The sequence below is a fragment of the Eubalaena glacialis genome, chromosome 3 (assembly GCF_028564815.1).
Source record: "Eubalaena glacialis isolate mEubGla1 chromosome 3, mEubGla1.1.hap2.+ XY, whole genome shotgun sequence".
Classification (NCBI taxonomy): domain Eukaryota; kingdom Metazoa; phylum Chordata; class Mammalia; order Artiodactyla; family Balaenidae; genus Eubalaena; species Eubalaena glacialis.
Window position 1 is genome coordinate 81,634,797 of NC_083718.1, and position 287,672 is coordinate 81,922,468.

A 287,672-nucleotide genomic window follows, 5' to 3' on the forward strand; every position below is an offset into this window, starting at 1 on the left:
CAGGTGGAGATGAGCACCAGAGACGCAGGTTCCTCGCCTCCAATGGGCCCCACTCAGGCCAGTCAGTGCACAACTTACTTCACTTGTGCTCAGAGCTCCTCTCCTTATGTCACTCATTTCTTGGAAAGAGGGGTGACTTTTCCTTTTCCCACGCAATGGCATGAACTAAAATGAATTGTATGCATTGAATTTAGAGCTTTTGGATTCTTGATCCAGGTAGCAGTGACCCTCTTATGTACCAAAGTCCTCTTTCAGTCAGTGAAACACTTTACAAGAAGGATGAAAAGTGAGGCGAGAAAGAAACATTTATTGAGTACCTATCACGTGCTGGCCGTGTGCTTAGCATTTCACATTTATTACTTTGTGGGGAGACCAGATCTTTCCAGTGAGAACTCGTCTAGCCTGAAGTAGGAGATACTGGCTGCTTGCTTGTCTCTGGCAACCTATTCTGGAAAATTCCTGCCTTGGTACCAATAACACACAAATCAGTTTCCTCCAGTCCTAGACCCGGGGTTCAGGTCTCTCAGGATCTCTTGCTATCTTGTCCTTTCTCTCTACACTAGAAGTTCGTTCGGATGAGATCTGTGGGTCTGGGAGAACTGGACAACCTGAAACGTCTTGGTTGAGTGAGGGCGAGTTGCTGGCCTTCTTGACCTTTATCGGGAGATGCAGAAGTGCCGCATTGATCAGAGTCAAGGCTCACAGCGCCGGAAGCAGCTAGGATAAGATCTGGGGGGCTGCCAGGGCAGGCTCTCATCCCCTTTTCTCTTCTTTCCCTTCTCTGGCCTTTCTGGCTGGTTCAGAAGCTTCTCTAATGGAAGTGAAAAGAAGTAAGTAGGAAGCCACTGGCCTTTCTAACCCTCTGGGGCTGACATTTGCCAGATCCTGGAGCCACCAGGAGGCTTATTAATTACTAGGTTTGCAGGAGGAAAAAGGTATTGTATTCAATACTAAGAAAGAGGATTAGTGCTCACCAGGCTCCCCGGAGCTCCCACAATGGGCCACAGGGATTGCGAGAGCTGCAACTTGTCATAAAATCAGTTCTGGGAACATAGTTTCGGAGACAGTCAGAGGAGGCAAGGTTTCCTAAATTGTAGGAAAAGCTGCTCAGTTAGAATAATGGCTTATCTTCGGCACATACTCTTTCTGAGATGTACAGCCTTATCCCATTCCCTTTCTGAGCATGACTTCCAAACACCAGATTGGAAAATGGCTAAGATGAGGGTGCTGGGCCTTCGGAGTCTGAATGTCAGTTATTTAATCTTGGGCAAGTCCCCTAGGCCTCTCGTTTCTCTTTGTAGAATGCAGACGACAGGAACTGCCTGGCAGAGGGTCACAGGGTCAGTGAGAAGTGGCTGCACGATGTCTGGGGCTTGGTAGGTGCCCCCAAACTGTTGTTTGAATCGGTTTCTGAACTATGATCCAGGCCTGGTATTGGGGCAATGGAAGAAGTGTCCTTGAGCAGCCCACATGCCCCCTTCTCCTCATCCAATGACAGGCAGCCTGGAAACCCAGAATGAAAATGTTCTCTCTTCTCTTGACCCTCCAGAGAGTCCACTGAGCTCATTAGCAGGCAGGGAAGATTCCCAAGGTAGAGGGCAGAGGCCAGGTCTGGAAGGACTAGGCTGGCGGCCCACCTGATCTCATGTGTGTAGGGGTCCTGTGCTCATAGGCACTTTCCAAAATTGAGGTCTCCCCACTTCTTTGGTGTCTTTCCTTTTGTTAGAAAAACTTACCAGAGGCTCTAGACTGGAAAAGGGAGTCCCAGGCTGGGCTGTGGCTCCCATCAATGGGGAATTCGTCACTGCACTAAGTGTCCAGCCAGCAGTGGCTGGGCCTCCTCCTGTCCAGCACTGCAGACCCCCAGCATTCTGTCCCCAACGTCTGTGATAAGGATTATCTTTGAGTGCCCCGTGGTCCAGGATGGGGGGTGATTTATGGTTCTCCTGAGGTGTGGGTTGGAGTTCCACTTGTTATAAAGTCAGTGTTGGAGTGAGTCACTGCTAGTGTGTGAGCCCAGCTGACTGCCTTGAACCCACTTCCTGGGGTGACCTCATGGCCCTCTTTTCAGGGTAAGTCTTGGAATTTCCCTTACAAGTCTGGGGGAGAAACAGCTTTCTGTTCTGCTTCACTGTATTTAATGGCAGAAATTAAAAAATGAGAGAATTGGTGGTAAATGTGGGGGTTTGGAAAAGTTTTTGATCCCTCCCTTCATCAATCTTTTTCAACCTTTTAAAAATATATGTATATATGTGTAAACCCATGTGTATACATATATGTGTATGTGTGTGTATGTGTTTAGGTCTCTATCTGTATCTATATCTATCCATCTCAAGGGTCCTTGGGGATAGAGTTGGGGCTTCCCTGGTTCATTCACACGCTTCCTCCAGGATTAATGACTGTGGGGAGGGGGCTTTTTGTAGTGGTGGTCAGGGCACAGCAAAGCTAACTTTATCCTCCTAATGGCTGAGCTCTGAGACAAGCCCAGCCTCCAGAAGGCCACTCTAGCCACCAATGCACGTGTTCAGTGACTTGTAGGGCCCAATGTGCTTTCCCATAGGCCCTCTCTTTAAAGGTTCCTTGTGGCCACTGCGGGCACTGGAGGATGAAGCCAGCTATCCTTCCCAGAAGCGTGTGGCTTTTGGTTGAAAACAAAGGATGCTCCACATTGGACCTGAGTCCATGGCTGTCTGGAATCTCGTGGTCTTGGTGACCTGGTCTGATGTGTAGGTGGGCAGCCGCGGGACATGGGTAGAGATGACAATGTTCCGATTTCATGGTGGAGAGCCCAATAGTGGAGAAAAAGCTCTGGTCTCAGGGTGGGGACAAGAGTAGCAGCAATGGCGTCCTGATCTCTCAGAGGGGCTGTTCATAGAGGTGATACACTCTGGTTCTCATGGCAGAGACAGGACTAGAGGTGATAGTTCTCTGGTCACCTGGTGGGATCCTAATGGGGGGCGCACACGCTCTGTTCTCATGGTGGGGAAACTAGTAGTGGTGATAATGATCTGATCTCCTGGGGAGGCTAAGTGAAGGGGGCTGTGTGGCAGTGGGGAGCTGGGGTGCTCCTGTCCACAGGGCAGCAGGGGGTCCAGGAGTCCAGCTCAGAAAATCTCCTGGACCCATGTTTGTTTTTATATAAGAGCAAAAGGGCTGTCGAAGTCTTTCCCTCAGACACTGCTCATGCACACAGCCATGGGGCCTAGATTCTCCCTTCCCTCCTCTCAGAATCCTGCCTGAGAGATGCTGGCCATAGTGATTAAGTGTCCGATTTGATGGGGATCCTGTTAAGACACTAATGCTCTTCTAATTCTGGCTACATAGGCATTGGTTTTGTTGATCTACCTACACAGGTTGAGCTTGTTGCTTCCAATTTCAGGTGATTTCCATCTTGTCACTCTCTCCTTCCCACTTAGCCCATCTAATCCTCAGGCTCTTCCAGCTGCCTGGTATCTCCTGTGAAGCATCCTGCTGCCTCCGAGGCTAGACAATTAGAGACTCAGACTCCAGCAGGGAGGGCGGCTACGGATTATTACTGAGGAGGGAGAGACTGAGTGCAGTGTCCATAGCAACCCTCCAGCTTTCACCTTTACCAGGAGAGAAGGAAGGCAAAGGAAGGCAGGAAGGCAGTGAGATTCCTGCCCTTTTGCATTATTCATATCAAAGTGCTGGGCGCAGAAGGCCTTGGCTGCTGACTTTTCCCTGTGAATGTGGTGTGGGGAGACGGGACTTTTTCTCATTTAATAGCAGCGACTTGGAGTGGACGTGTAGCTGGGAGCTTGAGTTTGGGATGCACGCAGTGAGACAGCAGGGAGGGATGTAGTGAGCTGTGCTGTTGGGTGTCCAACAGCTACTGAGAGATGATAGGCCCCCTGAAAGGGACACATCACATCAAGGGGATCCTGATTCGAGTCCCAGCTTTGTCCTTAACTCACATGTGAGCTTAGGCAAGTCACCTCCCATCTCTGGGAGGTCTTCTCTTGCTAGTAAGGCTGGGCCCTAGGCATCTGTGTGGTCCCTTCCAGCCCTCTCATTCAACGGTTTTATGCTGGCTTACCTAGGACAGATAATAGGGGTAATATGTTCTTTCCCTATGGTGGAAAAGCTCGAAGAACCTGCCAAATAGAGGCTACCTTTGCAAAATGTTCACAAAGGTAAATCCTGGCACCAGATGTAGTCCCCGAGTCTCCATGGAAGGAGGCAGAAAGTTACGGGCGCAGTTCCCTTTGGGGATCTCCCTCCGCGCCTCCCAAGGTGCCTGGAGTGCAGAGCTATGTGCATGTGCCACCAGCAGAGGTCGCCACACTCCTCACAAACCCGCCACAGGTTGCTGTGCCCCAGGTGGGTGCGCCCCGGGTGAGCATCAGCTGGGGCCTCAATCTCAGAGCCAGAGCTGGGCGGGGAGCCGCCAAGACCTTCCCGCTTGAGCTGCCACTGGTCACCTGGAGTCTGGGAAAGGGCTGATGGCACCGGCTGGCTCAGAAGGCTCGGGCTCAAGTCACCAGCCAGGCTCCGGGGATCTGTCCTTCACTCTCGACCCTAACTGTAGGAGGGTGGTTCATCCAAGGCTACAGAGTGCTGCTGTGTCCCTTGGTGCCTGGGGCCTGCGGCTGCCCTGGTTCTTGGCCTTCTCTTGGGCAGCTCAGGTGCCAGCTCTGGGTTTGGGAATCCGTTAGAGGTATTTTTTTTTTTTTGTCTGAGCCTTTTGGGACTGAGACCAGGAAGCTGACTTAATCAGTAAATCTTAATTGAGAGCATGCGCTGTGCCAGGCACTGGGGATTCAGCAGTGAATAAAATAGACAGAGAGTCCACCCTCAGGAAGCTGAATCTCTGGTTGGGGGGAAGGGTGCAATCATCTATACAGTGTGGGGCTGGGAGTGGACACCCACCCATCCAGGACAGGCCAGTGATGGGCTCTCTCTACTGACTTAGCCTTGAGCAGACAGGCCTTTGGACCTGCCCTGACTCTAGAGATGAGGCTCAGATGCTGAGCCCTGGCCAAACGGGTCTACATGGGCTCTCCCCCAGCCACCAAGGTCCACCAAGCTCCTTGCACTTGCCCAGTCCACACATGTAGCACTTTACAGTTTGCAAAGTGTGTGCCCCTATACCAGCTCCCTGTGAGCCTGGCAAGGCCTCATGGTGACAAGATGTTGGTGCCCTGTACCCATTTCTCATGCGTTCTTTCCAGATACTGTATCAACACCTTTTATTTGACCTTTGACCCCTCAAATAAATGCTCCCTTCTGGACTGATCCATCTGGCCAGAACAGCAAGTTCTCACACCAAAGCCATGGAGAAGTGGTGAGGAGAAGCATTTAAAAATGTATCTCGTTTTTCACAAAACAACCATGGAGGGAGGCATGAATGGGTCCAGTTTTACAGGCTCAGAGTGGTGCCGTGTGGTCACCGGCAGGAAGATGGCAGCTCTAAAGCACATGTATTGGAGTTCCAGCCCAAGGCTGCTCCCGGCACCCCTGCCTGCCTGCTCCACTCCATCTTCTCTCCATGTCCAGGACCAGCCCTGCCTGCCACAAAGTTTTTGGAGCAAAATCGTCACCCTTTTTTCAGACAGGTCTCAGTGGAGCTGCTCTGTTGAAACCTCCCCCACTCCTTTTGTCAAAGGGGGTTTCCTGGAGAACCTGGGTAGGAGTGGAGGGCAGGAGGAATCTTTCCTCTGGAAGGGGAAGAAGCCCAGTGGTAGTGGCTGAGTGGAGAGGTGACCTGCAAGTGGATGGTCCAGTTTGGCTCATGGCGTGGCCTCTTTCCTCCTTTGAGAACAAGAGCAAACCAGTTGCCTTCTCTGGAACTTAACTCAGTTTCCCCATCTGTAGAATGGGGATACTAATCTAACCCCACTAGCTTGTTGGGACCACATTTGCACAGAGCAGGCTTTCAGTGAATGCACTGGGGTGTGAGATGTTGAGCTGTGCGTCTCTTTTATAGCGAGACCCATACGAAGCAGAAAAGTTTCAGTTTTTCTTCAGCAAAGCAGGATACTGGAGGAGATGGTGTGAAGCTGCCATAGGTGGCTAAGAGCGGTTGGTGGGTGCCCTGGCGGCAGGTGGGATGTGCTGTGGTCCTGTCTCACTCTTTCTGCCATGACTTGGGGGAGGGTGGGTGGGCTTTACTTAGGAGACCCCTCACCCCGGGTCTGGATGTTCAGGGACTCAGAGAAAAGAAGCATGGATGAGAGACCTGCACTTACAGATCGGCGCTCATTGTGGCCAGTGGTGCAGGTAAGGGGCAAGCACTGTGTCCAGGGTCAGAGTGCCCTGAACTCTCATTCATGCATCAATTCACTCACTCACTTCCAGATTTAACACACAATCTGGGTGTGGGGTGAGGTGCAGTATTGTGTGTGTGTTTTACAATCCACACCACAGGCTCCTGTCCCCAAGGTGCTTATGGTGTAAATTAAAAACAGGGGAGAAAAGTCATGTATACAGAGGACTCCAATACAAGGCAAGAGGTGAAAAGTATCCCCAGAGAGATACAAATAAAGTACTAAGGGAATTCAGGAGAGGAAGATGATGTCAACTTAGGGGGAAGGAGCAGAGGAGGGGAGGTGTGGGAAGGCTTTGGGTGGAGGCATCACTGTGCTCTCCTTAAATTCTAGTGGAACTGGACACCAAGTGAGGGGTGAAGTGGCATTCCGGGCAGCACAAATGGGGAATGGGAAAGAGCATGAGTCTAGGGGTCAGAAGGATCCAGGTTCAAATCCACGACTAACTGGTGACCTTGAGCGAGTCACTTCAACCTTTCTATACTTCAGTTTATGGGGGCGAGAGTGTAAAGGATGGAGCACTAGAACCTTCCTGGCCTGCTTCCAGGGCTGCCAGGAAGTGCAAATGGAGTACCTTATGTGAAAGCAGTTGGAAAACTATAAAGTGCTAGCAAATACAGGGGTTGTTTTTATTTTTAAAACATTAACTGATCCTGTAACAAAGCTCCTAGATAAGAACACAATAATGACTGAACCTGAATGAGCTAATGAGCTGTTCAGCCCAGAGCTGTCTCTGACCCAACCATCCAGGGTCTGAGGGAGATGTCATTGATCTTTAAGATACTTCTATTCTTAGAAGGTTAAGGATAGCCCTTAACCACCGCTAGCTTTTCTAAAAATCCCGCTATTGTCTGTCATTGTATCTAAGCTCCATCCATCCACCTATCTATCCATCCATCCATCCATCTATCCAATAAACCTATAATGAGTATATCTACAGCCAGATAACCCTGATCAGTGCTGGGGATACAGAAAAAATTAGACCCCTTCTCTGTGCTCAAGAGGTCTACAGCTTAGTGGGAAATACAGCTATATAAATCATATATCATTCCTTTTCTTAAACCCATTTTCAGTCAGTTCTATGTTTTGGGGGTAACAAGTTCCACAGACCACAGATTATGGGATTTTAAAGCTGAGTGATCTTAGAAATCATCTCTTCTATCACACTCATTTTACTGATGGGGGAAATTACTATTTGTGTGGAAAGCACTATGACTTCCTCTTATTTGCCTCAAAATGACCTCTCCAAGGTTTCAAGTTCAGTTCAGTTCAATGAATCTTTATTAAGCATCTATTAAATGCCAGGCTCTGTGTAAGAGCTGCAGGTCCGATGATGGAGAAGACATAATTCCGGCCCTCACAGGGGTCACAGTCTAGGGGGAAAAGGACACACAAAGAGATAACAGCTATAGTGCTTGATACTGAAAAATACAGGAGAAGGGCCCCTGATTTGGATATGGGGGAGCTTGGGAGAGGCTTCCCAGCAAGAAGTCCTGTGAGCCATGTCTTGAAGGGCAAAAGCAATGTGCTGGATGAAGATGTACTGGAAGGGCTTGCCAGGCAGAAGGAATAGCGTGAGCAAAGGCATGGAGGTATGAAATAGCATGGCTTGTTGGAGGAACCATAAGAAGCTGGTGGTATTGGGGCTTAAAGAAGGAAGCGGTGAGGAATGAATGTGGAAAGGAGGGCAGGGGCAGAGCGCCAGCACACCTGATGTGGAGCTGGTATAGCCAAAGGCCACCATTACCTTATTGGGTTTCGTGAGCCTGTCCCTGTTCACTTTCCCTGTCTTCTCTGGGCTAAGAAACTCCGCCACATCCCCTTGACCTTCATCTTTACAGACTTAAGAGGCATAATTTATTTGAAGGAAGAGCCTATCCTTCAAGGTGTGGATTTGGACATGCAGGAAAAAGTCAACCCTGATTGGCGGGTGTAAACACTCCCATCATCACTGATCGCAAGCTATCAGTGTGACATCACTGGTTGTGGAGTTGGGAAGAGATATACACCTTTGGCTTTTAGGAGCCAGTACCAGCCAGCTCCAGCACACCAGCTTCTGGGCAGCGTGTGTGGCCCGGTGAGATAGCCCACTACTACTGACTTGCATGATGTAGGGACCCTTATCACTCCCATTTTATAGAGTAGGAAGCTGAGGATCAGAAGGTAGTTATCCTGCCTGTGGTTACACAGCCATTGCATGGCAGAGAGGGGCTCCAGCCTGGGCAGTCTGACTCTAGAGCCCGAGCTCTAACCATGATATCATTCACTTCCCATTCCCATAGGGTGGCTGTATTGAAGGGCATGAGCTGCATCGGTGGCATTAGCTGTCAAGCTCCAGCCCATTTCCAGATGAATCTCTAATCTATCTTTGGCTCTGGTATAGTTTAGTCCCCCACCCCCACCAGATGTTTCTTATCCCCATCCATGATAGCAGGACATATTCTAACAGTCCCTATGGGATCCAGCTGGTGCAGCCGGGATGGCCCAGAAAGGTCAACTGAGGCAGAAGACAGGTCATAGTGGTGGAGTGGGCACAGAAATGCCCAGACCTGGAGTCTGCCCCTAAAAATTGATTTTTCACAGCTCAGATGCTGTATCCAGCACTGAGAAGCAATACTAACAGCATATTTCTTCTACTAATGACATAGTAATTATAATTTATTAGGAAATCATTAAGCCTAAGTATATGGTCTGGAGCCTTGAACCAAACAGGTGGCTCTGTTTGGGGATGGATGGAGGGCAACCAAGAAGACAGAAGGGAAGGGGAGAGCAGGCAGGGCATGCTGGAGGGGGTGAGGTGGAGGGTACCAGAGGGCCGGCATGGTCGTGAGAAAACACATGAGACCCCAGTTTGTGTCTGAGCCCCAGCGCTATGACTTGTAGTGGCAGGGGGTGTGACCATGTCATTGATAATAATAACAGTAATCAAGATTATCGGGTGTAGTTGTAATTATTCAGGTTTCTGGGGTTGTGACTTACAAGTAATATTTAGCTCTCAATCATTCGGGCTGAGAGGGGATTGGAGAGGTGAGAACTGGCATACGGCGGATACTCTGGGCTCTTTTGACGGGAGCCCTGCTCCTTCCTGACCTGGCCACTTGCTGCTCACCATTCAGAACTGCTTTAGAACATCACTGTGTGTGGGCGTGTGTGTGTGTGTGTGTGTGTGCATGTGTGTACGTGTTTGTGGGCCAGTGAGTGCACACCTATGTATATAGGTGCACCTGCATACGTGTATCTGTGTGTGTGTGTGTGTGCATGCATGGCTCTCCTCCTCTTCCCCCTTCCTACCAGGGAAGCAGCTGGACAGAGGCCAAGGGGTGATGGGGGAAGCAAGAGCCAGGCAGGAAGATGCCTCCCTCCTAAAACCCCAGGTGTGCTTGGGGAATCCCATAATGGCCCCTTCTTCACTGATCCCTAAGTCGGCTGCTGTTAGAAGTGGAAATGAATTCAGCTGGGTCCCATCTTTTTGGAACTCCCTTTGCACACAGTGGGAGCTTAATAAATACTTGATGATGGTTCTGAACCTGGGAAGCCAGCAGCTGTTCCCAGCTCTGACTCTCAGGGCTCCATGGAACAGATCAGGTGGGGAGCGACCACGGGGGTTTTCAGTCTTCCTTCCAGACCTTCCCATGACTCCAAATCCAGCTGGAGCCATAGCCCATTTCACACATCCTGCTTTGGGGAAGCCAGTTCTTCCCCCACAGCTTCTCTCTGGCTGTTTCCCACCCCTCATCTGAGCAATATTTATGGAGCAACCACTGTGCACTGAGCATCACAGTGGAAAGGCATCCTGGGAGATGGTATAGGAGCTGTGGGGTCAGACTGAGCTGAGTTCGAATTCTAGCATCCTTAATTACAAACGGGGTAACGTCTGGCAAGCTACTTATCTGTGCTTGAGTGATTTTTTAAAAAACGGGTTTCCTCTGTAAAAGCAGAATGATGACATCATTTTCATAGGGTTGATGTGAGGCTTAGAAATAACAGATGCTCCTGCACACATATTGCAGGCAGTTCAGTATTTACCTGGGGTCAGGAGGATGTGGGTTCCCTCTGCTTCTGCGACCTTGAAGTTGTTACTCAGTATCTCTGAGCATCAATTTGTGAAATGGGAACACGATGCCCACCTCCTTGCGTGTTTGGAGGATGTAGCTGGATAATATGTGTTAAACAACCTATCGCAGACCCTAACCATTAATAACTGTCTTCCTGCTTCTTGCCCCCGCATCGGGGTGCACAGCTCCCCTCCTTAGGAGGACCTCTGCTCCTCCTCGCCACCGCCCCGCGTGCGCGTACATCCCGTATCGCCGTGCGCTGACGGCTTTCTGCCATACCTGTCAGAGGAAAGAGGGCAGCTGCTCAGCTCCCGGGTGGGGAGCGGAAACTACATTTCCCAGCCTTCGCTGCGCTGCCACTGGGGCTGGGAGCGGAGCGCGGCAGGCCCCTCCTTCGGGGTGGAGCCTATGCGGGGGGCGGAGTTAGGAGGTGGTTGGAGAGTTAAGACAAGCCAATGAGACCAGCTGCTAATAAGTGGGCTTGGCTTACCCTATAACAGTGGCAGGAGGAGGAGAGCAAAGCTATTGAGCCAGCGAGGAGTGAAGCTGAGCCTGGCCTCACACGCTCCTAGAGGACCACCTCCTGAGACAGAGTTCTTTTTCCCCCTTCTTCTTCTTTCTCCGAGCTCCCCTCCTGCCCTCCCTCCCTGCCCAGTACAATGCATTCTTGAGTGGCAGCGTCTGGACTCCAGGCAGCCCCAGAGAACCGGAGCAAGCCAAAGAGAGAGGACTGGAACCAAGACACTCTGGTGGGGGAGCTTGGATGCCTGGCTTCCTTTGAGGACATCTTTGGAACGAGGGTGGCTTTGGGGTGGGGAGTTGTGCTGCAGGGAATCCAGCCAGGCCCCAAGATGGACACTTCTGGGCACTTCCATGACTCCGGGGTGGGGGACCTGGATGAAGACCCCAAGTGCCCCTGTCCGTCCTCCGGGGATGAGCAGCAGCAGCAGCAGCCGCCGGCGCCACCAGCACCAGCACCACCAGCAGCCCCCCAGCAGCCCCCAGGACCCCCGTTGCAGCCTCAGCCTCCGCAGCTTCAGCAGCAGCAGCAGCAGCAGCAGCCACCGCATCCCCTGTCTCAGCTCGCCCAACTCCAGAGCCAGCCCATCCACCCTGGCCTGCTACACTCCTCTCCCACTGCTTTCAGGGGCCCCCCTTCATCCAACTCCACCGCCATCCTCCACCCTTCCTCCAGGCAAGGCAGCCAGCTCAATCTCAATGACCACTTGCTTGGCCACTCTCCAACTTCCACAGCCACAAGTGGGCCTGGTGGAGGCGGCCGGCACCGGCAGGCCAGCCCCCTGGTGCACCGGCGGGACAGCAACCCCTTCACAGAGATCGCCATGAGCTCCTGCAAGTACAGCGGCGGGGTCATGAAGCCCCTCAGCCGCCTCAGCGCCTCCCGGAGGAACCTCATCGAGGCTGAGCCCGAGGGCCAGCCCCTCCAGCTCTTCAGCCCCAGCAACCCCCCGGAGATCGTCATCTCCTCCCGGGAGGACAACCATGCCCACCAGACCCTGCTCCATCACCCCAATGCTGCCCACAACCACCAGCACGCCGGCGCCACCGCCAGCAGCACCACCTTCCCCAAAGCCAACAAGCGGAAAAACCAAAACATTGGCTATAAGCTGGGACACAGGAGGGCCCTGTTTGAAAAGAGGAAGCGACTGAGTGACTATGCTCTGATTTTTGGGATGTTTGGAATTGTTGTTATGGTGATAGAGACCGAGCTCTCTTGGGGTTTGTACTCAAAGGTAGGGGCTGCAGTTTCTCTTTATACCTTGAACAAAAGGAATATGTAGGTAGCAAGAGAGAGAGCGCGCGCGAGTTGGGGGGGGGGAGAGAGAGAAAGAGAGAGAGGGAGAGAGGGAGAGAGATTGGGGGAGAGAGAGAGATGGTGGTGCTGGGGAGAGGCGTTTGCTCAGTTATATGGAACACTCTAACTTCCCATGGTTTTCCTGCTTAATCCCGGGAGAATTCATTCCTTGCTTCCTTGGGAGGGGGGACATCCCCACACACTGTGTCTAATTTGTAGACTCTGTGTTAGGGAGGATTAAAGAATCCCTTCTGAGAAATCATCTTTCCTCCTGGCTCACTCGTACTAAAGCATAACCTAGCAGCTTAACGCACCAATTAATTACACTCTGCCTTGATGTGCTTGCCAGTTCCTGTGACTTCCCCTCCTCTCCTCCCCTCCCTGCTCCACTCCATCTTCCCGAGGATAAAAAAGAAATAAATGTCTGGGTGGGGGGGGGGGGTGGGGATTCCATGCCAGTCCCTTCTCTCTCTGTCTTCTCTCTCTCTTCCCAAGTTTCTGTTTCCCTCCTCATCCCTGAGAGACTTAGGGCAAAATAGAAAAGCACCCGTGACTTGAGTCTCCTGGGGGCATGGGGTAAAAATATAGGTGGAGGAAATCAGCGGTCTTTTCCCTCAGGAAAGAGGACTCAGAATAAACCTGCTGCTGCCTTGTAAACATCCCCTGATAAAAATGGCTACAGGTGTTACCCGGGCAGAGCAGATGGGCGCCGCCTTGGCATCAGCTGGGGTGGGGGGGGAGTGCCTCTTCTTCGGATGGGATGACAGGGCTTCCTGGGAGTCCCCGAGAGCTCATGCCCCCGGCTCAGCCCCAGTTCTCCCCTCCCACCCCAACTCCTTCTTCTCGGGATAAATAAGGCTGAGTGTGTGCGTGAGTGTGTGAGTGCGCGCCCCGATGGAGAACGGCGGCACGGCTTTAGCGGGGGAGCTGGCCCCACTGCCCCAGCCTCTGTCCAGTCCCAAGACGGAGGAGGGGGTTTCCCTCCCCGAGGGGGCTTGGAAATCGCGTCCTCCAAGGGAGTGGGGCTTGAGGAAGGTGGGTTTCTGTCAAAGCTCTGCTTGCTGGGAGCCCTCCTGCTGCGAGCTTGCAGGGTTGGAGACCTGGGGAGTCACTGGGCAAGCGGATTTTTTTCCCGCTCTACCCTTCACCCCCAATTTGTTGGTGTGAGTGTGTGTGTGCATGCTTGCTTGTTGTTTGGATTTCTCTACTTATTTGTCATTTGGGGCAGCGGGTAGCTGGGAGGGGTTCAGCTGTTGGAGGTTTCAAATAGAGCTTGTTTCAGGCTGGGCACAGCTGCTGCGAGACTGTCACATTCCTTGTTGAAATCCAGCCACAAAAACCTAGGAGGTGCTGATCGGATTTCCCCCATTCCCAGCCTCTCGCTAGCTGGAGCAGAGGATGGGCAGATTTGCCCGCTCTGGAAAGGGGTGGGGCAGACCTGTCAGATGACCTGAATAGCCAGAATCAAGACTTCCAAGTGGAGGGTCCCCCAGGGACCTGGCTGCTCAGAGAGGACTGCCCCAGCCCAGGGCAGCTCCTGGAAGCTGCGTTCGTCTAAATGGCTCAAGGATTTGAGCCCCTCAGTGAGCCGGAGCGAGTGGGGTTTCACCTGGCATCGCAGCTCACTTAGTCATTCCCCGTAATGAGCCTCTGAATCTGCGGGTCCTTCTGCTTGCTGCCTTCTCCCGCTGGGCGCTCCGGAAGAGGGGGATGCTAGCCTCGGCAGGCCTGGCAGCCGCCCTGGGCACAATCCGGGCTCCCTCCAGGCACCCCCTGGGGACCAGGAGCCCTTGCTGGGGGAAGCTGACGAAGGCCCAAGTGCTGGGGGGTGGGGAGAAGGGGCAAGACAAGCACCCTCTCTTTTAGTGAACCCTGTGGTCAGAGCTCTTAGGGGAATGGCTCTTCCTAGAGACAGCTCCCAGCGTGGGATCGGTCTGTGCACAGTTGTTTTAATGGGGCGGGAGGGTTGCTGCTAGAGCAGGTGCCTCCCTGATGGAGTATTCAGGGAAAGGGGCTTTCCCAGAGCCGGAGACAGCAGACTCTGGCGCGAAGGAAGGGTGAGGTGATCCAAGGGGTGGGCTTTGCCTAATTTTAAATTGATGACCCTCTGGCTGATGGAAGGAGGGGGAGGGGGGCAGCAACCCGGGAAGTCCTGCCTGCCTCAGCTCGTGAGGCGGCCACCTCCTGTGCACCTTGGGGTCGGTATCAGTTGTGATGATCAGGGCTCGCTTTAACCTGCTCACCCGCTCACCAGCCCTTCCATCCTCTATCCATCCGGGCATTGAGTCATTATTGGAACAAGTATTTTCTGGGTGTCTGTGGCAGGCCCTGTGGACCCAGGAGGGGATAAGGTAGCTATTCCCTCTCCTCCTGGGGGCAAATAGGATTGGTTTAAAGAAGCAGACCAAAGTTTGAATCCTAGCTCTGCCACCCCCAGTGTGATCTTGGACAAGCCATGTAGCTTCTCTGAGCCTGTCTCCCCAGCTGTCAAGTGGGGAGAGTGAATTAGTGTAAGGCACTCCATACAGGACCTACTGTTATTGTTATTAATGAAGAAGATGAGAGGAAAAGAGATGTCTTTTTCCTCTGTTATCTAACTCTGGCTCCAGAATTAGTTGGGGCCTTGATTCCTTGGGAACTAAGACTTGTCACTGGAGCGAGAAGTTGTATCTCGGAAGGGAGAAGTTCTGAGATGGGGCTGGGTCTTCTGACTGGAAACCACCTATAGCATGGGTCTGTTGTAGGGGAGGTGAACATTTGTTCCCCAGCCTTGCAGAGAAAACGGACTCTGTTGTGACAAGAGGGTTTAAGTCAGAATGAAGAATCAACAGCTGGGGGAACTCAGAGATGTTCAGTGGACCCTGGGGAGGGATGGGTAACAGCCTCCTTTGCTGGAGAACTCTCTGTGTCTGGTTGGCTTTGCTAACTGGTCTGGAAGCAGGAGGGCGGACAGGGGGGCCTCAGGCACCCCACCCAGACTGGGTTATTCTGCACTGATGGTGGCGGTTCCCACTCAAAGGCCCTGGGGAGAGGGACACACTTTCTTTTCCCCAAGTGATGAAGACTGCTAACCTTGTGCTTGAGCTGCTGCTTTCGGAAGTTCTCTGCTCTTTTCCACGGGGCTGTGGCCTTCCTGTTTGCCTGTCTTTGGCTGATATCTGTTACTGGGGGAGGAATTCACCACGCAGGCCTGGCTCTCTTGAGAAGGAACATGGCATGACCCCTGAGCGTAGTCAGTTAATGCAAAAGGGAGCCAGCCTGAGGAGGTAAGAAATCAGGACGGAATGGTCCTTGGCTCTGCTCTCACAAGCCTCAGGTGATGATGGGGAAGGAAGATGGGCTGAGGTAAGAGGAGAGCTGTTTGTGATCACGCCAAGGCTGTGGCTCCTGATGGTACTGGGTTATCCCTGAACTGAATGAGCGCCCAGGTGTTTTCCTCATGGGTGGATTTACCCTTGAGGCCTTAGCCACCATGATAGGCCAGGTCTAGAGGTCCTGTTGAGGAATCTTAGTGGCATTGTCTCTACTACATTAATGCTGGTCAGGATTAAGGAATGAGGATTTGGGGAGTCTTTCTTGGCATGCTTTATTTTCTTCCAGAGCTGGTTTGAGGCACACCCACTTTGTGGTCTTACACTGCCTGCTGTGCTCTTTCCACTTGAGTCCAGAGAGAGTGGGGGACTCTGTGGATGCCCCCTCCCCACCTTGCCATCCTGCTGGTGTCTGAGCTGGTGCCTCCATCCAGCTGGCAAGTCATCGGTGGGCCTTGTTTCTCAGGGACCTCGGGCGTCGGGCTGTGGGGTCAGCCCAGGGGAGGCTGGGAAATGCTGGGGCAGCAGCAGGGTGGTTCTCTGTTTCCACCAATTTTGCACAACCTCAAACCACTTCCCCACCCCCAGCCTCACAATCTGTCTGAGTTTCGCTGCCCAGGTAGAGCCCATCCTCTGCCCCTCTTGTGCCCCGCTCCTGCCCTCCCCACCAACTTCCTGCCCCTCCGCTCTTCCTGCTCCCCCTGGGGGCCTTGTTGCTGGGGTCACCCGGGCCACAGGTGGAGGAGTGGATATGCTGGGGCTTCCCTGTCTACTCCATGCGTGGCTTCCTTTCTTCAGGCCACCTCATGGGAGGCCACCCTGAAAAGGGCAGCCTTCTCTGTATGCCCTGGGGAGCTTGGTCTCCTGGCCGTTCATTCTTCCAAGAGAGTGGGGTCCCTTAGGGCCAACTTGTATCTCTTTGCTGACCTCACAGAGGTCCGCCCCCAGCTTCCAGCCTGAATGATTGAGTGGGCTCACCGGTCCCAGCTCTTCTGTTCCCCTGCCCTCCCTGTCATGGAGGTCTTGTCTGCAGAAGGGCAGAGCAGCAGCCGAGGCTCAGCTGGGTGAATTGTCTACACCTCCTGCCAGACCCAGGAGCCACTTTGGGGTCGGGGGGTGACTGTGGGGGGATGTCCTGATGATTGGGAGCACATGCCTCAGGGCACTCGTGTCTGTGGTTTCAAGCATGCTGGGAAGGTAGGAATAGGTCAGACTCCTCTGCATGGAGCCTCCCTGTGGGATGACCTGCAGGACGGGGTTGCAGAAGGCAGGAGACTCTTTATAAGCGATTGGCTAGAGGTAGGAGCCTGGGAGCCAGCCACCAAGGCCCCAAGCATACATTTTATCATCACACCCAGTGTCTTGGCCCAAGGAGGGCAAGAGAGACTCTGGGAGCGTGAAAATGAGCCCCTTCTCCCACCCAGGGTGGTGGCGACTCTATTTATAACCTTTGTGGACAGTCTGCAAATGAGCCAAACGTTTGTAACCCACAGAAGGGACAGCTAACTTTTATATATGCTTCTCCTTTGCATGTCATGACACTATTTATAACTGTCCCGGGGGAAAGACTTCATAACACATCCGGACTTCCCTTCCCCATGGACAGTGCTCCCTGCTGCTCCGGCCCTGGCATCATTGCTAGGGCATTTATCGGCTACACAGGCTAATTAGAGAGCTGGTGGATGGCCTTGTATTTCCCTTATTGAGCTTGCAGGAAGGGGGATTTGTGAGGCCAGGGTCCAAAGATCTGCTCTAAAAAATATAAGGTAAAGAAAAACAAAATGAAAAGCAATTGGAGTAACCTCTGTGGTGAAGCTGAGGCCGGGAGAGAGATGTAAAATCAGAACTGAAAGGTTTGGTTTTGTTGTGGTTATTTGTAAAGCACATTTGGGGGAGAAAATGAGTGTGTACTAGAGAGAGAGGGAGAGAGAGGGAGAGAGAGGGAGAGAGAGAGGAAGGGGTTGTTGAGGGCGGCTGTGTATTGATGAAACACCGCCTTCCTCAGCTCAGTGGCAGGCAGACCAGCACGTTCATTCATTCGTAGCTGTTTTTCTTCTCTTTCTTTCAAAACCCCAAAGGCAGAGAGAGAAAGAAGAAAGCCTCCTATTCCTCTTTAAATAATGATTCTAAGACTGCACTGTTCTCAGGAGCTTTGGGGAGGAAAATTCTAGTGCCTTTTTTTCTGGTAAGGAAAGTCTGGAGGAGGCTGATGGGTTTTTGGGTGCCCTCTCCCCCGACCTTGTCATTCCACCCCCAGGAGCTCAGCTGGGCTCCGAGAGCAAGGAGGGGAGGGGGAGCTGGGGGCAGGGACCACCCTGCTTCATCTCTGGGCCTGGCACTGCATGGGCCACGAATGCTGCTGGGCGATAGGAGGGGGGAGGAGGGGACCATTTGTGCCTCACTGGGCCGGCTTTATCCTCAAGAGTCCTGGAGGTAGGGGGTGGTCATGGCCCCCTTTGTAGATGAAGTCATGAGGCCAAGTTGACACTGCTAGTGGGTGGCGGTGCTGGAATAAGAGCCCAGGCTCATTGGGCTCCCAAGTTTAGGCCTTTTTCCTTGCCTGCTGCTGCTGGAGAAATTGCTTATCATTCTTAAGAGACAAATCAAGATTTATGGGCCTGAGAGCCTTGATGCAAAATGTTGGGACGGGATGAACTTTACCGAGAGATAGGCAGGAAGCGGCTTGATGGAGGGTGAGAGATGCCAGTGCAGGTACCCAGAGGAGATAGTGTCCTGGGGGGTGGCCAGGGCAAGGGGGTGGGGCCCTGGGTGCAGCCTGGGTCCAGGGTGAGATGTGGACAGGCCCACTGTCCGTCATCGGGATGCCTCCTCACCTGGAGGCCTGGTAATACCGCCCCAGAGTGATGCTGGCAAAGCTGAGAGGGTGGAAGGCGTGGAATTAGACCCCTCCCTGCGAAGGCCTGGACCGGGCGGGCTCCTGACGCAGCCCCGAAGTGCTCCCCCTCCACCCTCGAGAGCCAGCAGGCCGGGACACTTCCGCGCACGGCTCCCTGGCCTCTTGGTCCTCCTGTGAGCTTCCTGTCGCCCTCCTCTCCCCTTTCCAGCACCGGCTGCAGGGCTACTTATTGGGGTGACCCGCATGGGCTCAGCATCTCACATCCAAGGTATTTCCATGTTTGTTTTTCCTCAGGGTCCCCACCTCGGCCCGGGAGTCATTACAGTCAGAATATCTCACAGATGAGAAAACTGAGCTGCAGAGGGGTTGAGTGGCTACTTCTGGTGCCCGTGTGAGGAGAGATGGTTCTAGAACGCGAGCTCAGGTCCCCAGTGCCTTGCTCGTCTCTCTGTTCCAAACCCCACCACAAACCTCCGCTGGGGATTTGAGTGAGGGAACCTTCAAGGGCTTCTCCATCCCTGCTTCTAGAACTTTCTTCCACATCCTTGAGTCCCAGTTTCCTACTTCCCCGGCGTGAGGCTTTGTTTCGCTCTGTCAGCGGCAGTTAATGTTAAAGAAAGGCCTGTCTCTGCTTTGAAGGAGCCGTCAAGAGGTGCCTGCACCTCCTGCTTCTGACTTGTTGTATGGCCTTTGTCAAGTCCCTTCACTTCTCTGGGTCTCTGTTTCTCTAGCTTAAAAATGAGGGCTGGACTCTGATGCTGAACTCCCTTCCTGCTCCAAAGCTTTCTGAATCCATCAAACATATATTTGTTGCTGTTCTATCACCAAGACAGCAAGCCACGGTCCTCCAACTCCTGTTCTCAAGGGGCGTCGGGCCTGCACCCAGGCACCGTCCATCCAGGCTGGGCTGCAGTGGTATTGGGAGATCTGAGGAAGCAGGCAGTCATTCGGGATGTTGGGAGGCTCCCTGTAGGAGGTGGGGTGGCCCCTGAAGGGTTAGACAGACCAAGATGGCGGGGTCATGGGCAGGGGGCCTTTCTGAGAGTGAGAACGTTGGCAGCCAGGGTACGGGGTGCAGAGTGAGTGGGGAATGGAGCAGGGGCAGCTTGGAGTTCCCGCCACGTGGTATCCACAGGGACAGGTAGGGAGGAAAGGGAAGCCTGGGATTTAATATTTAGTTGATAACTGTAATTGCCAGGGGCTCAGAGTTCTTCCTAGAGTTCTGCACCCTCAGACCCTGAAGACCCGCTGCTCTTCTTTTCTCAGAGGCAATACTGATTGGCAGAGGTGGCCTGGCATGGCAGTTGAAGCCATGGGCTCTGGGTTCGCATCCGGACTCGGCAGCATCCTAAGGGGAGGTCCTCAGGGAGTTTCCTGAACCTGGAGCCTGTTTCTCAGATGTTCAGCGGGAATCACAGCCCCTGCCTACAGCTTAGCACCCAGATCAGAGCTGGGCACACGCTGAGCCCATCAGCTGTTGCTTTTGTGAGAGCAGTGCTTAGAAGATGATGCTGTTAGCCCTGAGTCCCCCAGAGAGCCGTGGAGGGTGTGGGTGCATGTGTCACCCTCCACACAGGTGGCTGTAGAAAGGGGATCTGAAAGAGGTGAACACGTGTGGAACATGCCCCCTTTCTCCTAAAATCAAATGGCTTTACCTTCGGTCCTGTTTCTGCCTGGGTCCCTGTGGGTGTGTCTGCACAAGTAAGAGGGAAGCAGACTGCTCCCTGGAAGGTGGGGCTGCAGTGGTGGCCTGGCCTGGGCTTCTGGAGCCTTCTTACCTCATGGGACCCAGTTATTCTACACTCAGCATCAGCAATCTGTGGCCTGGGCACAGCCTGTTGGGCGTGGACCTGCAAATCGGACAGGTGGAGAGAGGACAAAAATAAGCCCGGGGAGCCAGGCCAGAGGCCGGGACGCCCGGAGGAAGGTCAGGGGGACACACGATGACCAGGCAGAATGAGGCTGAGAGCACGGATGACAGCAGGAGGGCCAGCCAGGAGGCCTTCCTGGGACAGAACTGGGCAAGCAAAGAACGCTAAGGCTTTCCTGACATGTCTTCAAGAGAACATAATTTTTCCTTTAAGACTTGCGATGGGGTACCGTCTTGAATTCAAAAGGTTGTGAGGGCTTGTGAATCAAGGTTCTCCCTATCCTTTCTGCTCTGGCAGGTGTTTAACTCTCCCAACCAGGCGCCAAGGAGCATAAAGAGCAGCTGGGCTGGGGAGGGATGTACCAGGGGATCAGGGCTCGCCCTGCGTGGAGGCCATTTTTTTTCCCCAAGGCCTGGTTGTAAGGTAACCAGAGTTGTATTCTGAGCAGAGCCGTGGTGACACTAAATGAACAACATGCAAATGATGTGTGAAATAATATGCAAATTGGCATCTGTTATTTTTGAGTCAGCTTGTTGGGCATTTTTCTTAAAGGACAGGCATTTGCTCAGTGTCAAATGAACAGAAAAGCTGTCTTACGGGACGCTCTCACAGGGGCTGAATGGGCTGGTGCCTGCCCCTCAGAGCTCACGGGCACCAGGCCTGCCAGCCAGCATCTTCAGAATCATTGATGTTTAGCTTGAGCTGATAAATGGAGAAGCCCAGAAAACTGGGGGTCTTGGTCAGGACCACCCCACAGACAGGGAGGGGGAGGAGACAGGTGATCTGCTGGCTGACCGTGGGGAGTAGGGAAGAGACTGCACTGGGGGCTAATTCTGGCCCAGCCCCTTGCTGCTGGGTGACCATAAGGCCAGTGACTCAAAGTCTCTGAGCCTCAGTTTCCCCATCTGTAAATGGAGAGGGTGGCATTCACCAGCCTGGTGAGAACTAAACGTGATAATGGTTGGGTAAGTGGCCAGCCCAATGGCTGGCACATCCCAGGCTGCCAACAAATGGCAGTTCTTCTTAGCGCCTTTGCCTGAGTTGGCACCTGCCTGCATCCTCGCAAGGTTCCACCAGCAGGGATTTTTGCACAGCCTTTTCTCCCTTTTAAGAAGATTTCTGATTTTAACAAATTGGGGCTTAGCCATTTTCTCTCTCTTCTGGCTTCCATCGGGTAGGATGTTGGCTTGCTCAGTCAGTCCCCGAATAGCTCCCACATGTGGGAATGCCCGGAGCCACAGACATGGGTGACGTCACCTTCCTCTAGGATGAGGGCTTGGGCAGGGCGTGTTGCTGTGGGTCGGGCTACTGCCTTTGGAGGGGCTCAGAGCTGGATGGCATTGGTGGGTTGACCCAGGGGAGGCCTCCTCCAGGGGCAGCTGCTGGCATATCTGGCCTGGTGTGGTACCATACCTCCCTGAATGGCCAAGCTCCATGGGCCCACCAGGTGCGCCAGCCTGGGTGACATCGCCCCTGTACAGGCCTCCCACCTCAATGAGGAAGGCAGGGCAGAGACCATCCTCCTCTTTACAGGATCCCAAGGCCCAGAGAAGTTATGTGACTTGTCCAAGGCCACTCAGCATTGTGAGTGGCAAGGGTGCAGCTAGAATCCAGGAATTCTGGGATTTAGTCCCACTGAACACCTGCTATGTGGCAGGCCCCAGTCTAGGTTCCAGGAGTGCAAAGGTCTGTGCCCTTAAGGATGTGAGTCAGCTATAAGGGTCTCTCCTCAATGAAATGTGTTTCTCTCTGCCTTCTCTTCCTAAAAGAGCTCAGACTTTCAACACAGACATGGATTCAAATCCTGGACATGTGCTATTGAGCTGTATGGCCTTGATCAGTGGCCTCTTTTTTGGAAAGTGGGATTATAATTCCTTTTGCTGAGGGTGGAGGTGGAGGATTCAATTAGACACAGACCTGGCCCCCGGGGGCTCTTTGGTCCATGCTGGTCCATGGCAGGCTTTGCCATGCTATTTCTTTTGAGAGTTCGGTGGCTATGGGTTTGTAGAAACCCCTTAGAGCTGGGCCCATGACCCCCTGCCCCTCTTGCTCTGGGCTGGACCGGGTGTTCAGCTCTGTCAGGATGCTCTCCGCTGCTCCTGAGGGTAGTAATGAGCCGGACATTTTGGCACAAGACACCAGACTGGTCCACGCTGTGTGCCAGTGATGGAAAGATCCCTCAAGAGTGAAATGAAATTGATGTGAGTGGAGAGCAAGTCCAGGATGGAGGTTGAGTCATGAGAGTTTCCTCTTGGGTGGAGGGGACCATCTCTAATGCTTCTGTCCTCAGCAGCTCGGCAGAACGTGCCTCTCTCACAAAATGGATACTTCTTTCCCCTTCCATAAAAATGACTCCAAAGCAACTCTTAGGAGTGTAAAAAGGGGTAAATGGAGGAGGAGAAGGAAATGAACATTTATCAAGGACCTACAACTAGTGCTTTCACACGCCTCCTCTCGTCTAATCCTCACAACAATCCTTGTTTTACAGATGACTGACCCAAGGATCAAAGAGGTTAGGTGACTTGCCCAGGGTCTCACAGCCAGGAAGTAGTGGACTTGGGGCTTGAACACATGATTTTGCAGATCACCTCCTGGCTTGGGGCTCTTTCCAGCCAAAAAAGCTGTTCTTGTTCTCTCCACCCTTGCCTACCCCACCCCCTTTAGTTTTATGCCACCCTCACGGTCCCACTAGCCCTACCAGAGCCTCAGTGGATGCTTTGAGCTCTGGAGGGAGGAGAAGGAGGAGAAGGAGGCGGAGGCTGTCAGCTTAGACGCAGAAGTCTGTTGAACCTCCATGAGCCCTGGGTACGTTGACAGGGAAGACTGGGCTCTGGGGCCGAGGACGGTCTCCTGTGGGCTCTGGAGGGGTCAGCTGATCAGTCAACAGACATGCTTTGGTGTTCTTGTCCCAGCTCTGCAGCTTCTTGGCTGTACAACCTAGATGACAAAGTTGACTTCCGTGAGCCTCAGTCTCCAGATCTGTGAATAGGGATGAGGATGTGTGTCATGAGGAGCCAATGAGACAAGACCCAGTGCTGGGCTCATGGTAAAGGGCTGGGGAAGTGCCAGCTGTTCTTATCGTTAATTTTCTCATTGTATAATCTGAAAACTCCAAACACAGACTTAGTCACCAAAGCCCAGAGGACTAGATAGAGTCGCTGACCTTGTGCTCCTTCCTGGCCGGATCATCTGTTGCCGGCCTGGCCAGCAGGCGTCTTCCTGGGCCCCTCCCGTTTCATGCGCATTCCAGTGCCTCCTGCCCCCCTCTCCTCTGTTGGTCCCACTCCATGTCTATCCCAGGACCCCACCACCCCTTGCTTCTCAAGCCCTTGGTCTTTTGTGGATAACTACTCATGAGGGTCGACAGGTGCCAGGTTGGCTCTAGGGGTTCAATACTTAACAAGACACGGAGCTCACAGGCTGGTCGGGGAGGCAGGCATTGACCAAGTCATGACAGGTATGATGAGAGTTTTATAGGAGACAAAACCACACACGTGTCCTGGGTTTGACCCGCAAACCTGGCTGAGTCTCCCATTCCTTCTGCCTGTTCCCCCGCCCTCTATTCCCTGCAGGTCCACCTTGCCTTCACTTCTTTCATCTTCCCTTGTATCTATCTCCCAGCTGCCCCCCGCCTCTTATATATGGCAGCATAGCCTGGCGTTAGGAGAACAGGCTTCCATATGACAGAGCTGGGTTTGAATCCTGACTGTCACGTGTGGCTTTGCGTAAGTTGCTTCAGTGCTTTGATTCTGTTTCCTTGGGGGTTAATCCTAACCCTATTTCTGGGGCAGTTGTGAGGATTAAATGAGGCACCACTGTATGGAAAGCATGTGACATGGATTGTGGCCCATGCTGAGCACCAGTAAAGACTGTGGGTGAAGAGAAAGGCCCTGGACTAGGATTGGGGAAACTTGGTTTCTGGGCCTCTGTTTTGTCATCTGGAAAATGGGAGAAGTGAGGTTGAGGATGATGATAATTTCTCCGCTGGCCATTTTAAGGGAGGAGGGTCATGAGGACCAGATGGAATTAAGGAGCAAAGGGGAAGAAAGCTGTGATGCCCGGAGTGAAGGATCACTTGGCTGATCAGTGGGTGCGTTTTGGAGGGGGGTGGGCTGGAGAGGTTTTTTTTTTAAATGTTCTGCTTTCTTTCACTCTTTTTTTTTTTTTTTTTGAATATATTTCTTTATTTTTTGGCTGCATTGGGTTTTTGTTGCTGGGTGCAGGCTTTCTCTAGTTACGGCGAGCAGGGGCTACTCTTCGTTGCAGTGCGTGGGCTTCTCATTGAGGTGGCTTCTCTTGTTGCGGAGCACGGGCTCTAGGCACGTGGGCTTCAGTAGTTGTGGCACACGGGCTCAGTAGTTGTGGCTTGCGGGCTCTAGAGCGCAGGCTCAGTAGTTGTGGCTGGTGGGCTTAGTTGCTTCACAGCATGTGGTATCCTCCCGGACCAGGGCTCGAACCCGTGTCCCCTGCATTGGCAGGTGGATTCTCAACCACTGCACCACCAGGGAAGTCCGGCTGGAGAGGTTTTATCTTCCTACCCAGGAGTGAAAACCTGTGAAGGCATTGTGGCTAAGTGGATTTTCTCACTATCAGGAGATGGCTGAGACAGACCCTCCTGGCCAGCCTCCCTCCCTGCAGGCCAGCCCTTGGCATGAGGCCTGTTCGGCTCCTGAACCCTCCTAGCAGCAGGGGTTTAATTACTATAATGTCAGTAGCCATGGCTCGAGGCTTTCTGGTGGAGGGGAAACAGATTTGTCTTCTCACTGGGAGAATAAAAATCGATGGGAAGGAAAGGAAATGTACCTTCCTCTGAAGTACCCACTGCTGTTGGGCTGATGGGTAGCTTTCCTGGAGGTGGGGAGAGAGGAGCCTGGACAGCAGACGGGAGGAGACACAGGGTCCACTTCAAGGACCCTTGGTTCTTGCTTTTGTCTTCTGTGCCATGACTCAGCTGAGCTGCCTTTGTTTCTCCAGATCAGCCTACCAGTCATATATTAAGCAACAACTGTATGCCTGGCACTGCTCTTTAGAAATTTCTAGCAGAGTAGGGAGGCCAGGCTGAAAAATATGTAACTTTATTCATTCAATAAATAGTTATTGAACATCTATTTTGTGCCAGCATTGTTCTAGACACCACAGATATAGTAAAAAGAAACCATAAAAGATAAAAAACCTGGCCTTTGGAACATATATATATATTTTTTGAATTTTATTTTATTTCATTTTTTATACAGCAGGTTCTTATGTTATCTGTTTTATACATATTAGTGTATATATGTCAATCCCAATGTCCCAATTCATCCCATCACCATCACCACCCCCGCTTTCCCCCCTTGGTGTCCATATGTTTGTTTCCTACATCTGTGTCTCTATTTCTGCCTTGCAAACCGATTCATCTGTACCATTTTTCTAGATTCCACATATATGCGTTAATATGTGATATTTGTGTTTCTCATTCTGACTTACTTCACTCTGTATGACAGCCTCTAGGTCCATCCACGTCTCTACAAATGACCCAGTTTTGTTCCTTTTTATGGCTGAGTAATAGTCCATTGTATATATGTACCACATCTTCTTTATCCATTCGTCTGTCGATGGGCATTTAGGTTGCTTCCGTGACCTGACTATTGTAAATAGTGCTGCAATGAACATTAGGGTGCATGTGTCTTTTTGAATTATGGTTTTCTCTGGGTATAGGCCCAGTAGTGGGATTGCTGGGTCATATGGTAATTCTATTTTTAGTTTTTTAAGGAAACTCCATGCTGTTCTCCATAGTGGCTGTATCAATTTACATTCCCGCGAACAGTGCAAGATGGTTCCCTTTTCTCCACACCCTCTCCAGCATTTGTTGTTTGTAGATTTTCTGATGATGCTCATTCTAACCGGTGTGAGGTGATACCTCATTGTAGTTTTTTTTTTTTTTTTTTTTTTATTTTTGGCTGCATTGGGTCTTCATTGCTGCATGCGGGCTTTCTCTAGTTGTGGCGAGCGGGGGCTACTCTTCATTGTGGTGTGTGGGCTTCTCATTGCGGTAGCTTCTCTTTTTGTGGAGCACGGGCTCTAGGCGCGCGGGCTTCAGTAGTTGTGGCATGTGGGCTCAGTAGTTGTGGCTCGCGGGCTCTAGAGCACAGGCTCAGTAGTTATGGTGCGCACGGGCTTAGTTGCTCTGCGGCATGTGCGATCTTCCTGGACCAGGGCTTGAACTCGTGTTCCCTGCATTGGCAGGCGGATTCTTAACCACTCTGCCACGAGGGAAGCCCCTCATTGTAGTTTTGATTTGCATTTCTCTAATGATTAGTGATGTTGAGCAGCTTTTCATGTGCCTCTTGACCATCTGTATGTTTTCTTTGGAGAAATGTCTACTTAGGTCTTCTGCCCATTTTTTGATTGGGTTGTTTGTTTTATTAATATTGAGCTGCATGAACTGTTTATATATTTTGGAGATTAATCCTTTGTCCGTTGATTCATTTGCAAATATTTTCTCCCATTCTGAGGGTTGTCTTTTCGTACTGTTTCTAGTTTCCTTTGCTGTGCAAAGCTTTTAAGTTTCATTAGGTCCCATTTGTTTATTTTTGTTTTTATTTCCATTACTCTAGGAGGTGGGTCAAAAAAGATCTTGCTGTGATTTATGTCATAGAGTGTTCTTCCTATGTTTTCCTCTAAGAGTTTTATAGTGTCTGGTCTTACATTTAGGTCTTTAATCCATTTTGAGTTTATTTTTGTATATGGTGTTAGGGAGTGTTCTAATTTTGTTCTTTTACATTGTAGCTGTCCAGTTTTCCCAGCACCACTTATTGAAGAGACTGTCTTTTCTCCATTGTATATCCTTGTCTCCTTTGTCATAGATTAGTTGACCATATGTATGTGGCTTTATCTCTGAGCTTTCTATCCTGTTCCATTGATCTATATTTCTGCTTTTGTGCCAGTACCATATTGTCTTGATTACTGTAGCTTTGTAGTATAGTCTGAAGTCAGGGAGTCTGATTTCTCCAGCTCCTATTTTACCCCTCAAGACTGCTTTGGCTATTCAGGGTCTTTTGTGTCTCCATACAAATTTTAAGATTTTTTTGTTCTAGTTCTGTGGAAAATGCCATTGATAATTTGACAGGGATTGCATTGAATCTGTAGACTGCTTTGGGTAGTATAGTCATTTTTACAATATTGATTCTTCCAATCCAAGAACATGGTATATCTCTACATCTGTTTGTGTCACCTTTGATTTCTTTCATCAGTGTCTTATAGTTTTCTGAGTACAGGTCTTTTGTCTCCTTAGGTAGGTTTATTCCTAGGTTTTTTATTCTTTTTGTTGCAATGGTGAACGAGATTGTTTCCTTAATTTCTCTTTCTGATCTTTCATTGTTAGTGTATAGGAATGCAAGAGATTTCTGTGCATTAATTTTGTATCCTGCAACTTTATCAAATTCATTGATTAACTCTATTAGTTTTCTGGTGGCATCCTTAGTATTATCTATGTATAGTATCATGTCCTCTGCAAACAGTGACAGTTTTACTTCTTCTTTTCCAGTTTGTATTCCTTTTATTTCTTTGTCTTCTCTGATTGCCATGGCTAGAACTTCCAAAACTATGTTGAATAATAGTGGTGAGAATGGGCATCCTTGTCTTGTTCTTGATCTTAGAGGAAATGCTTTCCCTTTTTCACTATTGAGGATGATGTTTGCTGTGGGTTTGTCATATATGGCCTTTATTATGTTGAGGTAGGTTCCCTCTATGCCCACTTTCTGGAGAGTTTTTATCATAAATTGGTGTTGAATTTTGTCAGAAGCTTTTTCTGCATCTATTGAGATGATCACATGGTTTTTATTCTTCAATTTGTTAATATGGTGTATCACATTGATTAATTTGCATATATTGAAGAATCCTTGCATCCCTGGGATAAATCCCACTTGATCATGGTGGATGATCCTTTTAATGTGTTGTTGGATTCTGTTTGCTAGTATTTTGTTGAGGATTTTTGCATCTATATTCATCAATGATATTGGTCTGTAATTTTCTTTTTTGTAGTATCTTTGTCTGGTTTTGGTATCAGGGTGATGATGGCCTCATAGAATGAGTTTGGGAGTGTTCCTTCCTCTGCACTTTTTTGGAAGAGTTTGAGGAGGGTGGGTGTTAGCTCTTCTCTAAATGTTTGATAGAATTCACCTGTGAAGCCATCTGACCTGGACTTTTGTTTGTTAGAAGATTTTTAATCACAGTTTCAATTTCATTACTTGTTATTTGTCTGTTCATATTTTCTGTTTCTTCCTGGTTCAGTCTTGGAAGGTTATACCTTTCTAAGAATTTGTCCATTTCTTCCAGGTTGTCCATTTTATTGGCATAGCATTGCTTGTAGTAGTCTCTTAGGATGCTTTGATTTCTGCGGTGTCTGTTGTAGCTTCTTTTTCATTTCTAATTTTATTGATTTGAGTCCTCTCCCTCTTTTTCTTGATGAATCTGGCTAGTGGTTTATCAGTTTTGTTTATCTTCTTAAAGAACCAGCTTTTAGTTTTATTAATCTTTGCTCTTGTTTTCTTTGTTTCTGCTTCATTTATTTCTGCTCTGATCTTTATGATTTCTTTCCTTCTACTAACTTTGGGTTTTGTTTGTTCTTCTTTCTCTAGTTCCTTTAGGTGTAAGGTTAGATTGTTTATTTGAGATTTTTCTTGTTTCTTGAGGTAGGCTTGTATTGCTATAAACTTCCCTCTTAGAACTGCTTTTGCTGCGTCCCATAGGTTTTGGATCGTCGTGTTTTCATTGTCATTTGTTTCTAGGTATTTTTTGATTTCCTCTTTGATTTCTTCAGTGATCTCTTGGTTATTTAGCAACGTATTGTTTAGCCTCATGTGTTTGTGCTTTTTATGTAATTGATTTCTAATCTCATAGCATTGTAGTCAGGAAAGATGCTTGATATAATTTCAATTTTCTTAAATTTACTGAGGCTTGATTTGTGACCCAAGATGTGATCTACCCTGGAGAATGTTCCATGAGCACTTGAGAAGAAAGTGTAATCTGCTGTTTTTGGTTGGAAGTCCTATAAATATCAATTAAATCTATCTGGTCTATTGTGTCATTTAAAGCTTGTGTTTCCTTATTAATTTTCTGTCTGGATGATCTGTCCATTGGTGTAAGAGAGGTGTTAATGTCCCCTACTGTTATTGTGTTACTGTCAATTTCCTCTTCTATAGCTGTTAGCATTTGCCTTATGTATTGAGGTGCTCCTATGTTGGGTGCATATATATTTATAATTGTTATATCTTCTTCTTGGATTGATCCCTTGATCATTATGTAGTGTCCTTCCTTGTCTCTTGTAACATTCTTTATTTTAAAGTCTATTTTATCTGCTATGAGTATTGCTACTCCAGCTTTCTTTTGATTTCCATTTGCATGGCATATCTTTTTCCATCCCCTCACTTTCAGGCTGTTTGTGTCCCTAGGTCGGAAGTGGGTCTCTTGTAGACACCACATATATGGGTCTTGTTTTTGTATCCATTCAGTGAGCCTGTGTCTTTTGGTTGGAGCATTTAATCCATTCACATTAAGGTAATTATTGATATGTAGGAACATACATTTTTTTTGGTGATTTTTTAAAAAACTTTTTATTTTATATTGGAGTATAGCTGATTAACAATGTTGTGTTAGTTTCAGGTGTACAGCAAAGTGATTCAGTTATACATATACATGTATCTATTATTTTTCAAATTCTTTTGCCATTTAGGTTGTTACATAATATTGAGCAGACTTCCCTGTGCTATACAGTAGACCCTTGTTGGTTATCCATTTAAAATAGAGCAGTGTGTACATGTCAGTCTGGAACTTACATTTTAGTAGGTAAAACTGACAATAATAAACTAATAAAATAATAAACTATATGTTAATTATACTTTATGTTAGGTAGCAATAAATGATATGAAGAGAAAGAAAGGTGGGATGGGAGGGCAGGGAGTTCTGAGGGAAGAGTTATGATTTTAAATAGGTGGGGAGGATCTCACTAAGAAGGCGACAACTGATGAAAGATGTTTAGGAGGCAAGGGAGTGAGCGAGCCCCGGCGGAAGAGGAAAGAGCAGTGTGAAGGCACTGGATCGGCATTATGCCTGACATGGTCTGGGTAGCCTTGTCCAGTAAAAATATGATAGAAGCCACATCTGGAATTTTAGATTGTCCAGTAGCCATATTAGAGAAAGGAAAAAGAGAAATGTGAAATTAATATTAGTGATATTTTCTATTTAACCCAATATAGTAAAAATATTACCATTTCAACATATAATCAATGTAAAAAATTATTGAGATAGTTTAGATTCTGTTTTTCCTACAAGTCTTTGAAATCTGGTGTGTTGTGTATCTTACAGCACATCTCAACTGGACACTAAATCTTCACTGGAAATACCTGACCTGTGTTTAGAATTCATAAAATTTACAGTTAAAAAAGTAGACTCACACAGCCATGTTGTTGCAAATATATTTAAAAGTTTTCCAATAAATGAATGGAGTATCATTTTTAACATGTAAGTTATTGAAAATGAAATACATTAAAAAATTCCGTTACACTAGCCACATTGCAGGGCCTCAGTGGACACGTGGCCAATTTCTACTGTGTTGGACAGCGCAGGTCTTGGGCATGAGGTGAGTGATGGGGGCCTCGAGGGAGCTGGGGGGTATGAGGTCAGAGAGGAGGTGGGACCCACTGCAGGGTTCTGTAGGCCATTGTGAGGAGTTTGGCTTCTACCCTGGGTGAAATGGGAGCAGACGGAGGGCTTTGAGTGGAGAAGTAACAAGATGTGACTTACGTTTTAATAGGATGGCTCTGGCTGCAGTGCTGGGAACAGATGAGGGGGTGGGGGCAAAGGCGCCCGGTGAAGAAGCCGTGGTCACAATCCAGGTGAGGGGTCGTGGTGTTTCGGAGCCAGGTGGTAGCAGTGAGATGGTGAGAGTGGTTGGAGCCTTGGAATTTTTGGAAGGAAGGCATTCCTGATGAGCTGGATGCAGGGATGTGGAGGTGGGGGAGGTGGGAGAGAAAGGGGAAGGTCAAGGATGAGGCCAAGATTTCGGCCCAAGCAAACATAAGGATGGAATTTCCATTAATGGGGATGGAGAAGACTGTGGGAGGAGCAGTTTTGGGGAGAAGGTGAGAGTTTGGGGTTGGATTTGCTAGGCTTGAGATGTGTCCATTTCGATATAATGTGGGTGGCGTGTGCCCTGAGGTTGTGGGAGGTCAGAGGCCTGGGGCATGGCAGGCTTCTGCCCGAACCCCTGCGCCATACAGATGGCTCCCCTCCCATTACAGAGGGCAGTTCTTGGCACAGCTGAATTTTAAAAACTTTCAGATAAATTCTCTGTGCCTCCAGCACCATCGGTGCTTACTCCCTGAAGGTCGCTGGAAGTTGCTAGGGTCCTCTGGGTCAGAGCCATATTTCAAGGTCACATCTCCCTGCTCCTAGCTGACCCCAGAGCAGTATGATGAATAAAAAGAGTCATACATGGTCAAAAGCTCCCCCAGCATGCTGGGAAGGCCAATTTTAGGGGAAGTTTCTGAAACAGTACAAAACTCTGAAGACATGCATTCCTGATTTCCTAGCACTTTAACTCTGCAGGGATGTAGAGGAAGGGATTAACAGGCTACAGGTGGAGAGGGAGTGGAGAGGCGGGCGACCTCTGCCAGGTCTCAGAGCCAGGGAGGCAGAGAGGCCCGGCCCCTGGTACCCGCCCCCCCCGCCCCCCAGCCTCATGTTCACCAGCTGTGTCACTGAGTGCCTGGGGCTCTCAGGGACCATGCCGGGTGCCATCACACCTGCTCCCTTTCCAGCTGGGAAGAGAGTTGGGAAAGGGGGCAGGAGTGGCCTTGAAGGTCTTCTCCTACCCCTACCGGTGTCCAATGCTGGGACCTGGGCCTGGAGGGTGAGGGTCTTGGGACCTGTGGACCAAGGCCACTCCATTCTGGTAGCCCAGGCCTGCTGGGCACGGGTCTTCTGACCTGGGTTCAGATCCAGAGACTGACCCTTATTGGCTGTGAAACTTCAGTGATTTAATTTTTGAGTCCGTTAGTGCGTCTCTTGAATGGGGGTGATGGTGCCTGCCGGGGGCGGTTTTGTGAAGTGATGTTAATGAGTGACCTTAGCTCTGAGATGTGACACTTAGTGAATGTTGACTCTCAGTAAATATTGATTCCCTTCTTCCTTCCACGGATGTGAGAATTGCCTGTGGGCAGGCCAATTCTGCCCCCCGAGTGGTGGGAGATGGTGCAGAAGGGAACATCTGTCGTAGTGTTGGATTGAGGATGCCCGATGAGCAGCGAGTGTGGGTAGAGGAGAAGGAAGCACCTGCGTGAATGGGGGAGAGTGAGACCGTGGGGAGTCTCCTGCCTTCCGCGAGACTGGGATCTTGCCCTGTGCCTTTATTTTTATTTATTTATTTTTATAATTTTAAAAAATTTATTTATTTATTATTTTTGACTGCATTGGGTCTTTGTTGCTGTGTGTGGGCTTTCTCTAGTTGCGGCGAGCGAGGGCTACTCTTCGTTGCGATGCGCGGGCCTCTCATTGCGGTGGCTTCTCCTGTTGTGGAGCAGGGGCTCTAGGCGCACAGGCTTCAGTAGTTGTGGCACACAGGCTCAGTAGTTGTGGCTTGCGGGCTCAGTAGTTGTGGCTCGCGGGCTCTAGAATGCAGGCTCAGTAGTTGTGGCACATGGGTTTAGTTGCTCCGTGGCATGTGGGATCTTACCGGACCAGGGCTCGAACCCGTGTCCCCTGCATTGGCAGGCGGATTCTTAACCACTGAGCCACCAGGGAAGCCCCATCGCCCTGTGCCTTTAGATCGTGGCTCTCAACTGGGGTGATTTTGCTCCCCAGTGGGATGTCTGGCAATGTCCGCAGACGTTTTTGGTCATCAAGACTAGGAGAAGGCTGTTACAGACATCTCGTGGGTAGAGGCCAGGGATGCTGGTAAACATCCTACAACACACAGGACAATCCCCACAGCAAAGAATTGCCCAGCCCCAGTGTCAGTAGCTCTGGGGCTGGGAATCCCTGCTTTAGATGACTCATTCTCACAGGCTTCTTGTGAGGAGAAATGAGAAAACAGACGAGATTGCTTTATCAGCTTGAACATGCCATTCTAATCCCTCTCTCCCCCTACCCTTTTCTCAGGGTCAGCCCTGTGTCATGAAGGGCTCTGGACCAGGAATCGGAAGACCTGAGTTCAAAGCCCAACTCGGGGGAGTGTGTCCTTGTGTCTGGTCTCCGTGTCCTTCATCCTTGCAGGTCTCATGTGTAAACGGGACAGTGGTGTCTCCACAGTGGTGGGCTGTGGTGTGGACACAGAGTCTGCGTGGGGAAGACGCTCCATCACCTGGGATGTGCTGGCCAAGGGGAGGTGGCGGGATTAGAGCCTTTCTACATGTGCACGAATGACACTTTAGGAGAGGGGAGCCCAGGGATGCCCCTCTGCCCCTTCAGGGCCACATGACTGTTCCCCCAGGCCTGCTCCATTTCACTTCTTGTTTTGTGTTTTCTTGAACAGGTGGAGCTAAAGTCTCCATTTGGGAAGATGGAATTTGCAGGAAAGCGCAGAGCTATTATTTCTGGGCTTTGTGAGTGGGGGACAGAGCCGGCTGAGTGGCAGGTTTCCTGGCAGGGGAGAGACAGTAAGTGTGCCAGCCCGGCATCGCTAGAATCCTTTTGGGGTGAGTGGGCCAGGATTCCCCAGTAACCACCTCAGGAAACGAGTATTTGCTCTGAGCTTAAGACTGGCCGCAGGGAAAGACAGGCCCCACTGTCAGGGAAGGATCTGCATTGATATGTTGAAGGTCTGAGGATGTTCTTCTGGGTAGACTTTCCCTGGAGCCCATTCTGTGCCAGGCACTGGCCCCGGAAATGCTGGGGGACAAAGAGATGGACAGGACGTGGTTGGGGGGTGGGTGGCCAGGCTGCCACGACTCTGAGGAGAGGCAGGCTGTGACAAGTGCCCCAATGAGGTGCGGTGTCACGTGAGGGCATGCCGGTGACTCCTCGCGTCCGGGGGCTTCTTACAGGAAGTGGGGGTCGTGCGGGCTTCGTAGGTAGGGAGGGCTTCATGAGGCAAAAGGGAAAGAGTATTCCGAGCTGATGGCACAGTTTGGGCAGAGGCACAAAGTTGGAGAGTGCCCGGTGTTCTCAGGGGTTGCGGGGGGGGGGACAAAGGCAGCAGGTTTTCCTAGAAGTGCCGGGAAGAGAAGACTGGAAAGGGACGTGGAAGCTGCCCATGGGGCTTGCACACCAGGCGGAGGAGCCTGCACTTTTGTCTAAAGGAACAGGGAGCCATGGAAAGTGTTTGAGCAGTCTAGTGGCGTGATCAAGCCCCGGGAGAGGATGGATTGTTTCTAAAAGAAGGAAGCTTGAAGCAGGGAGGCTGGTTAGAAGGTTATTGCAATAGTTCTACAGAAGGAGAGGTGAAGGCTTGAACCAGGCTGGAGGCAAAGGGAGGGAAGATGGAGGAGGAGGCGGGGGCTTTAGGGAGGTAGGTGGTATGTGGGGGGCTTCACATTTCTCCACCCTGGATGTGGTGTGTGAGGGTCAAAGCGAGTACTGTGCCCTGATCCACTCACTGCTCCGCTCGAAACCAACGCCTTCTTGGAGGATGGGAGGCTGTGAGCACTGAAACAGCCTGCCAGTCCCAGAGGGCGGGGTGGCACAGTGCCCACACCAGCCGGCACCAGCCGCCCTGGCTGGGGGGCTTTCCTTCTGGAACCCACAGGGCTCCGCGCTGGCCTCCTGCCAGGCCCGAGGGAGATGGAACACACCCTCTTCCTGCTCGTTTTCAAAGACAGGGGTGGAACAGCGGCAGCGTGCCGGAGCCAGCTCCGCTTGGGCTCACATCACAGCTCGGGTGCTGACAGGCTGTGTGTTTGGGCAACTTGCCCAGTCTCCCTGAACCTCAGCCTGTGCATGTGTGAAATGGGGGTCATGGTGCTCAGCCCACAGGGTGTTGTGAGAGAGGATTAATAAGGACACAGGTGTAAAGTTCTTAGCTCAGTACTTGGCCACTCTTTCAATTTACAAGACACGGTGACAGACTGGCGTGACGGAGTGGGGAGAGCAGGGCCGTGTTGCCTGTAAAGGAGATGGAGCCCTGGGAGGTGGTCGAGATGGTGAGTTCTGTCTTGAGTGTGTCGGCGCTGAGGGGTTCGGCGGGGATCCCAGGAGGATACCCTGCAGGAATTGGGCAATGCCGGGGGTCTTCGAGCAGTGGGGTTCACAGGAACCACCCTTACTAGCTAGCTTGGAATCAGCTTTTCAAAACCCCAGCGTCATTGCAGGTGATCCCAGTGTGGTGCTCGGGAGCGGGGTTAGTAGGGCCAGCCTGGCCTTGGTCCTCAGCGCCTCCTGCCCAGAGGCTGGCCTCACCTCTGCCCAGGGCCCCACTGGGTCTTGGCCCAGTGCAGGCTCCAGAGAAGAGAGAGCCCTGGATTTGGGATCAGTGACCTCATATCCGCCCTGGCTCTGCCCCTTCCCTTTCAGGGTGACCTGGGCAGGTGTGGGCTCTCTGGGGGGGGCAGCATCCTCATCCATAAAGTGGGCATGGTTGTTGGGAGGATCCGTGAGATGAGGGCTGGGAAAGCCTCCCACAGGTGCCTGGCTCATAGGGGCTCTTGGCAAGTGTTTGGTGAATGAATGAAGGGAAAGCCGGGCGGGGGGCAGAGAGGGGTGGTGGGAGGCAGCCCCGGGGAGAGGCCAGGGGACAGGGAGGGTGGCGAGGGGCTCGGGTAGACCTTGGATCAACTCCTGGCTCTGCCACTTGCTTCCAGGTGTCATCCTCATTGCTGAAGTGTGTGGGTGGTGGAGACAGGAGCTTGAGCTTAGGGGCCGCCCTCATGCCTACCTTACCACGTGGTGATGGGTCTAGAGGGATAAATAGCACCAGGGACACACAGAGTGCCTAGGAACATGCATTCCTCCTTTAGTAAGTACGGTAGGCAGTTAGGGCAAAATTACCCCCAAAAGGCCGTCCCCAAATCCCTTTATTTCCCCAACTATGGCACTGTAAAGAGAAGTGGGTGGGGGAGCTTCTGAAGGCCGGGCTTTCTCGCTGCCCTGGCTGCCTGTCACGTATTCCTTTGCTCTGTCCTCTCCAGAAATGTGAGCCAGCCCTGTAGGCGCTGGCTGCAGCCACCTAAGGGCAGCAGTGCACCACGGCTGGGGAGGGGCCGTGGAGGAGCAGCCTGCTCCCAAGCGCACAGTGCGGGGGTGTGTTGTCTGTAGAGAATGTAAAAAAATAAGTGAAAGTAAAGAAAACCAGCTAAAAGTCCTTTGAGTACCACCATCACTGCTCAATAAGGTCAGTGATAAACTCTTCCCCCTCTAGGGCCAGATGCTCCCACCCCCTGCCCTTGGTATTCCCTGCCTAGAGGTCCTCCAGAAAAGAGCCTTGGAACTGTCAGTTCCAGGCGGGGAACTCATGGAGCCGTGGCCGAGGAAGCAGAGATGATTTGGAGAGTGAGGCATTTATGATTGCAGTGGCAGCTCAGATTTGGGGCCCAGGAGACCTCGCCAGGAAGCGAGGGGAGAGAAGGGCGTGGGGAGATGCGGGCAGTGGAGGTGCCGGCTGTGAGCTCAGGCTGGGGAGGCATTGTCTAGGCCCTTTGGACGTGGGCATGGAGAGGGTGTGTTCCATCTCCCTCGGGCCTGGCAGGAAGCCAGCGCTGAGCCCTGTGGGTTCCAGAAGGAAAGCCCCCCAGCCAGGGCGGCTGGTGCCAGCAGGTGTGGGTACTGTGCCACCCTGCTCTGTGAGACTGGCAGACTGCTCCCCATCCTCCAAGGAGGGACTGGTCCTTCATCTGGGGCGGGGAGGGGCCAGGGCTGCCCTGGGGCTCGGGGAGCTGGGAGGGTTTGGGGAAGATGGGAGACATGCTGGGATTCACATTTCTCCACCTGGCAGAACAGGATGTGCATGAGGGTCAAAATGAGCACTTTTAGGGTTTAATGACGATGATTTAACAGGTTTCCTTGCAGGGCTGTGGGAGGGGCCCATTGTGGAAGGATTGTGGGAGCATCTCTCCAGTCTGGAGAGCCTCAGTCGATGTACAAGGGAGGAAAGTGTGTCCCTGGTGTTGGATGAGGCCCAGGGCCCAGGGCAGTGTGTGCTTGGGATCTGGCAGTGCTTGGCCCCTTTTCTGTATGAACCTCTTGCCAGGGATCCGCAAGGCCTGGGTGTGTTTTGGAACCAGATACGTTTGGTCCCTGCTGTATCTGAAGCAGATGTGCATTAGTCCAGATGGGCCTCTGTGGTCCTGTGTCATGGGGCCCCTGCAGTGAGGAGAGCCCAGACCTTTGAGATTTGGGGGCATGAGGGTCCCTCTTCTGGATCTGCTCCCCAAAGCAGGTGCGTCTGGTTCCATTTGGAGCCCATTTGGAACCAGTGAGTGGGCTTATGTGTGGCTGTCTGTGGCTTCTGGGGCTGAGCAGCCAGGCTAAGCTTAGCCCATACGCACTTCCCAGAAACTCATGGCACCATCACAGTATTGGCTGGGTATTGAGGAGTTGGCAAGATGTAGTGTAGGAGCAGCAAACAGGTTTTATCTGGGCAACTGGTACTAGCCGCCAGAAGGGCTGTGTTGAGAAGGATCCTGAGGTGCAATCTGAGCTTGGTGGGAAGAGTGCTGTGATTGATTTGTGATGTCTATCCTGGGCAAGGAAGCATGGAGGAGTGGCAAGGTATTTGCCATCCCTGGTATGGAGGAAAGACAGCCTGTGTTTGCTTTTTGGTGAGTAAATTTTACCTCTCTGGGCCCCAGCTTCCTCGTCTCTAAAATGGGAGTAAAAATGTCTCCCTTCCAACCAGATAGACTAATTGTGGAAATTGAGTAAGAGAGTGGAGTGAAAGTACTGCGTAAAATATAAAAAAGTGATACAGGTGAAGAGTGGGGGTTTTGTTGTTACCGAGTCACCCAGGACCCCAAATGACATAATAATAGTAGTGTCTGTAGTCACTACTTTCTCTGGCGCACTGGACTAGACCACTCCGTGGTCTGTGCAAGAGCCATGACTGACAGGACGGGTGATCTGTACAGTGCCTGGCACCCACGCCCTTTATACACTCTTGGCCAAGGTGTCAACAAAGTGTTTGGTCATGTGTCCAATTGGAAGTCACTTCATTTCTCTCACTGACCTTCTCCCCAACTTAAGATTTAGAGACTGTTTTTATGTTTAGTGAGAAAAGGACAGAAAACCTCTCCCCTTGACTCTTACACTCCATTAAAGATAGCAAAATTGCTTTATAAAGTCTGAAAGCCTCACAAGAGCACGTACTAATAATGCATGAATTATGCAAATCTGTGTAGTCACTTGATTTGCATAATGGAGGGACTGGAGGAGGGCTGAGGAGGGGAAAGAGTGGGAGTGAGAGCGCCCGCCCAGATCTGTGCGTAACGGGGGACACCCATTCTCTCCTCCTTCCCCAGCCGCTCCTGGTCCTGAGGGGGACTGTCAGCCTTTCCCAGCTGGCCCTGTGTCTGTCCTTCTGCCGCCTGGCTGCATGGCCATCCCTCCCCCTCACAGGGGTGTCACCGAGGCAGGGGCACACTGACCTGTGCTCCCCTCTCATGTGGAACTGGCTTCATTAAATCTCACAGCAGCCCATCCGTGTACAGACAACTTTCCCCGGGAAGTCCCCCGGGTCATTATTTCTCCAAACTGTTCTGTCTCTCAGAGGTCGTGGGACTGCCATCTGGAGCTGTAACCATTGCCAAGTGCCTTTTGCTTTGGCTCTCTGGGAAGTGAGGGTGAGAAGGCATCTGGAGGAGAGAACTCACCTGACCTCCCTGGTTTCTGATCATTGCTTTGAAGGGTTTGGGCCTCTGGTTGCAAAGTGGGCTCCATCTTCTGCTTTTCCCTCCTGCCCTCCCTGAGCCCTTGCTAATCTTTGACTTCAGCTTTGATGAAGGCTGAGGTTGGGACTGAGGGTACTTGAGGTGTGGCTCCTGTGGGTGCTGCCTGGAAGCCTGGGCAGCTGGGGGGCTCAGACAGAAGGGGTATGGGTATCAGCTGCAGAGGTGGGGCGGTGCGAGGGGCCGGGCAGGGGGCTTCTCCAGAAAGTACTAACACTTCTTGTTCTGGGGAAGGAGGACGTTCTGCATGGTGGCTGCAGAGACCAGCCCTGGTTGGGGAGTGGGTAGGGGTATCTAGCTTCTGGAAAGTCTGAGCAGCCTGTGAAGGCTGCCAACAGGCTGGGTTCAGCTCAGTTCAACATACTTATTACGTGCCTGGCTCTGTGGGCCAGGGCTTGTGTTAGGTGCTAGAACCATGGAGATGAAAAAAGTGCTTGTAGCTCTTACTGAGCTCCTACCCTAGGTATAGGCTCTGTGCTAAGCCCCTTGTTTACATGTGTCATCTCATTTAATATTTACAACAACTTGATGAAATCACTGCTCTTATTTCCCCATTGTATGATGAGTAAGTTGAGGCTTGGTCACAGGGCCAGTAAGTGGCAAAGCAAGGCTTGAGCCAGGTCCTTTGACTCTGTAGCCCATTCTCCTGACTACGATGCTTTGCTGCCTCTGTAGACTCCTACCCAGACCCCTCCCTCAAGGGTCTTATGGTAACAGAGGTGTAAGCAGATGATGGGTAGGGTGAAGTATGGTCAGTGCAAGGAGAGAGGTTTGAGCCAAGAACAGAAGTAGCACAGAGCATTTAATTATGTCAGGGAGGGCCAGGGAAGGCTTGGAGAAGGGGTGGCCCCTGAATAAACCACAGAGGGGAAACCAGATTCTATCTGGCACTTGAGTCAGTGGGCTGTGGTGGAGAGTGGGGGGCTTTCAGGTGAGCAGGGCAATTCCAGATGCTCTCAGCCCCCTCCTGCACAACTTGCAGGGTGGGACTGGGTGAGGGGGAGCTGACAGATTTCAGGGGATCATGGCTGGGACAGGCAGGTGTGGGGTACTGCCCCAGGGGCTCCTTTCCCATATGTTCAGCAGCTGTGCTGACCTCCCGGGCCTGGCCACACAGCCCTGAGAGCCGGGGGGTGTCTGTGGGTGCCTGAACTGTGTATGGACTCTGCCTGCCTGGGGTGAGGCCTCAGCTGGTCACATACCCACACCCACTCAGGCCTGAGCGTGGGGCCGCCATCAAAGCAGCCCTGAGAATTCTTTGCACTCTGGCGCACAGGGCTGAAAGGACCTCTGTCACACAGAGGAGGGGTCAGAGGTTCAGAGGGGAAGTAACTTCCCCAAGTCCAACAGCCGGTGAAGAAGCAGATCAACCCCAGGTTCTCGGGTCTGAGCACTAGCCCCTCACCTGCTGGCTCCCCAGGGCTCCCACCCTTTCCAGGCTGTGTGTGCCCTGCTTAGCACCCGCTGTCCTGTACTCACGCACCCACACACATACACTCTTGCTGTGTTTCCCTCATGCCTGGCCATCCTCTTGGGATCCTCTTAGGCCAGGGCTTTGTTCTGGAGAGAATTTAAGTGGTTGAGGAAGGAGCAGAACCTACTAATTCCATTACTCCCTGAGAGGCCCCTCACACACACTCAGCCCACTCTCCCCAGCCCCGCCTGCCCGTGGTGTCCTTGCTCCTGCCCTGGGGATGCTCTGGAGCGGGGAGAGCAGTACCTGGTAGATCTGAAAGACTTTCTGTAGGAAGTTTGGAGTGAGGGGGCCTCCATACTGGAATCACAGAGGTGTGAGCTGGAATCCTGACTCCATCACCTACAAGCTGTGTGACTTTAGGCAAGTGACTTAATTTCCTTGAGTGTCAATTTCCTCATTAAGAAAATGGGAGTAATAATACCTTTGTGGTTCCCAAACTTTGCTACATTTTGGAATCACCTGGGAATCTTTAAATAGTGCTAATAATGTCTGATTTCCAGCTTTCTACCTTCTGATTTCATTGGTTTGGGGTGCAACCTGGTATCCGGAGTTGCAAAAACTTTCCAGGTGATACTGAGCTGCAAAGTTGGGAACCACGTCATAGAGTTTGGGGGGGATTAAAGGAGATCATGCAGACATGTGGGGAAGACTCAGTCAATGGAGGTGATTATTTTTTAATTCAGTTCCCTGCCTCTCACGCCATTTATTATGGGATCTGAAGGGAGAAGGAGGGTTTTCATTTCTTCTCCATGGTGGGTTTGCCTTGAGTGCTGACCCTGAAGTGGCTGACTGTGGCCCATCTTGACTAGAAAAGCCCTTCCTTCTTTTCCCCCTCTCAGGTTAAACCAGAAACTGTCGCTGCAGCCCTAGGGCAGGCCTCCGTCTTCCTGATAGTCTCCAGGGAGTTCATGATCAGACCAGGATGTCTGAGAGGGAAGCTGGAAGGAGTGGGGGTTGATGGCACATGACCAGGCCTCCATGAGTCTCTTCCTGGTGGCTTTGCAGATGGAAGGGCTGGTCCCCACGCAGGTCTCTAGGAGACAGAGGGCCAAGATGCTGACATGTGGTACACTAAGTCTGGATGTGGTGGTCTGATCTGGGGTGGGGCTGGGCTCAGGGGAGGGTGTCCATGGGGACAGAGTTGGGGAGGGGCCCCTTCCTTGATACCCTCTACTCTGCTCCTTGGCACCATTGGAGGCTCGGCAGACCTGAAGTGGAGGCTGTGAAGGAAGACACATTTCCCTAGATTCCTCAGCTGTTCTGACAGGAAGTAGTGCGTCACTGGGCTGACAGGAAGGAAATGGCTCTGCTATTTGGAGAGAAATAGAGAATTCTGACTGGGGCCGAGGAAAAAGGTGTTTACTTGTAGAAGCTGTTTTGTTCCAATATAGGGACTCTTTCTCCCCTCAGGCGCTTGCTCCCTGTTTATTTTCCTTTGAATGACAAAGATTGAATTTAGCTAATGAGGAGCTGAGAGAGGGAAGTGAGAGGGGGTCCTGTGAGATTTCAGAAGGTGGAGAGTCTTCGCAGGACGTACATCCTTCTGCTTTTAATCTGTGTTTCTTACCCAGCTTCCTGCTTCGGGGAGCTGGAAGGCAACAAAGCATTTTGTGATCTCACACACCACTCTCTCCTCCATCCACAAACCATACCTTGGCAAATGCCTTTGATTTCTATTTCTTTTTACCACCCGCAAAAAACACAGTGAATCTTTTAATAGCACGAGGCCTTTTGGATCACTAACCAGTCGGTCGCCAAATCCTATCCATCTGAGTGCCTAAAGTGCACTCAGAATAGACACTTTTAATAAAATACATTCCCTTTAAGCCAGGGTAAACCTGTGAAATTTGTACATTTCTTTGAGAGCATCTCTACAAATTTTACAGTATTGAAATCACCACCCAGTGACCTTTCAGGAAGTACTAGATAAATTATAAGAGACAAATAGACAGACCAAAAGGAGAAGTACAATTTCCAGTGCCTTTCCTGCCAGGTTCTCAGGTTGAGTCTTAGAAATCCCTGGCTTCCTGTGTACCCCTCCTCAGCCTTGTGGCGGCCCCTGCCCACCTGCCTCTCTCCTTGCCTGCCCGCCCGGGTGTCCTCTGAGATGTTTGCAGCTCTTAGAGGCAGCTCTGGTATGTGGCTCCTGGCACCTATTCCTGTCTGTGTTTGCCTCTGCGCTCCATTATTCAAAATGTTTCCACTGGTGGCCAGAACCCCCAGAAATGCCCTTGGGGCTGGCCGAGGGCTGCTTTGGAAAGGCTCAGATTCTCTGCCAGCCGGGGCTGCCCCATGCATGTGGCAGGGAGTCCTCGGCCTTGCCAAGTGAGAACCAGGCTGGGGTCCAAGCCCAGCCAACCCTCCCAGTGGTCCGAGGCCAGCCCTTGGTCACCTGTGCGTGGTTTGTCCACTTTGTGGATCTCCTCACCCCCGCCCCTAGGTCAGGTCCCCGCTGTCGTCTCTCCAAGTTGGGCACCTTCCTTCCCTACCAGTTGGTGGTGCTCAGGGGATGTAAACCAGGTATAATATGCTGTTCTTACTTTGTGTAGGGAAAATAGAATTTGGAAGGCTAATGGCCTATCACGTCACATCACTTAGAGCCCCTGAGGGGTCTTCTGGAGACTCGCTGCTCCTTTGGACTCTGGGATCTGCTCCCCCTGCAGAGCAGGTACCCAGAGACTTGGAGCCGTGCTGTGGGGTGGTGTCGCACAGCTGCGCCCTGCTGCCAGGGGACTGCTAATTGCAGAGTCCTTGATGGCAGTGGCCACACGTTGACATGCTCGTTTCATGGAAAAGTGAACTCGGTAACCAGTCTGGCTGCTTTGCCATCACTGTTCAGTGACCTGTGTTCACATAAGCTGCAGGCGTTACTCAGGGCCTCTGGATCTCAGTTGCTCTTTTCCCCGCAGAGATACCACCTCACATGACTCCTGGTTGTGGCGAGACCCCACTGCCCTCCCACATGGGGAGGAAGGGAGATCAGAGAGAAAATCGGGGGTTGAATATTCTGAGTGCTGCTGGTCCTTCTGGAGGTTAAGTAGCTTCATGAGGAACATAAACAAGGCGCTATCAGTGCTGCCCAGGGGTTCACTCACTCCTTAATTTGATAATTAATTCTGCAAACATTAATGGAGTTTTTCTCACATACTGGGCACTCTTCTAGGTGCTGGGGGTCAGGGAGAAACCGGAGGATGAAAAAGACCTTGTTTCCACACTCAAAGAGCTCACAGCCCAGTAAACAGATACTTAATGCACTTAGATTGTTTCCCAGAGAGGCCTGATGTCCAGCAGAGGTAGCAGAAGAGGAGGTGGCTCGGGAGGGTGGGGCAGTGGGAGTAGTGAGAGCGTATTTGGGTCTAGGTTGACTAGGAATGCGATAGGCCAAGAGAGGAAGGTCACTCCTGGCCCAGGAAACATGTGCAAAGACCCAGAGACATGAAAGTGCAGAGCATTTTGGAGGAGTGTGAATAAAGACAAAATATGGCTCGAGTCTATGGTGTGATGGGGCTGGAGAGGTAGGCAAGGGTCAGATCGTGCAGGTGCCTTGCTTAAGGGGTTCACCTCTATCCTAGAGGCCGTGGGGAGCCACAAAAGGGTTTTAGGCAGAGGGGTGGCACAGTTTGTATGTTTTTAAAAATTTAGGTCTTTTTAAAAAATTTAAATTAAAATTTTTTTATTATTGAAATATAGTTGATGTACAATATTATATGTTACAGGTGTACAATATAGTGATTCACAATTTTTAAAGGTTATGCTCCAGTTACAGTTATTATAAAATATTGGCTATATTCCCCATTTTGTACAATATATCCTTGTAACTTATTTTATACGTAGTAGTTTGTACCTCTACTACCTCTGCTAATCCCCTACCCCTATATTGCCCCTCCCCCTTCCCTCTCTCCCCTGGTAACCACTAGTTTGTTCTCTACATCTGTGAGTCTGCTGCTTTTTTGTTATATTCACTAGTTTGTTATATTTTTTAGATTCCATGTATAAGTGATATCATACAGTATTTGTCTTTCTCTGTCTGGCTTATTTCACTTAGCATAATACTCTCCAAGTCCATCCATGTTGCTGCAAATGGCAAAATTTCATTCTTTTTTATGGCTGAGTAGTATTCCTTTGTGTGTGTGTGTGTATATACAGATATAGATATAGATATAGATATACAGATATAGATATAGATAGGTAGATAGTTGCTTCCGTATCTTGGCAATTGTAAATAATGCTGCGGTGAACATTGGGTGCATGTATCTTTTCGAATTAGTGTTTTTGTTTTTTTCAGATATACACCCAGGAGTGGAATTGCTGGGTCATATGGTAGTTCTGTTTTTAGTTTTTTGAGAAACCTTCATACTGTTTTTCACAGTGGCTGCACCAATTTACATTCCCACCAACAGTGTACAACGGTTCCCTTTCCTCCATATCCTTGCTGACCTTTGTTATTTGTAGACTTTTTGATGATGGCCATCCTCACAAGTGTGAGGTGATATCTCATTGAGGTTTTGATTTGCATTTCTCTGATGATTAGGGATGTTGGGCATCTTTTCATGTACCTGTTGGCCATCTGCATTTCCTCTTTGGAAAAATGTCTGTTCAGTTCTTCTGACCATTTTTTTCTTTTTAGTTTTCTGTTGCCTTTAATTAACATCTAAATAGATGCTGTATTCTTCTATAATTACAATATGGAAATGTCTATGAATAAAATAGGTAAATTTTTTGTCACATGCCTAGGAAAGAATGGTGGCAGTAAGATTCATCCAAGGTTTTAGCAGCAACATCTACACAGCCAGGGCATGGTCAGTGTTTGGGGACAGAGGTAAATATCTGCAATCCATGCATACCTTTTTTTAAAAAATTTATTTATTTTATTTATTTATATTTGGCTGTGTTGGGTCTTTGTTGCTGCGTGTGGTCTTTCTCTAGTTGTGGTGAGCGGGGGCTACTCTTCGTTGCAGTGCATGGGCTTCTCATTGCGGTGGCTTCTCTCGTTGTGGAGCACGGGCTCTAGAGCACAGGCTCAGTAGTTGTGGCGCACGGGCTTAGTTGCTCCCCGGCATGTGGGATCTTCCCAGACCAGGGCTCGAACCCGTGTTCCCTGCATTGGCAGGCGGATTCTCAACCACTGTGCCACCAGGGAAGCCCCGTGCATACCTTTGATTTCTTCTTTTAGTGCCTGATTTACCGTCTGGTGCTGTTGGACTGTTCTCTTCTTAAATTCTTCCAATTCAATTTGAATTTCATAATTGCCCCACAGCCTCCTGAAATGTCAGTGACTTTGATAGCTGTAGCTCGAGGAAACTTTTCTTTGAGAATTTGGGTCACTTTGAGCTCCCCCTCAGTCTGCGAGGCAAACATGCGCTGAGCACAGTGGAGAAGAGGAAGGCGGTGGGTTCCGCTGAGCAGAGGCGCTGCCGCGGCCTGGCTCCACGCTTCCATGACCGGCCAATGTGGCCTGCTGTCCTTCTGCCCATTTTTTTTTTTTTAATTTAATTAATTTATTTTTTACACAGCAGGTTCTTATTAGTTATCTATTTTATACATATTTAGTGTATATATGTCAATCCCAATCTCCCAATTCATCCCACCACCACCACCCCGCACCCCACTTTCCCCACTTGGTGTCCATATGTTTGTTCTTTACATCTGTGTCTCTATTTCTGTCCTGCAAACCAGTTCATCTGTACTATTTTTCTAGATTCCACATATATGTGTTAATATACGATATTTGTTTTCTCTTTCTGACTTACTTCACTCTGTATGACAGTCTCTAGGTCCATCCACATCTCTACAAATGACCCGATTTCGTTCCTTTTTATGGCTGAGTAATAGTCCCTTGTATATATGTACCACATCTTCTTTATCCATTCGTCTGTCGATGCCTTCTGCCCATTTTTTAATCGATTTGTTTGGTTTTTTGATGTTGAGTTGCATGAGCTGTTTATATATGTTGGATGTTAACCCCTTATCGGTCATATCATTTACAAATATTTTCTCCCATTCAGCACAGTTTGTGTTTTATATTAACTGCTGTGGAGTCTACATGGTATGGCAGAAGGAGCACTGGAGTAGGGGGTCTAGGGAGCTAGATTCTAGATCTGGCCCAGCAGCTGATTGACCTCAGCCAGGTCTAGGCTTCAGTGTCCTGGTTTGTCAGATGAGAAGACTCCAAGAACTGTCCCAGCTCTGACACTCTCCACACCCATGACCACCTCTGTTTTTGGCTCCCATGCCTTTTCTTCTGTACTTGTCTCTCTACCTCTGGCCGCCTGACCCATGTCTTCTGGCTGTCCCACCTTGCTCGGCAGCTGGTGGCAGCTGGAGGGAGAGGGGTGAGTTCTCCAGGAAGAACGTGCACTTCTGACCCTCATAGCTCACAGTTGCCTGGCGTTTTCCAGCCCTGCAGGAATACCTTCTCTCCGCGCCCTCCCCGCGCCCCCCACCCCTGCCCCAGCCCACCTGGCTCCCCACAACTCACAGTCCTGGGCCCAGCTGGGTTTCTTCAATGAAGCAATTCATTCCCCTGGGCCTAACCCTTCCCCACGCCCCCAGTCCACCTGGCCCCAAGTGACAAGAGGCAGCTGATTTGGACTCACCGCCCGGAAGCGAGGGACATCTGCATGGAGAGATGTCAGTGCCTTTGGCCTGTACAGTCTTTTTCCTTTGCTTTGACCCGGGTTTTAAAAGCTTAGCAAGTCATCAGCTGCAGTGGCTGTCCGGGAGCCCCAGCTTTGCTCTTCCTGCTCAGGGACCCCCAAGCCACTTCTGCAGAATTGAAAACGGCTGTGGCTGGAAAGACAGGTTTTCCTCACAAGCATCATTTGTTCCACCGCCTTTGCAGGGTTATCACTCTGATCCTAGAGCTTCTCCAGGCTGAGGAGCCCCGGGGGACAGCTTGGCTGCAGTTTCTCTTTTCCTAGGTCTTTGATCACAGCTGTTATATTTAAAGGCTTAAACAATGGGTTCTAAACAAATAAGTATCTGTTTAGTCAGTGGAATGAGGAATTTAAAGGTGACTCAGACTCCCCTCCCCCGCCCCCAATTCTAAGTGCTATTTACTACCTGAATGATGAGACCTGTAATGGAATCATTTTGCTTGATTCTCCTCTCCTTGGGAATTTGGCATGGTATTTCATTCATTCACTCACTCATTCATTCATTCGAGTGCTTATTGAGTATCCACTACTATGTGCCAGGTCCTGTGTGAAGTAATGGGGAGAGAGAGACAAATAGGACCCAGACCCTGCCACAAAGCAGCCTAGAGTCTGGGGTGACTACCCAGTGGGAGCCCAGGGGCTCCAGCACGGTGAGTTCCATTCAGACCTAGAAACTCTAGCTGACAGTCTTAAACCCTGTTTCTGGAAAACAGGGAAATAGAAATAATGCAAGAGGGAAGAAATGTGGGTGAGGAGAGTGAGATGAGGGCGGAGGAAAGAGAGAGATGGAAGAAAGGAAGCAGCAAACTTTCCCACGAGAGACTGCAGACGGCCCCCCAGTTCCCTGCGGCAGCTCACAGCCACGGGCAGCAAGAACCCAGGAGAGGGGAAGGCCCTCCGCTCCCTCTCAGCTCGGCCCTGGCAAACTGGGTCATAGGCAGGGCACTTCCTGCTTGGTGCCTCAGTTCCCCCATCTGTAAAATGGGGCTTTGGACTGTGGGATCTCGGAGATCTTTGAACTAGCGTTCTGTGACCGGTGCAGGGCATAGTAGATATGGGGCAGGAGCCCAAATAAAGGCTCTGGAAGTAGAAGGAAGTGTTCCCCTGGCTTCTCTCATCTCAACACTGAGACACCCTTAGGTGTCTGGGGCCTGTGGGTGTCCTGCCATCCCCTCGCTAGCAAGAGGTGCCTTCTGGCTACTCTCCCTGCTGAACAGTGGAAGAAGGAAGGTTCTGGGTCTCCATGTTTGTATATTTTCTGGTGTGGACATTTCCTTCTTGGAGTTTCTTATCTTTTTCTTTCTGACAGTAAGGCCGCTTGAATTGCTCCAGGTACAGGGTGACTCTGCATGGCGAGCATGCAGCATCTGATGCTTTGGACTGACTCCTTGGCAGGCCTGCCTCTGGATGCCCTCAGATGCTGACCCATATGCCTCGCCCTGGGGCCGGGTCAGACTACTGAAGCCCAAGGGTCACATTCCGAAGGGTTCCGGTACAGGTCACACTCATTGATTGCTAAAGAAAACAATGTTTTGGCAACACAGTGTTTGAAGAATTGGGGTTCCTAGCTGTGTGACCTTGGGTAATTGCTTAAATATTCCAAGTCTCAGTTTTCCCATCTGTGAGATGGGAGTGGCTCTCCCTATCTCTCAGAGATCAAATAGGAAACTTCAAGAAAGTGCCTTGTAAGCGGGGAGGCTCTAAACTGACATCCACAGGGCAATGATTCAGTAGCAAATATATTCAGCCTTCTCCATGGTTACAGCCTCTTCTGTGCTGAGTAATTCAAGCCACAAAGGGTTAAGGCAGCTAGGCACGTGACTGAGATTGTCCATAATTGATGGAATAAACCTTAAAAGAGTGACGTATAATTGCAGTTAATCCAGGCACTGTGACACTGCCCTGCTAAAAACTGTCTACTAATAATTACTTTGATCTAACAAAATGATGCCTGTCTGTAAGTCTGGTAGCAGGGACCCTGGCCAAGGGTCTGCAGCACTGAGCACCACCCCTCCCACTGGACAAGGTGGGTGTGGGAGCTGGGAGACGTGGAGGCCAGAGGGCAGGGAGGGGCCCTCAGTTCTCTCAGACCCTAAGGCAGCAAATGCTACATATGTAGAGTGATCGTGTGATTCACTCTACATATTCACTGTCTAAATGGGGACACTTTTGAGAGTATGATATTAATAATTGCTACTCATATTAATAATTATGCTAGACAACAGACATAAGCTGGTCTCCTCAGAGCAAACCTGGATATGTATGGTCAACATGTACATAGACTGTTTTGGGCTTCTGGGAATCCCTAGGTGGTTGAGCATTTCCACAGTTATGATTTGGTCTTCACAATAACTCTGGAAGGAAGAAAGGATTTTTACTCTCATTTAATGGAAAATAAAAATAGTGCTAGAGACAAACCATTCCAGCTGTGATCTTTGCCATGGCTTCCCTGGTGGCTGAGCCAATGCAGGTTGAGGACAGCTGGCCAGGATCTGGGAGCTCCGGGGCTGGGGAAACACGTGGTGCTCAGAGGGAGAGACCCAGCAGCTCAGGCTTCAGAAGAGCTGCAGCAAAGTGACCATACCCACAGAGAGTGCAGGGCACACTTCCCAACAGGGCCTTTGCCCGGGTCCTCTCCAGTCCTGAACTCGGAATCAGAAGACTCCTCCCTTTACTAATCATGTGATCTCAGCTAATTGTGTGATCACTGTGTGCCTCAGTTTCCTCATTTGTCAAGTGGGGACAATAATTCCTTGTTGTAAGGATTAAGTGCGATCCTATATGAAAACGGGTGGGCTCAGAGACTGACATGTCATAGGTACTCAGTAAATCCTTGTAGAGTTTGAATCTGGAGAGAGTTTCCAGAAGCAGTATCCTTTAGGGAACCGTGGGGATCCTTCTGCCTTGAAACAGTTCTGACTTGGGCCAAGTAGGGTGGATGTGCTCCAGCCTTGAGATCGGGGTTGCCTCAAATTCTTGCAGGGAGGAGGTGGATAAGAGAAATACATGGGGGAATTGAGAGCTTCCTGACTCCCCTAAGCTGTGATGATCTACTGCATGCTCTGTGCGAGGTGGGGACTGCACCCAAGGAAGCTTCAGGCCTTGTGATTCCCTTGAAGCTCTGCACACACAAGCAGCCCACGTTGGCCGGCAGCCCTGGCCTTTTAGGCTCGAGGATGAACTTGCTCGGACATGGGCAGGAGACACGGCTCCTGTGGTGCCCTGTTGCTGGAAGTGATGGCACCTCAGAGCCAAAGGTAGGCGGGTTGGCAACAGTTTGGTGCCAGAGAGCTAGTGAGTGAGAAAGAGAGAGAGATAAAAGTGCCACGTTCAGCCTATTAATAGCCGTGTTTGGTCTCCACCACTTCTATCAACATCGTCCATCACATCCAAACAATCGAAAGGCTTGTGCCAAATGGCTAGGAGTTAACAACTCATGGCTGTGCTGAATTTCTGAAAAACAGTATTTCCACTTCTGATGCAGCTCTGAAATGCCAATTGTTCCATGCCAACTGGTTATTTTTCCAGACCATTTCCCTTTATTTATGTTTAAGCTTTTAGAGTTTTAGGCAAAAAGAAGATGGAGAACCTGGACCAGGTGATTATTATTTCTCCTGATTTGCCCTTGAGAGCCATGGAAGAAACGTTCATTCCCCAAACGTGAACTGAGGACTTGCAGAGGGGTGGGAGAGGAATCAGACAGGGGTGCTGCCCTTTTCAGGAGTGTGCGACTGATGGGCAGGCAGAGTGGGGACGTGGGAAAAACACCGGCCCAGGCCTCAGAAGACTCAGGGCAAGATTAGCCCTTTCTGTTACTGCTGTGTGGCCTTGGCTAGGACAGAGCCCCTCTCTGGGCCCCCATTTCCTTGCCTGCAAAGTGGGGGAGTTGGACTAGACGGCCCAGGAGGCCCCTTCCAGCTGAGTCTGTGCGTTGGGTTGGAGGACTTGCTGTCTCACGTTTACTGGCAAGAGTGCGGGTGTGGAAGTGGAAGGAGGGTGATGCTGTCCTCGGGCTGCTGCTCTGGGAAGCCTGGAAACGTGGCAGGGGAAACACAGGACAGGGCTGTTCCTTATCCGGGAAGCTCCAGCCTTCAGAGATGTCTGTGGAGCCTGCCAGGCGGTTGTTTTTCTCACCATATGTGATTTCTGGGTGTCTTAAAATTTTCATTTGGCCCAAACATTGCCAGGCTCAGGGGTTGATTGTGCCCTGCGAGGGGATGGAAGTGGTCTTGCCTCTGGGCACCAGGCTGGGAGTGGGCAGAGAAGTGGGCTGTGGAAACCTCTGATGAGGTTGGAAGGTGTAGGTGGGATCATGGTGTTGCTTCTGCCGCCGCAGCAGCCTCTGGTGCGGAGCGAGGCAGGGGCTGGAGGGTGAAAAGAGGGAAGAGAACTGCGGGGGGCGGGCGGTGATGAGGCTGAGAGATGAAGGGTGGGGGTAGTCTGTAGGCCTTGCTTTGTGTCTTTAAAACCAACACATGCTTCTCTGTGGCTGTCAGGTGGTGAGAATTCTTATTTCAGATTCTATCCATCTGAAGATGCATTTATCCAGCTCATTGCAATTGGTTGACCACAGCTCCTGCGGAGAATCCAGGAGTCTGGTGTATGTCCTGGGGCAGGACGGGGAGAGAGAGCCCCAGTCCTGGGTCAAGCCCTGTCTGGGCTGGTTTGGTTCTAGCTGGGAACCCAGTGTGCACACACAGCCTTCTGCAGAGCAAAGTGATTTCCTGCTGTTTTATTGGTTTGGGGACCAGATAGGTTTTAATAAGAGAAAAGAAAACAACTTCAAAGCAAGCCATCCAGAAAGCACAGTTATTTGTCTCCAACATTCTAGAACATTAAAAAAGGGGGGCTCCTGCAAGTTGGAGGAAATATGGGGACCATGGTCTTGGTGAGGGTAGCAGTGGATATTTGCAAGGAGAACCCATCATGGTGATGGCAAACTGAGCAGCCTTCCGGCAGGGCTCTGCCACACCTGGGAGGTGAAGAAAGATTAAGTGGTTCTCTGTAATTGAGGACCCCCCAGGTTGCCAGGATGCATGTTGCGACTAGGACAAGAGACCTTTAGTATGTGCTTCTCCCAAGATGATGGCAGGGACTGGGACCTTCAGAATGAGATGCATAGTGACAGGTGTGCATTCATCAAAGCTGGAGAAGGCTGTATGGGCTTTTTGACACCACAAGAGTGATGTAATTGCTGACTGGCCAAGAGCGCTCACATTCCACAAGCAGGGGAGGATGAAAGGTAATCAGGAGCAGATTATTTATTGGGGAAGGAAATAAAGTGGCTAGGTAAGAGGTTTGGAGGTGACTTCCAGGATAGGGATCTAGGCTTTTGGAGAACAGATAAATTTAGAGTTGTTATATCTTCAGAAACAGGGGAGACAGGGCGGGCAGGGATGCCTACCCCGTGAGCATAAGCCTGGGGGACCCAATACCCGGCTTCTAAGATTTGCTTCAACACAGGCTGGTGTTTGATAGGGGCCGAGCCAGCCCCACTGGGCCTCAGTGTCCTCATGTAGAATGAAGGGTGGGGATGAGCTGACCTCCAGGGGTGCCTCCAGGCCTGGGGTCTATATTTTTATTGGTATTTGTCTTGGGGAGGGGCTCACTTATTGAGGACTTTTGCATAGGCACATATGGTGCCAAAATCAGAGTGAGGCTTCACAGAGGCATTTGTTTGTTTAGCTTTACTGGGGGCTAAGCACCTGAGAGAGCTGAAGCCAGATCTGTGAAAAAGTCAGAGCCTTTCCAACATAGAGATAGGCTGCCTTGATAGGAAGTGAGTTCCCTGTCCCTGGAGGTAATCAAGCACAGACTGAATGACCATATGCCAGGAATCTTACAGAGGAGAGTCATGAGCCATTTAACTAGATGGCTTTTACATTTCCTTTTAACTCTAAGGAGCTCCACTGCTTATGCATATGACTAACTGTTCAACAGAGTCTCCTCAAGGCTATGATGTCAGCCCCAGCCTTCTGCACTTCTTTCTTGTGCCCCTAGAGCAGCAGTTCTCATCCCTGGCCTGCACATTTGAATCACTGAAATATTTTTTTAAATGTCAGTGTCCAGGCCTCACCTGCAGAGATTTGATTTAATTATTCTGGGGTGGGGGTCAAGGTCCCTCAGTTCTAGAATGGCCTGGGCTGTTGGTGCCTGGTGGGCATCCTTCCCACCTGCATACTCCCTGATGGGGTAAGGAGACTCAACCCCCTCTGGTTTCATTTTGCCTTGGTATATAGCTCAAAAGTTTGACCCTTCCACATTCATTCACCCAACAAACATTTGTTAAGTGCTTATTTCATGTTGGAAGAGTCCTAGTAGGCCAGCTCTTGGCTACTTTAGGAGCAGCAAGCCCCAAACTGCCTTCAGAAAGACCTCGTCATGTGTATTCCTACCTCCTACACTTAGCACAGTGCCTGGCACATGGCAAGTATATAATAAAACATTTTGATTGAATTGCATGGAATCTTTGCCAATGTTGTAAGTGGGGCAGGAAAATAAATTATAAGCAAGCATGCAGTAGAGAATTCATGATATGCCATTTCCCCTCTGCTCAGACCTTGTAAAGGAAATCATCTCCTTAATTGGAATTATGTTTGTGGCCTTAGGGGTGACCCATCTGACTTGATATTTTGGTAGCGTGGTCTCCCAAATGACCATTTTTTCCTCCTTGGGGCATCGCACAGCGGGAGAGCCGAGGCCTGGGGAGGATGATTCCTTCTTAATTGGTGTCCTGGTCGTTGTGCTGGTTTCACTAACCATTACCAGGCCACCCTCTGCTCAGACCCGAATGCCCTTGTGTTAACTGCATGATGTCCCTCAGCCATCAGGTTCCATCTCCTTCTGGGAGTGACAAAGTGGAGGGCCACAGAGAAACGGCCCAGGCCAACTTGACTTTATGAGTTTCATTTTGAGACCATTGGCATCCTTCACTCCACAAACATTTCCTGCCTGCCCGCCCCATACCAGGCCTGGTCTGGGCTGCACTCGCAACAACGATGCAGACACCCATCCCTGATGTCAGGCTGCTCACTGTCTGTCATGCTACTAAGTGACCGGAGTTTAATGGTGACATGACTGGGACCTCATCAGAGAGTGGGGTGAGATGGAGAGATTAGTCCTGCCCAGGAAGACTGGGCATGGAAGGCGATGTTCCGATGACAGGCATCCCGTGTGTCATGAGACTCTCTGGGTGGAGAGAGCACAGACCTTTGGGTCTAACTTCTGCCTGGGTTGGAATCTGACCTCTACCTCGTCCTTGCTTGGGGATAGTGGGCAAGTGACGGAACCTCCCTGGGCCTCGCATGGGGTTGTTCCGAGGATCTAAAGCAATTACAACAGCGCCTGGCAATGGTAAGCGCACAGTAGATGTAGGCTGTTATTTTTATCATGTCCCTTTAGTTATAATGTATTTGGGAGTTCAGGAAGGAAGTGTCTACCTGCTTGACACATCTCAAAATTTTGTTCCCTTCATTCAAATTTTCAGCATTCAACTGACACTTATTGACCTGCTATGTGCCGGACAATGTCTGAGGTGCCAGGATGTAGAAGTGGACAAACAAATTTGAAATCCTGCCCTTCTGGGGTTTCCATCTTGGCGGTGAGAGACAGCCCCTGGGACGTGGTAAAGACACCCACACAGAGAGCTCAGGAAGGTGGAAGGTGCCTGGAGCTTGGTCTCCAGTACCCAGGCTGATGCTCAGCCCTGGTGGGCGTTGAGCAGAAGAAGGTCTCATGCCCTCCTTGTCTGCACAGAGAGCCTGCATCCTTAGCAAACAGCATCTTTGTGGAGAAGGTACTCTCTGAAGCTCCTTTGGCCTTGGGTTAGTCTGTATTCCTCACTTCATATTCAGGATGTAGGGTCTGTTCGGGTTCAGCTGCCTCTCTAGGGTCGCCTCTTCTGGTCCTGGTCATTCAAGGAGCTACTTGTAGGTCTTTTCTCTCAGCCTGGGCTTCCTGCCCATTTCTTCCAGGCCCTACTCATCTGCCCTTTGTCTGCCAGGTGGGATTCAGGCTCAGCGGACTGGGGGTGGATGGAGTGGGGGAATCCCTGGCATTTTGCAAGTACCCAGCGCAGGGCCTGGGCATAGTTAAGTGCTCTATATAAATATTTATAGTGTGAATGGATGAGTGAATGAATGTTTGGCCCATTGCAGGACGCCAAAGCTGTCTTTCTGAAATGCCTGTGGGAGCGTCTTTGTAAATTGTTGCAACCCTAAAATGCTGATATTGGAGGTGCATTCAGCAGCCGCTGACTGAGAACCAGCTGAGTTTACCTGCACTGACATCTGTGCAGCAAGAGAAAGGGTGATTGGCTACAAGAGAATGTGAGCTTTTTTGTGTGTGAAAAAAGAATGAGTTTTTTCATATGCATTATTTTATTTTATCCTCCAGTACCTGTGAGAGTTGGTCCTATTAGATCTGGCTTGCAGAGAATGAAACAGAGGCCCAGAGAGGTTAAGTGACAGGTCCAGTGTCACATAGCTAGTGAGCAGCAAAGATATGACTTGAATTCTGGCCTTTTGGTTCCAAATCCCATGTTGTTTAGAAAGAGACAATGGTAATTTTCTTTGTTAGCTATCTCGTTCTATTTGAGGAGGAGTTGGCATGAGTGAGCTTTGTTGCTGACTATTTCACACTCACAATTTTATCATGTATAGAAATGCCTGAGAAAAGGAGAAAAAAGAAAGAAATATGGGGACTGTCCCTATGACCTGTGTATGTGTCATGGCCAGTGTGTGCCCAGTGCCATCGGCCATTAGGCTTCAGGGACTATTTGGTCCAAGAGTCTCATTGTACTGGGGGTACTGAGGCCTAGAAGAGTGAAGCAGCTTGTCCAAAGCCAGGCATTTACCGTGGAAGAGGCCCAGACCCTCTGGGCCCTCTGATGGCAAGCCCAGGGCCCAGCTCCGGAGACCTCTTAGTTATGAAGCACCCTGGCTTCTTGGAACTTCTCCCTCCTCAGGCCTGTCAGAGGTCCAGGTGCCCTTTAAAGCCCCCAGGGTCCACCCTCCCACCCCATCGTGATAGCTTTGCCTGTTTCCCCTGTTTGCAAGTTGGACATCCAAGGACGCAGAGGGTCTGAGTGATTCCACTCTGGACCATGAGTGACCAAAATAGGATTCTGGTAGCTGCCTTCTGGTAGGAACCAGGCTGGGCAGCCACTCTGAGAATGCCAGGAAGAGCCAGGGGTGTACTTAAATCAGGCAGCTCAACCTGGGACCGCGAGCCTGAGCTAAGAGATGAGCATGAGGGTGAAAGGTGTGGAGAGTGGACGAGAATGAGAGATTATGAGAAAGAGGCAGGATGAGAGCAGAGGAAGGAGGAAGGCAGGGGCTTGGCGCTGGTATGAAAGCACCAGGTTGAGGAAAGAAGCTCCGTCTCCGCAGAGACCAGCAACCACGAATGCAGTCTTCCTGGCCAGTGGATAAGGGGCTGGTTTTAATTTGCATAGCGTTAATTAGCAAGAGTGTCTAATTAGGACAACCCTTACAGAGCCACAGTATTAAGCTGATGCTGAATGTCAATCAGTTTTGGAGCCTCTCCATGAAATTGAAGGAAAAGTTGACCTTATTAAACTGAAAAGATTTCTAAATCAATTATTTCCCAAGTCGAATGCACAAAACGTAAATCTTAATTCAGTAGATACAGACTTTAGATGATATTACCTCTTCCCCTTTGGGGGTTCCAGCCAGTGACAAAGATCATGAATGGATCACATATGCACACACACACACACACACACACATACACACACACGCACACACATACTTTGGGGAAGGCACCTGCACATCTTTACCTGATATTTCACTTCTGTTCAGTGCCCCTCTAGGACTCTGCCTGCAAGCATGGTTTTCTGTTATTTTCAAATGTTCCAAACAATATAATACATTTAGAACTTCAAAGCCTCTGGAAAATCTACCGTAATCATTACTATTCTGGCTTGTCTTTGGAAGCTACAAGGCGGCCGGGAGAGCAATTTATATGGCTGGCTCAGAAGCTGGGAACCGTACTCCATCACAGTCTGCACAGCCTCGGGAGAGGAAGGGCTACAGCAGCTCTGAGAAGCCTCACTGAAGAAATTGGAGGCTGGAAAGGCCTGACCAGCCGGGCAGGTGGGGTGTTGGTGCACAGGCAGGGCACAGAACCCGGAAGTAGATGATCTGGAGTAAATCCTGGCTTCTTCAATCCTGACTTGGCCATCTGTTGGCCATGTCCTTGGACAAGTTAGGTAACTTCTTGGAGCCTCAGTTTCCTCCTCTGTAAAGTGGGTTGGCGATGTCCACCTTGCATGGTAGGCCCCTACAGTAGTGCTTTATAACAGATTGTTGTCATCAACAAGTCACAGATCTGTGAAGGGCTGGCTCATGGCTTGGAGCAGAACAGGACCACGTGGATAGGGGCATCTTGCAGGAATATGGTTCACCCTCCTTCCCTGCTAGGAATCCCCTCTACAGCACCCCTGATGGCTGTAGCCAGCCTCTACTAAGACGACAGGAACTCACCATCTCACACGGGAGCCTAGTTCATTTTGAAGGCAGGGGGGAAGCGTGGTATACAGAAAAATCTGATATATAGCTTAAAGTCTGGGCTAGCTGTATGACCTTGGAAAAGTCACTTTGTCTCTATGACCCTCAGTTTTGTTTTGTTTTGTTTTTTAATCAGTAAAATGGAGACATTATGACCTCATCTGTAGGGTGAGGATGCGAAGTAATCTGTATAGAAGGCATAGTCTGGGACCTGGTATGTAGTCAATACTTAATAAATGTTAGGTAAAAATAAAAGTACTATTATTAAGTAGTTTCAAGAAGCACTTATTAAGCACCTATTGTACTCAGATCATCAGAGGTAATACAGTTGAGTACCCTGACACTTTATAGAATGACACTATATATTTGCAGACTTTTTTTACATTAAAAAAGTAAAAAATTAAAAAATAATTGGAAATATACCATATTTACAGTTTTGGGGGCTGGGTTTTTGACTTGATGTTATATCATGAACCTTTCCTGATATCTTCAAATATTCTCTGCAGAGGTGGCTTTAAGTGGCAACATAGCGTTCCGTCACTGGCTATTCTCCAATTTACTTACCCACTCTAATATTTTGGGGCATTTAGGAATAAATGGCTTTAAAAAAACAACTCTCATCTGTTGGGATATAATTCTTAAGCATTCCTGTGTATTAAGGATATTACTCTACTGAAAAATTCTGAGTTGCAGGGGAGAAGTGTTGACCAGTTGACCACGGGACTCCCTTCCAGCCCTATGAGTCCCTTTGGCCCTTGGATAGCAGTGAGTGGGGGCTGAGCAGGGGTGTGTACATACACACATGTGGTGTACGGCAGCTAATTAGCCAGCCCTGAGTTGCTGCCATCACCCAAAGAACCATATCAATTTCAAGCTTCACTGGAGTTCAGACAGCAGAGAAAAGATGATAATTCAACATTTTAACAAATGGAAAACATTTCTAATCCAGCCAGACTTCTTTGACGTATTTTCCTGCTATTAAAAATGGTTGATGGTTTATTTTTTGTTGACATGTGATAGAGAATGCAAGGAAATCTGTGAAGTAGTGAGCATTCCCACTGATCCAGTGCACACTCGTCTCCCCATGGGGCTGGGGCTGGCCGATGAGGTTTCACTGGTCAAAACCAAGAGGCAGGCGGAGTTGCCTCTTACGTAAAGGCTTTGAGTTTTAGAACAAAAGGAAGAGGCTCAAAGGAGAGGAGACAGCATCTGGCCCCTTTCCCTTCACCTCTTCCTCTAAAAATGATGGAAATAGACTTGGATTCTGATTTCAGTTACTTTCTGCCAAAAGAAATAAATTAGAGTTTGAAATGTGCAGCTGATCCCAAACCCTTTCCTGGGGAGGCATGATGCTCCCCAGATGTCAGACCCCTTTGAGAAGAAAGTTATGGTCATTTCTGGCTCGAAAACATCATGATCTGTCCCCAGTTGATTCCTGTAGGGAGGTAGTCTTGTCCTAAAAGTCTGAGTGTCCCTGAATTCACCACCTGCTCTCTTCCGCCCCAATAGGTCTTGTGGTTTGGATGGTGTTTCAGGCATCCAATAGTGCTTTCGAAGAGTAGAACCTTCCTGAAGGCTGGAACTGTGTTCTGTTTTCCTTTGGGCCCTTAACTGGAGCAGCAGAATACCCCCCAAGGCACCTCTGTGCATGTGCACTGAGTAAATGATTGCAGGCTGCTCTTCATTAAGTGTAGAACATGCAAGAGGCTAAATGAAAAGTGGATTATGCTTAGACCATCGTCTCTGGGCAGAGCAGAATGGAGAATTTTCCCCACAGCTGGATGATCCTGCACAGTGTAGAAAGCTGGGGTGTGTGTATAAGCCAGATTGGAAACTTCTGGTGGGTAGGGGCCCTCTATAAATATCCTGCAGTATCTAGCACACTGTTGGACATCTAGCAGGTGCTCAAGAAATGAGAAGTTGTTGAAATCGTCATGAAAGAAAGAAAGAATGAATGAACTCCTTCATTAGTTCTCCCTTGGGTCCCCAGCACTAGCTTGTGCCTGGCACAGAGTGGGCCCCAAAACTATATCAAATAAATGAATGGTAGATTGGCAGACACCAGGGAGAGCTGCTTTCTTTCCACCTCAGCCTGCAGAGGGTGGTTGAGAACATGGACTTGGGCATCTGGGAGTCCTGGGTTTAAGTCCAAGCCCTCCACTGACTCTAGTGGCTGCCATATTGGACACACCCCCTAACGCTGGAGATCTCAGCCACCTCTCCCTCTGTCTCTGAAAGCTTGCTTTCTTGGACAGTGATGTCTCCCTCCCTAGCTCTATTGTAGGTTTCACGTGGTAATTAATCATATCCCACCTTTGAAACACCTTCCATTATTGTCTTAAGTAGTCATTTGGGTCTGTGTAAATGAGCACTTCTCACATTTTTACTCTGTTACCCATTGAGAGTGGGCCTGAGGGCTTGCGGGCAGTGCTCTGGGCTGGGAGTCAGGCTGAGGGTCAGAGGTCTTGGCTTTGAACTCTGGCATGAGGCACTCACCCCTCTGAGCCTCTGCCTGTAATATCTATAAAGCTGGGCTAGAGGCCAAGGGCTGTCTCAAGGATGGATGAGAACAAGATGTGAAACCACCTTGTAAACTGTAAGGTGCTTTGCAGACATCAGGCATGTTATGATTCTGGAGCATGGGGGCTGCTTCTCATGTGGCGTGCCTCTCTCAGGATGCGTGAGGCCACAACACAGTGCTTGGAGGTACTGCCTGGCTTTCTGCTACCTTTGCTCAGGGCTGTGTTCCTGCCTTCCTTTGGGACTGGGAGCTGCCTCTACTCCCTGGCTTCCAAATGCCCAGGAGGCACCAGCCCTGTAGAGGAGGTGAGGTAGATGATAGTAGCCAGCCCTCACAGGGCCTGGCCCCGGGCTAGGCACTTTACATAGACAAATGCCTTTATCCTTCACAGCATCCCTGAGAGGTAGGTACTGATGTTATCCCCATCTGATGCCTGAGGCAATTGAGCACAGAGAGATGGAGTGAGCAGCCTGAGGTTACGTGGCTAGTAAGCAGCTACGTCAGGGTTTGGATTCTGTGGGCTGGTCCCAGAGCTCTTGCTGCTAACCACGTGGGTCCCCTAAGCTGCCCTGGGGCTGGAGGACTGCAGTGAAGGCCAAGTGGCCCATCCTGCCTCCCCTAGCCTCAGCTGGAGGGACCCTCAGGGCCCTTCTCCTGCCCAGGACCCCTCTCTGCTCCTGTGCTCGGCCCCCTTCTCTTTCCAGTAGCTCCTCTGCCACCCTCGCTTCCCTCCCCGCCCTTGGCCCTAAAACGGGAGATGAGAGCTGCTGCCAGGACATTCTCATTCATTCCTGAAAGAACTCTGCATTGTCAGAGATGGAAGGGACCTCAGAATCCTCTGGTTCAGGTTTGTTAAGAGAAAAGAGAGGCTCAAGCTGGCACAGTATTGATGCCCAAACCATATAACAGCAGCATAGAAAAGAATTATGTTCATATGACTTATGAGCATGGAGGCAAATATTCTAAACAACACATCAGCAAACTGAATCTAGGCATGTATAACAAACAGAATACATCACGCCCAAGCAGGGTTCATCGCAGGAATGCAAATATGATTTAACCCTAGAAAACAGAGGCTCAGAGGGCAGCTGCTGAGACGGAGCCGGCCCAGGGCCCAGCCCAAGGTACTTTCGGGGCTCAGGCTAACTTTGTGCTGTATCCCGCTCCCAGGAGGCGCTGGTGACAGTCTTTCCTTTGCCTTCACTGCCCCTCACCCCCACCCCTTAACACAGCCTCAGAGTAAAATAAGATGCTCCATCCCGGATTTCCCTAATCCTCTCTTTCCCTTTCTCCTGCAGGATTCCATGTTTTCGTTGGCCCTGAAATGCCTTATCAGTCTGTCCACCATCATCCTTTTGGGTTTGATCATCGCCTATCACACACGTGAAGTCCAGGTAGGTGCCCTCGCCCACACCCCTTCATGCAGGGGCTATTCCTTTGCTCCAGGCTGAGCCCTTCCCTACTCCCAAACCCACCCTTTCAGTAGCTACTTGGGTGATTTCACCAAAAGGTATCTGAGATTGTGGATCTTCTCTTTTGGTTTGGACCCTTGTGGGAGAGGGAATTGTGAGGCTGCCCTGTGGCTTTAGAACAACAGTGACATTATCTTCAAGTGGGGATCCCAGAGGCAAACACGACTTCATGATTTGGAGGGCAGTCCTGCTTAGAATCTTCATTTTGCACCATTCTACTGTGAGACTTGCTTTGCCCTTTCTATCTCTTGCTGGATCCTTTCTGAACTTGAGCCACTGAATCCCCCAGGTGAAACAGACCTGCCTCCTGTGCCCCTGCATACACACACACACATACACACACACACTACACCAGATGCCACCGGGAATCTGTATTTCTGACTGGTGTAGACTTTACCCCCACTGGACTCTGCCAGGGAGGAGTCATTTTCTAGATAGAATAAAACCTGCTGTAGTTGAGGGGGCCTCTGTTTCTTGCTGCCCAGGAGTCACTTGGCACCCAGAGAAATATTGGCTTAACCTCTGGGGTGCACTCCAGTTTGGCCAATGTAGGGAGGATGGTTCGACCTGGGCTGGGAAGGGCAGGCAGGAGTGAGCAGATCTGTAGCATCTTCTCATGACAATGGGTCTCCCTCTCACTGGGCCCTTCGGGCTGACCTGCTCTGCTGGGACCCTGGGTAGTTCTGAAGTATCCAGATGTTTTTTCTCACATGCATACGCATCTAAATATAACTCCCGTCATTTGGCTGGAGGAGCACAGATAGATCCACATCTGGGCAGCAGGCAAGAAATTGACAAAGACCAGAACTCAGAGTCAGAAAAGCTGGGGCCGAGTCTCGCCCATGACCTCTTCTTACAGCTTGTCTTTGGCCAGCCCTGAGACCTTTCTGGACTGGAACATGTGAACTCTTCCTCGTCTGGAGCATGGGGGGTTTTATCCTACCATTTATGGGTTGTTGTGAGGATGAATGGGGAGTGTATGAGAGAGCTCTGTAAACTGTAAAACACTTCAAATCTCATCGCTTTTGTCACTCAGCGTTTCTGGGCCGAGTGGCTGCACAGGCAGAGACGGGCCAGTGCCTCCTGCTCCTGGAGGGGCTCTGCTTTGCCGCTGGGTGTCAGGGACCTCTGCGGCTGGCCTGGGGGTGGGAGCCCTGGCTCCAGGCCACCTTACCTCCACTCTGTTGATGACCAGAGGACACTAATCTAGAAGGTGGGGACTCTTTAATCTCTTGGGGGGTCACAGGTACGGGGACTGAGGTTGTGCTCTGAAGGCTGAGAATCCCAGATGCCACCAAGCAGCTTCCTTCGTGGGGTCTGACCTGGACAACGCAGGTGGGCTTTATCCCAGACCGTGGTCCAGTCAACCCCAGAAAGGAGCCAGGAGTACAGGCAGGAGGAACGGGCAAGGAACAGAGACAGGACCATGAGTCACAGTCGGGGCTCCCGGCTGGGTTCATCCCACCCCAAACCAGCTGTGGGACCCATGTATCTCTTCAACTTCTCTGAGCCCCCGAACCCTCATCTAGAGGGCGTCTATACTACTATGTATCACCTTGACCTGTGCAGAGGGGTTGCACAGGCCAGAGAAAAAGGCAGAGTCATGAACTCATCTGTGATCCAGGCTTGAGGGAGGGGAGAGGAGCTGATCTCAGCCTCACGCCCGCACGACGGTTCCATTCAGCCTGACTGCTGCTGCTTTCCACTCCAGGCATTGGGATTGGAAGAGCCAGGCATCCCTCCCTCTGATTCTCTTGGGGTCCTGCCCCACCTCCCCCCAGGGCTTGCAGCCTTGGCTCTCAGACCTGATCCCACCCAACTGCAGTTGTGACCTCAGTTCTGGCCTGGTGGCAGGGCCGTGATGCTGATAGGCTAGCACCTAGCTGGGCACACTTTGTCCATCCTCAGCTCATAGCCAGTCTCTGCTTCACCCTAATTATGGGCAGCAGAGGATGCTTTTCAGTCACTTGTCTTGGCCTGACACTCACAGTTTGGAGAAACAAAGTGAAGTCAGTGGCATTAAATCCTGGCTCAGACACTTCAGCCTGAATGACCTTGAGCCAATAACAACTTCTCTGGGCCTCGTCGGTTTCCGCATCTGAAGTATGGAAGTCATATCACCCACCTTGCTGAACTCATAAGCAGGGGGGTAACAGTTGACAGTACAGAGTGGGCCTTCATGAAATGGAAACTGGTCTCTTTCCTGTGACCTCTGTCCCACTGCTTCCAGCTGGACCTCATCCATGTACAAGCTGTGCCCACCAGATAGTTACTGTCATAACTTCCCGGTACTGGCGGGTGGTTGGACTTCCTCCCTGCTCTGGCCCGGCCCTGCCTGCACTCTCAGCTCCCACCGCCCAGCCCCTTATCCTACCTGGCCCACCGTCACATGGGGAGTCACCAGAACCTGGCTCCCTCTGTGCCTCTTACCTGTCCAGTGAAGTTCTTTCTTCTGGAAAGGTCTAGTGGGACCTTCTCCTGCGAGAGGGAAATGGGAACGGTTTGGGCCCAGACAGTCAGCAGGACCCTTGTATGCACTCACCTGACCATACTGTGATTTTCTGTTCTGTATCCTTTTCCCCACCCTCAGGGACAATGATGCTGTTAATCTTTGTATTTCCAGGGACCCACAGTGTCTGACAGAGAGCAGGTGTCTGCAGGGCATATTTTGAATGAAAGAGTGCTGGATTCAAGCTATCTGGTTTCCAAAGCCTTTTAGACCATGACTCAGCTCTGTGGTCTTGGGCCTCAAGTTTCCACATCTGTTCACTGGGGATCCTAAGCACCCACCCCCCCTCACCCCCCCCCCCCCCCGATTCTGTAATTCTCTGATTGAGGTTGGTGCCCGCCGGCTGGGGGACCTGCTTCCTGAGAGTGGTGGGAGGGTTATCCCAAGCGTGATTGCCAGTGCTTATCCGGAGGGGATGCTTGGAAAACCTCTTCAGTAGGGAAAGGCCAGCTGCTGCTCATCTGTTGGGAAGTAGGGCAGGGTGAGGGCATGGCTCCTCTCCTCTGTGGGGTGAAGTCAGGGGCTTGTGTTAAGGATATGCTCGCCACTTCCTCATCAACACCAGTTTCTGGTCACTTGGCTAAATTTTAGCAGGAACCAGATGACCGTGTTTCCACCTCCCCCCAGCCCTGCCCCAGTCGCTCACACCCAGGCCCCTGGCCCTGGCCCAGCACACACAGGAGGCTAGGAGTACCTTCTAGAATAGTGTTCATATTTGTTATTAGTTTGGACAACTTGTGTTTTTGAGAAAGAAGACTCTGAAACATTATTGGGAACCTCTCAACCAAACTCTGGCTTCGGGTCATGCACCTGAGGCTCGGTAGGTCCTCAGAGGTGACAGGAGGGGGGTGCACCCCTCACCAGTGCAGGAGGCCCCTCCAGCCTCTGTGGGCCGGCCTGTCACCGGGACTCACTGTCTCTTGAGGGAGGCTCTCCCTGGCTGGGCAGTGTGAGTTCTAGAAAGTCTGCCCTTCCACTGAGAGGAAACGGGCCTCTCTGAAAATTCCACTCAGCCCGCCTCTCTTCTGGAGCAGGGAAAAGAGGTGCCTGTGTTTCCCATGAGGCAACCCCTGTCGTTTGAGAATGGCTGCCCCGTGTCTCCTTGGTCTCCTCTTCTCTTGGCATCTTGGAGCACGGAGCCTTCAAAGGCCTGGGCATCTGTTCTCCTCAGGCTAGCGTGTCCTGGAAAGAAATGAAAAGCAAAATGCATTGGTTGTTGTGTTATTTATCAAAACTTTGAAAACTGCACTCTCCCTTGGAGAGTCCATTTACTCCTGTGGTTTGGTGATCGCCAGCACCTCCCAGATCGGCAGTGCAAACCTCCTTTCCCCAGGCTGCAGACTCACATTTTAGGGGCCATCGGCACACTCCTGGCTCAACATGTAACTCCCTCCCTCCCTTCCTCTCTCCCTTCCTCTCTCCCTTCCTTCCTTCCTTCCTTCCTTGCTTCCTCTTTCTGTCTCTCTTTGTTTCTTCTCTTTTCTCTCTCTCTCTGTTTCTTTTCTTTCTTTCTATTGAAGTATAGTTGATTTACAACGTTGTGTTAGTTTCAGGTGTACAGCAAAGTGATTCAGTTATATATATATTCTTTTTTAGATTCTTTTCCATTATGGTTTATTACAGGATATTGAATATATTTCCCTGTATAGCTGTAAAGTAAGTCCTTACTGTTTATCCAGTTTATATGTAGTGGTGTGTATCTGTTAATCTCAAACTCCTAATTTATTCCCCCTTTGGTAACCATAAGTTTGTTTTCTATGTCTGTGAGTCTGTTTCTGTTTTGTAAATATGTTCATTTGTATCATATTTTAGATTCCACATATAAGTGATATATGATATTTGTCTTTCTCTGACTTACTTCACTTAGTATGATAATCTCTAGGGCCATCCATGTTGCTGCAAATGGCATTATTTCATTCTTTTTTATGGCTGACTAGTATTCCATTGTGTGTCTATATAATATCTTCTTTATCCATTCATCTGTTGATGGACACTTAGGTTGCTTCCATGTCTTGGCTATTGTAAGTAGTGCCACTATGAACATTGGGGTGCATGTATCTTTTTGAATTAGAGTATTCATCTTTTCTGGATATATGCCCAGGAGTGGAATTGCTGGATCATATGGCAACTCTATTTTTAGTTTTTTTTTTTTTTTAATTTATTTATTTTTATTTTATTTCATTTTTGGCTGTGTTGGGTCTTCGTTTCTGTGCGAGGGCTTTCTCTAGTTGCGGCAAGCGGGGGCCACTCTTCATCACGGTGCGCGGGCCTCTCACTATCGCGGCCTCTCTTGTTGCGGAGCACAGGCTCCAGACGCGCAGGCTCAGTAGTTGTGGCTCCTGGGCCTAGTTGCTCCGTGGCATGTGGGATCTTCCCAGACCAGGGCTCGAACCCGTGTCCCCTGCATTGGCAGGCAGATTCTCAACCACTGTGCCACCAGGGAAGCCCTATTTTTAGTTTTTTAAAGAAGCTCCATTCTGTTTTCTGTAGTGGCTGCACCAATTTACATTCCCACCAACAGTGTGGGAGGGTTCCCTTTTCTCCACACCCTCTCCAGCATGTATTATTTGTAGACTTTTTGATGATGGCCATTCTGACCGGTGAGACACTGAACGCTTTATTGCTCCCCCGATATCCTCCCTCCTCTACCCTTCTTACCCATCTAGTGCATTCATTCATTCAGTGTGTACTTAACGAGGGTCTGCTCTGTGCAGAGCCTGGTACAGGGGCCCAGTACTCTGTGCTGGAAACACTGAAATAACTTTTGCTTCTCCAAGGGGTTGCCAATGTTGAGTGAATCCATGGCTCTAATGTCTTTAGTGCCATCCTGGAAGGCAGGACAGAAGGAGGCTGAGAACACAGATTTTAGAGTAGCCCAGCTTGGGTTCAAATCATGTTCTTTGTCACATTGTAGTATGTATGGTAGCCTTTAGCAAGTTACTGAACGCTTCTTAGTCTATTTCCTTTCTGCAAAATGGGACTAATAATAGTACCCACCACAGGGTTGTTGTGCAGATCAAATTAGATAATACGTGCAAAACACCTCAGCTTCAATGAGGACGTGTTTGCCGGGCTGACAGCATGGAAAGGATATCCCAGGCAGAAGTCTCAAAAGAAACAGAGGCCCTGAGACGGGAAACTGCAGAGTGCATTCAGAACGCCTCCAGGACAAGGTCCTGGGCAGTGGGGGCCGGTCTACTCTGGAGCATGGCAGGACCAGCAGGAACTCATCTGCCTTGCTGAAGAGTTTTGGAACTGTCCTGTGGGCAGCAGGGAGAACCATGGAAGGAGTTCAAGCAGGGGAGAGAGATGATCAGATTTGCATTTTAGCTGCAGCATGGCAAATGTCGCAAGGGCCAATTTCAGAGGCAGGAAGACTAATTGGAAGCATTTTTCCATGGTCGAGATGAGGGATGGTGACACCCTGAATCAGGGCAAGACAAGAGCCAGGACAGGAGAGAGTGTGCATAAGAGATGTTGAACAAGTGGAATTGACCAGACTTGGTCAGTTATTAGGTTAGAGGTACTGTCTGTGGGGAAAGGAAGGGTCCGGCAGTTGCTTGGGTAATGGCTGGGAGTGCCATTCATTATAGTTGAAACCGCAGAAGGAGGCTGAGGTGGGGATTGATGACCAGGTTAGTTCTGGAAGTTGAGGTTTGGGGGCTGGGCATCCAGCCGCCTCCAGGATAGTGATGCAGAGGATAGGCCTAGATGAGCCGGGGGCAGTGAGATGAGAGGAGGCATGGGACAGGTCCCCAGAGGGACATCATCGAGTGAGAAGTGGGAGGAGGAAGAGGAGCCCGCAAAGGAGATTGGAAAAGTCAGGGAGGTCAGAGGAGACCCCAAAGGGAGGGAGTCACAAAGCCGGGACAGAGAAGGAAGTGTCGGTTATGCCACAGGGGGGTCAAGGAGTTGGGAACCCCACTGGTCCTTTGCACCAGGCTGTGGGAAGGTCATTGTGCCCTTCCTCAGCACAGTCACTGGGAGTGACAGTCACAGGGCAGTGGAAGGGGAAGGGAGGGCCAAGTAGGAGGTGAGGAACATGGAGACACTGAATACTGGCTAGTCTTCTAAGAAGTTTGACTGTGAATCGAGGGAAGGCAGAGTGGCAGCTGGAGAGGACACAGTGCTGAGGGAGGGATGTTGGTCTGCTTGTGTAGCCTGGAGAGACTGCATATGTCTCGCAGCTGTCAGGAAGAAGCCAGTTGAGAGGGAGAGGAAATAACCAGGGGCCAGGTTCTTGTCCACGAGCACACAGGAGGGGAAGGGAACAAGTGCCCCAGGGAGGAAGTGCCCTGGCTCAGAGCCTGGGGGACATGGTGGGGGGATGGGGAGGGGTGGGTGGGAAGTGCAGACACACCCACACCTGGAGGTGTGGAGCCGAGCCTTGGTGTCCTTAATGAAGCTACAGGGTCAGGAAGCTGCAGGACTGTGCCTGGCACACAGCATGGCTCAATTAATGTTTGTCTAATTCAAATGGAGGGACTGCTGTGAACCTCCAGCAGGACATAGGCAGTGGCAGATTTCCCATCATCCAGTGTGTGGATGGGAACTTACAGATCATTAATCTCAGTCTGTGCTTATTGGCCATATTCAAAGTAGAAAGCATCAATCAGATGAAGATCTGGTGTGGGCCTCCAGAGGCTTCTAGTCTGCTTCAAACCTGACAGAAATATAACTATAGTGACAAGATAGAGGTCTTCAACCTCATGAACGTGAAACATAGGAGACCAATAAAAGGGGAGACTTTTAAGTTATTAGATGTGTAAAAGTGGATATTTTTATTAAATAGCAATAGAGTTCTCAGCTGACAGGGAAATTACTTCAAATTGTAGGACATAAATTATATTCAAGAGACAGCTCACATTGCAAAAAGGCTCACATGCCATGGCATGATGGTCCCATAGGTTGGAGCATCCTCCTGGGTATGTATAACCTGCTGTCACAGGAACAGGGGCATCTGGAATGCAGGAGGTGTCACTGGTCCAGTTGCCTTGGGGGCCCACTGCTACATGAGTCATGCGCGTCTCCCCATCAGGGAACGGACTCGATGCTTCAGGCTGAGTCTTGCTCTGTGCTCTCACTCTCCCTTCTCCCTATAGAAGAAAGTGGGCTCAAGTCATACCCTGAACTTATCTGTAAGGTAAGGACTACTGTGTGTCAGGCATTGAGAATCCAGAAATAATTCAGACCCAGTCCCTACCTTTGGAAGCTGCTTGTCCTAGACCTTGATCCACTGTGACCCAGGCTGATAAGCCCCAAGGTATGAGGTGTGTGTGAAATACCGTGTGGCCACAGTGGGCCAGGCAACTCTCATGGAGAGAAGAGGCTTTAACCAAGCCATGTATTCATGGGGAGCAGAGCCCTTGTGTGTGTCTGGGATGAAACTGGCCTGGAGCATTTCAGGGGCGTGAGAGAGAAGAGAAAGGAAGGTGTGTCTGTCCTCCAGGGGAGATGGCAGCTGCCTCACCCTGGTGGGGCTGGGGTCTCTGTCCTTGCAGGCCCCCGACAGACATTTCCTAAGGATGTCCCTGGCTCGTTGGCTGATGGATTTGAATCGCCTTCACCGGGCTCACAGATGGGCCAGTGGCCCAGGGACTCCTTTAGAGCTGAGCAGATTGGGGACCCCTGAGATCCCAAGCCCTCCAGATGGCCCTCTCAGCCTGCTGGGTCTGAGGACATGCGCTCCGCAACCTACGTGTGCTGCACAGAGAGGAGGAGGGAACTCTAGGCCCCCAGGGTGGCTCCAGGACCACAGGGCTTGACAGGAAAATTCTGGATGGTGGCCTCCTCTGCTGAGCTCACGGCCGTCTCCTACTCCACGCTAATGAACACTCCCTAGACGGATGGCAGCACACGAGGGAAATTGGAAATGGGGGGTGTGTCCAGGGGACAGGGCCTGGCTAGGCCACTGTGCATCAGCTGAGGACGCCGCCTGCCCTCCCACCGGCCCACCTGCACCTGCACAGCTGGAGAGAAAGGAGGAAAGAGGGGGCGAGTAGCTGCTCAGTCCAAAGGCCATGAGTCCTTGTCAGACTACCCTCCAAAGACAGAAAGCTGAGAGGATGATGCATTAGCAACCACGTTGGTGACGACCAACCACGTTGGTCACGTCATCTTGTCTAGTGCTTTGTAGTTTTGGGAGTGTTTTCACATGTATTGTCAGACCTCTTGCCTGCCTGACTTCACCTCTTTGACTTCTAGGGTTCAGCACAGGTGCTTCCTCTTCTAGGAACCCTCTGGCTGCCCCCACTCCCCGGGCAAGGCGCCCCTTCTAGGAGTTGGCTGGACATGGGCTCTGACCCTGACACTGTATCTCACCTGCACCCGCTCCGGCCGTATGTCCATGGTGGTGGAGGCTGACTTGGATTCACTGCTCTGTCCCACAGCCAAGAGCACCCAGCACATAGCAGGGATTCAATAAGTGTAACCAGATGAATGAACAACAAGCCTGAGGGGCAGACAGGCCGATTTATTCCCCTCGCTCCATAGAAGAGAAAACTGAGCCTCTGTAAGACTGAGAGACTGGCCTGAAGTCCACAGCTCTGGCTTGTGCATCGTGAGGGGTCAAGGGTCTCAGTGGGCTGCCCCCTGTGAGCTGGGCTGGCCATGCCCTCTGTGACCCTCCCCACCATCCTCTCATCCCGTCTCGTCCCAGGCCTCAGTCCCAGAGCCTCTTCACTCTCAGATCTGTGGCTGGCCATGGATTGCCATGGTTACCACGTCAGCCCTGGCAGTCTCTGTGTGACATTTTGGTTTTATTTGCTAAATATTTGAACACTTGGCTTTAACCCTTTCTGCCCCAGAGAGGGCTTTCCTGCCATGTTGCCCCTTCCCTAGGGGTGATGGCCTCTCTCTGCTCTCTCCGGGCCCCAGAGCCCACGGGGCTGGCGTGCCTGGGGGAGCAGCAAGGCTGTTTCTCAGCTGCCTATGTTGACTTTCTGTTTTGTCAGTTGGAAATGTCATCCTGTGTCATGCTTCTTGACAGGGCATGTGCTGTGTCTGTTAACAGGTGTGAAAACTGTTGCCCTGGGCATGTTAAGACTTGCCCCAGCCGGGAGGGCCGGTCCCAGACTTCCGGAGTCAGCTGCCTGCGGCTCCATTCACTTCCAGGCAATTGCCTCTTGCCAAGTCCTCCAGAAGCTTCCTCAGCTCCAGGACTCCAGGATGTCAGGGGTGTCCTCTGCCCTGAACCCTGGCAGGGGGACAGAGGGGAAACTGGTTTCGGGAGGAATCAGTGTTTGTAAATGGGGAGGTGGTGTCACCTCACCTCCCACTCCTCCTCCCCTGCTGGTGCCGGATGAGGTGGTGCTGGGAGGCTGAATCCACCAAGCTGTGTGTTACCTTGGAAACCACACACCGTCCTCACCTTGGGAAGCGAGGGGGGCCGAGGAAGCTTCTCAAGAAGCTTCTGCTGTAATTCAGGGATACAAGAGATCATCGTCCAACATGGGCAGCTAAGTGAATGACAGGGTTGAGAAAAACAGCCCGAGTGCCTGCCCCATCCAAGGCGCTTCCACCTAGCAAGCCTCTGCCCCCTTTACAAGGTGCGAGGGACCTGCGGTCTGGTCTGTCTGGGGTACCAATCACCGTGCGAGCTTGGATGAGCTACTTCTCTCTCAACCTGAGTTTTGTCATCTGTAAAGTAGGCAGATTGGATCAGATGATCTCTGGGGCCTCCGACTGTATCCAGGATTCCATGCCTGAAGGATGCTCAGTGACAAGGAGACAAAAATGTAGGGAGAGTAGCTATGAATGGTTTTTGATAATAAGAACTGATAGAGTTTGCATTCAGGAGGCCCTCGTGCGGGACTGTCCCAGCAGACTGTCCCTTCTCCTAACTGCCTTGCTTCTCTGCCCAGAAAGGGAGCTGGCTGTCCCCTTAATATAGCCTTGAACTTGAAATAGCAAACAATCAAAAGAACAGTTCTTTGGCTCCAACATCCTAAAGTTTAAAGGTGACTCCTCTTAAGTCTCTTACAAATATAATCTGGTCAGACATAGTAAAGCTTTTAGAATAATTAAAGTCAGTGACCATGTTCCCTTCCTCAGTGCTCAGTTCCAGCTTCCTTCCATGAATACAAACTCCCATTTCTTCAGAGTCACTGGGGAGCGAGTGTTCAGCTTAATTCTATTTCCCTGAGAGTGCCGATGTGTACTGTCCGTGACTTTTTCAGAGTTAATTCATTCTATTTTGTATTGCTGTTGTTACTATTTTCAAGGGATGATCTCTTCCGTTTTCCATCAGGGATGGGCATCAGATCCCCTGTGCAATGTCTGGGCCCCGCAGGCTAGTGAACCCCACTGCCTGGGGGGGTGTGTTTGGAAAGCACCACAGGGTTCCAGGGCTTACTCCTGATTAAGAAACATCGTGCTCAGTTATAAGCTCCGCAAGGGCCATGCTTTCTCTTAATCGTCTGGGTGACTGTCCCTGCTGTGCCAATAAAGGGGGTTGTACGTAGTGGGAGTGTGATGATTCTAAATCTGGGCTAAAGATAATTGACTCTCTGAGGATTTGGGAAATTGGAAGGCATGGTAGAATTTTTAGTGTTTGGAGACTTCCTTACCATTTTCATTGCATTATAGGACCAAGAAAATTCTGATAATTCTAGTCTCTGTTCAGCAGGAAGCTGAAGTCAGATCTTTTTGTTTTTAAGAGAAAAGATGGCAAAATCACCACTGCTCAAATTCTCCCAAACCCAATAATTGGAAAAGAGATGAACTGTGCTGAGTTTATCTTTGAATTAAAGAATTCAATACAATTCAATCCAGCAGAATTCCATTTCCTCTGAACATATCACCAATACAAACCTGGTGGGTGGGTGGGAGGGACCCTGGGCTTGTGGTCAGTAGACCTGGGGCCAAGTTGTGACTTTGCCATTAAAAATTTTTTTTAATTATTGTAAATGTATATCATGTAAAATTTTACCATTTTAACCATTTTTACGCGTACAGTTCAGTGGTTAAGTTCATCCATGTTTTTGTGCCACCATCACCTCCATCCATTTCCAGAACTGACTTTGTCATTTTTATGTAACCTTCAGTCACCTGATGGCTTGTGGGTGTGGGTGCCCCTCTGAGTATGGTGGACTTTTTTCATACACCGCCCCCTACCAGCATCCCGCGAACTTGCCTTCACCCTGTCCCGACATCCTCATATCACAGGCCCGGGTTCTGATTCCAAGTTTAGATCTGCAAAAAGGTTTGTAACTCCACAAATGATAATAATGACAGGCTCTATTTTTGATCTCATATGTGCCGGGAATTGTGCCCTTTATGATCTCAATGGATCCTCATGTCAGTCCTGTGAGGTGAATTCTGTTACTATCCCTGTTTTATAGATAAGACAACTGAGGCCTAAGAAGGTGAGCGATGTGGCCAAGGTCATGTGCCTGGTGAGAGGTAGAGCTGGACTCAAGTGGGCTGTCTCCAAGCCTGTTAGGCTTCACTTGTGGGGAGAGCTCCATCCTTGATCTGTCTCTCCTGCCTCTAGTTCCTGCAGTACCAGAAGGCTGCTTGGAATTTGGGCACAGCCATGGGGCCTCCCCTCCAAAACAGGGCAAGGGCGCACATGACGAAGCCAAGGGCAGAACAGAAACCCCGCAGTAGCACCCGGGGCCCTCAGCCCCAGCGACACCTCCAGGAGGGACCTCCAGCCTCTGTTCTGCCCTGGGGTGGCTCCTCTGCATGTTAGAAATCGCTTCCTTACCCTGGTTTCCCTCTTGTCTTCCTCTTGGGTCCCAGGCCTACCCCAAGGATGAGGTCCAGCACCCTCAGGGAGCTGGGGGCTTGCCAACCCCGGGTAGCATTCCCAGCCATCAGGACTGGATGATGCTTTGGTTTCCCTGCCTCCCCTCCTGATCCCTGCTTGGCTAGAGCCTTCTTTGAAGCCCTGGCTGCCTGGCTGGGCCCCATACTGGGTCTTGTTCCTTTTTGCCCTCTCCCCACCCCCCGGCTTCTGAGAGGCTAGTTCCTGCTTCCCTGCCAGCCCCCTGGGCCTCAGGACCAGCCAACGCCTATCTGGGCTGCGTCTGGTCTTCCCTTTGGACACTGAGCCTTGGGCTGCCAGTGGCCTGGGTGGGTCAGGCTTCAGCAGCCTCCTCAGTTTCCCCACCCCTCTTTCCTCCTCCTCCTGACTGTCCCTGTGGTAAGGGGCCAACAGCTTCATATGCAAGCCCCCTGGGTTGGACACAGGACGTCCCAGGGTTTTCTCCTGCCCACACGAAACATCCGCAGCTTGCCTGGCACCGTTAGGAGCCCTGTCTCCGTCCTGTCCCCACTGCTTTCCTCAGTGCCCTTGCTCTGCACCTGCCCAGGGGTGCGAGCTGCTCAGGACAGAGGACCACCTACCTGCTTTCTCATTCCGTTACTGCAGCCAAAGACAGCCAGTGCCCCTGACTTGCATAGCAGCCTGTTAGTTCACATTGAGTGGAATGTTTATTAAAGCCCTCTGTCTTCTTCACAGAGCTGCCAAGCCACAGGCCTTCACCCCCTGCCCCTGATCTCCCACCCTTGCTTGCCCAGTTGGCTTTTGGGGACGAGAGCTGCACCTGTCGTTTGCCTCTGTTCCTTTTCCCTGAGTTCGTTTGGTTTCAGCCCTTTGTTCCAATCTGTCCGGGTCTTTTAGCATCTCACTCAGCAGCCCATGTTTGGGGCCCTCCCAGCTTCCTGTCCTCCCACATTTGATGAGCCTGACTGTGATAGCTTCATCCAAGCCATTGATACAAATGTGGAACCAGAAATGGAATCTGGGGAAGTAAACTTCCTTTTGTTGGATTAAAGGCAGGAGGAATGGAGAAGAAGAAATTCAAGGCTTTGCAAATCTTTCTCATTCTAAATATTTTGTGGCCTCCCCATAGGCTGTGGTTTTATGCTCCCTCCTAACCCACCCGCCAAATAAGTCCGGCTGTGCAAGCACATCGTATAAGTGTTTACTGAGTGCCGCTCTGGTGTGGGATAGAGCTGCGAGCTGCTGAGTGGACCCTGCCTCTGTGCTGCTCATGGTCTGTGAATGAAAGGGTGAGGTGGGAGCTTGGCCACCTGGCAGGATTGGGTTGTCACAACGCTGTCCCAGCAGGCTGTGTCACGGGAGAGTGTTGCTGGACAGCCACATGCCCCTGGGGCTCCAGCGTTCCTGAAGCCACTCTCACTGCAGCAGCTGGACTTGGCTGTGACTGCCGACCTGTGGCTGCACTGCTTACAGCCACAACCAGAGATCAGTGACCAGCCGTGGTGGAGCCATCACCAGGTGCAGAGCAGCCACAGCCTCTGAACTCAGTACCCCGAGGCAGCTCCGTGGGAGACTGGCTGGGGAGACAGGTACACCCCTGACGCCCGTCTGCTGTGTGAGTGCCCGCTGGCCCTGCCCCTCGTGGCCCTCAGGTCCCGCATTTGTGCAACCAGGGCGGGGAGCTAAGTGCTCTCCAAGACTCCTCCCAGCTCTCTCTGGTGACTCTCGCTAGAATGTGCTGGAAACCTTATTGATGTGAGAGCAAAGAGAAATGACCACCCCTGGGTGTGTGTGTGGAATGGTGGGGGATCAAGGGGGGTTGGGCAGGGCCATATTTGTCTTCCTGCTGCTGTTAGAAATAGCAACCGCTCTCCACCTCCCCTGAGGACTGGACAAAAGGTGATTAATTCATCTGACACGGAGCTATTGAAGGTCCTGTTCTGAGCCTGGCACCATGCGGACTGCAAGGTCCCTGCCCTAAACGGGCTTGGGATCTAATGGGGAGATAAGCACTCGAATACTCACGGGCCTTGGCTGCCAGGTGCTGGGAGCGCAGGTGCGGTGGGTACAGCAAGGCCTCTGCCTTCGGGGCATTTGAGATGGGCCTTGAAAGCTGGGCGGAGTTTTGCAGCTGCAGGTGGGGTGAGGGGTGCTTTAGGGGAAGGGACCTGCTGGAGCAGATGCGGAGAGCTGGGAAAGCTCAGGGCTTCTGGGGAATGGGAGAGATGCAGTTGGCCATAAAGGCAGTGGTGAGAAGCAAAAATAAAAAGAAAGGCTGGACCCAGAACCTGGCAAGTAGGATCAGGAGAGATTAGGCATCCTTGTCTACAATGGTAGCAGCCCCTAGCTGTCCATCAGAAAGGGCTCAGGGATGGCAATCTGATGGGGGGGACGGGGAGGCCAGAGAATTGATCCCCAGGTTGCATTAGCAAAGCATTTTACCTAAGATTTAGAAACCATCAATAGTCAGCATTAAGACCAAGAGGTGGAGCTGGGGGTGGGAGGACTGGTGGAGATTATGGTGGAAACCCGCCCAATCTGCAAGCTTAAGCACCTACTCTGACTTTAAAGCATAGCGTTGAGCTTGAGAAAACATTGAAAAGCTCCTTCCTTGGGGGATCTTTAGACATAAAGACGACAGCAACCTGGTACACTCTTGTTCGAGAAGGAGAGGAACGGAAAAATAGCCCTCCAGAATCTGAGGTTCTGTGATCTTGTTAACGGAACACGACCCCACTGGGAGCCCGGGCCTCCTGGGGAGCCCAAGTTTGTCTTGTTCTGTCAGATCTTCTTAGATGTTTAACTGCACTGATGAGATTTACAAGAACCTCAGAATTTTACAGTTTTGCCCTTCTCTCATTGTTCCCTAACCCAGGCTCCCCAGCGGCCTCCCTCAGGCAGGGAGTTCGTGTCCTTCCTCTGCCTGTGGGATTGGGGAGGGGGTGTGGCGGAATGGCCACCCTTCTGGAGTGCTGGCAGAATGGGCTCCTGTCCCCAAGGCCTGGCTGTCACCTGCAGGAGCAGCGATATCATCCAAGGCTGACGTGGGAGCTTCTCAGTTTGTAGTGGGCTTGAAAGGTGCAAACGCCGGGGAAATGGAGGAGACGTGCTGCCTGAGGCTTGTAAAGGAGCCGCTGACTTGGAACAGGACCCCATCGTAGCTCTCGTGCCCCCGATGGCTTATCCCGGGGGACCCTGCCACAGATGTCCGGCCCCAGTGCCGTTTTTTTCCTCTTCTCAGTTTCTTTACGACCCTCTTATCAGCATCATCTAAACCTGCCTCTTTCCATCTTCCCTTCCATCTTCTCTGGCTCTCCTTTCTCGCTCTTTCAACATTTCCTGTCTTTCGCATCTAAACATGTGGTGCCTGTCGCTGTGGGCTGGCATCATGTGTGTGTGGCTTTCAAGCTGAATTGACAGGGCTGAATTGACCGCCGATACTCCCTGGCTCTGGCAAAAGAGAGGAGGACAGTGAGGGACAGGATATCTCATAGCAGAGAACATTTTTTTTTTTTTAATTTATTTATTTCTTTATTTATGGCTGTGTTGGGTCTTTGTTTCTGTGCGAGGGCTTTCTCCAGTTGCGGCAAGCGGGAGCCACTCTTCATCGCGGTGCGCGGGCCTCTCACTATCGCGGCCTCTCTTGTTGCAGAGCACAGGCTCCAGACGCGCAGGCTCAGTAATTGTGGCTCACGGGCCCAGTTGCTCCGCGGCATGTGGGATCTTCCCAGACCAGGGATCGAACCCGTGTCCCCTGCATTAGCAGGCAGATTCTCAACCACTGCCCCACCAGGGAAGCCCGCAGAGAACATTCTGATCTGGGTGTCCTTTCAGGATAAATTTAGTTCCCAGGGCTGGTACACATTCTAATTTGGTGGGAGTCCTTGGGCGCCCACGGTGGGGAGGGGATGAGCCTCTCCTCACCTGCCTGGTCCACTTCAGGGGCCACGTGAAACCCAGGTTTGTGATCATTATGTAGAACTGCAATTATGGCAACCCCGAGCTGACAGAAGATTTATTCATCTGGGACCAGATTTCCTTCAAGCCCCTTTTTTAGTTGTTTGTAGTTTTTGAAGCTTCTACATTTTCATGGCTGGCCCATTTCAAGGTATAAATACAGATTAACAGTCTGTACTAGCTGTGTTCTCATGCTCCCAGGATTAAATCAGTAATGACTAAAATATTAATTGGACCTTTATGAAAAGAAAATGAGATATGGTACAGAGTGGAGCATTCTAGTGTTAGAATCAAAAGTTTGAATCTCAGCTCTGCTGCCAACGGGTGACCTCAGGCAGATCACTGAGTCTGTTTCCCCCTCTGTATGATGGGATCATAATGGCCACAAGGAGTATAGTGAACATCAGCTACAAGAGTTGGGGGAAAGGGCCCACGAGAGCCTGGCACAAACAAGGGGCTTGATGGAGATTTAATTTTGGACCCTCCTTGCCAAACCCAAGCCCTCTGCTCTTGGCCTGGTGGTCCAGCTCTTGCCTGCTGTTGACAGCTATTGAGGTGCTGGACACCTTTAGTCCTTTAGAGTAAGTCTCTTGAGGCCCTTGCTGACCATTCCCATGGTGCTTTCTTAGCTGGTGGTCAGGAAGACTCCCTGGGGGCCTCCCTTCCCAAACCTCTCCCCCTCCCCACCCAGCCCCATTTCCTGTTGATTCTCATGAACAGTGTCAGGAAGCAGAAATACTGGTCTGTGCTGTGTTAATGGGCATCACAGGGCTCTAGGGAACCTCTTGCTCTGTCCAAGAAAGACTGGCCGGTTCCCACCAGCCTGGGCCCAGGTCACAAAGCCTCTTACTGACGCACAGGGCCTGGGACCACTCAACCACCTCGGGAGTGGGGAGTGGATCCAGGGATGGTGGGTAGAGAGTGGGCAGCCTGTGCCAGGTACACAGAACGCAGGAGGTGGCAGCTTCCTGATAGGATGGTAATGGTAAAAATGATAACAGCAACTAATAATTACAAAGCACTAAGAGTAGTGCTACAAGTTTTTCAAAATTTATCTCATTTAATCTTCATACTATCCCCGATTTATTCCCATCCATCCTGTATTAGTTTCCTACTGCTGCTGTAACAAATTACCACAAACTTAGTGGCTTAAGACAACACAAATTTATTATCTTACAGTTCTGGAGTCTAAGATGAGTCTTACTAAGCTAAAATCAAGATATCAGCAAGGCTGCATTTTCCGGAGGCTCTAGGGGAGAATTCATTTTCTTGTCTTTTCCAGCTTCTAGAAGCTGTCTGCCTCTCCATCTTCAAAGCCTGCAACAGTTGCCCAAGGCTTTCTCACATCGTATCACTCTGACACTGACTCTTCCTGTCTCCCTCTTCCGCCTGTAAGGACCCTTATGATTACATTGCATCCACCAGGATAATCCAGGATAGTCTCCCTATTTTAAAGTCAACTGATTAGCCATCCTAATCCATCTGCATCCTTAATTCCTCTTTGCCATGTAACATACAGGTTCTGGAGATGAGGATGTGGACATTTGGGGGGCCGTTATTCCGCCTACCACAATCCCCTATTTGTGGATGAGGAAACCGAGGCTTGGATATTATATAACATGCCCAAACTCATGCAGCTGGTAAGTGGCAAGGTTGGAATTTGAGTTGGAGCTGCACTATCTAAAACCTGCCTTCGTTTTAAAGGGCTCCCAGGAAACCAGAGAAAACACATTCCCCCAAAATGGCCCCAAACAGCCTTCCAAAGTGGGGGGAGGGCAGATGGAAGGAGCACACCCAGTTTGAAGCCCTCCACGCCATTTTAGTCCTTAATGGAAGAATAGACTGCTCTATGAATAACACTGCATAGACTGAACCAGTGGTCCTCCAATTTGGCTGTACGTTGGAATCACCCAGGGAGCTTTAAAATAATACTGGTGCCTGAGTCCCGCCCCCAGAGATTGGGATTTGATTGCTCTGGGGAGGCATTGAGTGTAGGGGTTTTTCCAAGCTCCCCAGGTGATTCTAAAGTGCAGCAGAGTGGGGGAATTGTTGCTTTGAGCTAATCATGGTTCACAACCGTGCCCCCCACAATTATGTACAGTCTCTTGTGACCATGCCCAGGACACACCCCTCCCACCCACAGGACTTTGCTCCTGGGCCCTTGCCCAGAATGGCCGTGTCTCCCTTGTTTCTTCCTGGCAGCCCCCCCTTGCACCCTGGCTATGTATAGAGCGGCATCCTCTATGCACAGAGGACCTTCCCCTTTGGGAACAAAGCATACTTTCCTTCTGTGTCTCTTGTGTCCTTCCGCATGGCTGTCTGCAGAATTGAATTTTATTAATTTCCCCATTACACATGTTACATTTCTATAAAGGGTCTCCCCAAGAAAATATAATAAACTGTTTCTTAGGGAGTCTGCATCAGTTCAACTTGAGAAGCAGTGTATATGGAGTCTGATTAGAGATCAGACTCTGGAACCAGACTGTCTGGGTTCAAATCCCAGCCCTGCCAGTTCCTGCTGTGAGCTTGGAGCAAGTTATTCTATCTCTGTGCCTCAATTTCTTCTATTAAAAAAAATAGGGGGCTTCCCTGGTGGCGCAGTGGTTGAGAATCTGCCTGCTAATGCAGGGGACACGGGTTCGAGCCCTGTCTGGGAAGATCCCACATGCCGCGGAGCAACTAGGCCCGTGAGCCACAACTACTGAGCCTGCGCGTCTGGAGCCTGTGCTCCGCAACAAGAGAGGCCGCCACAGTGAGAGGCCCGCGCACCGCGATGAAGAGCGGCCCCCGCTTGCCACAACTAGAGAAAGCCCTCGCACAAGACCCAACACAGCCAAAAATAAATAAATAAATTAATTAATTTAAAAAAAAATAGGGATAACAATAGTACTTACCTAGGGTTGGTGTGAGAATTAATGATTTTATCTATGTAAAAGGGATTAATCAGAAGAGTGTCTGGCACACAGGAAGACTGTATAGGCGTTTGCTAGTATTACTACTCCGGCTCCTCCTGTTCTCTTAACCTGGCCCTGTGGGATTCAATTGTATTCAGCAAACACTGATGACCTACTCGGTGCCAGAACAGGAAAGAGTAAGAAGTGTTTCCTACCCTCAAATAGCTCACGGTCTTGGGAGGGAGTGAGGGGTGTTGAGGAGAAGGAGTCAAACAGGTGGGCAACTCGTAATACAGTGTGAAAAGTTTGAACCAAATTGCTAAGGGATGAGAAAGATAGGGACATCCATGATGTGGGGATTCAATGGGACCACGGATGGGAAGTGTATTGTGAATTCTAAGCACTAATAAAATCTTAATGGGTTTTGTCCCTACCATCTACACTTGTGAAGTTTGGTCTGTAACGCTTAGACTAGTTGTGTGGATTGTGAATTCAGGTAAATTGGGTTAGTGCTGGCTAGTGAATGCATTAATATGTCCCAATTCCTGCTTAAGATGCCCCTGATGGAAGAACTTACCCCTGAAGAAGGGGCTGGTTCCCTGCCAGGAAAGGGTTACCATCCCAGATTGCAGCTGGAGTCCAAGGAGGGCTTGTCATGCAAATGGGGGTGGGGGGGTGTGTGGTCGGGGAGGGCAGTGGAGTTTGGAGTTGCTCAGAAAACCCTAGGCTTGGGCTTAAAACCCCCAAGGAGAGGGATAGAAAGTGCCCGAATGGGAGGCTTGGTTGTGAAGGTGGCCGCAGGGTTAGTGGGAAAGGAGAGGGCGAATCTTTGGTGGGAGAGGCTCTTTAGAGAGGAGTCCTCCCGGACCTGAAAGTGTCCTCCCATCCCCTCCAGCCCAATGGCCTGTGGCTCCACCCACGCCCCTCTCTTGGCTCGGGGCTTCCTTGCTCAGTGTTGGCCCTTGTTGCTGGCCTGCAGCTGCAGCGTATCTGCCAGCTGTGGGAACAGCTGTGCACCGACACTGGGCTGAGTTGCCCCCTGGCACCTTTCCCATCCCGCCTGGTTGAACATGCTTAGAAACAGGACTCAACACTGCTTGGGTTCTTACTGTAAAATATGGGCTCAGAGGTCAAAAACTCCTGTCTGCCTGTTGAGGACAGTGGAGCGAATGCTTGATAGGCTTGTGGGTTTTCTGGTTTTGAAGAAAATCACCTGTCTCGGGCAGACAGATGTTGATCAGTGTGTTTATAGGGGCTATACCGCAAGCCAGTAATGATACCAGATCATTACCGAAATGACAGGCATCGATTCTGACCCGCAGCTCAGAGGGTTTTATTGTCAGAAACATCATTTAGACCCCACCTCTGTTGGGGCAGCCTGCTCCACGCTGCTGACCTTTCAGCTGCGGCCCTGATCTGACTTGTGGCAAAATGTTTGCAGTTGCCTGGGGCGCCCTGCTAATCCATCCATGTGCCTTGCTGGTGGTCAGTAGTGTCCCTTTTTGTTCCCCGGCCACTGGAGTCTCTAGGAATCTGCACAGGGAAGAAAAGCCCTCGGGCTCATTGGTGGGTAAGGCCCAGGGGGATTTCCGAGCCACTTCCTAGGGCCTGGCCACGGCCCAAAGCCCAGTGTGGTACAGCTGGAGCGGAGGCAGCATGACAGGGAGGGCTCCATCCCCAACAAGAGGCACTTCACAGCCTTGGTGAGATGGGACAGAGGGCAGAGCCATGACGTGTCATGTACATGAAAAGGGCCCTCACAAAGACAGACAGCCTCTCCCTTCCAACTGGTCAGAACAGCTACGTGAAGAGGCTAGAGAATAAGGTCAAGGAAGAAGCCTCCGAGTGACAGCCAGAGGAAACCGGGGAGGCCACTGGGATGGTCTTGGGGCCCCATGCGTGCCTGAGTCAGCAGGTGGAGCCCTGCAGGCAAACACAGGTTTCCTGGGGTTGAGTCTGATGCCTCTCAGTGGCTAGAGTGTTTCAATAAATGGATCCTATTTTTTTCTGTAATATTCTAGATATTGTGTTTTGCCTCATATTCTCAGGGTTATGAATGGTAGCCTGCAGCTGGTAGTGTTCCTAAAACATGACTCTGAGTAGGTCATCCTCTCTTTACACACTCTCACCCTTTGGTGACTTCTAGATAAAGCCGAACCCCTGAGCCTGGATTTCAAGGCACCACAGTGTGGCTGGGCTCCATGCTGCCTGGGTCCTGCCCCAGGCCAGCTGCCTGTGGTCACTGAACACAGACTAGATCTTACCCGCCCGCCTCCCTGCAATTATGCAAACTCTCCTCCTTCCTGGCTGGCAAGTGAGCTCCTGGACACGGGGCAGTATCCTGTGCTTCTCTGCGGAGGTTTGGGTGAACACTGCCTGTTCGTACTGACCAGGTCAGGATACACATCGATGGTTAGTCCTTCTCCAGCCGAGACACAGTGGGTCTGGTATAGATCCAACTCTACCTCTTATTAGCTATATAATCTTGGGCTAGAGGTTTAACTCTCTGCCTCAATTTCCTTATCTACAAGCAGAGTCACTTTATTACCTTCCTTAAGGGGTTGGTGTGACCATTAGACGAAATAATGCACAGAAAGCACTTGGCAGAGTGTCTGTCACAGGGTATGAGTTCAGTGTGGTAACTGCTATTAGTTTTGTTGCTACTTTAATTTCATCCCACCCCCACTGTCAGTGCCTGGCGACAGTAGGTGCTAATAATTGCAGGATCAATGAACAAGTGAATCGATGTTGAGCTACGTTCCTATTCCCCTGCTCTCGTGGCTGTAGCCCCTTCCCCTTTTGGTGCCCACGTGCCTACCCCTCACAGCTGGCCGTCATGAGCATTCTTGGAGCACCTGGGCTCTGGTGGAAGCAGATGGAGCGCCGGAGGTCAAGTTCTTCACACTTGGATTGCACATCCTCTTGGGGTGTCAGCTCTTCAGGCTCTTCTCAGGGACCTTTTCCAGGTCCGGCAGTTGTTGGCTGGAGATGCCAGCTATGGAAGGAGCTGGGCCTCCACCATCTTGCCTTATTCTCCCCCCTGGATTTTTTTGCTCTCACTTTAGCAGGCAAGTGCACTTAAAAATAAGTGGCAAAAGCTGCGCTTGTTTGAAGTGACTGTAAGATATGTCACTCTCAGAAAGAGATTTTGTTCTTGCTGTATAAAAGATAAGAAATAGATATCTAGTTAAGGAACTTTTTGGGCCAGCTCTTCTTTCAGGAGTTGGGAGCGAGCGTCCTTTGTCCTTTTGGCATGGGCTCCAGGGAAGAATGAATGTACCTGCTTCAGAGCTGTCAGCGCAGCTGCTCGGGGCTTGAGTTTTCTCATTGATCTATTTCCCTCCAGTGAATGGATTCTACAGAAGCTGCAGAGAGATTTCCCCCTAATGATTGTGGATAGAAAAGAATAAAAAGTGACTCTGGGGGTATCTTGGGACCTTAACTGTCACTGCATGCTGACACTTCATTTCAGAATATAAAGGGTCTTCTCCCATTTTGCCAAGATAAATGGTTCTCTTTAGTCAGGAACAGAGAACAAAGAAGCAGGGCTTTCCGTGTAAAACTGAAGGGCCTCCTCTGTGTGGGGTGAGGGTGTTTCCCCTCCCTCTTCTGCTGGTCACTCCCAGAATCTCAAAGAGAGGAAGCTGGAGGTTGGAATCCACCGGCCAGCTTGGGCCCAGGACAGCTCTGTGGATAGAGTCTTTTTTTTTTTTTTTAAATAAATTTATTTCTTTTATTTATTTATTTTTGGCTGTGTTGGATCTTTGTTGCAGTGTGCGGGCTTCTTATTGCAGTGGCTTCTCTCGTTGTGGAGCACGGGCTCTAGGCGCATGGGCTTCAGTAGTTGCGGCACGCGGGCTCAGTAGTTGTGGCGCACGGGCTTAGTTGCTCTGCCGCATGTGGGATCTTCCCGGACCAGGGCTCGAACCCGTGTCCCCTGCATTGGCAGGCGGATTCTCAACCACTGCGCCACCAGGGAAGCCCTGTGGATAGAGTCTTAATTTGTTTCCTCTTTGCAGTTTTCTCTTGGTAAAGCCTGGAGTCCAGGGAAGGGATAACTGCTTACTAGACCCTTGGGAAGACCACTTCTCAGACTGGCTGGCATCATAACTGGTGCCTAGGAAGGAGCTGCCAGGATTGGTCTGCAGAGGGCTGGGTGATGTCTGCTTTCCCTGTGGGTCCTGCGTCCCAGCCAGTTATAACAAGGCCAGCTCCAGAGCTCTGCACTGGGCTCTATAACAGCCCCTGGCCCTGAGTGCTCATCTCCTGGGTCAGGGTTTGGGTCCCCTGAGCCAACTCTGGCTTCCGTGCCCGTGTCCTCTAGTAGAGAAGCAGCTCTGCAAGGACAAAGGGAGTTCAGCTGTGGTGTACCAACACCAGCATAGGGCCCTGCCCTGGTGGGGATTCAATAAATACCTACCTGCGATCGAATGGATGGACAAATAAGAGAACTGACAGCTTCTTCAGCAGGGGAGGTGGTCACTCATGATTCCAGGCAGTGGCGTGGTCTGCTATGGGCTGGGTCAGGGCACAGGGAGGGACAAGGCCCTCCTTTCATTTCAGAGTGAGCTGCTTATATGGTCCATTTTGTAAGAACACAACCAATGGAATCATCCAAAACAGCATGATGACAATGATGACTTTGGGACCCCATATAGTGAAGTCAGATCGCCTTACATTTTTTCAGGGCTCTGCAAAGCTGTCTCCCACATACAAGTCACACGCCTAGACTGGCATTTAGCCTCTATTTACAGATGAAGTGGTTGAGGGGCCAACAGGTCAAGGGACGGGCCCAGGACTGTCCAGACTGTAAAAGGCAGGGTGGGGTGGCTGTCTCCCGATCTGGGGTGCAGAGCCCTGGATACCCCAGCACTCAAAGCCATTTTAAATCCAGCTGCGGAAGTAATCTCAGTGACCTTTCCCAGGTCCTGCATTCACTGCCTGATCCTTTGAGGGATGAGGGCACCATGCCGACCAGGAACTCCAGGCCATGACCCACTCACCGTCGGCCACAAGTCTCCCCCTCCCAGGGCACTTGCGTGTTCCAGAGTGAGACAGTAGAGGCTCTCTCTTGCCCTTAGTAAGAGCTAAGCCCTTCCACCTGCCATTCTTTACAGCATTTACAGCTGAATTCCTATATGAACTTATGCAAGAGAGGGGACATGACCCTGGACAGCCTCACTTTATGGGCTTGGAGTCTCCCTGGAGACTCTGGCTACACTGTCTGGATGGTTCACAGGGGTTGTCCTCAGAGGCCCCCGACCAGAAAATGGCAAATACCTGGCATCGCTGTGCATTCACCCACTGGGTGACAATGATCTTGAGCCTTTGACCTAATCCCAGAGACTGACCTAATCCATTTGGTGTCAGCGCTGGCTGAGACTGGAGAGCACTCACCTCTTTCCCTCTCAGTTTGATCATATTCTAAGTACTGTATTGGTATGAATCATTGTATATAGTATGCTTTGGATATATGTATATGTTAATGTTATATTAATATAATAAATGTTAGTGTCATATAATTAAATGTTAATTTATCCCAGTAGTCTCAGCAGCCTGCCCAGTGTATGGCGAGATGGTGGGACTGGATGACTAGAGTTAGAGAGACCAGGGTTGAAATTTTGGCTCCACCACTTCCTAGCTGCATGACCTCAGGCAAGTACTTTGCCTCTCTAAGCCCCAGGCTCTTCATCTGCAAAGTGGGTACAGTATCAGTGCCTACTCATTGAGTTTTTGTGAGGATAAAACCGGAGAGTGCTTGCGATGTGCTTAGCACAGAGTCTACTTCACCCTTAGGAAACGCTCTGTAAGTATTAGCACTTTTCAGTGCTCTTATTATTCCATTAGTGTAAACAATGCTTCCTCTAGAGACTGCTCCTGAATTAGTGGTGTCTTCTTGCCATCAATTACACTTGGGGTATATCCTGATTAACAGTCACAGAGAAGAGGCCTGATGTCTAAACTCCACCGGGTTCTTCAGTGTGGGAGACTTGGAGTCAGGAGGGTCGGCTTTATTTCCTGCTTTGGTACTTGCTGCTTCCCAGGGGCTATTACTAACATGCTCTTCTGGTCTGTAAGTGGGTATAATGGTATCGCCCAGGCTATGGTGAGGACCAGACAAGCTAGTGATGCCAAAGTCCCTGGCTTAGGGCCTGGTGCATGTGCATACCCACCGCTCTCCCTCCCTCCCTCCCTACCTTCCTGTGTTCTCAAACCAGTCCTGAGGCTAAGAGGTGATTCGTGGTGAGTCCTCTGGGCCTGATGCTGGGCAGCAAAGAAGTGGGGTTGACTGTTGGCTGTTGCCAATGCTCACTTCTTCCTAAGAATTGCACCCGGGCCTTTCGGGTTCATTTTGTATGGCATTTGTGGAGCTGAGAGTCACACGCACAGGATCCAGTGATGGAGCTGGCCTTTCTCTTAGTCCTTGTCAGTTCAGAGCCCATGTGGAGAATCAGAGACAGTTAGAGCCATGAATGCTGGAGAGGGCCCCAGCGATCATCTTCAGACCATCTTCCTCATCGGACAGATGAAGAATCTGAGGCCTAGAGGGGGAAGAGGCTCACCTAAGTCCACACAGCAAGTTGCAGAGATTTTCTCCAGGCCAGAACTGGGCTCCCAGGTCCATGCCTCTGGGCTTTCCAGGTGTCTGGGTCATACTGGCCACTATTCCTTGAACATCTACTGTAGGCCAGGCACCATGTTCCCCATTCAACTCATTTACCCCAAATTTAAAGAGTGCCTACACTGTTCCAGGCAGTGGGGATACAGTCATGAATGAGACAGGTATGATCCCTGCCCTCATAGAGCTTCCAGGGACAGCGTTAGGGACAGGTACAGCATCAGGCAATCACAGGTAACATATCAGATAGGTCAGTGTAAATGTAGATGAAGACAATGAACAAAATGGGACAGTGATGGAGAAGGACGCAAAAGGAAATTACTTAGGGTTGGAGTTTCAAGAAAGACCTCTTTGAGATAATGGTTTGGTGTTGTGATTTATTTCTATTAACATTATCTCCTTTCTGTTTGTACTATAGTATTATCTCCTTAGGAAAGTAAGGCTCAGATGGGTTAATTAACTTAACCAAGATCATACAGCTGGTCAGTGGTGGAGCCAGAATTTGAATCTTACTCTGCCAGACACCAAAGTCCTAGTTCTTTCCACCCTCCTTGATTATCTCCAGAAATCAGGATAACCCTGCCCTACATGTTCATAGTAATATGGAGATCATTGGTATGAGCATTAAAAACCCCAAGGCCAGGCTCTCTCTTCATCCTTTTCTAGGGGAAGGATGAGGTGGACTATCCAGGTGGCCTTTCCCCCTCCTCTCCTGGGACTGGCCTCCTAGGGAGTGAGATGACACTGTCCCCAGGCCAGCTTTTTTAGGTCACAATTTGTCCCAAGCTCTTTATGAAGACAGGCAGAGCCTTCCCTGCTTCCACAGGCAAACCAGGCTGATATGCTTATGTCCCAGCTCCCAAATGCCTTTTTCATTTCCCAGTTTACTGATTGTTTCAATTCTACCAGCCTCATTTGAAAAACTCTTTCATTCATCACAAAGGCAAACCACACATTCAAGAGCCATATACTGTCCTCTGGGCATGGCCTCATTTCCTGCCCCATGATTGACAAGTACCCAGGAGCACTCTGCACACCTGGGCGAGTGATTGCTGTGCACTTCAGCCACTGGGGCTGTCCTGCTGGGCGGGGGGTTGGGGGGCTTGGTCCTCCCCCAGGGCTTCCAGCCTCAGACACTTCTGAACCCGCTGCTTTATGGACAAAATCTGTTCTTGAATCATGACCTGCCTCCCAAACCGCAAATTTGCAGCCAGTTCCCTGTGAGCCTTTGCAATCAGATGAATTGTAGCCAGGGCAGTCTGTTCACCTAAATTTTTCATCCAATTAAAAATTATATTGAGGGACTTCCCTGGTGGTGCAGTGGTTAAGAATCCTCCTGCCAATGCAGGGGACATGGACTCAAGCCCTGGTCCGGGAAGATCCCACATGCCGCGGAGCAACTAAGCCCGTGCGCCACAACTACTGAGCCTGTGCTCTAGAGCCCGCAAGCCACAACTACTGAGCCTGCGTGCCACAACTACTGAAGCCTGCACACCTAGTGCCTGTGCTCCGCAACAAGAGAAGCCACAGCCATGAGAAGCCCGTGCACCACAACGAAGAGTAGCCCCCACTCACAGCAACTGGAGAAAGCCTGTGTGCAGCAATGAAGACCCAATGCAGCCAAAAATAAATAAATAAATTAAATAAATTAATTAAAAAAAATTATATTGAAACATCTATGTATGCACAAAAGCACATCTATCTATCCTTCCTTTCTTCCTTCCTTCCATCCATCCATCCATCCACGGTTGGGTGTCAGCTACATGTCAGGAACTGTGCTGGGCTGATGGGAAATACAGAGGTGTGTGGATTGCCAGCTCTGCCCTCAACCTGTTCTCAGATGGGGTAGGAGATGATATTCTGTGGACTGTAATTCAAGGAAGACAGACTAGTAACAAAGAGCTATGCAGACTAGGGGAGGGGGCAAGAATTCAGATATGGAGTGGAGACCAGGAAAAGGGCCCTGGAGGCTGGGCTCTCCAAGAGTTTTTATTTATTTATTTATTTATTTTTGGCTGCGTTAGGTCTTCGTTGCTGCGAGCGGGCTTTCTCTAGTTTCAGAGAGCGGGGGCTACTCTTCGTTGCGGTGCGCAGGCTTCTCTCGTTGCGGAGCACGGGCTCTAGGTGCGTGGGCTCAGTAGTTGTGGCACGCAGGCTCAGTAGTTGTGGCTTGCAGGCTCTAGAGCGCAGGCTCAGTATTTGTGGCGCAAGGGCTTAGTTGCTGTGCGGCATGTGAGATCTTCCTGAACCAGGGATCGAACCCGTGTCCCCTGCCTTAGCAGGCAGATTCTTAACCATTGCACCACCAGGGAAGTCCCTTCTCCAAGAGTTTATGAACTCTTTCTTTGTTGTTGCTGAGTGTTTATCTTCTAAGATAAGATGCCTTTTGACTGCAGCGTTCACTGACTCTGCTCGTCTCCCCACACCGGGTCTCGGGTGGACTGTTAGGGCAGCCTGCAACTAGTACCCCTTCCTGCTTGCCCTCCCTCTATCACCCCACCCCACCTACACTGCTGCCGAGGAATCCCACAGACACATCTGACCTTGCCCTTGTCTGAACACCTTCAGCAGCTCCTCACTGTCCTTTGAATACAGTCTAGACTCCCCAGCCTGGCACACAGGGCTCTCTGGAAGATAGCCCTGTCCTCTGGGCAGCCACATCTGTGCCATTTCCTCCTTGGACACTGTGCCAGTCCCCTTGGGGTTTCCTGTGCCCCACTGTTCCGCATCACTGGACCTTTGCATGTGCCACCCCTCCTCCTGAGGGCCCTTCTCCGCCTCGCCTGCTCAGTGAACGCTACTCATCTCTCCAGCCTGAGCTGCCCCCATTTCGGCGCCCCCCATGCACACAGGCCTCTCTTATTGTGTCTCCCGTGGCACACGGTTCTCTGTTTACATGACGGTCCCTCTCAGTGAGCTCTGTAGGGCGTCCAGGCCCGGCTGCTCTGAATCCCCCAGGCCTTATACAGCGTCTGATAGAAGACACGTCTCACGGAATGTTTGGCAACTGAGTGAATTATCTACAGCTTCTGCCAACCTGTCATACTTGAACTCGGGAGGTCCTGGGATTGAGCCTTGCTGTCACAGAAGCCTTCCCTTCACGCTGCGATCAGCAGGCAGGGATTGGCCACTGTCCCTGCAAAGGTGCCTCTACTGTCTGCTCTGTTCTGTCCTCCTATGTTTACAAAGTGCTTTCTTTCAGGTGGCCAGCCTACGAATTGCGGCTAGGTTCTTTCCTCAGAAGCCAGTCAGAGAAGGGACGTGGCTTCCCAGATCATGACCTAATGCCAGAACTTCCGTTTTTGTTTAACCAATAGCTGCACAAGTGTCCTGAGACCACAAAGACTGGGACTTGGGCATTGTGGGCCCCCTGTTCCCCTGGGCACCTTAGGATGCCCTTCTTTCACACGGTTCATTTAGCAGTGTTTCAGAGAATGTTCTGGGAAAATGTGATGCCTGCCTCAATAACTTAGATATAGGCTACTTATGGAAACATCCAGCTGTGGGAAATCCAGCCATAACCACTAACTGAGAAGAAATGGCCTCCCTTATTCCACAGAGCACTTGCCCTCACAAATTGGGCAGGGAACAGCTCTCCATCAGGTCAGTGAACAACCCGCCTGCCTCCTCAGAGCAGGCTGACCAACACATGGCAGGCATGCCACTGGTATCCCATCTGCACCCAGAGCAGACATGACTAATTGATCCCAGCACCCTTTCTAGATGATTTCAAATGTCTTCCCAGAAATCTTCTCACTGAGCACTCTGGGCAGGCACCTCCAATCATTTGGAGCTGGCCTGAGAGAAGAGCCTGGCATCCCTCCCTGCACTAGTGCTTCCTCCCTCCTGCTGCTCCTCCATGCTCAATGCCCAGGCTACTGTGTAAGGTACTCCTACGACTCTGTGACTCAACCATGGACCACGCGCCTGCTCCTTGTGGGCCATAATAGCTTACTCATTCAAAGAGAGACCAGAAAGGCAATAGCGAAATACACTGGGCATAACAATTGTCTCCCCTCCACGGTCCAAGTCTTTTCTCCTCTCAGAGTGTCTCTGACCCCCACCAAAGGACCCAGTTCCTCACTCTAAAAACTGGTCTTGCAGGAAAGGCCTGTGGAGTCATTTACATGGAGGATCAAATAGAGTCTCTTCCACCTGGGCGTGAGCTCTCTTAAGGTATACTTCATTTTTTCACTTATAAAGTATTTATTAAATACCTAGTATCAAGGGCAGGCTCTGGGGAGACAACGGAGATAGAAACAGATATGGCCTCTGCCCTCAAGTAAACTTACAGTCTCATAACAGATCAGACTTTCGTCAGATAGTTGCACAAAGAAGTACAGTTGCAACTACAATAAATGTCACGAGTGGCCTAGGATTGACTCAGTCGATAGGAGGATGAATAGATTCTAACTTGGCACAGAGTGAAGGGAAGAGCATTCTAGGCAGAGGGACTAGCATTGCTCAAAGACCGTGTGTCAGGTAGGAGAAGATGAGCATGGCAGCCTGAAAGATGGCCAGTGTGGTTGCAGTGGAGAGAGTGAGGGGCATGAAACGCAAATGGAGGCTGCGGAGAAGGAGGGACCCAATCCCTCCGCACCCTGCAGGCCCTGAGAAGATGACTTGTCTTCATTTTGCACAACAGGAAACCATTGGGCAGAACCGCTGGTTCTGTGTCTCTAGCACCTGGGACAGTGCCATGCACATGTCTGAGGAATGGATGCATCCCATCAGTGAGGGATGAAGGGATCCGTGGGTGGAAGGATTGAGCACGGGGCAGGGGGTGGGGGCGGAGTGGGGGTGGGATGAGGGATACTCTGTGGAGTACTTGCAAACCCTGGACTAGATGCAGGACCCTCCCCCACTCCAATGCTGATCTCGGGGATCTGGTGTAGGCTGGAATTTTAACTTCCGGTCTTTGACGTTTCTTGACTAAGTCAGCTAAGTTACTGCTCTGGCCATTCTTACAGGTATTTCACTGCAGGCATTTTGTGTTCTATTTCTGCCTTTTTAAAAAAAACAGTTGAATAATAGTCCCCAGCATCCAGAATAAGTTAATATTGATTTGCTGTTTTCCTTTTAATTAAAAGTATTATTCATGATCTATTGAGAATTTGAGGTTTACAGTAATAACCATCATTAATGGTAGTTCTTTTATACAGTTTATAACTTTCAAATGGGGTCTGTCAGTTCCCAACCCTGGTGGCTTTGTCTGTAGGCTGGATTGGGGTCTGCCACCCTCACTGGTTGCTCTTTTCCCCCTCAAGCTCCCCACAATATTCCCTATCCTCCGCCTTTGCTGTAAGATGCAGGGATGGAAATCCAGGTGTGAACTTTTCAATGTCAGCCTCTCTCCCAGGACATTTGGCCAAGAAGCAGGGACAGCACTTTACCTGGCCCTGGGCCTTGGCCATGGGCAGGAGCAACCGGGAGGCTGTGAATTCAACACACCTCTCCATTTGCAACTTGCCAACTTTTCATTCACTGGTTTGCATGTCTGACACCTCACTTGGCCATGATTTATTACAGCTTTTAAATATCCCTTTCCTTCTCGATTGAACTGTCCGTGTCCATTTGGAATGGGAAGATTGGCTTCTAAGTGTTTGTGGTGAGAATGTTCCTGGGTGCGATGGTTTTAGGTTAGGGGCTTCCTGTTCTTAGTGCTGAACCAAGGACCATAACCCAGGAACCGCCCTTGATCTGGCTGGAAATGAAAGAGATGGGGAGGGACACACCAGAAGCCACCTGAGACCTGGCTAAAGGAGGGAGCATGTGCAGAGAAACCCTTTAGTTTTGTCAATACCTTCAAGGATAGAAAAACATCAAACTTCTACCTGGATCTCAGACAAGAATAGGTAGTTCCATCTAAACAGACTGGATAGGCTTTCGGAATCCATATAGGACTTACTCTCCTGGATGGATAGGTTGGATTCCATTTTGAAAGCACTTCCCTGGGGGGAGTTTCTCCAACATATGTCTTTCTCTCTCTCTTCTTCTGCAAGGTTTGACAGTCTCTCTAACCAAAATCCCTCTTGCTAGAGTTAAAGCCTCTTAGGGACCAGTTAAACTGGAATAAAGGATGGATATAACAAAACACGCAAATTCCCTTTCCTTTTAAAGAGAACTATGTCTCATGGATATTACCTGAATAAACTCATCAGTTTGTTATTACCATTCTGGGATTATAATTGGGGAGGGCTGCAGAAATCTCTGTGAAAATCTTCCCTGCTCTGTATGGGGAGGGCAAGTCCTACTGGTTTCCTGTGGAACGTTCTGGTTCCTATTGTTACCCTATATTTATAGACTGGGCTTCACTAAGAGCCCACCTCCTTCTGTCGCTGGTTGAAAGGCTATTTAATACAATCCCAGTCAAAGGAGGATGACTTGCTGTGGTTGTAGGAGCACAGCAGAGAGAGGGACACGGAGGGAGTAAAGCACTCCGGGGTGCTGCATGAGTCACCTGACCCTCTGCAAAGGGACACCCATTAGCAACAGCAGGGCCCGTTTTTCCCTTTCAAGATTCCCACAGTGAGCGCCACCCATTTTTACCACAACGGTGACAGGATTTATTCTTGTGCTCATCTGCCTCCACCCACTCTCAATTCTGAAGCCTCAATGGCTTCACCCTCCACTGATCATGACATAGGTGCCACCTGCCACTCTGGCTTGGATTTTCTTGCAGTCACGTTGTTTCCTGTGCTGTCCCACAGTGGAAGGATGCCTTTATGGACAAGATATCATTGGCAGGTTGGCAGGTGAGGTGATTTCTGAGGGGCTGGCACGATGCCCAAAGGGACACAGGTCAGCTCTTGGAGTTTGGTTCTTCTTCCTGAATTCCTGCAAACAGCAGAGAAGTTTAAAAAATCCTCAAGTATCTTATCTGGCAACAGAGGGATACAACAATCAAAAAGCCTGGGTACTTTAAGCCATGGAAGAGGCATGGGATCACTCTCAAGTTAGAGGGGCCTCAAGTTATTTGTAACATTGACATCAGAGCCCTGGCTGCCTTTCAAGATTCCTTTCAAGGATGGGTGAGAGACACTCATTCTTCATCACAACGCAACTGGGTTTATTCTCATCCTATCTGCCTCCACCCCATTCCCAATTCTCAGTGCTTTTATTGTTTTTGTTTTTAACAAAGCTTGGGGTAGCTGTTTAACCACCACTGTGGGGCTTCTAGAAATGCCAGCCCACAGCTTGGGGGAGGCAGCAGAATCACCCACTCAACCCATCCAGCAGTCATGGGCAGTTTTCTGTTGAGCCCGTTGTGTGCACCAGCCTTCACAGATGTGATCCCTACCCTGCAAGAACTCTCAGTTTCGAGCAAGTGTCCTTTGTCAAAAACTTGTACTAAGATACACATAAGATTTGCCATCTGAACCATTTCTTAGGTTACAGTTCAGTAGTGTTAAGTACATTCATGTTGTTGTACAGCCAACTTCCAGAAAGCTTTTCATCTTGCAGAACAGAAACTCTGTACCCTCCCCTCCAGCCCCTGGCCACCATCATCCTTCTTTCTGTCTCTGTGAATTTGACTACTCTAGGTACCTCATATAAGTGGAATCATACGGTATTTACCTTTTTGTGACTGGCTTATTTCACTTAGCATAATGTCCTCAAGTTTCATCCATGTTGTAGCATGTGTCAGAATTTCCTTCCTTTTCAGGGCTGAATAATATTCCACTGCATAACATGTTACTTATCTATTTATCCATCAGTAGACACTTTTGGTTATTGTGAATAATGCTGCTTTGAACATGGGTGTGCAAATACCTCTTTGAGACCTGGCTTTCAAGAGCAAGCATTCTTTTTTTTTTTGGCTCCTCCATGCAGCTTGTGGAATTTTAGTTCCCTGATGAGGGATTGAACCTGGGCCCTCGGCAGTGAGAGCATGGAGCCCTAACCACTGGACCACCAGTGAATTCCCAAGAGCAAGCATTCTTAACTTGGGGTTTGTGAACTCCCAGAAACTATCTGCAAAATGTCGTGTGTAAATGCATCTTGTTCTGGGGAAGGCAAATCCATAGTGGTCATCAGGTTTGCAGTGGGGTTAAGATGCCAAAAGGGTTCAGTCTAAAAGGGAACAAGAGCAGCCCCTGCTTCAAAAACTCCTGAGCTCAGAGTATATATATGTATATATAACTGAATCACTTTGCTATACACCTGAAACTAACGCAATATTGTAAATCAAATATACTTCAATAAAATATATATTTAAAAAACCCTAAGCCCCCCCAAAACCCCTGAGCTCTCTAGCAGCAGGTGCAGGGGTGCAGGAGCAAGTCGTCCACATTTATCATGCTGTGCCATTTCCTACCTGGATGAACCTTGGCAACTCTTTTGACTTCTTGGAGCCTTAGTCTTCTAATCTGTAAAATAGGGATAATGACAACATCCTCCAAGAACTGTTGAGAAAATTAAACGAACACAGTGCAGTGGTTAAAAGCATGGTGTGATAGGCTGAGTAATGGTCCCCCAAAATATTCAGGCCATAATCCCTGGAATTGATGAATATTACCTTATATGGCAAAAGGGACTTTGAAGATGTGATCAAATTCAGGCTCTTAAGAAGGGGAGATAATCCTGGATTTTCTGTGGGGGTCGTGAATGTCATCACAAGTGTCCTTATAAAAGGGAGGCAGAGGGAAATTTGACTACAGAAGAGGAAGTAAGAGATGTGACAACTGAAGCCAGAGGTTAGAGGGCTGGGGGGAAGGGTCTGTGAGACACAAAAGGCAAAGAAATGGACTTTCCCCTAGAGCCCCCAGAAGGAGCCAACCCTGCTCATAACCTTGACTTTAGTCCAGTGAGACTGATTTCAGACTTCTGGCCTCCAGAACTGGAAGAGAATAAATTTGTGTTGTTTTAAAGTCACTAATTTTGTGGTAATTTGTTACAGCAGCAGTGGAAACTAATAAACATGGACTCTGGAGCCAGACTGCGTGGGTTCCTTCCAGGCTCCACCATTTGCCAGCTATGTGACCTTGGGCAGGTTACTTAACCTCATCAGGCCTCAGTTTTCTCATCTTTAAATGGGGATAATAATAGGGCCCACCACATAGGGTTGTTATGAGGATAAAGGAAGTTAATATTTGTAAAGCATGAGAACAGTGCCTGGAATCTAGTAAGTAATGTACGTTCATTTGTTAAATAAAATACCTACAAAGCACGTGGACACTCCTGGCTGACAGGAGGCCATTGGACGGAGCCAGTTGACACTGGTTTGGCAGGTTTGGTGTGCTCAGCAGAGCCCGTTGAACAAAGCAGGGGAGTATGTGGTGCCTTTCAGGAAGACTGTCAGCCGTCTCAGTTCAAATACAGCATGGATGCCTGCAGGATGAACTTGAGTTCTCTGCTACAGTGATGGCCCCACCCACTGTGCTTTCCAGTCTTCCTTGAAGCATTAATAGCTGTTACTCTAATAGCTGGTCAAATAAGTTGGATCAACTACATTTCAAAGCTGACTGGTTTTCTTTCCTTTAGGAATTCTCGAACATTGCATATGCAGATGAACCTAGTGAATCTCCAAGAGACATTTCCCAAACATTGGCCACCGGACCCCTTTCTATGGCACTTCATACAGGACTAGTGTTTTATTACAGAACACACTTCAGAGCAAGTCTGGAGGCCTGGGGCTGCCACAGAAGGTGGGGAAAGGTAGGACAGACTATCTGAGATGGAGTATCAGGTCCTGTTTGCCTGACCTCAGAACAATCTAGAAAATATAGCTGCTGCTGTATAGATATACCCCAGACAGTCAGAAAGGATTATGGACAGACCCACCCCTGATATCTGCAGGGCCTGGGGCCAGCCTTAAATGGGGGCTCCCAAGCCCCCAGCCCTCATTCCCTAGCATGCCCCTCCTCTTCCCTCCCCTGGCTCAACCAGTACCCTGAGGACTCTTGTGGATACCTTAGCCCTCAGGCCCAAGCTCCATCCAACCCCTAACCCAGCTGCCCCTTGGCCACCTCTCAGGCCTAGGGCCACATCTATAAGCAGCCGTGGTCTGCCTGCCAGAGGGCAGATGGGGGACGAGGCGGTGCCGGCCATGGAAGCAGGCTCAGATATGGAATTTAGGGTCCTGGATATCTGAAGGGTGGTTTACAAGATGGGAGTGGATTCAGCACCTTGGCGTCTGTGGGCTCCTGGCTCCATGGGGTGAGGTGTGACCAGAGGAGGCATGGAGCATGGCCCTCTATTTGGGGAGGCCCAGAGCAGAAGCCCCAGGGGTCTGGGTCTAGGGTGGCACCAGGTGTGGGCACTGACACTGCAGTGTCACAGGACCCTGAGTTGCGGGTAGCGCTCTTCCTCTGTCCCTCAGCACCAAGCTGGGCACCTCCATAGCCTCGTCCTTCGTTATGTCTGGTGACTTCTAAGCTCCCGGTTGGGCAGACACTTGCATCCTAATCTCCGCTGTAACCCATGGGGCCTAGCTCTGTGCCTGGTACCCTGTGGCCATGTCCCTAGTGAGCCTTCCCCAACAGCAGTCACCCCCTGCCCTGTCCCTGCCCCCTCCCCTCCTGAATGGAGGGAACAGTGGAGTGCGATTTATGTTATGAATTGTGAGGAGGGCCACCCCTTCCCATGGGAAGCCCTGGCCTCTGCCCATGGTGGGCGAGCAAGGTGGGCTGCTGACTAGCTCGGCTTTCAGGACCTGCAGTGTAAATGTGCCCAAGAGTGTTTATGTATAGGTGATACACTTTGTTATAAAGCAGAAACTAACACACCATTGTAAAGCAATTATACTCCAATAAAGATGTTAAAAAAAAAATGTGCCCAAGAGGTAGGCCTTGAGATAAGTGCCTTTGTTAATTTTTGTAGGTGAGAACTATTTTTCACAGAGTGGTTTAGTCAGAAGGGCTATGGAACAGGTAATGAAGTTGGCCTTGGCGGGAGGAGCCCTGTGAGAGGAGCCCCGCTATTGACACTTTTCAGTAGGGCTTGTTCACAGCATCCTGGTGGGAGTCAGGGGTGGGAGGCTCCTGGGGGCCTCGAAGCTCTATATGGAAAATTACAGAGCAGCAAAGGCTCAGGGGATCATTGTCCCTCCAAGAATGGCCGTGCTTAAAACATCCCCATTAGGTTCAACTAGTGGCTTCCCCCAGGCCAGTTCTTTAAAAAGAAGACTTTATTGGGTTTTCAAAATTACCAAAGCTTGTTTTAACACAGAGGTGTGTTCTAATTATTAAAGGAAAAAATAATCAATAGTTTCCCTGACTCCCACCCCCTTACCTCCTCAGAGGCGCTGGTGTTAACCATTTGGTGATTAATCAGAGGGCTTTTACCACCTTTTTTTGTGTGTGTCCATATGCAAAAATATACCAATATGTATATACATATAGAGGAATTGTTGTTTTCACATGTTGGTGTTTGCTTTTTTAAAAAAAGAGGAATCACACTACACCAATTATGCTGCATTTTCTCTTTTGACTTAATAAAATATCATGAACATTTTCTAAGTCCATACAAATAGATCCACTTCATTTTTAAAAAGAGCTACATAATGTTCCACAGTGTGAGTACCATAATTTATTCAACTGTTTCCCTGTTGATGTGTATTCAGGTTGTTCCCAAGTTCGTTTTTTCAATTATTAGCAGTTCCAATAGCAGCTCTTATTAGCAGTTCTAGTTTAAATATTCTTCAGGTTCTTTCTTGTGCATATGTTGCAAAAGGCTATTTTGCCTTAGGAGAATTATAGAAATGGTGGACAATTAAAATGTTTTCCTTTACCGTCACACTGATAGAGTTTTGAAACCTTAACTTGTGACGTTTTCGGAATATTTGCCCCAATTATGCATTCATTTGGGCAGCCTGCATCTCCTGAGCTCTGTGCGTGGCCCTGTGGCCAAAAAGACAGTCTGTCCTCAAGGAGCCATGTGTCAGGTGGGTGTTGGTGTAGACAGGCGGGTGGACCGGAGCATCTATGAGGCAGCTTGCTGGGAGAGCTAGAGGATTAATAGATGGCGGGCGTGGACTCTGGTTTCAAATCCTGTCTCTACCACTCACTTGCTGTGTGGTCTTGGGGAAGTTGGCTCATCTGTAAATGAGGGAAAACAATAGGACTTTTCTCATGGGGCTGCTGTGAGGACAAAGAGGGTTAACTAATGTAAAGAAAAGTACTTTGGACTAAGCCAGCAAGTCGGAAGCCCCAGTGGGCTGTAGTTGCTGTTTGCAGTGGCCCCCCTGTCTGCGGAGAGATCAGGAAAGCTCCCCTGAGGGTGGACATTTCAGCTGGTCCTTGAGGATGAGTTGAAGGGCATTTTTGTCTGCCTGGGGAAAACAAACACTCCCCACCCTCCACTAACACCTGGTCCTGACCTGGTTCTCCAGCACCCCAGGTGGTTGAAAGATCCAGAAACCTCTTCATTTTTAGTTGCAAAACCTCTGAGCCAGGGTTAGAGATCTTCTCCCTAGTGGTAAACAGGTTCATGTTACAGTGGAGCCAGGTCTGGCAGCCCCAGTGATCGTGCTGTTACCCCAAAAACATTCAGCAGGATCAGTTCATGTGTAAAAACAAAATGGAAACTTATCAGAGACGTCCTGTTGAGAAAACAATTCTTCTCACCCCAGATTTAGCAGGTGCTCAGAAACCTTCTAACTCTCCGATCTGCCAAGGCAGGTAGAGACCCAGAAACACTCTCCAGCCTGGTCTGAGTGAGCAAGCACCAGGGGTCGGCCCCCGTCACATAGCTGGGCACCAGGACGTAGTGGTCAAGATTGTAGCCTTTGGAACCTGTCTTCCTGGTTCTAGAGCCTAGGTCTGCTCCTTATTAACTGTATGGCCTTGAACAATTACTTAATCTCTCTTAGCCTCAGTTTCCCTATCTGTAAAATGGGAATGATAATACGTATTCCCAGAGCCCTACTAAAGACTAAATGAGATAATGCCTGTAAAGCACACAGCACAGGGCCTGGTACAGAATGAGGCTACAATACCTGGTGTCTGTCGTTATGGGTGCTTATGGAGATGGCCACTCTGCCTCATCCCTACCTCCCCTGAAATTGGGGCTAGCACTCCACACCTTCTGACCAGATGCTGTCTGAGAATTGGCTCTGTGACAGTGTACAGGGACTGGGAAATCCCCAAGGGGGGCGCCTAACCCTGCCTGGGGTTGGGAAGAGGCCAGCTAAGACATGTGGAAAGGAGAGATGCTCCATCTGGGCTTTCAAGGATGAGAAGGAGCTCCCTGGTGAAGAGGCTGAGAAGAGGGAACAGCTTGGACAAAACTTCAAGGGACAAAGTTTGGGAATCACAAGTAACTTGGTTTGGCTGGAATGAGATGCCAGGTTTGGGGTGGGGGGCAATGGCTGGGACCACGTGGGGAAGGGCCCTTTTGCCAAGTACAACTAGGAGGTTCGACTTGATTCTGAATGCTCTGAGGAGCCATTGAAAGGCTCCAAGAAGGGAAGTAACACAGTTTGGTTTGCATTTTAGACCATTCGCTCTGGTAGCAGGGTGGAGGATGGATGGGGTAGGGCATGTTATGATACCAGGGCATGGCCAATCTAACCCAAGTGTTATCTGGGATCATCTTGTCCTTACTGCTTCTAATAGAATTGGGCATGAACTCCCACTGCAAACAAGGAGGGGACCCAATGTCTCCCCACAGGTCTCTGGGGACTCTTGGGAACTTCCATTTCTCTCTTGGCAGCTCCCCTGATGCCAAACTCCTGCTTCTGCTGAATTCTCCAGTTCCATCCTGCACATAGTGACCCCCATAGGCACTGGGTCACCTCCTGGTTGGTCCCTTCATTCCCACAGGACTCATGATCAAGGCCTGACTTCTCTGTGGGTTGGGAGCAAGGGGAGGGCATGATGTTGCTGGTGGCACAACAAACAACATGGCATTGAACTTTGCATAGTGTTGTATTTGGAAGTCTCATGACTGTTCCTGCCTCAACGGGGAGAGGGGGAGTGGTCAGAGGCAGCTGCTTCTAAGTGGGCTTTACCTTCCTTGCTCGCTCTGGACTGGCCCCAGGGAGATGAATGCAACTGTCTTAGTTCCACAGAGACCAATCTGGACTGCTAATCACAATGTGGGTTTCCCAAGGTGGTGCAGACCCAGCTTATTTTAATCGTATATTGATCCCGTGGTCAACGAAGGTTCTTCTGAGAAATGAACGTTTAAAAGAGTGGGCTTGGGCTTCCCTGGTGGTGCAGTGGTTAAGAATCCACCTGCCAATGCAGGGGACACGGGTTCGAGCCCTGGTCCGGGAAGATCCCACGTGCCATGGAGCAACTAAGCCCATGAGCCACAACTACTGAGCCTGTGCTCTAGAGCCCGCGAGCCACAGCTACCGAGCCCATGTGCCACAACTACTGAAGCCTGCGTGCCTAGAGCCTGTGCTTGTGCTCCACAACAAGAGAAGACACCCCAATGAGAAGCCCGTGCACCGCAACGAAGAATAGCCCCCGCTGGCTGCAACTAGAGAGAGCCCGTGTGCAGCAACGGAGACCCAATGCAGCCAAAAATAAATAAGTTAAATCAATTAAAATAATAATAATAATAAATAATTGATTTAAAAAAAATAAAATAAAGAGTAGGCTTGAGTTTTCTTTAGAATAAAACAAACTAAAGCCAATACTGGCTAGTCCCCAACATAGAGGGTTCTGCTTGGTGGACCAGCAGGTGAAAGGCATATAGAATGCAGGGCTGAGAGACCTTCAAGGTGGCGGAGGAGTAAGACGTGGAGGTCAACGTCCTCCCCACAAGTACATCAGAAATACATCTACATGTGGAACAACTCCTACAGAACACCTACTGAACGCTGGCAGAAGACCTCAGACTTCCCAAAAGATATATATATACTTTTCCTTTTTCTCTTTTTGTGAGTGTGTACGTGTATGCTTCTTTGTGTGATTTTGTCTGTACAGCTTTGCTTTTACCATTTTTCCTAGGGTTCTGTCTGTCCATTTTGTTTTGTTTTGTTTTTTTAGTATAGTTTTTAGTGCTTGTTATCATTGGTGGATCTGTTTTTTGGTTTGGTTGCTCTCTTTTTTCTTTCTTTTTTTTTTATTACTTTTTAATTTTTTTATTTTTAATAGTTTTTATTTTTTATTTTAATAACTTTCTTTTTATTTTCTTTCTTCCTCCCTCCCTCCCTCTCTCCCTCCCTCCCTTCCTCTCTCTCTCTTTCTTTCTTTCCTTCTCTCTTTCTCCCTTTTCTTCTGAGCCGTGTGGCTGACAGGGTCTTGGTGCTCTGGCCAGGTGTCAGGCCTGTGCCTCTGAGGTGGGAGAACTGAGTTCAGGACACTGGTCCACCAGAGACCTCCCGGCTGCACATAATATCATACAGTGAAAGCTCTCCCAGAGATCTCCATCTCAACACTAAGACCCAGCTCCACTCAACAACCAGCAAGCTACAGTGCTGGACACCCTGTGCCAAACACCTAGCAAGACAGGAACACAACCCCACCCATTAGCAGAGAGGCTGCCTAAAATCATAATAAGGTCACAGACACCCCAAAACACACCACCGGACACAGTCCTGCCCACCAGAAAGACAAGATCCAACCTCATCCATCAGAACACAGGCACTGGTCCCCTCCACCAGGAAGCCTACACAACCCACTGAAACAACCTTAGCCACTGGGGGCAGACACCAAAAACAACAGGAACTACGAACCTGCAGCCTGCGAAAAGGAGACCCCAAACACAGTAAGTGAAGCAAAATGAGAAGACAGAGAAACACACAGCAAATGAAGGAGCAAGGTAAAAACCCACCAGACCAAACAAATGAAGAGGAAATAAGCAGTCTACCTGAAAAAGAATTCAGAGTAATGATAGTAAAGATGATCCAAAATCTTGGAAATAGAATGGAGAAAATACAAGAAACGTTTAACAAGGACCTAGAAGAACTAAAGAGCAAATAAACAATGATGAACAACACAATAAATGAAATTAAAAATTCTCTAGAAGGAATCAATAGCAGAATAACTGAGGCAGAAGAATGGATAAGTGACCTGGAGGATAAAATAGTGGAACTAACTACTGCAGAGCAGAATAAAGAAAAAAGAATGAAAAGAATTGAGGACAGTCTTAGAGACTTTTGGGACAACATTAAATGCAGCAACATTCGAATTATAGGGGTCCCAGAAGAAGAAAAGAAAAAGAAAGGGACTGAGAAAATATTTGAAGAGATTATAGTTGAAAACTTCCCTATTATGGGAAAGGAAATAGCCAGTCAAGTCCAGGAAGATCACAGAGTCCCATACAGCATAAATCAAGGAGAAACACGCCAAGACACATATTAATCAAACTATCAAAAATTAAATACAAAGAAAAAAAATTAAAATCAGTAAGGGAAGAACAACAAATAACATACAAGGGAATCCCCATAAGGTTAGCAGCTGATCTTTCAGCAGAAACTCTGCAAGCCAGAAGGGAGTGGCAAGACATATTTAAATTGATGCAAGGGAAAAACCTACAACCAAGATTACTCTACCCAGAAAGGATCTCATTCAGATTCGACAGAGAAATTAAAACCTTTACAGACAAACAAAAACTAAGAGAATTCAGCACCCCCAAACCAGCTTTACAGCAAATGCTAAAGGAACTTCTTTAGGCAGGAAACACAAGAGAAGGAAAAGACCTACAATAACAAACCCAAAACAATTAAGAAAAATGGTAATAGGAACACACATGTTGATAATTACCTTAAATGTAAATGGATTAAATGCTCCCACCAAAACACATAGACTGGCTGAATGGATACAAAAACAAGACCTGTATATATGCTGTCTACAAGAGACCCACTTCAGACCTAGGGACACATACAGACTGAAAGTGAGAAGATATTCCATGCAAATGGAAATCAAAAGAAAGCTGGAGTAGCAATTCTCATATCAGACAAACTAGATTTTAAAATAAATACTATTACAAGAGACAAAGAAGGACACTACATAATGATCAAGGGATCAATCCAAGAAGACGATATAACAATTGTAAATATTTACGCATCCAACATAGGAGCACCTCAATACATAAGGCAAATGCTAACAGCCATAAAAGGGGAAATCGACAGTAACACAATCATAGTAGGGGACTTTAACACCCCACTTTCACCAATGGACAGATCATCCAAAATGAAAATAAATAAGGAAACACAAGCTTTAAATGATACAATAAACAAGATGGACTTAATTGATATTTATAAGACATTCCATCCAAAAACAACAGAATACAATTTCTTCTCAAGTGCTGCTCATGGAACATTCTCCAGGATAGATCATATCTTGGGTCACAAATCAAGCCTTGGTAAATTTAAGAAAATTTTAATCGTATCAAGTATCTTTTCTCACCACAATGCTAGGAGACTAGATATCAATTACAGGAAAAAATCTGTAAAAAATACAAACACATGGAGGCTAAACAATACACTACTAAATAACCAAGAGTTCACTGAAGAAATCAAAGAGGAAATTTAAAAATACCTAGAAACAAATGACAATGAAAACACGATGACACAAAACCTATGGGATGCAGCAAAAGCAGTTCTAAGAGGGAAGTTTATAGCAATACAAACCTACCTCAAGAAACAACAAACATCTCAAATAAACAACCTAAACTTACACCTAAAGCAATTAGAGAAAGAAGAACAAAAAACCCCCAAAGTTAGCAGAAGGAAGGAAATCATAAAGATCAGATCAGAAATAAATGAAAAAGAAATGAAGGAAACAATAGCAAAGATCAATAAAACTAAAAGCTGGTTCTTTGAGAAGATAAACAAAATTGATAAACCATTAGCCAGACTCGTAAAGAAAAAAAGGGAGAAGACTCAAATCAATAGAATTAGAAATGAAAAAGGAGAAGTAACAACTGACACTGCAGAAATACAAAGGATCATGAGAGATTACTACAAGCAACTATATGCCAATAAAATGGACAACCTGGAAGAAATGGACAAATTCTTAGAAAAGCACAACCTTCCGAAACTGAACCAGGAAGAAATAGAAAATATAAACATACCAATCACAAGCACTGATATTGAGACTGTGATTAAAAATCTTCCAACAAACAAACGCCCAGGACCAGATGGCTTCACAGGCGAATTCTATCAAACATTTAGAGAAGAGCTAACACCTATCCTTCTCAAACTCTTCCAAAATATAGCAGAGGGAGGAATACTCCCAAACTCATTCTATGAGGCCATCATCACCATGATACCAAAACCAGACAAAGATGTCACAAAGAAAGAAAACTACAGGCCAATATCACTGATGAACATAGATGCAAAAATCCTCAACAAAATAGTAGCAAACAGAATCCAACAGCACATTAAAAGGATCATACACCATGATTAAGTGGGGATTATCCCAGGAATGCAAGGATTCTTCAATATATGCAAATCAGTCAATGTGATACACCATATTAACAAATTGAAGGAGAAAAACCATATGATCATCTCAATAGATGCAGAAAAAGCTTTTGACAAAATTCAACACCCATTTATGATAAAAACCCGCCAGAAAGTAGGCATAGAGGGAACTTACCTCAACGTAATAAAGGCCATGTATGACAAACCCACAGCCAACATCATTCTCAATGGTGAAAAACTGAAACCATTTCCTCTAAGATCAAGAACAAGACAAGGTTGTCCACTCTCACCACTATTATTCAACATAGTTTTGGAAGTTTTAGCCACAGCAATCAGAGGAGAAAAAGAAATAAAAGGAATACAAATCAGAAAAGAAGAAATAAAGCTGTCACAGTTTGCAGATGACATGATACTATACATAGAGAATCCTAAAGATGCTACCAGAAAACTACTAGAGCTAATCAATGAATTTGGTAAAGTAGCAGGATACAAAATTAATGCACAGAAATCTCTTGCATTCCTATACACTAATGATGAAAAATCTGAAAGAGAAATTAAGGAAACACTCCCACTTACCACTGCAACAAAAAGAGTAAAATACCTAGGAATAAACCTACCTAAGGAGACAAAAGACCTATATGCAGAAAACTATAAGACACTGATGAAAGAAATTAAAGATGATACCAACAGATGGAGAGATATACCATGTTCTTGGATTGGATGAATCAACGTTGTGAAAATGACTATACTACCCAAAGCAATCTACAGATTCAGTGCAATCCCTATCAAACTACCAATGACATTTTTCACATAAGTAGAGCAAAAAAAATTCACAATTTGTATGGAAACACAAAAGACCCCGAATAGACAAAGCAATCTTGAGAAAGAAAAATGGAGCTGGAGGAATCAGCCTCCTGGACTTCAGACTATACTACAAAGCTACAGTAATCAAGACAGTATGGTACTGGCACAAAGAACAGAAATATAGATCAATGGAACAGGATAGAAAGCCCAGAGATAAACCCACACACATATGGTCACCTTATTTTTGATAAAGGAGGCAAGAATATACAATGGAGAAAAGAAAGCCTCTTCAATAAGTGGTGCTGGGAAAACTGGACAGCTACATGTAAAAGAATGAAATTAGAACACTCCCTAACACCATACACAAAAATAAACTCAAAATGGATTACAGACCTAAATGTAAGACTGGACACTATAAAACTCTTAGAGGAAAACATAGGCAGAACACTCTATGACATAGATCACAGCAAGATCCTTTTTGACCCACCTCCTAGAGAAATGGAAATAAAAACAAAAATAAACAAATGGGACCTAATGAAACTTAAAAGCTTTTGCAAAGCAAAGGAAACTACAAACAAGATGAAAAGACAACCCTCAGAACTGGAGAAAATATTTGCAAATGAAGCAACTGACAAAGGATTAATCTCCAAAATTTACAAGCAGCTCATGCAGCTCAATATAAAAAAAAAAACAACCCGATCCAAAAATGGGCTGAAGACCTAAATAGACATTTCTCCAAAGAAGATATACAGATTGCCAACAAACACATGAAAGGATTCTCAACATCACCAGTCATTAGAGAAATGCAAATCAAAACCACAATGAGGTATCACCTCACACCAGTCAGAATGGCCATCATCAAAAAATCTACAAACAGTAAATGCTGGAGAGGGTGTGGAGAAAAGGGAACCCTCTTGCACTGTTGGTGGGAATGTAAATTGATACAGCCACTATGGAGAACAGTATGGAGGTTCCTTAAAATCTAAAAATAGAACTACCATACGACCCAGCAATCCCACTACTGGGCATATACCCTGAGAAAACCATAATTCAAAAAGAGTCATGTACCACAATATTCATTGCAGCTCTACTTACAATAGCCAGGACATGGAAGCAACCTAAGTGTCCATCGACAGATGAATGGATAAAGAAGGTGTGGCACATATATACAATGAAATATTACTCAGCCATAAAATGAAATGAAATTGATTTATTTGTAGTGAGGTGGATGGACCTAGAGACTGTCATACAGAGTGAAGTAAGTCAGAAAGAGAAAAATAAATACCATATGCTAACACATATATGTGGAATCTAAAAAAAAAAAAAAAAAAGGGCTTCCCTGGTGGCGCAGTGGTTGGGAGTCTGCCTGCCAATGCAGGGGACACGGGTTCGAGCCCTGGTCTGGGAAGATCCCACATGCCACGGAGCAGCTGGGCCCGTGAGCCACAATTGCTGAGCCTGCGCGTCTGGAGCCTGTGCTCCGCAACAAGAGAGGCCGCGATAGTGAGAGGCCCGCGCAACGCGATGAAGAGTGGTCCCCGCTTGCCACAACTGGAGAGGGCGCTCGCACAGAAACGAAGACCCAACACAGCAATCAATCAATCAATAAATCAATCAATAAATAAAGAACGTGAATTTCTTAAAAAAAAAAAAAAAAAAAGGTTTTGAAGAACCTAGGGGCAGGACAGGAATAAAGATGCAGATGTAGAGAATGGACTTGAGGACACAGGGAGGGGAAAGGGTAAGCTGGGATGAAGTGAGAGAGTGGCATGGACTTATATACACTAACAAATGTAAAATAGATAGCTAGTGGGAAGCAGCTGCATAGCACAGGGAGGTCAGCTCGGTGCTTTGTGACCACCTAGAGGGGTGGGATAGGGAGGGTGAGAGGGAGACGCAAGAGGGAGGAGATATGGGGATATATGTATATGTATAGCTGATTCACTTTGTTATAAAACAGAAACTAACACACCATTGTAAAGCAATTATACTCCAATAAAGATGTTAAAAAAAAAAAGTAGAATGCAGGGCCCTGGGCAATCGATTTAACCTCTCTAGGTTAGTCTCTCCATCTGCAAAATGGGCATGATATTACTTCTTTACAGGAAAGTTGTGAGGTTGCAGTGAGACAGTATGTGCAGAATCACTTAGTTTGGCCTGTAGTTGGGCTTTGGGGTAATTTGGACACATAAGGACACTACGATGAACTGAATTGTGTCCCCCTCAAAATCCATATGTTGAAGCCCTAATCCCCAATGTGACTATATTTGGAGATAGGGTCTTCAGGAGATAATTAAGGTTAAATGAGGTATAGTAGTAGCCCAATCTGATAGGACTGTGGCCTTATAAGAAGAGAGATCTCTCTCGGTCTCTCTTGCTCTCTCTGCCATGTGAGAACACAGTGAGAAGGCAGCTGTCTACAAGCCAGCAAGAGAGTCCTCGCCAGAACCCGACCATGCTGACTACCTGGATCTCAGACTTCCAGACTCCAGAACTGTGAGAAAATGAAAAATTCTGTTGCTTAAGTCACCCAGTCAGTGGTACTTTGTTATGGTGGCCCAAGCTGACTAATGCAGACATGTATTCAATCTGTGTACAGTCTGTCTTCAGAAAGTGGTGATGGCATGGACTCGGCCCTGAGGGGGGTGGGCCTGTGGTCTCCCTGCCCCTCCAGCTGCTCCTACCCTGGCTTCCCAGGTCCCAGTGATCTGGGTCCTGCTACCTTCTTGGCCTCATCTGGTACCACCCGTCACTTATTTCCTAGATTGGCCTTCTTTCTTTCATTTCTCAAATGCTCCAAGCTCTATCCTGCTTTGCAGGTGCTGTCCCCTCTGCCTGCAGTGCTTACCTTTGCAGGGTTTACCTTTCACTCTAAGGTTCAGTTCTTAGAGAGCCCTGCCTGGACTGCCTGCCCAAGACAGCACAACTTCTACCCAGGCTGCTCTTGTTTCTTCCCAGCAGACATCACGTACTGAAATTAAATGGTTTACCTGTTTCTTATCTATTTTTCTCCATTAGAACGTAAGCTCCATGATGATAGAGGTCTTGTTTACTTGTTCTTGCTGTATCCCCAGAGCTTGGCATGGTGACTGTCACATAATAGGGACTCAACCCAGAAAGAAAGAACAAAAGAAAGAAAGAGAGAAAGAGAGAGAGAGAGAGAGAGAGAGAAAGACAGAGAAAGAACGAAAGAGCAAACTGATCTGGTAAAAGTTCCATGCCCGTGCACCCAGCATCCCTTGAAGTAGATCCAAAGCACCTTGATTTCCAGTACCACAACTTATCCCTCATTATAACTAGAGGCCAACTGGTCCAGCCAACGGTTTTTCAACTGAAGGGTTCTATGGAGGGGTATGGGCCACCACAGAGAGCTAGGCGGAGGACGAGGTGAATGAGTTGGCCTTCTTTTTTTTCTTTTTGAATTTTATTTTATTTTATTTTTATACAACAGGTTCTTATTAGTTATCCATTTTATACATATTAGTGTATACATGTCAATCGCAATCTCCCAATTCATCCCACCACCACCCCCACTCCCGCCACTTTCCTCCCTTGGTGTCCATACGTTTGTTCTCTACATCTGTGTCTCTATTTCTGTCCTGCAAACCAGTTCATCTATGCCATTTTTCTAGGTTCCACATATATGCATTAATATATGATATTTGTTTTTCTCTTTCTGACTTACTTCACTCTGTATGACAGTCTCTAGATCCATCCACGTCTTTACAAATGACCCAATTTTGTTCCTTTTTATGGCTGAGTAATGTTCCATTGTATATATATACCACATCTTATTTATCCATTCGTCTGTTGATGGGCATTTAGGTTTCTTCCATGCCCTGGCTATTGTAAATAGTGCTGCAATGAACATTGAGGTGCATGTGTCTTTTTGAATTATGGTTTTCTCAGGGTGTATGCCCAGTAGTGGGATTGCTGGGTCATATGGTAGTTCTATTTTTAGTTTTTTAAGGAGCCTCCATACTGTTCTCCATAGTGGCTGTATCAATTTACATTCCCACCAACAGTGCAAGAGGGTTCCCTTTTCTCCACACCCTCTCCAGCATTTACTGTTTGTAGATTTTTTGATGATGGCCATTCTGACTGGTGTGAGGTGATACCTCATTGTGGTTTTGATTTGCATTTCTCTAATGACTGGTGATGTTGAGAATCCTTTCATGTGTTTTTTGGCAATCTGTATATCTTCTTTGGAGAAATGTCTATTTAGGTCTTCTGCCCATTTTTGGATTGGGTTGTTTTTTTTTTTTTTTGATATTGAGCTGCATGAGCTGCTTGTAAATTTTGGAGATTAATCCTTTGTCAGTTACTTCATTTGCAAATATTTTCTCCAGTTCTGAGGGTTGTCTTTTCATCTTGTTTGTAGTTTCCTTTGCTTTGCAAAAGCTTTTAAGTTTCATTAGGTCCCATTTGTTTATTTTTGTTTTTGTTTCCATTACTCTAGGAGGTGGATCAAAAAAGATCTTGCTGTGATTTATGTCAAAGAGTGTTCTTCCTATGTTTTCCTCTAAGAGTTTTATAGTGTCCAGTCTTACATTTAGGTCTGTAATCCATTTTGAGTTTATTTTTGTGTATGGTGTTAGGGAGTGTTCTAATTTCATTCTTTTACATGTAGCTGTCCAGTTTTCCCAGCACAACTTATTGAAGAGACTGTCTTTTCTCCATTGTATATCTTTGCCTCCTTTGTCATAGATTAGTTGACCATAGGTGCGTGGGTTTATCTCTGGGCTTTCTATCCTGTTCCATTGATCTATATTTCTGTTTTTGTGCCAGTACCATATTGTCTTGATTACTGTAGCTTTGTAGTATAGTCTGAAGGCCAGGAGCCTGATTCCTCCAGCTCCGTTTTTTTCCCTCAAGACTGCTTTTGCTATTAAGGGTCTTTTGTGTCTCCATACAAATTTTAAGATTTTTTGTTCTGGTTCTGTAAAAAATGCCATTGGTAATTTGATAGTGATTGCACTGAATCTGTAGATTGCTTTGGGTAGTATAGTGATTTCCACAATGTTGATTTGTCCAATCCAAGAATATGGTATATCTCTCCATCTGTTTGTATCACCTTTAATTTCTTTCATCAGTGTCTTATAGTTTTCTGCATACAGGTCTTTTGTCTCCCTAGGTAGGTTTATTCCTAGGTATTTTACTCTTTTTGTTGCAGTGGTAAGTGGGAGTGTTTCCTTAATTTCTCTTTCAGATTTTTCATCATTAGTGTATAGGAATGCAAGAGATTTCTGTGCATTAATTTTGTATCCTGCAACTTTACCAAATTCATTGATTAGCTCTAATAGTTTTCTGGTGGCATCTTTAGGATTCTGTATAGTATCATGTCATCTGCAAACAGTGACAGTTTTACTTCTTCTTTTCCAATTTGTATTCCTTTTATTTCTTTTTCTTCTCTGATTGCTGAGGCTAGGACTTCCAAAACTATGTTGAATAATAGTGGTGAGAGTGAACATCCTTGCTCTGTTCTTAGAGGACATGGTTTCAGTTTTTCACCATTGAGAATGATGTTTGCTGTGGGTTTGTCATATATGGCCTTTATTATGTTGAGGTAGTTTCCCTCTATGCCCACTTTCTGGAGAGTTTTTATCATAAATGGGTGTTGAATTTTGTCAAAAGCTTTTTCTGCATCTATTGAGATGATCATATGGTTTTTCTCCTTCAATTTATTAATATGGTGTATCAATTTGATTGATTTGCATATATTGAAGAATCCTTGCATCCCTGGGATAAATCCCACTTGATCATGGTGTATGATCCTTTTAATGTGTTGTTGGATTCTGTTTGCTAGTATTTTGTTGAGGATTTTTGCATCTATACTCATCAGTGATATTGGTCTGTAATTTTCTTTTTTTGTGGTATGTTTGTCTGGTTTTGGTATCAGGGTGATGGTGGCCTCATAGAATGAGTTTGGGAGTGTTCCTTCCTCTGCAGTTTTTTGGAAGAGTTTGAGAAGGATGGGTGTTAGCTCTTCTCTAAATGTTTGATAGAATTCACCTGTGAAGCCATCTGGTCCTGGACTTTTGTTTGTTGGAAGATTTTTAATCACAGTTTCAATTTAATTACTTGTTATTTGTCTGTTCATATTTTCTGTTTCTTCCTGGTTCAGTCTTGGAAGGTTATACCTTTCTAAGAATTTGTCTATTTCTTCCAGGTTGTCCATTTTATTGGCATAGAGTTGCTTGTAATAGTCTCTTAGGATGCTTTGCTTTATGTGGTGTCTGTTGTAACTTCTCCTTTTCCGTTTCTAATTTTATTGATTTGAGTCCTCTCCCTCTTTTTCTTGATGAGTTTGGCTAATGGTTTATCAATTTTGTTTATCTTCTCAAAGAACCAGCTTTTAGTTATATTGATCTTTGCTATTATTTTCTTTGTTTCTATTTCATTTATTTCTGCTCTGATCTTTATGATTTCTTTCCTTCTACTAACTTTGGGTTTTGTTTGTTCTTCTTTCTGTTGTTCCTTTAGGTGTAAGGTTAGACTGTTTATTTGAGATTTTTCTTGTTTCTTGAGGCAGGCTTGTATTGCTATAAACTTCCCTCATAGAACTGCTTTTGCTGCATCCCATAGGTTTTGGATTGTCGTGTTTTCGTTGTCATTTGTTTCTAGGTATTTTTTGATTTCCTCTTTGATTTCTTCAGTGATCTCTTGGTTATTTAGTAACGTATTGTTTAGCCTCCATGTGGTTGTGTTTTTTTCGTTTTTTTCCTTGTAATTGACTTCTAATCTTACAGCGTCGTGGTCAATAAAGATGCTTGATATGATTTCAGTTTTCTTAAATTTACTGAGGCTTTATTTGTGACCCAAGATGTGATCTATCCTGGAGAATGTTCCATGAGCACTTGAGAAGAAAGTGTAATCTGCTGTTTCTGGATGGAATGTCTTATAAGTATCAATTAAATCTATCTGGTTTATTGTGTCATTTAAAGCTTGTGTTTCCTTATTAATTTTCTGTTTGGATGATCTGTCCATTGGTGTAAGTGAGGTGTTAAAGTCCCCCACTATTATTGTGTTACTGTCTATTTCCTCTTTTATAGCTGTTAGAAGTTGACTTATGTATTGAGGTGCTCCTATGTTGGGTGCATATATATTTATAATTGTTATATATTCTTCTTGGATTGATCCCTTGATCATTATGTAGTGTCCTTCCTTGTCTCTTGTAACATTCTTTATTTTAAAGTCTAGTTTATCTGCTATGAGTATTGCTACTCCAGCTTTCTTTTGATTTCCATTTGCATGGCATATCTTTTTCCATCCCCTCACTTTCAGTCTGTATGTGTCCCTAGGACTGAAGTGGGTCTCTTGTAGACAGCATAAATCTGGGTCTTGTTTTTGTATCCATTCAGCAAGCCTGTGTCTTTTGGTTGGAGCATTTAATCCCTTCATGTTTAAGGTAACTATTGATATGTATGTTCCTATTACATTTTCTTAATTGTTATGGGTTTGTTTTTGTAGGTCCTTTTCTTCTCTTGTGTTTCCCACTTAGAGAAGTTCCATTAGCATTTGTTGTAGAGCTGGTTTGGTGGTGGTGAATTCTCTTAGCTTTTGCTTGTCTGTAAAGCTTTTGATTTCTCCGTCGAATCTGAATGAGATCCTTGCCGGGTAGAGAAATCTTGGTTGTAGGTTTTTCCCTTTCATCACTTTAATCCCTTTCATCACTTTAAATATATCATGCCACTCCCTTCCGGCTTGTAGAGTTTCAGCTGAGAAATCAGCTGTTAACCTTATGGGAGTTCCCTTGTATGTTATTTGTCGTTTTTCCCTTGTTGCTTTCAATAATTTTTCTTTGTCTTTAGTTTTTGCCAGTTTGATTACTATGTGTCTCAGAGTGTTTCTCCTTGGGTTTATCCTGCCTGGGACTCTCTGTGCTTCCTGGACTTGGGTGGCTATTTCCTTTCCCATGTTAGGGAAGTTTTCTACTATAATCTCTTCAAATATTTTCTCTGGTCCTTTCTCTCTCTCTTCTCCTTCTGGGACCCCTATAATGCGAATGTTGTTGCGTTTAATGTTGTCCCAGAGATCTGTTAGGCTGTCTTCATTTCTTTTCATTCTTTTTTTTTTATTCTGTTCTGCGGCAATGAATTCCACCATTGTGTCTTCCAGGGCACTTATCCGTTCTTCTGCCTCAGTTATGCTGCTATTGATTCCTTCTAGTGTATTTTTCATTTCAGTTATTGTATTGTTCGTCTCTGTTTGTTTGTTCTTTAATTCTTCTAGGTGTTTGTTCTTTAATTCTTCTAGGTCTTTGTTAAACATTTCTCGCATCTTCTCGATCTTTGCCTCCATTCTTTTCCGAGGTCCGGGATCATCTTCACTATCATTATTCTGAATTCTTTTTCTAGAAGGTTGCCTGTCTCCACTTCATTTAGTTGTTTTTCTGGGGTTTTATCTTGTTCCTTCATCTTGTATATAGCCCTCTGCCTTTTCATATTGTCTATCGATCTGTGAATGTAGTTTTTGTTCCACAGGCTGCAGGAGTGTAGTTCTTCTTGCTTCTGCTGTCTGCCCTCTCATGATTGGCCTTTGAATGCTCTTTTCTACCCTTTCAACCAGTAGAGCTCTGAGTTTATCTGATTCCTATATTGGACTTTAGTGAAAAATCTCACTAGAAGAAAGAGCTCCACAGCTAGGAGAAAATGGAAAACCACAAATTGGATCCAACCCTTTATGTTACAGAGGAAGAATCTGAGGACCAGTGAGGGAAAGGGACTTGCCCATGCACAGATGGTCATTGGCAGAGCACTGTATCCCCAATGGTGCAGTGGTCAGACACTATTCTTGTTAACCATTCTTGTTATGTGAGTGAGAAATACTGGCTTCCTCAAATGCTATAGCTTAGCTTTTACTCTCTATGAACTGGGGACAAGAAAGGGCTTATGATCACCACTGGTCTCTGGCAGTCCCGAACAAACTTCAAGCTCAAGAGTCCCATGGGTTCTCATGCCCACTGCAGGAGACCACACATGAACTCTGCTAGGGGCACTCAGGAGAACCCTGGCCAGGCCAAAGAGCCACCAAAGAACATTACACATGGCCCAGTAAGTCACAGCAGTTTCAGAAGGGGAGGATTTCTTCTTAGAAAGACTCAGAGCTGGCTAGCGTGGAATCCAGCCCTCTGAGAGTCTTGTTGGTGGTAGAATGATAGACTTTTCTGACAGCCCCCTTACTTTCTGACCTCTCTTCTACCTTCCCTTCTTTTCCTTCCTCCCTTTCTTCAGCTAGTTCCAAGGAGCATTTGCTGACTGGAAATTTTATGTTAACCATTACTGCAAACCCAGACATTTGTTTCATCACTGGCAATCAGCTCTTGTCCTTAGGGAAACCTAATTAGGTATTACGGGACTTTTGATGTCGTTTCTGTGGAAACCCCCATAGTAATGGTGTACATGCAGAATATATGCTCTAGGGAGTTTGGGGGGGGAAATGTATATATTATTACTGGATTTTAAGAATATCTTTAATTTTTTTCTCTTGCTTTTTTTCTGCATATATATTTTTTAAATCATGGAAATTTTCCCTGGATTTTTTTCTCTCACAGAGAGAGAATAGTAGAGAACACAAGGGCCTTTTCCATTTTCTCTCCTTTAATTAAAAAAAATTCATAGTTGCGCAAGAATGAAAGTTTTTCAGATGGGTCAGAAAATGTCTAAGCAGGATCTCCCCTAATAGCTGAGAACATTTTAAGGAAAGATATTGCTTAAATAAAGAATCAAAAAGGCCTCAAGTCTTTCAAAATAGAAGGGGGAAACTAGCAAATCCAATTAATCAACTCCAAATTTATTTACACTAAAGGGGAAAAAAAAAAGGGCAGGTTCCCTGGTGTTGTTGCTCTGTCAGGTTGACACTGGGGGCTCCGGGACATTCTCCTTGTCTCCCTGTTGAGACAGCCTGTTTCCAGTCCTGCAGCTAACGCATGGTGGGCTCCAGTGATTGCACGTGAAACGACCTGTCCTGGGGTGACCAGATGGCCCTTCAGAGTTGGCCACCATGGTGAGCTGGTGAACCACACAATTACTCTGTGAGAAACTCCAATGTGGGAAGCGTGCAGACCTGGTCTGACTGGTGCAGATGGAAGAGCCCAGCAGACTTTACAGAGAGGGAGCCTGTTATACACCCATGTGCCACAGCTAAAATTCAAGTGTTCCTGGAGAACCCATAAATAACTGAACTGTTTTCTTTGATACCTCTAATTGGCCACTCAAGGATGGAATGCCCACATTGACCTTTTTGCTAGCTGCCAGCTGATCAATTTACCCCCCAAATTTGCCAACAAGATTCACTGTTCCCAGAGTCCCTGCAGTTTTTCTTCTTCACACCCGATAAATTCTGTTTTGCCTTCGCTCCTCGATTCAGTCTACCAGCTGACTTCCTTGCCTGTGAGAAACACATTGCATGCAAAATAACTCAGCTGCTTGCAAAATAATTTTTTAAATGCTTTGATTTATTCTTTGATATATGAAATGATGTGTCCACTGGGTGGGGCAGGGCTGGGGGAAGCTGGCATGGCCCTTGATCATGATCTCCTCTTCATCCAGTTACCCAGTTACTTGAGATAGAATGGCCAGCCCTGTCTGATTAACTATGTGGGGTGGGAGGGTGGGGGTGGAAGTTCCTTCTAGGGGCTGTGGCATGAGAAGTTAAAAGAGAAGTGTTGGGCATGGCAGGCAAATCACCTGACTTCTAATATGCGTGCTTAGTAAACGCGTGAATTAGATTTGTTTATGTATTAGTTTTGTTGCATGACAAAGCACCCCCAAAATTAATGACTTAAAACAATAATCATTTAGCTCCCGATTGTGTGGGTCAGCAATCAGGGCAAGGCTCAGCTTGGTAGTTCTTCTGCTGTCTCACCTGGGGTGAGCTTCTGTCATGCAGCTGGTCAAGGATGGCCTCACTCGCGTGCCTGGCAGCTGGTGCTGGCTGTAGGCTGGGGTGATGGGGAAAATGGGGCCACGTGTCTACAGCAAGCCCCATCACACTGACATTCTACAAACCTCAGCTACATCACATTCTCTAATGTCCCTTTGGCCAAAGGAAGGCACACGGCCAGGGTCAGATTCAAGGGAGAAATGGACTGTACCTCTTGAGAAATGGACTGTATGTACCTCTTGCTGGGAGAAGAAGCAAAGTCACATGTGAAGAAAGAAACAAACAGGATTGGAGGAATTGGTGGCATTTTGGTAGCACCACACCAGGTTTGTCTGATACAGGCCTTCCAAGCACTACTGAATCCCTATCTTGCCTAAGAAACTTTCCATGATGGGCCCTTATCATGCCTCTCTTATGCTAGAGCTCCTTGAGATTGTGAGCTGATTCATGGGACATGTGTCTGATTCATATTTATATCACCACAGTGTTCTCACCTAGTTGGTTCTTTTTCATTGAGGTATAATCGACAAATAAAATTGTATAGTGTACAATGTGATGATTTGATATACGTATACATTGTGAAATGATTACCACAGTCAAGTTAATTAACACATCTACCCCCTCACATCGTTACCTTTTTTTTTTTTTGAGAACACTTATGATCTGCTCTCTTAGCAAATTTCAAGTATTGGTTGGTTCTTACTAAATATTTTATTGAATTGAGTTGAGTTGAATTGACTGAGTTGGTTCTCTTTTCTTTCTAATTACAAGCTCCTTGAAGGCAAGTTTGGAATTGCTCTCTCACATAAAATCTCCCTCCCAAAGCTCTTGGAATTATACCGACAGGCTGAAAATCCCACAGGCTCTTAGAACCAGTTAAGTGGCAGAGGATCAGGTCTGGAGCCAGCTCTGTTCAGGACACTATCTGGGGTAAGAGTGGGACTTGCAGGTGACCACAGGCCCTGGCACCAAAGCATTCCATCTTCAGGCCGACCATACCCCAAATGAGCGGCATCACTGTGTGAGGCTAAGGAGGCAGAAAGATACAGCAGTTTGGAGATCGTGGCTTTCCTTCCTCACTCAGGGGAAACCCAGGCCAGGTCAGGAGGAAACATGTTTGTCAGCCCCCGGCCTCTGAGGCTTCTACTCTGTGACAGCTCAGAGCGGACCCCACCACCTGAACCTCCGAGGGCCCTCTGGCACCCCCTGCCCCATGCCAGATCCCATCCACATCACCTCAGCACTCTTCCAAAATTCATCAGGGTGACCAGTCAGGCTGCTCTAGAACCAGGCCTGGGTGGCTGAGACCCAAATGGAGGGAAGGACAGTCCTTTGCCACCCTCCCCACTCTGGTCCAGCAGTGCTCTAGCACTTCTCCAGCACTTTCTAAGGCTTGGAGATCACCTGTGACCCTTTATTCCAGATTGGACCACCCCCTGGGAATAGGAGGATGTCCCTCCCATGGCATAAGATAAATCGTCAGGTACTTCATTACTCACAGGCTTAGCAATGAGTTTTCTACGGGAGTTTCCATTCTGGGTGGTTAACAAGGGCAACTGGCCACCGGCCACCTGTCCTTTTCTTCACATGACACAGTCATTCACCCACCCACCCCTTTACTCACTAAAATTCTATTGACTGCCCACTGTGTACCAGGAGCATCTCAGGCCTTGGGGAGAGGTGAGATGAGCCAGGCGTGGGTCCTGTCCCCTGGGAGCTCATGTGCCCTGAGACCACACACGAGGTCTGCACAGGACCACGGAATAAGGGCTCTTCAGAGCAGAAGGTACCTCGGGGATCATCCAACCTATCCCCTCATTCCTCAGAGGAGGAAACTGAGCCCAAGAGAGGGGAGTTTAGTCATCCAGGGTCACACAGTAAGCAGTAGTAATTGATTCACTACGCAAGAATTTACCCAACACCTATATATGCTAAGATCTGGGCTGACACTGGAGATACCACAGGGAACAAGGTGGACACGGCCCTGTCCCTTTGGCACTCCAGCTGTGACTGGTGGGTCTCAATCCAGGTTACACTTTAGGCTTACCCAAGGAAGCTTAAGAAAAATCCCAATGCCAGGGCCTCATGCCCAGAGGTTCAGACTGGCTTGGTCTGGGGTCCAAGTGTGGGTATTTATAAACAAGTTCTCCAAGTGATTCTGATGTGCAGACAGGTCAAGGACCACTGCTCTGGGGTGGGGGAGACAGGCAAAAACCAAGTAAACATGAATAAATACGTAAATGAAATTTGTGATTTGTAAGGAATGAATAGGATGCTGAGTGAGGACATGGCAGGGTGGGGTACTGTTATCTGCCTAAGTCTGAGTGAGGCTACACTTGGAGAACTGTGGTTCCAGGGGTCAGATGGGAGCAAGCACAAGGGCATCCTCATATGGGACAGCAATGGAATCTTCTGGGCCATACTGCCCACCCTGCTGATCCACAGATCCCTGCACTGGAGCTCTGTCTAGCAGAGGCTCTCAATCTGCAACCTGAAATATCTCCCCACTGGCCCCCATACATACTATTTATGAGTGCCTCCCAGGCCAGCCAGATTAATAATCCCTCACATTTTAAGAGTATAGTCATCCCTCGGTATCCACAGCGGATTGGTTCCAGGAAACCCTGTGGATACCAAAATCTGAGGATGCCCAAGTCCCTTATATAAAATGGTGTAGGACCCTCAGCCCTCCGGATCCACAGTTCTTCAGCCATGGATATGGAGGTCCAACTGTAGTTGGTAAAGCACATTCCCTCTTACCTGTATTATTGGATCCTAATGCTAATCCCGTGCGATGGACAGGGTCAAGGTTAATAGTCTGATGATAGAGATGTAAAAATAGGCTCAGAGAAGTGGTGTGACCTGCCTAAGATCACACAGCTAGTATCTGGATGTGTGAGACTTCAGTCTAGCTCGCCAGCCTCCAACTCCACTACCCATGTCGTCCCCCCACCCCAAGCCTTGCGCCAGGAAACTGAAACAGAAGCGGGGCACATGGGAGCAGGTGGGGACACCACCCCGGGGCCAGCACCCTCCTGTCAAGCTGGGCAGAACTGCCGACGTGCCTCACCTTTAACTTGGATGGTGTACAATCTCATTCTCCATCAGGAAATCCAAGGAACCTGTGACTCTTTACTTCAGTTCCTGCCCAGAATGAACCCGGTTGCTATAGTAACCTGATGCAGTTCTTTCTTATAGGGTGGATGGTTTTCATTTTGTATTTGAAGAGTCTGGCCAGGCAAGTCGTGTTGCCATGGCTCGGCCTGTCAGCAGCAGTTAGAAGCAGAGGGAACCCTTTGAGCAGCCTCTAGGTCCCTCTAATTGATGGTGGAAACCTGTGTCTGGAAAACCCCCCGGCTCAGCTGCACTGGGGAAGGAGGGAGGGGGAGTCTCGGCTGGTGTTGTGCTGGGTACCCTCTCCTGTTCAGGGAGCACACCTTCCTAATTACAGCCGCCTGGGCAGAGGTCGGCCCCTCAGCCACTTGCTCCCATAGAGCCTTCTAGTTCCCCTCCATGATCTTCATCACAGGGGGCCATGCTCAGAGCTGTTTCCTTGAACCCTGAATGCTCAGCCCCCTGGCAAATAGAGGGCCTCCAACATATGTTTGTTGAATGAATGAATGAATGAATGATCTTTTGTAGTTTATGAAGCCCTTCATACCCATTATCTCTCCTACACCCCATTATAGCTGTGTGAGGTCCCAGGGCAGGAGGAAGGGGAAACTGTGGTCCAGAAAGGTGAGGGAGGTGCTCTCACAGGCTGCCTCCCCTCCCTGTGCACTTTTGCAGCTGCCCTTGCCTCTGGGCAGCCCACTGAGTTGCCTGGCACTTGCTCCATGCGGCAGACAAATGTCACAGGCACACCCTAAAAGCAAGGCAAGCAGGAGACCCCTGTTCAAGTCATGTGACTTGATTGGTTCACCTTGAATTTGTCTCAGACGTGACACAGATCCTTTTTTTTTTTTAAGATTTTTTTTGATGTGGACCATTTTTAAAGTCTTTAATGAATTTGTTACAGTATTACTTCTGTTTTATGTTTTGGTTTTTTGGCCACGAGGCACATGGGATCTTAGCTCCCCGACCAGGGATCGAACCCGCACCCACTGCGTTGGAAGGCAAAGTCTTAACCACTGGACCACCAGGGAAGTCCCCTGACACAGATCCCTTGATGGGCCCTTTTCACCCTCAGAGGCCCCAGACATGGGTGCCACAGTTTTCTCTCCTGGGTCCGTGGTTGTGGGCATGGTGGCCTGGAGGGCAGGCAGTGAAGGAGGGAGAAGAGAAGGGTGCTTGGTGACTAACTTCAAAACACAGCAGAATGTTCCTTTGGCCCAAACCGTAGAGGAAACAGTGGGACACACAGAGTAAAGGGCCTCTCTGTTCCTAAACTCCCTGTGAAGTGGGGTAAAGTGTGAGGGCAAGGAAGGCTTAGCTCAGCCTTCAACCAGCACGCCCAATCCACGCTGACCCAAACTCTCTGTTACTCCCTCCATGCTGAGGGTGTATTTCCAGGTTAAATCAAACTTCTTCCACCCAACCCTGGCCCCAACATTAATTTCTTTCTAACGCAGCCTAATTTCCTTCTGGCCATGAATCCTTCCCAGGATTATCATGAGGATAAACACTTCCATCGCCTCTCATAAGTGAGGCGCATCCTGTCCAGGAGGCCCCCATGCCCAGCACAGGCCCCTGATTGCAGGCCTCACCGTCTAAGAATCAGAACCTTCAGATGCCCAAGGTAGACCTCAGAGGCCTCGCATTTCACAGATGTGGAGACTGGGGCCACGGAGGGGAAGAACGTGAGGCCCCCTTCACAGTCATTGGGTGTGGGAGACCCCTCACTGTGGGACCTCCTTGAGAACAAGCCTGGGCCTTCCCAGTATGCGAACCCATCACTGAGCCCAGGCTGGGCACATAGCAGGTGCTCACTGAAGGCTTGTTTCAGCTGCTTTGCCAGTCCTCGTGGTGCGACAGTGGGAGCCTCATCTTCATGGAAGGAAGGTTAGGACTGGAAGGGAGCTTAGACATCACTGAGCCCAACCCTCATTAACAGAAAGAGACCCCATGGATTAATAATGCTAAAAATAACAATGGCTAATACTTACAGAGCTGGGTGCTAGACAGGATTCTCTGCACTTCGTACGTACTGATCCATTGCAGCCACATAGCGACCACTATGCAGCAGGTATTATTATCATTGTCCCCAGATGAGGAAACTGAGGCACAGAGAGGCTCAATAACTTGCTGAAGGTCACAGAGCTAGTTAGTGTTGGGATCAGGATCCAGACCCAGGCAGTCTGGCTCCAGGGCCCACACCACTAACACCCCACCACCGACTGAGAGCAAAGTGCTGCCAGCAGACACTTTTCTCCCAGTGGGAAGAGGAGTCTCTGCCAGCCCTATGGGCTCACTCTGGAAACATAGCCTTTTCATCTCCGCATCCCCCTCAGGGCTCAGCTCAGGGCCTGGCAGGGGCCCAGGGACCTGTGTTCAATACAGGTGAGCTGTTCATCTTCCTAGTCATGAAACAACCAGTTTAGGGGCTCCTTGGAGCTGGAAGGAATCTTGGGAAGCAATTTACAGAAATGGAGGCCCAGAGATTGACGTGTCTTAGCCGGGTCTCCTGACTCCCTGTCCAGGGCTCTCTTCACCCAGGCGAGGCCTCCAGAGAGGGCCCTGAGGCGGATCAGCTGCCGGATCCTCCCTCGTCCCCGCTGTGTGGTCCCATCCTGGCTGTGCTAACAGGCTCTCTGCTCCCACAGCTCTTCGTGATCGACAATGGTGCAGACGACTGGCGGATAGCCATGACCTACGAGCGCATCCTCTACATCAGCTTGGAGATGCTGGTGTGCGCCATCCACCCCATTCCTGGCGAGTACAAGTTCTTCTGGACGGCGCGCCTGGCCTTCTCCTACACACCCTCGCGGGCGGAGGCCGACGTGGACATCATCCTGTCCATCCCGATGTTCCTGCGCCTGTACCTGATCGCCCGCGTCATGCTACTGCACAGCAAGCTCTTCACCGACGCCTCGTCCCGCAGCATCGGGGCCCTCAACAAGATCAACTTCAACACGCGCTTCGTCATGAAGACCCTCATGACCATCTGCCCTGGCACCGTGCTCCTCGTGTTCAGCATCTCACTGTGGATCATCGCTGCCTGGACCGTCCGCGTCTGCGAAAGGTATTCCGGCGGGTCGGGTTCTCCACTCGACCGAGGCCTCTGAGCACACAGCCTATGTTGGGATAGGGGAAGGGAGGAGAAGCAGGGGGGCCCGGATGTATGTGGTCTGACGGAAGAAACAGGCATGTACGCAAACACCTCAGGAGAAAATGGGAAAGGAGAGGACCGGGTTGGGGCTGAATATGAGCTGCAACATTGAAACATTGGAACCAAGGTAAGCTGGGAAAAATGCATATATAATCCTCATTTCCTGTTCTTTGTAAACCAGTATATCTCAAAGCATTCTGGTTATATCATTACCCCTTTCTCACATATAACACTGCAATTTCTGCATTATCTCTCCCTCTTGGAGATCAAGGATGTTCGCTAGCATTTTTTTTTTTTTTAATTTATTTATTATTTATTTATTATTTATTTTTGGCTGTGTTGGGTCTTCGTTTCCGTGCGAGGGCTTTCTCTAGTTGCGGCAAGTGGGGGCCACTCTTCATCGCGGTGCGCGGGCCTCTCACTGTCGCGGCCTCTCTTGTTGCGGAGCACAGGCTCCAGACGCGCAGGCTCAGTAGTTGTGGCTCACGGGCCTAGTTGCTCTGCGGCATGTGGGATCTTCCCAGACCAGGGCTCGAACCCGTGTCCCCTGCATTGGCAGGTGGATTCTCAACCACTGCGCCACCGGGGAAGCCCTGTTCGCTAGCATTTTAAAGGCTCTGAGAAGTCCTGCAGTAATGAAACTGGTTTAATTTTGTTTAGTCCAGATTTTCTCAAGAGTATTCACCCACCTACGCTTTTCATGGTACATCACTATGGATGCCTCACTACTCAAAAATTTGGTCCACAGACCAGCAGTATCAACATCACTGGTAACTTGTTAGATTGCAGAATCTCAGGCCTCACCCTGGAACTACTGAATAGCATTTGCATTTTAACAAGTTCACTGGTGATTTGTATGCACCTTAAAGTTTGAGAAGCACCTCACTGATGGAACATACTTTGGGAAACATTGTTTTGGGAGGCTGGTGGCTGGTAGGAGAGAAGGGGGATATGGCCTAATAGAGATCTGGGGCTCTAAGGCATCATGCCAGCCCCTCAGAACTGCCATCATCAAGGCTCAAGTGTAGGTCTGTGGCTACCCCCTTCCACCGCCATCCCCAAGCTGCCCTTACTGACTCCTCTCCCTTTCAAGCTTGTCCTGGATATTCATTTTCTCTGATTTCAAATGTGGAGTCTGAACACAGAGGTTAAAAACCTGGATTCTGCCCCTAAGTAGCCGTGAGACCTTGAGCAAGTCACTTCACCTCTCTGGGCCTCAGTGTCCTCATTTTAAAGTGAGGATCACTTGAGATAGAAGGAAGATAGATATTTACTTGAGAGAGGTTAATTTTAGTATGCTGGGAGGCCTGGTCAAGCGTCCTGTATAATTTACTCGGATCCCGTAGTCACCCTTCATTCATTATCACATAAAATTGTATTGTCAAATCTTCCATGTACCAGTGTCCCAGGAGAGATAAAACAAGCAAAAGAAGTCTGGAGGAGAGTTAGTCTAACAATATCTCAGGGGTTCACTGAACGAGATTTCCCACCTATTTTGAAATGTTCTGTGTGCAGACAGTTCTTTCAGATGTTTGGCCAGCAGACACACAGTCAGATGAAGAGGCCATTCTGCTGCAGCCAGACAGGGATCCCTGCGCATGGCAGGGTCAGTCTCTGAGAGCCAGTGCCATGCTGGGAGACATTTCTCACATACAAAGCCTGAAGGACACACGATACCCACGTATTCAGAACCCCGTCATTACTCAGCAGCTGACATTATAACACCTGCTCTAAGTAGGACCATACCTCACCAGGCTTCATGAATCTTCTCTGGTAAGCAGACACTCTTTCTGCAATGGAGAAAGCATATGTTTGGGTTCCAACCCCAGACTCCTCATAGTTCCCTTAGCTGAGCAATATGGTGCCAGTCTGGGCCTCAGTTTTCTCATCTGCAAGCTGAGGATAATAATACTAACTTTATAGGATTTGTTGTTGGAGTCAAATAGATAACGTACGTGAAGCGTACACTGTGATAATGATAGTGACCATTAATACTAATAACGGAGATCTCTTGATAACTCTTGGGAATCTTGTGGCTGCCTTTTTATAATTAGAACAAACCAATTCCTACTATATGTAGACCTATGCTCTTCCTGTTTTCCTTTTTAATTGATCAAAGCTGAGTCTTCTAACAGCAATAATAATTGAATTTTCATAGCCCCTTAAGGTGTTTGAAATCCATGTCCTCAAATCGACGCTGTTTGGCGTGTATCATTAGCCCATTTTTCAGATGCGCAAACATGGAACAAAGTACCAGCAAGTGAGTTTCATTGTTTATTGAACCTGTCAGAAGTCTGGGTGATGATTTTTTATCGGATGATGAGCGTGATTCAAAGTGTGTAGTTTGCAAAGTACTCTGTTGCACGTTATTTGGCACTGAATGACACTCCATGGCCTCCACACTGGGGCTGGGTTGACCTGGCCCCCATCAGACCATGGGCCTCTGTCTACGGAGATGACTGACATGCCCAGCTGAAGTCCAAGGCAAAGGCACAGAGAAGCAACGAGCAAATCAAAGGTTCTCCTAAAGCTTCCCCTTCTCTTGTGAAAAGGCCCTTTGACCAAAAGACTTCTGCTTAGATCTCACATGAGATATATTAAAACATGTGGGGTGTTGTCATTGCCCCTGTTTTTTGGGAGCTTACCCTGTGCCAGTTCTGTGTGAAATACTTCACTCTTATCTCCATTTGCCCTCCCAGTAGCCCTGTGGTAGAGGCACTGCGATTGTCCTCATTTTATTTTATTTTATTTTTTTATTTTTTAAAATAGTTACTCTCTTTTTATTTATTTATTTTGGCTGCCTTGGGTCTTCATTGCTGCGCGCGGGCTTTCTCTAGTTGCGGAGAGCGGGGGCTGCTCTTCATTGTGGTGCGTGGGCTTCTCTTGTTGCGGAGCACGGGCTCTAGGTGCACGGGCTCAGTAGTTGTGGCACACGGGCTCAGTAGTTGTGGCTCGCAGGCTCAGTAGTTGTGGCGCGCGGGCTTCGTTGTTCTGCGGCATGTGGGATCTTCCCAGACCAGGGCTCGAACCCGTGTCCCCTGCATTGGCAGGCGGATTCTTAACCACTGCGCCACCAGGGAAGTCCTGTCCTCATTTTAGAGCGGAGGAAACTGATGTAAAGTAACTAGCCCGAGGTCACAGAGCCAGTAAATATGGAGCCAGAATTTGAACTTGCTTCTGACTCTGAACTTCATGTTTGTCTCACCAGCCCAGGCTGAATCCTGCACTTACAAGGAAACTGTGGCCTAGACTCTCCTGGCGACTTTCCCGATCTGAGCGTCTCAAAGCCACTGAGACTGACACTTAAATCCCAGTCTTGCTGTTTTGCCTGCCTCTGATGTCTGTGCTTTTAACCATTTTATCACCCTGTCTTCAGGGCTGCCTTCATGTTAAATTCAAACATACCCGAGTGTAGTGGATGCTGTGGTATCCTACCCCGGGGCCACCTCTCGGCCTAGGCTCTCACTCCCTCAGCTGGGGTTGTCGGCTGTGGCAGAATTGCCCTGGATGAAGGGAGCTGCCTCAGCTAAGATCAAGCCTCCTGCCCAGGGCAGCAAGCATCCAATGACTTGTCAGTGTAGGAGTTTAAAGACCCAGCCCCTTTACCTCACAGCTCTGCAGGGCCTTCCTGGCTCCAGGGCTCCTGAGGGATCACATGGCACTTCAACCCCTCCCTCTCCCCAGTCCTACGTCCCTCAGGCCCCACGGGTGTTGATCCTGAGAGCAGCCCCAACAAACCTCCTGCACTCAAATCGCAGCGTCCCAGTGACTCTTTCCCAGGAATCTGACCTATGGAACTGTGGAAGCGTTTATGAGTAAGTATATTTTTCCTAATCAGGCAAAGTGCTTCTTTTAAAAAGACCAAGCAATTTCTTTTAGAATCAAGCTTAAATGAGCATTGTCCTTCCCCAGTGTCAAATAATCAGCAAGATTGGCAGAGACTGAGATAGGAATTATTCAACCAGAGACCGGACAGAAACTGGAGGCAGGGGCTGCTTTGGAGGACTGAAGCCTCGGACCAGGGTGGAAGGACCTGCCCTGTCCAATGTGGGCAAGATGCCGTTTTTCTCTCTCAGCCTGATCAATGACAATTCTGTCACCTGAGACGGCAGAGAGGGTAAAGGACTCGCCCAAGGTCACATAGCAGCATGACAGGCTCTAGAAAAACTCCCCTCTGCTGATGCGCAGAGCAGGGTTTGTTCACATTCCAGGTGGGTTTCATCAGCCCGGAAGCATCTCTAGCTGTGAACACACACTTCTGAAGTTGCTATGGAAATCCCTCTACAGCAAGACTCATTTTGAAAGACATTTCTCATATCTGGGGTTGGCTTTTATGTGACAATAAAGGTATTTCACATTTCCTCCTTCCAAGGAGGGAGAGGGAATCAGTAATTACCCAGAACAGCCTGCTATGGGGAGGGCAGCGCCCGGTTGCTGGGAGGGCAGCATCAACAGCAGCCTTGTTTTCCTTGGACCCCAGCGAAGCATTACATCATGGGTTCCGAGGCCTGACAGTGTGGCACTCGCCATTCTCTGGGATTCTCCTGGCCGCGTGCCCGCCTCCCACAGGCCTCCCAGAGCCCATCCGAGGATCCTCCTCATTAAACACTGTCACACACCAAGCAGCTGAGCTGGTGGAGAGACCACTGGGGGCCCCAGGCCTAAAGGCAGCAAGGTGGGGAAGGGGGCTTTCCCGGCATGCCCTGAACGATGTCTGCCAGCTCACATGTGGCTGTTTATCTCCCTGGGAGGAGCGACAAGGCCTCCCATGACACTGACAGAGTGAGCTGAGTCTTGTGATCCGGAGCCAAGTTTTGTAAATGACCTCCTACCCTCGTGACTGGAATCCCTTTGGCCTCTTCTCTCCTGAGGCCCCAAGTTCTGCTCACAGGCCATGTCAGTATCTCAGGCCTTCCAGCCTATCAACAGGTCTTTGGTGATGATGGTGTGAACGTTCATCTAATTCTGTATATTGGCATTTTCGTGAGAAAATGGATTCTGGAGACCTGACTGCTGGAATTGGAGAAAAACAGTGAGTGGCCATTCTTTCTCTCATTAAAACAGAGCCACTCCTCCCATCATAAGGAAGATAAAAAGAGGCTTCCTTCCTCCAGTCTCTTCTGCTTCTGTCCCAGACACCCAGGTCTGCACCAGCCGGAAGCCGGGAGCAAGTACAGTTCCCTCCTCCTCCCCGTCTCCTTCCCACAGTCTCCTGCCACCTCCGCCAGGGGCTTCAGCTCCAAGAAAGGAGCAGAGAGAAGGTCTACAGAAGGAAGCACTTAGCACGGGGTTGACACGTGTGCCCAAGTAGAGCCTTTGTGTGCTGGGCAGAGCTGGGAAGAGCTCTGAGAGCAATGGGTTCTCATGGGCCCTCTGATGTGAGGCACAACCTCCAACGTGTAACACATGCACAGTGACCCACTGGGACGACGGGAAGAAATGATCAGAGTTTCTATTCATAGTTATTTTTATCTAAGAAAATTAAGCTTTGCTAATCTTAATATGCAGGTAGATTGTAATACATGTGGACAATTTATAATAAATATACATATAGCAGGGGGAGGGTGCATGCTCAAAAATTTTTTACTAGCAGGAGTCCATGATTTTAGAGGATGCAAACCACTGGTTTGGGGAATGAGAGGACTAGTTAGTAAGGATAGGAAAGTATCCTGTCACATTGGATGCAGCCTGCTAGACCTGGAACCCTGCCCTCTAGCTGGAGAAAGGGGAAATCAGCACCCCGTTGGGCAGAGGAGCAGCCTAGGGCAATCCTGCTGCTGGGTGCCAGGTCTGGATAGATCACTCCTAATTCAAAGATGAATTCCCGGCAGGGGGTGGGTGGGGGAGACTGAGGAGGGGAGGGAAGGGGAATCATACAGGAGGCCTTGAAACAAATGTGCAGCATTAAGAAAGAGGAAAATAATTCTGAAGATGCAGAATAACGTTTAATTATGAGGAACAGAAAGCAACATTTGAAAATTCTTGGGCATCCCTTACAGGGTGCAAGAAGATGTGATCTCTATGATAGAGAAGAGTGGGCAGATATGAAATGAAAATGTATCTGGTTCACATAAGCCTAGAGTTCACAGAAAATGAAAATTGTTTTAGCAAAAAGAAAATCCACATTGGGGCACTGAATTTTTTAAAATGCGGAATGTGAAGGACAAACAAAGGTTCTCTCCAAATGTAGAAGACAAGAACAAAGAGATGAGAGAAGAGGGTGAATAGGACAGAATTGGAAGCTGCAGAATCAAGGCTAAATCCTAGCTCTAGAGTTATTTTGGAGGAAGAAACCAGAATGATTTGGATAAAAGCAAAATCAAGGACATACATGAAGAAAACTTTATCAGAATTGGCCTGCCAGGGGGGTGGTGGGGAGGTTAAGATTATTCAGATCAAAAAGTTTCCTGTTTTCCACTTAGAATAGGGGGAAAAATAATTTTTTTTCTGGAAAATTTTCTGAATCATAAGGTTAAACAATCCTAGAAGCACATAGGCAACACAGAGCTGACTTCTCAGAACCCTAAATTCCAGGAGACATTAGGGCATTCATGTCATTTACATGAGGAAACAAGAGGAACAAAAGTCATTCTTGGAGTTTTGTGGGCTCAGAAGGTTACAACCTACACTTTTTTGGGGAGCTTGTGTGTCCGTTGACCAAGGGATGAATCACGATTAAGATCTTAATAATGGAACTATATGAAAGAAAGACAGGTAGACAGTATTGAAACCAGGTAAACATGAAATCCAGACTACATTTAAACATGATTGTAAAATGAAATTCTAATGTCAAAGAAAAAGTAGATTCTGGAAAGAGTAAATGTATGCAACAAAATAATAATTCCATAATAATGAGCGGGTTGCTAACTCTCAGATTAAAAAGTTGAGAGAAGTTGTCTAGGAAGGATGAGTAAAAGCATGATAAATTCATCATCTTAAGTAGAAAAGAATTTTAAAAGCCTTATCTCTCAATTTTAATAATTAGAGAAATATAGTTTAAATCATTTTTTAAAGCTAAAGGTAACCACAGGTAGAATTTTATAAGTATAATAATGATAACGATAGCATCAGCCAGGTGTTATTTCACTTAATCCAGACCACAGCTCTGTGAGGTACAGGGACTATCATTATCTCCATCCTACACGTGAGGAAATGGAGGCCCAGGGAGGTTACGGTTACGCAATGTGCCTTGGGTCATGGAGCCAGGGGTCAGCAGACCCGAGACCCCCAACCCCCTGCCTGAGAGCCTTGCTTTTCCCTACCTTGAGAATGTGCATTTCCACATTACTGGATGAGACACACAAGCATCATCAGAGACAGAAAAATAAAGGAAGCAGGAAGGAAGAATTTAAAAACAGAAAGCCTGAAACAAGATGAGAGGAAACCAAACTTAAAATTTATAACAATCGGGCTTCCCTGGTGGCGCAGTGGTTGAGAGTCCGCCTGCCAATGCAGGGGACACGGGTTCGAGCCCTGGTCTGGGAAGATCCCACATGCCGCGGCGCAACTAGGCCCGTGAGCCACAACTACTGAGCTTGCGCGTCTGGATCCTGTGCTCCGCAACAAGAGAGGCCGCGACAGTGAGAGGCCCGCGCACCGCGATGAAGAGTGGCCCCCGCTCGCCACAATTAGAGAAAGCCCTCGCACAGAAACGAAGACCCAACACAGCCATAAATAAATAAATAAATAAAATTTATAACAATCAACATAATTGAATTTACCTCCCCAATTAGAAGACAATGTCCCTTACTTAGATAGGATTTAAAAGCAAAATTTAATTTTACACTGTTTACAAAAGAGGTACCTAAAACAGAAGGACCTAGAAAAATAAGTGAATAGCAAAGATTTATTAGTTAAGTACAAACCAAAGGGCAATTGAGTAGAAATCCTCATTTTAAACCAAGTTGAATTCAAAGCCAAAACCATTAAATGGTCCAAAGGAACCATTTAACATGGATAAAAATATTATACACAGGAAAACTGTGAACTTTTATGCAAAAATAAATGAGATAGAAGATCTGAGTTTTTAATGTTTTAATTGACTGATAAATTTTGAACTTTGTAGCCTATAAACAAATAATACATTTTCTTTTTAAGCATCCATCGACATTTACAAAAATTGATCAACTTCTTGGCCACACGTTTCAAAACATCAGAAAAAAAATTTCAGGCATATTCTCTAATGACAAGACCATAAACTTCAATTAAAAGGAAACTTTTGGGGGGACATTTTAAAGCAGTCTCCTCAATTACAACTTGGTCAAAAGAGAATTATTCAAAACCACCATTGAAAACTATTTGAAAAATTACAACAACTCTGTATATTAAAACTCAGATGTGACCAAAGTTGTTCTCAGATGAAAAATATCCTTAAGATTTTTCATTTAAAATAAAAAGCATGAAAATAAATTGAATTCATTAGAAGAACAGAACAAGCCTCAGAACAAATTAGCTTTATAACAAAGACAGGAATTAATGAATTTAAAAAAAGAAAAACAGAATTTGTGAATCCAAAAGATATCAATTTCAAATAAATCTAATCAAGAAAAAAAGAAAACACAAACAAAATTAGAAATTTGAAGGTGGAAACCTACTGATTCTGAGGATGTTTTAATAAATAAAAGAGAATAGCTTAACTTTTTTTGAAAGAGAAGACCTTTGAAGGGGACTTTCTCCACTAGATATTAAAATGTGTTACAAAACTAAGGTAATTAAGTCCCTGTGGCATTACTGAAAAATCAGTAATGACAGATCAATGAAACCTAATGGAAACTCCTGAAATAAATCCTAGTATGTGAGAACCCAATATCTGAGGAAAAAACCAATTAGGAAGGAATAGATTATTCTATAAATGTTAATGGGAAGATTGGATACTTGGATGAAAAATCAAATTAGAAACCCACTTCTCACCAGCCACCAAAATAAATTCCAGGTGGATTAAAGAGTCAGATGTAAAAGAAGAAACCATGAACAAGCTCCAGAAAACAAAATGAATATTTAATCAGTCCTGAGATGGGAGAGAATTGTTAAGCATAAAATCTTAGAAGAGAAGAAATGTGAAGGAAAAGACCGGTATATCTGATTATATTATACATACAATTTTGGATTTCTGTCCTTCAAAGAATATAAATTTATTTAAAAAAGCAAATGTTACACTAGGAAAAAATTTGCAGCAAACATGAGAAGAGGTAAATATCCCATTGTACAAAGCAGTCTTAGTTACCAATCAGAAAAACTCATCTCCTCAGTAAAAAAAAAATAGGCTAAAAATAAAAACAGACAACCACAAAGGAAGAAATACAAATAACCAATAAAATGAAAAACACAGCCTCTCAAATCAAAGAACTACAAATTAAAACTACAAGGAGAATTTCTTTTTCTCCTCCAGAATTGACAAAAATTTAAATAAATATAATTCGATGCTGAAGAAAGTTGTTATTGTTTGTGGTGGGGTGGATGGGTTGTTTCTCTCATACTGATGGCAAGAAGGAAAATTAGCACCATTTTTCTGGAAAACAATTAAATAGTATGTCAGGGGAGCCTTTACAAGTTCATAAATTTAACCCAGGAATTCACCTTCTAGGAAGCTATTCTAATGGAATAATCAATTATGTCAAGATTCTTTGGCATGATGCGTTCTACAGCAGTGGAGAATCAGAAACCAAGCAAATGTCCAGGGTTTAAACAGTTAAATAAATCATAGCACATCAATATGATGGGTAGTTAGGCAACAATTTAAAAAAATCATCCTTCAAAGACTATAATAAGGTAGGAAAATAGTCGTGATGTAATATTTTTTAAAAGAGCACACAAAGGTATTATATAGGATGTTACCAATTAAAAATACATAGATGTATAACAAGTGTAGAAAATGCTTGGAAAATACATCTATTATTTTCTGTGGGATGTTACATGTGATTTTTTTCATTACATTTTATTGTATTTTCAATGAGAATGCATGGCAATATATGTGTGTGTGTGTGTGTGTGTGTGTGTTTTAATGTAAAGAGGGAGCATTTTGTTTTTTCTCCCTCCACAAAGCCCCTCTTCTCATCTTGCACAGGAACTCATATTTTCTATCAACAGGGCTTGGAATGTGAAGTTGAACGGCTCACTCAGTTTTTACATATAATTTTCTCAGAAAAGCTCAATAAAAGTTCCTTCCTAAAGGGTTCCCCTTCAGACTTAGCTGCCAGTGGCCTTAGTGGACAAGGTAGGGGGATGACGTGAGCCTAGGCTGGGGTCCTCTCTCCTCGGGCGGGGGTGCCACTTACAGCCCCTCTGTGGCCGCGGGATGATTATGGGAGGACCTAGAACCAGTGTCCAGGCAGGTCGCGTTGGGCAGGTGAGGTGTGGTCCGAGGCAGGGCTGCATTAACTCTCTAGCACCGGCTCTAGGCGGGCCAGGCTCTGGGGTCCCAGCAATGACGCAGAAGGCCCCGTCCGATAGGGAGAAACAGCCAGGCGGTAGGTGGTTCCCGCAAGGCCAAGGCCTTTGGGAGGAGGCTGGTACCGGGGGCGGGGCCGAGGCTCGCTCCGCCAGGGGGCGCGGGGCGGGCGGGGGAACGCGAACAGGTGGGGGCCGGTGGGCGGGGTCTCACGGGAAGGGGCGGGCCGCGGGGGAGGAGCCAGTCGGCCAGCTCCTGGCGCCGCCAGAGTTCAGGTTCAACCCTGCTGTGGCGCCGGCGCCCAGGGCAACAAGAATAAACTTCAGGACTGGGTCCTCTGCCCCAAGGTTGCCTCTTTCCTGCTTCTAGTAGCGTCGCATTTTTATTTCATGTGCATGTTTTACATTTTTCCCCATCCTTACTACCTCAGCCCACTTGCTCTTTCTCTGTTATTTTTGATTCAACAATTCTTTCCTTTATTATTGGCAGTATGTTTGTGCTCTTTGACAATTACGCATGGAAATCGTTAATTTGTGACTGGTTTCTTGGTACTTTTATTTATATTAAGTAATATATTATTCACAAATTATAAGTAATGAATGACACCTCTTAGAAAGGAGAATCAAGAGATGAGGAAAATGTCCATAAGATTAGTTTGGGACAGTGTGGGTGCAAAGTGAACTCCACTGCACTGAGAAACCATTCCATTTTTCCAGTCAAGTCAATGCCCAAATTACTCCAACTTGTGTTACGCTAAACACTAGGTTTCCATAAACTCTCTCTGCTGGGAGGTGGCCAGTGCCTTTGCCTCCAGGATTTTTGCCTTAGGTAGACCCAGCTAAGGACAGGGCTCTTTCTCCAGCTGGGAAGGATCATCCAACCTTTCTCAACTGAGATCTGAGAATTAAGCCCTACAGAAATGGGCTGGAATGACCATCTTCCTGATTCCACCAAGGATGGTACACAGCTAGTACCACCCTTGATGTATAAGGGGGAAGTTGCTTGTTTCTTATCATGGATGCCTAAGGGCACCCAGGCTTGATTCTCATCCCCAGGACCAGTTGAAAAAGGCTGTACCACTGGGAGGAGACAATGCCAAAAATCTTACAAGGGTGGGAATCCTTGGAGGGAGCCAAGGTGAGGAAAAGGGAGGATTTCCTGTAAGCCACGTCAGCCACATCTATTTGTGGGCTGACATTAGTCAAGACAGGAAATCCACATTCTGTCAACTTTTCCATTTTTCAACTTTGGGGTGGTTTTGTTTGCCCCTGGTGATCTCTTGGTGCCCTGCATCTCAGTGCAGGCACCACCAGCAAGGGACTGGATCCTCACCCCACAGGCCTTCTCCATGTGTTTGGTGGCCTGGGACACGTCATGTGTGCACTCCTTGCCATTCTGTGCTTTCCACCTCCCTCCACTGCGGGCATGGCTGCTGCCGCCCAAGCTGGTGGGGAGCCCTGCATTCCCACTCTCATAGCATATCTGCTAGATTTTTTCATGAGATTTTCTCCTTCCATTTAATACAGGCTCCTCCGTCCCCTGAGGCTTGGCCCCAGTCCCTCAGAGGCTGAGCTGGGAGGGAATATGGGCAAGATATGCTATACTCCAAATGGAACCTCACTGAGCATCCCCAGCCCTACCCCACCTCCACCTCCCACCCCACCTGGATGTCTACTTCCCGGCTCTGTGCACTGCCCAAGAGTTTCCCTGGCAACCACGTCCCCTGGTGGCCTGGGAATAGTGGCCCTGGGAACCCACCAACCCTACCACACCAGGTCATTTTGTTTTCCCAAGAGGCTCGTGGGAGCTGCCTGCCAACAAAGCCCCTGCAGGCTGGCCCAGACAGGCCCAGACACACTAAGAAGGGCCAGATGAGCTCAACACCCCTACAGTAGAGGGGGCACAGAGCCTACTGAGTAAAACTCCTTTTGAAAGTGTTAAATATGTTGCAGCTGAGCCAATACATGCAGTGACACAGCGCGCAGAGGCTGGATACAGCCTGAACTCAGGGTTAAAAGACCATGTGGCTCCTGGTTCCACCATTTACCTTGGACATTGTACATGTACTTAATCTCGCCAGTCATGCAGCCTCTACTGACCATGCTCTGGGACAGGGAACTCATCGCTTTAAAAGACCATTCAATCCGTCTGCAGACAGCTCTGACTTAGAAATATCTTCCTAATATTGGTTAAAGTTAAACTCCTCATAGTTTCTGACTTGGGTCCTGTTTTCTGTATCCACACAAAACTTCAAGCAACATAGGCTGGTGGTTAAACCATTGCCATCTAGGCAGATATGGGCTTGGGGTCTTGCTCAAGCTCTTACAGCCATGACCTTGGGCAAGCTAGCCTCAGGACATCCGGGAAGTGGGATAATTCACAAAAAGCCCTTAGCACAGGGCAAAGCATTTAGCACATGCTGAGCACCCAGTGAAGCAGGCTCATCTTCCCTCTTCCGCTGAAGGCCCCTTAAACGTTTGAGAATTCAGGTTTCATCTTCTTCAATCTAACGGTCTCTGATCCTTCAGCAAGTCCTCACAGGACTCAGTTCCCATCAGACTCCACTCTCGTTCTCACCCTCCTCTTTGGTCATCAGTGTCCCCACAAATTGGAGGCCCCAGACCGAACACAGTGCCCCAAAGATTAGGCAACCTCCCATTTTCTCGGCATTATTCTCCTTTTAGTGCGGCTTGAGAGTGGCCCATGGGAAGAGCAAGCATCTCCCAGAAGAGGCATAATGACCTGGGAATTAGGGAGTGAGACCCAGGGCACACCTCTGTTTAGCTTTGGCACTTTTGACAGTCCCCACCTACAGCCCCACACGCTGTTGTTAATATTTCCTCAGCACAACTGCACAGGCCCCGCTTAGCCTGCGCCCTATGACCAGCACCCGCACCCCACTCAGCCTGCCACCTGACAGAGCCACAGCTGAATTTAGGCCAAAGGGTTTTAAGCCAAGCGGGGAACTAGTTAGGACTCTAAGTGTCAAGAGGCCCATGTCCTGCTTCCAGCTTTAGCAAGGGGCTCTGGATCTGGCCTGGGAACCCATTTCTCTGCCTTAGTTTTCCCGCTGATAAAAGCAATGGTTTTTCAGGCCCTTGCAGGTCTTTAAACAGGGATTGCCCCAGTGTTGAGCTCACTCCCTCCACCCGCTGCTCTCTGGACCCATCTCATGCTGGTCTTCCCCATCCCCTTCTTTTCTCCATCAGATCTGCTTCCTAAAGGACATTCTCCACCCTTTGGCATCTCTCTATCATGCTTGCCCCCAGAGAATGCATCCAGTCTCACAAGAATGCATCCTCACCTCCGAAGTCTAAACGTTGAGCCAAGCCTTTCCCCTGAGATGTAATGCTCAATTCCGAATGGCTTGCTAAGTAGGAATAATGTGAGTAGTTGTTGAGCCCTACTATTCACCAGGCACTATGTTAGCCATTTAATATACCTTAGTAAAACACACATGATTTTTTTCCCCTCATGGAGCTTATAGTCTACCAGGGAAGACCATGTAGACCAATAACAACAACTCAAGACACAAGTAGGTACTTTCAAATCTATGGTATATACTGTTGAAGTTGTTAAAAGAAACAAGGTTGCAATGATTTTTTTTTTTTTTTTTTAAGTAATGGGGTTGGAGAGGAATCCTACTCAGCTGGGACCTGCTTGGAAGGTCTCTCCAGAGAGGTTATGTTTCAGCTGAGACCTGAAGGATGGGAAGGAATGAGTCATTTACAGACCAAGGGGATGAGCTCTCCAAGAAGAGGGAACAGAACATACAAAAGCCCTGAGCTGGCGAAGAGCGTGGTGTGTGGAGTGGCTGGAAGGAGGGTAGTGTGGATGGGCATGGGGCTGTGGCAGAGCCTGAGCTGCAGAGGGGGCTCCGGGGACTGTGTTAAGGGATTGAAGGCAAGTGCAGTGGGAGGCCTCTGAAAGCTTCAAGTCAGAGAGTAATCCAACCTCATTCATTCTAAGAATATCACTCTGGCAACTTTGCGGAGAATAAATTGGAAGTGGGCAAGGAAACTACTAGGAGGATGAGTTAGGAGGCCATTGCACAGGCCAGGGCAAAGGACATGGTGACTTAGAAGGGTGGTGGTGGCAGTGTAGGGTTCTTGGATACCTCCTATGTACTAGGCCAAGACTGAATGTCCCATGTATCAAGTCTCTGTTCAAACTCACCATGCTGCCCCTCATTTCTCTCTGCTTCTCTGTTTTTGTCTTCTTTTTCTCAGGAACTTTTCCAGTTAGTATTAGTTTTTGGCTGCAAGTGACAGGAAACCCAAAATAACCACAGCTTAAGCAAAATAGAAGTTTCTTTGTTATGCAAAAGAAGACTGGAAAAGGGTCACTCCAGAGCAGTTATGGTGCTCCATGGCATTAGGAACCCAGGCTTCTTCTGCCTTGTTGCCCTGCCAGCCTTGGTACATGGCTTCTTCCTCATAGTTCAAGAAGGCTGCCAGAGTTCCAGCCATCCCATCTACCTTCTAGACTGCAGGAGGGAGGAAGGGACAAAGTAAGGTGTGCTCTTTGTCTCTAAAGGCATTTCCTAGAAGTGACACATGTCATTTCCATTCACGTTCATTGGTCACTCACATGGCTGGAAAAATGTAGTCTTTATTATTGGCAGCCATTGCTCATTCCTGGGCTCTTTTACAATGAAGAAGGGAAGAAGGACTATTGGGCCATAACTATCTCATAGGCTCATAACCATTCACTATCTTTGTGCCTATGCCCACCCCCATTCACCCCTTTATTCAGGCCTCAAGCCCTAGGGTTCTTATGCTATAATGTCTCTCAAACTCATCTCTTCCTGCTACCTCACTGACACAGATCCCTGTCATCTTACACTGGACTATAGAAGTAGCTTCTCTGGCCTCAAATTATACTACCACTAGATACTTTCTATTACCCCTAAAAAACATGCAATTGCTCCCTTTAGAAGATTAAGTCCATATTCCTTGCTTTAGTGTCCAAGGACTTCTACAGTCAACTCATGATAAAACCCATTTGGTTCAATTTCAGTAATATTAGCAATGATTGTAATAACACCTCACATTTCTATGTGAGGTTTTATTGCCTACAAAATTGAAAGCGGTGACATCTGAAGTCGGAAAACCCTGGCTCACAGCCTAGCTTAATAGTGCACCAGCTATGTGACCTTGGGCAAGTCACTTACCCTCTATTAAATAAGACAAGTGCCTATGACTGTAGCTGGTTCTTGGGGAACACTGGATCCTTTCCTTTCCTGAGCCTCATTCTTCTGATCCGTAGGTTGGAAATATAAGCCTGTCTTAGCTATTTCCTAGATGAGTATGAAATTCAAATAAGAGAGGGAACGAAAAGCTGGGGAAAACATAAAATCCAGGACTTAATCTCTTCTGCTTCTCACAATGGCCCTAAGAAGCGAGCAGGTGGAATAGAGTCCAGAGCCCCCTATTTAGTGGATTAGGACATAGCAACTCAACAAGACTCGGTGATTTGTCCTGTCCCCTGACTCATAGGGCAGTAGAGGCCTGCGACCCCGGGATCCTGACTGCCTGCTGTAGGGCCCTTGGGATATTTGTTAAATTAGGGAGTTGTCTTATGTGACTGTGTTGGGGCCAAAGGAGAAAGAGCAAACTGTGCAAAGCGAATTTAGTTTTTCTTTCAGTTGGCGCTCTGAGGCCAATTTATAATTTGTTTGAGGGCATGCCATCTGGTACCTAGATGGAAATTGTGATTGGTGCTGTAGAAAAACAGCAATTTTTAGTGGGAAGCCACTTCCTGTTAGTGGGTACAGGTAGAAACGGCCCATCATCCTCAAATGCCATGATGTCAGTTTTCGGGGGTCTGGGGCAGGCGGGGTTGGAGACTGGCTAGGCATTTTCTGAGAAAGTATATGTCAAAATTCATAAAGTAAACAGCTGTATTGTCAAACTTACAGAGTTAAGTAAATGTGAATACAGTTAACTGGGTAGTAGCTTTGTAATTATTTTGTCAAGTTTAGCATATGAAATTGCTCTCACTTAGTTACCAACATTCTTAATTTGTTTTGTTCTTGTTTATAATTTAAACTGTGGATTTTATTTAGGGAGTAAATGTGTCTTGAGGCTTTTCATTATTTCAGAAATTAGACTATACCCTCCTGAGGTTGCCAGACTGTTGCTGCGGCCAAATTAGGCAAAGCTGGAGGGCTGGTGAGACTGAGCCAGGGTCTCAGAAGCCTAGTTAAGGATGACCTCAAGCCTGAGGAAGGAGAAAGAGAGCCGTCATTTGTTAAGTACTGGTTTCTTGCATTCATCATCCCATTTAACCCTCACAAGAATCTTTTGTGATGCTATCTCCATTTCACTGATGGAAAAACTGAAGCCGAGGGCAGTGGGGTAGCTCACCCACCATTGTGTGAGGTTGCTTGTTAATTGCCTCTCCCCCAGCAGATGGTAAGTTTGTAAGAGAATGTTTTCTAGAATGCCCAGCCCTTGTAGGAGGTTAGGCATTATTTTTGAATAAGTCAGGAACACTGTCTTCTTGTTCACAGCTTTTCAGTCTATGCACTTTCTCCTCTGGGGCCAGCACTCTGTGGGGTGGGCAGGGCAGGAGTAATTTTCCCATTTCAGAAACTAGGGAATGGAGGCTTTGAGAGGTATGTGAGGCAGAATCTCACTGCTGGCCCAGAGATCCTGCCTGGAGAGGGAGGGTCCTCCACCCGTGACACTCCCATGTTGAGCTCCCGGCACCTCCCTCTGAGGTCCCCTTGGCAGCCAGGGAGCCTTCCAGCCTAGGCATCTCCTGGGCCTGGCTCTCCCAGATCTACTCAGGGCTTGAGATTCCAGAGCCCAAGGTCACTTAAGCTAACAAGTGAATGATCCTGTATTTGGGCAAGGGGGTGATGGTGATGGCTACGGAGATCTTTGTTTTAGGGAATAATTGTTATTTCCTGGAAAGTCTGTGGAAAATCGTGCCATTGCTTGAGGGTGTTTAATAAAATCACTCATCAAAGTAAAAGCCGATAGATAAGTGTTTGCCTAAGGAATCATCATCAGTATCATTACCATCATCCTCCTTATCAACAGCCTCAACTCTAATCATGACAGATTTGACCAAAAATAAAATAAAGGAGGCCTTTCGAGGACTTGACCTGCGGAGGGCTCTCCTCCACATCACGTTCTCTCTCTGTCTCCCTCATTTCAGTGAGTCAGTTTTTCCTCCCCATCTGTTTGCTGTTTGGTACTTTATACAACTGTCTGGGCTCTTTCGTTTTGCTTCTGCAATTGCTCAGCTCCGACGTGTTCCCTCCTGATGCTTCTCCTTTGTTCTGGCAGGCTCCTCTCATCTGCCGGTTTCCAGCCCTATGAAGTGTCAGAGGTGGGTTGTAGTTTTCAGGCAGCATTTTGTTGCCTGGCAACATGTAACAAGCATCTTCTGTGATGGCTGCGTCCTGGAAAACAGAGCCAGGGCTGGGGTGCTGGGATGGAGGAGGCTCCAGGGGCCTCTCCAAGCTGGTTGGGGAGGAAGAGGGGGGAGAGAGACAGGCAGGCAGACTCAGGTGACTCCGAGTGTAGCCATTCTGACTCTTTTATAGCAGCTGGGGCACCAACTCACCCTCTCCTGTCCTGTTTCAGGAATCACAGGTGTTCAGTGGTCAATAGTCTTGGTTAGGAGCCGTCAGAGGTTCTGTGTAACTTGGTGGCCACCTGCTGCAGCTGCCCAAGGTGTGGCTGGCTGGCTCTGGGCGGAGGCTGCTAGGTGGTTTCCACTTGAGCGGAACTCTTCATCTTGTTCCCCATGGGATGCAAAAGGCCTCCTGTCTGTGAAGATGACTGGCTTCTGTGTCTGCAGTCAGCCCAGCCAAACGCTCCCCATAGACCGGGTGGAGGTTGAGTGAGGGTGTGTATGTGTGGGTGATGGTAGAGTGTCATCATAGAAACACCTACCTAAGAACTGGAAAAATCGTCACATGTTACATGAAGAAACCAAGGTCCAGAGAGGGGAAGCGACTTGTCCAGAGTCACACAAGTTGGAAAGAATCTAAGCTCCCTGTTGAGGGTCTTTCTCCTGGGACTGACCATCCCAGGCTGACATGACTGGTGCTGGTGGAGTAGGAAGAGGCAGCACAGCGAGGAGAAGTACGATGGACTTGGACCCAGCGTGCTCCTCTCTGGCCTCCATTTCCTTGCCTGAAAAAAATGAGGTTTGTCTGGCTAAAGGTAGCCCCAAGACTCAGTGACTCCCAGAGACAAAGCCTACCCAACAGGCAAAGCACCTCCTGCCCAGGTCTTTGATGGTACGTCCATGGCTGTTCTCTCCCCTCCCAGAGGCTGGGGAGTCCTGGGCCTCTGGTTAATGCTCCTTAGGAGAACCCCATTCTGCAGGCAAAACCCCTCAGCACAGCCACACTGTGTTTCTAAGGACACTTGTCACCATCAGGTCAATTTAGGGCAAGTCTCTGGGAATCTGTGTCTTTCCAAATATGGCCCCTTAAAGCATCAAACGTGCTCCCAGGGTATTTCTTCCATCCTGTTTCTGTTTGTTCTTGGTCACTGACCACTCCCCTACCTGGCCAGCTCTCCGTCCTGTGTGGGGGGTTACAGTTGCATGGGGCTGGGACCCAGGCCCCCTCATTTCTCAGAGGAGCAGACAGAGCTCATGAGGAGACCGCTGATGTGCAGGGGATTTTGTACCAACCTCTTCATGTCCTGAAAATGAGAAGAAACGTCCAGATGGGTCGTGTCTCCTGTGTCTTGCTCCTTCTCTTTCCCCAGCAAGAATCTCTCAGTTCAAGAGGCAGAAAAAAGGAGTTTGGATGCTGCAGGCTGTCTTTCCCCAGCTGCATCCCTTCACTCTGCTCCTGGGGCCACAAAGATGAGCAGGGAGGCCCCAGCACACGAGCCTTTCCTTCCAGCTGCTGCTCTTGTAGATCTTGGGGCATGCCAGCTGCGGAGATTTAGAAGTTCCTCTAGCAAGTAACCCCCCCTTGGAGGGGTGCAGGTGCTGGCTGTCTCCATTCCCTTCTCCACACAGTCCTGAGCTTCAGAACTAGCTTTCTTTCTGATGTGTTCCAGGACCTTCCAGTTAATCATATAAGCCAAGGTCTGGGTGGTTTGGCTGTGGGACAGGCGAGCCTGGACCAGGCCCTGAGACCCTGCCCGAGACTTTGTCACTCTTCAAGTGGCCAAAGTCCACCCCCAGAAATCCAAGGAAGTGTGCCATCTGGACGCCCAGGCATGTGGAAAGAGGTTAGAGGTTAGAGGCAACTGCCCTGTGGAAAGAGGTTAGAGGTTAGAGGCAACTGCCCTCCACACGCAGGCTACTTGTGGTCAGGGAGATCCTGCAGCCCCCAGAGCGCTGAAGCCATGTTCCCCAGATGGGGGTGGGTGTCTGTGCTGAGTTAGACTTCTTCGTACTCACCTCTTTGGCACCCCCTCTTCTCAGTAGCAGGGGAAGCTGTCCAGCCAGAGCTCCCACGTCCTGCCCTAGAATCCCCACTGCTCTGGGAAACAGTAACAAGAAAACTCCTTCCCAGCATATTTCTTCCAGCCTGTTTCTCTTTGTTCTTGGTCACAGAGCGGTCCCCACCTCCCTCCCACACTAATGCTGCCCAGGTGAGACCGCAGCTCTGTGCCCTCCTCAACATTTGTGCGCCTGGGCAGCTGCCTGCCTTTAAGTCTCTTTGGAAAGTATAACTGAGAGGAGAAAGACACCCTTCTTTCCTTTGAGGCTCTAGCCGGGACCACTGCCTACGCGGCACTGTCCTCCAGGGGGCGCCATTCGCAGTGACGGCTCTGCGAATGGCACTCCCTGGAGTTGCACAGCACACAACCTACGGTGCTGAACAGGGCAGCCCTGGCTCTGGCTCACTCCCTTGTGAAGCTGGCTCATTGTAATACACATCCAGGATCATATACCTGAGAAAGGGAGCATCCCCAGTAATCTCTCCCATCAACCTCACTGGGCCTTCACTTCCTCAAAGGCGTAATATGGTCAAAGATGGGGCTGAGGAATACGCCAGACCCAAGCTCACACTTAGGCTCTGCCACTTGGTAAATGTTTTATTTTGTGCAAGTTCCCTAATCTGGCTGAGCCTGAGTTTCCAACTCAAGAAAACAGGAAATCACAATTGCAAATCTTGTTATTGTGAGGATTAAATAAGATAATGCACACAAAGGTTTGGCCCACGTTGCACATGGCTGGCATTTGACAAATGATGATGATGATTGTTATCTTTTTAAATTTTTTTTAATTTATTTTTTTTTTAATTTATTTTTTTGGCTGTGTTGGGACTTGGTTGCTGTGCGCCGGCTTTCTCTAGTTGCGGCGAGCGGGGGCTACTCTTCGTTGCAGTGCGCAGGCTTCTCATTGCAGTGGCTTCTCTTGTTGCGGAGCACGGGCTCTAGGAGTGCGGGCTTCAGTAGTTGTGGCAAGTGGACTCAATAGTTGTGGCAAGTGGGCTCAATAGTTGTGGCTCACGGGCTCTAGAGCGCAGGCTCAGTAGTTGTGGCGCACGGGTTTAGTTGCTCCGTGGCATGTGGGATCTTCCCGGACCAGGGCTCGAACCCATGTCCCCTGCATTGGCAGGCGGCTTCTTAACCACTGCGCCACCAGGGAAGCCCTGATTGTTATCTTTTAAAATAGGGCTATATATCCAGTCTTACCCGCCTCATGGAGTTAGTCCCAGAAATAAAATGAGATGAGAAATAGATCATCTCTAAGTTCTCTGAGGAAATATTTGGCAAGAATCCCAACCACTGGTATTCTTGTGTATAAAACACCAAGAGCTGTGAAGCCCCTTTGCTTCCAAATCACACTCTGTGACTAATGTCAGGAAAAGGCTCAACCAGGAGAGAAAAAGCTCCCAGGCTGAAGACTGAGGCCCCAGGAGGGTGCAACTGAATGAAAACCAAAGGCAGCAGCTGTGAGAAAGCAGAGGCTTGTGGAGGGGACTGAGATGAGACCAAGTTTGAAAGTCACATCCCCTGGACCCTTGTTCACTCACTGCCTCCTTCATCAGATTCTCAGAGCTTCCTCCAAGTGCCAGGGCCCCGAGACTGGCACCGGGCCGTGCGGAAGGGCAAGCACCAGCAGCAAGCACGTGATTAGATCCTGCGGTAGGAGGTGACAGAGAGGACCCTGGGGCTAAGGGTGCTCTGCAGAGGGTGCTTGATCCAGGAAGGCTTTCTGGAGGAGGTGATCTTCTGGGCCTGAGGGGACTCCAGCCAGAGGGACCAGCACCAGCAGAGCTTGGAGGTGGGGGAGCACAGGGTGGGAGAGAGAATAAGCGGTTGCTTGCCAGGGGGTGTCAATGAGAGGTCGCAGCTGCACTCAAGGTTAGAGAGGTAGGCAGGGGCCAGGCCAGTCTAAAGAGTTTGGACTTAATCCTCTATCACAGCCAACAGTTCCCAACCTTGTTTATTTACTTTTTTCTTTTATTCTAGTGACGCAGGAGAGATGGTGTTGAGATACCTGACTTCTGCTGTGGGTGTGCCCCAGGTTATAAGTCATTTCCACCAGCCTAGCTGGAGTCCTAGCCCTTCCTTTCCACTGGAGAAAGCAAATCAGAACATAAGACTGCGAGAGTGATGTTATCATAGGGGTAACCTTGAAACCATCTTGTAAATCCTTCACAGATGTCAACTCTTCAACCACTCTTAGTCCTGGATAGATTGTTTGTGTGTCTCCACGCTGAGGCTGGGGAGCACCCCATGCCCCGACCCTAGGCCGATGGGAGCCACTAGTGGGTTTTGAGTGGGGGAAAGTCCTCTGTTTTGAAAGGTTTCCCTGGCTGCAACGTGTGAGTGGAACACAATGATGACCATGAGTCAAGGAGACCAGTTGGGAGACTACTGCCATGATGGACATGGGATAGGATGCCACTTCCACCAGGGAGGTGGTGGCGGGGATGGCGAGTGAGGGACAGGTTTGGAAGTACTAGAGGAGGGACTTCAATGGCAGTCCAGTGGTGAAGACTCAGCGTTCCTGCTGCAGGGGGCACGGGTTCCATCCCTGGTCGGGGAACTAAGATCCCACATGCCGCACGGTGCGGACAAAAAAAAAAAAGAGGAAGAACTAGAGGAGCCCAAATTGCCACGCGGACTCATTGGATGTGGGGTGACAGTGGAGGAAGTACGAGAACAATGCCCAGTGTCCTGGCGCGGCTGGGTGGTGGTATTGCCCACAGATAGGAGATGCAGGAGGAAGAGGATGGGTCTGGAGGGGATCCGGGCACAAGGCAGGGGGCAGGTAATGAGCAGGGCTCAGGATAAGCTGAACGTAATTTACCCGCTGTCCCCCTGGATATGTCCCATGTTGGCAGGTGGGTCCACGGGTCTGAAGCTCAGAGGGGAGGTTTGGGCTGGTTTCAGAGGCCCGGGGGTGGCAGCTGAAACCACGAGTAGGCACACGGTCACCGGAAGAGCAGAGGGCTGCGGTCTCCAGGCCCTGGGAGGACAAGCACGTGGGTACGGCTCCTGGTGCAGCCCTCCCCACTTCCCATCCCGGGAGTCTGACTCTGCGGGGGGCGGGGGGGGTGTTCCTGGAGCAGGGACCCTGGGCTGTTTCATCTCATGCCATTGGTACCTGGCCACCCAGTAGGTGCAGAATGCGAGTTTGCTGGTTAAGCAAAACCAACCTGAGGCAAAGAAAGACTGGTGTCCCCACAGGAATTGTCAACCCCTTGGCTGGAGACAGAAGCCCCCGCCTCTTCTCGCGGCGGGGCTTTGCTCACGAGGAGAGGATGAGAAAGAGACTGAGCCAGTAAAGGGGAATGAGAGAGGAGAGATAGAGAGGGGCGGGGGGGGGGGGTGTTTCAAAGGAGGGAATGAGAGAAAGGACGATGAGAGAGAAGACAGACCGGCAATGGAAAGACAGACGGAGGAGGGAGAGGAAGGGAAACAAGGGCCCAGGGAGCCGGTGCCAGGGAGGCCGACAGTGCCAGCGGCTCTTCTCATCAAAGCCCAGTGCTGGCTTGGAGAGAGCAGCCTTCATCCGCCCTGCCTCTCCAGCCACGTCCTCCCAGTTCCCCCAGCCTTCTCCAGAGCAGTCCCTCCACCGGGAGCACCTCCACCCCCGCCCACCCCTGTGCTCCAGCCTCACCCCTGCTCGTCCTGGGTGGCTCTGTGTACAGGCTGCATCCTCAGAGGCGGTCCCTGCTTAGGGCACCCCATGCTGCCTCTTGGCATGCGTCTCAGTTCTAACTCGGCCTTTTTCAGCTTTCGGCGTTGCTTGGTGTCAGCCTCCTTCACTGGACTGTAAGTTCCCTGAAGTAAGTGCCAAGTCTGGTGCATAGTAGGGGCCCGCTCATGGTTGCTGACTGAATGAGTTCATGGGGTGAGCCCCCAATACCTGCCAGGCGCTGCACGGGGTCTTATATTTGTTATCTTATTTAACCACCTACCTGATCCCATGAGAGAGGTTTTACATTTTGCTTTACAGAAGGAAAGCCCAAGACATGGAGAGGTGAGTGCCTTACCCAGGCCACGCAGCTAACAGGTGGCAGGGTTGGGATCTGTCCCCTCTCCGCCACGCCACCTCCAAAGACCGTGGAAGACATGCTTCCCATGGGAACAGTGCTTCTTCCAAACATATTGTTTTTCTCCATTTTCATGCATTTTATTAAACATTTCCAAATGAGGAAACATGGAAATATTTTTTAATAAGAAGAAAGAAAACATTGCAAATAGTGAAACTGACTCAGAAAGGTTTGCCAGATGAACCATCTGGTTTTTAATTTAATAACCATTCAAAGAGGTTGACAGCGCTCCTCTCTGTGAAGGAAACAGACGGTGGAAGGAATGGCAGCTGGCCTCCCTCAATTGCTGTATCCATTTGTGAAGTGGGGAAGTCGAACAAAACTTCTTAGCCTAACAAAGGGAGGGAGAGACCCGAGAGAAGGCAAACACACCCCAAGAAAAGCTGAGCTGGCATTCTTGTTCAGACTTCCCTGTAGAGAGGTTGCATCCAGATGTGTGACACCAGCCAGATGTCCCGACTCGCCCACATTTGGCAAAAGTCTCCAAGGAAAGCTGCCAGAGGAGGCATGCATGCCACCACCTCTGAGAGAAAAAGGCACACCCACCGTGGCCACAGAAAGGGTATGAGCTGCTTCTGCTTGGTTGGTTGGTGGAGTTGTCTGCTTTGGTGGTGGTGGTTTTCTCCCCTTTTAAAAATAACCAGAGGCTTTGCACCCATGCTGTTAGTTCTTGGGGCTGGAAACAAGAGACTAGATTTAGGTTTGCCTTGGAAAGATTCAGCGCTGTTGCCTTGAATTACCTGGTGGAGGGAAACGTCCTTATTTTCCTAAATTCAAAGCCAACTTGTAAAAAATACAACACTGGCTATAGGAATGAGGCAGATGAGGGAGTGACTTCATGGGTGCGTGTGTCGTCAGACATCAGTAGGCTGGTGGTTAGCCCTGGGCCTCCGGGGCCATTTATTTTATATTTTAAGATGTTTATGAGGGAGATTGTTTTTAAGAAAAGAAAGAATTTTTTTGTTTTTTGGTCTTTATGTGAATTCACTTGTAGCTGGAATAACGGAGTAGCTCTAAAGTCACTGTAATAAGCCATTTATTCCTCAGCTAACTTTGAATTTCAGTGGTACTCTTTCATATACCTCAAGCATTTCTTGAGTCCTCCTAAACTAAGGCTCATAATATGCTTAAGAAATGGCGATTTTCTCCCCAATGCTGGAATCACATGCCCTTGCATGATGAGGGCCCTTGATAATTAGGAGTTGATTATATTGGCAACCAAGACAAAAGTAGAGGTAGGGATAGGAGTAAAACCCAGGACTCCATGAAAATGTCTTCCCTTAAGAAGAGCTTCTCAGGCCCCCTGATTCCAGCTGGTACTCACTCGCCAGTCACACGCAGTCCCCTGGCCATTGTCCTACTGGCAGGGAGCAAGCAGGAGCTCCGTGTTGCCAGGACAGGCTGGCGTCTGCCCAGGCCCACAGATGCTGCCACCACACCCCATCCTAGGTCCTGCTCACTGCAGCCATTTCTAGAATCAGAAAAAAGATGGGTTTCTGGCCCAGTTTTTTCACTCATTTGCTCTGAGAAGTTAGGGAGGCCAGTTAGTTAGTCTCTTGAGCTTCTCATTGTTTTATTATAAAATTGGGATAACAGCCCCTGTCCCGCTGACCTTGTCCTGCTGGCTTGTGATAAAGACAAAATGGGGTCATTCATTCATACATTCAACAAGTATTTCTAGCGCGGTAGACAAAGTAGAAAAAGTCCTTTCCTTCATGAAGCTTGTATTCTAATGGGGATTGACAGTCAATAAACACAAAAATAAGCCAAATATGTATTATGTCAAGTGGTGATACACACATGGAGAAAAGTGACACAGAAGAGGAAAGTGGGGCATGGTGGGTGTGGGCAGTAGTGTGTCATAATAGGGGACAGGGAACGCTTTCCTGAGAACTGATGTTTGAGCAAAGGCCTGCAATTAATTGAGGTGAGAGCCTTCCGAGTACAAGGCATGGCAGGGACCCAAACTCTGAGACAGAGTAAAGCTGGGCTGCACAAGGAGCTGTACAGATACCAGATGGCAGGAGCAGAGTGGATGAGGGGGCAGCTCGTGGGATATGGGGTCAGAGAGGCCCCAGGGCTTTGGGGGAGGGTTCTTTAGGCCCATGAGGACTTTGGCTCTTGTTCTGAGGGATGCAGGAATTTTGGAGCAGAGAGATGACATGGTCTGTCTTACTGTTTTGCAAGGACCGCTCTGGCTGCTGTTAGTGGATGGTGGGTGGGGGTCATATAGGCAGAAGCAGGGAGATCAGTTAGGTGACTACTGCGTGGTCCAGGTGAGAGGGCAAGGCCTGGACCAGGTGGTAGCAGCAAAGGTGGTGGGGACTGGGCAGATTCAGGGCATATTTTGAAGATGAAGCAGATAGGATATGATAGTGATAAGGGCTTCACACTGCAAATCACCATACAGAAGGGCTGTGGTCAACCCACAACAGTGGAACAAAGGACGAGTGAAAGGAGAACCTGGGAGGAATGAATGACTGTTTCCCTACCTGGCAGTGTCTGCTGCCTGTTCCCCCTCCATGTCCCATGTGGCTCTCCTTGTCACTAGGACGAAGCCCCAGGTGGGAGGCTCTTCAAGAGGCAGTCACATGCCTCTATGTGCATCATACATTCCAGGTGGACAAAGCCCTTCCACATTCGCTCCTCACCACAGTCTCGTGAGATGGTCAGGGCAGACATTACTACACCCTGATTCGGTAAAGAGGAAACAGATCCTGAGACAGTAATTTGTTCAAGGTCACAAAGCCATTAGGGCATGAAAGGCAGTCCTTCAGCTCCAGATCCTGCATCTTTTCTGCTATGACAAGGCCAGGCTTATACACACTAGATTGTAACAGCACAACAATAGCCAACATTTTTTAGTGTGTCTATGTGCCAGGCACTGTTCTAATGGTTTCGAAATATTAGCTCATTTAGCCCTAAAGGTAACTCTGTGTGAGCTGGTACAAGTATTATCCCCTTTTACAGATAGGAAGACTGAGGACAAGGTCATGTAGATACTAAGGAGCAAAACCCAGATTCAAACATAGGTAGTCCACCATGACACCTAACCATGGTCCACACCGGTGGTCTCCTACCAAAGACAGTGTGTAGGCATCAAATGGAGAGTGCAGAAGCTGAGTGGTGTGGGGTTAGAGACAGAGAGCCCACATTGGCTGGGTGGGTCAGGGTGGGCTTTGAGCTGCTTCTTGAAGGGTCATTTACAAGGGATCAGTGAGGACAGTGGCAGGCACGAGAGAAGCAAGAAAGGTGTGAAGCAAGCTTGGAGCACAGCAACATTGAAGAGGAGACCAGAAGAAGAAGCCAAGAAGGATGGTCAGGGCAGGAGGAAGGCAGGAGAGCAAGCCACTGAAGATGCCAAGAGGACTGTTCTGAGGAGGGAGGCACCAATGGGATCCAAGGCCACCAAGGGGTCGAGTCAGGAACATGTTGGGTTTTTCACTGGAGAACTGAGCAAGCACGGGTTCCACAGCTCAGTGGGGGCTGGGATCTGACTGTGTGAAGCTGGGGAATGACTGGAAGGTGAAGACAAAGAATCCACTTGGCTTGATTCCTGAAAATTCCCAACAAACAAACCAGACCCAGGACAAATGTCTAGAGCCATTAAATCACTAAGATCCATATGAAAAGAGCTAGGTCACAGCTACTGTCAAGAAGCTGAGTTCTTATGAATAGTGAGAACCAACTCCAAGCCCAAGGAATTTGGCAGCCAGTTTGACAAAAGTTTATCTGCCAAAGAGAACAGCTGAAGTCACCTTAACATGCGTCACTGAATTACTAAAGCAAGCATCGCTTTCACAAAGGGACAGGAAAAGCAACAAGTAGGCCATATTCATTCCACAAATATTTACTGAGCACCTTTCATGCATTAGGCTCTGAGAAGGTACCCAGAAAAGGTTACAAAGAGGAGTATAATGTAACTCCAGGGTTGGACAAATAGGCCAATGGAACAGAATAGAGAACCCAGAAATAGCTTCACTTTCACATATAATCTATATGACAGAGGTAGCATTCTCAGTGGGAGAAAGGATGAACTACTCGTTAAGTGGACCTGGGATAATTGGTTATCCATATGAAAAAAGATGAAGTTGTATCCCTACCTCACACCACACACAAAATCAATTCCAGGTGAATTGAAGACTTAAATGTGAAAGGCCGCATTCAGAAACATTTAAAAGAAAGTCTTATAACTGCAGATAGGAAAAGATTTCTTTAAAAAAATTATACAAGTTGCTAATTATAAATGAAAAGGATGATAAATTCAGCTATAGTAAAATTTAAAACTTCTGTTCATCAAAAATACTGTAAAGCAAATAAAAAGACCTGGCACAAACTGGGAGAAGATATTTGCAATACATAAACTGACAAAGTTCTTATCTAGAATTATATAAAGAGCTCTTATAATGAATTAGAAAAAAAGACAAAAACAAACCAATAGAAAAATGAGCAAAAGTCATGAATGGTACCTTACAGAAGAGGAAACACGAATGACCAATAAACATATAAAAGGATACACAGCTTTTATCAGGAAAATGTAAAGTAAAAGCATGATGAGATACCAGTGTGCCCACTGGTTTGGCAAAAATTAAAGTCAGTTGATGATATGTTGTTAAAGACATAGAGCAACAGGAACACGTATTCACTGCTGGTAGAAACCTAATGGTACTGCCGTTTTGGAAAATAACTTGACATTTTCAAAGGAAGTTAAATATGTACATGCCTTACAAACCAGTAAATCCACTCTTAGGTATGTGTCCTAAGACTCTAACACAACCAGGAACTATGATTAATAATGTTTGTAGCAGTATTGCTCATTAGAGGAAAAACCTAGAAACCACCCAAATGTCCATCAAGAGGTGAATGAATAAATAATGGTATATTCATATGATGAAGCACAGTGCAGGAATGAGAATACACTATAGTCACATATATCAACATATATGTTGAGTGGAAAACAATTCAGAGAAGAGTTCATTGTATTAGTTATCTATTGCTGTGTAACAAATTGCTGTGGGAAGCATGCAGTCTTAGCCGGAGGTAACTCCTGGAGGAGACAGTATGTCTCTCACAAAAAGCAAAGCCCTTACCCTTGACTTGGAATGCACTCTTTGTCCCAGGCCTGAGGAATGTAAAAGAGATTAGCAAAGCTATCTCAAGCCAGGAGACCTCAGGGAACTGAGAGTCCTGGTTGTTCCTTATGGCTGGGGGCTGTGTGTGTGCCTGGTTAAGGGAAGATAATGTTCAAGGATAGTTGTTGTAAACTTGTTGACGTCCATGTTGGTGACTGAACTGAGATGATAAGCAATTCTATGGGTTCATTGCCTAATAATGAGTTCCTCTTCTGTCTATATAAGATTCAGTAAATTCTAAATAAAGTGTCTTGCAACCATCAGTTGTCTTGGTCCTCCTGACCCCATACTCACGGTGCTATTCAGTCCCTTACCCCTCTCCATCGGGACCTGGAAGACCCCCTGCAGTGGCTGGACCGTCACAAATTGCCCTGTAATTTAGCAGCTTAAAACAACAAACATCTGCTATCTCACAGTTGCTATGCATCAGGAATTCAGGGACAGCTTAAATGGGTACCTCTGGCTCAAGAGGTCTCATGAGATTGTAGTTCAGGCCTGTGGTCTCACCTGAAGGCTTGACTTAAGCGGTTTCTGCTCCCAAGTTCACTCACCACTAGGGTGGCTTCTCCCAAGGGAGAGCGATTCAAAAGAGAACAAGGTAGAGATCCCCCAGACAGAAGCCACAGTCTTCCTATAACCCAACCTTAGAAGTGATAGCCATGTGCTGCCATATTCTATTCCTTAGAAACAAGTTACTAGGTCCAGCCCACACTTAAAAGGAGGGGATTACAAAAGTGTGTGAATACCCCAGGAGGAGGGAGAATACCGGGGGTCATTTTAGAAGCTGCCTATCACACTCTTATGGTACGATTTCATTTTTATAAAATTCAGAAGTAGGCAAAACTAAATTATATATTGTTTAGGTAGGTATACATAGCTAGGTAGAAGCGCTGTGAGGAGTTTGAGATTAACATATACACACTTCCATATATAAAATAGATAACCAACAAGGACCTACTGTATAGCACAGGGAAATCTATTCAGTATTTTGTGATAACCTGTAAGGGAAAAGAATCTGAAAAAATATATATATATATATAAAACTGAATCACTTTGCTGTACACCTGAAACTAACACAACATTGTAAATCAACTATACTTCAATTAAATCTAAAAATTAAAAAAATTTTAAAAAGAGAAGCACTGTGAAGAAAAACAAGAACACAAACATGAAATTCAAGATGTTGATGATATCTGGGGGGACATGGGAGGCTGAGAATGGAGAAAATGCACAAGTATTTTCAACAGGACAGTGAGTTCAGGAATGCTTACTTTTATGCTTTGTAACTTAATTTTATGTTATATATATTTGTGGGTTTTTTCTCTTAGGTTTAGTTTTGTGTTTGATATTATGGAAGTTATACCTGCATACACTTAGAGTCAATTGTTCTGTGGTATTTGCTGTCCTCCACCAGTTTTTCCCATTTATGCCTTCCCAGGGGTAGCGCTTTTACCTTCTGTCGCTAATTAATTTTAACCTTTTCCTCCATGTCTCTTCATAACACACTTGTATTGCTGCTTTTCGGTGCTTTGGTTTTGGCATCATCTATCCCCTTCCCACAGCGGAAGATGAGGATTTAGTTCCTTTTCCTCCCCTCCAACTCTTCCTGTCCCCCCATCCTCCTTTCATCATTATATCACGTTTTTGGTTAGATCAGTAATCTGTGTTTACATTACTCAGCCAACACTAATTTGACTCTATTCAGAGCTGAGCCTTGTAGTAAAGGATGATAGCTTTTCCTTCCCTGCATAACTTTTTGTTTCTCCTGGTTAATTACCATGTTTGTTCATTTGCTTAGTTTGCTGTGTATTTATCACTAACTCAATTCTAGACTCTGACAGTTGTCTAAATTTCTTCTCAGGATGTTTAGGCACTGTAGGTTTTCTATCAATTTCATCTTCTTGGAGAAATACCTTCCAGAGCTGTCTGACCTGCTCCAGTCTGGACGGGTTGCCCTCCATGCCTGGTGCGTGGCCATCACCCAAGGACCTCCTGGTGCCATCACCCCGGGCCTCTCTCCTCTGTGGATCCCCAGTTTCCTCCATCTCAGGGCTTCCTCTTTCTGGGTTTACTCCTTTGTTCTGGTGACACACACCCTCCTGTAGCTTCATGAGAAAGGGTGCAAAGGAGGTAAATCTTTGAGAGCCTTGGCTGGTTTGGAATTCTGGTTTGGAGATAATTTTCCTTCAGAATTTTGAAGCCTTTATTCCATGGCCTTCTAGCTTCCAGTGTTGCTGTGAAAAAGTCCAGAGTCACTCTGACTTCTGATTCTTGTGTTTGACCTCTCTCTCTGTCTCCCTGGAAGCTCCATAGCATCTTCTCTTTTCCCCCTGGTGTTCTAAAATTTCACAATAATGTGCCTTGCTGTGACTCTATTTCCAACCACTGTGCTGGGAACAGTGGGCCCTTAATCTAGAAACGTGTGTCCTTCCGCTCTGGGAAGTTTTTTAATGATGTCTTTAATGATTACTTCTTTCCTTCTTTTCCTTTTTTCTCTTCCTCCTTCTTTTTTTCCAGTTCTCTCTTTCTGAGACTCTCGGTATTTGAATTGGTAGATTGATTCACTAATTTTCATCTCTTTCACTGTCTTTTGGGAAACTTCCTCAATTTATTTTCCAGCCCTGTGGGAGGACTTTTTTGGTATAGCATGCCATTCTTGTCTCATGGGTCCAATATCTTGTTTTATCTCTCTTAAGATGTTAATTACAGGATTTGTTTCAAGAGTTCTTCTCTGTTAATGGTCAGTATTTGATCCAGAGTCTTTTTTCTTTGTTTGTTTAATTGACTGATTTGGTCTGTGTCTTTAATGTTTGAGACTTTCCTCAGATGTCTGGGGATTCCTGGTTGTCTGCTTATTTTTAAAAGCAGGGAACTAAAACTGTTAGTTGTAGAGGGATGTGAAGAGAGAGCAAAAGTAACATGTGTGTTTCATCTACCATCTTTACCCAATCATACAATCTTCCATATCTATCATTTATTTCATAATATTAAAAAGTGAAAAAAACCATAGTCCGCACACGCTAATGATAAATTAATAACTATAATAACCCTAAAAAAATACCTACACCTTTTCCTCCTTAGCCTTTAAGGAAAAACATGGGACTCTTTTCTCCAAAAAATTCTCTATTGCAAAAAATATCATGAGATTAGTATGTGAGTTTGTGACAAGTGTAAATCACTCTAAAATTGTGAATAGATTTGGAAACAATTTTCCCCTCCTCTCCACTCCCACAGTCCTGAATCACCAGCCCTGCTCTCTCACTCATCACTTCCTGCTTGGTGAGTTGCATGTGTGTCTTATCTCCATGACGATGCTCCAAGCCATGGGAGAGCAGGGTGCATGTCCGATTCATCTCCAGATCTTCAATAGCCCCTGTCAGAGGGGAGATCATCAAAGTCTGACAAACGATGAATGAATAACATCCTCAAGATCTGCTTCTCCTCTCCTCAGCACACATAGTTAGCACCAAGGGATTTTAAATGGTGAATGAAAAAGAAACCCACAAGAACATAAAGAGAATTTAGAGAAAAATAAAGCAGTAAATCAAACCTCAACTTTAAAAAGAGAGACACATTACTGGTTGCTTTTATTTAATTCCACTTTGAGTTCTGATCTCTTTACCTCAGAATCCACCCACATATGAATAGGATGGGCCATGGTTCTGAGGGCAGCCGAGCAACTCAGGAACTCTAGTTTAAGCAAAGAAAGGAGGACTTTAGAGACCCATGTGCACAGCAAAGCCAATAAGTCCACAGAAGACAGGCTGCAAATTAAGTCCAAACCCCATAGTTCAGCATTCAAGTCTCTCCATTGCTTCTCCTCGGGTACCTGCAAACTTTCTAGAGGTTCTCGCTGTCTGGGGCCTGTCTTCTTTAATCAGTCTTACATGTAGCTGCTAGAAGAATCATTCTCAGATACCAAGTGTCTCGTGTCCCTTCTTTGTCCAAGAACTTACAGTAGATTCCTTTCATCCCTTCATCAGATAGTTTTCCAGCCTAAATGCCAAGACATCTTTATCTTCATCCTCCTTCATCTTCATCCCCCCACTTCATCTTCATTCCCCCCTCCATCATCGTCCCTCCCTCCATCTTCATCCCTCCCTCCATCTTCATCTCTCCCTCCATCATCATCCCTCCCTCCATCTTCATCCCTCCCTCCATCATCATCCCTCCCTCCATCTTCCTCCCTCCCTCCATCTTCTTCCCTCCCTGCTGGGACCCTCTACCCACTGCACTTGTAAATCCCTACCACTGTATTTTTCTATAGATTGTTTCTCAGACTGATAACACACACCAATCTCAGCAATAATGGTAATTGCTGACACTTAGTGTGCACTTACTCTGGGCGGAGCACTGTGCTAATATTGCTGGTGAATTATTTTCCTTACTCCTCCCATCTGCAGATAAAGAAACTGGGTCACAGAGAGGTTAAGTCATTTGCCCACAGCCGTGGAGCTACTTAAGGTGGAGCTGGGGCTCGAAGCCAGGGAAACTGAGCCCGAGACCACAGGCTCGCCTCCTCTCTACCCACTGCCTCAACCTCACTGTCATCAGACCTGACCCAAGACCCCTTCCAGGAGATGACGACCCCGGCTGTACTCTACACATGTGTTTGCGTGTTGCTGGCTTGTGGCATGGAGCCATCTTTAAGTCTTGCCCCTCTGTGTCCCCACACGCAACCTGTCACTGAGTCTCGCTGCTTCACAGACTCCAAAGTCCATCCCTCCAGGGAAGGAATCCCCACCACTAACCTCAGCACAGGCCCTTAGAGCCAGGGTCACCACCATTCTTCCTGGCCAAAGAGCAGCAGGCTGTGAGTGGAGGGGACCACATCAGCCCAAGGGCCTTGCAGAGACCCAGGGCTGTGGGGAATGGGATGGGGAGGGTGGCTGCCCATCCAAGGCCATGTCAGACCTGTGATGGGGCAGGTGTCCCGGGGCAGGGCAGGGCACACTCCCTCTTGGGGATCAGACCTGGGCACCAACAGCCTATGCTATTCCAGTGTGGCCAGATGAGCAGACACGGTGCAGCCCTGGGGACATGAGGCCAACTGGAAGGGGCAGGCAGCCAGGGTGCCATCTGGGGAGCAACAGAGTATTGCTGGGGAGCAAGCAAAGCAGGTAGGGGAGGGCAGGTAAGACAACTTAACCAGCAGAGCTTTGGGGAGGGATGTCTGCTTTTCAGATGTCGCCCCTAGAGTTCTGGGCATGCATGCCCTTGTGCAGACAGCTATGAAAGGCTAAAGCCACCCTCCTCTAGTTACTGGTAGAGGATTCAAGTTGGGGCTGGACGGCCCACCAACAATGTGCTTACCGGGATCTGCTCGGGCCAGGCTCAGGTGGGCCATGAAGGTTGCTGCCTGCACCTCCCTCCTGGCTTTGCGCATTTGCTTCCCACCTGGCTACCCCACCCCTGTGCTGCATCTTTTTAATCAGTCTACTTACCACCTACAGACCACTCTTCCCAGTGGGCCATGTCATCTTGTCATTCATCTGCTCAAGAGCCAAGAATCATTTCCAAGGCCTTTAAGACCAGATCCAAACCTTTTATCCTGGAATTCAAGGCCTTCCAAAATCAGACCCTTGGTCTCCATAGCTACCTCATCACTTGCTGCTGGATCCCAGGTGCCCTCCTGTTGCTAAAACTTCCTCATCATTCCCCAAGGCACACAGCAGTCGCTTCCATCTCCCTGATGCTGAGGGAATAGCGAAAAGGGCATGGGCTTTGCTTTGGTTACTTCCTGTGTGTTTTCAGGCAAGTCACTCAATGCCTCTGTGCTTCCAGTTGCTTACCTGTAAAAACACTGTACAGGATGTTGTGAGAATGTGAGTGTTTGTACACAAAGTGCTAGCTAGCCACAGGATAGTTTGTATTGTGTGGCTCCCGCTAAAACAGTGTGAGTCAATAAACGGTATCCGTCATAGAGTGTCCTTGGTGTTCCCCACTCACGTGCCCTCCATCTCCTTTCTGACTAGCAGACTTCTGCCTCCTTTTACGCTCATCTCCAGATGCACCCATATCTGCAGCCTTTCCAGCACACCTGACCTGGGGTGGGGGGTAAGGGTAAGAAAAGCAACATTTGTCAATTGCCCACTGGGCGCCAGACCCTGTTGGTGGGGGTGTGGGGCACAAGGAGAGCACTGACGGTAGCATCTAATACTTTCTGGGGGCCTCCTTGTACCAGACCCCATCCCAAGCACATCATGTAAGCCTTGCTGGTAACTCAATTCTGTAGATTAAGGTTCCTAAATGGCTTTCTGCTCTATCCAACCAGGATGGTTTGGTCTCCCTGGCCCCGTCTCACCTTTCCCATCCAGTGGCCTCCAAGAGGCTGATGGGAAGAATTTATCAAGGAGTGATGTCCCTGTCATTCAGGCTCATCCTGTTAGAGAACATTTTGAGAAAGGACCCACCTTCATCCGCCCTGCCACCCCAGATGCAGCCAGGCCCACGTGCTGCACTCAAGTTGGGCCCTGGCTTTTCATAAGGGCATTCCCTCTGCCTGGAACACCTTACTCCCGGCCGGCCTGGAAAACTCAAGCCTCTGACTAACCCTCCTACATTTGAGTCAAGGTCATTGCCCTTTCCCTCCTGTCCTCCAGGTGCCTCGTCCACTCACTTACTGACGCTTTCACAAATGTCTGCATCCTTGATGGACCCTTGCCCTGGGCTGAGAACCCTAAGGCAGGGGCTGTATCCTGTTCATCTTTCTATCTCAGTGCCTGGCACAGAGCCTGGCCCACAGCGGGCCTTGGTGTTTGGGGATGAAGGGAGGGAGGAAAAGGATGGGGTGGAATGGGTATCCGGCAGAGGGAATGGTGGTGATACATTTCCAGCTGGTTCCTCCCAGGACAGGACAGCCACGAGCCTCCATCCAGCTCAGAAGAGGAGGCCGTGGCTCCGTGGAGACTCCAGAGCCTCCCCTGGAAACAGCTCCAAGAGCGCCCCGGCTACCTCAGCCTCCCTCCAGACACCTGGGAGGTGCCAGTCTTTGGGCTCCACCAGCCTTCTTAGGGGAAATTGCTAAATGCGTTTGGTGATTTTTTTTGACATTTTCCTTATTCAGAGCTTGTGATTTCAGATTAATCACATCCACATACATTTAGACTGTCAGCTTGGAAGGGAAAATCTAAATTTTGTTACTGCATGATTTCATCCAAAGGTATTTTACTGAAAGGACGTCCATGATATGGTGCAAATCATGACAAAACATTTTACCGCTGGGACCAAGCTCGTGGTGGGGGGGTTGGGGGATGGACGGAGAACTGTAGGCAGGACCTGGGTGGGCAGAGTTGCGGCAGCTTCAGTCTCCTGAAGAGATCCGTGTGCCACCATCGCTGCTGTCTCCATCTCAGCAAAATGTCACATTTCCTTCTTTGTCCAGGTTTGCCCAGAGCCTTTACTCCCAGGAATGGCAGTTCCACTAACTAACTCCTGTCTTCCCCCCCGGCAGGTACCATGACCAGCAGGACGTAACTAGTAACTTTCTGGGTGCCATGTGGCTCATCTCTATCACATTCCTTTCCATTGGTTATGGGGATATGGTGCCCCACACATACTGTGGGAAAGGTGTCTGTCTTCTCACGGGCATCATGGTGAGTACCTGCCTCGGCCAGTTACCCTTCCCCACCCACCGAATGCTGCTAGGAGCAGCGCCTTTATGGTGGGTGCAGGGGGCCCTCCTCATCCGGGCATGGGGCCAGCTGCTAGTTAACACGCCAGCGTGTGTGTCCCTGCACGTAGAAAGGCAGATGTGAAATCTGCGTGGCTTCTCACTGTTTCATTTCCTTGTCTAAGATAGGACTATGTCCCGGTTCCTGACAGCTAATGGCCTCTTCATAGCCCCCCAGAAATGGGCCGAGTGAAGCTGGCCGTGGGTCTTACCCTCTGCTCCCATCCATCAGCCCCGGTGAGCATCAGGGCTTGCAGTTCATTGTCCTCTTTCCTGTCGCCTGGGCCCCGCAGACCTTGGTACCACATCTGATAAGAGTATAGCTAGAACTCACTGAGCCGGCCATGAGAGACCCGTGTCCTAGACTGGGTTGGCCACTGGTTCAGTCTTGGTTTGATGACATGACCCTGGGCCAACTCTTGGCCTCTGCATCCAAATGTTGAGGTGCCAGGTTCCGAATGCCAGTTCCCTCCCAGTGTTGGCACCCAGCTAGCCTGTGACTGCATCCCCATCTCTCCCCAGGTGTCCAGCAGCTGTGCTGCCTCCTTTCAAGGTGTATATTCCTCCCGCCCATCACCCTGCCATCCCCCACCCCTACACACACTCGTGCCCATCACATGGCCACACAGTACGGAGTTTGGGAGAGATGCGGGTAGGGAGTCAGACCAGAGTCTGAGTCCCCGTTGATCGCTGCAGCGCTGGACCCCTCCTGCTCACCAGCCCCACAGCCGCAGGCCTCTGACCCCATGACCTCACTGTGGACTCCAGGCAGGGCACTTAGCCTGTTGGACCTCAGCATTCTCGAGTACAAAGTGCGGATGGGAGGCCTGCTCTGCCCTCCTCCCTGGCTGGCGATGGGGATAAACTGCAATGCTTTATGTTATCGCACTCCGTCAGCAACAAGGAGCTGTGCCGCCTTCAGTGCTGGCACATCCTCGGCGTCCCTGCCGCCGCTACTCCTTCACTGGCCGGGGATGAGGGCTCCTCGCCTTGCTGCGCTTTCTGGCCAGGACAGGCAGCCCTGGTCTTTGACCTCCTTCCCAGAACCCCAGAGTACAGAGTAAACACACAGGGTCCTCTTTTCAGAAGAGGAAGCCGAGGGTCAGAGAAGGAGCAGGCGGCTAAGCCTGGGTGTCGTGGGGGTGAGGGCGGACAGGAGGCCTGTGACTTGGTCCTAGGGCTCCGCGGTTGGTTACGACAGCCCTCCCCAGGGAGCCCTCTCTGCACCCCCATCATCGAAATCCTTCCAGTGCTCCCTCAGATTTCAGTCATCACCCCCACTTCTCCAGGAAGACACCAGAGACCCTCCTTCTGAAAGGGAAGTGACTCCTTTCTGCAGTGGGAAGGGGGTTATGCCCTCGCCAGCCTGGTGGGCTCCTGGGACTGATCTCGGTGACAAAGCAGCTCAGAGCAGCAGAGGCCATAGGGTCAGAGGCCTGGGGCCGTGGGGCTGGTGAGCAGGAGGGGTCCAGCGCTGCCATGTCACGACTGGACACCGTCCTCTCCCCTTTCGACTGAAATCCAGAGCCGGTGCATATTAGCAGGTCCTGGGCAGCAGTTAATGAGAAAAGGCTTAGCCCCGGGGTTGGGATGAATCACGGGTAAGTGTAAGGCCTCAGAACAAATACCCCCCATCGGTTAGTAGGAGTCTATCTGGCACAGCTCCAGCTGTCACCAGGAAACCAAGGAATGATTCTTCCTTCCAGAAAGGAATGAAATGCCGCCCGAAGGCCAAAGCTTTCCTGTCTCAGAGCCGCTCCTGGGGTGCAAGCTTTGTGCCTCAGCACCAGCTCTCAGCCAGGCCCGCACAGAGCCGGGCTGCCAATAGGTGGATGGCCCTGCTGGGAGCCTCCGTTATTTTTAAATACCAGCCATTCGCCCTCTCAGCATGGAGCTGTGCCCCATCCAAGAAGCGGCCCCATGGCCACCATTTCCCTGGTTCCCTCACTCCTGCGTCTCCGGGCTTCTGCTCTGGCACAGCTGGGGGGTGGGTGGGCAGGACCCCTGGGCCCCTCCCTGCCTTCTCCTGGGGTGTGGTCCTCAGCACCCGCTTTTGCTCCTGGGGCTGTAGCAGCTCCTTGGAAAGGAGTGTTTGTTCCTTGTGGAGAGAGGTGTGATCAAAGTGGAAAGAACAAACAAGTGAGGAGGAACCGATACCCACCCCCCATATTAAAAATACAGCACATGCCTTTTATCTTCTCCTTTTGCACAAACCCTGCTGCGTAAATATATACCTATCTATAACAGGGACAGGGAGCGTCCCTCCTCTCACTGTCAGTGTGTTTACCCAAATTAAAATCAGCTGCCTCCCTCTGGGGTCTGACAGTGAGGAACCCTGGTGGCATTTTTACTAACAAATGTGACTTTTCCAGCTGAGTCACTCCTTTCCAGGGTTTCGCATGGCTGAGAATCCCTTCCTCCCCTCTCCCAGCCTCCCGACACTTTGTACATCTCCTGATTATTATTGCAAGTGCCTTTACTAAAGGTAGGGCTTCCTGTTTGGTTACCATGGACACCATGCAGGCCAAGGCAAGGCCTGCTCGGGAAGGGAAAGGAAGAATTTGTGTGTGCGGGCTGTAAATAGTCTTAATCATTGTTTTCTCTTGGCAATCCCAGTAACGGTGTAATTATCAACCATTAAGCAGGGTATATAATTGTCTGAACAACTTGACATTGTTGGCACAGACCTGGTGTGTTTGAGAGATTTCACCCACAAAAGCAGGTATCTCAAAGTGCATCATCTTTCCATAAAGAATTTTATGATGACAGTTACAAGGTAGAGAGAAAGCTGGCAATATTTAGTATCCAGAATGGGCCTTTGAAGGCTTTTTGGTTCTGCAGGCATCTGGAAGACTTTTGGGGCCCCAAGACTCCTGGGTAGGAATCCCATTTCAATACAGCCAGTTTCTAAAGCTGGACTCACTCTGTGGACCCTTCATGAGTTAGGGACAAATAGACAAAAGCTTCCAGGATATCTGTGGGGGTCACTGAGCTTTTCCCCCGAGGCTTCATGTGAGAGGCTTCTTTGAACTGCAAAAGGAAAGGGATGATGAAGTAAAAGGTAGCACAAACTGAGTCATTTGGGGAGGAGGGAAAAAGAGGGCTCAGTAAGACATCTGCTTAATGTCAGTTTTAGAAGATGAGCTTCTCCCTGAAACACCTTGGTTTCAAACCAATTGATGTTATTTTAGTTGTTACATGGTATCTGTTGCAGAAACAGAATCCAACTGTAAATCATCCAGGCTTCCCTCCTCCATTTGTCACTTTCATTTATGTTTTATTTTATTTTATCTTATGCTTCTTTAGTTAAGTACACCTCATACTTTTCCCCTTGGGATACTTGTTTTTTGAGACTCTAAGGTTTTCCAGCTGGAAAATGTTTCTTGGACACAAGAAGTAGGAGGACCAGAGTGGGGAGACTGGGTCTCTGGTTTGGGTCCAGATATATGGATGAGTTAGGCATGTTGACCCCAGGCCAGCCCCTCCTTCCGCTGTTCACTCCTGTGTTTCTGCTCACCATGTGCCTTGGCAAGGACGACCTCATTAGAGGTGAACCCTCTCCCCTCCCACAGCCCTCCCATGGAAATAGTGTTGGACAGACAAGACCCAGGGAATTCAGTTGGTGTCAACAAGGATTCAGGACTTGGCACCTCTGAAGGCAAAAGTCTGAGTCATGGATTTGCTCCACAATCTGACCCCATGGAAGTCATCCCAGCAGCTGCTTACCCTCTTCTGTCCCACTCCAATCTCTCCTCACATGGCCCCGCTGCCCACCAACCATTTCTGAGATTCCACACGAGGACAGCTAGGACAGCAGGAGCTCTCACACACCCAAATCAGCCAAGCCCTTGGCAATCTGTCTCTTAAAACCAACCCGTATCCCTGCTGTATCACACAAGCATTCCCAAACTGCTAACAGGGCCCTGTCAGGCTGATAAACTCATCTAAGTAAAAAGACCCAAAAGGAACATAGGTGATCATTATACCACTTGAAAGGTGAATACAGCAGGAGGGAGGGGGAATCCCGTAATACTTCCTTTATTTCCTCTAAAGAGCCAAAGTTGACCATTAACTTCTGACTCAAGTCTTAGGCTCCTTGTTCTTCCTGCCTTCCACTCAATTCCCATCAGCCCATCCTTTTTTCCTATTGTCTGCTTCTTCCTTTCCACTTCCCCTGTCTGTCCCATGCTGTTGAGGAGGCAGCACAACTTGTTCCCTGTCTCAGTCTCTGCTCCAGCTCTATGTCTCTCTGCATCTCCCCTCTCCCCTTCCCATCCCTTCCCTTCCGTTCCCTTCCCTCCCCTCCCCCCCCCACATACACACACACACACACACACACACACACACACACACACACACTGGAGAGGATCAGTTTGTATTTCAGCACCCTGAACACCACTTTCTGAAGGTTGCTGACGTCTGACCCCATCTTTACAAGGTTGCCTCTTAATGGGAATGACCAGATTAGGCTTCATTATTGGCTACTTCCCTAATTCAGCCAGATGATGGATTTTCTAAAAGAAAAGTTGAAAGTATCCACTGCTATCTATTCACGTTAGAATTAGGGGTTAAGAACCAAGCATCCTTCAGAGAAATATCCATAGGAGAGCCTTGACATCTTTAAGTTGAAAGAAACTGGGAAATGTCATCTAGCCCAGCCTCCTGCCTCCATGCAGAAATGAATCTTAATCATATAAGATAGATGGTTCCTTAGTTAGAACACTCTAGCTTCTCACTAGAACCCTTCTGCATTCAGCAGCCTAGGTTGTGAGCCATAGCAAGAACCATGGAGCAATCCGTCTAGACCCTGGAACTTCGGGATTGTGGATGGTTGATTGTTTTAATGAAACTTCCAAAGTGGCGTGGTGAGCAGGGAGACTCCTTCAGGCTAATTCTGCCCCCAGCTTTCAGGAGTGATTTAAGCAGAGTTTCCCTGGACCCAGGGAAATGAGGAAGCCTGGAGCCTGGGAAGAACCCTCTCCATCTGATGTTCCATTTTTAACACAGTGATATATCCCTCTTTTTGGGCGTTCAGCCCAAAGTTCTTTTGTAGCTCCATACAAAAGAGAGGGATTATGTACTCGGTCTGCTTGAGGGGAAATGGAGCACACATCTTCCCTCTAGAACAGCTTCTTTTTAAGCTATTTTTTGCTTTTAGAGGCCTGGCTCAATTGATGACACCTACAGCCCAGGCTGTCCAACTGCCCATTACATATCCTTTGAAAACTGGGCACAGAGTCTCCTGCAAGTCACAGATGCCAGGAAAACAGGGCCGTCCCTGAACAAGAAAGGAAAATGAGGTCAGAAAAGGAAAGTTCACACAGGCTCCTTTCTTTTCAGTTTGTTGTGCTAGAAATGGGTGGCTGACCAAGTGTACCGAGAAACATGAGATTGTTTTCATGGGAACCCTTGTAAAAAGCTGGGGGAAAGCGTTGCCAACTTCACCTGTGCCAAAACCTTGCACCGACCAACCTTTGCCAACCTCTGGCAAAGGAAAGAGATTATGAAGGAGAGAGTAGGGGATTGATCTACCATATGCATTCCGCCCAACTCTGGTATGGATTATAGTACCTTTGAAAACAGTCTTTAAGGTTTCCTATGCATTCTGTTAGACTGGGTGAGCCCCAAATGTTATTGATGGATTCCTTCAATCCTAGGATCTCAATTGCTAAACTGAGCTCTGTGGCAACTATAAATACTGTTTGACATCTAGAGGATCAGACTGCTGACTTTTCTGAGCTTATTGTCTCTTTCCATGAGTGGAGGTCAGGATGGTGCAGGGCCCCACGTGCAGGAAGAGGGTGATGGTCACCGAGGGGCATGTGCTCTCTTCCAAGAACCAGGCAAGGGCGGGGCTGTCGTCTGCTGCCTGCAGGAGAAGCGGGGCAGGAGTAGTTCTCTCTCGATACCCGCCCCCCACCAGGTCAAGATGCACAGCGAAGAGGACTTCAAAGTCCTTTGGAAGAATGTTGGGATGAGCCCATTTCTGCCCATTTCTCAGACAGTCAAGCATGCGCCCAGAGGATTAGGAGAGAGGAAGTGAGTCCTGAGGAACCGGCCTCTTTTACTCACTCTCCCTGGGCTTCCCTGGAATGGACCTTCCAGAGCAGAATAAGGACGCTGCTCTGGAGAACACTGAGCACCTTCTGCAGGTTCCCCTAAAATCCTGATTTGAGGCAGGTGTGTTGTTATCGTCTTTTAAATCTCTGAAAGATGGTGAATTCATGAGCCTCCTGGTGAAAGCAAGAAGGAACTGAATTTCTTGTGCTGAGTCATAGGCTAGACCTCCAGTAAAAAGACCCAACTGGGAGCAAGCTCAGCCACTGAGTACACAGACTCATGCCAACCAGTGTAGCCCTCGGAAGCAGTCTTGGCGGGGTGATGCTTTGCCTCTTCGTTAGATTATTATCAGGAAAACCCTCCACCACCAACAGGTGATCCATCCATACTGCATGGCTTTCTTTCCTCCTGGCCCCCTGCTCTGGAGCTGGCAGTGGGGCTGGGATAGGCATGAGAGAGGGGGAGCGTGTGTGGATTTTCTGTCTTCCCTGTACACACTGGCAGGTGACCAAGTGATTGTTCAGTGTTTTTAAATTCCCCCAAGCCTCAGCCCCATCCAGTATCCTGCTCCATGAAGAAGTGGCCAGCTTTAGGAAGGCTCAGTCTCCCAGAGGTCAGCTCTGCAGCTAAGCCAAGAGCACTGCAGACCCCTTCATGGGTGCGGGAATCAGGGCCCTGATGGGTTTTGTGGCTTGGCCTTGACCAGCCAGAGTTCAAGTCCCCACTCCACTCCTGGAGACCCCACCGTGGGCCCGGGGCACGTGGAGTCTTCCGCCTGAGCCCTGCCTCTTAATGATGTGCTCTCTCCCCTGGTCCTCTTGCTGTCCCCTCACAGGGTGCGGGCTGTACTGCCCTGGTGGTGGCCGTGGTGGCCCGAAAGCTGGAACTCACCAAAGCAGAGAAGCACGTTCACAACTTCATGATGGACACTCAGCTCACCAAACGGGTAAAACGCCACTGTCCACGTCTTAACGGGGGGCTTAAGACCAACATGGGAGCCAGTCAGAAAGTAGCCACAGTGGGTTAGGGCCCCACCTTTCAGTGGAGGGTTGAGGGAGCCCCAGACACATGCAAACAGCCAGCGCAAAACGGGCACAATGTCCCAATGCTGAAGGCTCCTGTCTTCTCTTAAATCACTGTGCATGGTTCAGGCGACCAAATAACTTTCCTGATAATTAAATCTATAGCATACAATGATGTAACCCGCCCCCCTTGCCTAATGGTACCGAGTAAATCACCCAGCATGAGGTGTTTTTGCTTATGCTTAAATATTTTCATGCTTCTCATTAGGAAGGGCAGTAGAAATTCTTAAAAACGATATCGGGAATGTATCTAAATCCAACCCTTTAAAAAAAATCATTACAGACAATCACTCCGAAATAACGTTCATCAAAATGTCATCATCCAATTTTCCCCCTTTTGGGTTTTCCAAATAATGTTTCTCCCTCGTAACTTCATGAAAGTGGGTAAGGAGGGTGAAAAACTGAATATAAGCAGGAATGGGAAGATCATTTAGCTGCTAAAAGTCTGACACCCCACTGAATGGTCAGAGAAGAAAAGGCCCATTTAGAAGAGACAGAAACGAGCCTTCCAGGAAAACAGCAGGCCAAATGAGCAAGGCAGAAGCTGTTTATTTAATGACAGCTTTTATGGAAAATTCTTTAGAGCTGCAGGCCGAACGAAGGTCAGTAATATGATTTCCTGCAAAACTCTCCTCTTTCCGAAATGAGAGCAAAGCAAAACCCTGTGCTGGGGTCTTGGCCGCTCTAACAAGTTTCTCATTTAGAATTAAAGTGGGTTAGGAGACCCATGAGCCACGAGATTTTGATTGGGGTTTTTGAAAGCTGGAGAAAATATTCAGTGATGAATGTTGCAGCACAGTAAAAATGTGTTCTAAATAGAGACAAAGGCAGGAAGGGAGAACAAAAAGAGAGGGAGAGTGACAAAGGGTGGGCGTGCTCACTCAGAGGGAGGCGTGGGGGAATGGGAAGTTGCCAGGCCTCTCCAGTTTCTCAGCAGAATTATTTATGGTGTTTGATTGTTTGGTCTTTGATTACATGTACTGGATTCTTTAAAGAGCCTCCACAGATGTTAAAAAGAAGGGGTACAGGCAAATAGTCTTCCGTCGCTGCCATACAGGTGGTTGTATACGGTACATCCTGGCACTGAGCTGTCCGTGGTACAAAAGAAAACATGATTTGTATCATCAAGATGGCAGGATTGAGGGCCATACCCATGGGTAGGCCAGCCGGGTTCCACCCAGAGCCCTGTAACCTAGCTGCTTTCCTTCAGCCCCCTAGTAAGCATGCAGAAGTCATGCTAAGTATTGAGCAAATTACCAAAGTTGCCTCTATTCTCCTGGAACAATTTGGTGCAGGAGCCAGGGGCAAGGGAGTCTAGCCTCCAAAACCTTCTCAGAAGCTGTTTCTTAGAGCAGAGACGTTAACAGCCTCTCTGTTTATTCTATTTGCTTTTTGAAACCAAGGATGTACTTTGTATATCATGTTATTCCTTTGTCCTCTCCATTTTTCACTCTGTGAATCAGACATTACAGGAAAATAAAGCCGAGGAAAGCCAGCTCCCTCACATGACAGGAAAATAAACAATTTTTCTGCAATATAATTGTACAAGATGAGATTGTGGTTGCTAATTTCAAGCTTTCAAAAATAATTCTCTAAAATCCTCCTCAAGTCCACTTACTTTTTGAAAAGTGGGACTGAAAATCAAATCAACAAATATTTATTGCCCATCTATGAGTACAAGGCATCTTTTTATCGAATAACATCTCACTTTTCTGAGAACACTTAAATCTGTTGAAATGTCCCTTTAATATCTAATATCTTTTCCCAGAGAAACAAACAACACGAAAGGAGTGGCCCTTACAGAGAGAGGATTCTCAAAACTGGCAAGACTGGAAAGGTTCTTTTACCTAACCTTCATTGAAAGGAAACTGGCTGTGAGCTTGGCCTGCTCTGGCTTCAGCTCCCCTTGACCTGGTCTCAGAGAAGCCCACCTTTCTTCCCCTGGCGATGCCCCATCCATCCTCTGTCCTCTCCAAGTGGCCCGCTGTGTCCAGCAGGAGTGGCTCATGGGTCAGACAGAATTCACAGTGAATTCACAGTGAATTCTCAGTGAATTCCCAGAGAAAGATCCGACCTTTGGAGGAGCTGATTGGGACATAATTGAAAACCTCTCAAGAGTGGACAATTAATAGATTTAACAGAGAAAAGCCATCTCTTACAATACATGCAACCTTAATTCTTCAAACCTCTAAGAAAAAAAAAACAAAAAAGAGGAATTGTAGCCTATTAATCATAAAAATACTCAGATTGTTCTAGTCTTTATTTACTCTGCCTGTCTTGCTGTAAAGGCTTCAGCCCAGACTTTACCACTAGAGTCACACTGTTTTTATTCATTTATTTGCCAGGGGGGGTGGGGGCAGGTGCGGCGATGTTCTGATGGCACAGGGTCGAAACTCAGTTTCTGGTTTTCCTGATTCCCGTGGCTTTTCTTCTCTCACCTGTATAACTTGTCAACCCTGGTGGCAACGTCATTTCTGTATTTAATGCAATCAGATCTTCCCACACTGACTTTGCAGTGTTACTGCCATTGTTAATCTAGAATTATAATTTATTGCTAACCTCTGGGCTACTAGATAATATATATGTAAATGACACACAGAGAGACTGTGAAAAAGATACTAGATCCCCACCTTTTCTCCCACTCAATGCTACACATCCCGCTGTCGCTGTTTTAGGTAACGAAACACATCCATCACAGCTGGATGGCACTCCCTGTGTTCTGGGGACACCAAGATGAGTAAGAGATGGTACCTGCCCTCCTACTTACTGCCTGTCCTCAAAGAGCACCTCTCCTTTCTAAAGAGCAAGGTAGCTGCCCATGGGCACACTTGACTTCAGAGGCACCACGGACAGGAGACGTTCTGTTTGCCACGCCTCCTCTCCACATCAAACCTGCAGACGCCTCTGCGGTGTGTGCCACTGGCTGAGGATTTTGTCTCCTTATCCTTGCCACGATGGGTTCCTGCCTCACATACTTCATCCAAGTACATTTCCCCATGAAATCAATGAGTAAGACCAAAACCAAACCCGTATCTTCCCTACATTAGTGCCTTCTCCTGCCTTCCCTGTTAATGACATCATCGTTCTTCCAGTCTCCAGGCCTGAAAGCTTAGCAGCATCTCTGACTCCTCTCTGCACTGGTCCCCACAGGGGTCCGAGCAGCTTTGGAGTCTGATTCCACCTGGCCACACCAGCCTCTCAAGGTCCTCTGCCCACCATACTCAAAGCCACCATCTCAGTCTTGTACCATCTCAGTTGCTTGCTACCTTCTCATCTCACCTGGTCCTCCCTGACCCAAGTCATCCTGTACTTTGCTTCCTTGTGACTCTCCTTAGACTCTGAGACTTAGCTCTGAACATATCACTAACCTGCTCAAAAACCTTTAATAACCCCCTGGAACCTACTGATCCACTGATAAAAAAAGACTTTTCTTTATTTTTTTAAATAGGGGCTAATTTTTTAAAATTTTATTTATTTATTTTTTTGAATGCATTGGGTCTTCGTTGCTGAGAGCAGGCTTTCTCTAGTTGCGGCGAGCGGGGACTACTCTTCGTTGCGGTGCGTGGGCTTCTCATTGCAGTGGCTTCTCTTGTAGCGGAGCAAGGGCTCTAGGTGCCCGGGCTTCAGTAGTTGTGGCACATGGGCTCAGTAGTTGTGGCTTGCGGGCTCTAGAGCGCAGGCTCAGTAGTTGCGGCGCCCGGGCTTAGTTGCTCTGCGGCACGTGTGATCTTCCCGGACCAGGGCTCGAACCTGTGTTCCCTGCATTGGCAGGCGGATTCTTAACCATTGCGCCACCAGGGAAGTTCCAAAAACTTTTCTTTAATTATGAGCATGTGTCAGAGTTTTATCACAATCCTGCTAGGGGAAAAAAATGTGTTTTTTTCCAGCAGGCTAATTCAAAGGTTTACTCATAGTAGGGGTCTTTTATAGGAAAAAGACAATGGTAGTCATTGTTGTACAGGGTACAGAAAACCTGGCTAAAGGACACAGACTCCTGACTGACAGCTGGTAGGGCCCATGAGTGGATTCCCAGAACAGGTCTTAGTCTTTTAAAAATTTATCAGATAATCAATTGAGCAGTTATCACGAATGCTAATTCTCCCCAGAAGGGGATTATAAATTATATCACCCACTAAAGTTCTGTCCCAGACAGACTGGGTACAGTTTTTCTTTAACAACAGTCATAGGAACATTGAGCTTTTGAGTTGGAAGGATTCTTAGGGATGAGCCTCTCAGGCCCAGAGATGGGCAAGTGTGGGCCCCCAGCCATATGCAGTGAGCTGGGTCCCAGCCAGAGCTGCCGTTTGTTCTCAGGCTGGCAGGCAGCTCTCCAGCCATAACCCAATGGGTTTCCCAGAACAGCCAGTTCCTTGGAACTCAGAATGGTGGTTAGGGTCCCAGGTCTGCTGGAAAGAAAAGCCAGTTTACCTCCAAACTAGCTGAGCATCACATTAATAGCATTGTGGAGTTAGCCGTGGTTCATTACTGCATTGCTATGGGGGAAGACTACAAACTCCAACTTTGAACCACAGAAGTACATCCCTCCCCGCTCCCTGTCCCAGTGTCCTGCCAGCCACAGGGGTGGAGCCCCCGTTTCTAAGTGTTCGGTGAGGGCTTCTGGGTAAGGCGGGCAGAGAAGCCTGAGAAGGGTGTGTGCAATAGGATGGGGGAAGAAGAAGAGAGGGTATAAGGGGGGAGATGAAAGAGACGGCAGCGGCAGGAAGCCAGCAGGAAGTGTGTGTGGGTGAGGGTGAGGGAAGTGAGGGGTTGGCGGATGGAGAAGAGGGGACGCCCCGGTTATAATGGACACCAGTCAGGTGTCTGAAGACGGGCCTGACCTGAGGGCTCTCAGATTGTGATTTTATCATCCCTTTAGATTTATTCATCTAAATTCAACCCCTGGAACTTCTTGAAGTTGTCTAAGTCACACCCACTTGCCAGGCCTGATCTGCCCTCCTCTCCAACTTCCCTCTCCCTGGGAGGGAGTCCTGGCAGCATGGAGGGCATGCTATTTCTTTCCCGGGGGCCCATCAGTAGGGCTCCTGGAATTTCTCTCCCAGGGCTCCCTGTGGCTGTTGGGAGCATGGGGGGAGGTGAAGAAGAGCGCCCCTCGTCTGCCCCACATGTTCCTCCTGCACCAGCCTCCATGAAGTCTGGAGAGGCAGGTTACCCTGGCAGAGAGGCAGCCAGAGCAAGTCGTCGACATGGATAATACAGCCAAGAGCTCAAGGAACAGACATATGTGTTCTGTTTTATGTTTTCTTTCGCTGGAGGTGGGGGAAGAAGCTGACATTTGTTGGGGGAAGGAACATCAGTAAAACTACTGTGTACTGAGGCGCGGTGCAGCCAGGCTCTGTGCTAAGTGTTTCATTGAATCAACACCACAATCCCATTTCACAGATTGGGAGAACTTGCATCACTCTATAGCACCCTACTGTGCTGTAGTTTTCTCTGAAGCACTTATTACCTGACACTATATTACACAGGGCATGCTGTCCCCATAGGATTAGAAGCTCCTTGAGGGCAGAAATGTTATTGGTTTGTGTATCCCAGTATTCTTACTTCCTAAACAGTATCTGCCCCATTGTAAGGGCTCAGTAAATGTTTTGGGAAGGAATGAATATGAAAATTGAGTCTCAGAGAGGTTCCACAACGGTCCAAGGTAGAGATGATCATTCATCCCCTTGTGAGGTTTTTCTGAGGGCTAGTGGAACAATGTAAACAGAAAGTGTTTAGCATAGAGCCTGGCATATAGTAAGCACTCCGTGAATGTTAGCTGTCAGTATTATATGCAAGATCTTGGTTGGATGACTTTCTTGCCTGGGCTCATGAATCTTAGAGCCCTCCCTGAAGGACATAGGTCACTGAGCCAATTCTCTGACCACCGTCAGAGTGAAAGCATACAGTTCTTGGGAGAGAATGAATGGGCCCACAGAAAACAATTAGCTCGTATGCTTATGGGTTTGGGGGACGAAACAGCTAGTCTTCCATGCACAAACGGCCCTCTTCTAACCATCCCTGAGCCCATCGGATCATGGCCAACCTTACCCAGTCCTTCCCAGTTCCCTGACCCACCCACTCCCACCCTCACCCTCAAGCGCATCTTTTGGCCCTGGTGCCCCGCCCACTAGGAGAGCTCAGTGGGTACCCAAGTCTCCATCAGGGAGTGGTGCTTGGGAGTCCTGTGGAAGCTCAGTGAATCCCAGGAGGGGCACACAGCCTCAACTGCCTCCCACCCCGGCGATGCTCAAAACAATCAGCCAGGTGAATTGGAGGGAGAACCTGGTCACAATAGCATTTACTGTCGACGTGGGAAAGCACAATGCAGTTAAAAGCCTATTTCTTTTTCTCTTGCAGATATTGATCTGCTTAGCTTGGTGCCAGGTTGTTTGCTGGCAATTAACTCAGAGTCAGCACCAAGGATTGCATTTAACATCGCTTTCCTGAATATGCGGGGGCCTCCCGTTCAAACCCATAAAGATGCTGTGACTGCTTTGCTCAGCTACCCAGGCTGTGCTGTGATTTTAGTACCTTATATTTGGGCTAAAGTTAAGTGCAGGACCTGGACTCCCTGTTCTGTCATATTGCTAAGTGAGGGCCATGATGATTAAAAACAAATCTAATGTCCTTTCCAGTTCCTTGATCCTGGAAAACAGGAAATAATTTTGTTTGTGCAGAGATGACATCTAGTCAGTCAGGTCTTTCTTCAGACCACATGAAAACCTTATGCTCTTTTTGGACCTGGCTCTTGTTTTGACTTTGCCATTAGCTAGCTGTGGGATTCTGGCCCTCACATTCTATCTCTGAAGCTGTCATTTCCGCATATTTTCAATGGGGGTTTGAGCCAGATGATGATAACTAGTATCTTTATGGTACTTTATAGTTTCTATAACACTTAAATCCACATTGACTCAGTTTGCCGTTTATCACTTTACGGTCTTGGTCTCTGTCTCAGTTTCTTCATCTGTAAAATGGGGATAATATTAGTACCTTCCTGAGAAGGTTGTTGTGAAGATTAAATGAGTTTACACATATGCAAAGTGGCACCTGGTAGATGTTCGCTCTTAGCCTCAGCACCATGAGCACCATGGTTATTGCCTCATTTGGGCCTCATAACAACCCTTAAGGTAAGGATTTATTTTTCCCTTCTTATAGACAGTTAAACACTTACTCCTAAACTGGCAGAGGAAGGATTCACCTGCAGCCTCTCCAATTTCAAATGTTTGTTCCACACCAACACAGAGACAGTTGTCAAAGGCTCATCAGCGCTGACATTCCATGGCTCTATCAGTGTTCCAAAGACAAGACCCGTGTAACTGGGGCTCTGCCGATCATCACACATGCTGGGCAGGTTTTTCCCTCCTGTTCTTCTGTGAGGCTTTCCTTGGAGGCCAAGCACCTAGGGAAACTGAAAAAACCACCTGTCAAGTTGCCCTCTCCCCACAGAAGGGCGGCAGGAGTAGGCACTCCACAGAGAGAAAGCCTTCCCTTCTATGCTGCCTCTTTTGCCAGGAGGCTGATGTCCACTCCAGCCCCTGGACAGAACCCCGGTGACCACACCCTCCTCTACCTCCCCCCTCCTCACCTGGACACTTACCATTTCCAGCTTCTCCTCACCACCACCTGCTTCCTTTCAGGCAAGAAAGTACCAAAGGTGGACAATTAAGTCATTTAAAACCATCTTCACGGTAGATTTTTACTGAACAAAAAGGCAGTATTTGTGTCACTTAGACATTTCTGAGAAGACCTAGCTGTTCTTTTAGAATATCACTTCAGCGCCAATGAAAAATATAATCCAGCCTTAGTAATAAATTTTTAAAACATACACACAGAAGTTATCAGCCTGCAAAACAATGTTTCCCAGGCCTTCCCACACGTCTCAGTATTTTAACAACGTCCCATCTGTTGATGTCAGCCTGAAGAAGCAGGCCTGTACTCTCCAATTTTATTAAAATCCTTTCTGGCTAGTAACCTGATTTCTACTAGGCTGGCCTACTTACTTCCAGGCCCTGGGCCTGTGGGCCTGTGCCAGTTTGCATGGCTGACAGAAATGGGAACGGTTAATCAAAAATCTGTTTAGCTTGTGCTTAATAAGAAATGTTTCCTCTTGCTCTTGTTACTAATTGCTGAAGATGTCTGTGTTTGGATTAAAACTTTGTCCCCTGCCATCTGGATGCCATTGATATGTCTCAGCTCTGTCGTGAGCCAGGTGATATCAGTGGTTTCCATGTCAACAGATGACAGCGTCATATGTTGAAATGTGTGATTGCAGTGCAGTGAAAGAGCCAGCCTTGGGAAAGAGGCAGCTCTGGTTTCACACCAAAATATCTTCACTGATTTTCAGACACTGCTTGGAAATGATTTCAGTTTTATGCCAATTACATTTACATGTGAAATTGCAGTGTAAATGTTTTTTGCCATTTGGGAAAGGAAACAATGGACTTGTTAATACCTAGAGTTCTATTCGGTGGGAAAGACATTTCCTCAAAGAGGCCTTGTAAAATCTCCAGCTGAAGTGAAAGAAGTCAGACAGAGAAAGACAAATACTGTATATCACTTATATGTGGACTCTAAAAAATACAACAAACTAGTGAATATAACCAAAAAGAAGCAGACTCACAGGTAAAGAGAACAAATTAGTGGTTACCAGTGGGGAGCAGGAAGGGACAACATAGGGGTTGGGGGAGTGGGAGAAACAAACCACTGGGTGTAAGATAGGCTCAAGGATGTATAGGACAATACGGGGAATATAGCCAATATTTTGTAATAACTGTAAATGGAAAGTAACCTTTAAAAATGGTATACAAATTTTAAATAAATAAATGAAATCTCTAGCTGATAGGAAATCTGTTTACTCTGTGAATACAAGAAATGTACCATGTACACTAAATAGAAATCCCAAGTAGAGCATGGAACTCTGCATCCAAGGGCAGCAATGGTACATATTTATCTATTCAAAGTGTGCCCCAGGCCTCCAGGTCTTGGTAATGTAGCCTATCTAAATATAGCATCAACAGCAACAGTCGATAGGCAGTCCTGAAATAATTAAGAAAGAGACAAGAACCACCCCTCAACTTCGGGCTCCAGTCTACTGTGTCCAACACAGGATTAATAAGAGATGAATTTTAATGATCCTTTCTAAGAGTTCATGATTTCATTAAGGAAAAAGATCGTTGCAGAATCATTTCCTTATAAGGTACACTATATCGACAGACATAAAAAACATGTTATGTGAACCTAGGAAAATTTACCTGATAGCAGCCTGTTTTATTTACTTTTCCTTAGATCAAGAATGCTGCAGCCAATGTCCTTCGGGAAACGTGGCTAATCTATAAACACACAAAGCTGCTAAAGAAGATTGACCACGCCAAAGTCAGGAAACACCAGAGGAAGTTCCTCCAAGCAATCCACCAGTGAGTAGGCCGGGGCAGCTCAGCCACCAGAGGACCAAATTAGAAGTGGTGGGTTCCCCAGAGCTCCATCAGTATCTTCTTGTATACTTAGAGGAGCAGGAGAAATCCATTCTTTTCCACTCAACAACCACTGGGGGCGGTGAACTGGCCGCAGATCAGTCTGTTTATTCACTTATTGCACCTGCCACTGGCAGACATTGGACAGACTGCTATGGAAGGTAAAAATTAGGTAAGAGCCTCAGGGGGCTCTCATAGTCTACACACACACACACACACACACACACCACATTACAACTGGAAGCAGAACAAATTGTGGTCAGTGCTTTCTATAAGCTAAGTATTTAAAAAGTATAGTGGATTTTTAAAAGTAGAGGATGAAAACATTTATTCTGACCTGGAGGCTTGGGGAAACCCTGAAAGGCCTAGAGTAGGGCACTTAAGGTAGAAGGCACAGCCTAGATAAAGGCATAGAAGCCGGGAAATGATCTGAAGAGTGGTGAGGAAACTATAATGACTGAAGGCAGGCACGCGTGGAGGCAAGAGTTTGCTTTCTTGGGGACCTGCCAAGCCCTTGATTCTGGTCAGTTGTCACCCATGTTCGAGGTCCTGGGCTGGGTTCCAAAACCAGATGAATTGATGTGGGTGTGGAATCTGCCCGCGGGGCTGAGCCCAGCGCTTGAAGAGCATGGCTATTACGACTCTTTCCCGCAGACTGAGGAGCGTCAAGATGGAGCAGAGGAAGCTGAGTGACCAAGCCAACACCCTGGTGGACCTTTCCAAGGTGAGTGGCAAACTCCGAAGACCCCGTAGAGGGTTCTCAGATGCTGGCATTTCAATTTCTCAGGTGTGGCTGTGAAGGCCTGGCCTTGGCCAAACTGGACAGTGCAGGACCAGGAGAGCAAAGACTGCTTCCTCCTTAGTTAAAAAATCATCTGGGTTCGAGTTCTTGACACTTGCAATCTACTAGTGCGTGTTGTTGACTTTTAAAACCTGGCATGCGTTTCTTAAATTCAGTCACTCAGGTCAGTCTTTGCTGGGATTTAATTAGCTGACCTACTACATCTTTTCGGTGTGTTGCTTGATTAGCTGTACACTGAGTTTGCACAGGGTGGAGCACACTGACGAGACCAAATGGTGATAATGGCGATGCTGCTGCCTGGGCCACACCTAGGAGGATCCTTCCGGTTTGCCGTTATAATTGCAAACTCATTTTCTTGCATCCTCCAGTCCTTACAACTCAGCTTTTCTGACCCCAAATCGGTGGTGGTGGTGGTGAGGGGTGCATTTCTTTATTTCTCATGAAGATGCCAAAAAGGAGAGCCCTCCTTTGAGAGCCCTACTGTCATTCTGCGTTTCTGGCCCTGAACTGCTGTAAATACTGTAAAGGAACTCTCTCCTTTTGCAAATCTCTGGAGTGAAGGAATCGGAGGCTGCACCGCTGGCAGAGCTGAGCGTAGGCGCCAATGAAGAAAGGGCCTCCCCTCGTCAGCCCCTCCTCCTCATTGCCTCTTTTTTTTTTTTTTTAATTTGTTTTTTATTTTTGGCTGCATTGGGTCTTCGTTGCTGAGCGCAGGCTTTCTCTAGTTGCGGCGAGCGGGGGCTACTCTTCGTTGCGGTGCACGGGCTTCTCACTGCAGTGGCTTCTCTTGTTGCGGAGCACAGGCTCTAGGTGCGCGGGCTTCAGTAGTTGTGGCACACGTGCTCAATAGTTGTGGCTCGCGGGCTGTAGAGAGCAGGCTCAGTAGTTGTGGCGCACGGGCTTTGTTGCTCTGCGGCATGTGGGATCTTCCCAGATCATGGCTCGAACCCGTGTCCCCTGCATTGGCAGGCGGATTCTTAACCACTGCACCATCAGGGAAGCCCCCTCATTGCCTCTTGATAGAAATTTTATATCAAATGTATAGCCCAGGGCCAGGCTGGCAGAACATTCCAGCAGATGTCGATTATCATCATGGAACACATTCCCTGGGTAAGCAAGAGAAACTCTCTCAGGCAAATTAAGCCCCCTTTGAAAAGATGGTGCAATCAGAGAAATTGCCAGTTCTTGGGCCACGTGCAGGCGCCTTGTTCAATGAAGGGATCAGGCCAAAGAAAGGGCCTCCTAAGCTTGGCAGGACTTCAATCAGGGAATGTGTGGCTGGCACAGGTGGGGAGAAGCCCACAGGCTGTGTGCTTTGGAGGGGGCACTGTGGTGGAGTGCAGGGCTCCTGAGAGCCAGGAGGAGACAAGGATGTGAATGGAACGCCCAAGTGCAGAAGGGAGCCCCCCATGGTCTTGGGTGCACTGCTTAAAACTCTTGGGTTTCAGTATCAGAAACCCATTGGAAGTAGGTTTTAAAATATAGGTGTTTATTATAAGGATACAAGGAAGTCTCATTCCAGGCAGAACCTCAAGGCAGGCATGTGGTCAGACTTCAGGAAAGAACTACCTACAAGTGCCCCTCACCCTGGAAAGTATTCGCTCACCCTCTCTTCTCTCTCCTGTTCAAGTGCCTGCTTCAATTCTCTCTCTCTCCCTCTCCCGCATCTCCTGACAACTTTCTATGCCCCCTGTCTCCATGGCAGACCATGGCAGGCCCCTATCCAGAGAGTACATGTTCTAGTTCTAGCCACAGGCAAAACCGATTGGCCATCCTCCTATTGGTCTTAATTCTAAATTCTCAGAAGGGATGAGATGACTGGCCAGTTTGGGTCACGTGTCCACCCTTGGGCCAATCAGCTGAGGCCAGCGGGGGGGTCGGGTAGGGCAAACATGGCTGGGGACCCACGCTGGGAGGTGCAGGAATGGCCCAACAAGCCCCAAGATATTTCTTTTACAGGTAGCCATGTTTCTGCCTCCCCTCTCACCTGGCAGGACAGGCTGTGGCTGTTGTTCTCCTGGGAATAGCAGGCACACTGGACTTTCAAGCCTGCGTTTCTTCAGTGCCAGCCACCGCCTCTCACAGAGACAGGTCCCCGTGCAGAGCAGACTGGGTGAAGCAAAAAACTCAGTGAACTGGAAAGAGGCTCATGTGAATTGGGTGGGGGAACTAAACCATCAAGAACCTGGGAGCAAGTTACCTGGAAAGAGAGGGTGTGGAGGAGAGGGTTAAGGGAAAGCGTCTGCAGGGCTACCAGGAGTGTTGTGGGACCTGCAGGGAGGGTGAACTCTGACATCCATCCAGTCTTCATCTTTCCTCCCAGGAGACTCAGCCAAGGTCCTGGCAGCAGCCTAGCATCTTTCACAGTGGTCCACATTCCCCCTGGTATCCTGTCACCAAGCAACAGAACAGGGGAGACAATAATAACACTGTGTTCTCTCCCTTTTCTTTCTGTGCTTCGTCCTCCCAGCTCACCACCTTCCACCCCTGTCCTTTGGTCCTTTCTAGATTACGAAAAGGGTGTGTGGCCTCCACATAACACTTGCTGTATTGAAGAGCTTGCTCATAGGGTGGCAGAGATGGGGTGGGGGAACGCTGGGATGCTTTATATGCTAGCTTCAGTGTCTTCCATTGAAATGTAAAAATCATTCCCCACATCTGAGGCTCAACTGATCAAATAAGATGGTATCTGTGAAAATGCTTTGTGAACTATAACGGTTTTGCATGTGGTAGTTCTGATTAGGAATATAGATGAGGAAACCAAGGTCCAAAGAAACAAAGAGACCATCCCAAAGTCGGGCTGTTGGAGAGCTGCCGCGCTGGGGCTGAGACCCAGGGGCCCGGATTCAGTCCAGAGCTCGTTAGGGTGCCCCTGCGGTCAAATAGATTTGTGGTGTTGTACATTCTGGGAAGAACATGCACCTTGAAGAGGTTCTGTGAATGTTAATTAATGAAGGAAGCACTCTTGCTTCTAAAGTCACGCTGTCCTCTGAGGCGGCCACAGAAGAGTCCTGCCCTTGCAAAGGCAGAGCTGCCTCACTCCACCTCTGTGACGGCTCCCTTTGGGGCTGCAGCCAACTTCCTGGTGGGAAGGTATCACTACATTTTCAATCCCCCTTCTCCCATCTCCTTTCTGGCTTCTCATATTTTGCCACCTTCCTTTACTTTTTTTTTCGTTCACCTCATTCCCTACTACCTTGGCCCCTGCGGGCACCAATGGTTTCTGCATCTTCCTGGAGTAACTCGAAATTTCAGGTAAAATAGGATCAGGGTGTCACTGGCAGATGACCAGAAGCCCCTAGAGCCGCAGTGCCTGCAGGTGGGGTTTGGGAGGGTACAAAGCAACCGCCAGCCTGGCCCACAGGAACACCCGAGAGCATGAAGTCTCCCAAGAGTCTTGCTCCCAAGTCTGATGTCATTTGTTAGTTTGCAGGGAGAAATGTGACTGTCACATAGATAAGGGCTCTACAGACCAACCCGGGAAGCCAAATTATAACCAGAAAGTTGCCTGGTAAGAGGAGAGTCAGAACCATGGTGGAACGGTTGGAACAAAAGTGGTTTCATTTCAATTAAGTGAATTGAATTTGAGGGATAGTTAGATGTAGGGTGGGCAGGACTTTGTACTGGTGAGATGTGGGGCCTGAGGGAGAGGATGACGCCCAGGTTTCAGGTGGGGACAGCCTGAATGAATGGACTCTCATGGAGCCAGGGAGCACTGGCAAAGAGCAGACGTAGGACCGAAAATGGTGCACTTGGCACGAGCTGCCTTTGTTTAGTGCTGCTCTGACCTAGTTTTATAACTTAACTCTCAGAAGACAAGTTTATTTTATTACATTAAAGTTTTATTTTATTGGCAGTTCCCTGGAGGTACCCCATTTTTGCTCCCCTGCTCTCACGACCTTGTTCAATGTTCATTCACAAAAGCTTCCGGAACACCTGCTCTCCAGAGGCAGACCCTGGGCTGGGCCCCCTTGGGAGTCTTCTCTCCTTTCCTTCAGCCACTCAGGTCTCGGTGGGAAACGCTGAGAAACTTTCTAGGTATATGGAAATAATCTGTGGTGCAAAAGGTCTTTTCCCATCAGTTAAACTCCTACATTGGCCAAAGGATGGAAAGGACGGTGATTTTCCCCTGTGCCAGCACTTTATTCATGCATTAGTTCTACCAACATCTTTTAGTGCCAACCACGTGTGACAGACTCCCTTGCTAGGCATGTTTATGTACATTTGTCTATCAAAAAATGTTAGTTGAGCATCCCCTATGTGCCAGATGCTGTTTTAAGCCCTTGGGACACATCAGTGAACACAACAGGTGAAGGTCCCCGCCGTGGAGGACCTTTCCTTCTAGTGGGAGAAAACAGACAATAATAAGCAGAAGAAACAGCAAATTAGCTAGTGTATTAGAAGGTGGCATGAAGAAGAGAAAAGACTTGAGCAGGGTTAGTGGGATCAGGAGTAGGGCTGGGAACAAGGTGCCAATTAACAAGGGCAATGGGGGGAGATGATTTTTAAGGGGAGGCTGAGAGGAGGTGAGGCTGTCGGCCATGGGATGTGTGGGGAGTGAGCAGTGGTGACAGGGCGGGTCCCTGGGACACTGGGAGATGGCACCGAGAGCAGGAGGTTTACTGGGGCACCATCAGGACAGCACCTGTTGGGAAGCGAGGGAAGCAGGATGGGACAGAGGGAGAGTCTGAACTGTGATACGATTGACCAACCTTGACCAACCCACAGGAGTTCCGGAGGTGGACTGGCCCTTCAGGGGTGTTCCAAATTGAGGCAATGTCCCTCCTCATTGACCAGGCAGGAGATGGGCTGTAACCTCAGCGAGGCAGCTCCCTTTCACTACAGCCCAGTCCTGAGTGAGTTACGTTGTACATTGTACACTCTGGCTGCTGTGTTGAAAGTTGGGGCGGGGGTAGCAACAGCTTTATAACTATGTGTTGTTATTATTAACTCCTATTTCATAAGGAAACCAAGCAGAGAGGTTAAGGGGCATGAGGGAAGGCACATTATTAGTGAGTGGCAGACGTGTACTTGAACCCTGGCCTACCAATGGTAAGTCTATTGCATTGTCCGCTCCCCACCACAGAGCCGTCTCTTTCATCAGTAGGTGCCATTGCCATATGAGCTGAGAGGCTGGATGCAGTAAGAACATGAGGACACTTTAGGGACTTGTTCTTTTTAAGAAGAAAGTGCTGCCTTTCCATTCTATATATTTTCTAATATATTTTTATAAGTAATATATATTATTTTTGTAATAAAACAACAACAAAAACACACACAAAAAAACCCACTGTGCCATTCGAGCCTCCAAGTCTTCAAGAAAGTAAACTGTTTCTCTGTCCCTGGCCAGATCCGACACAGCCGGTGTGGAAGTTGATCCCTGGAGGAGTTTATTTCAAGTGTAATCTGGAGGAGTATTTCATTTTTCCCATTGCAGATTCCCCTGCAATGACCTGTCGTCTCCGTGTCTCTCCCAACAGATGCAGAACGTCATGTATGACTTAATCACAGAACTCAATGATCGGAGCGAAGATCTGGAGAAACAAATCGGCAGTCTGGAGTCTAAGCTGGAGCACCTCACCGCCAGCGTCAATTCCCTGCCCCTGCTCATCGTGGACACCCTGCGCCAGCAGCAGCGGCAGTTCCTGTCTGCCCTCACGGAGGCCCGGGGCGTCAGCGTGGCAGTGGGCACCACCCACACCCCACTCTCCGACAGCCCAATCGGGGTCAGCTCCACCTCCTTCCCAACCCCGTACACGAGTTCAAGCAGTTGCTAAATAAAACTCCCCACTTCAGAAGCATTACCCATAGGTCTTAAGATGCAAATCAACTCTCTCCTGGTCACTTTGCCATCAAGGAACATTCAGACCAGGGAACGTAAAGAAGAGAGACCGAGCTAATTAACTAACTCATGTTCATTCAGCGTGCTTGGTTTGATATGCCTTGAAACCAGAAATCTGATCTCTGTTTAGGTGCCTCTACTCGGGAGCAGGAAGAGGAGATGACAGGAAACGACGCCTCTGGTAGGGCCCTTGCGGCACAGTTGGTGGAGAACAGACACCCACGTTCAATCTCAGGTCTTCACGTGGGGGGGTGGGAGTTCAGATGCACTGAAGTAGCCGGCAGTGAAGCCAGCCCGGAGGAGGATCCCGTGGGGGGAGGGCGTGGTGTCAGGCTTGGGGGATGGTTTCCTCACCCCGGGGTCCTCCAGCCCACCTGTCTGCGTTCCTTCTGTCTAAGGAAGCCCCTGGATGACAAAGTAAGGAAGAGCTGCCCACAGCTTTTGCCAAGACAGACATGCTTTCCTGCCATCCCTCGCACAGTCATAAAACAAAATTTAGACTGAAAGAAAAAAAAAAATAGACAAATAAAAAGCCAGACTTTCCATCCAATATTAATACCCATATAAACCCGTGTATTTGCAAGCGTGTGCATGTACACACACATATACACATCCCACAGTCAACCCAGGTCTTTTCCGGTTTGCACTTGACCCAAATAAAGAGGGACCTGGTACCTTACCCTGCACACAGTAGGCACTCTCTAAATGCACGTTGAGTTGGTCTGAATCGGGATGTGGGTGCTGTCAGTTCAGGTAGTTTGCCAGTGTCGGCCATGTCCTGAGCTTCACTGAAGATGCAGGTTGCTTCAAACACAAAACAGGGTGCTTTGCCCTGGGTATGCACCATGCTTGCTCTGAGATGAATGACAAGCCAAAATTGGCATTCTGGAGAGATAAGCAGCCTTCTAAAAATAACAGCTTCTGCAGAGTTTTCATCTTATATCCAAACAAGCTGTGTTCCACTGGAGCGCATGATCAGGTGTATGTGTGTGAGGGAAGGGGTGCGGGATCTGTGCATGCGTGCACACACATGCACCAACAGGTGCGACCCCAGGACACCTGCATGAATAGAAGTATTGTCTGGGGGGTTTGCTCAGTGATATTTATCCAGCAACAGGTTTACAGCCCCAGATGTTAGGAGCGCAAAGGGGTCAAGTGCCTCACCTGAGAGCTGGGAGAAGCGATGGTGAGTGGCCCAGCTGGTCCCTTCTACCTGACCTAAAACCACCTCAAAGTGTAAGGCGATGAGGATAAAGGGAGCCTTTAGGGAACCCTGTGGGTAAGATAAGGTGACACGGATTTGTCAGTATCCTGTTCCTGCTGTGCCACATTAATCCTGGTGCAGAAACTATTGTAATACATCTCAAACTCCAAGGGACTCCAGAAACATCCAGATCCAGTGTATGACAGGCATTGTGAGGAGAGGGCATGGGGATGCATGGTATTTTCCGCACTCCATCATCTAACCATGCATAATGTTTGTGATGTGAAAGCCATCATACTAGTCATCACATTTCTCATTCTGAGGTCTTTGACGTCTGCTTGTGGGGACTTAAATCATACTATAGGGAATATTTCATCTGTTTAGGGTAAAACAGAAGAGTATCATTTGTAGATGGCTGTCCTGTTGGGTTTCACTTTGTACAGGACATCGCCACTTTTCCAAAGGCAGAGTCTAGCTGTGAAGACTTTTCCTCTACAACACTGGGCCTGGTCTTCTAAGGACAAGGGAATCATCAGACAGCAAAAGGTAGACCACCCTAGAAAGGCCAATCTTTCAAGAAGATCTGGTCTCTTGTTCAACCTCTTCTTATATCTCTTTTCATTGCTGTGCTGTTCCCTTGATGCCCTCATTTTTATCTTGATAACTCCTTTGAGCATTTTCCTTGGTTGCTTTGCACACCATAGATGCCACACTTGCTGCTGGCTTTAAAATTTTTTTGCTTGTTCTTTTAACTATTGATTATCTAGAAGATCCCTCTCCTTTTTTTACCAGTCCCAGGAATGGTGCTCCTGTTTTCAGTGACAGCTGAACATATAAACAGACCAATAAGCAGATGAAATAACCATGCAGTTTCTTTGTGGCGTTAGTTCATTTCACAAAGAAATGAAGTGAAGAGCACTGACAGGTCAACCTGAGTGTGCCAATCCCAGTCATCTAACCTACAGCCCTCAATTCTTAATTCCTGGTCACCCTTCCCATTCCCCCGTAACCCTGTGATGTGTGTGTGTGTGTGTGTGTATGTGCACATGCACACAAATAGGGATTTAATCTGAATTTCAAACAAATGGCATGCAAGATTCCACTGCTACTCCTCCTGCCAAAAAGTGTGTGCAGACTGTCATTGACCCATCACTGTCTGTGGGTGACTCTTCTTTAACCCACCACTAATGCTATTCACTTAGGTAAATCCTGAGGACCAACCTAGCAACACTAGCAAAGAGAGTGGTTGGAGATATTTCCAGTAGCAGTAGCCACTGGCATCCTAGAAACATATGGGCATTTGTAGCATGACTGGACCTATTGGTAGTGCAATAGCTATGTATGGTTTCCATCCTTGGCGAAAGAGTACTTACTCTTTGGGAAAAAAAAAAGTGATCAAATCTGCATGTTGATCCTTCAATGGTAAATGGGAGGCTGCTTCTCTGTACTGGTTTTTCAGCTTTATGTGGGGAAGTTTCCCATTCTCCTGCAAGTACAATCAACCCTTGATGATTTAGGTATTGATTATCCAGGGTGTAGCTCACCCAGGTTTCCTTCCTACAGCCCATCTTTTGGCTAATTCCACTGAGCCTCAGCATCTTAGTCAGATGGGAAAAGGGGGCAGGTGGATTCTCATGCCATGCCTTCTTGTTCTGTAATTTCAAGTTTGGTGGTGGAGGAGGTTTAATTATCTACTCAAGAATTGGCTATATGGAAAAACTATTAATTACAGTAACCCCACTCCAGTACTGAACTGATTGAGTTCTGCCCACTCCTGGAAGGATGACCCAGTGGCAGAGCCCCTACTATAATCCTTCTGATAACTCAGTGTCAGGTAAAAGTACTCTAATATTCCCTAAAATATCTAGACACTTGAATTAAAAATACAGAGCCACCCCCTCATCGCTTAAGCCATATTATAGCTTCATGTACTGTAAAGTCAGGGATGTACTGTGATACTTTAAGACCACTAATCTCAGTGGAATTTCAGGACATAGCATCAGTTGGTAAATTATACCAGACTAGGGGCTCACTCCTCCTTAGATTGAAGTCCAAATAAAAATCTGCATCTTTGGATCAAAGGCCACATATGTGTGATTATCATCAATAAATTTATCATGAAGTGTCTATGAACTGCTCTTGCCATCCTCATGATATGTAACTTCATGACATCATATCTCTAGAAATGCTTAATGCAATGCAAAAGAACAAGAGGGGTAAGGCCCTGCATCACCACTAACTTCTGACCTCAGCAAGTACCAGTGGTGTAACAACAATCTCATAACTGAAGAGGTATAGAAAATGTCTGTGCAAGTAATTTCCAAAGTGCTGAGCAGTGCAAACTATTGTTATTTATTAAAGGCCAAGAAGAAACAGCATTGAAGAAACAAGGATTTTAATATATAATATTTGAGGATTTCCCCCTTAGATTTTTGATAATCTCTTGTGAATAAGTAATGATGGAAGAGAAGAAAACTAAAGATGCAGAATCAGAATAAATAAAACTCTAACACTGGATCCACATCTTTGGCCAATGAATATAACCACCTCATACCTCAATTTCTCTATGCTTAAAATGAAGGTAATAGTTAATATTCTTAAGTACAAAGTATTCAATAGATTTTAAAATGAAATCACTATCACCAACAACAGCAGCCCAGACTGACTCTGTCAAGTCCACACTTTGATGTTGCCTCTGAATGTAGTCAATAGTTACCAAAAAGTAATTCTTACATATCAACCGATGTGAAATTAGCAGGGAGAAGTATGGGATTAGCACATAGTCCCAGGACCTCTCTCCTTCAGAGCATACCTCAACAAACAGTGCACCCCAAATTAAGAATCAGTGTTTCATCCCAGAACCCATGGTGTTGCTACCATCACAGGACCACAACTGAGACACTATGAAGTCATTGCACTACCAGTAGGTTACTGCTCTTTTAAAGTTACTGCTTTTAAATCCTAAAATACGTCCCAGTTCTACACAATCATCCTACTTCCCTGGATGTTGCTTAGAAGCAAATGAAGGCTCCGTCAGTGGCCATTTAGCTGCCCCTATTGACTCTGCGGCATTCGGTTTCAGTACCTTAGACAGCTATCTGGTGGCTTCCTGGTAGGCGGGAACAGCCCCTTCCCATCCCTTCCCGTCAGCTTAATGACGCCCTGGACAGTATCCCTTCCTTCTCTACTGCCGCCAAAGTAAACATTGTGGGAACGGGATCATTGATACCACTAAGAAAGGAATGTTACAGGGATAGCAATATTAACGGTCTGCCTCTGGCAGTAGAATATAGGTGAGTGCTCTTCATCCTGAAAGCTTGTGCCAGGCTGCATGAATAGTTAACACTAAACTCCTGTCAGACAAGTAATATGTAGATTTTTACTAAAATAGACCGAAGCTTATTAAAAGTACTCAGTGCAATGGTATATAAATATATACAGATAGAGAAAAAAAATAACTGTGATCTTTTTTTCTTACACCATTACTGGAAATGCCCAAACATGAACTGGAGTTCCCTCTGAACAAAACCATTATCAAATCATCAACGTATGACCTCCAAATCTAGGTGCCAAGTGCCCTGCCACAGTTGTTTACACACCTGAGAAACGTGTTCTGGAAGCTGTACTCTTGGGCCTGGACCATGTGTTGAAACAAACAAAAGAGACGTTGTGACCAACCAAGCTGATGGAGGAAAAGCACAAAATTCAACACCAACCTATAGTTCGGATCCCAAAGAGATGCTGAATTTATAGCCAAAAAAAAAAAAAAAAAAATATATATATATATATATATATATATATATATATTTTGACAAAGCAAATATCAATCTGATTGGAACGGCCAAAATCCAAGTTCACAGAAGAAGGACAGGGAATAAACAACATTCTCTAGCTGTGTCATATTGTCTTAGTTTTTGAATCTCAACCAGGACTGATCCACCTTCATCAGACACAATTTTTAATGGCGCAACAACTCAATGCTGGTCCCAGACTCTCCATTCTGCACTGACCAGAAGAGAACAAAAGAGAGCAACAGGATGTCAATGGAGGAAATATTTTCATGGTGAACTCAGAAACTGATGTGTTTATATTCAGAATCAGATGAGCTTCAATATGAATTTGCATCTTGCCTCTGTACTGCTTGCTATTTTTTAATGATAGGAGAAAGTATAACAGTTTATTTTAAATATGAAATATATTGCTATATTATAAAATATATTGTAACTTTCAACTAACATTTTGTATCAAACTAGTCTTTAGCAGGTCCGGTGTCAGCCTGCTCTCCCAACGACTGTTTCTGAGTACACATCACTGTTAGTGATTGCCTGACACCCAGACCAAGGGTCCTCAGCCTACAGAACTGCCATATTCTAATTCTCTGAGACGTGACTATTAGACACAAAACAACATTGTTCCCAGCTTAGATGACTAATTCTACCCTAAATTCTTTCAAGCCATTTCAGAAGAGATTTTAAAAGCCATCACTCCTTTAGTAGCTGTGCAAAGCCAGTTTAATAAAAGTGCAGGCTCTTTCTATATAAATGCAAAGACCCTCTTCCGTAAATGATATGTCTCAAACACAGTCAACTGGTGTTTCCTTTGGCAATGTCAGAATGGGGCATAAGGAAGACTCTTGTTCTCCTGTGACACAAAAGACTCAAAATTCTAGGCATTATAAGTTTCTCTGTGTCAGAGTATAACTGGGATTGGAATTCCATTTACCTGGGGCCCAATGAGAGGCTGGTGTGCAGGCGTGCTTTCCTGAGTCAGCAGTGCCCTAGAGGGTGCGGGGTTTGCACATGTTTATCCACAGCACTGAGCACAGCTCCTGAGGGACTGAGGGGAAGAGGCGGGACACGCAGAGAGCCGGCCTTCCTTTTCTGCTAGTTTACTCCAGCTGGGAGGCAGGAAGAGTTTCAATCAAGATATTTTCCTTTACTGGCAAAATTGTGGCAAATTCTCTACTTTGGCAACTATGATATCCATGCCCCGCCTTCTCTGAGACACACGTGTAGAATTTCTCACTTCCCTCCTTTGACTGACCAAAGGACTATTTGTAGACGAAAACAGGATGTGTTTGGTTATAGAACAGAGGTTTCCTAGAATCAGTGGGCCTCCTCCCAAGGAGGACCCTCATTTGTTACCATCACTTGGTATAGTATTGCACAGGTGCAAACCAAGTAGCATCAGGGTAGATTCAACGGAGTATGCGCATCTCTTCCCTTCACAATCTCTGACAATTCACACAGATATACTGATAGTGCAAAACGGCAGGTTTTCTCCTGGGAAAAAGGCTGGAACCCTCTCACACTTCCATTCATTTGAGCTTAAATATAGGTAAGGCTGGGGCTTCAGTGGTTTTAGTCATGCCATTCAAAAGAGAAATATCTAAATGCCCAGTTTCAATCTGCTTGTGTAGCTGAGACCTAACTTGGACACACATTTTATTTTTATTGAGCTGAGTTCTCTCAGTTCTCTCTCTCTCTGTACTGCTCCTCAGTTACATGTTAGGCAGAGCTCCATTAAAGCCATCAGAACTCCAGGGCACCAGTTTTTAGCAAGTTACTCACTCACTGGGTGATGGAAATTAGTTTATTCTCAATTTTATAATTGACTGATGAATGTACTGGTGGTAATTGATTGATCTCGTAATACTTTTCTGCTACTAAATAGAACTGTCTCTTTTGGCTTTTCCTCCTAGCCTTTCTCAGACTAAGACTTGTACATTTATAGAGAGTGTTCTGATTTTCTACTCAAAGTTATTATTCGATCTAGAGTCAAGGAGACCAATACAAATTCCTGCTTTTGGGAAAACAGACCTTTTGACAGTAATTCAGGTATACAGCTATATGCTAACCCTTGCTAGTCAAAGCGTGGTCCATGGGCCGGCAGCATTAGCGTCACCTGGGAACTTGTCAGAAATGCAGACTATCAGGCCCCTCACCAGACCTACTTAATCACATTGGGCATTTTAACAAGGTCCCCAAGTGATCTGTATACATATTAAATGTTGAGAAGCTCTGGCCTCACCACACAGCAGTGGTAACCAACAAAATTAATAATCAGAAAATCAAGCCATTTCTTCCTTGACCCTCATCTACAGAATTATTTGAGGAAGTAAAGGTCCTATATGATCATAACAATAAAAACAAATGCATCTTAAAATTCCCCTTGAGGTCATATAGCTTGGGTGGTGTACACAAAGAAGCAGTCTTTTCCCAGTCTAATTTTAAAAGTACTCACTTCATTGCCTTGAGCCACCTCCAAGCACCTTTTTAAGGTTTTCATTTTAGTGTATGCTGGCAGGGCCATCAGAATATCAGGTGGCTCCTCAGGGCAGGTCCCCTGGAAGGCCACCTGGCTTTCTGCTCAGCATAGCACAGAAATAGCTGCATCTGTGCTCCTTCCTTGAGAAACTCACCATCCCACCAGTGGGAACTCTCCTCCCTACAGGAAACTAGCAAGAGAAGTTAGTTTAACCATCTAGAAACATTCCTAATCTCTTTTAAAACCAAGCCTCTTATTCATTACACCAACCAGACACTCCGAAGTAAGCAAGGAAAGATGTGAATTGTGATATTGGCGCCATAAATCGATATGTACCCAGAAACAGTTATGTTCTGAATTAATGGCTTTAACCTGTTCATTGTAAAAAGTGCCTTGGACTTCAATCTAAAGAGGTCAGTATAAATATATATGTGTGTGTGTGACATATGTAGGCAAATATTTACATATTTATACGTACATAGGTGCACACACATATACCCGCACATTCATATATAATATATACATACATATATAAATGCTTCATAATATATCATATTGCTATTCGCAGCTCCATATCTTTTGTCTGGTCCTATGTTTATTTGTTTAGTGAGACCTTTACATAGAGAGGTTCTATTCAGGACATTGATGTATTTTTTTGTTTGTTTTTTACTTTTTATTAAAAAGGTAAAGGATATTAAAAAAAAAAAAAAAGTCAAGTGCCTGAAGGTTTTGAATGGAATTGTGGTCAACTTTCTCAGGTCACCAAAAAGGAAACCGAATTTGCCTTTGGGAACAATTTTTCTGTTTCAGTGACTTTGTTTTCCCTTTGCAGGAGTGCATAAGTAAGAGTGGTTACAGTGATTCTATAATTTCATTATAATCCATTTTAACCATTTTAACAGAAGCAAACCTTTTGTTCAGTCTAGTGCCCAGTTCTCTTCACACATCAGCATCAGAAGGGCCTGGTCTTTGTAAGCTAGGCATGGTTTTGTTGGCATTGGACAGACTAAATTGCAGGGGATGGGGCTTAAATCGGCTCTAAATATTGCTTCCTTTTTAGCAGCACACACAGAAGGACAAATAGGAAGTTCTCTCCCTGAACCAGGTGAGAACCTGTCCTAGAAGGCCGGCAGAGGGACCCCAGTGAACTTTCTAGAGCTCCTGTGCCCTGCCTTTCTACAATAATACAGTCACCTGTATCAATCAGCCTGTCTACCTTAGCCAAAGGTCTTCTCTTTCTGTGGTGTGACAGCTTGTAAGGGACCCACCTCTCTGCTTAGAAGCCCCCCAGAGCCCCAGGGGGAAGTCATCAGGTTTCCATGGCTCTGCTCATGAGCTCAAGGAGGGATTTTACTTCTTCAAACCAACTAAATCTTCTCTCCAGTTCCCTGCCCAAGTGGCAACGCCCTCATGACAGCCAGGGCCAGGCCAGAGCGGCAACGCCCAGTCACGGTGTCAATCAGAAGAGACATTGCAAAATATCAGAGGTGACCAGAAAGACAACAGGTCTCTCCAGCTGTCCTCACAGCTGCAGCCACATTTGTGGAATCGTCATTAAGAAGGCTTGGCAAATCAAGTTCCCCAAATTGAAACCCCCCTACCCTTACTTTCCTCCCCATGAATTTTTCTGTAGCTCTAGACAAAAAAAAAAAAAGAAAAACAAAAACAAAAATGCAATTTAGATGCTTTCAAAACCAGTATCTAATATTTGGGACTTTTTCTAAGTTAAAATATTTTTTAAAAATATATCTAGCTATATTTCTGCTGCTCTTCCCAAAATTCCTTATGAATGAATACATTTACCAACTCAGTGATTATGAAATAACAATACTTTGTACTTATAAACAATCATACCTTTCATCCAAGGACCTCAAATGTCAATAAGTTAGTTGTCACTCCGTGAGGTGGATGACAAACATTATTCCCATTATTCAAATGGGAAAATTGAGCTAGAGAAAACCGAGCAGTAAATGACATCTAAGTCAGGAGTTAAGCTGAAAATACAATCAAAGATTTTTCAGCACATTTGGGAAGGGAACGGAAACTTGGTGGCTCAAGTTCTATTGCTGGCCACCTTTGGATGAGTAAGACCAAGAATGTATGTCGACCATATGCCCAGACCCAGGCTTGGAATGTAAATGGTGGGCTGGTTTGTGGGTTTGGAGGTCTGGGTGGGAGACTGCATCTCTTTCTTTGTGCGAAGTTTGAGAGTTGTGCCGTTGGGAGTAAGCTGAGTCTATGGCCTTTGCCACTTCCTCTTGAACTGAAGCTGGAGAGAAGGAGCATTTTTTAAATGTTCTGGCAAATGCTGATACAGTATGACGGCATTAAATAAAAACAAGACGGGAACTGACACAAACACAAAACCAAAAATGCAAGCGGCTGATTTCCTTTAATTTTATCTTCTTCCTTCCCTATGTCTACAGTTGTGAAAACAGGAATTTTTAAAGGAGGAAATCTTAATTTAGATTAGAAACAGAGCCCCCTGGAAACAGTTACCTCCTTAATCAAGGGTTACCCTGGCATTGGTGGCTGTGTCTGACTCAGGAGATTGGCCCTGCCAACAAGTAGACACGTGAATGGCTTTAGTGCCTAACCCAGTTTTGTTTTTTGGTTTTTGGTTTTTTTTTTTTTTTTGCCTAACCCAGTTTTAACAACCTAGAGAGAAATTGAGAACCGTGCCCAAGGTGAGCAGCTGGTATCAATGAGGATGTATAGACACACTGATGTGTGATAAAGCCGCTTGCAGCTATGTTCAAATAAAGGATCAGGCAGTAACACAGTACAGTCATTCCATTTATCTGAGCAAAGGTTCTCAATCTTGGCTTCACGCTGGAAGCACCTCAGAAGATTTTGAAAACATCCAAGCCAGTGCCCCCAAGCCCTGAGATTCAGAAGGCGGAGTCTGGGGTGGTGCCCGCACGTTTCCCTGAAGCCCCCCAAGGGGTTCTAAGGGGCTCTCAGAGTTGAGGACCGATCCAGAGCTTGCTGAAGTGAGACCCGCAGGTGCCCAGCCTGGCCAGTGCCCCCTGGGATCTCTACCTTCCCCGAGTTGGCAAGGAGCTACTGGGGAGGGGGCAGGGGAGGCGAGATTTGTATAAAGACGGGGATTTGCTTGAAGCTCCGTTGCTTTCATCCTGCCCTCGTTTCTTTTCAGTTCTGGACCCATGAACCTGTGTTCATTTGCATTCGGCTCTACACGTATTGGCAAACAATGCCGCCAGGGTGTTGTTCACTCAGTATTTCTCTGCCTGGCTGCCGCAGCCTTCTGCTTTTGCCTGACGTACAGTCTGTCTGGGGCTTAATGTCTTTCTTTGGCCTTAGCTCGGGGCGAGGATTAGCGGAAGGACCATCCCAACATTTTTCATTAGGCAAAAAAGGTTAAGATTAAAAATAACATGTTGTCCTTGCTAGTAGGTGTCTCATTAAACCTAACGAAAACAGGGTAACCTGCCATGTGACACTCATGGATCCTTTCCTAACTATATTTAACCATTAAGTCAAATGGCTCCTATCCTAAAGAAAACTTGACCCGTTATTACATTATGCATACCTACGAAAGCTGGGGGAAAGGGACGTTAGAACCGGAAAGTGGGCCCCGTTCTCAGAACTGGACAATTCTGCTAAATTCAGGGCCCTCTGAGTAAGACTGCCCCCTGCAGGTCAGACAGAAGTACAGCAACCGAGGGAATAGGGAGCTCCTCAGGCATCCGGGAAACTCATTTGTCAGTCACGTCCCTTACCTTACACAGAGGCAATGGGGGGCAAGAGAAGTGATTGGCCCAAAATCAAACAGAGAATTTCTGCCTAATTGGGCAGAAACGGGACTGGAACGTTGCCACCCCCTGTTGAGAATGCCTTCTGTGCGGGTGTGGAAAGCTGAGGCCTGCCCAGAGTCTCGCCACGTTCTTCCTAGATTCATCCTCATAGTCAGTTATCAATTTTGCAAATGTTAGATAAAAATAAAAGGCCCTGCTTCCCCCACACACATGTTCACACACACACACATACACATACACACACCACATTATCAATCTCTCACTGAAAACAAAGATATGCATATTGCGACTGGCCAAATTAATTCATCATGTATTTTATATTCCAGAGGCATTGATCGTTTTCACTGTTATCTGCCTTTAGTTAAAGAATTTGGAGCTAATACTTGCAAATCGACAAGAACCCCCACTGGTTAGGAAACATTAAATTAGATTATTAAAATGATGCAATTTTATATCCAGCATTACAGTGGATTATGCTGATGGTGGTCAAGGTTATTAATCTTTATTTCAGTCACTACTGCAAATAGTACGTGAACATTAGCCAAAATTAGCTTTATCTTTTTTTTTGTAGCATGAATTTGAAATTTACACTTTATTTTTTTCCAGGAACAAGTCACACTTAATAGCATCTCTTTAAAATGCAATTCTGTCCCCTAGAAAACCAAAGGTGGAAAACACAAATGCAATATGTTACTGCTGCCTATGGGCGATTTCCTCTTTACTTAGGTAAAGCTTCTTTCCAAATCTGTTCTACCTCCTACTTTCCAACACTGGGGTATCACTTAAAAGCCATCAAGTATTTCTCAAGAAAGAATACATATAGCAGTGGGGCACCCACACCCCAGTCACTCATCAAGGGAAATGTCAGGTCTTCTGTAGGCTCCTGTACACCGTGATTCAGTTGCCCTTTCTTCTAACACCCTCCTCTCCTCCCACCTCTTGGAATGAGAAGGTAGGTACATAGTTCTGCCTGAACATCAGAATTTAGGAATCCTAACAGATTTATACTTGAGGTTTCCTAGAGAATTTTTCTAAGGATGAAAATGCAATGTTTACTTGACTCAGAAATTTGGGAACCTAAGATCCGGTTTGGTTTTGGTTCAAATGAGAAAATAATCATCTAGTATTGTCTGAACATCAACAAGAGGACCTGACATCCATTATTCACTACCTCCACAACATCCATTCCCCCAGTTCTCTAGCCCATAGTACATGGATTTTAATTTGATGAATTTACCCTTCCCCCATCTCCACTGTGCATTTGGGTAGGAGTAATCCTACTTCCAGACCCATGGTGGACCAAGGCAGGCTAAGGCAATTAGAGGGACTCATCACCCTCACGAAGCGATGGGCACATGGCCCAGATTAAGCCAACATGAGCAAATGAATCTCAGAGCCAAGGCTTAAGCAGGAGCTACCAGGAAAAAAAACAGTCTTCCCCAGGAAGGTATAGTACAGATTTTGTCAGGAACTGATGTGCCCTTTTGTTTCATGAGGGAGAGGGTGGGGTTGACAGGGGGCCAACACATGGAACATGAGGTTGAAGCCAAGACCACAGAAGGCAGAGAGGAGAGGAAGAGAGAAATGGGGGTCTTGGTAAGTTCCTTGGAGCCACTGACTCTTCTAATTACCTGAGCCAGTAACTTTGCTTTATGATGAAGTCATTTGCAGGTGGATTTTCAGCCACATTCAACATAAAGAGTCCTGGTGGAGAAGAACCAACCTTCTATACACATGTATGATTCCCCAGAGGAGTAACCAGAATGAGAAAGGGAAATGCCTATACAGTAATTCTGACATTTAAAAAGTTTAAAACACAAAAACTAAATAGGATAACAAGAAAATTGGAAATGTCAAAATTGACTCTAGAGTGTACGTTGACCAGCAGGGTAGAAGGGTGATGGAAGAAGGAAAGAGCCACAGAATGAGATTCTGTTCCATGAATCAAGAGACTAAAATGGACAATGATTAATCAGTCAGGTGGTGGAGAGGAGTGCAGTAAAAGTGATCTAGGTATTTTTTGGAAGGAAGGTAAATATTGATAACTTCAGAGTTAGATAATTAAAATTATAAAGTAATCAATTATATCATTGAAATGGAGTCTATAACTTCCAAATTAGTAGAGGCTGAAAAACTGAGGAAAAAAAATCAATTCAAACTGAGGAAAAACACAGAAAAGATGGAACAAATTGAAAGGACAAAATAAAATGGAATAAATATACCCAACTATTTCCAGAATCACAATGAAAATAATGGACTAAATGCTCTAGGCAAAAGAAAAGGATTGTCAGACCAAATGTTTTCAGTTATCCAAATAAATGCTATTTATAAGGGACGCATCTAAAACATAAGGAAAAATTGAATGTACAAATCTTCAAAGGTACACCAAGTATATTCTAACGAAAAGAAAGTTGTGTAGCTATACAAATATCATGGGGAAATATACTTTAATGTAAAAAGCACTGAATTCACCAAGAAAATATAACAATTCTGAATTTATGTATTTGATCATTTGGCTTCAAAATACATAAAACAAACATTTATGGAACTACAGAAAAACACAGACAAGCCCACACATTTAACAATTTAAATGTGTTAAATTTTCCTGTGTTAGTAGGAAAATGTATCACATCTCTCTGAGTAAGTAGTAGATCAAGCAGACAAAAAAAATCTGAAAGGACATTGAAAATTTGAATGACTTAATAATTATAAAATCACACCTTTTCCTAGTACATGGAACATTAATGAAAATCAACCACTTAATGGGCCATGAACACATTTGAAAGGACTCGTACCATCAAACAACATTCTTTGAGTACAATGTGATATATACTAAAAATCAGTAAAACAAAAACTTATAACCAAAATATGTCTTTTGGAAATTAAGAAACATACTTATGAATAATTGACAAATCAAAAAATAAATCATAATGGAAATTTTCAAATATGTAAAACAGAACTTTAATGAAAATACATTTCAAAATTAGTTGAATGCAATTTTAAGAAAAGCAGAATGAACAAATAGAGACAAGAGCAGAAATTAAATAGAAAATAAATATACACCAGATAAGATTTTTAAAAGGACAAAAGTTGATCCTGTGAAAACAATTAAAACTGATAAACCTCTAGCAGGATTGAACAAAAAGAGACAGAGAAGGAAGGGAGGGAGAGGGAGAGAGAGAGAAAACACAAAGCAATCTTAGGAATGATGCTACAATCACCAAAAAGATAATAGGAACAGTGTTTGGAAATAAAAGGAAAAAAATAGATTTCTAGAAAAAGACTACTTACCAAAACTGACTCAAGAAAAAAATTAAAAAATAGAATAGTCATAAAATCATTATAAATAAATAAGTAAATGCTCCAAATTTTTCCCACAAAGAAAATGCCTGGCCTGGATGATTTTACCAGCAAATTCTACCAAATATTCAAGGAGCAAGATAATTCCAATCTTACACACTTTTTTCCAGAGCATAAGGAAAAAAAAAGGGCTGTTCTCCAACTCATTTTATGAAGCTAGCATAGCATTGATGTCAGAACCCGATAAGGACAGTACAAGAAAGGAAATCTATAGACCAGTTTTATTTATGACTTCAGATGCAAACATCCTAAACATACTATTATCAAACTAAATCTAGAAATAAATGGGGAAAAATACATCATAATTAAATTAGGTTTGTCCCAAAAATGTTTGTTTAACATTAGAAAAATAATGAAATTTGCCACATTAATAGATCAAAGGAGAAAAATCATTTAATAATAATCGATTTTTAAAGAAATTAATTAAAATCAACATTGGTTAATTAAAAAAAAAGCAACACTGAGCAAATTAGGCATAGAAGGTATAGTGTAATCACCCTATGATTCATTCCTTTGTATACTCTTCACCTCTTGAGTGTGGGTGGGACTTGTGACTACATCTAGCCAATAGAATAAGGCAAAGGTAATGAGATGTCCTTCCTGTAATTAGGTTTTGTTACAGAAGACACTGTCTTAGTGGACTGAGAGAGTCTCCTGCTGACTTTGAAAAAGCAAATAGAAATGCTGTGAACTGCCCAGGGAAAGGGTCTGTGGCAAGGAACTGTGGGTGGGAGGCCTCTAGCAGCTGAGGGCAGACAATAGCCAGTAAGATGCCAGAACTCTCAGTCATACGAGGAAATGAATTCTGTCAACAATCGGAATGAGCTTAGAAAAAGAGATCCTTCCCTAGTCAAACCTCCAGATGAGACTGCAGACTGATTGCACCCTGTGAGAATCTGAGCAAATGACCCAGCTAAGCTGTGGCCACACCCCTGACCCATGGAAACTGAGATGATAATGTGTGTTGTTCTGAGCCATTAAATTTGTAGTAGTTTGTTATGCAGCAATAGAAAATTAATACAAAGGGAACTTCCTTAACCCAATAAATGATATCTACAAAATCGTATCTTCCTAAAGCACACACCATATTTAATGATGAAATCAAGATGCCTGTTATTACCACCTCTGCAGTGGAGTTCCTAGCTGTGCAACATCAGTAGAAAAATAAGAGGGAAAGGATCAGAAAGGAAGAAAATTTTGTCATTACTTGCAGCTGATATGATTGTCTGCTTGTCTACCCCAAAGCATCTGAAGATAAATTATTAGAATTAATCAGAGAGCATGGGTGCTGGATACAAATTCAATAAATAAAAATTAATTTACATGTCTACACCCTATCAATAAGAGGCTACGGAATGAAATTTTACAAAAGCAAACATTTATAATAGCATCCAAAAATATTAAAAATCTAACAATAGGGACTTCCCTGGTGGCACAGTGGTTAAGAATCCACCTGCCAATGCAGGGGACACGGGTTCGAGCCCTGGTCCGGGAAGATCCCACATGCCGTGGAGCAACTAAGCCCCTGCGCCACAACTACTGAGCCTGCACTCTAGAGCCCATGAGCTGCAACTACTGAGCCCACATGCCACAACTACTGAAGCCCGTGCACCTAGAGCCCGTGCTCCGCAACATGAGAAGCCCACGCACCGCAACGAAGAGCAGCCCTCGTTCGCCACAACTAGAGAAAGCCCACGCACAGCAACGAAGACCTAACGCAGCCAAAAAAAAAAAAAAAAAAAATCTAGCAATAAACTAACACTATGTTTTAGAGCTTTACAGAGAAAATTATGAAATGTTATTAAAGGACAATAAAGAAAACTTAAATAAATGGGAAAATATTCATGTTCAGGATTGTAAACATGTTTATTCTCCCCCAAATTAATCTATAAATTTAATGCTGTACCAACCAAAATCCAAACAGGTTTTTTTGTGTGTGAAACATGACAATCTGATTGTTAAATTGATACAAAAACAAAGAGGTCTTGACATTTCTGAAGGAGAGCAAGGTAGGAGGACTTACCATAGATCAAGGTTTGTCATAAAGGTAATATTAAGGTAATGTGGTTTTTGTGTAGGGAGAGGAAGACAATTTGAACAGTGAAACACAACAGAGAGCTGACAAACAGACATCATACATTTATGGAAACTTGATCTGTTATAGAGCTGGCCTTGCAAATCAATTGGAAAAAATGGACTATTCAATGAACAGCACTGAAACAATGACTACCTAAATTTATACACAAAAATTAATGCTGGTTGAATTAAAAACATAACGAAAAATTGTGATACTTTCAGAAGACAATAGAAAACATTCCTTAAACAAGACTCCAAAAGCTCAAACAAAGAGAGAATGACTGACAAATTTGAGTATATTAAGACTTTCTATTCCAAAAATGAGAAGGGAGTTACAACTCGTATGACTTACAAAGTCAAGCAAACCAATAGGGGCAAAAAAACAGGCAAAAGAAAGGAACATGGGGACTTCCCTGGTGGTCCAGTGGGTAAGACGCCGAGCTCCCAATGCAGGGGGCCTGGGTTCGATCCCTGGTCGGGGACTAGATACCGCATGCATGCCGCAACTAAGAGTGTGCATGCCGCAACTAAGAAGTCCGCGTGCTGCAACTAAGACCCGGTACAGCCAAAATAAATAAATAAATTTTTTTTTTAAAAAAAAGAAAGGAACATGAATTTCACAAAAAAGGAAACACAAATGTCCGTAAACATATTAAAAAGGTGGTCAGCTTCTAGTGATCAAGGAAATGCAAACAAAATCACAAGTTACTATTTCATATCCATTAGAGTGATAGAAAAAAAGTTAAAAATCAGGTACTACCAAGTGTTGTAAGTATGTGGAGCAACTGGAACTGTCACCCATCGCTAGTGGGAGTATAAACTGGTATAACCACTTTGGAAATCAGTTTGTCATTATTTAGATTGGTTGAGTATGTGCATATCCAATGACCCAGTATTATTTGTAAAACAAACAAGCAAACAAAATACCACTAGAATCAACCCAAAACAAGAATAGAATGAGTAGAAGAATTATAGACAGTCACACAATGGAATGTCAGGCCGCAGCAAAAATGAAATCAATGAACTACAGCCAGGTACACCAGCAGGAATGACTCCGGTCTCATGATATTAAGGGAAGAAACAGCCCAGAAAGAATACACATTGTATGTGCCTGTGATATGATGTTCAAAACCAGGCAGAACTAAATAATATCCTGCTTAAAGATACAGACATTGGTGTATCACGGGGAAAAAAGGGAGATGAGATTGGAGAAGGGTGTCAGGGAATTCTAAGCTTCTGAACATTTCCTAGCTTTCAATCTGGGTAGATAAGATACAGATGTTCATTTTATTATTCTTCTTTAACTTGTACAAAAATGTATACATACATTCTTTTGTATACCTGCTATGCCTCATAGTTTTTTAAAGTTAATAAAGCAGCACCCAGCACATGCCAGGTTTTTCCTCTGGTCTAGTACAGCTGGTCGGCATATAGGCAGCAGTATCATCTAAGATAAGTAGAAGGAATGACCCAACATCCAGCAAAGCAGGACAAAGCTGAAGGTACACCCCTGGAAGCCTCTGATGCTGTTTTAGACTTTAGGAGGTAAAAGAGCTGCCCATAAATGACATCCATACTTCTTCAGTTAGGAGCAGAGCTTTTATCTCCAGAGAACTTTGACCGTGAGCACATGGCAGACCCTCCTGAACACTGAGGAGAAGGGAAGAAGGAGAAAGCAGTCATTACAGGTCTCCATAAAGAAAAAGGAGCCCTGCCAAGGATGTCTTATTTATCAAGAACAACTCAAGTGGGACTTCCCTGGTGGTCCAGTGGCTAAGACTCCACGCTCCCAATGCAGGGGCCCCAGGTTCAATCCCTGGTCAGGGAACTAGATCCCGCATGCCGCAACTAAAGATCCCACACGCAGCAACGAAGATCTCGCATGCCCCAAATGCCAGAACTAAGACCTGGCGCAGCCAAATGAATAAATAAGAACAACTTAAGTACCCAACACCTAGATTTAGAGTCAGCTAGACCGGGGTTCTTATTGCTGACTTTGGTGCTTACTAGCTGGTGACATTCTGTGAGAAAGAAGAGCTCCAAGCGTCAGTTTCACCATCTGTAAAATGGGAATACTAATAGTACTCCTACTGGAGGGTTGCTATGAAGATTAAATGCAGTAACACATGTGAGGTCACCTCCCACACGCACAGGGCTAGCCCAGTCTCCAGCTGCTTGTGTAGAGTCACTTATTTCCAAGCTTTGTGTTTTACCCAGAGGGAGCTGACTTAACCATTGCTTCTTTTCATCTAATGATGGTGCTTTCTAGTCTCTGCCATGCCTAGATTCAACCGACTCTATCAGCATAAAATAAACAGGGCTGGAAATCCCAACACAGTGTCCCAGGGGCTGCAAATCAAGAATGCAGCTCAAACGACTCTTATTACACCCAGGAGTCTAAAGCACATCATGCACTGTGATTAAAAAGAGGCTTTACTGCCTCAAAAGTACAATCTTGCCAGTCCTCCCAATCATCAAGAAATCATAAGGACTGACAAATATCTCCTCCCAATCTCATTTTACGGAGGTCTGCATTCAGAGGGAGGCATGGATCATTGAGGAAACCCAAGGGGCCAGGGAGGCGGCAGCTCCTGGTTCCCTCGGAGGAGGATGCCGGGGAACCTCTTCCTACTGCATCTCATTCCCCTCATCCCCGTGGAGCCGCTAAACACCAGCGTCCCCAGGCTGGTGGGGGCTGGGCTCCTCCCCACAGCTATGAGCCCTTCTGCCTTCCCTTTGCCACCTTCCCCCAGGTAAGGCACAGCGATTGATTTCCCCTAATTGAGCCTCCATATCCTCTGCTGTGAAAATACTCTCTCTTCCTCCGTTTTCTTCCAAAATGAGGTAAGTCAGTGAAATAATAGCCACTTCACAGTGCATTCAATTTTCGACAATCTACTCTCTCCTCTCACCAAAAGCGCTAAGATGCTTCTGGCTAAATTAATTATAAATTGTGATCTTCCTTTTCCTGCTTATGTTTATTTTCCTTCAATATGTCAAAATTCTTGGAATCAAAAAGATGAGCTTTGAAATAAAGACCATGTAGAGAGCGAATTACGTTCTGCCCTGCATAGAAATTCTTCAGGTGCTCTCCCTGTCTGTGGGATCAAGTCTACATTCCTTCGCACGATTTCTAATCCTATCCCACTGTGGCCCCAATCCACCTTCCAGCCTCCTTCCCTCTTTCTACCTCCCATTCTGCTTTCCTCATCCGTCCCTCCCTCTTCCGTTACCCTGTCTCACACTCACGCACACACGGCTGGGTCTCATAAACCTGAGTTTCACATACTTGTGTTCCCTAAGGGTTTACACATGCTCTTCCTCCTGCCTGGAGAGCCCTAACCTCCATTTTGCTGAGAAAACTCTACCCCATCCTTCAAGACTCACTTCTCTAGAGGCCTCTCCATTTCCCTCACTCTGAGGATAACAGCTCTCACTTGTCTAAACACCTACTGGTTCTCAACCTGCACATCAAGATCACCTGGAGAGCTCTCTAAAAATACAAATTCCTGGACCTCGTCCCAGACCTTCTAAGTCAGAATCTCCCCAGTGGGAACAAAGCACTCCAAAGCCTCAGAGGTGATTCTAACGCACAGCCATGGCTGAGAAGCTGTGCTGCGTAGCAACTGCGATCATGGGCTCTGAACCAAATACTCTGGATTTGAAGCCCGGTTCTGCTGCTAACTGGCTGCCTGACCTTGGGCAAGTCACTCAGTTTCTCTGTGCCTCCATAAAATAGGCATGATGATGATAATAGTGTCTACCTCATAGAGTTGCTGTGAGTTTTAAGTGAGCTAATATAGGACAAGTGCCTGGCACAGGGTCAGTGTTTAATAAGTGTTAACTATTTATCGTGTGTCTCTGGCACACACTTCAAGTAATCTTCACAATAGCCCTGAAAGATAGTTACGATTAATCATAACTTACAATGAGGGATCTGCAGCTCACAGAGATAAAGCAAACTGGGATTCACACCCAGATCTGCCTGCCCTCAGAGCCTATGTTGGTTCCAGTAAACCACATGGCACTTTATGTTTGCTGTGGGCAAGTCACATTGAAATGGCCTTACCATTTGGGTGGACCACTTGACATTGGCTGTCAAGTTCCTCGTAGGTTGGATACAGGTCTTGAGCACCTTTATATCCCCAATACCTAGCACAATAAAAGACCTCAGTAAATATTGGCTGAAATGTGAATTCATAAAGAAAAGAAGGAAAGGAGGGAGGGAGAGAATCAGTCATGAAACAGTGGTCCAAGTCCCTGAGCAGCTCCCGAGGCTAGAATTGTGCCATGCCCCACCCTTTGGAGAATGTCTTCACAAACGTTATCTCCTTCACAAGAACTCCCGTGGCAAGGATAGTATTCTCCCTATTTTAAAGATAAGAAAATGGAGGCAAAGGGTAGTAATGGTTCATGAATCGCTTGACTTCTTTTCTTTTCTGTTATATATTCTATTCTCTGTGTATTTTAATGTAGTAAGTCATTTTCAAATCATCTATGAAAACAGATAGTATATAAATCGATTAACAAAGGTTTATTATTGATATTGTTTTTACCCAAATTTACCTCCTTGAGAGAAGGGGTAGAAGTCTGAAATTCCTATTTGCTGATGTTCTCTAATTAACAGAAATGGAAACAATTGTGATGCATTTGCCATGGGGTCTATCTTTGGGAAGGCTTGAAGAGTGTATGTTTGTTTGGGGTTTTTTTAAACATACATGTCAAATGGAGGAGGCACAGGGGTGAGTTGTGGGTACTTCACTCACCCAGGGGGTCCTGGAGGAGTAACTGGTCAAGGGAGCAGCAGAAACTGAATTTAACAAAGAAGAATCCTTCTCTGGTGGGTGGAGGTCATGTGACTTCGGCTCCTGCTGGCCAGGAGAGCAGTAGTGGCCTCCACCTGGATCTGGAAACAGAGCCCGGGGTACCTGCCCTAACCAGCAGAGCCAGAGTGCAGTGATGTGCGACAGGGACCTGTGCTGGAACTCAGTTGGTAGCAAAGAACGAAGGACCAGGAGTCAAGATCACACCCCACCATCAGCGCCCATGAAAGCCGTGGTTCCCAAACTCCAGACCACCAAGTAATATTTTCAAGTATTATTTTTGCTTTGCCTGGGATAAGCTTTCTGGTTTACGGTCTTTCCTTTGTTGCATTCTGTTCCTCAAAAGCCTGAATTTCCCCCCCGTGAGCTCACATTCCCTGGGAAGCACAGTGTGTCAGGTTAAGGGGCTGAAGCTCAGCCCCAGACCTGTGACCCTCCTGGTGGGCTGCAGCAGCAAGGGCAGGCTGGGAAGGCAGGTGACGGTCCTCCAGACACACAGGCTGTCTCCATCCTCCCTGTTCCCAGGGCCCTGTCAGGTGACCTCGCTGCTGTCCCAGGCAGAGGCATTTCTCTTTTCCAAGTGCTTGGTTATAACCCCTTTGGGGGAAGGCGGTAGAAGGAAACATTCAGGAACCCTCAGGTCTGGAGCAGGCTCTGGAAGTTCAGATCACACAGGTTATAGTAACCAAGTTTCTCCTTAGAGATAGCGACTCCAGGCAGCAGGTGAGAGTCACCTGGGACTAGAAGGGGACAGCATGGCGAGATCCTACCTGTAAAGGGCCCCAGCTTGCCCACCTCTGGCCCTCCATGAACTCTTCATAAGGCCTCTTTGGCAGCATTTTAAAGTCCAGGTTGAGCAAGTCTGTTCAGTATGGACCAGGCAGGTGAGACCTGATTGTTGAGGAGTTAACAGGAGACAAGCAAGAGCCCGGCCAAAGGAAGAAGGTTTCGTTCAGCCAGTCTGGAAGCCTCAGCTTGAGCTGAGGTCGTCTCTCTCTTTCCATCCTCCTCCTCCACGTCCCACCCCTTCTTCATAAACATTTAGAATAAAACCCATCCCTGCCTCTGAGAGCTCGGGTTTAATTTTTTTTAATAACATTGAGGAGAGAGAGTTGGAGGCAAGTTGTGCCTGAGTAATAAATATAGAACAGGTTCTCAATACATCATAGGCTGACACATCAGGGACTCAACAATGACTGGAGCCTGTAGCCAAGTCATTAATTTGCTGATTCACTTCTGGAGAAAGCCCACCAGCTTTGAATTCCTCATTAATTTCCATAAACAAACTGTGTCCTCTGTCTCCATGGGCAAGCTAATGGAGTTGATAATTACTTCTGCCTTACTATTCTAGTTTCAAAGTTGGAGTTTGGTGATTAAAATACCTATAACATCAATATTTCATTTCCAAAGACATTTGAATTTTAAATGAATAGTGCATAGCTTCGGGTACCTTCATACACAAGTGCACCTGTTTATTCCAGTTTGGCAGTTTTCTTCATTACTTCTGTACCAGAGGAATTGCAAAGATTAACTGTTATTGCTAAACTCTTAAAAATTAAAAGCGTTACACTGGTAATGGGCATTGTTTCATATTTTGGGGAGCCATATGATTCAGAGAAACGCCCAAAGTACAGATTCATTCTCTTTTTCTTACAGATGGTTCAGTGGACAGAGCCAGTGTTTGGAGTCAGAATGACCAGGGTTCATATTCCAGCCCTCCGCTTACTAGGATGTGTCAGTAGGCAAGTTATCACAACTTCTGGACCTCAGTTTTCTCATCTGCAAAATGGGGAGAGTATGTGAAAGGGCTGCTGAGGATTAAATGTGATTGTTTAAAACAGTGATTTCCTGGACCAGCAGCATCAGCACCACCTGGGAATTTGTTAAAATGCAAATTCTCAGGGCTCCATCCCAAACCTACCGAACTAGAAACTCTGGGGGTGAGGTCCAGCAATCTGTGTTTTAACCAGTCCTCCAGGCGATTCTGATGCCCACTCACGAATGAGAGCCCCTGGTTTAAAGCACAAAGCATACAGCAAGCGCTCAAGTGTTCCTGTTTCCTTCTTTCTCTTTAAATAGCAACTGTTCTTTGCATCTAATGACTTGCAGGTGGAATGAGCTAGTGATTTCAGCCTACCTGCTCAGTTTTAAGTAACACAAACTCTAGACCTAAATAGTCCTTTGGGGATGGATGCCCACAGTCCAGAAACATCACATAATTCACCTCAAAGAGGTCATCTTCCAGGAAGCACACTGGAGAGAGGGTGGGCAGTTAACATTATACATTATTTTGTGGAGGGTTTCTTCATAGGAGGGGACCTGAAGTACTCTTTTCATTTCAGGAAGAAACCAGGTACTTTCAAATTCCCATACAGCCAGGCCACTGGTGGGGCTGGAGCCTTGACTAAATGCTGCCATCCTGTGGGCAGAAGCGAGACACAGTGCATGACCACCTGACCATCCCACCAGCACTGGCCAGGCATCTATAACACACCAGTCCCCAGACTGGGTCCAGACAGGTACAAAGGTGTAGACATTGAAGCCCCTGCCCTGAGGAGCTTGCAACAGACTAGTGAATAAGAGGAGCCTGTAGGCAGATAAGTAGGTAGTCGGTGCAGGAGCCCAGAGGAGGGAGGTGCTCACGCATAAGTGCCTGAAAAGACTATTTAAATACACAATCTGTTCCCTAAGGGCAGCAGAGAATTTGCAGAACTATTAATAAATTTTCACAGAACAAGAAATATACGTATTTTTTAATGAGAAACTAAAAATTAAGTGTGATTTTAAAAAATGCTATTCAAAGGCTCAGGTTCTAATTATAGTCTCCTAATGGAGAAAACATGGAACGGATTCATTTCTCCTGATATAACAGACGCTCAGTGAGAGCTCCCATTGATAAATTGGTACTCTCATTTGTATCTGTTCACACTGCATGATTTAAAACTCTAGGAGGATATTTCATTTTAACACAAAATACCATCTTTTGAGCAAACGCAATTAACTTAAATTCTATATATACCTAATTCAATCTTTCAGATACGTAAAAAAATACCATCTACCAAAACAAGAAATTGCTTAAAAGAATGGTGGAGGATGTCAAAAAGATTTGGAAGGCAGCTTGAAAGCACTCCCAATGGACAAATCTAGAAAAATTAGGGCATCAAAATAAGTAATGAAGTAACAAATTACACCCTATTGGATAAAATAGGAAACATGACCCTGTATTGATGTAAATAAATTAAACGAATAAATAGAAATTTTGATGAAGAATAGGATCTTTACATAGTTTTACAATACCACCCCACAGAATGTAAATTGGTATACAGTACAGAAAATAGTATGGAGGTTCATCAGAAATTTAAAAATAGAGCTACCATATGATCCAGCAATCCCACTTCTGGGTATATATCCAAAGGAAACAAAATCAGTATCTTAAAGAGATATCTGTACTCCCATGTTCATTGTAGCATTATTCACAGTAGCCAAGATATGGAAACCACCGAAGTATCTGTTGACAGATGAATAGATTTTTTTAAATGTGATACACACACACACACACACACACACACACACACACACTGGAATATTATTCAGCCTTTTTTAAAAAAAAAAAAAAAGAAAAGGAAATCTTGTCATCTCTGACAACGTGGGTGAACCTGAAGGGCATTATGCTAAGTAAAATAAGCCAGACACAGAAAGACAAATACAGCATGATCTCCCTTATATGTGGAATCTAAAACAGCAGAACTTATAGAAGCCGAGAATAAATTGGTGGTTGCAAGGGGCTGAGGGGTAGGGGAAATGAGATATTGGTCAAAGGGTACAAAGTTTCAGTTATGCACAATAAATAAGTTCTGGAGATCTAAAGTACAGCATAGTGACTATAGTTAATAATACTGTAGTATTTACAGTTCTTGAAATTTGCTGAAAGAGTAGATTTTTTTAAGCCTGCAAATGTATAATTTATTTTGTTTTGTTTTTCTTCCAGTTTTACTGAGATATAACTGACATACATCACTACAAGTTTAAGGTGTACAGAATGATGATTTGACTTACATGCAACATGAAATGAGGATCACAATAAGTTTAGTGAACATTCCATCATCTCATATAGGCATAAAATTAAAGAAATAGAAAAAGTTTTTTCCTTTGTGATGAGAACTCTTAGGATTTACTCTCTTAACAATTTTCATATATAACATACATCAGTGTGAATTATATTAATCATGTTGTACATTACATCCCTAGGACTTATTTATCTTATAACTGGAGGTTTGTACCTTTTGACTGCCTTCATCCAATTCCCTGTCGCCCCACTCCCTGCCTCTGGTAACCACAAATCTGATCTCTTTTTCTTTGAGTTTGTTTCTTTGTCTTGTTTTTGAAGTATAACTGACCTACAGCACTATGTTAATTCTTGTTACACAAAGTAGTGATTCGATATTTCTATACATTTCAAAATGACCTCCACCATAAGTCTAGTTATAATACATCACCATACAAAGATATTACATAGTTATTGACTATGTTCCCCACTCTGTATATTTCATACCCATGACTCATTTATTTTGCACCTGGAAGTTTGTACATTTTAATTTCCCTTACCTATTTCTTTCCTATTCCTACCCCTCCGCTAGGGCAACCACCTATTTGTTTCCTGCATCTGTGACTCTGTTTCTGTTTTTTTGTTTGTTCATTTGTTTTGTTTTTTAGGTTGCACATATAAGTAAAATTGTACAGCATTTGTCCTTTTCGGTCTGACTTATTTCCCTTGGCATAATACCCTCTAGGTCCATTCATATTGTCACAAATGGCAAGATTTCATTCTTTTTTATGGCTGAGTAATATTCCATTGTATCTATACACCATATCTTCTTTATCCATTCATCTATTGCTGGGCATTTAAGTTGCTTCCATATCTTGGCTATTAAAAATAATGCTGCAACAAACATAGGGGTGCAGAAAATTTTTCTAATTAGTGCTTTCATTTTCTTCAGATAAATACCCAGGAGTGGAATTGCTGGATCATATGGTAGTTCTATTTTTAATTTTTTGAGGAATCTCCTTACTGTTTTCCATAGTGGCTGCCCAATTTTTTTACTGAGATATAGTTGGTTTACAATATTATATAAGTTTTATGTGTACAACATAGTGATTCACAATTTTTAAAGGTTATATTCCATTTATAGTATTAGAAAATATTGGCTGTATTCTCTGTGCTGTACAATGTATCCTTGTAGCTTATTTATTTTATACACAGTAGTTTGTACCTCTTAATCCCCTCCCCCGCATTGCCCCTCCCCCTTCCCTCTCCACTAGTAACCGCTAAATTGTTCTCTATATCTGTGAGTCTGTTTCTATTTTTGTTATATTCACTAGTTTGTTTTATTTTTTAGGTTCCACACATAAGTGATATCGTACAGTATTTGTCTTTCTCTGACTTATTTCACTAAGCATAATACACTCCAAGTCCATCCATGTTGTAGCAAACGGCAAAATTTCATTCTTTTTTATGATAAGTAGTATTCCATTGTATATGTATACCACATCTTCTTTATCCAGTCATCTGTCGATGGGCACTTAGGCTGCTTCCATGTCTTGGCTATTGTACATAGTGCTGCTATGAACACTGGGGTGCATGTATCTTTTCGAATTAGTGTTTTCACTTTCTTCAGATGTATACCCAGGAGTGGAATTGCTGGATCATATGGTAGTTCTAAGTGGCTGCCCAATTTACAACCCCACCAGCAGTGCACAAGGGTTCCCTTTCTCCACATCCTCACCAACACTTGTTGTTTGTTGTCTTTTTGATAATAGCCATTCTGATGGGCATGAGGTGATATCTCATTATGGCTTTGATGCAATTTTAAACGGGATTGTTTTTTACTTTCTTTTTCTGATATTTCATTGTTAGTGTAAAGAAATACAACAGATTTCTGTATATTAATCCGGTATCCTGCTACATTGCTGAATTCATTTGAACCATCCTTGTGACCCTGGAATGAATCCAACCTGATCATGGTGTATGATCCTTTTTATGTGTTGTTGGATTCGGTTTACTAATATTTTGTTGAGGATTTTTCATCTATATTCATCAAGGATATTGGCCTATAATTTTATTTTTTGGTAGTGTCTTTGTCTTTTGGTATAAGGGTGATGGTGGCTTCATAGAATGACTTTGGGAGTCTTCCCTTCTCTTCAGTCTTTTGGAAGAGTTTGAGAAGGACCAGTATAAGTTCTTTTTTTTTTTTTTTTAACAACAAAACCCATCTAATTTAGTTCCTTTTGAAATACAGTTATTCAAAGTGATAGCATGAATCAAGATATTACTCTTTACAGAATAAAATAAAATATAGTTTGAAAAAATATGTGGCTAGTTCTTTAATTAATTAATTTTGATTGTAGTATAGTTGCTTTACAGTGCTGTGTTAGTTTCTACTGTACAGCGAAGTGAATCAGCTCTACGTATACACATATCCCCTCTTTTTTGGATTTCCTTCCCATTTAGGTCACCACAGAGCATTGAGTAGGGTTCCCTGAGCTATACAGTAGGTTCTCATTAGTTATCTATTTTACACAAAGTATCAATATCGTATATATGTCAATCCCAATCTCCCAATTCATCCCACCCCCCCTTTCCCCCCTTGGTGTCCATACTTTTGTTCTCTACGTCTGTCTCTATTTCTGCTTTGCAAATAAGACCATCTACACCATTTTTCTAGATTCCACATATATGCATTAATATACAATATTTGTTTTTCTCTTTCTGACTTACTTCACTCTGAATGACAGTCTCCAGGTCCATCCATAAGTTCTTCTTTGTATTGATATGCTTGGTAGAATTCCCCAGTGAAGCCGTCTGGTCCTGTGGTCCCATTTGTTTATTTTTGCTTTTGTTTCCCTTGCCTGAGGAGACATATCCAAAAACTACTACTAAGCCTGATGTCAAAGAGCTTACTGCCTCTGTTTTCTTCTAGAAGTTTTATGTTTCAGAACTTATGTTTAAATCTTTAATCTATTTCAAATTTATTTTTGTGCATAGTGTGAGAGAGTAATCCAGTCTGATTCTTTTGCATGTAGCTGTCCAGTTTTCCCAGCACCATTGATTGAAGAGGCTGTCTTTTCCCCCATTGTATATTCTTGCCTCCTTTGTTATAATAGATTAATTGCCCTTCTAAGTGTGGATTCATTTCTGAGCTCTCTATTCTGTTCCATTGACCTATGTGTCTGTTTCTGTGCTAGTATCACACTGTTTTGAGTACTGTAGTTTTATAGTAGAGTTTGAAATCAGGAAGACAAATACTGTATGATCTCACTTATATGTGGAATCTAAAACAGCAGAACTCATAGAAGCTGAGAGTAAATTGGTGGTTGCAAGGGGCTGGGGAGTGGGGGAAATGAGATATTGGTCAAAGGGTACAAAGTTTGTTATGCAGGATATGTAAGTTCTGGAGATATAAAGTATAACATAGCGACTATAGTTAATAATATTGTAGTATTTACAGTACTTGAAATTTGCTGAGAGAGTAGATCGTAAGTGTCCTCACCACACACATACACACAATGGTAACTGTGTGAGGTGACAGATGTATTCATTAGCTTGATTGTGGTAACCATTTCACAATGTATACCTATATCAAAATTTATAACTATATCAAATTATATCACATTGTATGCCTTAAATATATACAATTTTTATTTGTTAATTATACCTCAAGAAAGCTGGCAGGGGGTGTGTGGAGAAAGTTAGAAAAACAACAATAATCCAAAATAAAATAAAATATGATACTGCCCCACAAAATGTTAATTACAGACAGGAAAAAGTGAAAGAGCCTGGCAAACACCACCTAAATCAAGTGATGGAAGTGTGTACATTATTAATAACGGGGCAAATCAGAATCTTGTCCCACCTGATAGGGTGCAGTGGGAACACAACACCACTTCTGTATGTATAACCTGAATGTAAGCATGAGAGAACAGCAGACAAACTCAAAGTGAGGTTAAAATTCTTGTAATCTTCAAGAATGTCAAGGTCATGAAAGTCAAGGAAAGCCTGGGAAACTGTTCCAGACTGAAGGAAAGTCAAGAGATTTAAGAACTAAATGCAAGATGTAGTTAGTTCTGAACTGGATTCTTCTGCTACAAAGGTTATTATAGGGACAATTGGCAAGACTGGAGTGGGCTTTAAGGGTTATATGGTAGTTACATATCAGTGTTAATTTCCTGATTTTGATGGCTGTGTTGTGGTTATGGAGGAGAATGTCCTTATTTGTAGGACAAATGCTAAATACAAAGACTAAAGTATGTGAAGGTAATAGGGTATCAGGTTGACAACTTACTCTCCAGTGATTTGGTGGTAGGATGGGGTGGTTCTTTGTACTATACTTGTAAGTTTTCTGTAAGTTTGTGATTTTAAAATTAAAAAGAAAACTACTTTTTTTTTTTTTTTTTTTACAGAATATCAGTTCTGGAGTCTGGGTCCTTGGTTTGTAATCCAGTCTCTTATAGTAGTTACAGGATCTTGGATAAATTACTGAACTTCTCTGTGCCTTCATTTTCATATCTGTACAAGGGTAGTATAATAATACATACCATGTGGGGTTATTGTAGGGATTAAATGAGAACAATAAATGTTACAAGTTAATAGGGTAACAATTTATAATAGGAATCATTTAATTTATCATCCAAACAGGGATTCTTTTCAGAGTAAAAGGGTGTCAACTGCTGATTCCTCAAGGAGATCATCAAAATAAACTGTTTATCAGCAAAGTTAGGTTTATTACTTAATGAAGCAAGGGAGACCACTACCTGAGTAGTGTCTCCAAAGGCGGAGGTTGTGGGTGGGATATTCAGAAGGTTTGGAAAGTCGGGTTTAAATTGGATCTTTCAATACAGGGGCCTGGGAGGATGATTGGGATTGACCAAAATCATGATCTAATAGTTTAGGATTGGTGGATACAGGGAGGAGAGGATTTTGAAGGGAACATCTGGGAGTAAACAGGTGTCTCACAAGCCAGATGAGTGATCTACTGCTGTGAGAAGGGGGCTATTATCCTGATGAGGGCTAGCTGAGTAGTCTATGTTCAAACAAATGGATTTTTCTAGAAGTTCCTGAAATAAACAACAATGCTATTTGCAGCTTTCTGGGCCAGAGTTTCTTGGAGTTCAAGTCATGTTAATGCAGTCTTGGTTCTTAATCCTATTAAACTATGTGTAGTTGGTTTCCATTCTCAGAGGACACTAACCAGACACGACTTAGGAACAACAGGCGTAAACCCGGATATATGGTTACCCTACCTACCACTAGAGAGATACCAAACCCATATAATACAGGAATTATTATCCCCATTTGGCAGATAAGGAAATTGAGGTTTGTGGCCAATTGGAAAGGCAGCTCGTTGAGCCTTGGCAGATGAAGGAAAGCTTCCCAGAGGAGATTAGAGTCAAGTTTAGTTTTGAATAATTAGCAGGAGCTCATTAGGTGACAAAGGGAAAAGAGGAAGAGGTAGAGGGTAGGGGGGCAGGAGGAAGTGTACCCAGCCAAAGGATCCAGGGCCTCCTGGGGAACTACAAGCACGTCAGCTAGGGGAGAGCTGGCGTGGGAGCAGGGAGAAGCCCTGGGATGCCTTGCTATGGAGTTTGGGCTCTATTCCAAGGATGATGTCAAATCATCACAGGGTGGTAAGCAGGAGTGACATGCTTAGATGAGGATTTTAGAAAGTTAAACTTAGTTGCAGTTGTGGAAAGATGGATTGGAAAGGAGCCACAGTTATGAGGCTGTTTTAGTAATTCAGGAGAGGAATAAGGAGGACTTGAAATAAATTTGAATCAGTGAGAGTGGGAGAGAAGTGGGCAGTTGGAAGAGAAGGAAGCAGAACCAACAGGACTTAGTGTTTTGAGTAGCAGGAGGGGGCCAAGAAGAGGGAGAAGAGAATTTTATTGGAATTGCAACTGACATGATAGAGAGTCATCCTATCCATGAACATGTTTCATCCTATTTTTTAAATTGTCATTCAATAATGTTTTACAATTTTCTTCATAGAGGGATTACATTTGTTTATTCCTATATATAACTAATATTGTTTTGCTATTATAAATGGTATTTTAAAGCCTCAATTCTTCTTCTTGAGCTGATGAGCTGAAAGGTAGCTATTAACAAAATGACCTGTTTTATCATTTGGCCAAATGCCCAGCCACTTTGGGATGCCAGCATTTAAAGAAAGAACCGCACCATCCATGGTGGCAGCCAAGTGGCCAAATAGCAAATGGAGTGGTTCCCTGGCTCCTTTCCTCAAAGACAGCAGGACCACAGCTCCAACCCCACAGCAGGTGTCAGAGCTGTAGTCAACACAGGGGGAGCCCTGATCGCAACCTCCAAGGTGAGTGAGAAAAACTGCCAACACCTGCCCGAGAGAAGATCCCTGAAAGAGTCTCTCCAGGAAGCAGCATGCCACTGGTTGAAATGTAGCTTATCATTAGCGGCAGGCAAGGAGGAAGGCCTTTGGCTTATAGAGAGCTCCAAATCCATAAAGGAAACACATTACCCTCGAATGTCTAAAACTGCACATTTTCACATTTCCCTAACTGGGTTTTTGTTGTTGTTGTTTACTCGGGAACTAAGTAAGGGAGTCACTCTACTGAATTTGCATAGAAGTGATTGAGTACAAACAAATCATATTTTCGTAATTAGGTGTATAAGTTCGAACAAATGAAGGAATTTTTCAGAAATACTACAGAATGCTATGTGGGTGATAAAGTAACATTTTGATCTAGCCCTTTTTCATTTCCAAAGCCCTTTTCTATCCATTATATCATTTGATCCTTACAACAACCCTAGGAAGTCAGCAAGAAGAATATTACTCTCCTGGTTTTATAGGTGTGGAAACCGAGGTGCTGGCAATTTCAGGACTTGCCCAAGGAGGGTTGTCGTGCTGGCACCCAACAGAACCAGGACTCAAAGGCCTGATCTTAGGCCACCAACACCACACTGCCCTTTACCCTTGCCTGTCGTATAGAAATCTATTCTTGGCTATTCCAGGTCCCTGGCCAGCTTGAAAATTGAACATAAATATTTGTTGGAGTAGAGAACAAGAACTAAACCAAAGATAGACATAGCTACAATTTTTATGCTAACCTAATGAAGTATTTTACCCCATTTATTATGAAGTCATGGGAAAGCTTATGGTAAAAGAGACTCTCCAGATAGCTAACATGCCATAGGAGCATAAGCGAATTTGTCCTCACCTGGCATTGTTACGCAATAGCATTCACCGAGCAAGGACCCTGAGCTGGCTTCCCTAAGGCCATGGACAGCTGCCCAGGTTGGGTTGGATCATTTCTCAGTTGATGGAACTTTGAACGGGTCATATTTCCACAGCAGAGCATCCTTCATTCTTGGGCTGGGAAGACAGTTATATAAAGTATGTTTTGCTTTTATTTAATATGCCATTAGACAAGATGGGTTCTTCCCCATGATAATTACATTACTTCCAGTAGAATATAGACTAAATGGTTCTTCCTGAAATAAAATACACTGGAGAATGTTTGGTGCCAGCATCCAAATTAGCTTAAATCTTTTTCCAAAATATTCTAAAGATTCTCTAAGAAGAATTGTGTTTTTTTAACTGTTGGGTCATTAAAAGAAATTGTATACCAAGAACACAATAACAACTGGCTTTAACCTACACTGGCTAAGTACAAGAGAGCAATGAGGGAATCATTTGAATGATGTATTGGAACCATTTGGATTAAGTGAGTTCACTTCAGATCTATAACAGGCAATAGCTATCATTATTTCTCCTGTTTTTGGTATTTTTATTTTTCCTAAAAAGTGGAGATTTCTTCACACAAAAGAATATTTTGCTTATATATCAATCTCATCCTTATTAATTTCTTCCCCTAATAATTTAAAGAAAGACCCTAAATGTAGGCTTAGGACTTATATTTTACAAGATATTTATTTTAACTAGTGGTTACCTGTGGGGAGAGAGGGGAGGAGAGGGGCAAGTTAGGGATAAGAGATTAAAAGGTACAAACTATTATATATAAAATAAAATATGCTACAAGGATATATTGTACAGTACAGGGAATATAGTCAATATTTTATAACAACTATAAATGGAGTATAACCTTTAAAAATTGGGAATCACTATATTGTTCACCTTAACTTATACAATATTGAACATCAACTATACTTCAATTTAAAAAATAAAAAAAACCCCATGACAATTCTGCATAAAATATATGCATTCAAAATTATTCACACATACATATTACATAGAGAGATAAAATTTGTCACCTCTAAAAAAATTTTTAATAAAAGACATTTGCTTTAAAAAAAAGTTAAGGGGATATGTTTGGTTGGTTAGTTGACTGGTTAGACCTCAGAGGTGGCTTTTAGTTTTTGAGACAATTGACTAAGTTATTCTGGAAACTTAAACTCATGTTCATTAAGAAACCTCAAGTCAAATTACAAAACACAATTACTTCACCTTGAAATGTTTTCATAATATGTTTCATTTAACTTTAAAGGGACTTTAAGAAACTATCTGTTGTCAGCATTTCCTCCAGTTTCATTTAAATTTTGCTTTATTTCTACTAAATTCAAACAAAGTTCAATATAACACTTATATTAGGTAAGACTCCCTTGGATACAGATAACGGAAACTGAAGCAGTAAAAGGGAATTTGCTGACACCAAAAATTGAGATGGCCAAGGATATATCTGGATTCCAGTGGATCTAGGCATGGATCAGAGATGTCCTCAGGGCTCTGCTCTCTTCAACTTTCAGTTTTATTTATCCTTCCTTGGCTATGAAGCCAGACATCCACTCCCCAGATGGCAGTGAGACAGCCTCTGGAAGGCCTTGTCCCACACAATCCTAGTTTAACAACCCAGAAGAAGCAGCCATCATTAGCTCCCCCTGCAAAAGCTTAGAAAGACTCTGATTGGTCCCCTGCTTGGTTGAGTTGCATGCCCAGCTGTGAACCAATCTAGAAGACAGAAGAGTGGAGGAGGGTTCTGATTGGCCAGACATAGGTCACAGGGCCACACCTAGAAAGAGAAGGTAGGCCCAAACTGACCATATCAGATCGATTCCTCACAGGAAAGAGGGCTTCTGTACAAGAAGAGAGCCAGAAGAAACATGAGACAGACCAAAACAGACATTCAATTCCATATTTTAGTTTATCTCTGGATGGTAGGAGTAGAGGCAAATTAATTTTTATGCTTTTATGTATATGTCAGATTTTCAGCTAAGACCATGTATTGTTTTCATAAACAGAAAAAAGCAATGAATATAATTTATATTTCTAAAAGTGTTACAGATATATGGAAAGATGGATTGCTAAGTGAAAAAAGGTAAGTTGTTGGACAATATCTATAGTATGATCCCATTTATGTTAAAACACTTCTTAAGTGCATAAGGAATGCTTGGTAGTATCTACCCTAGAGGGTAGGCAGGAACAGGTTAAGGTAGCCTTTTACTTTTTACTTTATGACATTTATACTGTTGAGTTTTTCCATCATGCCCATGTATGTTTTTTATAATAAATTACAAGCAGTGTGGATAATAAATACAAGGACAGAACAATAAATATAGGCTGGTGTATTAGTTATCTATTGCTCTGTAACAAACTGTCCCACAACTTAGTGGCTAAAAAATATATATGTATTATCTCACAGTTCCTGTGGGTCAGGAATTCAGGCATGGCTTAACTGGTTCCTCTGCTTCAGAGTCTTTCACAAGCCTGCAATCAAAGTGTCAGCTAGGGCTGCAATCTCATCTAAAGACTCAACTGGGAAGGATATGCTTTCAAGTTCACTCATGTGGTGGTTGGCAGGATTCAATTCCTCATGAGTTTTTGCACTGAGGCCACCCTCAGTTCCTTGCCACGTAAGCCTCTCTGTAAAACATCTCACAACATCAAAGTGAGCAAACAAAGGGGCAAGAGAGAGTGCCAGCAAGAGAGAGCATGCTAGCAAGACAGGAGCCATGGACCTGATATCTTATTAATTTTGCTCTATTCTATTTGTTTGTTAGGAGCAAGTCACTAGGTCCAGCCTACACTCAGGGGGAGAGGACGATACAAGGGCATGAATACTAGAGGTAGGGAGTATTGGGAGCCAGGTCAGATGTTTCCTATGACCATTGGAATAGCCTGAAAGGCTTCATGGGGGAGGAACTTGAAAGGTGCAACTTGAAAGAGTGAGAAATTGGGCAGAATGAGAGAAAAGTGGAGGGAAATATGGAAGGGAAGCACAGAAATAAAGAAGATATAGGGTAGAAAAGTGGATAAGCATTTTCAGGGAAGGGACTAGACCAAAGACCATATTTTTGAAAAACGTGAACTTTTCTTGGGAGTAATTAGGCTGGAAGAGTAAGTTAGGAACTGAATGACAAACTAAGGAATTTTAAGTTTTTTCTCTGCAATGGCTAGCCATGCTAGTCATCAATATCCTCACCAAAAACTTATTCTCTGCTAGTTATGACATATTATTAACGACTTAACTGATGGCTCAGGAGGGATCATGACTTTAAGGGAAAGTATCATATCATAATACATAATTCACAAAGTAGGTAATATGCTCATAAAAAATGGAAAGTTGGTTACATATTTATTCTAATCTCATCATATTGCTTTGATTTCATTTTGTAGTAAATGTCAGCTGTCACATAAGGAGCCTAAAGGTTTTGGAAATATTTTTACAGTGAATGACATTGATTACCCTGCTTTCAATTAAATAAATATTTAATATATGTATGTATTCAGTGTTGAGAGTGGAAAAAGCAACAAGTTTGAAGCCAGGAAGAGAATTTTAATACCATTTGAATCTACTTTTACTTTTTTAAATTGAAGTATAGTTGATTTACAATGTTGTGTTAATCACTGCTGTACAGCAAAGTGATTCAGTTATACGTATATATACATTCTTTTTTAAAATATCCTTTTCCATTATGGTTTATCATAGGATATTGAATATAGTTCCCCGTGCTATACAGTAGGACCTTGTTGTTTATCCATTCTGTATATAAAAGCTTACATCTGCTAAGCCCAACCTCCCACTCCAACCCTCCCCCAACCCCCTCCCCCTTGGCAACCACCAGTCTGTTCTCTATGTCCATGACTCTGTTTCTGTTTCATACATAGGTTCATTTGTGTCATATTTTAGTTGAATCTACTTTTTTGATGTTTCAGGGAAGTGGATGTGATAAAATGTGCTGAATATCATTGACAGGTCAACTAAGGCAAGGACACCAAAATGTCCATTAAATATGGCTACATGGAAATGGTTGATGGCTTTAACAAAAGCAGTTTTAGTGAAGTGATAGGAATGGAAATTTCAACTAGGGTTGAAGAATTAATGGGACTCCCATCCTGGCAATATGGAAGATAAGTTAGTATTCAAAACACAACAAAACAAAAACACTCTTCTGCTGGAAAAAAAAAAAAACTCCCAAAATTACTAAATAAAATCTTTTTAAAAGATCTCCTTATATGCATAGCTGAGCAGGCAAGAAAGTAAGGGAATTCCTCAGAGACTAAAATAAATCAAAAGGATAAAATCAGAGAGTGAATGAGCACTGAATCCAGCCACCTTCTTATGGGCATCTCATGATCCCCAGTAACCTAGAACTGGAGTTTTATCAACCATGCTAGGAAACAGAAGGCCAAGTTTAGTGCCCTTGCAAGCTGGAAAGTTGGTTTTAAAACCTTCCATAAAGCCAGTACTCTCAAAGGGCTATACTCTCAGTACAGAAAAGTTTGCTTCATAAAGGGAGAAGGACACAGCTCCAAATGGAGTGAGGTAAAATTTCCCCCAAATAATTCATAAGCAACAAGTTGGCCCTCACAAAGGTTTGGTACCTAAATTCATGCTACCTCCTTTGTCCAAAAAACTAAGAATTTAGTTTAAAGTGGTCCCAAGTTTTGGACTGTCCCTGACATGGTAAGCAGAAGGAAAAGCAAACCCTTTCTAAGGGAATATACCCTTAATGTAGGCCTCAAATATTGCTCACAATACAGTTTCAACAAACATGAGAGCACAGTAAAAATTACAGAATATGCACGAAAACAAGACACCATATGAGAGACTCAGAAGAAAAACCAACAGCAAAATCAGACCCACAAAGGCATGCAGTGTTGAAATGATCATACAAACAAAAACAAATATATAGTAGATTTTTTTAAGACTTAGAAACATGAGTAAGGAACAAAAGCTATAAAAACAACCTTGTTATGAAAAAGTGCCAAACTGAACTTCTAGAAATACAAAATTGGTGAAATTAAAATTTTAAAAACCTAAAAGGTGGGAAATTAATTAGAGACATGGAGTTCATAAAAATAATGAGCTAAATGTCCAACTTAAGAAATTAGAAAAAGAACAACAGAATAGTCAAATTATGAGGAATGTAGCAGGAAGAAAATAATAAGTAGAGAAAGTAATGAAATTGAAAACAGAGGATCAACAAAGCCAAAGTTGATTGTTTGAAAATTGATAAACTTAAGGCAAACCAATTTAGTTTAAGATAGAGAGACAGATAGAAAAAGAGAGGCAAAGCGATATCGCCTTTTATGTCATAGCATTGGAAGTCACACCACAGCATTAGTTCTGCCAAATTTTATTCATTAGAAGCAAGTCACTACAGCAACCCTTATTCTCCCTTTGTGGGAAGAGTGTCAAAGAATTTGCAGACGTGTTTTAAAACCACTACTTGCTATATTACTGTTTCTACCCAGAACAATAAGACCAAAAAGAAAAAAGTAAATAAAATGTATACAGACTAGAAAGGAAGAGTCAAATCTGTTATTCACAGGACAGATTATTTACATGAAAAACACAAAGAACAGACAAATCTGTAGAATTTAAAAGTCTGAGCATAAATATACAAAAGTTAATTGCATTGTTACATACCATTAATAACTGGTTAGAAAATGGACTTTTAGGGCTTCCCTGGTGGCACAGTGGTTAAGAATCTGCCTGCCATTGCAGGGGACACAGGTTCAAGCCCTGGTCCAGGAAGATCCCACATGCCGCAGAGCAACTAAGCCCGTGCACCACAACTACTGAGCCTGCGCTCTAGAGCCCACGAGCCACAACTACTGAAGCCCGTGAGCCTAGAGCCTGTGCTCCGCAACAAGAGAAGCCACCACAATGAGAAGCCCGTGCACCACAACGAAGAGTAGCCCCCACTCGCCACAACTAGAGAAAGCCCGCGTGCAGCAACGAAGACCCAACACAGCCCAAAATAAATAAATAAATAAAATAATAAAATAAATAAATTAAAAAAAAAAGAAGATGGACTTTTAGGAGAGCATTAAGAACTGCAGCAATTAAAAAAAGATACAGTGAGACTTCCCTGGTGGTGCAGTGGTTAAGACTCCACACTCCCAATTCAGGAGGCCCAGGTTCGATCCCTGGCCAAGGAACTAGATCCCACACGCATGCCACCACTAAGGAGCCCGTGTGCCACAACTAAGGAGCCCTTGAGCTGCAACTAAATGAGCCCGCCTGCCACAACTAAGACCCAGCGCAACCAAATAAATAAATATGAGGAAAAAAAAAGATACAGTGAAACCTGCTCACCAATATAGGCATCTCCTGTTAACGTCAGTAATCCAATCCTGAAAATCAGGTATTCTGCACAAAAATACTAATCAGGGCCTATTTCCCATTATTTTAAAAGGAACAAATTATAGTGCATTATATTTCAAACCAAACTCTCCAATCAATTTCCTGAAACTAAACACAGTAAAACACCTGTAAGTAACAAATGATCATAGTAGGATATAAAATGCTAAAACCTTCAATAATTAATGTAATCATTAACAAATAGTTGTTCTGCATGTAGTAGCATGGCTTCTTTCAAAACCAATGTCCCCTACATGCATCTCCTTTGTTGACACTGGGCTTACTTCTCAAAACACCTGATTCTGATATTCTGCCAATGATACTGACATTCAATGGTTTTTGGAATGTAACTTGAGAATTCTCCTGCACATTGTTTTGTAAAAACAATCAATTTGAGTTGGGGGAGACATAAAAATACATTTTTACCATACAACCACTGGCCAAAACCACTGTATTTGTAATTTAATTTCTGGAACACATTCATCACAGCTATCTTTTTTGTGTGTGTGTGTGAGTTTATGAGCTGTAAAGAGCACTTTTCCTTTTTTTTTTAAACTTTTTTTAAAAAATTTATTTATTTTTATTTATTTATTTATTTATGGCTGTGTTGGGTCTTCGTTTCTGTGCGAGGGCTTTCTCTAGTTGCGGCAAGTGGGGGCCACTCTTCATCGCGGTGCGCGGGCCTCTCATTATCGTGGCCTTTCTTGTTGCGGAGCACAAGCTCCAGACGTGCAGGCTCAGTAGTTGTGGCTCACGGGCCTAGTTGCTCCGCGGCATGTGGGATCTTCCCAGACCAGGGCTCGAACCCGTGTCCCCTGCATTGGCAGGCAGATTCTCAACCACTGCGCCACCAGGGAAGCCCCATCACAGCTATCTTAAAGTCTGTGTATGATAACTCTAATATCTGGATCTCCTGTAGATCTCTTTCTATTATTTGTCTTGTCTCTGAATTTTTGGCAAAGTCTTCTGCTTTTTGCATCCCCATTTTTCATTAAATGCTAGACACACTGTATGAAAATGTAGAGATAATTTGAAGTACTGGACAATATTACTTTCTCCCAGAGAGGATTTATTCTTGTTTATAGGAGAGGTTAGGATAGGGGCAAACCACTTAAAAACATCTAAGATTGAATTGTTCCAAGTTGGGTTTCAGTCTTCATGAGAGCTAGATTTTGGTTCATCCTTACTCCTAGGGTATAGCCCTTTCAGATCCCAACTCTAAACCTGAGGTGTTTACCAGGACCCTTCTCATCAGTGAGTTCTAAACTTCAGTTATTGTCCCTCTGTGAAACTTCCAAAAGCTCTGTCCAGTTTCTCATCCTCACAGCTTTGATTTCATAATTGGCAAATACATTAAGGGGGTGCCAAGTGTTGGTCTCACTTCTGCGGGATTCCCTCTTCTCCAGTCTCTTGACTCCTAAATCCTTTGCTGTCTCAGTAGTTTTCCAATGCTTTCAAACAGATGTTTTTAAAATATTTTATCCAGCTTTTCTGACTGTTCTTCCTGCGAAGTTTGGTCTGATACAATCTGGTTTGAAATGTCTTTGGATGATTTTAATTTATTCTACCTAGCTCAGAGAGTCTGAAAAGGGAAGTCCTTAATAACACCCAGAGGTATTTCTCAAATGTAAAATTATGCCAATAAAAACTTCGAGAACCCACCAGAACATAACAAGACACTCTGATCTGGCTCTCTTAGATATCCTGACATATTCAGCACCATTCCTGGCAGGGATGCTGAAATGGACCATTCCTGGCAAGGATGCTGAGATGGACCATTCCTGGCAGGGATGCTGAGATGGACCATTCCAAAGACTTTTTTTTTGCCTTAGTTTTTTGTCTCTCCCAAACTACCACAGCAAAAACATCTATGCCCACAAACATCCTTTTCCTCTTCCCAGCAGCCTGCTCCCTCTATCTGTAATTACTCCCAATGTTAGAAATTCAAATTCATGTATATCCAACCTGAAATTTGAGTGTACAGAAAAGGCTCACAGAGGTAAAAATACATCTTCAAGAGTTCATATAAAGGAAATCTTCAGTTTGAAAGAAATGGCTATTCTTTCTTGCATCTCCCTAAAGGAAGAGTCCTTTCTTCCATATTGGTGCCTCTAAAATGTTGTTCCTTCTATTGAGAACATTCTCCCTCTTTATCTCTTATTATATGCTTCACTTCAGATTCCCTTGGCCTCACATTTAATCCTTGCTCCAGCCACCCCTGTTGGGGCCAACTCAGCATAGACTCCACCCACTTTCATGCAAGCACACACTGACAGGACTCACTCTATACTAACACCACACACTTCTTCTCTCCAGCCCTGGGGCTACACAGTTGATGCAGAGAAGTCAGACACCAGGGGATGCACTGCACAGCGCAGAGGGGCAGGGGAGTTAACCCTCATGACAGAAAGAAAGCAAGAGTCAGTAGAACAATTTCTTCTTTCCCCAAAACAGTTTCCTGAGTGATTGAAGACATCTTTAAAATATTCTCCCAGGCAAACTTTCCTGAGACACACTTCATATGACTTCTTGGAGAACAGTCCCATAACATCAAGCTATCCCAGTTGCACTTAGTGGCAGCTAGTTTGTAAACGCATCCTCATATTAACTCTTCTTCTTTCTCTGTATGTAAACCCAAACAAATATTGTCTGTGTAGAATAAAATGACAATGAACAATTTGTGGAGTTAAAAAGAAAAGACAGAACCAAAAATTAGACAACAGTGCTGTTATTAGTCAGAAGGGGTAAGAAAAGTGTTAAAGTATTCAAAAGCTCTCATACTGTGTAGAAGAGAATGTCAACACTGTGTTTAAACTTTAGACCTTATTAAATTAGAATGCATGATAAATTTTAAGGGTGACCACTAAAAAATGTATGCATGATTCCAAATCTTTAAAAAGAAAAATATGGAATAGGAAAAAAGTTCAAAAATAACTCAGTTAATCCAAAAAGAAAGAAAAGAAAGAGAAATAAAGCAAGAAAGAAAAAAAGCCAGAAACATAGAAAACATGAAACAAATAGAAATCATAAAGTAAGATAGAATCAAAGTCCAAATATATCAAAAATTACAATAAATATATGTGGACAAAAATTGACAGTTACAAGACAGAGATTATCAGAATTTTTTTTTTTTAAATCCCATTGGATTTTTTAAAAAGCAAACGAACTTGTATAGATTAAAAGTAAAAGGATTGGGGCTTCCCTGGTGGCGCAGTGGTTGAGAATCTGCCTGCCAATGCAGGGGAAACGGGTTCGAGCCCTGGTCTGGGAAGATCCCGCATGCCGCAGAGCAACTAGGCCCGTGAGCCACAACTACTGAGCCTGCGCGTCTGGAGCCTGTGCTCTGCAACAAGAGAGGCCGCAATAGTGAGAGGCCCGCGCACCGCGATGAAGAGTGGCCCCCACTTGCCGCAACTAGAGAAAGCCCTCGCACAGAAACGAAGACCCAACACAGCCATAAATAAATAAATAAATAAATAAAATTAAAAAAAAAAAAAAAGAGAGCAACTTCAACTAATAGGAGAGAACGTGGTTTGGGACCAGTGGTATGTACCTCTACATACACACATGCTTACACATGCAGGAAAAAAAAAAAAAAAAAAGTAAAAGGATTGAAAATGATATTCTAAGCAAACACTAAAAGAAAGTCGGTTTGGCCATGTTAATATCAGACAAAATAGACTTGAAGATAATGAGCAATATAGGGATAGAAAGGGGTAACCGTGTAATGATTTAAGATTTAATCACCATAAATAACACAGTTCTAAAAATATAAGCATCTAATAAAATATGCTCAAGATATATAGAGTATAACTTGATAAAAACTTCAGGGATAAATGGACAAATATACCATCACTGTGGGAGATTTTTCAACATGTCTTTATCTGTGTCTGATGATTCAAGCAGACACCCCCCCCTCCCAAAAAAAAGTATCAGCAAAGATGTAGGATATTTGAACAACAAAATTAACAAGCTTGTAGTAATGGACATATATCAATTTTGCACCCAACAGTGAGAGAATACAAATTCTTCTCAAGCACATATGGAAAATTTATAAAATTAGATCATGAATTAAGCTACAAAGCAAAATCAACAAATTTCAAAGAAAAGTATCACAAAACTATGTTCTGTTCACAATGCAAATATTTTAGAAGTTAATTTAAAATCTCTGTAGATTTTGAAATTGAAAAGCATGTTTTTTAAATAACTCATGAGTCAAAGAAGAAACCATAATACAATTTTAAATACATTTTACAACTTAATGAAAACAGTATATATTAAAACTTGCGGGATATAAAAAGTATGTATCAAGGGAAATTTATTGCCTTAAAGGCTTTTTTATAGAAGGGGGAAAAGGCTAAAAATTAATGAACTAAATCCATAACTTAAGAAGTAGAAAACAAACAACAGAATAGACTCAAAGAAAGTGGAAGGAATATGATAATTATAAGAGCAGAAGTAGGAATTAAAAAACTGAAATAGGAAACCAAGTTACAATAGAAAGAATCAACAAGACCAAAAGTTGGTTCTTTGAAAAGACCAACAAAATAAACAAAGCTTTGCAATGATTTATCTAAGAAAAAAAGAAGAGAAGACACAGACAAATAATTTATCAGTCAGTTTTCACTATAATATGCTGTGGTAACTAACAAAATCCCAAATCTCACTGTTTATTTTTTGCTTGCTGTGTATGCCAGATATCTTCTGCATTCTCAGAACCCCAGTGGAGGATATGCCATTCTCATTGAAGAGGGAAATGAGCAAGAGAGCTAGTGGAAACACACAGAGAATATTTTTTAAAGATTCCGGTCAGATGTGAAGTCATTGTGACCAAACCCATTGTCAGCTGGGTGGATATGCATATTCCCAAAAGGGGCAGTTCAAATCACGTGGCAATAGGTGGAAATGTGTAGTTCTCTTACAAGAAGGAGAGCAAATATTTGAGGAACTGTCTGTACATCAACAGATAAATGGATAAAGAAGCCACAAAAAAGAATGAAATAATGCCATTTGCAGCAACATGGATGGACCTAGAGATTATCATACTAAGTGAAGTCAGACAGTGAAAGACAAATATCATATGATATCACTTATATGTGGAATCTAAAAAAATGATACAAATGAACTTATTTACAAAACAGACATAGACCCACAGACATAGAAAACAAACTTATGGTTACCAAATTGGGGGGGGGATAAATTAGGAGTTTTGGATTAACATATACACCCTACTATATATAAAATACATAAACAACAAGGACCTACTGTATAGCACAAGGAACTATATTCAATATCTTGTAATAACCTATAATTGTAAAGAATCTGAATATATATATATATGTATAACTGAATCACTTTGCTGTACACATGAAACTAACACAATATTGTAAATTAACTATACTTCAATCTAAAAAATGGTTTAAAAGGAACCTTCTTTAATCTGACAAAGGGGATTTACAAAAAGCCTTCAAAATATTACTCTAAATTTATTTACCAAAAATATTCTACAAAAATAATTCTAAATTTCCTTTTCAAAAATCAGGATCAAGTCAAGAGTGCCCAAGTAAGAATGTCAAGAAAATAGCACCATTTCTATTAACATTGTACTGGAGGTCCTAACCAGTATAATACTTTAATAGGAATAAAAGGCAATAAGGGCTGGATAGGAGGCAAAATGGACATAGATTTCAGATAATAATTGTTTACAAAGAAAAATCCAAAAGAATCTAGAAATGAATTATTGGAACAATCAATAGAAAAATTATTAGAAAGAATAATAGAAAAATTATTAGAATCAAAGACAAATTATTGTTTCCAGCAAAGTGACTGGACACAATATCAATATACAAAAGTCCAATTTATTTCTATACTAGCAACAAACAATTACAACGCATAATTTTTATAGGATATCATTTACAATAGCAATAAAAACAATGTATCTATGAATAAACCCAACAAAAGATGTGCAAGATCTGGACACATAAAATAAAAAACCTCTACTAAAAGACATTAATGAAGACCTAATAAAAAGATATCTATTCCTTGCTCATGAATTGGAAGACTCAAAATCATAAAGATGTCAATTCTCTCCAGATTGATCTACATATTCAACACAATGCCAGTTAAAATCCCAACAGGTGTGTGTGCATGTGTGTGTGTGTGTGTGTGTGCAACTTGAGAAGCTTGTTCTAAAATATGTATGGAAAAACAAAGGACTAAGAATAGCCAAGACAAAAGATAAAGAAGAAAAATAAGGAAAATTTGCCCTACTAAATAATCAAGACTTTTTAAAAAACTATGGTAATTAAGTAGAGTGGTGCTGGCACCAAGATAAATTGTCCAGTGGAACTGAATAGACAGCTCAGAAACAGACCCATATACATAAATGGGATGTTGACACATGACAAAGCTGGCATGACAGATCAGTTGAGAAAGGTGGGGCTGGTCAACAAAGAAAGCTGGAAAAAAATCTCCGTTGTACGTAAAAAGTAAAATTGGATTCCCTACTTCACATCATAAACAAAAGTAAATTCCAGAAAGAATAAGGATTAAAATGTCAAAAGCAAAACTACATATTTTTAGAAGTAACAGTAAGTTAATATATATTAGGGTAGGAAAAAACAGTATAAGTATGTATAAGTTCAAAGTTAAGTATATCTATTTATCAAAAAAAGAAAGTGAAAAGGCAAGCTACGAATGAAAGAAGAAATTTGCAACACGTATTACTGACAAAGAATTAGTATCGCAGTATACAAAGAATTTGACAAACAATCCACTTTGAAAATAGGCAAAAGTGACTATGAAGTGACTATTATAAAAATGAGCCAATGTTGGGCTCCGTATATAGCCCCCCAAGTTGTTTATTTCTTCACAGCAGGCTAGGACCAATTAGCTCAAAAACCTGCCTGCACTAAAGTCAAATTTTTACATATCTAGTTGTTTTAAGCATAGCCCCAATAAGCAGATTTTTAGCCATTTAGAGCTGCCTGCCTGCCATGCATACTTCACCAAAGTGCACCCAACATCTGCTAGTCATAGATAAGATAAACCCTGTGGTTATAGACCCCAAGCTGCTGCTGCCCTTTGGAGCTTTCTGACCCAGAGGCTCTCTGTTAGGCAGCTGAGCACATCACATAAACATGTAAGTCCCCTCTCCTCTGGGAATTTCCTTGTCCTCTCCTTCCAGATGCCTCCCCTCCCTGCCCCTAAGTAGTCTCTGAATTATCAGGTTCTGTGAGGGACTTCCCCTGCCTGCAAACCTGTCAAAACTTGTCCAAATAAAGCTTGCCTGTGCTACTGCCACCTCACAGTCATGCCTTTTTCCTTGATCTGCCTTGAAACCCCTGAATGCCCTACACTGACATTTCATAGAAAAGAACTACAGATAAAATACGTAAGAGATGCTTAACTTCGGGAATATGCCAATAAAGCCAGGATGAGACACCATTTAACTCCCATTTCATTGGCAAAAATCAAGAAGTCTCAAGTATTAGGGAAGATGTGGATGCTAGAAATTGCTAGGATTGTAAACTGGTATAACCACTTTGAATAAAGATTTGGCACTATCACACAGAGTTGAACACTGACATACCCAAAACCCATCAATTCCACTCCTAGATAAATATACCCAAGAGAAAAGTTTGTATAGAGGAACCAAAAGGCAATGCTCATAGCAGCACAGTTGGAAAAAGCAAAACAAAAACAAAAACAAAAAAACACCAACAACTGGAAATTGCATAAATATTCAGCAGCCAGAGAATGGATAAATAATGGTACACTCACAAAATGATTTGTTATATAGCAGTGAAAATGAATGAAATGAAACTTCACTCAACAAGAAGAATGAATCTTAGTGCTATGGTCAACATTTGTGTTCTCCCCCAAATTCATATGTTGAAATCCTAAGGCCCAATGGACGGTATTAGGAGGTAGGGCCTTTGGGAGGGGCTTAAGTCATGAGGGTGGAGCCCTCATGAATGGGATTGGAGTTCTTATAAAAGAGACCACACAGAGAACCCTAACTCCTTCTGCCATACAAGGAGAACTCTGCCAAGAGGAAAAGGGCCCTACCTATAACATGCTGGCACCCTGACTTCCAGCCTCTAGAACTGTGAGAAATAAATTTCTGTTTAAAAATCTGGTATTTGTTATAGCAGCCTGAATGGACTAAGTAACTTAGGAACGTGTTTGTTAAAATAAAAGTCCAGAACATTAGATGAAAGTTCAAACACACACACACACAAAACTAATAAAAAAAAAAATAGCATTTAATAATGCATATAACTGTGAAAAGAAATTAAAGCAATATAAAAGTTGTGTAAACACAAGTCAGGATGGAGGTTACTTCTGAGGGGAAGGCAGAGGTAAAGGATGGCGACCACTTATAAGTACATTAAAATTATTGATAATATTTTAGTTCTTGGTTGGGGTGGCAAAATGGGGAGTTAAAGGTGATGTTCATTATAACATTTAAAAAATATTTAATTTGAACGTGCCATACAAGGAATACTGATTATTGGGTATTATTAACTAATTCTGTGTACTTGATATCCATTTAAAAAAAAAAAAAAAGATGGTACCCACATACGTCTCAGGCCTTCCGGCCCAACTACGTTATAAATGACTGAGGAGTTTAATCAAGGCCATGAGCAAAAATGTAGCATACCAAACCCAGGTACCTACTCTCCACCGTGCCTACGACAACGCCGTTAACAGATCAGTAAAAACCCAAGGAGGGAGCAACAAAATCCTAGCTTAACTAGGACGCAAACAAAAGAGGGAGGAATCACGTGGTGCTCCCTCCCACGCCCGGCGCGCCAATGATGTCACCAATCCGCGACCGGGCCATTGATTCCCGACTGAAGGTAGAGAGGGCTACGTGGTGGGGGAGGGCGGGGGGAGGGTCCCGGCGCCACTGGCAGTCTCTGGTGTCGCGCTGTGTCCCGGAGAATTACAAGACCCGGTAAGAGGCTTTTCCCTTCCCCGCTATCACCTTCTGTGGCCTGAACACCCGGCTCGCGCCGCCGCTCCAGTGTCCGGCGCTACTGGAAGGGGGAGCGCAGGGGCGCCCGGGTGGGCTCTGAGTGTGGCCGCAGGGCCAGGTGGGGAGGCGGGGGTCGGGGGCAGCGGCGGGGCTCAGCAGCCTTGCGGGGAGGCGGGCGCCGGGGACCAAGGGCTTGTGTGCGGGTGTTTGTGCTCCCGGGTGTGCGCGGGTGTGGGCGGCAGAGGCTGCGCACGGATGCTCCGGCGCTCGTGCCAGCCGGAGCCGAACAGCTGGGTACCAAAGGCCCTTGTCTCCCTCTCGCCAACTCCCTCCCCTGGGGGAGAGTGACTGGAGAGCTAGGCGCCTGGGACTCGTTCAGGTCCGCGCCTTCCTGCGCCTTCTCCGCTGACTGCATAGGCCCGCGCCTCATCCCTGGGATAATATCCGCAGCCCTTGGCGTGCCTTATACGGGGAAGGCGTAGGCGTCCGCGGTGGAGAGCCCACTGCGGGGTCACGGCCACTGCGTTCTGCCTCGGTCTGGCCTTGGTGCAGGAGGCCTAGTTGCGTCACCTCCCCTTCCTTCATCTGCTTGGCTTGATTCTTGGGTCCCGCTAGAGGGTAAGCCTGCCTCAGGTGTGCCGTGTTGGTGTCAGAGTTTGGGAAACTTGCCTTTCAAAGAGGCATACGCACCTGTCATTGGATTTTAAACGCAGTGTCGGGGAGTCCCAGCCTGCGGCTGGGGAGGGAACAGAGCCTAAGCTGCTAAGGGAGAAGATTTGCACACACAGGCCTACACAGTGGCTGCTGTTGGAGAGGGAGGCCGGATTGCTAGAACAGGTCACTGGGAGCCGAGAACGTCGGAGCAACAAATTGTCGAGCAAATGCGAGTGATGATGCCAGTTTCTTTCTTTACTAAAGAAGGCCCGTTCCCATCGTTTCAGAGATTTTGAGATATCTTTTCCGTTATTTCATTATTTCACAGACAGCTGGGTGTGCTTGCTGTATGGGAGGCAGGGAAAAGAGTGGAAAGGGGGCATGACTTCTGGGAGTCTGGTCTGCGTTTGCCAGCTGTGTGACAGTGAGTGAGTTATTTAACCTTTCTACTCCTACTTGGTCTTATCTACAAAATGAGGATAATTATATCTACCTTGCAGGGTTGTTGTCAGAATTTGAAGTGTCTAGCTATTATTAGTAAGGGCCCAGCACCCATGACTTGAACTTGCTCCCTTGCTGAAGGTTTCCCATTGGTACAGCTGCTTGAAAAGCAGGGGAATGTTTTGCTATTCTGTGTGCTTGCTATTCTGCCAGATATGATAAAGCAGACTTGGGGTGGCGGGGGAGACTCAAAACCCATAATCTCTCTACAATAGACCATAACATTTTAGAACTGGAAAAAGTCTCACTTTATTCTCTTAATTATAGCTTCTCTTTATTGAGCACATGCTATGTGTGTGACCCTGTACTGAGCTCTCAACATACAGTAATTTCTTTAATCCCTCCGGCAGCCCAGTCCTATAATAAGTATTATCCCCATTTTGCAGATGCAGAAGGTGAGTTTAGCCAAGTTCCTGACACTATTTAATGGCAGAGCTGAAACTTGAACCCAGGCCCTCAGGCTATGTAGGGGTTGGGTCTTGTTATTTCTCAGTGACTAGAATCCTGGCAGTGTGAGGTGTAGTGGGGGAAGGGAGGCATAAGCAGAGTTTAGAGGGCCGGTATTTGCTGTAAGAATAACATCTCAAATTGTCCAGTGATAAATTACCTTTTATTTTACATTTTACCCAGCATTGTCCAGATGCAAAGCAAGATTTAGCCTTTCCACCCAGAGAAAGGCTCATGGGCGCACAGTGCTGGGATAGTGGGCAAACAGTAGGTATTTGGTAAATGTCTGTGGAAAGAAGAAAAAATCTTGAGGTATTGTTACGTCTGCCAGAAGGAGACCCATTGCTAACACACACAGTTTCCTTTAAGCTAGCTATTTTTATACTGTAACACAGTGTAATATGAGCATTTTTCTGATTCATGGATTTAAAGATTTGAAGCTGTGTTTCAGACCAAGACTGGTATTATTATCTGTGACCAACTGATTTGAGTTTATGTGAACAACAGGGTCTGAGCCCCTTTTGGGCTTCTGTAGTGATCTCTTGAGATACAGCAGTTTATTTTGCTATAACATCTGTTAGACTTGGACCATAGTGGGTAGAGCTGCTTGAGTTAAGTTTCCTGGAGAACACTGGATGATGGTTTGGTATCAGGGATACAGAGTTCGAAATATTAAGTTTGTCACAAAATTAAGTATTTGAGAAAGATCTGTGACGGATGTGCATTAATGTGGTAATGGTAAAAGGGTTTTAAACAGATGATATTCTTGGTGTTTTTGATGAGCCATTCTGTGTTGGTTCTCAGTCTGAAAATGACTTAGGGCTGTATAGTGAATTATTAGGAATGCAGAAAGGTTTATATAACCCATCCGTATAGATTGTGACAAGTAAACTCTCAGTTCCTCCACCCAAGGAGCTTTCATTGCTGCTTCTATACCCTCCCAGATGCCTTGAAGCCACCTATTTCATCATGTTTATCAAACTTAATGGGAGAGACCCTTTAACATAATTTATCCTCCCTTTCCCTCTGTACCCCACCACCACCACACACAGAGTGAAGTTCTTTCCCCAGAAGGGGGTATATTAATCTAGTTGCAAATGGCAGAAACCTAATGTAAACTAACATAAGCAAAAAAGGGTTGATCATTTAACTAGGAGGTCCAAATGTGAGCTTCAGGCATGGCTGGATCATGAGGCTGAAGTGATGTCGTGAGAACTCTCTTCGCCCTGCCTTTCTCTGCTTCTTTTTGTTTATTGCCCTCATTCTTTCCTGCTGTTTTCTCCATACATACTGAAGAAGGTGACTCTTGGCAGCCCCAAGCCTATGACCTTACAGCTCTCTTCTAGCATTGTAAACTAATCATGTGGACAAGGAGCTAGGGATGCCATGTTTAGACAGATCTGTGTCACAGGCCCACTTCTGAGATGAAGGAGTAAAATTTCCTTCCATAACCACATGGGATGGGGAAGTGCAGAGGTACTAGACAGGTGAAAACAACAGATGATTACTGTAAGTGTGTGTGTATACATAGGCATATGTGCTGACATGTGTGCTTATATCCCACTTCTTTGAGGCCTTTCCAGAGCCTTCCAACTGGAATGGATCCACGTGGTTTTGTTTGTCCATCACACGTTGTTTCTTGTTTTTGTTTTTGTTTTTTTTTAATTTATGGCTGTGTTTTGTCTTCGTTTCTGTGCGAGGGCTTTCCCTAGTTGTGGCAAGCGGGGGCCACTCTTCATTGCGGTGCACGGGCGTCTCACTATCGCAGCCTCTCTTGTTGCGGAGCACAGGCTCCAGACGCGCAGGCTCAGTAATTGTGGCTCACGGGCCCAGTTGCTCCGCGGCATGTGGGATCTTCCCAGACCAGGGCTCGAACCCATTTCCCCTGCATTGGCAGGCAGATTCTCAACCACTGCGCCACCAGGGAAGCCCACACGTTGTTATTTTGTTGTGGCATTGATCATGTTCTTTTCATCCCTTCCGCTCCTTTCCATCTGCTGTTTGTGCATGCACGCGTGTACACGCACACACACACACACACACAACACACTATTTTGTCTGACTGACTTCCTTTTGGATTCAGGTCATGCTTCTCTTCTCAGAAGCCTTCCTTGATCTCCATCAACGAGGAAGTCACATCCCCTGAGCACAACCTTACTGTGGATTTGATTTCTGTTTGATAACTGTCTATTTTCTAGTCAGTTCTCCACTAGACTGAGAGCCCCTTGAAGACAGAGGTGCTCTTTGCTTTGTATTCCTTACCTCCTCCTTAGCTGCATTATTTTTCTTCTTAGCACTTACAACCAGTTGACACTGTATATTTGTTTGTTGCCTGTCTTCTCATTAAAACATCAGCTTCATGAAAAAATGAAAGGAATTTTTATTTTATTTACTGCTGTATCTCTAGGGCCTAGGACGTGCCTGGCACATAGTATGTGCTTAATAAATGTTTATTAAATGAATGAATGAAAATCTGCCCACAGGGAGAAAATGATGCCACGGTGTTGATGAGGATTCAATCTGCATGATAGATATAGTTCTCACTGTAAATGTCTGTAAATGCAAGTACATGTAAATGCCCCGGAAAGGCAGAACCTCTCTCCCCATGTGCATCTGAACCTACAGAGGTGAAGGGTCAGGCCCCAAGGAGCAGCCACCTGGAAATTCCACCCTGTGAGATATTTCACCCCCCTCAAACCCTTCTGAACTATGATAGGTTGTATATTAAGGCTTTTTTTTTTTTTGTAGTTTGAGTCTTTTTTTCCTTAGAGTAGTTATCTTTTTTTTTTTTTTTTTCTAATTTTATTTATTTTTGGCCGTGCTGGGTCCTCATTGCTGCACGCGGGCTTTCTCTAGTTGCAGTGCGCGGGCTTCTCACTGCGGTGGCCTCTCCCTTTGAGGAGCATGGCCTCTAGGAGCGCGGGCTTCAGTAGTTGCGGCACGCGGGTCCTGGCTGGTGGGCTTAGTTGCTCCGCGGCATGTGGGATCTTCCCGGACCAGAGCTCGAACCTGTGTCTCCTGCATTGGCAGACGGATTCTTAACCATTGCGCCACAAGGAAAGTCCCGGAGTATTTATCTTTAAAACATTCCCTTGAGCGCTTACAGTGTGCCAGGCATGGTTTTAAGTCCCTTAACAACTTATTCTTTGACTGGAGTTTGGGGATCAAGGTTGTGAACTTTAAAACTTTTTTTTTCTTTTTAAATACAAAAACATTCAAAAGAGGCTAAAAAAATCCAAACTAGAAAATTATAAAAGAAATGAGACCCCTCTCCATCCAGCTCATCTCACCCTCCAGAGGTAGAGCTACTACTAATAGCTTGGTGTGTGTCTCCTCCCTTACCTTTTCTTAGGCTTTTGTAGTCAAAGCTATTAAATAAAATACACTCCATCTTGTTGTCATTGTTTGATTTTCACCCAGATGCAGCCACGTTCTACATGCTGATCTGCACCTTTCCTTTTCCATACCTGTCTTCAGTGTGCTTCTGCTGCACCCACCACTACTCCCCAGGGAGAGCACCCTGCCTCGGGGTGATGGGGGACTTGCAGCCCAGAGTGCAGTCTGTCCTGCAGGACAGGGGCTGCTCGGGTGTTGGTCTTCTGCCCTCTCCCAGGGAGAGCCCAAATCCACATCCATCTTCCTGGGTACTATTGTGCCTTATCTTATCTTATCTTAACCTATCCATGCCACACCCACCCCCCTCAACAAAAATATCGGGAGGGGGAATACCCTTTTGTTTCTTCTTTTAACACACAAAAAGTAGTTCTCATACAATTAGAGGCTTGAGGTGAAAGGGCTATTGTTTAACCCCACACTCACCCCCAAACGTCTGGACCCCCCCCACCCCCCGCTTCTAACCAGCTGCAATACCTTCTTGTAGTGCTTAGTCCTCATTTGCTTCCTAAAAAGTGAATATGAGTTTGTACTGCAATGCCTGACCATTCACTGTTGCCTCTGTCTCACCCTGCCTTCTCCAGGACTGGGTATTTTAAGTGAAAGAGGAAAATCTTAGCTAGATTGAAAAACGGTGTCTCATTTTAATTTGCATTTTTTGTTATGATTAAGTTTGAACTTTTCTTTTTTGCATATGCATATTAACCATTTTTATTTCCATTTTAAAAAATCTGTTAATTCCTGATTTTGTCTATTCGCTTATTGTGTCTAAGTGATTATTTTTTTAATAAATTATACAAATACTCTAAAAAATATGAGTATATGCTCATTGTAAAAAACAAACAAAAAACTCTTATTTGCTGTAAATAGTCTTCCGGTTGGTTGTTTGCCATCTAATTTTGGCTTTATCATTAAACATACAAAACCTGTTTTTCATTCTTCTGCAGACAAATTTTGTCCTTTTTGATTTCTTCCTTTGCTTGTAAGCTTAAAAATATTTTTCTTCATTTTGTGTTCTAAAGGTTTGCTTTTTGACATATGACTTTGAAAAGCTAATATTCAGTTTTATTTCAGATTTAAACAAGATATTTGATGAAAATATTGTACAATGTTTTAAATAAAAGCAGTTTTAATTAGATAAAGGTCTATGGGAGCTTCCCTGGTGGCGCAGTGGTTGAGAATCTGCCTGCTAATGCAGGGGACACGGGTTCGGGCTCAGGTCTGGGAAGATCCCACATGCCGCGGAGCAACTAGACCCGTGAGCCACAACTACTGAGCCTGCGCGTCTGGAGCCTGTGCCCCGCAACAAGAGAGGCCGCGATAGTGAGAGGCCCGCGCACCGCGATGAAGAGTGGCCCCCACTTGCTGCAGCTAGAGGAAGCCCTCACACAGAAAAACGAAGACCCAACACAGCCCAAAAAATAAATAAATAAATAAATAATAATTAAAGGTGCTAATAATTTTTTTTAAAAAGTCTATGTTTTGTTTTGTTTTTTATAAATTTATTTATTTATTTTTGGCTGTGTTGGGTCTTTGTTGCTGCGCGTGGGCTTTCTCTAGTTGCGGCGGGTGGGGCTACTCTTCATTGTGGTGTGCTGGCTTCTCATTGCGGTGGCTTCTCTTGTTGCGGAGCACGGTCTCTAGGCACGCAGGTTTCAGTAGTTGTGGCACGCAGGCTCAGTAGTTGTGGCTCGTGAGCTCTAGAGTGCAGGCTTAGTAGTTGTAGCGCACGGGCTTAGTTGCTCCGTGGCATGTGGGATCTTCCCGGACCAGGGCTTGAATCCGTGTCCCCTGCATTGGCAGGCAGATTCTTAACCACTGTGCCACCAGGGAAGCCCAAAGTTTTGTTTTAAAGATACTTACATTAGTGCGTATGTATCATTTATTTTTCCTTTTTTAAATTTAGCAGAATATCAAAGCTTGCTCCACAAAACTGAGTTCAAATGTATGTATAATTCTCATCATTTTAATGTTCTTAAGCATTTCCATAAATTGCTGCATGAGATGTTTATCTGTTGCTGTTGATCTGGTTTAAAGAAGCACTCTTATTCTGTTAGCAACTTCTTGGTGTATAGCCAAGATGATGAATTTAGCCTCTTCCAGTTTCCCTGTCTCACCATTTCCCTAAGTCTCTTTTTGAGATGTAATTATATACAGTAAAAATATTTAATGAATATGCTATGGTATTCATTGAATACCATTCAGTAAATTTTGACAAATACATATACCCATTTAATCACCATCCAAATCAAGAAATAAAGGATTTCCATCACCCCAGAAAGTTCCCTCGTGCACCTTTCTAGTCACCGCTGTCTCCAAAGGCCACCACTGTTCTGATGTCTATCACCATAGATCAGTTTTGCCTGTTCTGAAATGTCATATAAATGGAACTATATAATATGTACTTTATGTGTGGCTTCTTTTAGTGAGGTTCAGCCGTGTCGCATGTGTCAGTATCCACTGTATGTATATACATTAGTCATTTATTCATTCATCAGTTGGTGTGCTTTGGGGTTGTTTCCAGTTTGCGGCTATCAAGAATAAAGCTCTAGGAACATTCTTTTTTTTTCTTCTTTTTTTTTTAATTGTGGTGAAAAACACATAAAATTTACCAAATTAACCATTTTTAAGTGTACAGTTCAGTAGTATTATGTATATTCACATGGTGAAAAGTTCAGATCTCCAGAACTTTTTCATTTTGCAAATCTGAAACTCTGCACCCATTAAACAACTCCCCCTTTCCCCTTCTCCCTACCCCTGGTTCCATAAACATTCTTCTATAAGTCTTTTTGTAGCCATCTCTTTTCATTTTCCTTGGGTAAGTACCCAGAAGTATAGCGGCTGAGTCATACATAGGGTGTTTACATATTTAGCCCTAGAAGAAATTGCCAGTTTTCCAAAGTGGTTGTACCATTTTACATTCCCACCAACAGTGTATGAGAGTTCTACTTGCTGCATATCCTCACCATTAGATATTATGAGGGTGTTTTTTTTTTTAGTTTTATTTTAGCCATTCTAATAGCTATGAAGTGGTATCTCATTGTGGTTTTATCACAGCATATCTTAATCATTTATTTACATGGCTATTTCCATTATTAGACTGAGCTTCTTAAGGGCAAGGTTCATGCAATACATGAACCTCTTTTTCTTATTAACTTTTCCCCTTTATTTTGAGTGTGATAGATGCTTCATTATAGAAAACTTGAAAATTGAAGAAACTATTAAAATGAATAAAATCCCTGGTAACCCTACTTCTCAGATATCATCATTAACATTTTGGTGTCTTTTGTGCAGTGCTGTGTTGGTTAGCCCACAGATAGGGCAGTTCCAGGGTAGATTGATTCAGCAACTCAGAGTTGTCCCAGCCCTCTACTCTGCCATCCTCAGGGCATCATTTATTCATAGCAAGGAACCTTTGTGACAGAAAGCTCTTGACAGACTTCCTTTGTGTTTTGTTGGCCAGCGTTGTATCACATGTATCACTGGCAAGAGGAGTGGAATTGCCAAAACCAAGTTAGATTAGACTAATCACAGTCCTCCCTCTGGGTCTGGGGAGGGAGCCTGGCCTTCTCAGATGAATGTGGACACAATCAGGGTTCTCTCAGAAGGGAAGGCAGAGTTCAAGGGTAGGCACTCAGCACTATCTGCCACTTGGGCATATTGTTTTTCAAAGCCGAAATTGTTCTCTATTTAAATTTTATGTCTTTCCACTTATTATGAACTAAACATCTTCCATGGCATTAACTCTTTGTAAATGTCACTTTTATGTATTGTATAATTTACTACTGTACCAGAATCTACTTGACTGTGTCTCTAGTTTTGGACATCAAATCTATTTTCAGTTTTTTGCTATTGTAAACAATTCTATAGGGAGCTTAAATTTCTGTACTAGATTTCAAATTATCTTCCTCAAGGTAGATTTTTATGATTGGATCATTAATTACACTTATTAATAATTATGTAGCAATATGATTACATATTAATAATGATTGTTGATTATTAAATGAGGTTATTAACATATTTAAGACTTCTGACACACATTGTCCAATTGCTTTGTAAAAAAAAACATCTTAGTCTTACCACCGTAGGGTAGAATGCTTATTTCTCCTCCTTTCCTTATTTTTTTACTTTTCTCCCTCCTCTTTCTTTCATTCAATCATTAATGTATATTCCTTTGACAAATATTTGTTGAATACCTTTTATAGCCAAAGCACTGTGCTGGGTCATGGGGGGTACAAGGCTAGTACTGCTCAGGACAGACAGACAAAGATCATGCAACTGTGTAACTACAGCTACTGATAAGGATTATGAAGGAAGCTTCCTAGGGTTATGGATACTATAAACTCTATATGCCGTCTGGCATAGGGACAGGACTGGAGGGGAAAACAGTCTATGACTTGGCTTTTTCGAGGCTGCAAGAGTGCTCTGTGGCTATTGGGCAAACAGGATGGAAGGTGCCTTTTGTGAAGTATGGGAGGATAGGCTTGGCTGGAGAGTGGGAGTGCACAGCCGACCTTGTTATGGACTTGGGCCTTTATCCCAAGAGTAACATGTAGCCAATAAAGGGTTAAAGAAGGGAGGTGATGGTGACCTAATCATCTTTGAGAACATTTTGGAGGGGGCCAGAGGGGATTCCTAGAGTCCAAGATTAGATTTTGAAGGTAGCCATGGAATCTCCCCACCTGGCACTGGGTCATTTTTTTTTTAATTGCTAATTTTATGAATGAAAACGTAAAACATATTACAAGTGTAACTGAATATTTCCCCAAGCGTTTGACAGGCATTTGCACTTCCTTTTTTGGGAACTGGCTTTTTATCTACTGCAGAGTTAGTGGGGGCAGTGTAATGGCCAAGAGCACCCGCTCTGGAGCCAAAATGCCTTGAGTCTGAATCCTGGCTCAGCCTGTTACTGGCTGTGTTATCTCGAACAACATTTGGCCTACCTCAGCTTTTCATGCTGTAACATGGGGACAGTAACAGTGTACTTATCTCATAAGGTGGTTGTGAAAATTAAAAGATAAAGTACAGGGACTTCCCTGGTGGTCCAGTGGCTAAGACTCCATGCTCCCAATGCAGGGGACCTGGGTTTGATCCCCGGTCAGGGAGCTAGATCCCACATGCATGCCGCAACTAAGAGTTCGCATGCCTCAACTAAGGAGCCCGTGAGCCGCAACTAAGACCCGGTGCAACCAGAAAAATAGATAATAAAAAATAAAAGATAAACTACAGTGCTGGCCCATATGAGCACTCCATATGTACATGCTGTCTTATCTAGGTATGTGGGCTTTATATATACACATATACATATTAACTCTGTCCTGTGTAGGATGTGTTGTAACTGTGATTCCCTGTCCATTTTCATTTTTTTATTAATGTCTCTTTTTAAAAACTTTTTTCTGTGAACATTTTCAAACATCACGTCACTATTTTGAAGTACAAAAATTTATCTGCAGTGAACAGATGTCAGTCTTCTCCTTTGTGATGTCTTCCATTGCTGTGAAACAGGTCAAGTCATACACAAAGACTTTTGTTTTTTAGTGTTTTTATTTAAAATACTTCACAAATAATCCTTTAATCCATTTGTAATTTATTTTGGTTTATTAATATAAGGCAAGACTCTGAATAGATCTTTCTTTCCAAAAAGCCTATCAATTAGCCAAGTTCCATCTATAGACTAATCCTTCTTCCCCTCACTGCTGCTTTTGGCTCCTATCATGCATTGGATCGGTACACACACTTGGGTCTATTGGGGGAAAAGTAGTTCTGCTCTATTAGGCTGTAGCTCCATTCCTGTATTATACCAGTACTGCTTTGATTTAATCAGTATGGCTGTCCTCTTTTTAAAAATATTTTGGCTATTCTTGCCTGTTTGTTCTTGCACTTGAACTTTAATCATTTTGTCAGGTATCCACTCCTTACTGCCCCTAACCTCATTAGAATTTGCAATAAACTGTTATTTAATTTGGCACAAATTGACATTCATAAACTATTCCGCCATCACATTTGGAGCCGGTGTATCCTTCTATTTAAGACAGGTATTCCTCAACAGAGTTTTGTACTTTTCCACATGTAGGCTCTTCACATTTCTTAGGATTATTCCCAGATGTTTCCCTTTTCTTTTTTAATGTTTTATTTGCTGTTAAGAATATAGTATTTTTCATATAAGGAAGGGTTGTGTTTTGTATATTTCTCTTATATCCAGCCATATTCCTTAACTGATGGTGGTCCAAGAGTTCTCATTTAATCTTCTTGGATCAACAAGGGTTACGATATTATCATCCGCAAATAATGTTTTTCTTTCCTTTTTTAATAATTTATCTCATTTCTGTTTTGTGTTACAGAATATGCTAGGATTTTCAAAATAATGTTAAATACCATATTTCTTTGATTCTAAGACCATTGAGCATAAGAACATCTATCAATTTAATAATAGCTTTTAGGGGCTACTAGTCAAAATATACTGATATATAATGTAAATGCATGTAATTCACATCCCAATATCAGAAATGTTTGGAGTACATCTCAGAATTGAGGAGATAAGATAACAGTGGTAATGGTGGCCCTTCTTATTTTATTTCTTATTTTAGTGGGAATGCCTAACTATTCCATTTTAAATATGATATTGGCTGTCAGTTTATGCTAGGTAGTGTTTGTTATATTACAGAAATATCCTTTTCTTCAAATAAAACAAAAAGCTCTAGTTCTGCTGGACAGTAATGAGAAGGCTGTACTGTTTGGTTTAACAAAAAAGTGGAAATTGTGGCTGTGCACATCGTCTATGCCAGCTGGTCTGCTGGTCTGTTGCCACCTTTTTCCTTGATAGCCCCAAATGCAGAAATCCCTGGCTGCACAGCAAGGTCTGTGCTAGTCCTGTGCCCGGAGCTCCCTGATGTGCACAGCCTGTCAAGGATGGTGTATTAGTTTCCTACAGCTGCAATAACAAATTACCACAGATTTGGTGGCTTAAAACCATAGAAGTTTATTCTCTCACAGTTCTGGAGGCTAGAAATCTGAAGTCAGTTCACTGGGAGGAAGTCGAGGTGTTGCAGGGCTGTGCTCCCTCCAGGGCCTCTACGGGAGAATCGGTCCTTGCCCCTGCCAGCTTCTGGTGGCTGCCTGCATTGCTTGACTTGTGGCCGTATCACTCCAGCCTTCAAGGCCAGTGTCTTCAAATCTCTGTCTGCTACGTCTTCACCGTCTTCACGCACCTTCTCCTCTGTGTGCGTAGATGGAAATTTTTCTGAACTTGTCGATGCTGAAGGAAATGCTTTTGAAGTCATATGTTAGGAATAGCAAAGCCTTATTCATTCCCTTTGGGAAGAAGATTGTGGTCACCTGGAAATAGCTCTAGGTCAATTCTCAGAAAATCAATACGCTGAAATTCAGTTCCACAAAAGCCCCTCAACCTTGCCCCCTCCCACTGTCCCTCAGTCTCCTCCTCAATCTCCAGCTCTTCAGCTTCAGGGAGACGGGCAGAGTACATTCCCCCTAATACTGTTGTGAAGGAAGAATAAAAACTGGTCAATTAAGTCTAGAGAGCTTAAAGAAAAAGGTAAAGTCTTTTTCATATTGGTAATTTAGTAAATCGGTTATTCAGGGAATTGGCCACTTGGCAAGTCAGCTTTCTGCGATTGGCTGTTGCTGAAATCGGCCCACTTCCCCAGGAAACACTGCAGAACTTGGGGGCAGAGGCTGCCCTCGGGCCTGCCTAGAACAGGACTGCACTTGTCCCCTCTGCTTCCTACAAGCCATGGAGATGGGGACATTGCCTTTGCAGGAAGCTGGGACTGAGCCCAGCCACTCATAGGCTAGGTCCTAGGGGTGAGAAGGAAGAGAAGGCAAGAGTGAGAGGGAGGTCCCCCCTTTGGACTCTGGCTCAGCGGAACCCACGTGTGGCCCAGTAGCTGAACCTCTTTGCTGGCCAGAGCCAAACTAGACGTCAGTCAGGTACTGCATGCCAGACTAACCTAGCATGGAAGAGGTGGTTTCAGGGTGTCAGGACTTATTGCATAAGACCACAAGCTATGTAGAGTCATCGTGTGGGGTGGTTATGAGACTAAATGTACATTCACTGTTTAAACTTGTATGTAAAATATTCAGCACAGGCATGTTAGCCATTATTATTAGTATTGTTTTGACATTATTACCAATATATCTTTAAAATATGGTAATACTTATCACAATGCCTATAGATAGTTTGATAAATACCATTTTCTTCTTTCATTTACTGGATAACTTTGGGTAGAGGCACTTACCCACTTCTGGAGACCTCTGTTTCTTCTGGGGGTACCTGAGGCATCTCTTGCTTTCTTGTAACTTCAAAAGCCAGTCTAGTCATTAACCTCAATAGAATATAAATCAGCATAAAGACACCTGTGGAGCACTGCTCAGCCAGTTGGGCAACTTCGCTATTCTGCCTTATAGGTTATCAAAGCAAGTAGGGTTATTATAGGAAGACCCTGTAAATTGTGAAAATTATGTTCATGTGGCAGTAGCTGTTTAGTGGAATAAAAAAGCCAATGATATATTGAAAGAGAAACAACAACAACAAAAAAAGGAAGGCAATAAATTTATGCCTAGCAACTCTACGAATTGCTTGTTATGTATTTCCTAGGAGTTAAGATAAGAACATGAGTTTATTTTTGTACAGATCCTATTCTAAAATAGTGCCCTAGTACTTAAAAATACCTCAGTAATTCACTACTTTTTCGATAATGTGTTGCAAGTTCAGTAACACACATTCACAGTCAGTACATTTCTGTTGCAGTATCTGCTGTATGAGCAAATATTGAAGGAGTTTGCAGACATCTGCTTTACAGTAGGGAGATAGATGATCCAATTGGATGTAGCGCATATGTGCAGTAAAGTCTGGTTATAGGAAATTACAGACTAAAAAGACTGTTGTTGTAAATATGCACCCCTGCACACAGTAAGGTTAAACAGAAAATCCGCAAGCCAAATTAATCATTACAAAGAAGACTAACAGTTATATTTATAGCTTAAAAGCAAGAATAGCAGGGACTGGAAACTAAAACCAACCCAGTAACCCAGATGATAATGCGTCCTTCCCCATAATTGGTGAAGTCCAGGCCCCTGCAGGCACACATGGAACCAGAGCTTGGCAGTGTTACGTGGCAGCCAGATTTCTGAGAACACTGAATGGGGGGCTTTTTCTGTAATACCTAATTTTAGATGGTAACTCTTAATCACTTAGGTGATCGTTAGCAAGTAGCCCTAGGTGGTATGTTCACAGGAGGTCTTGCATTTGGGGTTGCTTCACAGCTGAGCAGCAGACACAGGCTCCTGGGGAGGTGAGCCCCAGTGTTAGGAGAGCTGTGCCTGTGTGTCCATGGAGGCTTTATGCACAGGGAAAACAGCAAGGGTGGACACCAGTGAATTAACAATGGAGATTTAGGGGTAATTTTGACAGTGTTTGCTCATCTGTATTTTCTGAAACTTTTTGCAATGAACCTGTTACTTTTGGTTAATTTTTAAAAGAGCTTCATCCAACTCCTCAAGCCCCTACAACAGAACAGCACAAAGACTGATGTCACCACCTCACAACCCTGTGGGAGCTGAAACAATCCCTGATGGGGAGAAGATGAAATGTTTATGAATAACTCTGTCTGCAGTTACTCGAGCTGCTGAGATTAAATGACAAGAGCAGTTGTTGTTCTTTCAAGGCATGAACCGAACCTCTGTTTAGGAAACATATTTCCCCTCCCTGCTTCACCACTGCATCCTAGGTTCGATTCAAAGCCATGGAGGCAGCAGCGGTGCAGCTTCCCGTGCACAGTAGCTGTGATTACTGCTTCTCTGGATCTTCTTTTTTATTTATTTATTTATTTATTTATTTATTTGGCTGTGTCAGGTCTTAGTTGCGGCACGCGGGATCTTTCATTGTGGCACACGGGCTTCTCTCTAGTTGTGGCGCACGGGCTCTAGAGCGCGTAGGCTCAGTAGTTGTGGCGCGCGGGCTTAGTTGCCCTGCGGCATGTGGGATCTTAGTTCCCAGACCAGGGATCGACCCTGCGTCCCCTGCATTGGAAGGCAGATTCTCAACCACTGGACCCCCAGGGAAGTCCCTGGATCATTCTTGTAGAAGGGTTAAAGGCTTTGGGATTGTTTAGCTTGAAGGCAAGAAAGCAGAGGTAAGACGTAACTCATTTCATTATACTTAAATGAAAAGTAGAACATGGGGAGGTAAGCTGGAATTGCTACAGGGAGAGTTTGCTGTTGTTTTTAACCTTTTAAAATTGTAAAGTACAGCACATACATACAGAAAGGTACAGAAAGCGTCAGTGTATAACTTAATGAATTATTGGAGAGCCATATATGTAGCCACCACCCAAGTCAAGAACTAGAACATCACCGGCACCCAGAACATTCCTTCCCAGGCAAAACCCCTCCTCCCTCCCTAGAGATAACCACCATCCTGTCTTTTATGCAGTGTATACTATAGTTGTTTTGCCTGGTTTGGGACTTTATGTAAGTGAAACAATGTAGTATGTATATGGCTTCTTTCACTCAGTGTCATGTTTAGATAATTAGCCACCTTGTTGCATGTGGTTATAGTTCTTTCATTTTTGCTTCTGTATAATATTCTATCATAGGCAAATGCCACCATTTATCCATTTTCCTTTTGATGAACATTTGGGTTGTTTCAGGTTGGGAGCTGTTATGAATAATGCAACTACCAACTTCTTGTATGTGTATCCTGGTCTAGGAGTGGAATTGCTGAATTGCAGGGTGTGTACATTCACCCCTTTCCCAGGTTTCCTGTGGTGACTAGGAGCTGCTCTGCTTTCCCCCCTGCTCCCACCTGCTCTGATCAGATGGTTAATGTGCCTGTTTGACGGACGGACGGTAACGCACTGAGGCTTTGCTGTGCATTTCCCTAACATGATGAGATTGAGCACCGTTTCTTATGTGTGCTGATATTTTTAATTTCTTCTTGTGACATTCCCATGTCACTGTTTGGCCCATTGTTTTTTCTACCAAGCAGTCGGTTATTCAGTCAACTAACTATAACTCTGAAGGTCACTACGCAGGGGATGTGGGGATGTTCCCTGCCGCAAGGAGAAGACTTTACAGCTCTAAAGGCAGATACATAAACAAGTAGTTCATAACATTGTGATAATCGTTGACGCATCAGTCTCCTCCACTACGCTGACTGTTAGCTGAAGGGACAGGACTTTTATTTGTGTCATGTCCTCAGTGCTTTACACAGTATCTGGCACACATTAGGTGCTTAGTAAAGTCTCTGTTAAATGAATGAATGAGGCATTTTCAGAGGATGGTGAAAGTGCTCTAGTAGGGGTAAGTGTTGAGTAAGAGAGAAGCACAAAATAAGGAACCACGAATTGCACCCACTCCCCCACCCAGAGTGGGGCAAAGCTTCCCTAGGAGGTAATATTTGAAGCAGATCTTGAAAGACTTTCACCAGAAGCAGTGGAGGAAGTACATTCAAGGCAAAGGAATAGAATGCGCAGAGGCATGGAGAGGGAAAGTACATGCCACACTAGAAATGAGAAGTTGGGGAGGGGGGCTAACACTTAGGGTGAATGGAGTGAGAGGACAGTGAGAAAGGGCATCAGCTGGAGACAGTGCTGTGAAGGGACTGCCTTGTAAATCTCATAAGCAGTTGTCGACTGAAAAAAATGCACAGCCTAAAAGTTGAGAGTTATGTTTTATTTGGTGGACAAAACTGAGGACTTAAGCCCAGGACACAGCATCTCAGATAACTCTGAGAGACTGCTCCAGAGAGGCAAGGGAGGGAGCCAGGATATATAGGAGTTTTTGCAACAAAGACCAGGTAGTCGGAACATCAACAGATTACTGTTAATTAAAGAAAACCAGATATATCCTGTGTTTTCTCATCCTGAGTTCCCTCAGGGCTCACTGTCGGGGTGGCTGTAATATGATGGCTTGATGGCTGCAACATCCTTTGTTTACTGATATGGCAGGCAATATTTTTCATTCACACAGTGGGGATAAAATTGAAATTAAATACAGAAAAAAATTTCTCACAGATGAGGGGGGAGGGGAGCTGTTGAGCAATAGAATTGATCTACAGAATCTTTTCCTAGACATCTTGGACAAAACAGAGCAGATATATAAGCCTGATCATGAAGTCCATTGATAACAAAAGTTATCTTTTGGAAAGCCATGGTGTAACCTGAGCAAGTGTAGAGTGACTTTCCGCAGTCAGACCTGGATTTAGCAGCAGCATGGTCCCAATGGAGCCTCCATTTCCACATCTGTAATTTGGGAATAATGCCTACCTGGCAGAGGTGTTGTGAAGATTAAGGAGATAAGGTGCGTCTTCCCTGGCGGTCCAGCGGTTAAGACTCCGCACTTGCATTGCAGGGCGCACTGGCGCGTCCAAAAAAAAAAAAAAGAGAGAGCGATCAGGCCTGTAAAGGATTTAACCCTTGCCTGGATGGTGGATGCTGAAAGGTGGGATGGTTTTATGATGTAGATCCTTTACTGTTCAGTTGCTGGTATTATTATCTTGCTACTATATATTGGCTGTTACGTGGTCGCGTCACTTAATATGCTACAGTATGAGTAAAGTCCACAGTGAGGACGTTAGTCATCTGAAGAGTTCGCCACCCCACCCCCGCCCCCGCACTGCCACATTAGAGACAAGAGGTCACGTTAGTGTGGACCTGGGAGTAAGAGGACAGAACCTCAGGCTGTTTCTCCAGCGCTAGGCTTCGCAGGGTGGCTTTGTTCTCCGTTTGCTTTATCCCATGTATTCCTGAGAAGGCCATGAGGGGAATAATGAGCTCAGTATTTATAGCTGTTTTCCTAAAAAAGAGTATCTTGCCCACTTCTCATGCAAGAAAGGGATTAAACTTGTTACCGGCCTGAAACCAGACGGCTCACGCTAGCTTTGCCCAAGCCCCGCCCCTCGGCCAAACTTTCCAAAGAGGGAGGTCCTTCTGAAGAAACGAAAGTGAAATTGAACCGGAGCCATTTCACAGCCCTGCTCCCCGGCTGCCTGGGCTTGTCCCGATTCCAGAGGAGCCTCTTGTGTCTTGGAGGCCGACGACCCGCGTTGGGAAGGGTCCCTCTCGGGGAGGGTCACGGCGGGCGGACACCGGGACATGCCTCGGGCGCGCCATGGACCTGAGGCAGGTAAGCCGCTGGGGTCAGAGCCCAGAGCGGGCCACCTGCAACTTGCTCGCCCTGGCTCATCTTCTACCTCCCTACGCTCCTGTTTTCATGCATGACATATGCGCGTTGTGTGTGTGTGTGTGTGTGTGTGAGAGAGAGAGAGAGAGTGTGTGTGTTTTCTTGCCAAGCAAAATTTATGTTCTAGGAATTTAGGAATTTGTATCTTGCTAATTAATTGTGTCGAGCAAGGCGTGGAAGAGGGTTTGTGGGGAAAATGCACTCCCCTCCCTCCTTCTGAGGAACAAGGCCTGAGCCCAGGTCAAGACAGTCCCCCTCTGCTTTTCTGCTAGGACCCCATGTATGCCCACGCCTCCTTTAGCCCCACTTGGACAACATGCTTTACTTTTAGCGTCTCCTCTCCTTCTTAACCTGTAGGAGAAAGTTTATAGTGGCTTTATTCATTATCCCTAAAAACTGGTATATCAATATAATGGAAAACTGCTAGGCAAAAAAGGGCAGGAACTATTGTTATATGCAACAACATGGACAAATTTCAGATTCATGATGCTAAGCAAAAGAAGCTGGACTCAAAAGACTGCATACTGTATGAATCCATTTAGATGACATTCTGGAAAAAGCAAAGCTAGAGAGACAAGACAGATCAGTGGTTGACAGGGGCTGTGTGTGGGGAAAGGAATTGATTGCAAAGTGCATGAGAAAACGTTTTTGGGAAATGGAAATGTTCTACATCTTGATCTGAGTGGTAGCTATAAGGCTGTGTGTGCTTTGACTCTATATGGTCAAAACTCATAGAATTATACACTAACAGAGTACATTTTACTATATGTAAATATACCTCGATTTTAAATATATATAAAGTATATGTACACACGTATATATATGTGTGTGGTATGTATACATACATATGTGTGTGCATGTGTATATATATTTTTCCCTTCTTTAAAAGGATTAGGGACACCTGACTTACAGGAAAAGCATTTCTTTATGCAAACCAATATATTACCCTTTGGAGCCCATGTGGTAAAGGTGGGGGGCTTGTCTCTTAATACTAAATATATGAGAATAGATTAAAGTGAAATTTTTGCAGAGCAGTGAATGTTAAGTGGCTTGTTACATAGTTTGTATAGTACATAGGCATGAAGTTGGGTGAGTGGAGATGTTGAGGGATTTAGGAATGATCACCATGGAGGTTGGTTTCTCACTTTCTTTGCTCTCACTGCCATTCAGTGGCTCTCCTCCAAATGGCTGTTCTCAAGTGGTGGTTTGGCTTGGTTTCCCTTTTAGGAGATTTTAGGGGATATAAGGAAAAAATTAATAATCTCCCTTTAATTTTTCCCTAAAATAACTATTGTTAACAAATTCATGTATCCTTTTGAGTCCTGTGAGCCAGACACTCACCGTCTGTACTCACATATACCTCGGCCCCAGGTGGGGGTAGGGGGGTTGTGTGCAGCAAGAGGAGCAAGAAAAGAGATGGAATTCATGTCTAGCGATGTCTTGTTCATGCAGACATTGGTTCAGGATCAGCTTTGTTCCAGGTGCTGCCTTAGGTGCTAGGGATGCAAAGATAACTGAAGTGTAGTCCTTGTCCCCCAGGGGCTTACTGTCGAGTTGACTGCAGCCCCCCATCAATACTACATGGGGAATATTGAGAGTGGAGAGCTGAGTATAATTTCTAGGGCACCTAATACTGTTAATCATCTTTCAGACACACTACAATCTATATGTGCCATTAAAAAAAATCAGTAGCTATGATAAAAGGTAAAGTAAGTGGTGTAACAGGTGCTGGATGGGAGGAGTTCAAGGAGAGGAAACTCTCATGGGGGCGGGGGGGGGGAGTCGGAAGTCTGAAGAAGGTGGCATTTAGAGAGATCTGTAGCGAGTTGTAATAGGTGGCAGTAGGGGGAAAAGCAGGCACGTTGCACCTGAATGTAGAGGGATGGAAAGATGAGAGGCACTTGTGGTAGCCCATGTGAGAGGTAATGAGGGTCTAGAACTGGAAAAAGACACATTTAAGAGAAAAGATAGAGGTGGTAGACAAGATAGGACTTGGCAACTACCTGATGAGGTGTGGGAGATGAGGGAGGGAGGGAGGAAGGCAGGCAGGCAGAAAAGATGACTCAGGTTTCCAGCCTTAATAACTCAGAGGAGAATGCTGCCATTAACAGTAATAAGAACCGCAGGAGAAGGGGCTGGATTGAGGGAAAAGATTAATTTGGTTCAGAATGTGTGGCATTTGAGGTAATGGCAGGATATCTAAGGGGACAGACAGATCGTCTAGGCATTTGAAAATTCAGGTCTTAAGCTTCAGCACAGGTGGTAGGCAAGACATTGGAGGAGAATTTTTAAAGAAGAGAGCGCAGCCCACATTGAGTCAGCGCATGTTCATGTTTGTTGTACTGAATTGACCACCAAACAGCTGTGAAAACCTAACCGAAGTTCAAGAGGAGGAATTTATATGGCCCCATTAGCGTGGTGAGGCGGTATCCTCCTCCAGCACCATTTGGAAGCTTTGGAACAGAAAAAGGGGACAGCGGGCCTTGGGTGGTGAAGGGAACTGACCGTGAGATCCAGGCTGAATGAGGAGGTGTGTGAAGCCAGAATGGAGACAAACCAGGAGTGGCTGACCCGCAGCTACAGGGGTGGAGGTAGAAACACAGGGAAGTTGCCGGCTGAGAAGAGCAGGGCAGGAGTCCGCAAACTGCGGCCCGTGGGCCAAGTGCAGCCTTCCCCTTGGTTTTGTAAAGGAAGTTTTACATTTTGCCTGTGGCTGCTTTTGTGCTACAGTTGAATGCCCCTCCGGCCCTTTACAGAAAAAGTTCACTGACCCTGGAAAAGTTTCAGGGTTTGAGGTTTGATAGTGGTCCGGCTCAAGTAACAGTGAGATTGAATGAGGAGCCGCACAAACCACTTATGTGGCTGAAAGGTGGAGGTGGCCATCACTGGAGCCGCACTAAGGAGATGTGCAGCGAGCATGCCGTGAGCTTGACCAGCAAGAGTGCTAAAATCCCCTCATGGTGACGGGGGGCAGGGGTTGGGGAGTAGAAGGCTGAAGTTATTGAAGAAAGGGACGCAGCTGCCTGCAGGTCCCTGTAGCCTTCAGGAGAATCAGACAAGGGGGATGTGAGCCTGAGGAATCATTGTTCCTAGATATGCAAGCCCCCGGGACGGGCAGCAAGGTATTGACTGACACCCCCAGGGTCCCTTTTGTCCTTAGAAAAAAGGCACATGGTTCTCGTCCTTCAGTGTGGTGCCCAGGCTTGGAAGGGACACTGGGCACTTCTACCCAAACCAGCAGGCTCCCCTGGCTGTGCAGAGTTGGCAGCGTCTCTTCCTGGATACCTCGGCCCTAGCCTCCCACACCCCCTTAGCTACTTCCCAATAGCTGCTTCCACAGCGTGTCTTCAGAACCCGGTTCTGTAGGCCACAAGCTACGCCATCTTCTCTCAGACCGCCACCTGTTTACCAGAACGGCGAGCACTGTGACTCTATACGTCTTGCTTCCTGCTCTTCCATCTCTTCCCTCTGTCGGGTCCACAGGTAGTACTTATGAGGTGGGCGGGCCACCCTAGCTAGGTCACAAGCCCACGTCTCACTTGCCTTCTCAGCTTATTAGGAATCAGGTGCGACCCTCACACCCACCCCAGGCAGGGGGGAGGGACAGGCTCGCTGCTGCAGTCCCAATTCACTTTCTTTTCCATCTTCTTGTTCTGCAGGGGTGTTCCCTCAACAGATACCAAACCCATCCCGTTCAAGGCTATGAGCACAGCAAGCTCAGACACCAGCAGCCAGGGCTGGGATCTTATCCTAATAGTTTCCAGCTCCAGCAAATAGAGTTTCTCAAGGGGCAACTCCCAGAAGCACCCCTAATTGGAAAACAGGCACCATCACTGCCACTGTTCCTCCCTGGACTCAGGCTAGGGTTTCCAGGACCACCTGCCAGAGGTGGGTACTTTGAGATCCCGGGTGTCCCCAGGGGCGTGCCTCTCAGAAGTCAGGTGCTCCCAAGAGGGTTCCAGCATCCTTTCCCACGTGGCCACGTTCGGCCATGGAGCGGTGTTGATAGGCTCTCCGCACGTTTCCGGGAACTGACTATCAGCCAGGATCAGGAACAAAGGATCTTAGAGCGCTTGGAGGAGCTTGGGGAAGGGAAGGCCACCACAGCGCATGATCTGGCCGGGAAGCTCCAAGCCCAAAAGAAGGAAATCAATCAAGTTTTATACTCTCTGGCAAAGAAGGGTAAGCTGCATCGGGAGGCAGGAACGCCCCCTTTGTGGAGACTTTCAGTTCCGGTTCAGGCTTGGAACCAGCCCAGCCAAGTAGCGAGAGCAGACAGTCATAGCCGGGGAGCTCCAAGCTCAGACTTCAGTTTGGAAACTGAAGACAGAAGCTTCACATCTGGCTTGGAAGATCCTTCTGAGCCTCTCGACATGGCTGAGATCAAGGAAAGGATCTGCGATTACCTGTTTAATGTGTCCAGCTCCTCTGCCCTGAATTTGGCTAAAAACATTGGCTTCACCAAGGCCCGAGATGTGACTGCCATGCTGATTGACTTGGAAAGGCAGGGGGACGTCTACAGGCAAGGGACGACCCCTCCCATATGGCATTTGACCGATAAGAAGCGGGAGAGGATACAGATCAAGAGAAACACGAACAACGTTCCGGAAACCACTCAAGCTGCTATCCAGGAGACTAGAAAAATCGCAGAGCTCCCCACCTGCAACTTACCTGCGTCAGATGCCTCAAACAGCATGGTCACCACAGAAAAAGTGGAGAACGGGCAGGAACCCGTCGTAAAGTTAGAAACTAGGCAAGAGGTCACACCAGAACCAATAAAACTGAAACCGAAACCACCTGTTCATGACAATGGCCCCTCCAAAACAGGGTATGTTGACTTTGAAAATGGCCAGTGGGCCACAGATGACATCCCAGATGACTTGAATAGTATCCACGCGGCACCAGGTGAGTTTCGAGCCATCATGGAGATGCCCTCCTTCTACAGTCATGGCTTACCACGGTGTTCACCCTACAAGAAACTGGCAGAGTGTCAGCTGAAGAACCCCATCAGCGGCCTGTTAGAATATGCTCAGTTCGCTAGTCAGACCTGTGAGTTCAACCTGATAGAGCAGAGTGGACCACCCCATGAACCTCGGTAAGAGACCACCCAGGATTTGTGCCTACGGTTGGGGTCAGGCGCTCTTGCTCCTGATGGAGTCTTGGCTGACTCGTGAGCAGTGCCAGTTGGTGGCCCCTGTCTTTTCCCTCTTTTTTCTGCCTGTGGGCTGAATCACCCTTGTCTGGCCCTTCCTCCACATCTTGAGCAGGGAATGTAGACCTCAGCCCAGCCAAAATCTTGGCTGAGCAAGGGGGAGGTTGGCAGCCTTGGCTAAAATGAAGCTTCTTTGGAGATGATTAGCTGCCGTGCATCAGTGTTACGCCTGCCTCCTAAGGCCAGAGGTAATGAAGACTTGACACCCTTCCCGCCCCCTTCCATGTGCCGTCCTCCCTCCGCCCGAGCTGAGTCCCCCAGGGGGTGCAGGAACAGGTGGGTAGCGGCAGGCTGCACACAGAGAGCAAGGGTGGGTTGTGCTGCTAAGTAGCAGCGGGTCCAAACCGTACCTCCCCACCCCCCTCCTGCTCAGCTCCCGTAGGGAAAGGATGCTGTAGAGTGCACGGCTGCCTGCCTGTTGAAGGTGGTGGTTCTAATTTTACACACCGCCTCTGCACAGATGGGTGGGCTAGCACTTGCTGCTGCTCCTAAGCTGTGAAATCAGAAATTACCTCACTCAGACAGCTGGCCCAGCCCTGCACCATAGGCTCTTCCAAGCCAGCGGACAGATTGAGGAAGACAGGTGGGCCCAGGAGCTGCTGCAGGGCCTAGCGGAGAGCTGAAACCACTGAAGCTGAGTGACCGCACGCCAGTGAGGCCAGCAGAGAATCCCACTAACCTTTACATTAACCGTAGGCTGGTGTCTGAGGGTAAGGATTCCCAGCGGTGACCCTTCCTCCTTATCCTGACCGTCTTCATGACACTGAGATGGCATTGCAGGAGAGCTGTTAAGAAGAGGGGGTGCGTCTGTCCAGAAGCTGACAGGGCCAGGACTGGTGTGCTTTTGTCTGGGGTAGAGACTGGATGGCCGTCATTCTCTTTCTTCTCCCACCATCCCCCTCCCCAGAGTTGGGGAACAGCAGTGGGTTTTGTGGTTAACCTTTCTTTGGACTCCAGCTATAAGAAACATTGATGCCATGCTCAAATATTTCAGAAGACCCAGGAAATAAGAAATTTGACCTACCTTTCTAAATGAAATCCCAGATTGAGCAAAGAGCTGAACAAATATGAAAGCTTGAACAGAGACGGTCTAAGCTAAGTCCAGAGGCTTAGAACAAATGCTTTTTGGTTCTCTGCATAACAAGGGGAAATTCCTTTCATCTCAGGCATCAGACAAATAGAGCTGTAGGATGACTCAAAAGAAACCGTGAGAGTGGTGTATCTCTGAGGGTAGGTTGGGGACGAAAATAGGCCCCCAAAAGGGGCAGGTATCTGATCCCTGTAGGTGTCTGGGGAGTGTGAGACTGCGCTGTAAGAAGCCTTCGCTTTCCTTAGGAGCTGCCCTTGAGGTGGCCAAGTCTACCACCATTGCTTTAGGGTAAAGGCTCTTTGGTTGCTAACAAGACTGTAATGGTGATTTTAGCTCATCATTTTTTGTACAGACTTGATCTTAATTCATTGCTAAAAGATAGTGGGTTTCCCTTGAGCTAGTTTCCTATCACCTGTGGCTATGTTTGCTCTAATGAGCTTGGAGAGAGAGTCACTGGCTGCTTTGTTTCCAAAAAAATAGGAACAGGCTGAGCCTCCAAAGGGACAGGAGTTCCTTGGCCTACCCTCCATCTCCTTCACAAGTCAACAAGCCCCTTAGTGTAGCAGGAAATTTCAGGGTGAAGATCTCTTTGGAGAGGGCAGAAGGGATGGCCTAGACTAGTGTTCACACATCTAATCACTTTCCATCAAGATTTAAATTCCAAGTTGTCATCAGTGGCCGAGAGTTTCCCCCAGCTGAAGCTGGCAGCAAGAAAGTGGCCAAGCAGGATGCAGCTATGAAAGCCATGACAATTCTGCTTGAGGAAGCTAAAGCCAAAGACAGTGGAAGATCAGAAGAATCATACTACTGTTCCTCGAAGAAAGAATCAGAGAAGGTAGGTGTCCTGCCCTCTGGGAGGACATCAGTTCACTCTCCAAGTCTGAAGTATCAGAACTTCATCTGACCCTCTTGAAACAATCTCAGCTTACCCAACCCACTGTCTCAGAGTCAGCTTCCCACTCTCCCCTCTACCCTGCCTCACCAGCCCACCTTTCCTCTTCTCATACCCAGCTCCCCTTCTAGTGCCCCCTCCCAAGCTAACTGGAATTGCAGAATTTCAGGGTTGAAAGAGACGTTAAAAATTATTGAATCCGGTCTCCTCTCTTGGCAGATAAGAAATGAGACGAAGAACATTTAAGTAACTACTGTTTCCTGCAAGGCCTAGAAAACCCATCCCCACAACCCTCTTCCTTTAGAAAGCCAGCCCCAAACATGCAGTTGACCGAAAGAAATTCTCCCATCCCCATTCCCTCTGCTGTGATGGAATAGCCAGTGTTTTCTCAGTTTGTTTTTGTTTTTGTTTTTGTTTTTTTGTCTCTCATTTTCTCCAGACTGCAGAGTCCCAGACTACCACCCCTTCAGCAACATCCTTCCTTTCTGGGAAGAACCCCGTCACTACATTGCTTGAGTGTGTGCACAAGTTGGGGAGCTCCTGTGAATTCCGCCTCCTATCCAGAGAAGGCCCTGCCCATGACCCCAAGTACATCTCTTGTATCATGTATCTCTGCTGAGGTTTTCTCAAAAAAGAGAGAGATACATTTTCTTCTTTGCCTCCTCAGAGATGGCAGATTATTTCACTGAGCAATCACTCCTGTTTTCAATATGGAAAATGGGGGGCCTTGAGAGCATGGTTGCTGCTTGTGGAGCAGAGAATCTGGGATTAGGAGTTCAAAGGGCAAAGCAGGGACCAAGCACAAGGGAGATACACGGCTTGGAGGTTACTGGTGGTGGGACTAAAAGGTGCAAGACCTGGGCGTACCTGAGAAGCTCTCTGCTCTGAGGCTCTGCAGACTTACATGTTCAAGAGAAGGGTTCCTGGAGGAGGTGAAATTAGGTTGATGCTTAAAAATGTTGAATAGGGGTCAGCCAGGCTAAGAGAGACTGGGGGCAGGAGGAGGGTGAAAGGCACCGGCTCTTCAAGGCAGAAGTGACTGCGTGAGCCAAGGCACAGAGGCGATGTGTGCAAGGAAATTACAAGTCGTAAAGGATGACAACCTGACAAAGGCTAGGTAAAGCTCTTCCATCAAAACCAGTTTAATCCTCTCCTTTCATCTCCTGTCAGGTTCCAGTACTGCGTTGCAATGGGAGCCCATACTTTCCCCACTGCCAGTGCCCCCAGCAAGAAGGTGGCAAAGCAGATGGCTGCAGAGGAAGCCATGAAGGCCCTGCAAGGGGAGGCGACCAGCTCAACATCTTCTGATGACCAGGTGGGGCCATTTTCTACTCAAAAGATACAGGTCATTTTTAGCAACTGAGCGGCTTAGGATTGCCCATGAGCCCCTCCGAGTTTCCGTTAAGTGTTTATGATTCCTCTTTGGCTGATTCTCCTTCAGCCCGGAAGTATGAACACGGAATCATTTGATAACTTGGAATCGGTGATGCCCACCAAGGTCAGGAGGATTAGCGAGCTCGTCAGATACCTGAACACCAACCCCGTGGGCGGCCTGTTAGAGTACGCCCGCTCCCATGGCTTTGCTGCTGAGTTCAAGTTGGTCGACCAGTCCGGACCTCCTCACGAGCCCAAGTGAGTGTTCCTGTCCTGGCTACAGCCGTGTGTCACAGAGTGGGAACAGCTTATAACCCAGGGAAAGAAAGGATGTGCATTAGCTGTGAATGACAGGAGGGGCATGTTGAGGGAGCCCTGTCCCCAGGGCCTCCGAGAAGACACTAGATCAGCCATCTTGAGAAGACAGCCACTCTTCCAGTGAGCGTGAGCCTTTTTAATTTTTTTAAACTAATTTTATATGTACATAGAAAATCATTCAAGCTGATTGAAAAAATGTGCAACGAAAAGTCTCATTTCTATCTCAGACTTCTAGTTTCCCTCACCAGATTCATACACTATTACCAGTTTCTTGAGTCCTTCTAGAAATTTCCATGCACATATTAGCACGTTTTCCTTTCTCTTTGTTTTTTATTTTTATTTTATTTATTTATTTATTTTATAAATTTATTTATATATTTTTGGCTGTGTTGGGTCTTCGTTGCTGCGCACGGGCTTTCTCTAGTTGTGGTGAGCGGGGGCTACTCTTCGTTGCGGTGCGTGGGCTTCTCATTGTCGTGGCTTCTCTTGTTGCAGAGCACAGGCTCTAGGCACACAGGCTTCAGTAGTTGTGGCACGTGGGCTCAGTAATTGTGGCTCGTAGGCTCTAGAGCACAGGCTCTGTAGTTGTGGCTCATGGGCTTAGTTGCTCCGCGGCATGTGGGATCTTCCCGGACCAGGGCTCGAACCCATGTCCCCTGCATTGGCAGGCAGATTCTTAACCACTGCGCCACCAGGGAAACTCTCTCTTTGTTTTTTAAAGTTAAGTATATATCATAATCTTCTGTTCTACCCCTTGACTCCTTTACTTACCAGTGTGTCTTAGAGGTCATTACAAATAAGCATGTATATATCTACCACATAATGCTTCATTGAATAGATACTTACAATTTTTAAATTGCTTTATCAAACAAGAGATGTAAAAGGTCTTCTTAAAGTGGACACCCAACTACTTACCACCTAGTTTAAGAAGGAAAATGTTGTTATATCTGTTTGAAGCCCCACCATGCGTAATTTATTTAACTAACTTCCAGTGACATTCAGGTTGGTTTTGGTCTTACTCTTAGAATCACTCCTGCAGTGAACATCCTTGTACTGTATGTCTTTGCTTACATGTACAAACTTGTCTGTAGTATAAATTTTCAGGAGTGGAATTTCTGGGCCATGAGTCATGTACATTGGTTTTTAAGGGTTTTTTTTAATAGGTAATAGATGATGCAAAATAAAAAATATTATTGAAAAATAAAAATATAAAAAGCTCATTCTCACTTTGACCCAGCTCTTACCTACACACAGACACACACACACACACACACACACACCAACGTGTAGTAACTTTACATTATTATACATCCTTCCACAGTATCTTTATACAAATACAAGCAATTATATTCCCCCCTTTTGTTACACAGAAATACATATATGCATTGATTTCTAGCTTGCTTTTTACACATAAAAGTATTATCTTAGAAAATTTTTCATGTAACTTTATATTCTTTCTATATAACTACAAAGTATAGTGTTCCAGTGTACGGCGTTTATCATGATTTATTTAACCAGTCCCTACTGATGAATACTTGGATTGTTTCCAAACTTTTGGTATTATAAATAAGGCTGCAATGAATAACATGTATACGTGCATTTAAAATTTTGGTAAATTTTGCCAAACTTTCCTCCAGTGAAATTATACCAGTTTCTGCTTCCACCAACGATGTATAAAGAATCTCTTCCTCTACACCGTGAGCATTCTAAAATGCGAAAAATAGTATCTCAATGTAGTGCAAAGACTAGTCTACATTAAGATATTTTTTATTATTATTATTATTATTTACCACATTAATAGGTCAAAGGAGAAACACCACATGATCATCTCCAAAGATTCCAAAAAGGTGTGTAGTAAAATTCAGCATCCATTCAGATTAAGAAACCAAGCTGTTAAGAAAATAGAAATTATTGAATACATCCTTCACATGATAAAAATACAAGTCTGAAGTCCAAAGTCAGCAGCTTACTTATTATTGAACCTAGAACTGTTCCCATTAAAGTCAGGAGGAAGATGTGGATGCCACTGTCATCGTCATTTAATATCATTCTGGAATTACCAGCTAATGCAATCAGTTTAGAGAAAGAAGTAAGTGTAAAGAGAGGAAAGGGGAGGTAAAGTTATCATTATTTGCAGATGATATGATAGTATACCTGGAATATTCATGAGAAAACTGAAGAAATGTTAGAGACAAAGGAGAATTTAGGAGAGCAGGGGACTACAAAGTGATGTATAAGAGTCAAGAACTTGTCTGTATACAGTAATAAGCAGTTAGAAAACGTAGTAGAGAATACCCTATTTGCAACGTCAACTAAAAAGATAAGTGACCCAGGTGCATTCCTAGTAGGGAATATGTAGGCTCCACATTAAGTAAAATGTCAAAACCCGAGGGACCATCTCCCCTATCCCCTTCACCCCCTTCAGCCAAACCATCCTTAAGTTCTGCTTATTGAACCTACAATTTCTGTCCCAGATCCCTTCCTCCTCTTTCCGCCTCCAGTGTCGGCACTCTCAGGTAAGCCACTGTCTTCTCTCACCTAAACCAGGCAGTAGTCTCCTGGTCTCCCTACTTTATTTATTCATTCAACAGATATTTATAGAGGACATTGTATTTGTTAGAACAGGAGTCAGACATCAATCAATAATCATGTAAAGAAATGTAAGATCTCATACTTGATATGTATTATAAAGAGCTCGAGTTGCATGATGCAGTGAGAATCTACATAGCATGACTTGACTCAGTAAGGAGAGGGGAGAGGGCTTCCCTGAGAAGTGAAGCCTAAGCTGAGATCTCAGGGATGATCAAGAGAGAGGGAGGGTTCTAGGCAAAGGAGATAGTACCCCCAAGTCCACAGAGCTGGTAAAGGGCTGCAGGAAGGCCAGTATGGGTGGAGCAGAGAGCACAGTGGAGGCCTGATGCTAGGTGAGACTGGAGGGTCTTGTGGGCCATGTTATGCTCCAGCCACACAAGCAGTGGAGAGACATTGAAGGGTTTTAAGTAAGGGAGTGTCACTTGCCCCCCACCCCCACTTTTGTCCTCTTCCTGGCAGTTTTTTTTTTTGGCCGTGCCGTGCAACATGTGGGATCTTAGTTCCCCAACCAGGGATCAAACCTGTGGCCCCTGCATTGGGAGCGCAGAGTGTTAACCACTGGACCGCCAGGGAAGTGCCTGGCATTTTTCCTACTATATTTTTTTTTTTTTTTAAGTTTTTTTTTTTTGGCTGTGTTGGGTCTTTGTTTCTGTGCGACGGCTTTCTCTAGTTGCGGCAAGTGGGGGCCACTCTTCATCGCGGTGCGCGGGCCTCTCACTATCGTGGCCTCTCTTGTTGCGGAGCACAGGCTCCAGATGCGCAGGCTCAGTAGTTGTGGCTCACGGGCCTAGTTGCTCCGCGGCATGTGGGATCTTCCCAGACCAGGGCTCGAACCCGTGTCCCCTGCATTAGCAGGAAGATTTTCAACCACTGCGCCACCAGGAAAGCCCTCTACTATATTTTTGTACTACATTTTCTCTCCTACTCTAAGAAAATCATTTCAGACCTTTGCCTCTTTCTTCAAATTTCCACAAAACCCCTCTTTCTCACTCTGATGACCTTACTTCACACCTAATTGAGAAATTAGCAATAACCAAATGACAAACACCTTACCTTCCCATCACCAAATCCACCTTCCTACCTCGTCTGTATATTACATCTGTACCAGTATGCAGGAAGCATCCCTCCTCCCATCCCTGTGCCCTGGATCCCTTCCCTCTCGTCCTCTCCTTCAGTTATCTCCCTCTCTCATCATCAGTTGCTCCCTCTGTTGGATCATTCCCATCAGCCTACAAACATGCCCGTGCCCATCTTCTAAAGACCTTCCATTGACCCCACATCTCCCCCCAGGTACCACCTCATCTTTCTGCTCCCCTCACAGTCAGACCTCTCAAAAGAATTGTTTGTAGTCAATGTCTTCATTGTCTTCACTTCCTTAATTCATTCCAATTGGGCTCTTGTCCCCAGCATTCCACTAAAAAGGCTAACCACTTGCCATATGTGGTTACTGAGCACTTGAAATGCAGCTGTGTGACTGAGGAACTGAATTATTAGTTGTATTGAATTTTAATTAGAGTTAATAGCCTCGTGTGGCCAGTGGCTATCATACTGGACCATGCAGCTCTAATGGATTCTAGTTGCACAATTAACAAACTTTATTTTATATATATACATATATATATATTTGTATGTATGTGTATGCATATATGGATGTATGTCTATATCTTTGTGCATAAGAGTTCATACTCTTTTCAAACACATAGAACACTCATGAAATTCTCCTGGATCCCTCAGGTCAAGATCCTACATGGTTTGGCCCCCATCCCCTCTCTTCAACATCTTTTCATGCCGCTCTCCTTTTACTTCACTGAACTTTAACCCACTGGCCTGCACAAACCAGTCAGCATCATCAAAGAAAGAGGCAAAGGCATTCAGCTACTTAGGATAAGCAAGGAATAGTGAGAAGCTCAGTAAGGCTGAACATAAAGATTGATTCCTTTCACTGCCTGAGCTGATTGATAAATCTTGATACTGAAACCTTTGTTGTATGCAGTTGGATTATCCAAAGCTGGGTTCCCCAAAGCAGATTAGGATCTGGTTAAAAGCTAGTATTCTTGAAACCTTGTCTGGTTGCTGCCCGGGCTGTTTTGCTCCATCATGTTCTGATGTGTTTGTGGAGATCCCCAGCCAGGAAGGGAGGGGAACAGCAGGGCCCCCCAACAGCACTGCCTGCTTCCCTGCTCCACCAGTGCCCAGGGTACACTCCACTCCCCTTAGCCATCACAAGGCCTCCAGGAATCAAAAAATAACTCCTCATAAAGGTGTGGTTCCCTGAGCTAAGGCTGACCTTGACTCTCTGACTTCTCCAGGTTAAGTCCTCTTGAGCTAATCAGGAAATGAACGAAGAAATGGAGTCAGGTACTTAAAAAATCAGACAGAGCATTAAAAAAGTGATGCAAGCAGGGAGAAAGTCATTCCCTTCTCATTTTTGCTTTAGTTAAGAAGAAAGTCCACATGTGGTGTTAGTATTTCTTTAAACCCTCCCTAGTACTTGCTAAACTATGATAAAAGACAGGCCTAGAGCCTTTACAAGCAATAGTGTCTTGTCAGAATTTAAAACATGATTTTTATCATAGACAGTTTTACAGCCACCTTCAGTTTATGGCAAGTGATACTCATCTTCCATTTACAGTAGTGATATGAAGTGTCCTTTTAAAACGTGTTTACATTTAAAAAGAGTCAACTTAGAGAAAAATATTAAGTAGTAATGCTCCAAGTGATATCTGGATCTAGCGGAAATCACACTGTGATTCATGAATATCCAAAGTCTGGGAAATGCTGCCTTAGGAACAGAGCTGTCAAGAGTGATGGGGCCACGTGTTGGCAAGACTGGCCACATCTTGAGCGAAACCAGCCCTTTTCTGGAGCAGCTGTCGGGGTAAGGTGCTTGTCTTTATTCCCTGCTTCTCATCCCCAAGGTTCGTTTACCAAGCAAAAGTTGGGGGTCGCTGGTTCCCAGCCGTCTGCGCACACAGCAAGAAGCAAGGCAAGCAGGAAGCAGCAGATGCGGCCCTCCGCGTATTGATTGGGGAGGACGAGAAGGCAGAGCGCATGGGTTTCACAGAGGTAACCCCAGTGACAGGGGCCAGTCTCAGAAGAACTATGCTCCTCCTCTCAAGGTCCCCAGAAGCACAGCCAAAGACAGTTAAGACGTCTACTTTTGGTGCTATCTTTTTTGGGGGTCCTGCTAACTCCTGTCTGGGTGGAGTCAGCTCTTAACTTGCTATCATGTGAACTATTCCTAGGCTTTAATATTAGACTCAGTAGAACCTAGAACTGAGACACTAGACGTGAGAGGGGGAAAGATGACCCACCAGTCCAGTAGAACTCGACCTCCCTGCCCACTCTGAAACATGGTGGACGCAGATGAGGCTCAGTGGCCCTGACATGGCCTCCTGTCCCCACAGCTTCCTCTCACAGGCAGCACCTTCCACGACCAGATAGCCATGCTGAGCCACCGGTGCTTCAATGCTCTCACCAACAGTTTCCAGCCCTCCTTGCTTGGCCGCAAGATCCTGGCTGCCATCATCATGAAGAAAGACTCTGAAGACCTGGGTGTCGTGGTCAGCTTGGGGACAGGTAAGTAGGTTCTGAAATGTGTCCCAACTCTCCACCCCCCGCAGTGACTGGAAGCACCTCCTCATTCTCTCCTGGGGTCCTGTGTGGGTGAACTTAAGGCAGAGAGAAGACTCTTCTTATATTTCATTTTAGCTACAGTTAATTCAGAGCAGGGAATGAATTCTCATTTCCTAGTGAAAAGAATACAGGAGTCAGGATCTGATAAATTGAGGTTGTTTCTGCCTTCAAGCTTTAAGAACCAACAGCCTCTACCCTATTCATCATCATTTTCCTTTGGAAATTTCACATTTGCTTTAACTGCCTTCCCAGGGAATCGCTGTGTGAAAGGAGATTCTCTAAGCCTAAAGGGAGAAACCGTCAATGACTGCCACGCAGAGATCATCTCCCGGAGAGGCTTCATCAGGTGAGTGAGATCGCAGGGCGTGGCGGCTCTGACACCCACCTGACGGGCAGGTCCTCGACCCTGCAGTGTCAGCCTTTGCCTCACCTGTCCATTTGAACCTGTCTTACAGAATCAGTCCCTTCTGTGACCCAGCTGCATGCCCCTACTCAGCCTGCTGTTTAAGAGCTCTTTTTCTGCTAACTCTGCTTCAAGCCCTTTTTTAAAAGCACACAATGACCTCTTGATCTTCAGTGCTGTAGGGATGAGGAAGCCTTCCATCTCCATTTGAGGACCTACAAACAAACCCATTGCCCTGCCAGCTTTCCCCTCCAGTTCACCTTTTCTTTAATTTATGAAGGGAGAGAAGCAACAGCCCCTATAGTCCTTGAATCAGTTTGTTCTGCCCTAGAATCCCTGCAGCTGCCAGAGTGAGAAGCTCTTGGCAGAAATGGAACTGACCTGAAAGGCTAACTTAGCTTTAAGAAATGCTGAGGTCTCCCATGGAGAATTTCCTACCAACTCTTTCAACCTGAGAAACCCTGAAAGGTCTGCGCTGTTAAGGCTTGTCCTTGCTTGGGATCAGATTATAGAAGCAACTGCTGTTCCCAGAATCAGTCTTCTTAACCAGACTTTTTTCTTGTAGGTTTCTCTACAGCGAGTTAATGAAGTACAACCCCCAGACTGCGAAGGATAGTATATTTGAGCCTGCTAAGGGAGGAGAAAAGCTCCAAATAAAAAAGACTGTGTCGTTCCATCTCTATATCAGGTCTGTACAGTCTCTGTGGCCACCAGAGCCAGCCCTGCCAGGCTTCCAGAGCTGGGTGTCTGAATGCTCTCCTGGTCCGTAAATCAGAGCTTGTTCGATGGGCCACACTTGACTCTGTTTGAGGTCCACGCCCCAGTGTAGAGTGACTCACATGTGCTTCTACCCACTCCAGTAGCCTGTAGTAGGCTTCAGAAAAAACCCTTGTGTCTCCCACATCGAGCTGTTCTTGAGCCCCAGGAAACTGGAGAGATATATCTGCACAGGTGGGTTTTAACAGATGCCCCTGTATTGCAGCACGGCCCCATGTGGCGATGGTGCCCTCTTTGACAAGTCCTGCAGCGACCGTGCTGTGGAGAGCACAGACTCCCGCCACTACCCTGTTTTTGAGAATCCCAAGCAAGGCAAGCTCCGCACCAAGGTAGAGAACGGTGAGTGACACGTCCTCCCTCTCCCACAAAAAGGCTCTGCGAAGCCCCAGGCCCGTCACAGAGCCAGGGCACAACTGCCAGGTTTTTGCCATTAGTTGCTGAGGTACCAGGGTCTTGTTTGCAGGGAGAGGGAAGATGTAGGTCAGAGAAGATCTGTAGGAAGATCAAGATTCCATTTTGAATTAGGTAGCTGGGGAGATCTCCAAATCAAATAGGAGGCAGAAGTACGCACTTAGAGCTCAGAGGAGAGAAATGGCTGGAAATAAAAGTTTGGGAGTCATCCTCCTATGGTTGATCTTTATAGCCATGGAAATGGATGGGATCACCTCAGGGAAGGTTGGAGAAAATGGAAATAAAATGATGCAGAACCAAGCCTGAGGTGTTGACAGGAGAACGCCAAGTGCCCGGGTCCCCTCCTGACTAGTTGGCTGCTGATTCTCCACCATGTCTGCCAGCTCCCCCTCCTCCACTGTCCTCTAATGTCTCCTACTGTCTCCTCACATCCACTCCTATTCCCTTCAGGCCATCCTTCTACAGTTATCAGAGTGACCCTCAAACATAGATCATGTCACTTCCCTGCTCAAAACCCTAAAGTGTAAACACAGAGCTACCATATGACCCAGCAACTCACTCCTAGGAACATCCCCAAGAGAAATGAAAACATATATCCACACAAAGACTAATACAGGAACGTTCATAGGAACATTGTTCATAATAGCCCAAAAGTGGAGACAACCCCAGGGTCCATCAACTGATGAATGGATAAACAAAATGAGTTCTATCCATACAATAGGATATTATTTGTCCATAAGAAGGAATGAAGTACTGACTTCTAACGGATAGGAGGTTTCTTTTGGGGGTGATGACATGTTCTAAAATTGACCGTGGTGATGGTTGCACAACTCCGTGAATATACTAAAAATTATTGAAGTATATGCTTTAAATGGGTGAATTATATCTCAGTAAAGCTCACTAAAAACAAAAAGCCCACCATCCTATAGTGGTTTCCCACCACACTTCACATAAAAGCAAAACGTGCCACTCACCTGTGCTTCAGCCACACTGGCTCTTTGTCAGCTCTCTCAACAACTAAACCCCCTGCTGCCTCAGGGCCTTTGCTTTTGCTCTTCTCTGTGTCTGAAACACTCTTTCTCAGCTGTTCCTTCTCCTCCTTCGTGTCTCAGCCCGCCTGACAGTCCTATCCCAGGAGGTTCCCCTGGCTGTCCTCCATCATAGCTCCCTCAGAACCATCTAGAATTCTTATGTGTGTTGACTTACGTGTTTAGTGTCTGCTCCGTTCCCTTTCTATCCCCTCACCCCCATAAACGTTCTAGGAAGGCAAGATCTTACTTGGTTTTGCTCACCATTGTTTCCCAGCACCAAGCCTAGTGCCCAGCACATAGTAGGTGCTACGAAATATATGAAGAACGAATGAGTGAGTAGCCTCTGGCCCAAGTCTAAGGAGCAGAAACACCACGCCAGGGAGGGGCTCGGTCCAAGGGCCTCTGCGGGTCTGACCCAAGTCTCTCATCCAGGAGAAGGCACAATCCCAGTGGAGTCCAGTGACATTGTGCCCACGTGGGATGGCATTCGGCTGGGGGAGAGACTCCGAACCATGTCCTGTAGTGACAAGATCCTGCGTTGGAACGTGCTCGGCCTGCAGGGGGCGCTGTTGACCCACTTCCTGCAGCCTGTGTATCTCAAGTCCGTCACACTGGGTAAGGACCTGTCTTCAGAGCTGAAACTGGACTATCATTTTGGTGCCCAAATCCCAGCAAACCGCATGCTTCGTTACCAGGTGCTAACATGGTGTCTCCCCTTTTCAAAGTGTGCTCGATTCAGTGGTTAATGATTGATTCTGAGTGTCTGGTCTGCTGTGATGGGAAGATTGGTTTAGGCAGTGAGCCTAGGTAACGACATGCCAGCCAAGTCTTTTTAAGATGAGTTAAAAAAACACAGCAGCTTAAAACTGCAGTGTCTGAGTTTCCTTGCTCGCCTCAGCCCTTGGCCTTACCTGGAACCTTATGTATTGTGCTTAAATGTTTGATGATCCCTGTATATCCTGGGCAGCCACAGTTAGAAGGTGCTTCCTAAGTAGGGAGTTGATTCTCTGTCTTGACAACTCTGTCTGTACCCTCACACTCCCCACATGCCTCTGCCGCTTCACAGCATTTGGTGCAAACACAGGTGTGTGCATTTCTTTTTTGTACCCAGGTTACCTTTTCAGCCAAGGGCATCTGACCCGTGCCATTTGCTGTCGTGTGACAAGAGATGGGAGTGCGTTTGAGGATGGACTCCGACATCCCTTCATTGTCAACCACCCCAAGGTGCTATAACCCCATCCATTTTTCCCTTGACGTTTTCTCCTTTTCAAGTAATCCTATCAGCAGAGCAAAAATGTACAGTGTGGGCAAGGGGAGCCTTAGTTCATTTCCCCAGAACTTACCCTTTCCTCCTCTTGAATGCCAAGGGCTGTCCTTCTTTTAGGCTGGAATTCATTTGAATTGAGGTGGAGTTAGTACGTCTGAGTCTTAGCCAAACAGAATCCTAGATAAGGGGGAAAGATCATGACCCCACAACTCCCTCTTTCCTGTGAGTCTTGAGTCCCTGCTTCAGAAGCTTTTTCCTGAAAGGTTTCCATCTTTCTCCCATCACTCCTGGAATTCCTAGGTTGGCCGAGTCAGTGTATACGATTCCAAGAGGCAATCCGGGAAGACCAAGGAGACAAGCGTCAACTGGTGTTTGGCTGACGGCTATGACCTAGAGATCCTAGATGGGACCAGAGGCACCGTGGATGGGTAAGGAGCTGGGAGAGCACAGCAAAAGCAGAGCCAGGCGTCCTGGCCTGAGCCCCAAGGGGGTGTCATGTTGCCAAACACCGGAGCTTAAAAGCTGCCACACGCACCCATGCGCCACCCCCCCACCAGTGTCTCCACCTATTCCATCCCAGGTGAACAGTGAGTGCTTTCGTTTCTCCAGGCCACGGAATGAATTATCCCGGGTCTCCAAAAAGAACATTTTCCTTCTGTTCAAGAAGCTCTGCTCCTTCCGGTACCGCAGGGATCTACTTAGACTCTCCTATGGTGAGGCCAAGAGAGCTGCCCGTGACTACGAGATAGCCAAGAACTACTTCAAAAAAAGTCTGAAGGACATGGGCTACGGGAACTGGATAAGCAAACCCCAGGAGGAGAAGAATTTTTACCTCTGCCCAGTGTAGTGTGATCCGGTGACTGATGGGTCAGGGTGTTTCACACTGGGGTGAGAGAGAGAGGTCGTAGCATTCCTCATCACATTGGTCAAGGGTTTTTGGTTTTTGGTTTCCTTTTTTTTGTTTTGTTTTGTTTTGTTTTGTTTTTAAATGGAACCACAATTGGTAACACTGAGAACTTTGGGTTCCTGTTTTTCCTGCTTTCTTTGGGATTACTAGGCCAGGTCTAGCCATCCCCCTTCTCTTTTCCCAAGCAGAGGGTAGAGACCTAACGGCAGAGAGAAGGGGTTGTTCCTTCGTTGCGCCCACTTCCTCTTCCTTCTTCGTTTTTTCCTGTTTCCGTTCCCTTTGTGTTTGCTACACTGACCTCTTGTGGTCTCGATTAGGTTCCAGTCAACAGTGTGAATCATGCCAGGGACTGATGATTTTTCATTTGTGGATTCTGAGGCCCCTCTGCTTCCCCTCCTCCCCTTCTGAGATTCCTTCTTCATGATCATTAAGTTTTACCTTTTCCTCCAAGAGGGTAAAGAGGTGAACTTAAAGAATTTGGTGAAACATTTGTAAGGGCAGGAGTTTAAAACGGCAGTCAGCTTGTTACCCGTGCCAAGCGTGATCAGAATCTGCAGACAACGCTCAGTGCTCTTCGGATTGTGCACTTGAGCTGCCTTGGGAGGGCCAAGAGGCAGGGAAGGCTGCTGCTTGGGAAGTGCCTCCCTTCCCCAGGTGGCAGGGAAGGCTGGGACCAGCCAGACGGGGCTAAAGGAATTGCCCGAGCAATAGGGAAAGTCTGCCCTGCAGGGGTGACACAGACCACTTCCTGGGGAAGCAGACATATCTTGGAATGTTGCCAAGCTCCCAGCTGTCCCTCCTAAAGCATTGCTAGGAATTTGTCCTACCAATGGGGGAAGTAGCGCCATAGACCCCAACCAACTGGTAGGAAAAAAACCCAGGATAAATCCTAGAGGGTAAATCATCTCTGCTCAGATAATCAGGACCTAGCAGGAATAAGGGCAAAAAATCATGTTGGGTCAGATCACTGTTCCACCCAGCATGTTTCTTATGACAGTGACACCAAGGGAAGGTGACTAAATCATGGGTAAATTGAGAGTTTTAAAAAGAATGCCGTAAATGTTGATTCCTAACAGCTACAGATAACCTGTAATTGCACAGATTTAAAAGTCAGATGTCATTTTCCATTGATTAACCAAGTGCTTTTGTTTTGCCTGATAGCTTCAGAAGGTTGTTTGTGGGCGGGTCACAGACCTGAGGTCTCCCTGCCTGCTAGGGAATCTTTATAGGGTTGACATTCAACAGTAGTTCTAGGTGAAAGGGCAGGTTGTCCTAAAACTCTGTGAGATGGGACCCTTGGTCTATCCCTCAAGGTACTGTGGACTCTTGTCAGAGCCTTCGACTCTCTGTGGAGTCTGGCTCTGGGCCTAAGCCAGCCAGACATGCTCAAGGAAAGTACAGAGGCCCTGCCACCTCCAGGCCTGAGCCTGCCTCTTTCCTCTGGATGATTCCTCTATCATTATCTGTGAACATGCCGAGCCAGTGCCCTCAGATGATTTTCCATCCTCCCCCACACCCCACAAGCTACCGACTAGTTAACCCCCTGTCTGTCCCACCTCTTCAGCAGTGGATACATCCGCATCCACACATTTATTCTTGTGGCTACCGTTCTCTCTGTACTTTTGACCAAAGTGAGAAAACGTAAGTCTTTAAATACATTAAGGATACCTTTGCAGAACACCAAAGTGTCCCAAGGAACTAGGAGGGAAACAGTGCCTGTCTTCTGGGGTGGAAGAGGCCTGCCCCCCAGTCCTGTGAATCTCCTGATGGCACACAAAATCAGTCCTGCCCCAGGAGGCAGCTCATCTCCCTAGTTCTTCAGGCTGGAGGGTATCACCTACTGATTCCTCGGCATGTTCGGCCCCTGTGGACCGTCTTGGGCATTGGAATCTCCTGCAGAGCTCAGACTCGGCTGCCTCTTCTTTAACCGGGAGCACGGGCGCTCTCAAAAGGTCAGAGCCCCTGCTTGCCCCAAGATCTTGTCTAGCGAACTTAACAGTATTCAGTTTCTGCTGTAGGGAGAGAGCAAGGCTTCCCTGTACCCATGCATCTGCTGGAAACAAGCCTGTGTCAGGCCCTGCGCGGCCGCGCCCACCCCTGCCCCTCTGAGTCACATGGGACAGAGGCAGAACTCCCACCTAGAGTGTTCTCTTCACTTTTTCGTCCAATCTTTGTTTTTAGTAAGCAAGACCTTCTCCCCAGCTTTTTCTTTTTTTTTTAATGATCTTTGTAGTTGATTTGTCTGAACTGTGGCTATTGTGCATTCTTTGAATAATCACTTGTAAAAACTGTCGCTGCTTCAAGCTATTTCCTTTACTCACGTTGAAGGGATTTTGCTGGTTTTTGGGGTCTTGGTAGTGACTCCAAGAGCAGAGTGGGGAAGAGCCCAAGCGTAGACTTGGGTGCCACGATGGGTGCAGTCAGTTTTATGATTCCACTTTTATGTGTCCCTTGGTAAAAGTGACTAACAATATACATTCCTCATAAATAAAAAGAAGAATCTTAATTGTTAGAAAACCTTAAGTCTTGGTTTCTTGCGGGGTGAGAAAGTGGGGACAGAGGGAGCCATGGTCCTGGGATTTCTGGCAACAGCACCAGCTGCATCTGACACAGAACCTGAGGAGAGGGTCTCCCTCAGTCAGCAGAGAGGAGCCATTTCAAAGGGCCTGCCTGGGAGGTGGGTTTGTGTCTGGTGTGTTGGAGTACATCAGACAACCTTTAATTACTTGCCCAGGTCCACAGCCCCCCTTCCCCATCAGTTCCGACCACCAAACATTTTGTCCCCAGAGACTTGCTGCGCAAGATTTCAAGGCCCAGAGTAGGAAAGCATCCCTTGAGACCACATCACAAATCACATATGCAACTCCAGCTCTCCTTGAGGGGTTTCTACAGCCTTCCACTCGCAGCTGTTTTGCCTGCAGGGAGGTGCAAGTTGCAGCCTGGACCAGAACTGGCTTGGCTGCAGTCTTAGGAGACAGGCCATTTGCTTTTTACTTCATAGATGGCATCCAGAATATTTCTCCATCTTGATTTCAAAGAGAATGCACCACTTTCCAGATTGCAGTTTAGTCCAGGATTTCTACAAGACTCTTCCTTGATCTTGTAAAAATACCATACCAGAGGACACGAAATATTTGACAGTGAGGCTTCCTAAGTCGCAATGAAACCTCCCTCTTCATCCACTATACAGATGGAACAACTGAGGCCAGGAGGGCCAGCTACATGTTTGGGGGGCACATTAAATAAGGGCCAGAACTCTGCATGGGTGTCGGTCACAGTCTGTTGAAATACAGTACCTGGTGAGCTGGACAGTTTTGACAGTGAAGGACAATGTCTCCGCCTACCGTGAGGTACCTGGAGCCTCGAACATCTCTGTCCTCTCTGGTCTCAGGCATCTGGTCCCACCTGGAGGGAAATGTAGTATCCAGGCTTTGTAGAAAATGGACCGTTTCTTCCATACCTACAGTGAGTGCATGACGTAAGACTGTCCTCCTGCCACCCAGCTCTGGGTGGGCTGGGAAGCAAGGCTACCCCACGGGAGCACAAGAGGGGTTTTCTTCAGCTCAGCATTTCAGTTGCTGTTCACCCTACATTTCGTCTCAGGGGCCCACCATTTAATACTGCTTCCAGGATGTGGGCCTGGGTCAAACCCATGTTCCAGGAGCAGGAGTGTCTTCCACACAGACAGCCCTGACTTCTCAGAGTGCAGGGGCTGTGAGAGGAGTCCCCGGCCATCCCTCCAGGAGACCGGGCCTCACCTCTGCCCTGTCCTCCAGGGCCCCTTCTTTACAAAGGGCCTCCCCAGGAGCTATTTCTGGGCTCTGTCTACTCTAGGCCCAGCCATTTGGCCCTATCTTTTCCATCTGATGAATGGACTTGTCAGGCCACAAATCACAATCATTGATTTTACCACTGATCTTTTCTTTAGATTCTTGCAATGTGTTTAACCTCTCATGAGTCCAGTTTCCCCAGTATTCTCCCTTCTTCCCTTATTCACCAACCCTGGCCCGAGAGGATTTCCCCACCCCCCAGCCCCCGTCCCCACCTCCGCCCCCCAGATGTAACAGAGAGATAAGACGTCTTTGGAAACAACTTTCTTTATGAGAATCTTGAGTTCCTAATGAGTCTGGCCTGGAGTGGGCTAGGTCAGTGCAAATATTCCAGGAGCACAGACGGGGGCAGCCGAGGCCAGTGTGGGAGAGATGGGGGCACTGCGGGTGGGTGAGTGAGGTGTTCTAATGATTCCTAGACCGACAGTCCCTTAGGAACCATGTGACTGTCACACTGACCTCTGAGACCTGTTGGGATGAATACTGAAGGGTGGCTGCTTATTCTCTGTCTAGTCTGGGTGGGCGACTGGCCAGCACCAGTTGGCTTGTGAGGGATGCTGTGACGCCAGCCCAACTCTGCCTACAAGCAGAGGGTGACGGCTGGAACTGAGTGGGGAGAGAATTCAGAGAAGACACTGAATGCCCCTCACTTCCCTCCCAAGGAGCTGTCCTCCCTGCCTCAAAGGCCACAGAGAGCGTGGACTCCGGGATCAGTGTTGGGTTTCAGGTCCAGCACTACTCACCAGCTATCTCCTGGTCTCTCTGTGCCTCATTTTTCTTCTGTCAACAGGGGCCCCTTCCCTGCAGGACAGTGAGGGGTAAAGACAGTGTATCTGAAGCAACTGGCCCAGAGCAGGCCACTGTGCACAGCAGCTAATATTGGGATTGGGAGGAGAAGCAGAACAGGAGTCAAAGCCCCACATCCTCCCTGTTTCCTTAGAGGGAAATGACCTTGCCCTTTCTGCACAGATAGCCTTCCTCCACAGAAATGCCAGCTGGGGGCTGCCCGTGTCTTGTTTGCTTTTAAATCTGCAATAACTTGGTACCAGCTGTTCCAGTTATTAGACACCTCACTGCCAGGAGACTGCCTTCCTCCTGCCGCAGTTCCAGCCGTCAGAAGCAGTCTCTCATACCCTCTTTTTCAAACAAAAAGTGGTTCTCAGATGGCCTGTGGCCTTCTCATCTCGGATGGAGATGATCCCAACTGTTTCCTCACTGCCCTCTCCCAAGCCCACCTTGCTTGGGTGCCAATCCAGTATGTCTCCCTCCCTCTTCAGATCTGGGGCCTTCAGTCCTGGCCTGGAGCTCAGTTGGGTACCCCATTCTCTCCAGAGATGCCCTGCCCCACCCCATGGAAGGGGCCAAGAGGCTTCCCTGACAACACCAAGAGAAGAGGACGGAGGACCCAAGAGTAGAAGAGACTGGTTCTCCAAAGCTTCCCAATGCCCTTGAGGGGTCAAAGTCTGTACTGACACGTGGTAACACCGTGCCTGAGCCCTCTTTCCTCCACCCGTCCTCCCCTCCTCCCCACTGGCGTGGTCCCCTAGGGGCTGCACCCAGAGATGGAGGGAATGGTACTGCCCCAGGGACCCTGCCCGGTTAACCCCTTCCATCAATCCCTCCCATCCTTGCTGTAGCCCTCGGCCAGCTGTCACCCCCATGTCACAGATGAGGATGAGCAAGTTGAGAGTTAAGTGCTTGCACAAGGTCAGCCAGCAAACAACCTCTGGGCCTCCACTTCCCCGTGTGTCGGGGGGGCCGTGGCGAGGAGTTGGACAAGCTGCTCTCCAGCAGCCCCTCTGGCACTGTCTGGTGACTTCCTTGGACAACAGCCAATTGCAGGAAGTACTGAAAGCAAGTCCAGCCACAGCAACAGCTGATGGGGCCTCCCTAGCAGCCTAGACCCTGGTGAGGAACCCGGGAGAGCTGGGCAGGAGGGCCTCAGGCCAGCACCTACCCTTCAGAGGGAGGGTTCCTTTTCATTAGCTGTTCCAGGTTCCGGGATGTTTCCTCAGGGCTATGAGTCCGAGGTGGGTCCAGCCATAATACAGGCAACTCTCTATTTGCTGTTCTAGAAGAAGGGCGTCTCCATGGTGCCGAGACACTCACCCCCCAGAAGAGATGTCTGCCAGCGCATTCCGGCAGGTGGGGAAATGTGCTGAGGCACATCTCTCACAGCTGCTGGCTTCATGTCCCAGTGGCGTTCCTCCACAGCCAGTACGGGACCAGATCACCTGGGGGCCTTGGCACACACCTGTGTCAGGAGGAGCCGATCCAGAAGGGAGGCCGGAGCCTGAGCTTAGTCCGGGAATGGAACGAACCTTTGCTGAAGAGGCTCCAGAGGGCAGCCCACCTGTTAGGCTCACCCCAGCATTCCCTGTGTTGCTCCTCTCCGGCTCCAGCTCCCCCAGACCCCATCCCTGTTTCTGGGGGCTATCTGCTCCAGGGTATGGGCGGGTCTGGAAGGAAGAGTGACATGACAAGGCAGGTGAGCCCATACCCGTCGACTCTGACCACCTCTCAGACTTGACATTCACGAAGCATCTACTCTACGCCAGGTACAGCCCTGGGCTTTTTCACAAACATCACTCCTGCCTCACAACAACCCCACGAAGAGGGCCTTACTATCCCCGATTTATAGATGAGGAAGCTGAGGCCTAGCCAGACTTGCTCAGGATGGCTGAGAGTAAGTGGCAGAGCGGGGACCAGAATTCAGACTGTGCTCCCTGTCCAGCGCTCTGCGCCTGTGCTGTCTCCCCACCTCCGAGGTGCCTGCAGAAGCAGGCGTCCAGCCAGGCTCCAGAGAATAGCACGGTGTGTCGGGCAGGCCCCTCAGGTGCGCTTGGCAGACGGACGCCTCTGTGACCCCGCTGGCCAAGCACTGAGCCCAGGCTGGGACCACAGATCAGAGCCAGTCACGTGGCGGGGGCCAGGGCAGGTGATCCCTGAAGAGGTCTGTTTCCTGGGCTAACAGGCAAGGTGGCCTCCAGCTGGCCCCTGGGAGCAGCGTCGGGATACACCCTCCAGGGACCCACAGGACAGGAAGCCGAAGGCTGGGCTGTGTACAGTCCGCTGTGCAGACCGGCAGTAGCAGACCTGTCCTTCCGAAGTTCTGCTTCAACCCTGCTCAGGTTTGGTTGGGCGGGGGAAGAGGAGGAGCCAGAGCAGGAAGGATGGAGCCAGGAACAGAAGTAGGGGGGCAGGAGCCATGCTGATGTGGCGGAGTTCTGGCCACTCACACCCTGCTGGGCTGGCCTCCACAGGCAGCCCTCTCCTGCCCGGCCTGCTCTGCTGCGGGCAAGAGGGCTGGGTCTGCTTAAAGCTAACGTCCTTCCAATGACCAGTCAGTTCAAATTGCGGCCGAGGAACAGCCTGTGAACTTGAACTCACACAGTTCAAGAATTTGGCCCTTAAGCTCCAAGCAGGTCACCCAAAGATTCAGAACTCTGAGGCTCCCCTAATACCCAGCCTTGCCCCCCACACCCTGGCCTGAGCAAGAAAGGAAGTCTAGGGAGAATCTTCACTGGGAGAAGGGGACCTGGGCCTGAGCTCTGGGCCCCTTAGAAGCAAGGGGCTGTGGGACTGGGCTGGAAGCCTCGCTCAGGATGCCGACCTCAGCTCCAGGCTAACCTCTGGGCAGGAACCCCTGCCTGCCGTGAGGCCCACCCAGCTAGCTGCTGTCCACTTAAGCAGGGACAGACATCAGGTCACACCCAGGCCTCTCTCCCCTTGCTCCTCCCTTCTGAGCTGCCATTGTGTCAGGCCAGCCCAGCACAGAGTCGGAGCCCCTGTCTCGCCCCCGTGCTCCTCCCTTTTCCCATGACTTGGAGGCAGCCGATGATTCTGTCCCCTTCTTGTCCCCTTCCCCATCACACTTTCCTCAGGGTGGAAGGCTCCAACCACTCCATCCTCCACTTCTCAGCCTTCATGCTCAACCAGCAGCACTACTGCCTGGGTTGGTACAAGAGGAGGAAGAGAGCAGCCAGGACACGACGCAGCTGGTCCAGCCTCCAGGTTGGCGCTGGCGGGGGGGCGGGCTCCAGGTGAAGTGAAAAGATGGGTCTGTGGGGGCAGCGCCCCTCTTTCTGGTAGCTCACTCATCCCTCCTCGACCCAAAACTACTGTACAACAGAGGGGTGAAGGAGCATGGAGCTGGGGAGGGCCTCACTTGGAGCTGGGAGCCGAGTTGTCTGCGTGGAGGAAGGTGGCAGTGGTGTAGTTCTGGAAGAGAGGCTGCAGGAACATGCCGATGGTGCCAAAGACACAGACGAAGACAAAGATCCAAAGGAACAGACGGTCGATCACCATGGCGACATACTTCCAGTCCTCACTCACCTGGACAGAGGAGAGGAAGGAGACCCAGGTATCAATCACATGATACAGGAGGGGAGTGGATCAGGTAGAAGCAGCTTCCACCACACATCACTCCTCTCACTCCACGACCCCAGAGTGACCTTTCCAAAGCATGGCCCCAGTCTTGCCTGCTTAAAAGCCTCCAGTGGCCCCACTGCCTTCAGCAGCCACCCAAACTCCCAAGTCTAAAATCAAGACCCACCCATGACAAATATGAGCCAACCACCTATCTTCCAGCCTCTGACCCAGCCTTACCAAACTCCAGTCTGTCCTCTCAGGTCTCTGTGCCTTTGGGTTTCCTTTTGGTCTAGAATTCCAGTCCTCCTTATCTCTACCTGTGAACTCCTACACAGCCTTCAAAGCCTAAATCAAATGTCACCTCTTCTATGAAGGCTTCCATGATCCCCCTGATGAGAATGAACCACTGTTTCCTCTGGGTTCCCTCAGCACTGTGTACACGTCTCTATCAATCACGGTATTTTTACTGCACTGTATTGTCATTTCAATTTGTATGCCTGTCCCCTCCTTCCTCCCCGCCCGCCTCCCGCCACTTAAGCTATGAGCTCCTAAACTACAGGGACCCAATTTGATTCATCTTTGTAATCCCAGCATCTCAAACACAGGGTTCCAGTAAACGGGTGTTGAATTAGTGAATGAATGGCTGCCTCTGCAGGCCTCACTCCTTATATGACTGCCTGGGGAGCCCCATCCAACAGCCCCAGAGGGTGAGGACTAGATCTCAGGTGTAAACAAACCCGTCCAGAAGAAAATAACCTCTGTGGGTTTGGGAGCCAATCACAGGGCCTGCAGGAGGCCTGGCCTCCACTCAGAGCTGCTCCACTCCGGCCTGAGTCTGGACCTTTGTACACGTGTTCATCTGTAGCCCAGCCAGCCGGGGGGATGGGAAGAGGCACTGTGCACCTTCCTTTAGTCAGCAGCTGAATAATGACTCATTCGTGTCACCCTTGTGCCTCCTATGTACCTGGCACCATGCTAGGCACTGGGGATGTGACTGAGAGCAAGACAAACACATCCTGCAGTTTACAGTCTACTGAGGGAGATGGACACAAAATTAGTAAAAATGAAATAATTACACATTGGTGGGTGCTTATATGGAAACAAAGGATAGAGAAATGGAGGGGGAGATATAATTCAGGGTGTGATCTGGGGAGGCCTCCTTGAGGAGGTGACACCTTAAGCTAAGATCTGATAAGTGAGAAGGAGCCAGCTGAAACAATCAGAAACAATCAGACAAACCCAAACCGAGGGATCTTCGATTGGTCTGTACCCTTCAAAAATGTTTATGCCATGAAAGACAAAGCTGAGGAACCGTTCCAGATTGATGGAAACTAAAGAGACGGAACAACTAAGTGGAATTCAAGATCCTGGATTGAAGTGGGGGAGATGCTACAAAGGACATTACTGAGACAACTGAAAAAATGTTAGTATGGACTTTATATCAGATAAAGGTATTGTATTGATGCTAAATTTCCTGAATTTCATCACTGAGCCTGGGTTATGCAAGACAATATCTCTGTTCTTAGGAGAGAAAAGCTGAGGTATTTGGGATAAAGGATCACTATGTCCACAACTTACTCTCAAACAGTAGTGCAAAAATTAATAATAGTAATAATAATTTTTAAAAGGAAAAAAAGAAGGGCATTCCAAACAGGGGGACCAATATGTGCAAAGGTCCTGAGTTAAGAAAGAGCTTAGCTGGCTTAGAACAGTTGAGCAGATAAGCCAGTGACCTGAGCAGGGGAGAGATGGCACAAAGTGAGCAGGAGACATTGAGTGTTTGGATGGAGAAGCACAAGAACTGAATCAGGGAGACCATTAGGAGTCTCTGCCCTGGTCCAGCAAGAGCTGATAGAGGCCTACAGCCAGGGAGGCAGCATGGAGATGGTGAATAAAGAAGGAAGCTGAAAATCACTTTGGAGGTTGGTTCCATAGGACAGGACTTCTGATGATTTGGATGGTGGGGGACGTAAGAAAGAGAGGAGTCAAGGATGACTGCAGGTTTTTGGTCTAAACCATTGGGTGGATGGTGATGTCATTTACTAAAAGATGGGGAGATTGGAGGAGGAGCAAGTTGGTGGTGGGGATGTAGATTAAGCACTCAGTTTTGGACATGTTAAGTTTGAGATGCCTGTGAAGCATCCAAGTAGGTCATTGCATCCTCATCACCTAACTCAGTAAATGCACATTACATGAGTGGACTGCAGTGGGGGAGGCGGAGGCAGTGACGCAGCCGGTCAACCCCCTGCATTCACCACCAGCATCTCCCACTTGGCCTCAGCCACCTCTGAGGCTCCCGCCCCATTTCCTCATGACTTGGTCCCTCTCTTCTTCCTTCAGGACCATAACTTGCTCCTTAGCTCAAGCCTCAGCTCCTGCCCTCCCAGGGAATAGAAATACCAGGCTCTGAAGCATCCCCCCACCAAAAAAAAAAACCGGTAGTGCAGGAGCCCACCCTTCTCATCCCCCAAGCCGGAATGGCTGCAATCCAGTGGAAACATGGCCAGTCACCAGAGCAACAGCTGAGCCACAGCCTGCAACCAGCCAGGTACCCAAAGACTGATTGCCAGATGGGGCCAGCCACAGCCCAAAGTGGGGGGAAGTCAACCCATCATCTTCCCCCCCATCCCCTGGCTCAGTGTTCCCCTTCTGGGAGTCACTGCAGAAAGATCCCAGTGTGCAGAAAGCTCAGGGTGGGTCTTAAAAACCCTCGCCTCCACCTGCCCCCACCTCCGTAAATATTTCACAAGGGCATCCCCTGAGGACCCAGAAGAGCAGGAAAAGGATATTGATTTGGGACTCTGTGCTCTTCCCAGCAGCTGGTGGAACCTCTTAACCACCCCCACCCCTCCCATACACACTTTCTACTGCCCTCAATATTGCCCCCCGACGCGGGGCACACGAAGGGCATCTCCATTTGTGCTAAGAGCTGCAGGTTAACAACATGGGCTTGGGAGTACAAGCGGCAGAGAGGGTGTCTGGGGTCAGAGCCACGGGCCAGCTGCAAACCCAGAAGGGCCTCCTCCACTTCCTGGCCACCCTCCCAACACTAACGACACTCACGATGCCCCAGCTGAGGCATTTCACTCTGGATACTAGTCCTCAGGAAGCCGCAAGGTCATCCTGTACCAACTACAACTTAGGCGGTGCCGCCTCCCGGAAGTCAGAGAAGAGGCCACGCCAGCGCCCAGGCCCACAGGCCCCGGCCGGACTCTCACTGCCCACATCCTGCACTCCCGTTAGCGCCTCGGTGTCTGTCTGCGCAGGTACCGAGGGCCCTGCAGCCCGCATCCCACGCCCGAGTCCCCGCGCCTCACTCACGCTCTGGTCGTCGTCCTCGCTCCGCATGTGGTCCGCGATGAAGCGCACGCCGTCCACCGCCTCCCAGAGGCCGCAGCCACACTGCCCGCCGGAGCGCCCGGGGCCGGCTGCCGGCGCCGGCTCCGAGCCGAAGGCCCCAGCCAAGCCCTGGACAGACGCGCGGTTGACGAAGCACGTGCAGGAGTCTGCCCCCAGGGCTTCGCGGAAGAAGAGGGCGCCGGCTCCCTCCAGCCCGCGCTGGCACCGCCGCAGGCGCAGGCGTTGGCGGGCGCAGCGGTGGCGCGGCTGCTGCATGAAGAGCAGCGTGGGCAGCTTCTCCAGGAAGATGACCTTGACCCAGGGAGCCATGGTGTGCGTGGTGGGTGAGCGGTGGTGCACGTTGAGCACGCACACGCTGGTGACGATGGAGAAGGTGACTAGCACCATGGTGAACATGAGGTACTTGCCTACAAGCGGCACATCGAGGGAGGTGGGCGGCACGATCTTGGAGATGAGCAGCAGGAAGACGGTGAGCGCCAGCAGCACGGAGATGCACAGCGTCATCTTCTCGCCGCAGTCAGATGGCAGGTAGAAGACAAGGATGGCTAGTGAGGTGATAAGCACGCAGGGGATGATGAGATTGATGGTGTAGAAGAGTGGCTTGCGGCGGATGATGAAGTCGTACGTGATGTCCACATAAGTGGAGTCGTCCGGGTTCTCGTTGCGCCGGCCCGGCAGCGCAACAATGTCCCACTCGCCACTGGGCGTGAAGTCGTCCAGGCTGGCCACGTCACTCTTGAGCACCAGGTCAATCTCGGTGCGGTCGTAGGTCCACGAGCGGAACTTCATGGTGCAGTTCTGCTGGTCAAATGGGAAGTGCTTTACTTCGATCTTGCACGCACTCTTGTAGATGGCAGGCGGCAGCCAGAAGATGCTGCCATCATAGGAGACCACGGCATTGGAATAGAAGGACACCTCGTACATGCCGTCAGCACTGCCAAGGGATGAGCACAGTCAGCCCTGGCCTAAGCATTCCTCCACCCCACCCATCAACCCAGCCCTGAGTGGGAAGAGAGGAAAGCCAAAGGGATATATGGGAAGAGGGTAACCATCCAGGGGTACAGGGAGGAGGAGCAGGAATTGAGCAAGAAGGGGATCTGGGTGGGTTGGTGAGGAGAAGAGGTGTCCTGGTCAGAAGGCCTCAGAGACAGAAGAGGGTGATGAAGAGGGGAGGCACATCTGCCACTTGTCATGCATTCTGTAAGCTGGTTGCTCCACATGAAGGTGGAGAAGTTAGGGGAGCCAGGGAGGCCAGAGTGAGGAGCCCCAACCAATGGAGAGGGACAGGGGCAGGTGGGAGGAGGAGACGGTCCCTAGTGGCTATGGACTAGTGGCTTTGGGTCTTCGAGATAAGAGGGATTATTGCAGGAGAGGGGCTGGAACCTGCAGGAGAAACTGGGATCTCCAAGTTCTTTGACCCTCCCCAATCCTCTTGGAAAGCCTATTGAATCAGTTTAGGCACTGGGGGCTGTCGATACTCGTTTTTATGCCACTGCAGCTCCAAACACTGGGAGTCCTAATTGGCTGAGAGGGAGCTGGCCATGGACCAAGTTACCTTGGCTGTCCACATTATACCTCACTGGTTTGGGTCTGTCTGTCTGGGTAGTGACTTGTCTTTGCCAATGAAAAGTCCCTCTGTCCCCCAGCATGAGCTAATTTACTTTCCCCAAGACCTGAGTACTCCCATGGTCTCCTCCAGCCTTCCCATCCCTCCAGGGTCACCTACTTGTTGTATAAGACCACATCTGGGAGCCAGATGTGTTTGGAAGGGAGCCGAACTTTCTTCATGTTGTCAAATTCCTCAGGCTTCCAGGTGAGGCGATAATCCTCCCACTCCTGGGAAAGGGAGAGAGGGAGGCAGCACCAACCTCTGCCCTGGGAGGGGCTCAAGGTCAAGGACAGGGACAAGAGGAGGCCTATCTGGCTTGAGGAAGTTTTGAAAAGTCATTGCATCCCCACAGTGACTTCTCTGCCCAGCAAAAGTGTCTTCTCATTTAATTTGCATAGCCAAGCCAAGATATTAGAATTTACGTTTTACAAATGAGAAAATGGATCTTGCAGAGTTTAACATATTCAAAGTTACAGAGCTGTGAGTAGAAGAACCAAAATTCAAATCCAGTTATTTAGGACTCCAAAGTCTATAAATTTCTGCCTCTCTTGAGGACATTAAAGAGGGAAAAGCACATGCGCCCCACCTCCAAAAAAAAAAAAAAAAAAAGGATGAATGAGAAGCCCAGGGGTGTGGACAGGAAGAGTGCTAACCTGGGTCAGCCAGACGTTGGTGGTCATGATCTGCTCCCGCTCATGCTGCAGGGAAGAAGAGAAGCCGCTGAGAAGTGCCCCACCCCCACCCCTCAAGCCTGTGGTCCCACTACACCACCCAGGTTCCTTCCCCCACCTCCCCAAGCCTTGGGAACTCCAGAAGAATAAGCACAAACACATTCTGGCTATACTGACTTCAGTAGCTGGGCAGAGAGTTTGGGACCTTCACTCACCACACTGATGAGCTGGGCCAGTGATACCATGAGCTGTACCGTCACCAGCTCAGAGCCATTGGTGGCCGGGCGGATAAGCTTATTGTAGCGGGAGGGATCCAGGAGATGCTCCACCAGCCGCTCCTCTGTGTCTGTACCACAGACTCCTGGGTAGTGTGGGTGGAGGGCAAGAGGTAAGTACATAGGCAAGGAGGTCCCACCCAGGATCCCACTCTCCCTAGACAAGTGGTACAACCTAGGCCCAAACAGGAGGCTGTAGCTTCCCACAGCCCCATCCTTAAGGATATAGCAAAATGCTTAGGTTACCCCATGGAGGCCCCTCATAGAGAAGTTCCTCTCTGAGATCACTGACCAAGGAGCCCAGACAGCCCCCCACAATCCCCCACTAAGAACCCATTCTGCAAGGATTAGTGGAGACCCTGCTCTTCCTGCAAGGTCTCAGAGGGTGGTTTCAAAATAATTGAAATTTCTGTCTCCATGGCTTCCCCTAGAAGATACCTACAATTCAAGGAAGGTTCTGGAGGGTGGTGAAAGGGGAACAGTTATTCATGTCCCACCATACAGCCTTTCTCCTCAGTCAGTGCCCATCTATGTGTGCAAGTAACATTATGTGCCTCTACATGTGACTGGCTGTGACCCCCTCCCCCCAAAGGTACTGGGTTGGAGTAGAATAGTTGGGCTGCCTGAGCTCTGGGTCAGGGCATATATTTAGTCCCAAGTTGCGCACCTACAGGAGCCCACCTCTCATGAGATTGTAGGCAGGTATGGAAAGCTCATCTAGTTGTATATTCCCTTTGTACCTGCCCCACCACACACTCTATCTCCTTCTGCAACCATGCACGAATGCACCCCACCCCCTCAGAGATTCCTCCCTGGCCCTCCGCCTGGCAGAGCTTCTTCCCTTCCGAGTCTCCTGTCCACCCTACAAAAGAGTTGAGAAGTTGCTTCTTTCCCCCTCCTGCCTTGCCCCTTTGGAGTGAGCAAAATCAGGGGTCCAATATGAGGGACAGAAAATGATGGAGAGCCAAGGGAGGGTACTGAACCAGGTAGATTTTCTTGAGAGAATGTTTCACAAGAAGTCAAATGGCATCTCAGCTGCAATCAGACTCTCCCCTTCCTTCCACCCCAGATAGCCTGGGGAGATCCCCTCCCTCCTTCCTGTCTGTGCCCACACCCTCTCCACCACCCCTGCCCAGGTTGCCCTCTCTTCCCAGCATCACTTCGGGTATGTCCTCCTCCCAGTTCTGTCTCCCAGGTACTCCCTGCGGTCCCGGGGGTCTCTCCCCTAACCCCTAACAGACTCCCCGCCTTAGGGATCCCTCCCGTACACCTTCGAGACTGAGTGAGAATGAGCGCGGCGACTTGTCCTTACCTGAGCACAGCCCGAGGAGGCCAAAGCTGAGGAGCAGCGCCATGGGGCCCGAGCGCCAGGCCATGCCTCTGGCATAGCTCGCCGGCTCGCCTAAAGCTGCCGAAGCGCGCCGCAGGCCGCAGGGCCGCGGGCGGGGCGCTGTCCGTGGTGCTGAAGCCGCTCCCGCACCGCCCGCGACCAGCTGGCGCTGAGCCCAGGTTGTGCTCGCAGCCTTTGGTGCTGCAGTGCCGACCGTCACGGCGCTTCCCAGGGCTCAAAGAGCTGGTTGCGAGAAGGAACCAGCTTCTCGTTTATCCCGGTCTGAGCAGGAGGAGGCTTTTCCGGCTGCTCTTCCAGGGAATACAATTGGGACGGTGAGGGGGAGGAGTCTCCGCCCCGGAGGCGGAAGCGCCAGAGCTCAGAATAAAAGGGGTCCCTGGGTTGGGTATTCTTCTGCTGGTCCTGCTTAGTTAGGGTGTGCGTGAGGCGGAAGAAGGGCGGCTCACCGGACAGTGGAGGAGTTCTGAAGCCCCTGAGTTGGGACAGGACCCTGGAGGGGTCTGAAAAGGCTCCGGAAGAAAGCGCGAGTAAGACAAATAGGTCAGGACCCACTAAGCACCGGGGACCGAGGGCCAGAATGAGGGGGTGGGAGTCGGAAGGAGTTTCTGGAGTTCCCACCTTCTTTCTTTTCTCTTACCAAGCCCAAATGATCCTGCTTCCAGGGAAGGCTGAGGATGCAGCCAAGAAAATGCATTTTAGGCCCTTAGAGAAAGAGACAGGGGGCTGTAGGTTTGCTATTTTAAGAAAGCAAACAGTTTTGGAGTCTGGAAACAGGATCCCCTCACCTGTTTCCTTCTCTACCAACGTAGAAGGCCAAGCTTCCTGCCCTCCCCCAGGGGATCTGAGGTGGGGACATGTGGACATCTCCTGAAAAGAAGGTGACCTTCAAGAGTGGAAAGGTAAATGGCCCTTATCAATTAGTCTTTCTCACCCACACTCCCTTCCTCTCCAGTCTTTGGCTTCTGTGTGACAAGGGGGGATCAGAGGATGATTTCACAGAGGCCAGCCCAAGAATGAAGCTAACACAAAGGAAAGCAAAGATGAGACAGAGACAGAGAGAGGTGTCAAAACTCAATGACATCTTTGATCTTGAAAGCCCTGAACTTTTAACTTCTGAGCCAATAAATGTTTCCCTTTTTTCTTAGGGGGATTTTTGTCATTTTCAACCAAAAGATTCCTGACTAAAGCAGCCTTATCATACATCAAGGCACTGTCTTATTCCATCTCTGCCCACTTCTTCAACCTCCTCTGGGCCACTATCCCCAGCCCCACACTCCTCTTGGCAATCTCTTTAAGATCCTCCCAACCTCCACACTTCAGGGCCTTTTAAACTTGTAGTTTCCTTGATTCTTTTATCACCCATTTCCCCTCAACCACTTTCTACTTTACTTTGTACACGTGGCAGAAACGTCAGTTCCTCAAGGAAGCTATGCCTGACCAAAGATTAGGTCAGGTGCCCTGCTACATGTTTCCAGAGGATGATCAATGAGTAAATAAATCAGTCTAAGGTGGTGGCTGTCTATCCTGCTAGATCATGAACCAGCACAGTGTCTGGCGTATTGTGAGCGCTCAACAAATAAGGAAAAGGGCTGGTATAGGACTGAAATCTTTTAACATGTAGAGGAAAATTCCTCTCTAAAAGCTCAGCCAAAAGCAATTTATTTACATGTACTTACTTCCTGGAATTGAGAAGGAAAAGCAAGACAAGTATCAGCAAAGAGCTGGAGAGGATGTGGGATGACTACAGGCCCCATAATGCACATGCAAGTGGCCATAAAGCTGCACGACAAGCTCCAGGGCATGTGCATGTGTAAACATGTAATCATCTCTTAAGAATTCAAGAAATCTTGGAACCAACAAAAGATGTAGAGAATAAAAGCCCTAAGGAAAATGGAAGGAATGTGTATAGTCACTCCACTTGGGAAAAGGGTCCAAGATGGGAAGAAGACACCCCCTTCAGTAATTCAGATCAACGTTTGTTGGGTATCTACTGTATGGGTGTTGAAGCAGTGATCAAAAAGACCTAGTCCCAGCTATTAAGGAGATCACAATTTGGTGGCAAAGACTTGTTACACCATGTGGTGGCTGCTCTAGTAGAGTATAAACAAGGTGCTTTGGAAGCACAGAGGAGAAAGAGGTTCATAGTGCCTGAGAGCCTGGAGGGGATGGAGATGAAAATTGAGATTGGAAAGATGAGAAAGCCAGTAAGACAAAGGTGGCTAAAAGGCATTCAAACTTCTGAAAGAGAGAGACAGGGAGCTTTACATGTAGATAGTACTTAGTACTTCAATCTTTTGGTGGAAGCTGGGTGATTGAAGAAGGCTGTGAAAGTCTTCTCTTAT

General features: G+C 46.9%; 3 protein-coding genes and 1 pseudogene across 12 annotated transcripts; 2 read left to right on the top strand and 2 right to left on the bottom strand.

Moving 5' to 3' along the window:
- Positions 1 to 11,048: 11,048 nt before the first annotated feature.
- On the top strand, positions 11,049 to 184,999 carry KCNN3 (potassium calcium-activated channel subfamily N member 3). Of its 2 annotated transcripts, XM_061185949.1 has the most exons (9): positions 11,148 to 12,096; positions 61,530 to 61,625; positions 123,182 to 123,600; positions 160,161 to 160,302; positions 167,275 to 167,385; positions 176,807 to 176,934; positions 177,646 to 177,715; positions 183,274 to 183,519; positions 183,766 to 184,999. In XM_061185949.1, the coding sequence occupies exons 1-9, from the start codon at positions 11,194 to 11,196 to the stop codon at positions 183,796 to 183,798; spliced, it is 2,148 nt and encodes a 715-aa protein (XP_061041932.1). In that variant the 5' UTR covers positions 11,148 to 11,193; the 3' UTR covers positions 183,799 to 184,999. The 2 variants fall into 2 exon arrangements, with proteins under 2 accessions (XP_061041933.1, XP_061041932.1); XM_061185950.1 differs by lacking the exon at positions 183,766 to 184,999 and having other exon boundaries at positions 11,049 to 12,096; positions 183,274 to 183,597.
- Positions 45,326 to 45,964, bottom strand: LOC133088140 (bolA-like protein 3; annotated as a pseudogene).
- A 46,596-nt stretch (positions 185,000 to 231,595) lies between the features above and the next one.
- ADAR (adenosine deaminase RNA specific) lies at positions 231,596 to 272,380 on the top strand. Of its 9 annotated transcripts, XM_061183394.1 has the most exons (16): positions 231,596 to 231,639; positions 253,613 to 254,781; positions 254,899 to 255,048; positions 256,907 to 257,090; positions 257,587 to 257,735; positions 258,318 to 258,462; positions 258,589 to 258,779; positions 264,350 to 264,575; positions 264,839 to 265,010; positions 265,320 to 265,413; positions 266,036 to 266,158; positions 266,453 to 266,586; positions 268,122 to 268,304; positions 268,801 to 268,913; positions 269,257 to 269,384; positions 269,566 to 272,380. In XM_061183394.1, exons 1-16 carry the CDS (start codon positions 231,598 to 231,600, stop codon positions 269,801 to 269,803), a joined length of 3,441 nt encoding a protein of 1,146 aa, XP_061039377.1. In that variant the 5' UTR covers positions 231,596 to 231,597; the 3' UTR covers positions 269,804 to 272,380. The 9 variants fall into 9 exon arrangements, with proteins under 9 accessions (XP_061039377.1, XP_061039371.1, XP_061039375.1 ...); XM_061183388.1 differs by having other exon boundaries at positions 253,613 to 255,048; XM_061183392.1 differs by having other exon boundaries at positions 253,613 to 255,048; positions 264,350 to 264,497.
- Positions 272,381 to 277,857: 5,477 nt separating this feature from the next.
- Positions 277,858 to 285,355, bottom strand: CHRNB2 (cholinergic receptor nicotinic beta 2 subunit). The gene is made up of 6 exons (XM_061185951.1): positions 285,292 to 285,355; positions 283,920 to 284,065; positions 283,687 to 283,731; positions 283,151 to 283,260; positions 281,386 to 282,358; positions 277,858 to 278,028 (listed from the first exon to the last, which is right to left on the bottom strand). The coding sequence occupies exons 1-6, from the start codon at positions 285,353 to 285,355 to the stop codon at positions 277,858 to 277,860; spliced, it is 1,509 nt and encodes a 502-aa protein (XP_061041934.1).
- Between the last annotated feature and the right edge of the window lie 2,317 nt (positions 285,356 to 287,672).

Bases quoted from the DNA above. Each gene is read 5' to 3' on its own strand.
- KCNN3 (XM_061185950.1), top strand. From the start codon at position 11,194: ATGGACACTTCTGGGCACTTCCATGACTCCGGGGTGGGGGACCTGGAT. The intron at 12,097-61,529 runs GTAGGGGCTGCA...TTTCTCCTGCAG, and splicing joins CTTGGGGTTTGTACTCAAAG to GATTCCATGTTTTCGTTGGC. The intron at 61,626-123,181 runs GTAGGTGCCCTC...CTGCTCCCACAG, and splicing joins ATCACACACGTGAAGTCCAG to CTCTTCGTGATCGACAATGG.
- ADAR (XM_061183388.1), top strand. From the start codon at position 231,598: ATGTCACCAATCCGCGACCGGGCCATTGATTCCCGACTGAAG. The intron at 265,011-265,319 runs GTAAGTAGGTTC...CTGCCTTCCCAG, and splicing joins CGTGGTCAGCTTGGGGACAG to GGAATCGCTGTGTGAAAGGA. The intron at 268,305-268,800 runs GTAAGGACCTGT...TTTTGTACCCAG, and splicing joins TCTCAAGTCCGTCACACTGG to GTTACCTTTTCAGCCAAGGG.
- CHRNB2 (XM_061185951.1), bottom strand. From the start codon at position 285,355: ATGGCCTGGCGCTCGGGCCCCATGGCGCTGCTCCTCAGCTTTGGCCTC. The intron at 283,261-283,686 runs GTTAGCACTCTT...TCCCTTTCCCAG, and splicing joins CCAACGTCTGGCTGACCCAG to GAGTGGGAGGATTATCGCCT. The intron at 282,359-283,150 runs GTAGGTGACCCT...ATCCCTTGGCAG, and splicing joins GATGTGGTCTTATACAACAA to TGCTGACGGCATGTACGAGG.